We start from the raw sequence: 283,303 nt of genomic DNA, 5'->3' as shown, positions 1-283,303 counted from the left end.
AGCCATCTTGGATCAGGCCAGTGGCCCCTCCAGTCCAACACTCTGTGTCACATAAGAACAGAAGAGAAGCCATGTTGGATCAGGCCAGTGGCCCATCCAGTCCAACACTCTGTGTCACATAAGAACATAAGAGAAGCCATGTTGGATCAGGCCAATGGCCCATCCAGTCCAACACCCTGTGTCACATAAGAGAAGCCCTGTTGGATCAGGCCAATGGCCCATCTAGTCCAACACTCTGTGTCACATAAGAACATAAGAGAAGCCATGTTGGATCAGGCCAATGGCCCATCCAATCCAACACTCTGTGTCACATAAGAACATAAGAGAAGCCATGTTGGATCAGGCCAATGGCCCATCTAGTCCAACACCCTATGTCACACAGTGGCAGGCTCTTATCTGGGAGAACCGGGTTGGATTCCCTACTCCTCCACAGGGTGATCATGTGACCTCAAGTCAGTCACAAGCTCTCGCAGAGATGTTCTCCTCAAGAGCTGTTTCTCTCAGAGCTCTCTTTGACCCACCTGCCTCACAGGGTGTCTGTCGTGGGGAGGGGAAGGGAAGGGGATTGTAAGCTGCTCTGAGACCCCTTCAGGTACTGAAGGGCAGGGTATAAATCCAATCTCTCCTCCTCCTCCTCTTCTTCTTCTTCTTCTTCTTCTTCTTCTTCTTCTTCTTCTTCTTCTTCTTCTTCTTCTTCTTCTTCTCTACCTTCAGTCACACAGATAACCCAACGCAGGCAGCCGTGTTTATCAGTCTGTAGCAACAGAAAAGAGCCGGGGTCCAGGAACACCTTCAAGACTAACACAATTTATGGCAGTGGAGGAGCTTTGGAGCGTCTCCCCAGCCACAAATTGTGTTAGTCTTTAAATTGCTCTTGAACTCTGGATCTTTTCGGTCACACAGTGGAGATCCTCGTGTGGGGGTGGCAGCTGATGCCGAGGAAATGAGTCTGTTTTAAAAAAGAAATTTGCATAGCCCATCAGAAGCCTTTCCAGGCAAAAGTCCTGCCTGGCCCCAACACACTTTCTAAAAACACACCGAAGGTGCCAGAAAAGGGGCCCACGGAAACCACATTGGGGATCCCCACTCTAAAAGATCAGCTGTTCCTGCTTGTCCCTACCTATCCATCAGGAACATCGTCTGAAGTTTAGCTCTGCCTCCCTCCTTTCTCCAAAGTGATGTGGGAAGCAATTGGGAGCAGGGTCTTTTTAGTTGGGGCACCCCCCCCCACTCTGGAATGACCTCTCCTTAGATCAGCACCCGGGGCCTTTCCAGTAAAGATGTTGATAGCGCCATTCTGAAGAGAGTTAAGAACATAAGAGAAGCCATGTTGGATCAGGCCAATGGCCCATCCAGTCCAACACTCTGTGTCACACAGTGGCCAAAAAAACCCAGGTGCCATCAGGAGGTCCATCAGTGGGGCCAGGACACTGGAAGCCCAGAAGTTACATCCTTATAAGCTCGTTGCTTTAGAACTGTACTTTTTTTCTCCCACGCATTCAAATGAGAGCTCTCTTTCAATCTCTCTGCTCAGCAGAACCTCAAAAATAATCATTTTTATCTGTTTTAGTGCTGCTGGAATCTTTTTTTCCCCGTGGTTTTAATCTGGGTTTTAATTACAGCGTTCTAATTCTACTGATTGCTCGCAGGTTTTAATTGCTTCCTGATTCTACCTTTTCTCTCGATGCGATAAACCTTATTTATCCATCTGCCGTTTTCCTCTGTTTTGTAAATTTAATTTTAATGGTGTGTTTGTTTGATGTTAATTGCTTTTGTATTGGTTAGCCACCCCAGGAACCGGTTTTCCGGCCGAAGGGCGGGACGCAAGTATTCCAATTAAACAAATAATCACAGCAACACACAAGACGGTGATCCGAATATGTGCAGAAAAGCACGTATAGAATTAGCTCTTGGGCTTGCACTGGAACTGACACTGGGTGGGGAGGAGGAAAGGGGGAGGACAAAGGAGAACCTCACAGTCACTAAGAAGCACCTGCAAAAATAGTAAGTGAACCACACACTCGCCCATCAGCCATGCAGTAGCGATGCTGTTTGAAAAACACCTGGCAAAAGAAAGGCTGCAAAAGTTCCATCTCGACAGAGAACAGGACAGTCCTGGGCAAAGAGACAGAGCAGGAGGTAGCAGAAAATGGGTGGGGAAGAGGTGTTGCTCACACGGAGCCATTTGCAAGCCTGCACCTGATGGGCGAAAACACTGTCAGGAGAGAGGTCTAGCATTCAAACACCTCTTCTGCTGCAAGATGCCTTACTTTTGCTGGTTGGTTAACTGCCCTGTCAGTTCATTATCTCCCGACTCTCTCTCTCTCTGAACCTGAACTCACCTGAACTCTTTAAACTGGATAGCCAAGCAGGTACCAACATACCTGCGAGACGGTCTCCTCCCATATGTGCCCAAGAGGTCGTTACATTCAGCTTCCCAACATCTGCTGGCCATCCCCGGCCCAAGAGACACCCGCCTTGCCTCAACTAGGGCCAGGGCTTTTTTGGTCCTGGCCCCAATCTTGTGGAATCAGCTTCCTACAGAGATCCGGGCCCTACCTGGTCTATTCGCCTTCCGTAGGGCCTGTAAAATGGAACTGTTCCGCCAGGCTTTTTTAGCTGAGGCTGCGGGCGTCTCTTCTTGATCTGGTTGGCCTCCCAACATCTGTTGGCCATCCCCAGCCCAAGAGACACCTGCCTCGTCTCAACTAGGGCCAAGGCTTTTTCAGTACTGGTCCCGACCTGGTGGAATCAGCTCCCTATGGAGATCCGGGCCCTGCCTGGCTTATTCGCCTTCCGTAGGGCCTGTAAAACGGAGCTGTTCCGCCAGGCTTTTAGCTGAGGCTGCGGGCGTCTCTTCTTGATCTGGTTGGCCTCCCCTGTCGGCACGGTCACCTGTGCTATAAAATGGAATAATATCTGCTATCTCTATGGGATAACATCTCATCATGATGTGAGACGGCCCGGCTGCGCAATATTGTGACGATATGGAAAATTTGCTGCGCGCAGTTGAGTTGTTCATTTACAAAATGTTTTTGTTGTATTTAATTGTTTTATTATATGGTGTACTCCGCCCTCAGCCCTACGGGGAATGGGCAGAATAGAAATACACTAAATAAATAAATATAGTCAATAGCTGGACCACTTGCCATTGTATTTATTTGCTTCCTTTATGTCACACCTTTCTCCCCAATAGGAACACAAAGTTCGCAAAATCTATCTGGATCGCAAAATCTATTAGTAATCCCCAGGCCGAAGGAGGCCAAACTAAAGACCACCAGAGACAGGGCCTTCTCGGTTGCAGCCCCCCCACTGGTGAAACCAACTGCCAGAGGAGGTGAGGGCCTTGCGGGACCTTGCTCATTTCCGCAAGGCCTGCAAGACTGCTCTCTTCCGCCTGGCTTTTAATTGACGCGCAGCCTACATCGTAAGAATCTGGAGAAATGCTGTCGCCACCGGCAAAATGCAACATCTGATGAGGTTAGCGCCAAAACTTTTTGACTTGTTTTAAACCGTAGAATTTGTGATTTTATAATATAATTGTTTTAATTGTTGTTATGATTTTATGATGTGAGCCGCCCTGAGCCTGCCTCGGCAGGGAGGGCGGGATATAAATCAAAACAAATAATATAAAATGGCTTACAACATTCTCTTCTCCTCCATTCTGTCCTCACAACAACCCAGCGAGGTAGGATTAGGCTGAGAGTACATGACTAGCACAAGGTGACCAGGCAAGCTCCAGAGGCAGAGCAGCAATTCGAACGCAGGTCTCCCAGATCCTAGTCTGATACTCTAACCGCTACCCCATGCTGCCTCTTGTTACAGCCTTGAGGAAACATTAGACTTCTTTGCTGTAGTTTTTCTTTTGCCGTTCACGAATAAATTATTAGGGATTGTGGTCCATGCGATGGCGTACAGCCTGTTGAAACTAGGATCTTGCTGTGGATTCTGAATTGGAATTGTTTTCTGTGGCCCCAGGAGGTAGGGCCAGAACCAATGGGTTGAAGTTAAATCAAAAGAGTTTCTGGTTCAACATTAGGAAGAACTTCCTGACCGTTAGAGCAATTCCTCAGTGGAACAGGCTTCCTCTGGAGGTGGTGGGCTCTCCTTCCTTGGAGGTTTTTCAACAGAAGCTAGATGGCCATCTGACAGCAATGAAGATCCTGTGAATTTAGGGAGAGGTGTTTGTGAGTTTCCTGCATTGTGCAGGGGGTTGGACTAGATGACTCTGGAGGTCCCTTCCAACTCTGTGATTCCATGAAATTCTGCATCCTTTAATGTGTATAGCTTGCTGAAGTTAGGCTCCCATTATGAAATTTCACATTTAATTGTGTGACGTTGATTTGTATGCTTTGCTTCTGTCCTGTTTTTAGACTTTGGAGGCGGGTGTGGGGTCTACAACCCTAATCCTATTACATCGCTTACTGAACATCCCGTTCTGTCAGTCGTCCTGACTCACTCTGTGCAATCCACCTGGAATCCAAGCGAGAAAGGGGGTCTATAAAGAATGTAAGTAAATTCAGGGCTTTTTTTTGTAGCAGGAACGCCTTTGCATATTAGGCCACGCCTCCCAGATGCAGCCAATCTTCCAAGAGCTTACAGGGCTCTTCTTACAGGGCCTGCTGTAAGCTCCAGGAGGATTGGCTACATTAGGGGGGTGCGGCCTAATATGCAAAAGAGTTACGGCTACAAAAATAGCCCTGAGTAAAATTAAATAAAATGGCTTAGCAGAGCACCAAAAGCACAGCAGAATAAATTGAGCATTTAGTCATGTGTGTTTGCTTAAAAGGAAAAAAAACTTTAGTAAGAGATAAAAGGGAGGGTTACACTGAGATATAAAAATAACAAAGCATAAAAAGACTAATCAGCTTCTGCTAGTCTTAACCCCATCTTGGCTAAAACTCTTGCGGTCTCTAGAACAAAGAACAGTTCCCCAAAATTGCCTACCTGACCGAAACCAGATAACTGTCTCTAAATTATCGATTAGCGCCAACAGGGAAACTTAGATACCCTTATTTAGAATACCATCTCTGCTTCCTCTAGCTGGAAATCCTACAGGGTGTCTAGTAGGCTGTATGCTAGTTAACTACTGGTTACAAACACAAACAGCAGGTTAAATCTTTCATGACACAAGTAGAGGCACTTGCATATTCCAACTCCCTCCCCCCACCCCACAACACACAAGGAAAAATGTGCACAAGGCGGGGTGCGCACGCCCCTCCCTCCACTTGTCACAATGCTGAGTATTTCAAAGGCTGAGTTCAGGGACACCATTAAGAAGATACTGGATTTATACCCTGCCCTCCACTCCAAATCTCCAAGTCTCAGAATGACTCACAATCTCCTTTCCCTTCCTCCCCCACAACAGACACCCTGTGAGGTAGAAGGGGCTGAGAGGGCTCTGACAGAAACTGCCCTTTCAAGGACAACTCCTGCGAGAGCTATGGCTGACCCAAGGCCATTCCAGCAGCTGCAAGTGGAGGAGTGGGGAATCAAACCTGGGTCTCTCAGATAAGAGTCCGCAAATTCCACCACTACACCAAACTGGCTCCAACAAACTTTAACCTTGGGTATAAGCTTTGGTGTGAACAAACACTTCATCAGGTATTTCAGTAATCTAAAATCCTGGGCAGCTGCCACTTGCCCTGCACCCCCAAGAGAGTGGCAGAAAAACTGGAAGGCAATGCAAAGACAGAGAGGTTAGGAGGCATGGGTCAGGCCCCAGAATGAAGGAAACCACAGATTTATACCCCACCCTTCTCTCTGAATCAGAGTCTCAGAGCAGCTCACAATCTCCTTTCCCTTCCTCCCCCACAACAGACACCCTGTGAGGTAGATGAAGAAATTGGATTTATATCCCGCCCTCCACTCTGAAGAGTCTCAGAGCGGCTCACAATCTCCTTTCCCTTCCTCCCCCACAACAGACACCCTGTGAGGTAGATGAAGATATTGGATTTATATCCCGCCCTCCACTCCGAAGAGTCTCAGAGCGGCTCACAATCTCCTTTACCTTCCTCCCCCACAACAGACACCCTATGAGGTGGGTGGGGCTGAGAGGGCTCTCACAGCAGCTGCCCTTTCAAGGACAACCTCTGCCAGAGCTATGGCTGGCCCATGGAGGAGTGGGGAATCAAACCCGGTTCTCCCAGATAAGAATCCGCACACTTCACCCTGACACCAAAATGCAATTCCCATCCTTCCCAGCCGCTTCCTGGGCAAGCAATCCCCCCAGCAGAGCCATCTTTTCCTGTTCCTCTGAGCTACCTGACTTTGAGGCTGGATACACCGGAGGTGCGAGAAGCCTATTAGTGGGAAGAGAGCGGCGCACGCTTTGCCATCCGCCGGTGACACTCCTGTCTCTGGAGTCCCTGGGGCTGAAGGACTGGAAGGTGGGAAACTGGTAGAGAGAGCTAATCTTTCCACTTCCCCGTAAGCATGATAAATGGACTCAGGATGGAGAAGCTCACAGGCAGAGTTACCGAGGCTGAGGTGAGCAGCCAGACAGAGAGATGAAGCGAAGGGGGGGAATTTTGCTGGCAGGGAGGAGATGCGGCATTGAGAATGCTGGGGCGGGGGGGGGGGATCACAGACTCAGGACTGGTGTGAGGGGTTTCGGTGCCCTAGGCAAGCTGTCCACGAGCACCCCCTACCCCTGAGAAATTTAAAATTGTAGGAGAGTTGTAGCAGCAATGAAGAAACTGGAAACTATTTACATTAAATTTTAATTTTAAACCTTTGAGATTAAGCAATAAAAATGGTGAGAATACTGGTTGATCCTTTTAGCTGGAGGTGCCAGGGACAAGACCTTGTGCATGCGAGAAAGATGCTCTACCGCTGAGCTATGGATCTCACCCCTGTGTATAGTGTGTGGACTCTTATCTGGAAGAACTGGGTTTGATTCCCTGCTCCTCCACTTGCAGCTGCTGGCATGGCCTTGGGTCCGCCATAGCTCTGGCAGAGGTTGTCCTTGAAAGGACAGCTGCTGTGAGATCCCTCTCCAGCCCCACCCACCTCACAGGGTGTCTGTTGTGGGGGAGGAAGGGAAAGGAGATTGTCAGCCACTATGAGGCTCTTCAGAGTGGAGGGCGGGATATAAATCCAATATCTTCATCTACCTCACAGGGTATCTGTTGTGGGGGAGGAAGGTAAAGGAGATTGTGAGCCGCTCTGAGACCCTCTGGAGTGGAGGGCGGGATATAAATCCAATATCATCATCGTCGTCATCAAGCATGCTATTCCTAAGCGCTGTTTTATCCATACCTTTCTCCTTCCGTCCTTCCCCCCTCTCACTCCTTTCTTCTCCTCCCCCCCCCCACACAGTGGGTGCATAATAAAACCTGCTCTTCTCAGGATGTGTAGTGTAAACTTGTATGAAACAGTGTAAAGTGCCTCTCCCCCAGATTCACACAGCCATGCCTTATCAGCTCGCAGAGAACGTGTGAGAAATGGAGATGTGGGCATTCCTTAGTCGTAAAGAGATAGTAGGGAATACCCTTTGAACTTGCATCTTTATGTTATTCTTTTGAAGTTATCTGTGACCCTGCCTTTTGAACTAGCTCATAAGACACTAGGCAACTTTGTATCCAGTATTACTTCCAATGAATCCGTCTTCTGAGCAAGTCATGGAGTTTCAATAACAAGTCTTTGATTTAAAACAAAAGCTTGATTATTTCGAAATATCGATGCTTGACAACCCCCTGGCTCTCTTAAAGTAGAGTAGAAAGGATGAGTGACAGCAGACAACTTCAACAGGAGCCAGTTTTTAGAAACTGTAATTGGCTCTTCTTCAGTTTTTACAATGGGCTAATTTATCAAAAAAACAAAGATCCTGGCATCTAGCCCCATCACACCTTGGCAAATAGAAGGGGAAGACATGGAAGTAGTGACAGACTTCACATTTCTGGGATCCAAGATCACTGCAGATGGTGACTGCAGCCATGAAATTAAAAGACGTTTGCTCCTTAGGAGGACAGCTATGGTGAACCTGGGCAGTATAATAAAAAGTAGAGACATCACCCTGCCAACAAAAGTCCATATAGTCAAAGCGATGGTATTCCCAGTAGTCATGTATGGCTGTGAGAGCTGGACCATAAGGAAGGCCGAGCGCAGAAGAAGAGATGCTTTTGAGCTGTGGTGCTAGAGAAGACTCTTGAGAGTCCCTTGGACTGCAAGAAGATCCAACCATCAACAACCTCAGATATGCAGATGACACTACTCTAATGGCAGAAAGTGAGGAGGACCTAAAGAACCTCTTGTTGAAAGTGAAAGAGAAGAGCGCAAAAGTAGAGTTGAAACTCAACATCAAAAAAACTTAGATCATGGCATCTGGCCCCATCACACCTTGGCAAATAGAAGGGGAAGACATGGAAGTAGTGTGGCTGTGAGAGCTGGACCATAAGGAAGGCCAAGCGCAGAAGAAGAGATGCTTTTGAGTTGTGCTGCTGGAGAAGACTCTTGAGAGTCCTTTGGACTGCAAGAAGATCAAATCAGTCAGTCCTAAGGGAAATCAACCTGGACTGTTCCCTGGAAGGTCAGATGCTGAAGCTGAAGCTCCAATACTTTGGCCACCCAATGAGAAGGGAGCACTCCCTGGAGAAGATGCTGATGCTGGGAAAGACAGAAGGCCAAAGAAGAAGGGGACGGCAAAAGAGGAGACGGCTGGACAGCATTACTGATGTAACAAACATGAATTTGAGCAGACTTCGGAGGATGGTGGAAAACAGGAGGGCCTGGCGTGACTTAGTCCATGGGGTCGCAAAGAGTCGGACTCGACTGTGCGACTGAACAACAACAATTTATCCCTGCCGGTCTCCGAGGAGCACTCTGCGCAGGTGCAGTCCAGCTGGGCAGCGTCTGCACTCCACAGACCCTGCTTTCTGTTGGGGAAGGCAGGCTCCAAGGAGCGCACACACTGTGTGTGGGGAGAGGGGGTGCCTGGCAGTGCCCCCTTGGCCTGGTGGCACCCTACATGGTTGCCTACCTGGCCTACTCCCACACATCGGCCATGCAGACCTGCCCCACCTATTCATAGAATAGACCAGCATGTGTGTTTGTTCTAGTCATAGAATCCTAGAGTTGGAAGGGACCTGTTCCACTGAGGAACTGCTCTCACGGTCAGGGAGTTCTTCCTAATCCTTGGATCAAAGAGTTGGAAGGGACCTCCAGGGTCATCTAGTCCCACCCCCTCCACAATGCAGGAAACTCACAAACACCTCCCCCTAAATTCACGGGGTCTTCATCGCTGTCAGATGGCCATCTAGCCTCTGTTGAAAAACCTCCAAGGAAGGAGAGCCCACCACCTCCCGAGGAAGAAGCCTGTTCCATTGAGGAACCGCTCTAATGTTCAGGAAGTTCTTCCTCATGTTGAGCTGGAAACTCTTTTGATTTAATTTCAACCCATTGGTTCTGGTCCTGCCTTCTGGGGCCACAGAAAACAAATCCACACCATCCTCCATAGGACAGCCCTTCAAGGACTTGAAGATGGTGATCCTATCACCTCTCAGCCACCTCCTCTCCAGGCTCAACATCCCCAGCTCCTTCAGCCTTTCCTCACAGGACTTGGTCTCCAGACCCCTCACCATCTTCATCGGCCTCCTCTGGACCCCTTCCAGGGGTCTCGCCTGGGCTGTGTGCAACCTGGTAGAATGGAAGGGAAAGGTGGGCAGTTGGCAAGGAGGGCATCTTCAAAGCATATTTATATTTATATCCTACCCATCTTTCGAGGAGTTCCAGGCAATGTGAGCTATTCTCTCCTCTTCCAGACGAACTTCGTAACAACCCTGAGAGGTAGACTGACCAGCCTAAAATCACCCAGTGAGCTTCACTGCTGAGGAAGATTTGAATCCAGGTCCCTTTGTTCTAGCTACAGCTATTCCACACTGGCTCTGTAGCACACAGGGGAAGAGATACGTATATAAGACCCGTTAAGTCACAACTGATTTATGGCCACCCCAGCAAGAGGCTTCCAAGGCAAGGGAGAAGCAGAGGTGGTTTGCCCTGGACTTCCTCTGCAGAGCCTTCCTTGGTGGTCATTTGAGCCAGATCTCTGTCCAACAGCCTTTTCCTAATGTCGAGGGTTTCATCTTGGACAGGGCTTCACGTGTAGAAAAAGCCCAGAAGAAGCTCATTTGCATATTAGGCCACACCCCCGACTTCACCATTGTTTCACATGGGGGTTTCTTGGTAGAAAAAGCCAAGCAGGATATCATTTGCATATTAGGCCACACCCCCGACCATCACTATTGTTTCATACAGGGCTTTCTTTGGAGAAAAAGCCCCAAAAGAACTCATTTCGGTAGGAAAAATCCCATGCATAGTTACTTATAAGATCGGGGAGACTTGTCTTAGCAGTAGTCTGTGCGAAAAGGATCTAGGGGTTTTAGTGGACCATACGCTGAACATGAGTCAACAGTGTGATGTGGCGGCTAAAAAGGCCAATGCAATTTTGGGCTGTATCAACAGAAGTATAGTGTCCAGATCACGTGATGTGATGGTATCGCTTTACTCTGTTCTGGTAAGACCTCACCTGGAGTCTTGTGTTCAGTTTTGGGCACCACATTTTAAGAAGGATACAGACAAGCTGGAATGGGTCCAGAGGAGAGCGATGAAGATGGTGAAGGGTCTGGAGACCAAGTCTTATGAGGAAAGGTTGAAGGAGCTGGGGATGTTTAGCCTGGAGAGGAAGCGGCTGAGAAGTGATATGATCACCATCTTCAAGTACTTGAAGGGCTGTCATCTACAGGATGGTGTGGAATTGTTTTCTGTGGCCCCAGAAGGTAGGACCAGAACCAACGGGTAGAAATTAAATCAGAAGAGTTTCCAGCTCAACATTAGGAAGAACTTCCTGACCGTTAGAGCGGTTCCTCAGTGGAGCAGGCTTCCTCAGGAGGTGGTAGGCTCTCCTTCCCTGGAGGTTTTTAAACAGAGGCTAGATGGCCGTCTGACAGCAATGAGGATCCTGTGAATTTAGGGGGAGGTGTTTGTGAGTTTCCTGCATTGTGCAGGGGGTTGGACTAGATGGCCCTGGAGGTCCTTTCCAACTCTATGATTCTATGGACTTCCTGACCATATGAGCGATTCCTCAGTGGAACAAGCTTCCACGGGAAGTGATGGGCTCTCCTTCCTTGGAGGTTTTTCAACAGAGGCTAGACGGCCATCTGACAGCAATGGGTATCCTGTGAATTTAGGGGGAGGTGTTTGTGAGTTTCCTGCATTGTGCAGGACTAGATGGACCTGAATGTCCCTTCCAACTCTAGGATTCTAGGATTCTAATACTACAAGGAGTGATGGGAGGGGGGGACAGAAAGTGGGTTAACCCCCCCTTCAAAACAAGGGAGAGATGTAGTTTTCTACCTCCTCTCCTGAATTGTCAGTTAGAGTGGAACAACCAGCCCTGGAGGGCATGAAGGGTACCAGGGCCTTGTAAACTGCTGGCACTTCCTCTGTTATTGTGGCTGGAAGAGAGCAGCCTCCTGAACCCAGTCACAGGCCTGTCAGCTCCCCTTAGCTTTGTAGCCGGTTGACGGCACACGCTGCGGAGGGCGAGAGTGTTTGGGGGGGGGAGAGTGTTGACAAAGAGCCCGGGCCCTGCGGTGGGGCACTGCTAGCCACAGCCAAATGCCACCGTGCCAACCGGGGGTCACCCTCATTACCTACTTCAGAAGAGCCACAAAGACACTGATACACATGCCACCCAGAGAGACGTGGGCCTCTCCGTCCAGCTTCGGCCCGGAAATTATTTGCATTCTTTTCTTTTTGTGTCACTGTCCCTTCCAATTTTGAGAACGCTTTGAGTCCCTGCTGGAGAGAGGAAGAAGAAGATATTGGATTTATATCTCACCCTATACTCTGAAACTCTGGGTCTCAGAGCGGTCACAATCTCCTTTACCTTTCGCCCCCCCCACCCCCCACAACAGACACCCTGTGAGGTAGGTGAGGCTGAGAGAGCTCTGACAGAAGCTGCCCTTTCAAGGACAATTCCTGTGAAAGCTATGGCTAACCCAAGACCATTTCAGCAGCTGCAAATGTAGGAGCGGGGAATCAAACTCGGTTCTCCCAGGTAAGAGTCCACGCACTTAATCACTACACCAAACTGGCAGATGATAGAAGATAGATGACAGACAGACAGACAGACAGACAGACAGACAGACAGACAGACAGACAGACAGACAGACAGACAGACAGACAGATAGATAGATAGATAGATAGATAGATAGATAGATAGATAGATAGATAGATAGATAGATAGATATTGGATTTATATCCTGCCCTGTACTTTGAATCTCAGAGTCTTAGAGGGACTCGCAATCTCCTTTACCTTCCCCACAACAGACATCATGTGAGGTGGGTGGGGTTGAGAGGGCTCTCACAGCAGCTGCCCTTTCACAAACAATTCCTGTGAGAGCTATGGCTGACCCAAGGCCATTCCAGCAGCTGCAAGTGGAGGAGTGGGGAATCAAATCCGGTTCTCCCAGATAAGAGTCCACACACTTAACCACGACACCACACTGGCTCTCTAAGAAAAAGATATTGGATTTATATCCCACCCTTCTCTCTGAATCAGAGACTCAGAGTGGCTTACAATCTCCTATATCTTCTCCCTCCACAACAGACACCCTGTGAGGTGGGTGGGGCTGAGAGAGCTCTTGCATCAGCTGTCCTTTCACGAACAATTCCTGTGAGAGCTATGGCTGACCCAAGGCCATTCCAGCAGGTGCACGTGGAGAAGAGGGCAATCAAATCTGCTTCTCCCAGATAAGAGTCCGCACATTCAGAGGTAAGGAATGTTGGCTAGCCAGATGTTTTTTTGCCTACAACTCCCATCAGCCCCAGCCATTGGCCATGCTGGCTGGGGCTAATGGGAGTTGTAGGCAAAAAAAATCTGGAGAGCCAATGTTCCCTACCCTTGCACCAAACTCGCTCTCAGCAGGACTTGAATACATTAATATTAATATAAATGGTCACTTTGGTTTTTGGGCAGGTGACGCCACAAAACGAATTCTTTGCCCGGAAAGGGGGGAGCAGGCATCCAAGGCAGAGCAGGTATTTTCAAGAGGAGAGTCTGAAAAACGGAGTGAAACGGAGGCGATGAGAGATGGCGTTCCAGGACGAGCAGGCAAACTGAAAACTAATAAGCGATCACGTCCAGATGGCACACGCCGGAGGGTTCTTAAAGAGCTCAGATGTAAGACCGCCACTCTACTAACAAGTAGAAAGAGGATAAGGGATAAACCGCTGGCATCGAAAACTGGTAACCAAGATGATTAGGGGGGTGGAGAACCTTTTCAGTTGGAAAGGATGAAGAGTCGGGGGGCTTTTCTGTTTAGAAATGGGAACGTGATTGGAAAATACTACACAGGGTGGACAGAGTTAACCAGAGACATTTTTGGAGAGCCAGTTTGGAGTAGTGGTTAAATGTGTGGACTTTTATCTGGGAGAACCGGGTTTGATTTCCCACTCCTCCACTCGCAGCTGCTAGAATGGCTTGGGTCAGCCATAGGTCTAATAGAGAGCCAGTTTGGTGTAGTGGTTAAGCGTGCGGACTCTTATCTGGGAGAACAAGGTTTGATTCCCCACTCCTCCACTTGCAGCTGCTGGAATGGCCTTGGGTCAGCCATAGCTCTCGTAGGAGTTGTCCTTGAAAGGGCAGCTGCTGTGAGAGTCCTCTCAGCCCCACCCACCTCACAGGGTGTCTGTTGTGGGGGAGGAAGAGAAAGGAGATTGTGAGCAGCTTTGAGATTTGGAGTGGAGGGCGGGATATAAATCCAATATCATCATCTTCTTCTTCCCCAGAGCCAGTTTGGTCTAGTGGTTAAGTGTGCAAACTCTTATCTGAGAAAACCGGATTTGATTCCCCACTCCTCCACTTGCACCTGCTGGAATGGCCTTGGGTCAGCCAGAGCTCGCGAAGAAGTTGTCCTTGAAAGGGCAGCTGCTGTGAGAGCCCTCTCAGCCCCACCCACCTCACAGGGTGTCTGTTGTGGGGAGGGGGGAAGATATAAGAGATTGTAAGCTGCTCTGAGTCTCTGATTGAGACAGAAGGGCATGGTATAAATTTGCAGTCTTCTTCTTCTCCCTTTCCAAAATACTGGAACTTGAGGACATACAATGAAACCTTCTGGATTCCTTTCTGGAATTTTAAGCCAAGTACACAACTTATCTGACAAAGAAATATATATATATATATATATAATTTTTATTTTTATTTTTTTACTGTCGGACATAAACCCCTTGGTCTCGTGCAAGCTAGCGCTTTTTGCACTGGCAGCTATGAAAGTTAGATCCAAGGTGGCTCCTAGACAGCCAGTTTGGTGTAGTGGTGAAGTGTGCGGACTCTTATCTGGGAGAACTGGGTTTGATTCCCCACTCCTCCACTTGCAGCTGCTAGAATGGGACAAGCCATAGCTCTTGCAGAGATGTCCTTGAAAGGGCAGCTTCTGAGTGAGCTTTCTCAGCCCTACCCACCTCACAGGGTGTCTGTTGTGGGGGAGGAAGGGAAAGGAGATTGTGAGTCGCTCTGAGACTCTTCGGAGTGGAGGCCGGTATATAAATCCAATATCTTCATCTACCTCACAGGGTGTCTGTTGTGGGAGAGGAAGGGAAAGGAAATTGTGAGCCGCTCTGAGACTCTTCGGAGTGGAGGCCGGTATATAAATCCAATATCTTCATCTACTTCACAGGGTGTCTGTTGTGGGGGGGGGGGGGGGAAGGGAAAGGAGATTGGGAGCTCTTCGGAGTGGAGGCCGAGATATAAATCCAATATCTTCATCTACCTCACAGGGTGTCTGTTGTGGGGGGGGGGGAAGGGAAAGGAGATTGTGAGCCGCTCTGAGACTCTTCGGAGTGGAGGCCGAGATATAAATCCAATATCTTCATCTACATCACAGGGTGTCTGTTGTGGGGGAGGAAGGTAAAGGAGATTGTGAGCCACTCTGAGACTCTGAGATTCAGAGTGAAGGGCGGGATATAAATCCAATGTCGCCATGATTGTCATCTTCTTCTTCTTCACCACATTGAGCTCTAAAGTTCAGTGCAGCTATTATGGTTTTAAATATACCAGCGATGTACCTATGACATTTTAGAAATGTACAGTTCTAACCTGAAGATTTGCTTTTGAACTATAATTTTTTTAATCTAAATTTGTATACTGCAATCTTATATTGTGATGGCCGATAGCCACATACAATAAAACTATTACCTGCCTTACTTACCTGCAATGAAAATGAGGGGCAGTTGACTCAGGATGGACAAAAGGAAATAGTTCTGCACACAGTGAGGGATTAAAATGTGGAATTCACTGCTAGAGGATGTAGTGATGGCCGTGGGCATAGATGGCTTTAAAGGAGGGTTGGAAAGATTGATGGAGGAGAGAGGTCTATCAGTGGCTACTAGCCATGGTGGGTAAAGGGAACCTCCATGTTCAGACGCACTAATTCTCTGATTCCCAGAGCCAGGAGACAACAGGCGGGAAAGTCATCGACCTGTACACCCTGTTGCTGGTCCTCCAGAGGAACTGGTTGACCCCTGTGTGAGACAGGAAGCTAGACTAGATGGACCCTCACTGGTCTGATCCAGCAGGGCTCTTCTGATATTCTTCTCAGGGGAAGGCCTCAGCCTCTCTGCCCTGTTGTTGGCCCTCCAGAGGAACTGGCTGGCCACTGTGTGAGGCAGGAGGCTGGACTAGATGGACCCTCCCTGATCTGATCCAGCAGGGTTCTTTTGAGGTTCTTATGAAGGCCTTGGCCTCCATGTCCTGTTATTGGTCCTCCAGAGGAACTGGCTGGCCACTGTGTGAGAAAGGATGCTGAACAAGATGGACCCTCACTGCTCTGATCCAGCAGGGCCCTTCTGATGTTGTTCTCAGGAGAAGGCCTCGGCCTCTCTGCCCTGTTGTTGGCCCTCCAGAGGAACAGGCTGGCCCCTGTGTGAGACAGGAGGCTGGACTAGATGGACCTCACTGGTCTGATCCAGCAGGGCTCTTCTGACGTTCATATGAAGGCCTTGGCCTCTCTGCCCTGTTGTTGGCCCTCCAGAGGAACTGGCTGGCCACTGTGTGAGACAGGAGGCTGGACTAGATGGACCCTCCCTGGTCTGATCCAGCAGGGCTCTTCTGTTGTTCTTCTCAGGGGAAGGCCTTGGCTTCTCTGCCCTGTTGTTGGCCCTCCAGAGGAACTGGCTGGGTGCTCTGTGACACCGCTGGTTTGAGCTGGTGGGGCGCTTCTGATATTCTTAAGCTGCTATATATTTTCCATCTTTTTAAAGGTGATCTGCCAGTTTTATATGCTTCCCTGGCACTGTCATGGTTGCTGTGTTTCTATTATTGCTTCTGTGCTGACCATTTATTGTCATTTTGCTGCTTTAACAGCTCTCTCTCTCTCTCTTTTTAGTGCTGCTACAGGGTCATTACAATTCATGATATTTTTATAGTTTATCTGTTATGCACTCTTGGTTAGATGCCTGCAAAGCCAAACTGGGCAAGCGTTTACAGGATATTTTTCTGGGATAATTCTCCCCTCCGAAGCAGCCGTTTGCAGGATAAAACTCTTAAAATAAAAGCACCAAGACTTCAATAAGATGACCGATTCTGTAGGAATGGGTGGTTACTTGGAGTCCAGTAGAGGTGAAAGCAGAGTCTGTCTTTTCTCTCCTGACTGGTTTGCTCCAATCCATCAATTGTTCACTCAAGGCTCTTTGCACATGCTCAGACACCTTCTACCTTGGCTGAAGGAGTGGGGGGGCACGTTCATTAGGGGAAACATTTTTAAGGAAGGTCGTTTCAGAGGGTAACTGTGTTAGGCATAGTTGTTCAGAGGGTAACTGCGTTTGGCATGGTTATAGGATCTGGGAGACTTGTCTTAGCAGTAGTCTGTGCAGAAAGGATCTCGGGGTCTTAGTGGACCATACACTGAACATGAGTCAACAGTGTGATGCAGCAGCTAAAAAGGCCAATGCAATTTTGGGCTGTATCAGCAGAAGCGTAGTTTCCAGATGACATGAAGTGATGGTATCGCTTTACTCTGCTCTGGTAAGACCTCACCTGGAGTCTTGTGTTCAGTTTTGGGCTCCCTGCTGTCCGTGGCCCTCGCTGCAGCTGCAGCCCCCTTCTCCAAAGCCCCTTCGACAAAGCTGCGGGGGAGAGGCAGAGAGAGGCAAACGTGGCGACGACACCAACAGCAGCTGCACCAAGCAAGTCGGGCAATGAGCAGCTCAGTTGCTGGCTGGGTGTGCAGCTGGGAGGGCTGCTAGCTAGGGTTGCCAAGTTCCCTGCCTCTACCCGGAAGCGATGTCATTGCGCTGGCAGCGCCTCCGCGCGACTGCTCTAGGCATTTCCGGGAAAACCCTATGGTTTTCCCAGATGCTCTGGCAATTTGGGAGGGGAAAGCTCCATGGTGCCTATTGTACCTTAGAGTTTTCCCTCCCAAATGGCTAGAGCGTCCGGGGAAACCATAGTTTCCCTGAAATGCCTAGAGTGGCTGGCATGTGGATTTGCCGGCACAATGATGTCATTTCCGGGTGACGTCATCGTGCTGACAATGTAGGGGGAGGTTCCCCCCCCTACCGGCTTGTCAAGCAGGGTGAAAACAGGGGGGAAAGGTGCCTGGGGCCCCTAAAGGTGCCAGTGCCTACTTGGGCTAATTGTTAATCCGGCTGTGTGTGGTGCCTTAAAAGGGCAAGGTTTGGGGAGGGGAATCTCAGCAGGGTCCAAGGCCACAAAGTCCGCCCTCCAAAACAGCCATTTTCTCCAGGGGGTTTGATCTTGAACATATGGACATATGAAGCTGCCTTCTACTGAATCAGACCCTCCTGGGTCCATCAAAGTCAGTCTTGTCTACTCAGACTGGCAGCGGCTCTACAGGGTCTCAAGCGGAGGTTTTCCACACCTATTTGCCTGGACCCTTTTGAGTTGGAGATGCTGGGGATTGAACCTGGGACCTTCTGCTTCCCAAGCAGAGGCTCTGCCACTGAGCCACAGCCCCATTCATGGCTCTCCAGCGTCTCAACCTGAGGTTTTTCAGGCCTATTTCCCTGGACCCTTTTTAGTTGGAGATGCCGGGGCTTGAACCTGGGACCTTCTTCCTACCAAGCAGATGCTCTACCACTGAGCCACAGCCCCATTCATGGCTCTCAGGGTCTCAAGCTGAGGTTTTTTAGGTCTACTTGCCTGGACCCTTTTAGTTGGAGCTGCCGGGGCTTGAACCTGGGACCTTCTGCCTGCCAAGCAGATGCTCTACCACTGAGCCACCGTCCCTCCCTTTCTTGGTCATTTGGAGATCAACTGTAGGAGTGGAAGATTTCCTGGAGTCTGGCAACCCTAGCTGGTAACATGTAAATGCCACACTCTTCTTTGTCAGAGGCTGTTATAACAATACTGGATATGTTTAGGAGGTGATTCTACTTCCCTGCTTTCCCTATATATTTGCCTGAACAGATAAGACACAGGTGAAGGCCAAAACAAGATGGCTTATCTAACAGGGGGGGGGGGGGGGAATACATGCTGTAGGCAACAAAGTGAGTGAAATGTGAAATGCTTCCACTTATAATGGGAAAGTGACTCACTACGACCCCAGCAGTTACAGGCTTTTCTCCCACAAGACTGTGTGTTTTGTAACTTGGGCTCAACCACAGTAAACAAATCCTGAGGAACGATTCTTGCTTCCTTTCTTTCAGAGGTTTACCTGGTCCCAAAACTCAGGGTCCTCCAAAGGTGGAGGTTTCCTCTTGTCCCTCACGGACCCAGCACTTTGCCCAGATAGAGTTCGAGCCTTAACCAGGGTGCTTTTTACCAGAGAGCGCAGTGCCTAAGTGTGTGGATTTGGTTCCCCGCTCCTCCACTTGCAGCTGCTGGAATGGCCGTGGGTCAGCCACAGCTCTTTTATCTGGGAGAACCGGGTCTGATTCCCCACTCCTCCACTTGCAGCTGCTGGAATGGCCGTGGGTCAGCCATAGCTCTTTTATCTGGGGAGAACCGGGTCTGATTCCCCACTCCTCCACTTGCAGCTGCTGGAATGGCCGTGGGTCAGCCACAGCTCTTTTATCTGGGAGAACCGGGTCTGATTCCCCACTCCTCCACTTGCAGCTGCTGGAATGGCCGTGGGTCAGCCATAGCTCTCTTATCTGGGAGAGCCGGGTCTGATTCCCCACTCATCCGCTTGCATCTGCTGGAATGGCCCTGGGTCAACCAGAGCTCTCTTATCTGGGAGAACCGGGTCTGATTCCCCACTCCTCTGCTTGCAGCTGCTGTAATGGCCTTGGGTCAGCCAGAGCTCTCTTATCTGGGAGAACCGGGTCTGATTCCCCACTCCCTCCGCTTGTAGCTGCTGGAATGGCCTTGGGTCAACCAGAGCTCTCTTATCTGGGAGAACCGAGTCTGATTCCCCACTCCTCTGCTTGCAGCTGCTGGAATGGCCTTGGGTCAGCCATAGCTCTCGCAGGAGCTGTCCTTGAAAGAACAACGTCTGTCAGAGCTCTCTCAGCCCCACCTACTGCTTTCAAGACACAGAGTGTTGGACTGGAGGGGCCATTGGCCTGATCCAACAGGGCTTCTCTTATTTTCTTCTGTGACACAGAGTGTTGGACTGGAGGGGCCATTGGCCTGATCCAACAGGGCTTCTCTTATTTTCTTCTGTGACACAGAGTGTTGGACTGGATGGGCCGTTGGCCTGATCCAACATGGCTTCTCTTATGTTCTTATATGACACAGAGTGTTGGACTGGATGGGCCATTGGCATGATCCAACAGGGCTTCTCCGCTGCCAGTCCGAGAAGACAATATTGACTTTGATGGACCAAGTGTCTGATTCAGTATAAGGCAGCTTCATATGTTCATCTGTTCTTCTGTGACACAGAGTGTTGGACTGGATGGGCCACTGGCCTGATCCAACATGGCTTCTCTTATGTCTTAGGGATCACCGCAGGCTCGAACCAACATTCAGCAGCTACAGCTCACAGCCTGTCATTTGCTCAGTGGGGAAGGCGGGAGGGAGTTGAGCTCCTCACGCAGGCACGACTCAACATCTTCCTGAAGTCACCGACCAGTCCCAGGAACAGATTGTGCACAATTATTGAGCAACTTATGTTTTTCTCTCTCTCCCTTTTCAGCAAAGCTGCCCAACCGTATGCAGGTGAAAATGGGAATTGGTCTCATGGCAACTCGGCTGGCGCCAGAACAGCTCGGTGCCAATAGGAGATGCCGCTCAGCCTGGCAGCACTTTCGCTCGAAGGTGTCATTTGCAAACAAGCTGTCTTGGGCAGATCTCGGCTCATGCCAACCCCCCGGGCTTTGCCAGAGTGTGGGCTGGTCCTAGAGAGACTCCAATCGGCATGGAATGCTCATTTGGAGAAATGCATTTGATTCCCTGCTCCTCCGCCACATGCAGCCAGCTGGGTGACCTTGAGTCAGTCATGGTTCTCTCCGAGCTCTCTCACCCCTACCGGCCTCACAGGGTGTCTGTTGTGGGGAGAGGAAGGGAAGGCGATTGTCAGCCGCTCCGAGACTCCTTTGGGCAGTGAAGGGTGGGGAATAAAACCAACTCGTCTTCTTTTAATTATTTCTACTGTCAGACATCAACAACAGTTGCAGCACCACGCACAGGAAGATGCCTTATTCCAAATCAGACCCTCAGTCCTCTGAGGTTGCTATTGTTTACTCGGACTGGCAGCTGCTCTCCAAGGTCTCAGGCAGAGAAAGATCTTTCCCATCCCCTCCTGCCTGCTCCTCTTAACTGGCCCTGCTGGATGGGTGAATTTGGGGCTGTCTGGATACCGAGCAGATACTCTGCCACTAAACTACAGCCCCTCCCTAAAGGAAGCCTTGATTCTGACCTTTGGTGTATCAAGGTCAGACTTGTCCACTCAGACTGGCAGCAGCTCTCTGGGGTGAGCAGCTCTGGGGACCGTCTGCCTGGGCCTCTGCCAAGCAGAGGGCTCTGCCTCACTGAGCCACAGCCCCTCTTCATGGCTCTGCCAGAGTCTCAGGCAGAGGTCCCTTCCCAGCAGCGCTCGCTGCCGTAGTGGACCGTCTGAACTTGATATCCTGGGGATTGAAGGCTTCCTGGGAGGGCCTTCTGCTATGCCTAGGCAGAGACTCTAGCTCGGTATCCAGACAGCCCCAACTTCAGCTGGGCGTCTCCAGGGAGTCTCAGGCTGAGGTCTTTCCTAGCCTAGCCTGCGCTGCCGTGGTAACTTTTGAACTCGAGGATGCCGGGGATTGGAACTTGGATCCTTCTGGCGAGGGCCAGAACAGTAAGAAGAAGAAGAAAATAATAAAAGAAAGAGAGTTGGATTTATATCCCCACCCTCTCACTCTGAATCTCAGAGAGGCTCACAATTTCCTTTATCTTCCTCCTCCACAACAGACAACCTGTGAGGTGGGTGGGGCTGAGAGAGCTCTTGCAGCAGCTGCCCTTTCAAGGACAACCTCTGCCAAAGCTATGGTTGACCCAAGGCTATGCCAGCAGCTGCGAGTGGAGGAGTGGGGAATCAAACATAAGAACATAAGATCACAAGAGAAGCCCTGTTGGATCAGACCAATGGCCCATCCAGTTCAACACTCTGCGTCACACTGTGGCCAAAAAAACCCAGGTACCATCAGAAGGTCCATCAGCGGGGCCAGGACCTAGAAGCCCTCCCACTGTGCCCCCCCCCAAGCACCAAGAATACAGAGTATCACTACCCCAGACATAAGAACGTAAGAAAAGCCATGTTGGATGAGCCCAATGGCCCATCCAGTCCAACAATGTGTCACACAGGGACCAAAAAAACCATCTGCCATCAGGAGGTCCATCAGTGGGGCCAGGGCACTAGAAGCCCTCCCACTGTGTCCCCCCCAAGCACCAAGAATACAGAGCATCACTGCCCCAGACATAAGAACATAAGAAAAGCCATGTTGGATCAGGCCAATGGCCCATCCAGTCAAACACTCTGTGTCACATAAGAACATAAGAGAAGCCCTGTTGGATCAGGCCAGTGGCCCATCCAGTCCAACACTCTGTGTCACATCATAAAGAAGCCATGTTGGATCAGGCCAGTGGCCCCTCCAGTCCAACACTCTGTGTCACATAAGAGCATGAGAGAAGCCCTGTTGGATCAGGCCAATGGCCCATCCAGTCCAACACTGTGTCACACAGTGGCCAAAAAAAGCATGCGCCATCAGGAGGTCCACCAGTGGGGCTAGAAGCCCTTCCACTGTGCCCCCCCCCCCCCCGCGCAAGCACCCCAGAATACAGAGAATCACCGCCCCAGACAGAGAGTTCCAAAAATACACTGTGGCTAATAGCCACTGATGGACCTCTGCTCCAGATGTTGATCCAATCCCCTCTTGAAGCTGTCTATGCTTGCACTGCCACCACCTCCTGGGGCACTAAATTCCACCTGTTAATATTATTATTATTAATAATAATAATAATAATAATAATAATTTTTATTTATATCTCGCCCTCCCCGCCGAAGCAGGCTCAGGGCAGCCTTCGGGTGAAGAAGGACTTCCTTTTATCCGTTTTAACCCAACTGCTCAGCAATTTCATTGCATGCCCACGAGTTCTTGTATTGTGAAAAAGGGAGAAAAGGACTTCTTTCTCTGCTTTCCCCATCCCATGCATCATCTTGTCAACCGCTCTCATGTCACCCTGCAGTCGACATTTCTCCAAGCTAAAAAGCCCCAAGCGCTTTAACTATTCTTCATAGGGGAAGTGATTCCTCGCTTCAAATCCATCCTGGGCCCTGAAGTTTACAGAGTGATTCTTCCTCAACCTAACCTACCTTGCAGGGTTGCAGTGTGGATACAGGGCAGCAGAATCACTGATGTTGGCCAAAGAGGAAAAACAGGGTCAAAATGCAATGGAGAGATACCTTGTCTCCGGAAGGCTGAAGGGAGGGATTTGGAGACTGTCCAGCAGTGAGAAGATGCAAGTTCTGACTGCAACTTCATCACAACTAGACTTGAGGGATGTCGTTCTTATTAGCATCTGTTTGACCATGGCTCATGGACAGAGCTACAGCTTTGCCCATAGAAGGTCCCAGGTTCAATCCCCGGCATCTCCAGTGAACAAGGAACAGACAATGTGAAAGGCCTCAGTCTGAGATCCCAGACTGCTCTAGTCAAAGGAGACAAGACGGTCCCTGAACGGCCAAAGGAGCATCTGACTGAGTCCAAGGCAACTCTGGAGAGCAAGGTGCGATGCAACCCCTTGACACAGCAAGTGATTAAAATATGGAATTTTAAAATGTGGACTGAAGCTGGTGGGCAGTAGGTTCAGGACAGACAAAAGGAAATGCTACTTGACACAGAGAATGATTCAAACATGGAATTCACAGCCAGAGGACGTAGGCTGCAGGCATAAACAGCTTTAAAAGGGGATTGGACAATTGCACGGAGGAAAATTCTATCTATGGCAGCTAGCCGTGGTCACTGAAGTTCAGAGGCAGTCAACATCTAAATCCCAGAGCCAGGAGGCAACATCAGGGGAAGGCCTCGGCCTCTCTGCCCTGTTGTTGGCCCTCCAGAGGAACTGGCTGGCCCCTGTGTGAGACAGGAGGCTGGACTAGATGGACCCTCCCTGGTCTGATCTAGCAGGGCTCTTCTGATGTTCTTATGAAGGCCTCAGCCTCTCTACCCTGTTGTTGTCCCTCCGGAGGAACTCATTGGCCACTGGGTGAGACAGGAGGCTGGACTAGATGGACCCTCCCTGGTCTGATCCAGCAGGGCTCTTCTGATGTTCTTCTCAGGGGAAGGCCTTGGCCTCTCTGCCCTGCTGTTGGCCCTCCAGAGGAACTGGCTGGCTACTGTGTGAGACAGGAGGCTGCACTAGAGGGACCCTCCCTGGTCTGATCCAGCAGGGCTCTTCTGATGTTCTTCTAAGGGGAAGGCCTCAGCCACTATGCCCTGTTGTTGGCCCTCCAGAGGAACTGGCTGGCCCCTGTGTGAGACGGGAGGCTGGACTAGATGGACCCTCCCTGGTCTGATCCAGCAGGGCTCTTCTGATGTTCTTCTCAGGGGAAGGCCTTGACCTCCATGCCCTGTTGTTGGACCTCCAGAGGAACTGGCTGGCCCCTGTGTGAGACAGGAGGCTGGACTAGATGGACCCTCCCTGGTCTGATCCAGCAGGGCTCTTCTGATGTTCTTCTCAGGGGAAGGCCTTGACCTCCATGCCCTGTTGTTGGACCTCCAGACGAACTGATGAGACAGAATGCTGGACAAGATGGACCTTCATTGGTCTGATCCAGCAGCAGGGCTCTTCTGAGGTTCTTAATGTTGCTATGGATCAAGATGATGTGCTAAAATCTTGAGCAAGGTTAGAATCCAGATGGGATTGGGGCACGTGTTTGGGGGAGGCTGTCCCCCCCACTTTTATCCATCCACCCCCCCCCCCCATTTTGAAAAACTGTTTTCTTTTCTTTTCAGGACCAATCAAAATAGTGGTCCATTGGATGTTGAATTTGCAACAGCAGGTAAAAATTATTACTTTAGTAACTGTAGAAGATGAGAATTCTGGGCAGCTTTCTGTGGATCAGCAGGACTTTTTGCAGATTTTGCATTTGTCTTTCCTTGGACTACTCTGCAAGCTACCTCTCGTTCTCACCACAGACGCCTGGTCATCTCAGCCTCTTTTGCCCTCTCCCATGGGTAGCTTCATCACCCCAGTACAGCCCAGCCCCAATTTTGACTGGCTGTGAGTGTCAGATACCCAATACCAGTCATCCAAGTTGCGTGTCAATTAGTGTCAAATGCTAAATACCATTCTACATGTCAGCTCCGAAGCACAGTCCAATACCAAATACTGAAATCAAACATTTATTGTTTGACTGCAGTCTCACTGGGAGTCAGATGTAGATATCAAATGCTCGGGGAATACCTGGCGTGTTTTCAGAGAACACACCTGGTGAATGGAGGAGAATTCTGAAGTTATTCAGGGGCCAATCATTGGGTTTCAGCTACCCAAAGCACACAAAAGGCCCTTCAAGTCCTTGGTGATCCTGTCACCTCTCAGCCGCCTCCTCTCCAGGCTAAACAGGCCCAGCTCCTTCAACCTTTCCTCATACGACTTGGTCTCCAGACCCCTCACCATTTTCATCGCCCTCCTCTGGACCTGTTCCAGCTTGTCTAGATCCTTCTTAAAATGTGGTGCCCAAAACTGAACACAATACTCCAGGTGAGTTCTTACCAGAGCAGAGTAAAGCGCTACCATCGCTTCATGTGATCTGGACACTACACTTCTGTTGATACAGCCCAAAATCGCATTTGCCTTTTTAGCCACCGCATCACACTGTTGACTCACGTTCAGCGTATGATCCTCCTCTCCAGGCTAAACATGCCCAGCTCCTTCAACCTTTCCACATAGGACTTGGTCTCCAGACCCCTCACCATCTTCCTCGCTCTCCTCTGGACCCATTCTAGCTTGTCTATATCCTTCTTAAAATGCAGTGCCCAAAACTAAACACAAGACTCAAGGTGAGTTCTTACCAGAGCAGAGTAAAGCGATACTATCACATCACGTGATCTGGACACTGTACTTCTGTTGTGTGTGAGTGGAGTTCAGCCACGGGGTCATAGAATCATAGAAGGGACCTCTAGGGTCATCTAGTCCAGGAAACTCACAACCCCGTCCCCCTAAATTCACAAGATCTTCATTGCTGTCAGATGGCCATGTAGCCTCTGTTGAAAAACCTCCAAGGAAGGAGAGCCCACCACCTCCCCAGGAGGAAGCCTGTTCCACTGAGGAATCACTCTAACGGTCAGGAAGTTCTGCCTAATGTTGAGCTGGGAAATCTTTTGATTTAATTTCAACCCATTGGTTCTGGTCCTACCTTCTGGGGCCACAGAAAACAATTCCACACCATCCTCTACAGGACAGCCCTTCAAGTCCTTGAAGATGGTGATCCTCTCACCTCTCAGCCGCTCCTCTCCAGGCTAAACAGGCCCTGCTCCTTCAACCTTTCCTCACAGGACTTGGTCTCCAGACCCCTCATCCTCTAGATGACAGCCCTTCAAGTCCTTGAAGATGGTGATCCTCTCCCCTCTCAGCCGCTCCTCTCCAGGCTAAACAGGCCCTGCTCCTTCAACCTTTCCTCACAGGACTTGGTCTCCAGACCCCTCATCCTCTAGATGACAGCCCTTCAGATCCTTGAAGATGGTGATCCTATCACCTCTCAGCCACTCCTCTCCAGGCTAAACAGGCCCTGCTCCTTCAGCCTTTCCTCACAGGACTTGGTCTCTAGACCCCTCATCCTCTAGATGACAGCCCTTCAAGTCCTTGAAGATGGTGATCCTATCACCTCTCAGCCGCTCCTCTCCAGGCTAAACATCCCCAGCTGCTTCAGCCTTTCCTCACAGGACTTGGTCTCCAGACCCCTCACCATCTTCGTCGCCCTCCTGTGGACCCCTTCCAGCTTGTCTAGATCCTTCTTCAAATGTGGTGCCCAAAACTGAACACAGGACTCCAGGTGAGGCCTTCTTACCAGAGCACAGCACGGAAGACGTGTGCCTGCACACAAAAGCCTCTTCACAGAATTTCACTTTGTTGGCCTGAAAGGGGCCCCTGGACTCTAACTTTGATCTGTCATCAAGTTAGTAAAGATCCCCCAAATTCCCCAGAAATTTCCTGAGTTGGACCGGCCAACCCCAGTCTCCAAGGTGCTACTGGACTCCTACTCTTTTCTACTGACCCAGTAATGTCATGGTGTTTGGGGTGAAAGGAAACCCAGACAGTTCATTAGTGTCTTTCATGCTCACATGATAATTTTTGCTGATAATGGTAATAGGATCCTAGAATCACAGAGTTGGAAGGGACCTCCAGGGCCATCTAGTCCAACCCCCTGCACAATGCAGGAAACTCACAAACACCTCCCCCTAAATTCACAGGATCCTCATTGCTGTCAGATGGCCATCTAGCCTCTCTTTAAAAACCTCCAAGGAAGGAGAGCCCACCACCTCCTGAAGAATCCTAGAGTTGGAAGGGACCTCCAGGGTCATCTAGTCCAACCCCCTGCACAATGCAGGAAACTCACAAACACCTCCCCCTAAATTCACAGGATCCTCATTGCTGTCAGATGGCCATCTAGCCTCTGGTGAAAAACCTCCAAGGAAGGAGAGCCCACCACCTCCCGAGGAAGCCTGTTCCACTGAGGAATCGCTCTAACGGTCAGGAAGTTCAAGAATGTTGAGCCAGAAACTCTTTTGATATAATTTCAACCCATTGGTTCTGGTCCTACTGGGAGAGCCAGTTCGGTGTAGTGGTTAAGTGTGCAGGCTCTTATCTGGGAGAACCGGGTTTGATTCCCCACTCCTCCACTTGCACCTGCTAGCATGGCTTTGGGTCAGCCGTAGCTCTGGCAGAGGTTGTCGTTGAAAGGGCAGCTGCTGTGAGGGCCCTCTCCAGCCCCACCCACCTCACAGGGTGTCTGTTGTGGGGGAGGAAGGGAAAGGAGATTGTGAGCCACTCTGAGACTCTTCGAAGTGGAGGGCGGGATATAAATCCAATATCTCCATCTACCTCACAGGGTTGTCTGTTGTGGGGGAGGAAGGAAAGGAGATTGAGAGTCGCTTTGAGACTCTTCGGAGTGGAGGGCGGGATATAAATCCAATATCTTCTTCTTCTTCTTCTTCTTCTTCTTCTTCTTCTTCTTCTTCTTCTTCTTCTTCTTCTTCTTCTTCTTCTACCTTCTGGGGCCACAGAAAACAATTCCACCCCATCCTCTACATGACAGCCCTTCAAGGACTTGAAGATGGTGATCCTATCACCTCTCAGCCGCCTCCTCTCCGGGCTAAACATCCCCAGCTCCTTCAACCTTTCTTCATAGGACTTAGTCTCCAGACCCCTCACCATCTTCGTCGCCGTCCTCTGGATCCGTTCCAGCTTGTCTAGATCCTTCTTAAAATGTGGTGCCCAAAACTGAACACAGTACTCCAGGAGGTCTCCAGGTGCTGGCTGGAGGCTGGCATCCCTAAATACCACCCCCTGGTTTTCCAGATCTACTCCCATAACTCTCTCTTAAAGGCGCTATTCAACTCTAACTTTCTCTCTTGAGTACTGCCCATTCAGGGTGAGCAGACAAAGACTTGGACCTTTTTGTTGTGCGGAGACTGCCAGGTGCCTTCTTGGGGAAAAACCCACGTCTCTTTAATTAGGTTTTGAGGTACGTAATCATAACAGGCAACAGAGAAAACATCTCCTTAGCTGCCGGCAGCTTCCTGAATGTGCCTCCTCATTCCCGGCTGGAGAAGAATGGAAGCTCAAATGCAGCCCTGACCTTTTCGAGCAGAGGTGTTTGCAAAATAGGCCACAATAGCTTAATTGTTGTCTGTCTGCAAAGACCGGGAAACTTTTCCAGAGCTTAACACTTAAGCCCTGTCTGAGGCTTAGCATCAGAACCTATTTTTCATGCCAGACTCATTCATTGTTCTCGTTCTTCTATTCTCTGTCTATTCACCAGTTTCTTTCTTTCTTTCTTTCTTTCTTTCTTTCTTTCTTTCTTTCTTTCTTTCTTTCTTTCTTTCTTTCTTTCTTTCTTTCTTTCTTTCTTTCCTCCCTCCCTCCCTCCCTCCCTCCTTCTTCCTTCCTTCCTTCCTTCCTTCCTTCCTTCCTTCCTTCCTTCCTTCCTTCCTTCCTTCCTTCCTTCCTTCCTTCCTTTCATCACTGCCCCAGACATGAGAACATAAGAGAAGCCATGTTGGATCAGGCCAACGGCCCCTCCAGTCCAACACTCTGTCACACAGTGGCCAAAAAACCCAGGTGCCATCAGGAGGTCCATCAGTGGGGCCAGGACACTAGAAGCCCTCCCACTGTGACCCCCACAAGCACCAAGAATACGGAGCATCACTGCCCCAGACAGAGAGTTCCAACAATAAGCTGTGGCTAATAGCCACTGATGGACCTCTGCTCCATATTTTTATCCGATCCTCTCTTGGAGCCGGCTATGCTGGTAGCCGCCGCCACCTCCTGTGGCAGTGAATTCCACATGTTAATCACCCTTTGTTTGAAGAAGGACTTCCTTGTATCTGTTCTAACCCGACTGCTCAGCAATTTACCAAGAGGTTCTTCCACTGAACCCCGGCCCCTCCTTCTTGCAAGGTTGGGAACCCCCACTTTGCCCTCAAACAGTGCAGCTTGTTTAAGTCAAACCCCCCCCCCCCGCCCCGCCATGCTGGTACACACTGGTGTTTTTCCACATGTATGCTTGTGGAGCATCTGGGGGATAGGAAAGGAAGCCCATCCCCCAGATGCACCACATCTGGGGGATGGGCTTTCTGGCATCTCTCTTCCATTCCGCCCCCCCCCCCGAAAATGCCCATTTCTTCTCAGGGAGTCTTTGCGACTTGCACGTTCTGGGTTACTGCTGCAGAGACGACTTTATCCTCCGACTAACGATCCGTGCAAAATGTCAGCCCGGCGAAGTCGATGCAACCCTCTGCCCTGTTAGGAAAGAGATTTTTTCAATAAGATTTTTTATTGGCTGGGCTGGCTCAGGGAGTTTTTCCAAAAGATTAAAGGCAAAGCCTTGTGGATTTGCCGTGTTTTGGTTAGAAGGCTGTGCAAGCAACGCTCTACGCCCCCCCCCTCAAGAATTTCACCAGCTGCTTGCTTGGGCAAAGGATAGCTGTTCATTTTCAGCCTCCCCCCCCCTCCCAATATAGAATCATAGAATCATAGAGTTGGAAGGGACCACCAGGGTCATCTAGTCCAACCCCCTGCGCAATGCAGGAAACTCACAAACACCTCCCCCAATGTTCACAGCATCTTCATCGCTGTCAGACAGCCATCTAGCCTCTGGTTAGTAACCTCCAAGGAAGGAGAGCCCACCACCTCCCCAGGAGGAAGCCTGTTCCACTGAGGAACTGTTCTAACGGTCAGGAAGTTCTTCCTAATGTTGAGCCGGAAACTCTTCTGATTTAATTTCAACCCATTGGTTCTGGTCCTACCTTCTGGGGCCACAGAAAACAATTCCACACCATCCTCTAGTCTATATGGCAGTCATAGAATCATAGAGTTGGAAGGGACCTCCAGGCTCATCTAGTCCAACCCCCTGCACAATGCAGGAAACTCACAAACACCTCCCCCTACATTCACAGGATCTTCATCGCTGTCAGATGGCCATCTAGCCTGTTTAGAAACCTCCAAGGAGGGAGAGCCCTCCACCTCCTCAGGAGGAAGCCTGTTCCAATGAGGAATCACCCTAACGGTCAGGAAGTTCTTTCTAATGTTGAGCCGGAAACTCTTCTGACTTAATTTCACCCACTGGTTCTGGTCCTACTTTCCAGGGCCACAGAAAACAATTCCACCCCATCCTCTAGATCAGGGGTGGCCGACGGTAGCTCTCCAGATGCTTTTTGCCTACGACTCCCATCAGCCCCAGCCATTGGCCATCCATAAACATATGGAACAGAGGTCCATCTGTGGCTATTAGCTGCGAGGTATTGTTGGAACCCTCTTTCTGGGGCAGGGATGTTCCGTATTCTTGGTGCTTGGGGGAGCAACAGTGGGAGGGCTTCAGGACTCTGACTCCACCGTAGCCCTCCTGGTGGTGCTTGCCTTTTAACCGCTGTGCGATAGTGTTGGACTGGATGAACCCCTGGTCTGATCCATCATGGCTTCTCTTATTTTTTTTTTTATGTGGGGCAGGGGGTGCTCTGTCTTTTCGGTGCTTGGGGGACAAGAGTGGGAGGGCTTCTGGAGTTCTGGCCGTGCTGGTGGACCTCCTGGTGGACCCTGGGTTTTGGCCACCGTGTGACACAGAGTGTTGGACTGGATGGGCCATTGGCCTGATCCAGCAACCTTCTGCCTGACCCAGCACTGCATGGGCCAGACAGCCAGTTTGGTGTAGTGATGAAGCGCGCGGACTCTTATCTGGGAGAATTAGCTTTGCTTCCCCACTCCTCCACTTGCACCTGTTGGAATGGCCTTGGGTCAGCCATAGCTCTGGCAGGAGTTGTCCTTGAAAGGGCAGCTGCTGTGAGAGCTCTCTCAGCCCCACCTACCTCACAGGGTGTCTGTCGTGGGGGAGGAAGATAAAGGAGATTGTAGGCCGCTCTGAGACTCTGTCTTGAAAGGGCAGCTTCTGGGAGAGCTCTCTCAGCCCCACCTGCCTCACAGGGTGTCTGTCGTGGGGGAGGAAGATAAAGGAGATTGTAGGCCGCTCTGAGACTCTGTCCTTGAAAAAGCAGCTTCTGGGAGAGCTCTCTCAGCCCCACCTGCCTCACAGGGTGTCTGTCATGGTGGAGGAAGATAAAGGAGATTGTAGGCTGCGCTGAGACTCTGTCCTTAAAAGGGCAGCTTCTGGGAGAGCTCTCTCAGCCCCACCTGCCTCACAGGGTGTCTGTCGTGGGGGAGGAAGATAAAGGAGATTGTAGGCCGCTCTGAGACTCTGTCCTTGAAAAAGCAGCTTCTGGGAGAGCTCTCTCAGCCCCACCTGCCTCACAGGGTGTCTGTCATGGTGGAGGAAGATAAAGGAGATTGTAGGCTGCGCTGAGACTCTGTCCTTAAAAGGGCAGCTTCTGGGAGAGCTCTCTCAGCCCCACCTACCTCACAGGGTGTCTGTCGTGGGGGAGGAAGATAAAGGAGATTGTAGGCCGCTCTGAGACTCTGTCCTTGAAAGGGCAGCTTCTGGGAGAGCTCTCTCAGCCCCACCTGCCTCACAGGGTGTCTGTCGTGGGGGAGGAAGATAAAGGAGAGTGTGAGCCACTCTGAGACCCTGAGTGGAGGTTAGAATATAAATCCAATGCCTTCTTCTTCTTCATGAAGCCTGTTTCAACATCTCTCTCTGCCGCAGGACATGGACATAGCCAGAAACCACGAGGACTAATACTGCAGAAGTCCTTGCATTGATTTGAAACCACCAAATCTCAATCATCGGGCTTCCCGCAAACAAAATACGTTTTCTCTTTTTAAAAAATAAAAATAAAAATAGAAGTGGGAGAAAGAATGCAATTGCCATAGGAAGAACGCATGCCCATGAAGCCCATTTTCCGCTGCTTTGCATAATGTGCCTAAATTCTCCCCACCGAACCCTTGAAGGGGATGCTGGGTTCATAACAATTCAGCCAACTTCGGCGCTCTTTACTCACCTATGCGAGATTTCAGAAAAAGAACACCAGTTTTAAAAACTCCCCACCTACACGCGGTGAAACACACGCGCACGCGGGAAAGGAAAATAATTTACTTAATAAGAAGCCCTAGAGGGAGATCTTCCCAAATTTGCCCTATTATGTATGGGGTTAATTCATTTCTGAGAACAAGGCTGCGGCGAAGGAGATGGGGGCAGGCAGATATTTATGCTTACGGGAGCCAGAGGCCCTCATTAAATCTATTTGCACAATAAATTGAAATCCACATGAGCTCTCCGTGGTACTGAAGCCTTCAATAACCAGAGTTCTTTCATTTGGGGCAGGGAGAAGGGAGCTGGAAGATATTTCTTGGCCAGTGTAAATTCGAGTCAAATGGAGTGGTTGAAAAGGGAACTCCCACTGGAGACCTTAAGGAATAAAATATATGTTTGCATAGTCGTTGCTAGGGAGGAGACGCTGACAACGGTTTTCTCCGCACAGGATTGTGCGTGCACGCAACGCAAAGTTTTAAGAGAGATACTGGTTTGTTCAGGTCTCTATGGCTTGTCGGCTTCACGAGACCGATCTAAGGAACTGTGGGGAACACCCAGAACATAAAGTGACATGCTCTTTTCTAAGGAGTGACCCAGGGACCCACCCCCCTGGTATATTCCCCAGCATCGAAATGGACGGGAGTCATATCCGGAAAAGATATATTCAAGTCTTGTAGCATCTTAGAAGCGGACTTGGTATTTGGGGCATAAGATTTTGAGCTTTGGCACTCTTTACCAGGTGTGGCCAAACATGCGTAACGTAAGAGCCACATAGAATAAATGCCAGATGTCTGAGAGCTGCAAGACAGGGAAGGAAGGAAGGAAGGAAGGAAGGAAGGAAGGAAGGAAGGAAGGAAGGAAGGAAGGAAGGAAGGAAGGAAGGAAGGAAGGAAGGAAGGAAGGAAGGAGAGGACTGCAGATTTATACCCCACCCCTCTCTCTGAATCAGAGTCTCAGAATGGCTTACAATTTCTTTTATCTCCTTCCTCCACAATAGAGACCCTGTGAGGTGGGTGGGGTTGAGAGAGCTCTGGCAGCAGCTGCCCTTTCAAGGACAACTCCTCGAGAGCTATGGCTAACCCAAGACCAGGTGCATGTGGAGGGAAGGGGAATCAAACCTGGTTTTCCCAGATAAAAGTCAGCACACTTAACCACTACACCAAACGGAAGGAAGGAAGGAAGGAAGGAAGGAAGGAAGGAAGGAAGGAAGGAAGGAAGGAAGGAAGGAAGGAAGGAAGGAAGGAAAATAGATGGGGAGGTGGAGGGAGGTGAGGTGGAAAGAAAACAACTTTAATTTTTGATGCCTTCTCCAAGCTGGGCAACAAGGTGATGGAGGGTTCGAGAGCCACACAATATGTATGAAAGAGCAACAGTTTGGCCACTCCTAGCTTATATCCTGGAAATCTTGGTAGGAGCTCATTGCTTGTCGAATCTGATGAAGGAAGTTTTGACTCTCAAAAGCTTCTACCCCCGCCCTCCCCAAATTATGTTGGTCTCTAAGGCGGCAGTGGACACAAATCTCGAACCCGCCTCTGGGCTTAAATCTATCTCTCCTGCCGCAGACCAACAAGGGATCCCCACTGAATCTCTTTCTGGGAAAGAAGACTTGAATCAAAACATTTCAGCGACAAGATTTTTTTTTTTTTAATGGACATTTAGTGATGTTTGAAAATAATTGAAGTTTTGTAGAATGGTGGACTATGGTAATAATGATAAAGAAATGGATTTTTTCTCTTTTTTTGGTTTTGGTTTTGATTGGACTATTAGTATCTTTTTTGATAAGGTTAAGAGGATAGAGTATAAGGTTTTTTGTGTTTCTTAAGAAATATTACCTTGTATTTTTAGCAATTTACATAAACACCGGTGGGGGTCAAGATAAGGGGGGATGGAAGGGGTGAAAAGTGATGTACTGGTATTATTTTTGCTTTAGTGCTTTCTTTATAAATATTGTTACAATACATTGCAAGAATAAAATTGGTTTGACAAAAAAAAGATTTTTTTTTTTTACTTCATTACCCATTCTGAGGTTTTAATGAGAAATCAGGTTGCATATGTTGTGTATGTGTGTGTTGTGTGTCCCAACTTGAGTTCGTTTCTAATCAGCATTTGTCATTGTGAATGAAAACCCTGGGAGGAAGGGGGGAGAGAAGTAAAGTAATCCCCGTTAATGCCTCCTCACCATGGGAAGGGGGCGTTGCCTCTGGTGGGCCCTGATTCTGCTTTGCCCCCTCCACTCTGTTCCCCATTCACTAGTGCAGCCTCCCCCGTCCCCCCTCCACCCTCCTCTTCTGAGCTCCATGCTTCTCACTTAGCAGGATTTGCTTTCTCTTCCCACCCACCGCTTTAATCCTCTCCATTTTCTGCCTGTTGGAGCGTGAACCTCTTTTGTCTCCAGAGCAGGGGGAGTACCCGAGCAGAGGCAGCACGCCTACCGTCCCCCTCCCTCCCCATGCCTTAGCCTGCTTCCTTGGAACTCTTCCCTGCGTGGTTTCTTTCCACCTCTCGGGAAATCTGTGCTGAAGCACAGCGGTGTGGTCTGGAGTGGACCCAGCGTGGTCCAGACTGTCTGGGAGGAAGGGAGTCCGGCAAAATAAACGGAACCACTTGGGCTCTCTCCTGAGCTCTGGGGACAGAGGACTGAGGTAGAGCCAGTTTGGAGTCATGGTGAAGAGCTGCAGACTCTGATCTGGGAGAAGCAGGTTGGATTCCGCACTCCTGCACATGCACCTGCTGGAGTGACCTTGGGTCGGCCACAGTTCTCTCGGGGCTCTCTCAGCCCCACTCGCCTTGCAGGGTGTCTGTGGTGGGAAGAGGAAGGGAAAGCAGAATTTAAGCTGCTCTAAGACTCCAAAATAGTAAAGAGTCTAGTAGCATCTTTAAAACTGACAAATTTCATTGTAGCACAAGCTTTTGAGATGCACAGCTCTCTCCATCTAACGCAGAGAGCTGTGTTTCCTGAAAGCTTATGTTTGGAGTTGTGGTGAAGAGCTGCAGACTCTGATCTGGGAGAACCAGGTTGGATTCCCCACTCCTGCACATGCACCTGTTGGAGTGACCTTGGGTCGGCCACAGTTCTCTCAGGGCTCTCTCAGCCCCACTCGCCTTGCAGGGTGTTTGTTGCACAGAGAGGAAAGGGGAAGCAGATTTTAAGCTGCTCTGAGACTCCAGAATAGTAAAGAGTCTAGTAGCACCTTTAGCAAATTTTATTGTAGCGCATGCTTTTGAGAAGCACAGCTCTCTTTGCCAGATGCAGAGAGCTGTGTTCCCTGAAAGCTTATGCTACAATAAAATTTGTTAGTTTCAAAGGTGCTGCTGGACTCTTTACTATTTTGCAACAACAGGCTAACAAGGTCACTCAGCAAGTGCATGTGGAGAAGTGGGGAATCCCAGATAAGAGTCTGTCGCTCTTGACCATTTTACCAAACTGGCTAAGAACCTAAGAGAACCCCAGTTACGTCGCTCCTTTATGTTAGCAAGACTCGATGTTCTACCCTCAGCGGTACTGTCTGGGAGGTTTGCCAACATCCCTTCTCAGGGTAGAGTCTGCCCATGTAATGGAAGGCACCTCGAAACGGTCGCCCATGTTTTTCTTCATTGTGATTTCTGTGGGGAAGTGCGGGACGGCATAATCAAACCTAGTCTATCTAATTTTTATGGATGACCTGAAGCGAAGCTAGGTTTTTTTTCTACTATCTGACCGATATTCCCATATCACAAACCTGGTTGCAAAGTATCTTTTGGCTGCCGTAACAACCAGGGAGCAAAAGACTAGCACCCCCTTCTTGATGTTTGACTGGTCTTTTATAGCTGAAACGCCATGTAAATTTGGTATGCCAATTCTTTTATTTCTATGCCAATAAAGGGATTTGTAATTTGAATTTACTATTTTGCAACAACAGGCTAACGTAGCTAACAAGGTCACTCAGCAGGTACATGTGGAGAAGTGGGGAATCTCAGATAAGAGTCTGTTGCTCTCGACCACTACACCAAACTGTCTCTCTAAGAACCTAAGAGAAGCCATGTTGGATCAGGCCAATGGCCCCTCCAGTCCAACACTCTGTGTCACAGAAGAACATAAGAGAAGCCATGTTGGATCAGGCCAGTGGCCCACCCAGTCCAACACTCTGTGTCACAGAAGAACATAAGAGAAGCCATGTTGGATCAGGCCAATGGCCCATCCAGTCCAACACTCTGTGTCACAGAAGAACATAAGAGAAGCCATGTTGGATCAGGCCAATGGCCCATCCAGTCCAACACTCTGTGTCACAGAAGAACATAAGAGAAGTCATGTTGGATCAGGCCAATGGCCCCTCCAGTCCAACACTCTGTGTCACAGAAGAACATAAGAGAAGCCATGTTGGATCGGGCCAATGGCCCCTCCAGTCCAACACTCTGTGTCACAGAAGAACATAAGAGAAGCCATGTTGGATCGGGCCAATGGCCCATCCAGTCCAACACTCTGTGTCACAGAAGAACATAAGAGAAGCCATGTTGGATCGGGCCAATGGCCCATCCAGTCGAACACTCTGTGTCACAGAAGAACATAAGAGAAGCCATGTTGGATCAGGGCAATGGCCCCTCCAGTCCAACACTCTGTGTCACAAAAGAACTTAAGAGAAGCCATGTTGGATCAGGACAATGGCCCATCCAGTCCAACACTCTGTGTCACAGAAGAACCTAAGAGAAGCCATGTTGGATCAGGCCAGTGGCCCACCCAGTTCAACACTCTGTGTCACAGAAGAACATAAGAGAAGCCATGTTGGATCAGGCCAATGGCCCATCCAGTCCAACACTCTGTGTCACAGAAGAACATAAGAGAAGCCATGTTGGATCAGGCCAGTGGCCCACCCAGTCCAACACTCTGTGTTACAGAAGAACATAAGAGAAGCCATGTTGGATCAGGCCAGTGGCCCACCCAATCCAACACTCTGTGTCGCAAAGTGGCCAAAATCCAGGAACCATCAGGAGGTCTGTCAGTGGGGTGAAAATTCCAGGAGCCTTCCCTCTGCTGCCCCCAAGCAGAATTGGAGAGGGAACGGCAGTGCCCAGGGGACAGAAGCTGCCCCATTCGTCTTACAACTGCGGTGGCAAAGAAAATCTTGGTAGTGGGAGTGAGAACTCCACAGCCATGGCGCTATTATTTATTTATCATACGCCAGAGTTACACACAGGAAGCATACAATAATATGCGTTTGTGTACTTTACGTATAATAGAATTGGGATGTAATTGTAGCTCGCTTCCTTGTTGTGCCAATGGCCAATGGTAAGGGTGTCAAACATGCGGCCTGGGGGATGGATCAGAACCCCGGAGGGTTCTTATCAGGCCCACAAACAAGTCTGCTGTCTTCTCCCTCTCTCTTACTTCTTTCTGTGTCACAGCTTGCTTTGCCAGGCTTGCGCAAGAGCTACAGAGCAAAGCCTCTGTTTTCTCTATTGGCTGAGGCTCCTCACTCAGGGAGGAAGGGGGGAAGAGAAGAAGAAGAAGATATTGGATTTATATCCTGCCTTCCACTCCGAAGAGTCTCAGAGCGGCTCACAATCCCCTTTACCTTCCTCCCCCACAACAGACATCCTGTGAGGTGGGTGGGGCTGAAGAGGGCTCTCACAGCAGCTGCCCTTTCAAGGACAACCTCTGCCAGAGCTATGGCTGACCCCAGGCCATTCCAGCAGCTGCAAGTGGAGGAGTGGGGAATCAAACCAGGTTCTCCCAGATAAGAGTGCTATGGCTAACCCAAGGTCATTCCAGCAGGTGTAAGTGGAGGAGTGGGGAATCAAACCCGGTTCTCCCAGATAAGAGTTCACACACTTAACCACTACACCAAACTGGCTCTCCAAGAGCTTGCTTTGCCAGGCTCTTTCAGTCACACAGCAGAGCTACTGAGCCAAGCCTCTTTTCCTTCTATTGGCTGAGGCTCCTCCCCCTCCTCGTCCCCTGGGGAGGGAGGGAAAGAGCCTGCGTTTCTTTTGCCCAGTTCCCTCGACCATAGAGGAGATATACAAAACCTTTAATCGTGTTTGTCTGTGTCCTTTATAAAGTGTGTATCTCTGCTATTTGGCATTACATTTTGACAAATCCGGCCTGGCCCAACAAGGCCTGCATATAACAAATGAGTTCGACAGCTCTGAGCTAGAACTTCCGGCTGCCAGACAATTGTAGGATCTCCTGGCTAGTCTATGCAGCCCAGAAGTCACAGCACCAAAGAGCACCTTTGGGATCGATTCGTGATTAGACGCTGCACATCCGGAAGGACGCGCTTTAAGAGCGGGGTTATCTTTTTTGCGTGTTTTATTGACGCTGCTCTTAACCTGACTCTGTGTGGCCCGTAATGATTACAGCCAGGTTAGCCATGTGGGTCAGACTGTCAGGCGCTTTTTATAAGCCCAAGGATTTCTGGCTCAGAGGCGCAGCCGCCGTTCATAAAGCTCATTTTATTGGACGTGTTAGCTGGTGCCTTGTAATGGTTAAGAGAACAAAATGCTATTAGGGTATCCCCCAGCTGGAATCTTGCTTCTGCCACCGGAATTCTCACAACGTGGACTTTGGCAAGTTCTTCTCTTCCGCTCAGCCTCAGAGCCCTGCCATCCATCGACAACATGGGGATCACATCTGCCTACCTTGCAGGGCTGTCGGGTGGGTTCCAAGATAATGCTATGCACACAGGAAGTCCTATAAAAATACTATTATGGCATCAAGAAAAAAGAGAGTCATGTAACAAGAAGGATCTTGGTCTTGAGCAAGGGTGGCCAAACTGTGGTTCGGGAGCCACGCTTGGCTCTTTCGCACATATCATGTGGCTCTTGAAGCCCCCCCACCCACCCTATTGGCCGGCTTGGGAGAGGCATTTGACCAAGCCAAGACAGCCAGCAGCTTGGAGAATAAAGTCCAGTTGCTTTCTTCGATTTTAAAAAGTTTTATTATTTTCAGAAAGAAAAAAGGAAGGGCAGGGGATGGGGGGAATAGAAAACAGAGCGCATATTAACCTCGTTCTGCATAATGTTACTTTCAAAAAATATGAGGCTACATCTGCAACACTTTCTTAAGATACATAAATTGTCACATGCTATTACCTCTAAGCTAAACATCGTCAACGTTTTGGTATTTTATATTATGAATCTTTTAGTTCAAATATCTATTAAGTTTGACAATTCCAATAAAGGCAATTTTGTAAGATGAAATACAGGGGGGGAGAAGAAATAAGTTCACACCAGAGAATCTTAAGAGTCTTGAATGTCTAACCAGGCATAGAATTTCTTCCAATATTTTCTCTTGCTTCATCCTTAGATTTCCCAGCCAACAGCTGGGACAAAAAAAAATCCAGCTCTGCTTAAAGTTGCTTTCTTTCCACCTCTCCCTCCCTCCTCCTGCCCCATCTATTCCCTTCCTTCCTTCTCTCAAACATCCGATGTTCATTGTGACTCTCAAACATCTGATGTTTGTTTTATGTAGCTCTTGTGTTAAGCAAATTGGGCCACCCCTGGTCTTGAGCCAGAGACACTTCTGAATTCCGTGCAGTCTAAAAATCTAGCAAGGGGGGAGGAATAAACTCGGGGGGGTTGAGAGCAATGCTCCCTCTAAGCTGCAGAGCAAAAATTCTCCTTTGTGAGCTACAGGCATTGAAGTTGTGAGCGACTACATAAATTATTGTGCTCTTCCTTCCTGGGCTAGGACAAAAATCTGTGAGCTGGAGGGTAAAAATCTGTGAGCTCGCTCACACTAACTCACCTTAGAGGGAACTCTAGTTGAGAGCCAGTGCGGTGTAGTGGTTAAGTGCACAGACTCTTATCTGGGAGAACCAGGCTTGATTCCCCACTCCTCCACTTGCAGCTGCTGGAATGGCCTTGGGTCAGTCATAGCTCTGGCAGGAGTTGTCCTTGAAAGGGCAGCTGCTGTTAGAGCCCCCTCAGTCCCACCCGCCTCACAGAGTGTCTGTTGTGGGGGGAGAAGATATAGGAGATTGTAAGCCGCTCTGAGACTCTGATTCAGAGAGAAGGGCAGGGTATAAATCTATGGTCTTCTTCTTCTTAGGTTCAAAGACTCTTATCTGGGAGAACCAGGCTTCATTCCCCACTCCTCCACTTGCAGCTGCTGCTGGAATGGCCTTGGGTCAGCCATAGCTCTGGCAGAGGTTGTCCTTGAAAGGGCAGCTGCTGTGAGAGCCCTCTCAGCCCCACCTGCCTCACAGAGTGTCTGTTGTGGGGGGAGAAGATATAGGAGATTGTGAGCCGCTCTGAGACTCTGATTAAGAAAGAAGGGTGGGGCATAGGTCTGCAGTCTTCTTCTTCTTCTCTTTTCTAAACAGAGAAGTCCCAGGACTCTTCAGCTTTTCCTCCTAGGGAAGGTGCTCCAATCCTTCCCACATCTGGGCTGCCTTCCTGTGCACTTTCTCCAGCTGTGCAATATCCTTTTGGAGTTCCAGGGGCCAGAGCTGTACACAGGATTCCAAAGGAGGCTACACCACAGATCTAGATAAGGGCAATACAACGTGGACCGTTTGATTCTCAGTCCCTTTCCTAACAATTCCTAACACAGGGGCTGATAACCAATGGCCAGTTTGGGGTAGCTGGGAGGAGTCCCAAACTGGGCTGGCTCAAAAAGAACTTTCCGGCTCAACACTAGGAAGAACTTCCTGACCATTAGAGCGATTCCTCAGTGGAACAGGCTTCCTCCTTGGGAGGTGGTGGGCTCTCCTTCCTTGGAGGTTTTTCAACAGAGGCTAGATGGCCACCTGACAGCAATGAAGATCCTGTGAATTTAGGGGGAGGTGTTTGTGAGTTTCCTGCATTGTGAAGTGGGTTGGACTAGATGACCCTAGAGGTACCTTTCAACTCTAGGATTCTAGAATTCTTCAGGAGGTGGTGGGCTCTCCTTCCTTGGAGGTATTTCAACAGAGGCTAGATGGCCATCTGACAGCGATGAGGATCCTGTGAATTTAGGGGGAGGGGTTTGTGAGTTTCCTGCATTGTGCAGGGGGATGACCCTGGAGATCCCTTCCAACTCTAGGATTCTATGAGCACCATCTTCAAGTACTTGAAGGGGCTGTCCTATAGAGGATGGTGTGGATTTGTTTTCTGTGGCCACAGAAGGTAGGACCAGAACCAGTGGGTTGAAATTAAATCCAAAGAGTTTCCGGCTCAACATTAGGAAAAAATTCCTGACCCTCAGAGCAGTTCCTCAGTGGAACAGGCTTCCTCGGGAGGTGGTGGGCTCTCCTTCCTTGGAGGTTTCTAAACAGTGGCTAGATGGCCATCTAATAACAATGAAGATCCTGTGAATTTAGGGTGGAGGTGTTTGTGAGTTTCCTGCCTTGTGCAGGACTAGATGACCCTGGAGGTCCCTTCCCTGTGATTCTAGGATTCTATCCCCTCCCTGAGGCGACTTGGCGCAGTCAGAAGGTTGTAGCGCACCATTTCCTTGACACGATTTGGGTTTCTTTTTTCCCCATGCCCTTTTTTAGCGGTCATGTGCGGATGCATTCGTGCGATCATGCGCACATGCGCACTAACGCTCTGGGTAGTTTGCTTTTTAAAAAGCCAGAGGCAGCTTGGCGAGTTCACATCTCCAAGGCGCCTAGCTTGCTCGCTTCCGTGCCCAGACGCCAAAGAATCGGCCGGCATGTGGCTCAAAAATTTGCTACTGCTTTGAAAGCGGCAGCTTTTTGAGCCGCTCTTGGGATGCTGGAGGACAAGGTGAGGATGGGCAGCAGGTGTTAGCATTTTGAAGGGTTTTTCATCTCGGTTTCTGAGGTGTCTCTGAGTCAGCCCAAACTGCCAGTCTGTAATCACCCGGGGCTTGCCTTTTTCTCACCACTCCAGCCATCTGCAGCTTTCATTGAGCTGGGACCCCAAGATCTTTCCCTCTCTCTTCAGGAGAGGAGCTGGGCCTGTTTAGCCTGGAGAGGAGGCGGCTGAGAGGATCACCATCTTCAAGCACTTGAAGGGCTGTCATCTAGAGGATGGGGAGGAATTGCTTTCTGTGGCCCCAGAAGATAGGACCAGAACCAATGGGTTGAAATTAAATCACAAGAATTTCCGGCTCAACATTAGGAAGAACTGCCTGACAGTTAGAGAGGTTCCTCAGTGGAACAGGCTTCCTCCTCGGGAGGTGGTGGGCTCTCCTTCCTTGGAGGTTTTTAAACAGAGGCTAGAGGGCCATCTGACAGCAATGCAGATCCTGTGAACTTAGGGGGAGGGATTTGTGAGTTTCCTGCCTTGTGCAGGGGGTTGGACTCGATGACTCTGAAGATCCCTTCCAACTCTAGGATTCTATGATTCTTCAGGAGGTGGTGGGCTCTCCTTCCTTGGAGGTTTTGAAACAGAGGCTAGAGGGCCATCTGACAAGCAATGCAGATCCTGTGAATTTAGGGGGAGGTGTTTGTGAGTTTCCTGCCTTGTGCGGAGGGTTGGGCTGGATGACCCTGGGAGTCCCTTCCAACTCTAGGATTCTTCAGGTGGGCAGGACGAGATGGAAAGCTAAGGGCAGATCCACACAGCCTCTCTCCTTTCCTTCTGCTTCCACCTTCGCCCTTCCAGGCTCCTCCGCCAGATTCCAGATCCCCTCCTTCCGCTCCTTGGCTCCGAAGCAGCCGCCTGCCCACCTTGTTTCTGATTTCTGCGGACTCGACTCATCCGGGTGACCTTCCATGATTCAGCTGATTCCCTTCACCTCTCGGGTGGACTCACAGAGGAGAGGGAAGGTGTGAGAAAGTCACCAGCAACCCGGAGGCGGGCGCTTCTGCAGGCTGCCAGTCACTATGGGGAGGGGCAGAAATGAGCTGTTCCTTGAGCCTCTGCAGGCAGAAGGGGCAAGAGGGAAGGCTCCGCAGGGCCGGGGAGTAGGGTTGCCAATCCCCAGGTGGGGGCAGGGGATCCCCCGGTTTGGAGGCCCTCCCCCCACTTCAGGGTCATCAGAAAGCGGGGGGAGGGGAGGGAAATGTCTGCTGGGAACTCTATTACTCCCTATGGAGATTTATTCCCATAGAAAATAATGGAGAATTGATCTGCGGGTATCTGGGGCTCTGGGGGGGCTGTTTTTTGCGGTAAAGGCACCACATTTTCATTATAGCACCTAGTGCCTCACCCCAAAATACCCCCCAAGTTTCAAAAAGATTGGACCAGGGGGTCCATTTCTATGAGCCCAAAAAGAAGGTGCCCCTATCCTTTATGATTTCCTATGGAAGGAAAGAATTGGAAAGGTGTGCCGTCCCTTTAAATGTGATGGCCAGAACTCCCTTTGGAGTTCAATTATGCTTGTCCCAGCCTTGATCTTGGCTCCATTCCTAATGTCTCCTGGCTCCACCCCCAAAGTCTCCTGGCCCCACCCCCAAAGTCCCCAGATATTTCTTCAATTGGACTTGGCAACCCTACCGGGGAGGGAGGCAAGAGAAGCCCTGGAAGTGGTGTGTTCAAGTGGCGGCAGCTTGAGCGTTGCAGCATGGACAATGGGGAGAGGCTCTTCGTGTGCCCAGCTTGCCCCTCCTCATTGGCACCCCGGCTCAGGTCCCACCCAAGTGGCACCAACGCTTCTGCCCCTCTGCAAAGAACCCCTGGGATCTTCTTCCTTCCAGCTCTCAGTGGCTCTCCAGGGGAGTGGTGCCTCGGGAAGTTTCTGGATAAGTGAAAGGGTCAATCCAATGCACCAGGGAGGTTTCCACTCTTCGTCCATGGAGGAGGCCAACTTCCAGGAGAGGGCTGGAGATCTCCTGGAATTACAACTGATCTCCAGAGGTTTTTTAAATTTTTGTTTTATTTTATATTCTGCCTTCCCCTAACAGGCTCAGTCCAGCCTCCTGTCTTACACATAGGCCAACCAGTTCCTCTGGAAGGCCAACAACAGGGCAGAGAGGCCGAGGCCTTCTCCTGAGAAGAACATCAGAAGAGCCCTGCTGGGTCAGACCAGGGAGGGTCCATCTAGTCCAGCCTCCTGTCTCACACAGTGGCCAGCCAGTTCCTCTGGAGGGCCAACAACAGGGCAGAGAGGCTGAGGTCTTCCCCTGAGAAGAACATCAGAAGAGCCCTGCTGGGTCAGACCAGGGAGGGTCCATCCAGTCCAGCCTCCTGTCTCACACAGGGGCCAGCCAGTTCCTCTGGAGGGCCAGCAACAGGGCAGAGAGGCTGAGGCCTTCCCCTGAGAAGAACATCAGAAGAGCCCTGCTGGATCAGACCAGTGAGGGTCCATCTAGTCTAGCCTCCTGTCTCACACAGTGGCCAGCCAGTTCCTTTGGAGGGCCAACAACAGGGCACAGAGGCCGAGGCCTTCCCCTGAGAAGAACATCAGAAGAGCCCTGCTGGATCAGACTAGTGAGGGTCCATCTAATCCAGCCTCCTGTCTCACTCAGTGGCCAACCAGTTCCTCTGGAGGGACAACAGGGCAGAGAGGCTGAGGCCTTCCCCTGAGGAGAACATCAGAAGAGCCCTGCTGGATCATACCAGTGAAAGTCCATCTAGTCCAGCCTCCTGTCTCACACAGTGGCCAGCCAGTTCCTCTGCAGGGCCAATAGCAGGGCAGAGAGGCCAAGGTCTTCCCCTGAGAAGAACATCAGAAGAGTCCTGCTGGATCAGACCAGCGAGGGTCCATCTAGTCCAGCCTCCTGTCTCACACAGGGGCCAACCAGTTCCTCTGGAGGGACAACAGGGCAGAGAGGCTGAGGCCTTCCCCTGAGGAGAACATCAGAAGAGCCCTGCTGGATCAGACTAGTGAGGGTCCATCTAGTCCAGCCTCCTGTCTCACACAGGGGCCAACCAGTTCCTCTGGAAGGCCAACAACGGGGCAGATTTATTGGTTGACTATTTATCTCTTATTTTCACTTCCACAGGATAAATGAAAGGAGCCTAATATGCAAAGGAGCTCCTTTGCCAATTAGGCTCCTTTCATTTCTAATTAACATCAGAGCTTTTCTATAGCAGGGATTCCTTTGCCTCTTAGGCCACACCCCCTCCCAATGTAGTCAATCATTCTGGAGCTTACACTAGACCCTGTAAACTCTTGGAGGATTGGCTGCATCTGAGGGGTGTGGCCTAACAGGCAAAGGAGCTCCTGCTATAAAAAAGAAAAGCCATGATTCAGCCTTGGCTATTTCTGGAAGTGATAAAAGGGAGGGACACCCATTTAAAGGCCCTTCTTGGGCTTCCTCCTTCATCTCCCCCTGGCCCTTCTGGGCTGCCCAGCCTCCTCTGTACAGACCACAAGAGATCAGTCCCCCTGGAGCAAACGGCTGCTGTGGAGGGTGGACTCTAGGGCACTGCGCCCAACTGAGGCCTCTGTCCTTTCCGGGCCCCCTCCCCAAATCTCCAGGAGTCTCCCAACCTGGATCAGGCAATCCCACCCCCATGTAGGGTTGCCAATCCCCAGGTGGGGGCAGGGGATTCCCCGGTTTGGAGGCCCTCCCCCCACTTCAGGGTCGTCAGAAACCGGGGGAGGGAGGAAAATGTCTGCTGGGCACCTTCCGTTCTTCCCTAGGGAGACCGATTCCCAAAGAGTATCATGGAGAATTGATCCGTGGGTATCTGGGGCTCTGAGGGGGCTGCTCTTTGAGGCAGAGGCACCAAACTTTCAGCATGGCATCCGGCAGTTCTCCTGAAAACACCCTCCCAGTTTCAAAAAGCTTGGTCCAGAGCGTTCAAATCTATGAGCCCCCAAAGAAGGTGCCCCTGTCCGTTATTTCCAGTGGATAGAAGGCATTTAAAAGGTGTGTGGTCCTTTTAAATGCGATGGTCAGAACTCATTTCGGAGTTCAATCATGCTTGTCACCGCCTTGCTCCTGGCTCCACCCCCAAAGTCTCCTGGCTCCACCCTCAAATCTAGATCATGTGATGTGATAATATCACTTTACTCTGCTCTGGTAAGACCTCACCTGGAGTCTTGTGTTCAGTTTTGAGCACCACATTTTAAAAAGGATGTAGACAAGCTGGAGCGGGTCCAGAGGAGGGCAACGAAGATGGTGAGGGGTCTGGAGATCAAGTCCTGAGAGGAAAGGCTGAAGGAGCTGGGCCTGTTTAGCCTGGAGAGGAGGCGGCTGAGAGGTGATAGGATCCCCATCTTCAAGTCCTTGAAGGGCCGTCCTATAGAGGATGGGGTGGAATTGTTTTCTGTGGCCCCAGAAGGTAGGACCAGAACCAGTGGGTTGAAATTACATCAAAAGAGTTTCTGGCTCAACATTAGGAAGAACTTCCTGACAGTTAGAACGATTCCTCAGTGGAACAGGCTTCCTCCTTGGGAGGTGGCGGGCTCTCCTTCCTTGGAGGTTTGTAAACAGAGGCTGGATGGCCATCTGACAGCGATGAGGATCCCGTGAATTTAGGGGGAGGCATTTGTGAGTTTCCTGCATTGTGCAGGGGGTTGGACTCGATGACCCTGGAGGTCCCTTCCAACTCTATGATTCTATGAAATTCCCCAGATATTTCTTGAGTCGGACTTGGCAACCCTACCCCTGAGCTCCCAGCCAGGGCCGAGGGAACCTGCAACACTAAGAAGGGCCCACAAGGCACTGGGTTTATTGATGCTTGCCCAGTGGGCTAAGTCAGGGATAGGAGCTTGGGGGCAGGCAGGGTTTGGCTAGTGGTCGGGCTGGCCCCACATGGGTGCCTCTCAAGGGCCCCTCTTGACTGAGTCAGTTGCAAGCCAGTCGACCCCGCACCATCTCTCTCTCCAAGGGGCCTTTCAGAGAGGCGGGGAAGCCTGGCTCCTGCTGCCATTAGAGGTCGGTGGAAGGTGAAGTCGGGAATCCTACACAAGCAGCCCATCCAAGCGGTCTAAATTACCCTTCGAAAGGGGAGAGCGACGGGCACACGCGCGGATATTTGACTCCTTTTTATGACGTTTCTGCCCTGTGAGTTTCCACCGCAAGCTAATTGGGCGGAAAGGGCTCCGCTGGCAGTGCCAAAGTGCTGCATGCGCCAGAGAGGCCGGGCGAAAGGGCCAGCAGTCCACCCCCCATCTGCACAGCGCTGCAGCGTCCCCCAAAGTTATCTGCCAAGCCAAGAAAATCTCAGGTTTCCCTCCTTTCCCCAATCAGTAGCTCCCCCAGACACAAAACCAGGGTTTCTTCTTTTTTGTAGCAGGAACTCCTTTGCATATTAGGACACCACACCCCCGATATCACCAATCCTGCAGAGAGCCAGTTTGGTGTGGTGGTGAAGTGTGAGGACTCTTATGTGGGAGAACGGGGTTTGATTGCCCACTCCTCCCCTCACAACTGCTGGAATGGCCTTGGGCCAGCCAGAGCTCTTGCAGGAGTTGTCCTTGAAAGGGCAACTGGGAGAGCTCTCTCAGACCCACCCACCTCACAGGGCGCCTGTTGTGGAGGAGGAAGATAAAGGAGATTGTGAGCCGCTCTGAGACTAATTCAGAGAGAAGGGCGGGGTATAAATCTGCAGTGTTCTTCTAAGTGCATGGACTGTTATCTGGAAGAACCAGGTTTGATTCCCCACTCCTCCACTTGCAGCTGCTGGAATGGCCTTGGGTCAGCCATAGCTCTCGCAGGAGTTGTCCTTGAAAGGGCAGCTTCTGAGAGAGCTCTCTCAGCCCCACCCACCTCAGAAGGTGTCTGTTGTGGGCAAGGAGATTGTGAGCTACTCTGGGATTCGGAGTGTAGAACAGGGTATAAATCCAATTTCTTCTTCTTCTTCTTCTTCTTCTAGAAAGGCATCAGTGCAGGAAATGCTACCTTCATGGAACAAACCTGTAGGATCAAACTCAGAGTATCATAGATTCTCTTCCAAACCTGAGGTGTTACTCCCATGGGAACTGAATCTCTGCCCATAAAGAAGTCCCTTTCTTCTCCCCTTCTGCAAATGAACTTCTGCATTATCTGACTTCCGTCATCAACTCCCAGGTGTACCCAAGCTGAAGTTTTGGTACTCTGCAAATGTATTTACATTTAATAGATTAATTTATCAGTTTAAAAGGGCAGGTGATTAATCAGCGGGGAACTGTTTAGGTGTTTGACAGTCCTAATTATTCCGAGCTTTGTTTCCATCACACGTTTAATTTGCAAAAACGGTTCGCAATCTCTGTACAGCCCTCATCACCAGCAAACTCCACGAAAGATGCCTGTCACCCCCCACGTATACCTCACCTTGAGGGGGAAGGATGTAAAACAGAGAGGAGGGCCCCACGAGCTAGATGGCTTGTGATTCAAAAGGCCCGCCCCCCACTTTAAACTGCATTGCAAATTAGCACCAAATTATTTTTAAACTGACTTAATTTAATGTTTTTAATGTAAATGTTTTTTATTGTATTCTACCATGTACTGTGAGCCACCCTGAGCCTGCTTCAGCGGAGAGGGCAGGATATAAATCCAATAAAAGAAGAAGAAGAAGACAACTGCAGATTTATACCCCACCCTTCTCTTTGAATCAGAGACTCAGAGCAGCTCACAATCTCCTTTATCTTCCTCCCCCACAACAGACACCCTGCGAGGTGGGTGGGGCTGAGAGAGCTCTCCCAGAAGCTGCCCTTTCAAGAACAGCTCTGCCAGAGCTATGGCTGACCCAAGGCCATTCCAGCAACTGCAAGCGGAGGAGTGGGGAATCAAACCCTGCTCTCCCAGATAAGAGTCCACATACTTAACCACTACACCAAACTGGCTAAACTATGCTAAACAGTCTCCTGTCTAATAGTGAGGCTGCAGCATCGGGGATGAGTTTGAATTCTGTCACTAGGTACTCCAGAAAGCAAAAGGGTTCTCCTCTGCTAAAACCCAGCCAAATCTTGGGCTTGGCAACCCTGAGAGACATTGTGGAGATCTGTGAGTTTCCTGCCTTGTGCAGGGGATTGGACTAGATGACCCTAGAGATCCCTTCCAACTCTATGGTTCTATAGGTGCGGGCGCTACTCACGAGTAGGCATCAGGCGTGAGGCTACTCAAAAGTAGCCCCACGCCTGCCGGCTCACCCCCCACACTCCGCTTGCTCCCCGCACCCGCTTGTCACGAGGTCTGTGGGTGTTTTGAAGAAGAGACCTCCGCAGGAAGTTTCTCTCCCCTCGGAGCTGGTGTGGCTGAGTGTCTTCACAGCAAACTGGGGGGGGGGTGAGCGGAGTGCGGGGGAAGTTGGATCGGCAGGCGCAGGGCTGCCTGCTGCCTACTCACAAGTAGCGCCAAGCTTCTTGGGCCAGGCAGGAGCTGGTAGTGGCGGCAGGGCGCGCTTGAGGGGGGGGGCGGGGTGAACTTCAGGGGGGGATGCGAGGGAGCTGGCTGTGGGAATGGCAGGGCAAGCTTTGGGGGCGGGCGGCGGCAGGCCGGGCTTCTGGGGGGGGCGGGAGCGTGGCAGGTGGGAGGGAGCTGGCGGCGGGGGGGCACGGCAAATTAGGCGGTTGTCTTGGGCACCAGGCGGGGTGGGGAGGGAAGCCCGTTTCGGCGCCCCCTCACTCCCGGCACCCTAGACCACAGCCTAGTTTGCCTAGTGAGAGAGCCGGCCCTGGTTATGGTCCCATGGAATACAATGGACTCCATACCCCATTTGGCACCTCCCTCCATCGGCTCCTAGGGCAAGCACCCCTCTCTGCCCCCCCTCCCCCCGATCCAGCCCTGCCAGGAGGATTGGCTGCATCCGGGGTGTGTGGCCTAATATGCAAAGGAGCTCCTGCTACAGAAGAAGCCCTTCCTTGTGTAAGAAAGAAGAAGACTGCAGATTTATGCCCCAAGCTTTTTTCTGAATCAGAGACTCAGAATGGCTTAATCTCCTATATCTTCTCCAGCCACAACAGACCCTGTGAGGTGGGTGAGGCTGAGAGAGTTTTTTTTACAGCAGCTGCCCTTTCAAGGACAACGCCTGCGAGAGCTATGGCTGACCCAAGGCGATTCCAGCAGCTACAAGTGGAGGAATGGGGAATTAAACCCAGTTCTCCCAGATAAGATGATGATACTGGATTTATATTCCACCCTATACTCTGAATCTTAGAGCGGCTCACAATCTCTTTTACCTCCCCACCCCCCACAACAGACACCCTGTGAGGTGGGCACGGCTGAGAGAGCTCTGACAGAAGCTTCCCTTTCAAGGACAACTCCTGCGAGAGCTACGGCTGACCCAAGGCTATTCCAGCAGGTGAAAGTGGAGGAGTGGGGAATCAAACCCGGTTCTCCCAGATAAGAGAGCTATGGCTGACCCAAGGCCATTCCAGCAGGTGCAAGTGGAGGAGTGGGGAATCAAACCCGGTTCTCCCAGATAAGAGAGCTATGGCTGACCCAAGGCCATTCCAGCAGCTGCAAGTGGAGGAGTGGGGAATCACACCTGCTTCTCCCAGATAAGAGAGCTCTGGATGACCCAAGGCCATTCCAGCAGCTGCAAGTGGAGGAGTGGGGAATCAAACCCGGTTCTCCCAGATAAGAGAGCTCTGGCTGACCCAAGGCCATTCCAGCAGGTGCAAGTGGAGGAGTGGGGAATCAAACCCGGTTCTCCCAGATAAGAGAGCTATGGCTGACCCAAGGCCATTCCAGCAGCTGCAAGTGGAGGAGTGGGGAATCACACCTGCTTCTCCCAGATAAGAGAGCTCTGGATGACCCAAGGCCATTCCAGCAGCTGCAAGTGGAGGAGTGGGGAATCAAACCCGGTTCTCCCAGATAAGAGAGCTCTGGCTGACTCAAGGCCATTCCAGCAGCTGCAAGTGGAGGAGTGGGGAATCAAACCCGGTTCTCCCAGATGAGAGTCCGCTCACACTTCACCACTACACCAAACTGGTTCTCTGGTTTCTGAGTCAGACCCGTGCGGCCTGCTGAACCCAAACTTGTCTGCTCTGGCTGACAGCAGCTCCCAGGGTCAGATACACACAGAGAGAGTTCTCTCTCAGCACCCCCTTCCTGCTCTTGTACCCAGAGACTCTGAGACTCAAACTCAGGCACTGTGCCATTGAAGTGTAGGCCTACCAGCTCCCCGGTTTCCATGTCCAATGCCACGTAAGGGGAACAAAGTGATCCACGCAGTCCCGTCGAGCCACTGTAGCGGCAGCCCCTTCTATTGTTCTTCTATCTCTCATGCTCTGTTTCCCCGCCTACGTTCGCCGCAGATGTTTTTAGGTAAAAAAGGAATTCTCTATTAAGTGCGAGGTGTTTGTGCTCAAACAATAATTGCTCCCTAGTTATCTCCATAATTACAGGCTGTTGGCCTAAGCTGGGTTTCGCTGGAGGCGTTTATGTGCAAAGGAGCTCAGATCCGCTGGCGCGCTTGAGTGGAAGAGAATTGATGGGTGGGGGCGGGAGTTATTGGGGGGGGCTAAAATTCACACACACACACACACACACCATCATGAGTGAGGTATGTGAACAGGGTCTTGGGAAGGAACAAAATGGCTTCAGGGCTTGTCCACGTTTGATAGGAAAGTCCATTGCAAATGGAAGTCGATTCATCTGAAATGTGGTGTTAACATAAGAACATAAGAGAAGCCATGTTGGATCAGGCCAATGGCCCATCCAGTCCAACACTCTGTGTCACAGAAGAACATAAGAGAAGCCATGTTGGATCAGGCCAATGGCCCATCCAGTCCAACACTCTGTCACAGAAGAAAATAAAAGAAGCCATGTTGGATCAGGCCAATGGCCCATCCAGTCCAACACTCTGTGTCACAGAAGAACATAAGAGAAGCCATGTTGGATCAGGCCAATGGCCCATGCAGTCCAGCACTCTGTGTCACAGAAGAACATAAGAGAAGCCATGTTGGATCAGGCCAATGGCCCATCCAGTCCAACACTCTGTGTCACAGAAGAACATAAGAGAAGCCATGTTGGATTAGGCCAATGGCCCATCCAGTCCAACACTCTGTGTCACGCATAAGAACATCAGAGAAGCCATGTTGGCTCAGGCCAGTGGCCCATCCAGTCCAACACTTTGTGACACAGAAGAACATAAGAGAAGCCATGTTGGATCAGGCCAATGGCCCATCCAGTCCAACACTCTGTGTCACAGAAGAACATAAGAGAAGCCATGTTGGATCAGGCCAATGGCCCATCCAGTCCAACACTCTGTGTCACAGAAGAACATAAGAGAAGTCATGTTGGATTAGGCCAATGGCCCATCCAGTCCAACACTCTGTGTCACAGAAGAACATAAGAGAAGCCATGTTGGATCAGGCCAGTGGTCCATCCAGTCCAACTAGGGTTGCCAAGTCCAATTCAAGAAATATCTGGGGACTTTGGGGGTGGAGCCAGGAGACTTTGGGGGTGGAGCCAGGAGACATTAGGAATGGAGCCAAGATCAAGGCTGGGACAAGCATAATTGAACTCCAAAGGGAGTTCTGGCCATCACATTTAAAGGGACGGCATATCTTTCCAATTCTTTCCTTCCATAGGAAATCATAAAGGATAGGGGCACCTTCTTTTTGGGCTCATAGAAATGGACCCCCTGGTCCAATCTTTTTGAAACTTGGGGGGTATTTTGGGGTGAGGCACTAGGTGCTATAATGAAAATGTGGTGCCTTTACCGCAAAAAACAGGCCCCCCCAGAGCCCCAGATACCCGCAGATAAATTTTCCATTATTTTCTATGGGAATAAATCTCCATAGGGAATAATAGAGTTCCCAGCAGACATTTCCCTCCCCTCCCCTCCCCCCGCTTTCTGATGACCCTGAAGTGGGGGGAGGGCCTCCAAACCGGGGGATCCCCTGCCCCCACCTGGGGATTGGCAACCCTAAGTCCAACACTGTGTCACGCAGTGGCCAAAGAAACAAGGTGCCATCAGGAGGTCCACCAGTGGGGCCAGAACACTAGAAGCCCTCCCACTGTTGCCCCCCTCAAGCACCAAGAATACAGAGCATCACTGCCCCCGACAGAGAGTTCCAACAATATGCTCTGGCTAATAGCCACTGATGGACTTCTGCTCCGTATGCTTATCCAATCCCCTCTTGAAGCTGGCTATGCTTGTAGCTGCCACCACCACCTCCTGGGGCAGTGAATTCCATGTGTTGGGGGAGAGTTTTATGGATAACATAGACCGCCAAGAAAAGACAAATGAGGGGGTTCCAGATAAAACCAAGCTTGAACTCTTCTTAGAAGCTGAAACAACACTGAGGCTGTCGTGCAAGGGTCACACGATAAGATGAGACTCACTGGAGAAGACAACCATCCTAGGAGAAATGGAAGACAGCAAGAAATGAGGAATATGCGACATGGGTGGATTCAGAGCTTTTTTTGTAGCAGGATCTCCTTTGCATGTTAGGCCACACACCCCTGATGTAGCCAATCCTCCAAGAGCTTACAGAGCTCTTAGTACAGGGCCTACTGTGAGCTCCAGGAGGATTGGCTACATCAGGAGTTCATGGCCTAACATGCAAAGGAGTTCCTGCTACATAACAAGCCCTGGACCATGGATTTCATAAAAGAAGTCACAAAGACCCTCCGTTTGCAAGACCAGAGCAAAGCCGCTAATGGGAAGACATTTTGAAGGTCATTAAACTATAGGGTCACCCTAAGTTGGGTGCAACTTAATGGTGCTTCACACACACACACACAAACATACACTCCATCACAAACGTTAGGGCTGTGTGCTTTCCACCCCAGATTCTGCAATTAGAGTAAAGCATCACTCATTCAACTGATAATGGATGGTTGACTGCAGGGGTGGAATTCTAGGAGGAGTTCCTTTGCATCTTAGGCCGTACCCCCCTTGATGTAGCCAATCCTTCAAGAGCTTACATAAAAGAGCCTTGTAAGCTCTTGGAGGATTGGCTACATCAGGGAGGTGTGGCCTAATATGCAAAGGAGCTCCTGTCAGAATTCCACCCCTGGTTGACTGCCCTCTCTGGCCTTGAAAAACTTACTGAGTCACCATAAATCAGCTATGACTTGATGGCATTTTCCGCCACCATTTGTGTTCCCATTTTCTCCTCATTCAGACTCAAAGCAGCTTTTAGACCAGGGGTGGCCAAACTGTTACCGTTTTCGCACACAGCTTACTTCCCAGTCACAATCCTGTTCCCTCCACAGCGTCCGGTCGGATTTCCCACCATCTGCGCCAGAGTTACAGGAAGTGCTGCAGCTTCTGCATAGCAAACATAAACTGGGTTTTAGTGGTTTACGTTTGCTACGCAAAAGCCGCGGCACTTCCTGTAACTCCGGCGCAGATGGTGCGAAATCCGACCGGACACTGCAGAGGGAACAGGATTGTGACTGCGAGGTTAGCTGTGTGCGAAAACGGTATGTGGCTCTTTCAAACATATCGTGTGGCTCTTGAAGCCGCCACCACCCTGTTGGCCAGCTTGGAGAAGGCATTTGTCTCTTTAAATCACGTCTCCAAACCAAGCCAGCTGGTGACATTTAAAGTTGCTTTCTTTCCACCTCTCCCTTCCTCCTTCATCTATTTCCTACCTTCCTTCCAGCTCTCAAACATCTGATGTCCATGTCTTGTGGCTCTCAAACATCTGAAATTCATTTTATGTGGCTCTTATGTTAAGCAAGTTTGGCCACCCCTGTTTAAGACCAACAAAGTTTTATTCAAGGAGGAGAAAATGGGGACACAAATGGTGGTGTGACGGGCTCAAGGTTACTCAGTAGACTTCAGTGGTAGAAGTGGGGATTTGAACTCAGGTTGCCCACACTCTTGGTCTGCCGCTCTGTCTACTGCACTATCCCAGAAGGGAGATTTGAGTCAAAGAAATTTCTCAGTGACTTATTCCTCCACCTATGAGCCTTTGCAGGGCTCCAGTTGTCTCCCCTAAAAACCAAAAAAGGAAAACAGAGCGACTCACAGGATTGGGGTTTCCACACCCTCAGGTGGGCATCAAGACCTGGGAAATGAAGAAAGGAAGGTTCAGAGAACTCGGCCATTACCCATGGGGAGATGCTGGATGCTGAGAGCCAGACATACTTCTCCTGCTAGGGCTGCCAACTCTGAGTTGGGAAATTCCTGGAGATCTGGAGTTTGGGGAGGGAACTCTGCAAGAATATAATGCCAAAGAGACCACCCTCCAAAGCTTTCCAGGAGAACTGAACTCCATACTCTGGAGATCAGAGGTAACTCAAGGAGATAGCTAGATTCTGCCAAGAAGTTGGCAACCCCACATTATACCACTGCTTCTTGCCAATGTTGTAACGATATACGCTTTGGCCCTTGCAGAATGCATGCTTTTGTATTCTATCCCTGTTACACTGTTACGTCTTTGAAACAACGTTGTAAGTATTTTTTTCTGCCCTGGCTGGAGAAGGGCCCCTCTGAAGCCAAGAAGTATTCAGGTGCAGCTGTGAAGGTCCTTTGTTACCTCTTTCTCTAGGCAGTGACTTTAACTATCATTTTGGGGGAAAGAAGACTTGAACTGAAGGTGGGGAGAGATATCTGTCTAGGAATATTTTTTGAATCATATCTGTACCTGACACTTCATGCCTTTTCTTCCGTGCCTCTTTTCTTCCATGGCCAGCAGACATTGTTGTTCAGTCGCACAGTCGAATCCGACTCTTTGCAACCCCATGGCCCTCCTGTCTTCCACCATCCTCCGAAGTCTGCTCAACTTCGTGTTTGTTACATCAGTAATGCTGTCCAGCCATCTCCTCTTTTGCCACCCCCTTCTTCTTTTGCCTTCTGTCTTTCCCAGCATCAGGGGCTTCTCCAGGGAGTGCTCCCTTCTCATTGGGTGGCCAAAGGATTTGAGCTCCAGCTTCAGCATCTGACCTTCCAGGGAACAGTCTGGGTTGATTTCCCTTAGGACTGACTGATTTGATCTTCTTGCAGTCCAAGGGACTCTCAAGAGTCTTCTCCAGCACCACGTCTCAAAATCCTCTATTCTTCTGCGCTCAGCCTTCCTTATGGTCCAGCTCTCACAGCCATACATGACTACAGGGAATACCATCGCTTTGACTATACGGACTTTTGTGGGCAGAGGGATGTCTCTACTTTTTATTATACTGCCCAGGGTCGCCATAGCTGTCCTCCCAAGGAGCAAACGTCTTTTAATTTCATGGCTACAGTCACCATCTGCAGTGATCTTGCATCCCAGAAATGTGAAGTCTGTCACTACTTCCATGTCTTCCCCTTCTATTTGCCAAGGAGTGATGGGGTCGGATGCCATGATCTAAGTTTTTTTGATGTTGAGTTTCAAGCCTACTTTTGTTCTCCCCTCTTTCACCCTCAACAAGCAGTTCTTTAGGTTCTCCTCACTTTCTGCCATTAGTGGTGTCATCTGCATATCTGAGATTGTTGATGTTTTTCCCGGCAATCTTAATTCTGGCTTGTGCTTCATCCAGGCCAGCATTCCACATGATGTACTCTGCATATAAATTAAATAAGCAGGGTGACAATATACATCCTTGTTGAACTCCTTTTCCTATTCTAAACCAATCAGTTGTTCCATATCCCATTCTGACCGTTGCTTCTTGACCCTTATACAGGTTTTTCAGAAGACATATGAAGTGGTCTGGTACTCCCATCTCTTTAAGGACTTGCCACGGTTTGTTGTGATCCACACAATCAAAGGCTTTAGCATAGTCAATGAAGCATAAATAGACGTTTTTCTGATACTCCTGTGCTTTCTCCATAATCCAGCGAATGTTGGCAATTTGATCTCTAGTTCCTCTACCTCTCCAAAACCCAGCTTGAACTTCTGGTAGTTCCCGATCGACATATTGCTGAAGCCTAGCTTTCCAGCAGACATAGTAAAATATAAATGCATAGCTTGGCCTGGAGGGGTCAGTTCTAACAAAAGACGCCTTGGCTGTAACCTGAAGCTCATTTAATAAAAGCCTTATTTGACATATCAAAGAGGTGGATTTAATGAGAACTTTGCAGAACTTGACACTGCCTTTCTGTCTCTTCTTATGTCTGTGTGCCTCTATTCACAGCATCCAGGTCTTAAACATTTCAGTCTGTGCCAATGTTACCCTTTAAGGAACCATGGAACTCTGGGTTTCTGTCTCTGAGTTGAGAAATACCTGGAGATTTTGAGAGGTGGAGCTTTGGAAGAGCCATGTCTGGGGAGGGGAAGGACCTCAGCAGGGAATAATGCCAGAGTCCACCCTCCAAAGCATCCCCTTTTCTCCTAGGGAACTGAACTCTAGTGCCAGGAGATCAGTTACAATTCCAGGAGATCTCCAGACCCCGCCTGGAGGTTGGCTACACTCACAGCTTTTTTGTAGAAAAAAGCCCAGCAGGAACTCATTTGCATATTATGATGCCATCATTGTTTTGCACAGGGCTTTTTTTTTTGGTAGTTAAAGCCCAGCAGGAACTCATGTGCACACACACCCTGATACCAAGCCAGCTGGAACTGCATTCCTGTGCTCAAAAAAAAAAAAGCCCTGGCTGTAATAATAGAGATGCTGGGTTGTTTGGGCTGTAGCACATTCTCAGGGCCAGGCCCCTGGGGTTTCCCACAGGCGAGCACCCAGGAAGTGTGGATCCATTGCATGACTTGGGGCGCACCGCTCTCTCAGCCTCAGTTCCACTCCTGGAAAATGAGGGTGCAGCCCAGGCCTCAAATTCAGCAGGAGCTCACAGGAGCGCAGCTTCCCCCTCTTCCTCCCCACCTGCCCCCATTCCATTGTCACGTTCTCAGGGTGCAGGCGGGCAGGAGTCCAAAGCCAGACCAAGGTCAAAGTCCAGGAAGTCAAGCAGGAGCCGAGTCACCAATGCAGAATCACAAACCGGAATCAGAAGTCAGTGTTCAAAAGCGAAAAGGTCAGGGTGCCAAGGAATTAAAGCAGGTCAGGATCAGGAAGGAGCATGGAGGCAAGCCAGAGAATAGACTTGTTGCTTCCACAAGGTTACCAGGTCCTGGGTGGGAGCTATATAGGAGCCTCAATCAGCCTGCTCCCTGGGTGGCAATGACTCTGCTAGAACTCAGGGCTGAGAGATCTGAAGCCTTGGCGTGCCTCATGTCTTTGCCCTGAAAGTTCTTTCTGGGGCCTGCTTCGAACTCTTGAGATGGGAGGAGGAGAGCTTGGAGGAGATAGATCGTCAATAGCTGGCACTGGTGCCTGAAGAGTGATTGATGGGCCAGCTGCTGTTTGTTCAGCTGAGGAGCTGGCTGGCAACTCTTCCAGGTCTGTTAACCCTTCCAGCTCCTCCTCGTCAGGGCTCATGACATCCATTAAATAGTAGGTGCAGCTGCATAACAATCCCTGGAATAGGAGAGCGGGCAGCCAGCCAGCTACCAGGGGCTTTGCCACACCCCCAGCAGCCCTCATTAACCCCTGGAGAAACCCACACCACCATTTCTCCACTTCTTATATGATTTTGGGTGGCGGGCGGCTTGCTGGCCTTTTGACTGGGATGGGCAGGAGAGCCCCAGGCGAGCGAGGCCTGCTTGGGCTGGCTGGATCTCTAGCCAGCCCAAGCAGGCCTCGCTCACCTGGGGCTCTCCTTTCTTGCATCAGGTTGCTTTTGGCTGGGGGGGGCATATGTTAATGAGTTATGCTAATGAGCTATGCCACCTATTTTTCTACAAAATGACTCCTAGCCCTGCCGACCACCCTTCTTTTTGTACGCCGATGCCGGGATGCCCCACAAGCCTGCAAAATGCAAATCTGAGAGCAAATCAGGAAGAGACGCGCTCCAACTTGGAAAGGTGCTTCTCCTTTTCTTCCCTCCTTCTCCTGAAAGGTCACCTGGAAACAAGTCTATTACCAGATGCTAATAAATCTCGCCTTCTCAACATCCCTCATTACTCCCCCAAGAAGGCTTGTCCTTTCAAGGAGGGAAACCCAAGACTGGGACTGAGGGGGGAGGGAGGAGGCTCTTTGCAATTCTCCCCCAGATGGGGCACTTCAAACGCAATCGGTCTTCGAGAGGTGAGAGAAGACCCCTCCCCTGCAGCAGATCTCAGGACTGCCGGGAACGGAATGCTAACATGTCTACTGCCTGTCCAGAGTAAGACATGATAACATCAAAAGAGCCCTGCTGGATGAGGCCAGGGAGGGTCCATCTAGTCCAGCTCCTGCCTCACACAGGGGCCAGCCAGTTCCTCTGGAGGGTCAACAACAAGGCAGAGAGGCCTAGGCCTTCCCCTAAGAAGAACATCAGAAGAGCCTGGCTGGATCAGACCAGTGAGGGTCCATCTAGTCCAGCCTCCTGTCTCACACAGGGGCCAGCCAGTTCCTCTGGAGGGTCAACAACAGGGCAGAGAGGCTGAGGCCTTCCGCTGAGAGAAACCTCAGAAGAGCCCTGTTGGATCAGACCAGTTAAGGTCCATCTAGTCCAGCCTCCTGTCTCACTCAGTGGCCAACCAGTTCCTCTGGAGGGCCAACAACAGGGCAGAGAGGCTGAGGCCTTCCCCTGAGAAGAACATCAGAAGAGCCCTGCTGGATCAGACCAATGAAGGTCCATCTAGTTCAGCCTCCTGTCTCACCCAGTGGCCAACCTGTTCCTCTGGAGGGCCAACAAAAGGGCAAAGAGGCCGAGGCCTTCCCCTGAGGAAAACATCAGAAGAGCCCTGCTGGATCAGACCAGTGAGGGTCCATCTAGTCTAGCCTCCTGTCTCACTCAGTGGCCAACCAGTTCCTCTGGAGGGCAACAACAGGGCAGAGAGGCTGAGGCCTTCCCCTGAGAACATCAGAAGAGCCCTGCTGGGTCAGACCAGTTAGGGTCCATCTAGTCTAGCCTCCTGTCTCACACAGAGGCTACCCAGTTCCTCTGGAGGGCCAACAACAGGGCAGAGAGGCCAAGGCCTTCCCCTGAGAAGAACATCAGAAGAGCCCTGCTGGATCAGACCAATGAGGGTCCATCTAGTCCAGCCTCCAGTCTCACCCAGTGGCCAACCAGTTCCTCTGGAGGGCCAAAAACAGGGCAGAGAGGCCGAGGCCTTCCCCTGAGTAGAACATCAGAAGAGCCCTGCGGGATAGCCACTGCTGGTCCTCTGCTCCATATTTTTATCTAACCCCCTCTCAAAGCTGGCTATGCTTGTAGCCGTTACCACCTCCTGTGGCAGTGAATTCCACATGTTAATCACCCTTTGCTTCCCTCCCCTTGAGGTTACTCCAACACAGAAATAACTATGTGCACCTCAGTGGCCTTGCCCTCAATGGCCCAGATTTGTCTGATCTCATCAGACCTCAGAAGCTAAGTAGGGTCACCCCTGGTCAGTTCTTAGATGGGAGACCACCAAGGAAGTCCAGGGTCATTACGCAGAGGCAGATGATGGCCAACGACCTCTGAATGTCTCTTACCTTGAAAATCCTATGAGGTTGCCATAAGTTGGCTACAACTCATAGGCACTTTACACACACACCAGCTCAGGGGTGGACCCACCTAAGACTGCCTTGAATTCTGTCCTTTCATCTGACTGCACTCTGAACATGAGTCAGCAGTGGCTAAAAAGGCCGATAAAATTTTTGGGCTGAATCAGCAGAAGGATAGAATCCAGATCATGTGATGCGATGGTATCGCTTTGCTCTGCTCTGGTAAGACCTCCCCTGGAGTCTTGTGTTCAGTTTTGGGCACCACATTTTAAGAAGGATCTAGACAAGCTGGAAGGGGTCCAGAGGAGGCCGACGAAGATGGTGAGGGGTCTGGAGACCAAGTCCTGTGAGGAAAGGTTGAAGGAGCTGGGCATGTTTAGACTGGAGAGGAGGTGGCTGAGAGCTGATAGGATCACCAACTTCAAGTCCTTGAAGGGCTGTCATATAGAAGATGGTGTGGAATTTTCTGTGGCCCCAGAAGGTAGGACCAGAACCATTGGGTTGAAATTAAATCAGAAGAGTTTCCAGCTCAACATTAGGAAGAACTTCCTGACCATTAGAGCGATTCCTCAGTGGAACAGGCTTCCCCCTCAGGAGGTGGTGGGCTCTCCTTCCTTGGAGGTTTTTAAACAGAGGCTAGATGGCCATCTGACAGCAATGAAGATCCTGTCAATTTGTGGGGAGGTATTTGTGAGTTTCCTGCATTGTGCAGGGGGTTGGACTAGCTGACCCTGGAGGTCCCTTCCAACTTTATGATTCTATGACTAGTGTGGAAATATTGGACCAAGAAGGGATAGTTGTGTGGGTCAGGAGGTGTGAGTTTGTGGGATGGGAAGGAGTCCATTGTATCCGAATTTGCAGTACAGGCTCCCTGCGTGTGTTGCAGCCACAGCCGGTTCACCAGCCCGGCTCCTTGACCACATGACTTCCCTTGCTCTTCCTGTAGCCAGGCACCGGGGACTCATCCATCATGCTTAGGGCTTTCTGCCCGGTGCAATCGTTGTGCTGCCACCGGAGTGCATTAATCATCGCAGTGGAGTGGCACGTCTACGGAAGGCAATAGACAAGGAGTTTCCGCGCAACATGGGGATTCTGGCATGTGGAGACGTCGAACGAAAACTGACAGCTACGGGCAACAGCTCATGGTGTGTTTCCGCATAAAGGAGGAGGTGCAGAGGCACATCAGCGACAGAGTGTGTGTGTGTGTGCGTTAAGTGCCGTCAAGTCACTTCCGAATTAATGTCCTCCAAAATGTTCTCTTGTTAACACAGTGCTGATAGAGCTGGGTCTTGTTCGGGTGGGAGGGGGACGCGGGTGTCTCTCTGGATCGCGTCTTGGGCTCCGTGTTTAATACAGTCCTGCCTTACTCGCACTATTGGGGACAGAGAAGCGGCACGGAGCATCGCGGCTTAATAATTCAGCACGGTACATCCTAAAGTGACCGCATTACACAAGTTCTCGTTTATTCCCGTACATTAGACATGCTAGTTTGAGTTTGTAGCCTCCCGCCGAAAACAGCACGAAACATCTCGTACAGTTCTTAAAAGCGCCCCGCGTTCTCTCTGGATGTAAGAGTCATGGAGATTTGCTTGTTCTCCCTCTTCTGAGTTTTCCCAGAGATGTGAAAGAGACTCAGTAAGTCCCAGTACCTGATCTCTGATATCAGATGTGGCCCATTTGAAAACCTCCAAGAGTCCACAGTCTTCCCCTGCAGCCTCTTCCTGCACAAAACTGTTTCCTGTCCTACCCATTAATGCCTTTCTGCTCTTCAGTGGACAGGCTGAAGAACAGACCTGTCTCGTCTTCCTGACGTCTTGTGAAACATTCAAAGACTCTCCCAGGATTCATCCCTTAATCTCCTTTTCTCCCAGGTAAACACACCAAATTCCTTCCGCCTGCCCTCTTTTACAATTTGTCTCCCAGACGCCCCCGACATCTTTCAAGAGCTCCTCTGAATTCTTTCTAGTTCACCGGCTTTGTCCTTAAGCCCCGTCTGCCTTTTGACAGCCTTTGAATCTGGATCTCCAGGCGTTCCATCCCTGGACCCACCATTACCTTCTTCGCCCATGCTCCCCCCCCCCCTTGCCTCCTACCAGGAATTCCTCGGCCTTCACCCTTCTCTCTCTCTCAGCTTCACCTCTTGATCCATCAAGGCGAAAATGGGGGAAAACAAGCGGGCCCTGACGAGGCCGTAAAAGGGCAAAACAAACATCTCTTCTTGGCACAGTGACCTGCCCTTGATCCAAGCCGGCGATGGAAAAGCAGTGGTTCTAGCATCCTTTTCATGCTGGGCCTGAAGCCCAGAAAGTGCTAAGCAAGGCTTAGAGAAGTTTGGCCTTGAGTCACCAGAACAATGGGAAGCAGGTTCTTGGAATCTCCGTCCATGTGTTCAGGACCTGGGAGAGCTCCCAGGGAAGGCAGATGTGGCTCTGAGTGAATTCCGTGCGCAGCTGAGCCCTTTTATCTACAAACCAGGCTTCCTAACTGCCAGAGCCACTCTCTTCAAGTGAAGCTACAGGGAACATAAAGAAGCATTCATCGGACTTACAGCTCTGGGGCACCACTGGGAATGGCCCTTGGTTCTGGCCTTAGTGGTGGTGACCCCCTTCAGGAAGGAAGGAAGGAAGGATGGATGGAGGGAGGGAGGGAGGGAAGACAGGGAGGAAGAAAGGGAAGAAAGGGAGAGAGGGAGGGGGGAAGGGAGGGAAGGAAGGAAGGAGGGAGGGAAGGAAGAAAGGAAGAGAGGGAGGGAGAGAGGGACGGAGGGAAGGAGGGAAGATAGGGAGGGAGGGAGGGAGGGAGGGAGGAAGGAAGGGAGGGAGGGAGGAAGGAAGGAAGGAAGGAAGGAAGGAAGGGAGGGAGGGAGGGAGGGAGGGGGAGGGAAGGAAGGAAGGAAGGAAGGAAGGAAGGAAGGAAGGAAGGAAGGAAGGAAGGAAGGAAGGAAGGAAGGAAGGAAGGAGGGAGGGAGGGAGGGAGGGAGGGAAGGGAAGAAGAAGAAGAAATTGGATTTATACCCTGCCCTATACTATGAATTTCAGAGTCTCAGAGCGGCTCACGATCTCCTTTATCTTCCTCCCCCACAACAGACACCCTGTGAGGTGGGTGGAGCTGAGAGAGCTCTCACAGCAGCTGCCCTTTCAAGGACAACCCCTGCCAGAGCTATGGCTGACCCAAGGCCATTCCAGCAGGTGCAAGTGGAGGAGTGGGGAATCAAACCCAGTTCTCCCAGATAAGAGTCCGCACAATTCCCCACTACACCAAGCTGGCTTGGGGAGTGAGTGGCTGCTTCAGATTCTTTGACCAAAAGATGTCTGAGCTTGGAGAGGTGAGGATCTTGTTGCCCTGAATCTCATGGGGATCTTTACGGTGTTCCCATTCAGGTTCAGGTGATGTTTGCTCTTGGTTTCATCAGAGAAGCTGGTATAACAATTTATTTTAATATTTATTTGTCCAGGCTATTGATACACCATCTTTCTGGTTGGAGAGCTGCCCAAGGTGGTTTACAGAGAGTATGGTATAATTACAATTATCCTGGCTCAAGTGAAGGCCCAGCATGTTCTAACAGAACCATGTAAGATAAATTCCCAACTGGAAATGAACATATGAACCTAGGAAGCTGCCTTCTGCTGAATCAGACCCTCTTTGGTCCATCAGTCTTGTCTACTCAGACCGGCAGTGGCTCTCCAGGGTCTCAAGTTGAGGTTATTCACGCCTATTTGCCCTTTTGAGTTGGAGATGCCGGGGATTGAACCTGGGACCTTCTGCTTACCAAACAGATGTTCTACCACTGAGCCACAGCCCCATTCATGGCTCTCCAGGGTCTCAAGCTGAGGTTTTTCACACTGATTTGCCTGGACCCTTTTTAGTTGTAGATGCCGGGGTTTGAACCTGGGACCTTCTGCTTACCAATAAGATGCTCTACCACTGAGCCACTGTCCCTCCCCAAAGAGTTGTGAACATATGAACATATAAAGCTGCCTTCTACTGAATCAGACTTTCGGTCCATCAAAGTCAATATTGTCTACTCTCCAGGGTCTCAAGCTGAGGTTTTTCATGCCTACTTGCCTGGACCCTTCTGAGTTGGAGATGCCAGGGATTGAACCTGGGACCTTCCGCTTACCAAGCAGATGCTCTACCACTGAGCCACCGTCCCTCCCCATGTGGCCAGGGTGCAGGATGGGGTGGGAGTTTGCATCTCAGCCCCCTGTGTTTCCACCTCAGTGTCTCTTTCTCCTTCTCTCTCTCTCCTTCTCCAAGGCTGTCATTCCGCCGAACATCAAAATGCACAGCTGGCGTTTCTCTGGCTGCTGGTTGTCAATATCAACCAAAGTAGGTCATTGAGGAAGGAGGGGGCGGAGCAGATTCAACTCGATCCCCGGACGGCGCTGCATCAATCAGGGTCAGCTTTGTGACACCGGAAGCAAGACAGGCCTACCGAGTGTTATTCCTCTCCTGGGAAGCAGACTGACCACGATCCTGACCCTTCCAGAAGCAACGAACATCTGCACGGCATATTTCATGCTGGGTTAGCTGCCATTGCTTCCTCCAGAGAATCCTGGGAACTGTAGTTTGGTGGAAGCCCGATGTCTCCATGGTTAGAGATCCTGAGGCCTTTTGCTGAACTATTACAGGATCTCTTAACTCCACTGCAATCTGGTGAGGAAGATTAGGCTGAGAGAGCATGTAATTAGCAAAATGTCTCCCAGAAAGCTTCCATGGTAAAGTGTGGATTTGAACACAGGCTTCTCTCTGCCATGTGAACCCCTAGGATAGTTTCAGAGGGCAGCCACATTCTTCTGCAGTAGATTTGAGTTCAGGAGCACCTTAGAGACAATAGAATCCTAGAATCATAGAATTGGAAGGGACCTCTAGGGTCATCTAGTCCAACCCCCTGCACAATGCAGGAAACTCACAAACACCTCCCCCTAAATTTACAGGGTCTTCATTGCTGTCAGATGGCCATCTAGCCTCTGTTGAAAAACCTCCCAGGAAGGAGAGCCCACCACCACCTCCCGAGGAGGAAGCCTGTTCCACTGAGGAACCGCTGTAATGGTCAGGAGGTTCTTCCTAATGTTGAGCCGGAGATTCTTTCGATTTAATTTCAACCCAACAGATCAACAGAGTCAAACCTCCCTTTGCCAGAGGAAGCCAGTTTGGTGTAGTGGTTAAGTGCGCAGACTCTTATCTGGGAGAACTGGGTTTGATTCCCCACTCCTCCACTTGCAGCTGCTGGAATGGCCTTAAGTCAGCCATAGCTCTCGCAGAGGTTGTCCTTGAAAGGACAGCTTCTGAGAGAGCTCTCTCAGCCCCACCTACCTCACAGGGTGTCTGTTGTAGGAGAGGAAGGGAAAGAAGATTGTGAGACGCCCTAAGACTCTGAGATTCAGAGTGGAGGGTGGAATATAAATCCAACACTCTGAGTCACATAAGAACATAAGAGAAGCCCTGTTGGATCAGGCCAACGGCCCCTCCAGTCCAACACTCTGTGTCACATAAGAACATAAGAGAATCCCTGTTGGATCAGGCCAATGGCCCATCCAGTCCAACACTCTGAGTCACATAAGAACATAAGAGAAGCCCTGTTGGATCAGGCCAATGGCCCCTTCAGTCCAACACTGAGTCACATAAGAACATAAGAGAAGCCCTGTTGGATCAGGCCAATGGCCCACCCAGTTCAACACTCTGTGTCACATAAGAACATAAGAGAAGCCCTGTTGGATCAGGCCAATGGCCCCTCCAGTCGAACACTCTGTGTCTCATAAGAACATAAGAGAAGCCCTGTTGGATCAGGCCAATGGCCCCTCCAGTTGAACACTCTGTGTCACAGAAGAACATAAGAGAAGCCATGTTGGATCAGGCCAGTGGCCCATCCAGTCCAACACTCTGAGTCACATAAGAACATAAGAGAAGCCATGTTGGATCAGGCCAGTGGCCCATCCAGTCCAACACTCTGAGTCACATGAGAACATAAGAGAAGCCCTGTTGGATCAGGCCAATGGCCCCTTCAGTCCAACACTCTGAGTCACATAAGAACATAAGAGAAGCCCTGTTGGTTCAGGCCAATGGCCCATCCAGTCCAACACTCTGTGTCACACATAAGAACATAAGAGAAGCCATGTTGGATCATGCCAATGGCCCATTCAGCCCAACACTCTGTGTCACAGAAGAACATAAGAGAAGCCATGTTGGATCAGGCCAGTGGCCCATCCAGTCCAACACTCTGAGTCACATAAGAACATAAGAGAAGCCATGTTGGATCAGGCCAGTGGCCCATCCAGTCCAACACTCTGAGTCACATAAGAACATAAGAGAAGCCATGTTGGATCAGGCCAGTGGCCCATCCAGTCCAACACTCTGAGTCACATAAGAACATAAGAGAAGCCATGTTGGATCAGGCCAGTGGCCCATCCAGTCCAACACTCTGAGTCACATAAGAACATAAGAGAAGCCCTGTTGGTTCAGGCCAATGGCCCATCCAGTCCAACACTCTGTGTCACACAAAAGAACATAAGAGAAGCCATCTTGGATCATGCCAATGGCCCATTCAGCCCAACGCTCTGTGTCACAGAAGAACATAAGAGAAGCCATGTTGGATCAGGCCAGTGGCCCATCCAGTCCAACACTCTGAGTCACATAAGAACATAAGAGAAGCCATGTTGGATCAGGCCAGTGGCCCATCCAGTCCAACACTCTGAGTCACATGAGAACATAAGAGAAGCCCTGTTGGATCAGGCCAATGGCCCCTTCAGTCCAACACTCTGAGTCACATAAGAACATAAGAGAAGCCCTGTTGGTTCAGGCCAATGGCCCATCCAGTCCAACACTCTGTGTCACACATAAGAACATAAGAGAAGCCATGTTGGATCATGCCAATGGCCCATTCAGCCCAACACTCTGTGTCACAGAAGAACATAAGAGAAGCCATGTTGGATCAGGCCAGTGGCCCATCCAGTCCAACACTCTGAGTCACATAAGAACATAAGAGAAGCCATGTTGGATCAGGCCAGTGGCCCATCCAGTCCAACACTCTGAGTCACATAAGAACATAAGAGAAGCCATGTTGGATCAGGCCAGTGGCCCATCCAGTCCAACACTCTGAGTCACATAAGAACATAAGAGAAGCCATGTTGGATCAGGCCAGTGGCCCATCCAGTCCAACACTCTGAGTCACATAAGAACATAAGAGAAGCCCTGTTGGTTCAGGCCAATGGCCCATCCAGTCCAACACTCTGTGTCACACATAAGAACATAAGAGAAGCCATCTTGGATCATGCCAATTCCCCATTCAGCCCAACACTCTGTGTCACAGAAGAACATAAGAGAAGTCATGTTGGATCAGGCCAATGGCCCCTCCAGTCCAACACTCTGTGTCACATAAGAACATAAGAGAAGCCATGTTGGATCAGGCCAATGGCCCATCCAGTCCTACACTCTGTTCCATACAGTGGCCAAAAAAACCCCAAACCAGGTACTATCAGGAGTACCAGGACACTAGCCTCACACTGTTGGCTCCCCAATACTGCCCTCCCACTGTGACCCTGTCCCTGGACTACCTGAAAGGATGCACTTGGAGCAGTCAAGGTGGCCACCTTGTCCTTATCGTTTTGTATATCTGGGGTAGGGGCACAGTGGTTTGAGAAGGGTCTATAGCCAGTAAACTAGATTGGAGCCCAGAGAACATAAGAACATAAGAGAAGCCATGTTGGATCAGGCCAATGGCCCATCCAGTCCAACACTCTGTGTCACACAGTGGCCAAAAAACCCAGGTGCCATCAGAAGCTCCATCAGTGGGGCCAGGACACTAGAAGCCCTCCCACTGTGCCCCCCCCAAGCACCAAGAATACAGCGCATCACTTGCCCCAGACAGAGTTCCAACAATACGCTGCAGCTAAGTGCCACTGATGGACCTCTGCTCCAGATGCTTATCCAATCCGCTCTTGAAGCTGTCTATGCTTGTAGCCGCCAGTGAACGCCACGTGTTAATCACCCTTTGGGTGAAGAAGTCAGGGCTATTTCCCTTTTCAGAGAAATGTGGGATGTGTTTAGCAATGAGGGGAGGAGGAGAGATGACTCAGCCTTTTCCTCTTGGTCTCTTTCTCCAAGGCCACCTTACCACCCCTCCCTCCTCCCTCCTAACAGCCATGCAATCCACCTCCCCTCTTCACCTGTCACCCCTCTCAGCTGTTTTGCTGAACGTCAGCTCCCGCCTAGCAGGGCCCATGCATCATTGCCTGCTCTCAGCAGCCACGGCTGTTGCCTCTGACCTTTTCTGGCATGCAAAGCACCAAGGGCCTCTGCTGACATCTGCGCCAGCCTGCCGTGTGCGGACATACTGGGAAAGCAGCACCGGGAGAAATACATGAGTCAGCGACGGGTTTCCCTGCTCCCTCCTCTCCTCTCTGCTGCTTGTTGTTAAAGTGGGAGGGCGGAGGGTGAAAGCACCTCTCTGTGTACATCCCATTTGCTAGAAAGCAGAAGGGGAAATGGCTACAAGGAGAGGGCCTTTTATGCATAGAGCTCCAGGTAGGGTTGCCAATTCCCAGGTGGGACCAACACAACCTCAAAAGGGTACACAGCCATGAATGCTGCAAATAACTTATGCACTCAAACACTGATACAAAATGCTTAGCATATTCATAAATACATGAACTCACATGTGCTGACATTTTAAAACACTTCAAGTTTTCAGGTTAAAATTGCTGAGCAGTCAGGTTAAAACGGATAAAAGGAAGTCCTTCTTCACCCAAAGGGGGATTAACATGTGGAATTCACTGCCACAGGAGGTGGTGGCGGCTACAAGCATAGCCAGCTTTAAGAGGGGATTGGATAAAAATATGGAGCAGAGGTCCATCAGTGGCTATTAGCCACAGTGTATATATATGTGTGTGTGTGTGTGTATACACACACACATATATTGGCCACTGTGTGACACAGAGTGTTGGACTGGATGGGCCATTGGCCTGTTCCAACATGGCTTCTCTTATGTTCTTCTGTGACACAGAGTGTTGGACTGGATCGGCCATTGGCCTGATCCAACATGGCTTCTCTTATGTTCTTCTGTGACACAGAGTGTTGGACTGGATGGGCCACTGGCCTGATCCAACAGGGCTTCTGTTATGTTCTTATGTGACACAGAGTGTTGGACTGGATGGGCCATTGGCCTGATCCAACATGGCTTCTCTTATATTCTTCTGTGACACAGAGTGTTGGACTGGATGGGCCATTGGCCTGATCCAACATGGCTTCTCTTATGTTCTTCTGTGACACAGAGTGTTGGACTGGAGGGGCCATTGGCCTGATCCAACATGGCTTCTCTTATATTCTTCTGTGACACAGAGTGTTGGACTGGATGGGCCATTGGCCTGATCCAACATGGCTTCTCTCATGTACTTGGCACATTGCATATATAACTCTCATTTCATCTCACACAAACCCTTAAAGATGCATTAACCATGAGTTCTGGAGATAATTATCACTGGATCCATAGAGTTAACAGTGACTGATTCAAAGTCCATGAAGGATCCAGAGTCCCGTATGGTGGAGGTCTGGCACGACAGAGCACCAGTAAGACCCCATTTCCAGGAGTTGCTTCCTCAGGCGCATTCGTGCTCCAAAATATCCATTCCAAGGCACTAATGTTGCCAATAATTTTAGCACATCACTCAATTTAAGCTCAGCCCGGACCGCTGGTGTACCTAACGCTCAGGTAACTGCCTGAACAGGACTCTGGATCCTTCTTGGGCTTGTTGGCAAGGCGATGTCTCCACTTTTTATTATACTGCCCAGGTTTGCCCAAGGAGCAAACTTCTTTTAATTTCATGGCTGCGGTCACCATCGGCAGTGATCTTGGATCCCAGAAATGTGAAGTCTGTCACGACTTCCACGTCTTCCCCTTCTATTTGCCACGGTGTGATGGGGCCGGATGCCATGATCTTAGGGGTTTTTTTGGTGTTGAGGTCCTACTGAAGAAGAAGAAGAAGAAGAAGATTTTGGATTTATATCCTGCCCTATACTCTGAATCTCAGAGTCTCAGAGCGGTCACAATCTCCTCTTTTTGTTTTAACCAATTTATTGATAGCATATGGTTACAGAACTTAATTTCCCTTCGTTGCTTCCATACTAACCCATATGACTTTTCAATCCCCCCTCCCTCCAATATAGACTTCCCCGAGGTTATAGATTCTAATTCAATACTAAAGATACATCTGACTAATCAAAATTCGTTATATAAATATTTTCCCCCCCTTCTTGCTTCTTCGTTGTTTTTTTTCCCCCCCATTATTACTAAAAAATTGTCCAATGTCTTCTTACATTCGACTCTTTTTCTATATATTCTTTAAACTTCCTCCACTCTTTTTTAAATATCTCCAAATCATAGTCTCTTAATGTTCTAGTTAATTTATCCATTTCACTCCACGATAGACCTTTCATAGTCCAATCCCATTTATCCGGTATTTTTTCTTGCTTCCAAAGCTGCGCATACAATGTCCTAGCAGCTGATAGCAGGTACCAAATTAGAGTCCTATCTTCCTTTGGATATTTTTCTAATTGTAATCCAAGCAAAAATGTCTCTGCAATTTTCTTAAAATCGTAACCCAATATTTTGGAGATTTCTTGTTGTATCATCTTCCAATACTCTTTCGCTTTTTCACATGTCCACCACATATGGAAGAAAGAACCTTCATGTTTTTTACACTTCCAACATCTATCCGACATTTTCTTGCTCATCTTAGCCAATTTTTTCGGGGTCATATACCACCTGTACATCATCTTAAAACAATTTTCTTTTATGCTCTGACAAGTTGATATCTTCATTGAGTTCAATCTCTTCTACCTTCCACAACAAACACCTTGTGAGGTAGGTGGGGCTGAGAGTGCTTTTAGAGCAGCTGCCCTTTGAAGGATGGAGGCTCAGAGCAGCCTATAATCTCCTTTATCTTCCTCCCCCACAACAGACACCCTGTGAGGTGGGTGGGGCTTAGAGAGCTCTGACAGAAGCTGCCCTTTCAAGGACAGCTCTGCCAGAGCTCTGGCTGACCCAAGGCCATCTCAGCAGGTACAAGTGGAGGAGTGGGGAATCAAACCCGTTTCTCCCAGATCAGAGTCCACGCACTTAACCACGACACCAAACTGGCTCTACTGCAAGCTCCAGGATTGGCTACAGCAGGGGTGTGTGACCTAATATGCAAAGGAGCTCCTGCTACAAGAAAAGTCCTAGACAATGCTGGCCTTAGTAGACCGAGGGTCTAATTCAGTCGATGGCAGCATCATGCCTCTGCGCGTTCGTGGCCCAAGGTCACCCAGCTGACTTTATGGGAAGGAGGCAGTCCAAAATCAAACCCAGCTCTCTGGATTAGAGTTCACTGCTCCACACTTGGTCTCCAGCCCAGTAGTACCACAAAGACTCGCACAATTTCGGGGACATAAGCTTTCAAGAGTCAAAGTTCCCTTTGTCAGAAAAGGGGACAAGGAGCAAGATACATAGGAAGGCGCCTTATGCTGAATCAGACCCCTGGTCCATCCAAATTAGCGTTTTCTATCCGGTGGCTCTCCAGAGTCTCAGGCAGAGATAGAATCAGAGAGTTGGAAGGGACCTCCAGGGTCATCTAGTCCAATTCACAAATGCCTCCCCCTTTACACATACATCCCCTGTGACCCCTGCTCCAAGCTCAGAAGATGGCAAAAACCCTCCAGGATCCCTTGCCAAAAACTGGACCAGAGAAATATTGCTGACTGACCCCAAAGTGGCAATCACCATTTTCCAGAGCATGTAAGAAAGGGCCACAAGAGAGCTAATTTGGTATAGTGGTGAAGTGTGCGGACTCTTATCTGGGAGAACTGGGTTTGATTCCCCACTCCTCCACTTGCAGCTGTTGGAATGGCCTTGGGCCAGCCAATGTTCTCGCAGGGGTTGTCCATGAAAGGGCAGCTGCTGTGAGAGCTCTCTCAGCCCTGCCCACCTCACAGGGTGACTGTTGTGGGGGAAGAAGATAAAGGAGATTGTAAGCCGCTCTGAGACTCTGATTCAGAGAGAAGGGCGGGGTATAAATCTGCAATTCTTCTTCTTCTAAGCTCTAATCCAACCCTTTCTGCCCGACTTCTGCGGCCCCAGAAGGCAGGACCAGAACCAAGGGGTGGAAATTAAATCAAAAGAATTTCCGGCTCAACCTGCCTAAATTCACGAAATCAGCATTGCTTGTCAGATGGCCATCTAGTTTTAAAACCTCCGAGGAAGGAGAGTCCACCGCCTCCCGAGAAAGCCTGTCCCACTGAGGAACCGCTCTAACGGTCAGGAAGTTCTTCCTCATGTTGAGCAGGAAACCTTTTTTGATTTAAATTTCAACCCGTTGGTTCTGGCGATCTTTCCCAGCACACCTTTTAAATGGAGGTGCCGGGGATTGAACCCGAGACCTTCTGCGTGCCAAGCAGAGGCTCTACCACTGAACCACGGTCCCTCCTTCAAGCCTACAGTTTGCATCACTCTCCCCCTAACACACACTGAGCGGCCCCAGGCTGTTGCTTGGGAACTTTAACCAGAGAAGTCGCCCCCACCCAACACATCTGCCCTGCAGCTATGCTCATGCTTTTTTAAATTGCCAAATGCTTGTGGGGAAGCCGTTGCTCAGAGAAGAAAAAAAAAGAGAGAGAGAGAGATGCAGGATCCTATAAAGAGAATGTACAGATATACCTGTGTGTTTTTTTTTCATTTCTGTCTTTTCAGGTCACCTGCCTTCCTTGCCTGGCCTTCCCAGTTTGTTGTTTCTTTTGCCGCATTCTGATGCTCTTGAACGCTATGGCTGATTTTTTTTCCTTCCCTAACGATACCGTTTTGATGCACAACAAGCGCAGAGCCGAGCATCACTTTTAACAGCAATCATTCATAAGCAAGTGGAAAAGGGAAAACAAAGAGGATGGTTTCCGTTCTAGCCTGGGGGAGGAGAACCCCATCTCGGAAACGGGGATTCTAAACTCACAAACGCTGTGTTTGCAGAATCCAGCAATAGCGCTACCATGGACAGCTCCCAGATGGCAAACGAGTTGTTCCACCCAAACCCATAGGAGCCTTTCTGGTACCCTGACCTGGAGAACCCAGGCTAACCCAGTCTCATCCAATCTTGGAAGCTAAGTAGCGTTGGCCCTGGTGAGTGCTTGGATGGGAGGCCACCAAGGAAGTCCAGGGTTGCTACGCAGAGGCAGGCAAGGGCCAACCACCTCTGTTTGACTCTACCCTTACTTAGATGGCCCCGGCTAGCCCATTCTCATCAGATCTCAGAAGCTAAGCAGGGTCAGCCCTGGTTAGTCCTTGGATGGGAGCCCACCAAGGAAGTCCAGGGTTGCTACGCAGAGGCAGGCAAGGGCTAACCATCTCTGTTCCTCTCTTGCCTTGACCTGGATGGCTCAGACTAGCCCAGTCTCATCAGACCTTGGGGACAGCCCTGGTGAGTACTTGGATAGGAGACCACCAAGGAAGTCCAGGGTTGCTACGCAGAGGCAGGCAAGGGCCAACCACCTCTGGATGACTCTGCTCAAACCTGGATAGCTCAGGCTAGCCTGCTCTTGGAAGCTAAGCAGGATTGGAACAGGTTGGCATTTGTGGATGGGAGACCACCGAGGAAGTCCAGGGTTGCTACGCAGAGGCAGGCAAGCGGAGACCACGTCTCCTCATCTCCTGCCTTGGGCTGGGTGGCCCAGGCTGGCCTGATCTGGGGAGATCTCAGAAGCTATGCAGGATCAGTCCTGGTCAGTATTTGTTTGGAAAACCGCCAAAGAAGCCCAGGGTTGCTACGCAGAGGCAGGCAATGGCCAACCACCTCGGTTTGACTCTACCCTGACCTAGATGGCCCCGGCTAGCCCATTCTCATCAGATCTCAGAAGCTACGCAGGGTCAGCCCTGGTTAGTCCTTGGATGGGAGCCCACCAAGGAAGTCCAGGGTTGCTACGCAGAGGCAGGCAAGGGCCAACCACATCTGTTCCTCTCTTGCCTTGACCTGGATGGTCCAGCCTAGCCTGATCTCATCAGGCCTCAGGAGCTACGCAGGGTAGGGCCTGATGAGTACGTAGATGGGAGATCACCAAGGAAGACCAGGGGCAAATGAGGAACCACCTCTACTCATCTCTTCCCTCTGACCTGGATGACCCAGGCTGGCCCGATCTTGTCAGAGCTCAAAAGCTAAGCAGGATCGGCCTTGGTCAGTGTTTGGATGGGAGACCACCAAGGAAGCCCAGGGTCATGAGGTGGAGGCAGGCAATGGTAAGTAATGGATTGGATGAGCATATGGAGCAGAGGTCCATCAGTGACTATTATATAGAGGACTGTCCTATAGAGGATGGGGTGGAATTGTTTTCTGTGGCCCCAGAAGGTAGGACCAGAACCAAGGGGTGGAAATTAAATCAAAAGAGTTTCCGGCTTAACATTAGGAAGAACTTCCTGACCGTTAGAGCAGTTCCTCTGTGGAATAGGCTTCCTTGGGAGGCAGTGGGCTCTCCTTCCTTGGAGGTTTTTAAACAGAGGCTAGATGGCCATCTGACAGCAATGAAGATCCTGTGAATTTATGGGGAGGTGTTTGTGAGTTTCCTGCATTGTGCAGGGGGTTGGACTAGATGACCCTGGAGGTCCTTCCAACTCTAGGATTCTAGAATTCTTCAGAACGTGGTGGGCTCTCCTTTCTTGGAGGTTTTTAAACAGGCTAGATGGCCACCTGATAGCAATGAGGATCCTGTGAATTTAGGGGGAGGTGTTTGTGAGGTTCCTGCATTGTGCACGGGGTTGGACTAGATGACCCTGGAGGTCCCTTCCAACTCTAGGATTCTGTGATTCTTCAGGAGGTGGTGGGCTCTTCTTCCTTGGAGGTTTTTAAACAGGCTAGATGGCCATCTGACAGCAATGAAGATCCTGTGAATTTAAGCGGAGGTATTTGTGAGTTTAGAGCAGTTCCTCGATGGAATAGGCTTCCTCCTTGGGAGGTGGTGGGCTCTCCTTCCTTGGAGGTTTTTAAACAGAGGCTAGATGGGCATCTGACAGCAATGAGGATCCTGTGAATTTAGGGGGAGGGGTTTGTGAGGTTCCTGCATTGTTCTTTCATCTTCGACGGGCGAAGCAGTTGGCCCCCTTCCTGGAGCGCCGTGACCTAGCAATGGTGATCCACGCTACGGTCACCTCGAGACTGGACTACTGCAACGCCCTCTACATGGGGCTGCCCTTGTGCCGAACTCGGCGGCTGCAGCTGGTGCAGAATGTGGCGGCTAGGCTGTTGCTGGGGCTCCCAAGGTGGGAGCACATACAGCCGGGGCTACGCGGACTGCACTGGCTGCCAGTGGCATACCGAGTTCGCTACAAAGTGCTCGTCATCACCTTTAAAGCCCTATATGGCCGAGGACCTACCTACCTGAGGGACCGTCTCTCCCCATATGAGCCCCAGAGAGCGCTGAGGTCAGCTGGAAAAAACCAGCTGAATGTCCCTGGGCCAAGGGAGGCCAGATTGAAGGCCACCCGGGATCGGGCCTTCTCTGTCACAGCTCCACTGCTGTGGAATCAACTCCCTGAGGAGGTGCGGGCCCTACGATGCTTAGATCAATTCCGTAGGGCCTGTAAGACCCACCTTTTCAAGATGGCCTTCAACTAGTGACAAAGCTAGGAAATGCTGCTGAAAATGCTTTTAGTCACTGAATTCCACTGAAGATCTAATGTTTATAACGCCACATTGTTAAATGTTAATTTTAATAATCTATAATTTGTTTTAACCATGTTTTTATAAGTATAACTGATGTACAGTGCATTTTATGTTGTGAGCCACCCTGAGCCTGCTTCGGCGGGGAGGGCGGGATAGAAATAAAAAATTATTATTATTATTATTATTATTATTATTATTATTATTATTATTATTATTATTATTATTATTATTATTATTATGCAGGGGGTTGGACTAGATGACCCTGGAGATCCCTTCCAACTCTATAATTCTTAGCCCTGGGTGAGATTCTTGTTGGGGTCTGGGGGCCATGTCGTCATGCCTCTGTCCTGCAGAGATCTGCTCAAACCGAGCCCCACCACGGCTAAGAATACCTGACCTAGTTGTCTCTCAGTGACTCCCCAGATGGCTCCAGGCTATGTAGTGGATGCAGAGGAGAACAGATTGAGGCCTGCTGCAGGGAGGCAGGACGGATCCCTCCCGAGGAGCCAGGGTGAGTTTGCAGCTATGGCAGTCACGGGGGGGGGGAGGAGGGGGGAGGGCGGGCCCTCACCCCATAAGGCCAGGCGGGCATCCTCTTGGGCCCGGCTGTCAAAAACGCTTCGATCAGACCCCAGAGGATCAGCTGTGAGTCATGCAACTCCCACGTTGCAAAGTCAGGTGAAGGACTCTCCAATGCGGTTTTCTGGGTCAGGGTCTCTGGAAGGCACACACCATTCCCGGCGCGTGAAGCGAGAAAAGCAGCCCTCTCTCAAGCCCCAGAGCTCCCTCAGTTTGAACTCAGCAGCATCCACAGCAGCAGCCCCCAACCTTTTTCCAGGGACCAGTTTTGTGGAAGATAATTTTTCCAGGGACCAGGGCAGGGAAGGGGGGGGGGATGTTTTCAGGATGATACAATTGTGCACTTCATTTCTATTCGTTTGGTGTGGTGGTGAAGTGTGTGGACTCTTATTTGATTCCCCACTCCTCCACTTGGAGCTGCTGGGGTGGCCTTGGGTCAGCTATAGCTCTCACACAGCTGTCCCTGAAAGGGCAGCTTCTGTCAGAGCTCTCTCAGCTCCACCCACCTCACAGGGTGTCTGTTGTGGGGGAGAAAGGACATGGAGACTGTGAGCCACTCTGAGACTCTGAAATTCGGAGTGGATGGCAGGATATAAATCCAATGTCTTTTTCTTTAGGGGAGGGACGGTAGCTCAGTGGTAGAGCATCTGCTTGGGAAGCAGAAGGTCCCAGGTTCAATCCCTGGCATCTCCAAAAAAGGGTCCAGGCAAATAGGTGTGAAAAACCTCAGCTTGAGACCCTGGAGAGCCGCTGCCAGTCTGAGAAGACAATACTGACTTTGATGGACCAAGGGTCTGGTTCAGTATAAGGCAGCTTCATATGTTCATATGTTATTATTATTATTATTATTACTAAATTGTAATATATAATGAAATAATTATACAACTCACGGCCCGGTCGCTAACAGGCCATGGGCTGGTACTGGTCCACAGCTCGGGGGTTGGGGACCTCTGATCTACAGGGCCTGGGGCTCAGCTGCAATGCCTCTGAGCATGTGCAAAGTGCTTCGCTTTGCATTCTCCTACTCCTTAACTGGATAGACCAGGCGAGCCCGATTTCATCAGATCTCAGAAGTTAAGCTGGGTCTGCCCTGTAGAAGAAGAGGTGGTTTTTATACACCACTTTTTCCTAGCCTGAGGAGTCTCCAAGCCTTCCCTTCCTCCTCCCACAACAGGCACCCTCTGAGGTTGGTGGGGCTGAGAGAGCGCTGAGAACTGGGACTGACCCAAAGTCGCCCAGCAGACATCATGGAGAGGAGGAGTGGGGAATCAAACCCAGTTCTCTGGATAAGAGGCCACTGCTCTTAACTATGAGAGCCAGTTTGGTGTAATGGTTAAGTGCACGGACTCTTATCTGGGAGAAGCGGGTTTGGTTCCCCCCTCCTCCACTTGCACCTGCTGGAATGGCCGTAGAATCATAAAATCCTAGAGTTGGAAGGGACCTCCAGGGTCATCCAGCCCAACCCCCTGCACAATGCAGGAAACTCACAAATGCCTCTCCCTAAATTCACAGGATCCTCATTGCTGTCAGATGGCCATCTAGCCTCTGTTGAAAAATCTCCAAGGAAGGAGAGCCCACCACTTCCCGAGGAAGCCTGTTCCACTGAGGAACCAGTCTAACGGTCAGGAAGTTCTTCCTAATGTTGAGCCGGAAACTCTTTTGATTTAATTTCAGCCCACTGGTTCTGGTCCTACCTTCCGGGGTCACAGGAAACAATTCCACACCATCCTCTACATGACAGTCCTTCAAGTCCTTGAAGATGGTGATCCTATCACCTCTCAGCCGCCTCCTCTCCAGGCTAAACATCCCCAGCTCCTTCAACCTTTCCTCATAGGACTTGGTCTCCAGACCCCTCACCATCTTCGTCGCCCTCCTCTGGACCCCTTCCAGCTTGTCTAGATCCTTCTTAAAATGTGGTGCCCAAAACTGAACACAAGACTCCAGGGGAGATCCTACCAGAACAGAGCAAAGCGATACCATCACATCATGTGATCTGGACACTAGACTTCTCTTGATACAGCCCAAAATTGCATTTGCCTTTTTAGCCACCGCATCACACTGTTGACTCAGCAGCTTCTGGGAGAGCTCTATCAGCCCTACCTACCTCCAAAGCAGCCATTTTATCCAGGAGAGCTGATCTCTGTTGCCTGGAGAGCAGTTGTAACTTTGGGGAAGCTCCAGGCCCCATCTAGAGGTTGGCATCCACACTTCAGAAAGCCCCTTTGCTGCCCGTTGGAAGAGTCTGAGCCCAGCGATATGAACGAAGGGCCTGGCACTGTCTTACATTTGTATTTTCCTGGGAACCTGGCCATTCGCCTTCCATTCACCCCTTTGCTGTGCTCTCTTTACTGTAAGAGATAGATAGACAGACAGACAGATAGATAGATAGACAGACAGACAGACAGACAGTCTAGATCAGGGGTCCTCAACCTACGGCCCGCGGGCCAGATGCGGCCCGCTGAGGACGTTTATGCGGCCCGCCGGGTTATGGCAAAATCAGACCGGAAGTGACGTTCGACCTAAACTTGCGTTAGCAACGCACACTTCCAGCACTGGGCTGAGGCGGCGGAGACAGAGTGTGAGGTGATACCGAGGTGAGGTGAGTTCCCAGGCCAGGGTGTGTGGTGTGGGGAAGGGAGAGAGATGCAGAAGACGGAGAACTGACGGCCCGCGGCCTTGTACAGTAACGGCAGTCCGGCCCTCCAACAGTCTGAGGGACAGTGAACTGGCCCCCTATTTAAAAAGGTTGAGGACCCCTGGTCTAGATAGATAGACAGACCAGACAGACAGTCTAGATAGATAGATAGATAGATAGATAGATAGATAGATAGATAGATAGATAGATAGATAGATAGACAGACAGACAGACAGACAGACAGACAGACAGACAGACAGACAGACAGACAGACAGACAGACTAAACAGACAGTCTAGATAAATAGACAGACTAGACAGACAGATAGATAGATAGATAGATAGATAGATAGATAGATAGATAGATAGATAGATAGATAGATAGATAGATAGATAGATAGATAGATAGGCAGGCAGGCAGGCAGGCAGGCAGGCAGGCAGGCAGGCAGGCAGGCAGGCAGGCAGGCAGACAGACAGACAGACAGACAGACAGACAGACAGACAGACAGACAGACAGACAGACAGACAGACAGACAGACAGACAGACAGACAGACAGACAGACAGACAGATAGATAGATAGATAGATAGATAGATAGATAGATAGATAGATAGATAGATAGATAGATAGATAGATAGATAGACAGACTAGACAGACAGACAGACAGACAGACAGATAGACAGGCAGGCAGGCAGGCAGGCAGGCAGGCAGGCAGGCTGGCAGGCAGACAGACAGAGAGACAGACAGATAGATAGATAGATAGACAGACTAGACAGACAGACAGACAGTCTAGATAGATAGACAGACAGGCAGGCAGGCAGGCAGGCAGGCAGGCAGGCAGGCAGACAGACAGACAGACAGACAGACAGACAGACAGACAGACAGACAGACAGACAGACAGACAGACAGACAGACAGATAGATAGATAGATAGATAGATAGATAGATAGATAGATAGATAGATAGATAGATAGATAGATAGATAGATAGATAGATAGATAGATAGACAGACTAGACAGACAGACAGACAGACAGATAGACAGGCAGGCAGGCAGGCAGGCAGGCAGGCTGGCAGGCAGACAGACAGAGAGACAGACAGATAGATAGATAGATAGACAGACTAGACAGACAGACAGACAGTCTAGATAGATAGACAGACAGACAGACAGGCAGGCAGGCAGGCAGGCAGGCAGGCAGACAGACAGACAGACAGACAGACAGACAGACAGACAGACAGACAGACAGACAGACAGACAGACAGACAGACAGACAGACAGACAGACAGACAGATAGATAGATAGATAGATAGATAGATAGATAGATAGATAGATAGATAGATAGATGAGAAAGAGAGAGAGAGAGAGATTCCTTTTGCGATAATTTATTTGCAGATTCTTTAGTCAGATTGCCTTCCCCCACCATCCTCACTCTTTCCAAAGGTTTGGGGCAGGCCAAGTTTCCCACCAGTCCCCCACAACGAGGGCCGGGGTGCAAATCGCCTCGTGTGCCTTCCCCTTCTCAAAGCGGCCGTCTCTGAGGGCTTCCCATGGCCCCCCCTGACTCAACCCTCTCCTTCCTCAAGGCAGAACAACCGCATATCCCCTCGCCTCACACCCTCAAACGGCCTTGAAAGATGCTCGGGAGCTGCTGATAAATCTCACCCTCCGTGGGCATACCGCATTGTCTCAGCACAACGGTGTGATGTCCCCAACGGGCCTTCCTTGGCCCTCTGCTGAGGTTGGGCTGTGATTTTTCCCACAGGGAAAAACAGCCAGAGGCTGCTGAAGTGTTCTCACGCCTCCAAAGCATCGTTTGGTCCCATCTTAGTTTCAGTGCATCATGCCCACACATTTCGGTGGAGAGTTATCCCCTCTCCCTTAGTGGAGGAAGGAGAGAGATGACTGGTAGATGAAACATGCACTCTAGCCAGCTCTTTCAGCACAGGTGGGCCAAATTTGAATCCAAAATCACAGCATTCCAGAGGAAATGGGGGCAAAACGTTTGCTAGAAAGGAAGCAGTCAAATCTAGGGACGACCCTATGCCAGCAAAGGCAAACCTCATAAGTACCTAAGAACATCAGAAGAGCGCTGCTGGATCAGACCATTAAGGGTCCATCTAGTCCAACCTCCTGTCTCACACAGTTCCTCTGGAGAGCCAATAGCAGGGCAGAGAGGCTGAGGCCTTCCCCTGAGAAGAACATCAGAAGAGCCTTGCTGGGTCAGACCAGGGAGGGTCCATCTAGTCCAGCCTCCTGTCTCACACAGTGGCCAAGCAATTCCTCTGGAGGGCCAACAACAGGGCAGAGAGGCCGAGGCCTTCCCCTGAGGACATCAGAAGAGCCCTGCTGGATCAGACCAGTGAAGGTCCATCTAGTCCAGCCTCCTGTCTCACACAGTGGCCAAGCAATTCCCCTGGAGGGCCAACAACAGGGCAGAGAGACCGAGGCCTTCCCCTGAGGACATCAGAAGAGCCCTGCTGGATCAGACCAGTGAAGGTCCATCTAGTCCAGCCTCCTGTTTCACACAGTGGCCAAGCAATTCCTCTGGAGGGCCAACAACAGGGCAGAGAGGCCGAGGCCTTCCCCTGAGGACATCAGAAGAGCCCTGCTGGTGCAGACCAATGAGGGTCCATCTAGTCCAGCCTCCTGCCTCACACAGGGGCCAACCAGTTCCTTTGGAGGGCCAACAACATGGGAGAGAGGCTGAGGCTTTCCCTTGAGAAGAACATCAGAAGAGCCCTGCTGGGTCAGACCAATGAGGGTCCATCTAGTCCAGCCTCCTGCCTCACACAAGGGCCAACCAGTTCCTCTGGAGGGCCAACAACAGGCCACCAAGGCTACTGGGTGTGGGAGGTAAGCCTCTAAAGCAGGGGTGTCAAACTCATTTGTTACGAGGGCCTAATCCGACATAAATGAGATTTTGTCGGGCCGGGCCATGTGAATCACAAAATGTCATGCCAGGTAGCAGAGAGATAAATTTATAAAGGATATGGACAAACACAATTCAAGATTTTAAAAAAAAAATTAAAATAAACCATGCTTAAAATATTAGTCCTGGTTGGTCTTAAAGGTGCTTTCTTTGTATCTCTCCCATGGGATCCAGAGAACTGGGCAAAGGAAGCTCCGCCTCTTTCCTTCCTTCTCCAGGGGACCAGGAAGGGGAGGAGCCTCAGTCAATAGAAGAGAGATTTAGCTCAGTAGCTCTAGCTCTGCTGTGTGATTGAGAGAGCCTGGCAAAGCAAGCTCTCTCTCCTCCTCTTCCTCCCCCAAAGGAGGAGCTTCAGCCAATGGAGAAAATTGAGGTTTTGCTGTGTCGCTCCTGTGCGACTAAGCAAGCCTGGCAAAGCAACCTGTGATGCAGAAGGAAGCAAGAGAGAGGGAGAAGGAAGCAGATGACAGCCAGTTTCTTGGGGGTCTGATAGGAGCCTGATTCAGCCTCCGGGCTTCACGTTTGACACCCCAGCTCTAAAGGCGTCCCACATGTGGTTCAAGCCAGGCCTTTCCTTCTGGCTGCCAAAGAGCTTCGGTGTGTCTGAAGGACATTGCCCTGCTCCAGTTGCTGGGCAGTCCAGACATTTTCTCTCACTGCAGGCCCTTGCGTTACGTGGAGAGCAACTGCATAAGGGTCAGAAAGAAGAGGCAGGGGGGTTCACAGCCTGGGGTAAAGCCAAAACGTGTTAAGTTTACAAAAACCACTCTCTCTGACAGCTGGAAACGTTATGCATTTTTCACCGTCTTCTTTCAAGAGCTCTGGGATGGAGACGCGCCGTTTGCGTGAGTGACAGCTGCTCGTACAGATGGATAGTCAGAGAGACGGGTGCCCACCAGAAGGGGTAATCTATTCAGACAGTGCCCCTCTCTGTCTTGCCCCCACGGAGTCCTTGTTTCCCCCAAAGATGCTGGTGGCCATCGGTCCCCATGGCTCCCTGGAGAGAACAAATCCTTTGTGGAAATACCCATACCTGCCCTCCATTGCTGCCCCCAACACACACACCACACGGCCCCAGGGAGTCAGCCTCCCAGATGTGCTTCCGTGGGGCAAATTCAGAGACCACCCCAAAGAAGAACTGGACGGATGGACAAACTGGCAGGCATGATTTCTAAAGAGGCCCGGACTATCCGCCGGTTGCCATGGAAACTGGCGGTGGAGTCACTGTTCTGTTGGGGGGGGGCGGATGGATGTGAGTTTGAGGAAAGGGGGGCTTCTGGACTCTGCCTTCAGAGGGGGAAACTGTAAGATGAAACCCTGCCATTCAACTGAGCCCAGTGTGGGTAGTGGGGAAGGAGAATCCCCCCCTGCTAAGTCACCCGGGCTGAATGTTGCCCAGAATCGAAAAATCCTTGGGGCAGGTGAAACCAAAATTTTTCTCTTAAGGAAGCCCACTCCCTTAGCTAAGAATTAGGGCCACCTCACAGTAGAATCATAGATTAGGAAGGGACCTCCACGGTCATCTAGTCTAACCCCCTGCACAAGGCAGGAAACTCACAAACACCTCCTCTTGAATTCACAGGATCCCCGTTGCTGTCAGATGACCATCTAGCCTCTGTTTAAAAACCTCCGAGGAAGGAGAGCCCACCACCTCCCAAGGAGGAAGCCTGTTCCACTGAGGAATCGCTCTAACGGTCAGGAAGTTCCTCCTAAGGTTGAGACGGAAACTCTTTTTGATTTAATTTCAACCATTGGTTCTGGTCCTACCTTCTGGGGCCACAGAAAACAATTCCACCCCATCCTCTAGATGACAGCCCTTCAAGTACTTGAAGATGGTGATCCTATCACCTCTCAGCCGCCTCCTCTCTAGGCTAAACAGGCCCAGCTCCTTCAACCGAGTAAGGGTTGGGAGCCCATGTCTAGAAAGAGATGGCGATTCCCACTGAATGAGCCCAGGGTTCAGCATTGGGGGCTGCATGAAATCTGGCATATTGCCACTGAAGCAATAGTGAGATGATTTTGGAGCATGAGTGCCAAAGTTGCGTGCTTGCCCTTGAAGCAAGAAGCAGTTGGCATGCTGTGCGAATGCAAAGCGTTGAGTTCGGTAGCACCGTGGAGAGTAAGGTTTCGGGATGAAGAAAGATTGCATATTTTCAAACCAGTTTTGTGGCGTTTGTGCACTCTGCGCATGCTCAGAAACAGAGAAAGCATTTTTTGCAAACATTAGGAAGAACTTCCTGACAGAGCGGTCCCTCAGTGGAACAGGCTTCCTCCTCGGGAGGTGGTGGGCTCTCCTTCCTTGGAGGTTTTCAAGCAGAGGCTAGATGGCCATCTGAGAGCAATGAGGATCCTGTGAGTTTAGGGGGAGGAATTTGTGAGTTTCCTGTATTGTGCAGGGGGTTGGATTAGATGACCTGGGGGTCCCTTCCAACTCTGTGATTCCATGAAGTGCGCATTGAAAGCTTGTTCCCTGGAAAATATTGGTGGTCTTTCAGGAGCTCCTGGGCTCAAATTTAGCCTTTCTGCCTAAAGATTAACTTCCACCTTGTATCTTGGGGGGGGGGGGGCGGCATAGGGCAGAAAGCTTCACCAAAAGGCAGGGAAGATGATATTGGATGATACTGGATTTATATCCCGCCCTATACTCTAAAACTCAGAGTGGCTCACAATCTCTTTTACCTCCCCCCCCCCACTACAACAGACACCCTGTGAGGTGGGTGGGGCTGAGAGAGCTCTCCCATAAGCTGGCCTTTCAAGGACAACTCCTACGAGAGCTATGGCTGACCCAAGGCCATTCCAGCAGCTGCAAGTGGAGGAGTGGGGAATCAAACCCCGTTCTCCCAGATAAGAGTCCGCACACTAATCTGTGGGATAAGAGTCCGTGCACTTAACCACTATCACTATACCAAACTGGCAAACTGTGTCATATTTATATATATACACACACCCACACACACACTGTGGCTAACAGCCACTGATGGACCTCTGCTCCATATTTTTATCCAATCCCCTCTTGAAGCTGGCTATGCTGGCAGCCACCACCACCTCCTGTGGCAGTGAGTTCCACATGTTAATCACCCTTTGGGGAAAGGGATGGGAAGACACAGACCTAGGGACAGGCAGGGCTTCTGGAAGGTTGCAGGGTTGTCAGCTCCAGACTGGGAAATTCCTGGAGATTTTGGGAAGCACGTGGTTGAGGGAAAGCAGGGCAGGTCCTTACATATAACACCATATTTATAATGCCAGTCTGCCCTCCATGATCTCTGTAGCCATGAAATTAAGAGATGTTTGCTCCTTGGGAGGACAGCTATGGAGAACCTGGGCAGTATAATAAAAAGCAGAGACATCACCCTGCCAACAAAAGTCCGTATAGTCCAAGCGATGGTATTCCCAGTCGTCATGTATGGCTGTGAGAGCTGGACCATAAGGAAGGCCGAGCGCAGAAGAAGAGATGCTTTTGAGCTGCAGTGCTGGAGAAGGCTCTTGAGAGTCCCTTGGACTGCAAGAAGATCCAATCAGTCAGTCCTAAGGGAAATGAACCCAGACCGTTCCCTGGGAGGTCAGATGCTGAAGCTGAAGCTCAAATACTTTGGCCACCCAATGAGAAGGTAGCATTCACTGGAGAAGATCCTGATGCTGGGAAAGACATCACCCTGCCAACAAAAGTCCATATAGTCAAAGCGATGGTATTCCCAGTAGTCATGTATGGCTGTGAGAGCTGGACCATAAGGAAGGCCGAGCGCAGAAGAAGAGATGCTTTTGAGCTGCGGTGCCGGAGAAGACTCTTGAGAGTCCCTTGGACTGCAAGAAGATCCAGTCAGTCAGTCCTAAGGGAAATCAACCCAGACTGTTCCTTGGAAGGTCAGATGCTGAAGCAGAAGCTGAAGCTTGAATGATATTGAGAGCCAGTTTGGTGCAGTGGTTAAATGCGGAAACGTTTATCTGAGAGAACCGGGTTTGATTCCCCACTCCTCCTCTTGCACCTGCTGGAAAGGCCTTGGGTCAGCCATAGCTCTCGCAGGAGTTGTCCCTCAAAGGGCAGCTGCTATGAGAGCCCTCTCAGCCGCACCCACCTCAGAGGGTGCCTGTTGTAGGGGAGGAAGGTAACGGAGATTGTGAGCCGCTCTGAGACTCTGAGATTCGGAGCGGAGGGCGGGATATAAATCCAATATCTTCTTCTTCTTGGCAACCAAATGAGAAAGGAGCCCTCACTGGAGAAGACCCTGATGCTGGGAAAGACAGAAGGCAAAAGAGGAGATGGCTGGACAGCATTACTGATGCAACAAACACGGATTTGAGCCGACTTCAGAGGATGGTGGAAGACAGGAGGGCCTGGCATGACCTGGTCCAGGGGGTCGCAAAGAGTCGGACTCGACCTTGCGACTGAACAACAACAACTTCAAGCCTGGAGATCAGTTGCAACTGCAGGAGATCTCCAGCCACTCCCTGGAGGTTAGCAACCACAGCTGGTGGAGCTATGAGGGCCGAACTGGATCCCTGATTCTAGATCCCTCAATTGGGGGGGGGGGAGAGTCTGGGATCCAGGCCAACTGGGTGGGGGTGGCAGAACAGACAGGTTGGCTGCATGAAACCAACGGATTTGGAAAAGTCGTCGCACGCTTTAGGCTAGAAGCCCTCTCTCTTTGGCAGCTCCGAAACCCCGCTGCCCCTTGCCTCCTTCCCTGGCCCTCCCCTCCCCCTCCCCCTTTCCCGAAATCTGTAGCAGATGGGATGGGAAGAAGGTGCGGAGAGCAGGGGGGGGGCCGCTACCCAGGAAGGACAGAGACTTCTATTGCGGCTTGAGCCATCATCGTGAGCAAACCTGTTTCCATGGAGATGCTCCATCCGTAGCCACAGTTTGGGGGAGGGAGGGAGAAGGGAGGGGAGGCAAGTGCCACGCAGAGCTCAGAGGGTGGGGGGATTCCCTAGGCAGGCAGCAGAGGAAGGGGGATTCCAAGGTAACGAGGCCTTTTCCTGCCCCCCACCCCCGAATTCCCCGGGTTCCACAGACTGCCTTCTCTTTGCAGCTGCCTGCAGGGAAACAGACGCCCAATGTTTGTGGACGCCCTTTAGGGTTTGGGGGGCGGGGGGGAGGAGGAAATACAGAGGAGGAGGAGGAGGAGAAGAAGAAGAAGAAGAAGAAGAAGAAGAAGAAGAAGAAGAAGAAGAAGAAGAAGAAGAAGAAGAAGAAGAAGAAGAAGAAGAAGAAGAAGACGACGACGACGACGACGACGACGACGACGACGACGACGACGACTGCAGATTTACACCCTGCCCTTCTCTCTGAATCAGAGACTCAGAGCGGCTTACGATCTCCTATATCAGGGGAGTCAAACATGCAGTTCGGGAGCTGAATCAGGCCCCTGGAGGGCTCCTATCAGGTCCCTGAGCAACTGGCTGTCATCTGATTCCTTCTCCCTATATCTTGCTTCCTTCTGCATAACAGCTAGTTTCGCAAGGCATGCTCAATTGCACAGGAGCTACAGAGAAAAACCTCTGTTTTCTCCATTGGCTGAGGCTCCTCCCTTGGGGAGGAAGGGGGGAGGAATAGCTTGCTTGGCCAGGCTCTCTCAATTGCACAGCAGAGCTATTGAGTCAAGCCTCTTTTCCTTCTATTGGCTGAGGCTTCTCCCCCACTCACCCCAGTCCCTGGAGAAGGAAAGAGGCGGAGCTTCCTTCGCCCAGTTCCCAGGATCCCATGGGAGAAATACAAAGAAAGCACCTTTAAGACCAATGAGTGCTAACATTTTAAGATGTTTTTAAAAAATATATTTGTGTTTGTCTCTGTTCTTTATAAAACTTATATCTCTGCTACCTGAACTTAAATAGGTACAAACATGGCTCAGCCCGACATGGCTCAGCTCACCAAGGTCTCCTTTATGCCAGATGCGGCCCTCAAAACAAATGAGTTTGACACCCCTGTCCAATATCTTCTCCCCGCACAACAGGTACCCTGTGATGTGGGTGGGGCTGAGAGAGCTCTCCCAGAAGCTGCCCTTTCAAGGACAGCTCTGTGAGAGCTCTGGCTGACCCAAGGCCATTCCAGCAGGTGCAAGTGAAGGAACGGGGAATCAAACCCGGTTCTCGCAGAGAAGAGTCCGCACACTTAACCACTACACCAAACTGGAGGGGAGGGGGCTGAGGAAGACCCTGCAGAGGTGCAGAAGCAAAGATTTGACAGGCATTTCCCTCGCAGCTCTTCTGCACCTGACTCCCCCCCCAAAACCAAAATCTCTGGGCCGCCGTCAGCCCCACCCCTCACTTCTGCCAGTACCGAGCCTTGAGATGCTGCTGCGGCCACACCAGCCTTTGGCTAGGGCAGGTAGGGTTGCCAAGTCCAATTCAAGAAATATCTGGGGACTTTGGGGGTGGAGCCAGGAGACATTACAGGTGGAGCCAAGATCAAGGCTGTGACGAGCATAATTGAACTCCAAAGGGAGTTCTGGCCCTCACATTTAAAAGGATAGCACACCTTTTCAATGCCTTCCTTCCATAGGAAATAATGAAGGATAGGGGCACCTTCTTTTGGGGCTCATAGAATTGAACCCCCTGGTCCAATCTTTTTGAAACTTTGGGAGTGTTTTGGGGAGAGGCACTAGATGCTATACTGAAAAGTTGGTGCCTCTACCCCCAAAACGCAGCCCCCCCAGAGCACCAGATACCCGCAGATCAATTCTCCATGATTTTCTATGGGAATAAATCTCCATAGGGAATAACAGAGTTCCCAGGAGACATTTCCCTCCCCTCCCCCCGCTTTCTGACGACCCTGAAGCGGGGGGAGGGTCTCCAAACCGGGGGATCCCCTGCCCCCACCTGGGGATTGGCAACCCTAAGAGCAGGAGTCTCCAACACGGTGCCCCTGGGCACCATGGTGCCCGCTGACACCTTCCCTGGTGCCCGCCAAGGTCTTTTGGAAAGCGGGCAGGGCTGGGTGAAACTTGTGCCCAGCAGGAGTTCTGGCTGGCTGCGCAGACGAAAAAGCAACCCACTGAGCAGAGCATCTGCCTGAAATGTGGAGGGTGTCCAATTCCGAATGACACATAAACGTGCGCGTTGTGGCTGGCCCCGCCTTCTGCGCCAGCTGTTTTGTAGGCGTGCCCCTCACCCAGTTCCAGAGGGGTCTGCAGGCTTGAAAATTTAATGTAATGTCATTTAATTTGTCGATTTATACCCCGCCGTATCCTGCAAGCGGGCTCCGGGCAGCTTGCGACATTAAGAAACCTTGCAAGACATCAAACAAACGACATCCAAACAAGATAATCTCTTAATTACAGAATTAATAGAAACCACATCGTTTGCAACAAATAGGCCACATATAGGCTGGTGATGTTCAGCATAACGTAAGCATAAGCTGCTGGGGGGAGTTTTGATTACAGGGGACACCTGCTGGATCAATTAAAAGCCTGGCGGAAGAGTTTTGTCTTACAGGCCCTGCGAAACTTGGATAAGTCCCGCAGGGCCCGGATCTCCAGCGGGAGCTCATTCCACCAGGTAGGGGCCTGGACCGAAAAGGCCCTGCCCCTTGTTGAAGCCAGTCGGGTGTCCCTAGGCCAAGGGACCATAGGGTTGCCAATCCCCAGGTGGGAGCAGGGGATCCCCCAGTTTGGAGGCCCTCCCCCCGCGTCAGGGTCATCAGGAAGCGGGAGGGAGGAGGGAAATGTCTGCTGGGAACTCTATTGTTCCCTATGGAGATGTATTGCCCTAGGAAATAATGGAGAATGGATCCGCGGGTATCTGGGGCTCTCGGGGGGCTGTTGTTTGAGGTAGAGGCTTCTCCCCAAAATACCCTCCAAGTTTCAAAAAGATTGGACCAGGGGGTCCAATTCTATGCGCCCCAAAAGAAGGTGCTCCTATCCTTCATTATTTCCTATGGAAGGAAGGCATTTCAAAAGGTGTGTGGTCCCTTTAACTGTTATGCCCAGAACTCCCTTTGGAGTTCAATGACGCTTGTTGCAACCTTGTTCCTGGCTCCACCCCCAATGTCTCCTGGCTCCACCCCCAACGTCTCCTGGCTTCACCCCCAAAGTCCCCAAATATTTCTTGAATTGGACTTGGCAACCCTAAGGGATCATGAGATGTTGTGCAGCTGACCTCAGAACCCATGGGGGGGGGGCTCATATTGGTAGAGGCGGTCCTGAAGATATGCAGGCCCCAGGCCATAAAAGGCCTTAAAAGGCCAACACCTTGAATCGGATCTAATACTCAAGGGGTGGCCAGTGCAGTTCGTGCAGCACCAGATGCATCTGCGCCCGTAAAGGCCTCGATGCTAATAACCGGGCTGCTGCATTGTGCTGTGGGGGAGATTCTGACCCAGGGCTTTGGTTTGATTCCGACGCGAAGCAGGCTGGGGCAGGAACACTTTGCACATGCACAGTGTCTCACGCGATCCAGGTTGCGCCCTGTGCAAAACGTATATGTGTCAAACACCCGCCTAGCACGGGCAGCAGCCCAGATGGAATGAAGCGCCAGGCATGCCCGAAACGCTTCGGCCTCCGTCTGCCGCATCGATATAATTCACCTACACAAGTCTATCGTTCAAACCCTCCTCTGCGAATGAAGTCGAGTGAGCGAGCGGGATGGTGAGGGAAGGACGACGGCTCTTACGCTCTGGACTGCAGGTAGGGGGAGTCACCTTTTTTTAATGCTCCTCCCTGCAGTTAAAAAATTAGCACATCAGGATGGAAGTCTGTGCTATGTTTCCACTTGCAGTGAATGGTCAATGTAAGCGGAATTCGGACCAAGGCAATCCCTGCCTCCTGCCATCTGAAGGGGTACAATCCAGTCTACCTCCTCAAGATGGCCTCTTTCTGCTTAGGCCTCGGAGGTGCTGTGGCTCAGCAGTGGAGTCTCTGCTTGGCATGCAGAAGGTCCCAGGTATGATCCTCAGTACCTCAAGCTAGAAGAAGAATATAAGAGAAGCCCTGTTGGATCAGGCCAAGGCCCATCCAGTCCAACACTCTATGTCACACAGTGGCTGAAAAAACCAGCTGCCATCAGGAGGTCCACCAGTGGGGCCAGGACACTAGAAGCCCTCCCACTGTTGCCTCTCCCAAGCACCAAGAATACAGAGCATCACTGACCCCAGACATAAGAACATAAGAGAAGCCATGTTGGATCAGGCCAGTGGCCCATCCAGTCCAACACTCTGTGTCACACAGTGGCCAAAAAAACCCAGGTGCCATCAGAAAGTCCATCAGTGGGGCCAGGAAACTAGAAGCCCTCCCACTGTTGCCCCCCCCCCCCAGCACCCAGAATACAGAGCATCCCTGACCCCAGACATAAGAACATAAGGGAAGCCATGTTGGATCAGGCTAAAGGCCAATCCAGTCCAACACTCTGTGTCACACAGTGGCTGAAAAAAACAAGTGCCATCAGAAAGTCCATCGGTGGGGCCAGGAAACTAGAAGCCCTCCCACTGTTGCCCCCCCCAGCACCCAGAATACAGAGCATCCCTGACCCCAGACATAAGAACATAAGAGAAGCCATGTTGGATCAGGCCACTGGCCCATCCAGTCCAACACTCTGTGTCACACAGTCGCCAAAAAAAACCAGGTGCCATCGGAAAGTCCATCAGTGGGGCCAGGACACTAGAAGCCCTCCCACGGTTGCCTCTCCCAAGCACCAAGAAAACAGAGCATCACTGCCCCAGACATAAGAACATACGAGAAGCCCTGTTGGATCAGGCCAATGGCCCATCCAGTCCAACACTCTGTGTTAACACAGTCGCCAAAAAAAACCAGGTGCCATCAGGAGGTCCACCAGTGGGGCCAGGAGACTAGAAGCCCTCCCACTGTTGCCCCTCCCAAGCACCAAGAATACAGAGCATCCCTGCCCTAGACAGAGAGTTCCAACAATATGCTGTGGCTAATAGCCGCTGATGGACCTCTGCTCCAGATGTTTCTTCATAAATGAGTGGGCAGCAGGTGAGGGGAAGGACCTTTCTCTACCTGAGACCCTGGGGAGCCGTCGTCAGTCTGAGTAGACAAGGTTGACTTCAACCGAGCAATGGTCTGGTTCAGCCTAGGGCACCATCGCGTGGTTCCATGCCTGGGGGCGCAATAAGAGCTTCGTTTCTGCTTGCGCAGGTGGCGTTCTCATAATTGCATTGGCACCAACGGGCAGAGGATACATTTTCGAGCACATTCCCGGTACTACAAATCATGCAGAAGCCGTGCGCCTCCAGGAAGCGCTGTGTACCTCGAACGGCTTATGGTGCGTGCATTGCCGTGCGCTTCCCTCTGTCCCCAAGCCAGCCAGAAGGCATCAGCTGAAATCTAACTCCACCTAGAAACTCCCCAGGTGGGTTCAGCGAGCAGCTCCCTGCCGGCCCCCTCCCCCCCATCTGCAGTGCAAAGATGGTCCTCAGCCCCCTCACCGGGGTGACAGACCCTCCCCCGCCAGTCAGATCTGAGCCCCAGCACCTCTTTGGATAAAAGAGTCAAGGCCGTGGCTCCACGCCTGAGCTTTTTGGCCAAGATGCTCCTCCTGAATTCTTTTCCCTCTCCCTCGGCTTGTGAAATATGATCGTGATAATAAACCCAAAGCCCACCCCCTCCCCCCCATCGACATGCCAGAGCACAGAGGCACTGCGCCCCCTGCTGCCCTCAGCTTGGAGCTGCAAGTCCCCCGCTCTCCTCTGCAGGGGAGAAAGGCACCTCGGAGCTCCAGATGACCACATAAGAACATAAGAGAAGGCATGTTGGATCAGGCCAATGGCCCATCCAGTCCAACACTCTGTGTCACACAGTGGCCAATATATGTGTGTGTGTATAGACACACACACATACACACATGCACACGCACACACACACACACACACACACACACACACACACACACATATATATATATATATATATATATATATATATATATATATATATATATATATATATATATATATATATATATATATACATATACACACTGTGGCTAATAGCCACTGATGGACCTCTGCTCCATATTTTTATCCAATCCCCTCTTAAAGCTGGCTATGATTGTAGCCTTCACCACCTCATGTGGCAGTGAATTCCACATGTTAATCACCCTTTGGGTGAAGAAGGACTTCCTTTTATCCGTTTTAACCTGACTGCTCATCAATTTCATTGAATGCCCTCGAGTTCTTGTATTGTGAGAAAGGGAGAAAAGGACTTCTTTCTCTACTTTCTCCATCCCATGCATAATCTTGTAAACCTCTATCATGTCACCCCGCAGTTGACGTTTCTCCAAGCTAAAGAGCCCCAAGCCTTTTAACCTTTCTTCATAGGGAAAGTGTTCCAAACCTTGAATCATTCTAGTTGCCCTTTTCTGCACTTTTCCCAATGCTATAATATCCTTTTTGAGGTTCAATCCCCGGCATCTCCAACTAAAAAGGGTCCTTCTGTTTACCAAGCAGATGCACTACCACTGAGCCACTGTCCCTCCCCAAAGAGTTGTGAACGTATGAACATATGAAGGTGCCTTATACTAAATCAGATCCCCTTGGTCCATCCAAGTCTGTCTTGTCTACTCAGACTGGCAGCAGCTCTCCAGGGTCTCAAGCTGAGGTTTTCCACGCCTACTTGCCTGAACCCTTTTGAGTTGCAGATGCCGGGATTTGAACCTGGAGCCTCCTGCTTACGGAGCAGATGCTCTACCACTGAGTCAGCGCCCCTCCCCTCAAAGCCAGTATTGTCTGCTCAGACTGGCAGCCACTCTCCGGGGTCTCGAGATCTTTTTCTGCAAACTCTTTCTCTTGAACAATAAAAACACTTTGCATTTAGGGGGCACGGGCAACGTTCGAAGCCCTTCCTGTACATTTTAATCCCAAACAGCGCAGCAAGCCCTGCAGCAGCTCTGGAAGGCAAGTCTGGTATCTGTTGCATTCCCTTACGGTGTGGATTGAAACCCTAACCCTAACCGTAACCCTAACCCTAACCCTTGTTCAGAGCCATCTCGTACTTCTGTGGCAGAAACGGCAGCTGGCAACGTCCTGGTTCGTGACCCTTAGCACCACCTGTTGGGGTTGGGAGCTTCATGCAAAGATGTGTATCTTCTAGCCAGGTTCCTACTCATAGAAGGGACCTCCAGGGTCATCTAGTCCAGTCCACTGCACCATGCAGGAAACTCACAAACACCTCTCCCGAAATTCACAGGATCCTCATTGCTGTCAAATGGCCATCTAGCCTCTGCTTCAAAACCTCCAAGGAAGGAGAGCCCACCACCTCCCCAGGAGGAAGCCTGTTCCACTGAGGAACCGCTCTAACGGTCAGGAAGTTCTTCCTAATGTTGAGCCAGAAACTCTTTGATTTAATTTCAACCCATAGAATCATAGAATCATAGAGTTGGAAGGGACCTCCACGGTCATCTAGTCCAACCCCCTGCACAATGCAGGAAACTCACAAACCCCTCCCCCAAAATTCACAGGATCCTCATTGCTGTCAGATGGCCATCTAGCCTCTGTTTACAAACCTCCAAGGAAGGAGAGCCCACCACCTCCCAAGGAGGAAGCCTGTTCCACTGAGGAACCGTTCTCACGGTCAGGAAGTTCTTCCTAATGTTGAGCCAGAAACTCTTTTGATTTAATTTCAACTCACTGGTTCTCTGATGTGATTGTGACATTATATGTTATATGTGATGCGATATTAATCCTCTAATGTGATTTATGCCTTCACGTATCAGCAATGCCCTTCTAGTCTCTGCATTGAGCAAAGAGGCCAGTCTCTGTGACACAGGAGAAATGGACATAAGTCTGATATTAGAAACCACAACATTCAAAAACATTTTAATCTTCCAAGACACTCAGTTGCTGGCCTAAGAGAGGCAGTTCTCTTACAAAGAGATTTCAAAGGGAGATTAGAGAGACTGATGAGTTGCAACTCATAATGAAGCTCAAGACAATGTGTCCTCCTGGACTTAATCGAGACCTTGGTCTCCTGTCTCATTACCAACAGTGATTTCTTCGTGTCTACTGCATACCACACCCAATCCAGTCATGGCTGCTATTGTCATTCGGCTTCTGAAATCATTCCACTCTCCAAGATATAATGACAGATGGACTCATGTTCTAGCTGTATCTGAAAGAAGTGACTGACAGAAGCTCCTCCCCTCCCACAAATTTTGGTAGTTTTGAAGGTGTTTCCGGTTTCTTGCTTACTATTTGCCTGCCCGCTTCGGGTAAACCCCCTACTCTGTCCCAATCTTCCAATTTCAAGTAACAGAGCAGGAGAAAAACAAATATTAAGAAAATGGCCTCTACAGTGTCACTCAAGGAATTCCCCCATGTCTCTATGGACTTGACCATAGATGCTGGGAGAAATTCCTAGAGGGCCATCTGGAAATGACATCACAGCCTCCCCAAACTCCATCCTCTCCAGGCAGTGCCTGAAAAGCTCCCAGCAATTGCTGAGGCAGTGCTGGCAACACAAGTCTACCAGCAATCTAAGCTCAGGGCTCAAAATCTCATACTCTAACCACTAGACCACACCACCTTAGGCCCACCCAATGTTTAGAGATCATGAGAAGCATGGTTTACACAAACAGGACGCTCCATTTCCTGTTGGTTAGTTAGGGCCAGTCAAACCAGGATCCGAAACCTGCTCATTAACCACAGCTAGTCTTGATTATGTTTTTGCATGGTGTGTGAACACAGTGAATTCATCCTGGTTCCCCAGCCCTGTCTACAAAGCAATGAACCGAGTGTTCCTTCCTTGAGGCAAACAAGGTTCGGCGTGATTACCCGCAAGCTTCAATCCAGTTTCACCAACTTGACCAGAATTGAAACAAACCACGATTCTGTATTATGTCTAACCGAGCCGATAATTTCATACAATCTGACGCGACAGGGTAGATAAATGAGTTCAAACGTCAATAACAATAACGATGAATTTTCCAGGCTTCTGGGGAAGGAAGTAATTCCGCAGCCAGATGACAGGAAAGCGGGGCTTCTGTACCCGCCAGCGGAAAGCAAAAGCGGAGAGAAGACAACTGCAACAGCTTGTGCCTCAGAACTCTGCGCACAGGCATTCCAACGGATGCCCCACATGCTCTGAAGAACAGCCCCCAGAAAGCGCTTATCAAAAGACCGAATTCTGAACGGCTGAATGACTGTAATGCAGTTTGGGTTCTTGCAGATCCCAAACCAAGAAGAAATGTGGTACCTTCTTCTGCATCTGTAGTGACAAACTACACATTTCTGGGGTCCAAGATCACTGCAGATGGTGACTGTAGCCATGAAATTGAAAGACGTTTGCTCCTTGGGAGGACAGCTATGGAGAACCTGGGCAGTATAATAAAAAGTAGAGACATCACCTTGCCAACAAAAGCCCGTATAGTCAAAGTGATGGTATTCCCAGTAGTCATGTATGGCTGTGAGAGCTGGATCATAAGGAAGGCCGAGCACAGAAGAGTAGATGCTTTTGAGATGTGGTGCTGGAGAAGAATCTTGAGAGTCCCTTGGATGATTAGAAGATCCAATCAGTCAGTCCTAAGGGAAATCACTCCAGACTGTTCCTGGGATGTCAGATGCTGAAGCTCAAATCCTTTGGCCACCCAATGAGAAGGGAGCACTCACTGGAGAAGACTCTTGAGAGTCCTTGGACTGCAAGAAGATCAAATCAGTCAGCCCTAAGGGAAATCAATCCAGACTGTTCACTGGAAAGTCAGATGCTGAAGCTGAAGCTGCAATACTTTGGCCACCCAATGAGAAGGGAGCACTCCTGGAGAAGACTCTTGAGAGTCCCTTGAACTGCAAGAAGATCAAATTAGTCAGTCCTAAGGGAAATCAACCCAGACTGTTCCCTGGAAGGTCAGACGCTGAAGCTGAAGCTTAAATACTTTGGCCACCAAATGAGAACTCACTGGAGAAAGATGCTGAGAAAGACAGAAGGCAAAAGAAGAAGGGGATGGCAAAAGAGATGGCTGGACAGCGTTACTGATAAGAACATAAGAGAAGCCATGTTAGATCAGGCCAATGGCCCATCCAGTCCAACACCCTGTGTCACACAGTGGCAAAAAAATTTATATATATACACACACACACACTCTGGCTAATAGCCACTGATGGACCTCTGCTCCATATTTTTATCTAAACCCCTCTTGAAGGTGGCTATGCTTGTGGCCACCACCACCTCCTGTGGCAGTGAATTCCACATGTTAATCACCCTTTGGGTGAAGAAGTACTTCCTTTTATCCATTTTAACCTGTCTGCTCAGCAATTTCATTGAACCCACGAGTTCTTGTATTGTGAGAAAGGGAGAAAAGTACTTCTTTCTCTACTTTCTCCATCCCATGCATTACCTTGTAAACCTCTCTCATGTCGCCCCGCAGTCGACGTTTCTCCAAGCTAAAGAGTCCCAAGCGTTTCAACCTTTCTTCATAGGGAAAGTGTTCCAGCTGTTTAATCATTCTAGTTGCCCTTTTCTGGACTTTCTCCAATGCTATAATATCCTTTTTGAGGTGCGGCAACCAGAACTGCACACAGTACTCCAAATGAGACCGCACCATCGATTTATACAGGGGCATTATGATACTGGCTGATTTGTTTTCCATTCCCTTCCTGATGTAACAAACACGAATTTGAGCAGACTTCGGAGGATGGTGGAAGACAGGAGGCCTGATCCAACATGGCTTCTCGAATGTTCTTATGTCTGGGGCAGTGATGCTCTGTTTTCTTGGTGCTTGGGAGAGGCAACCGTGGGATGGACTTTCCGAGGGCACCTGGGGTTTTTTGGCGACTGTGTGACACAGAGTGTTGGACTGGATGGGCCATTGGCCTGATCCAACATGGCTTCTCTTATGTTCTTCTGTGACACAGAGTGTTGGACTGGATGGGCCACTGGCCTGATCCAACATGATTTCTCTTATGTTCTTACATCTGGGGCAGTGATGCTCTGAATTCTTGGTGCTTGGGAGGGGAAACAGGGGGAGGGCTTCTAGTGTCCTGAAGCCATTGATGGACCTCCTGATGGCACCTGGGTTTCTTGGCCACTGTGTGACACAGAGTGTTGAACTGGATGGGCCATTGGCTTGATCAAACATGGTTTTTCTTATGTCTGCGGCAGTGATGCTCTGTATTCTTGGTGCTTGTGGGGGGCAACTGTGGGAGGGCTTCTAGTGACCTGGCTCCACTGATGGACCTCATGATGGCACCTGGGTTTTGGCCATTGTGTGACACAGAGTGTTGGACTGGATGGGCCATTGGCCTGATCCAACATGGCTTCTCTTACATTCTTATGTCTGGGGTAGTGATGCTCTGTATTCTTGGTGCTTGTGGGGGGGGCAACAATTGGAGGGCTTCTAGTGATCTGATCCCACTGATGGACCTCATGATGGCACCTGGGTTTTGGCCATTGTGTGACACAATGTTGGACTAGATGGGCCATTGGCCTGATCCAACATGGCTTCTCTTACATTCTTATGTCTGGGGCAAGTGATGCTCTGTATTCTTGGTGCATGGGAGGGGGGCAACAGTGGAAGGGCTTCTGGAATTCTGGCCCCACTGATGGACCTCCTGATGGCACCTGGGTTTCTTGGCTACTGTGTGACACAGAGTGTTGGACTGGATGGGCTGTTGGCCTGATCCAACATGGCTTCTCTTATGTTCTTATGTGACACAGAGTGTTAGACTGGAGGGGCCATTGGCCTGCTCCAACATGGCTTCTCTTATGTTCTTCTGTGACACAGAGTGTTGGAGTGGATGGGCCATTGGCCTGATCCAACATGGCTTCTCTTATGTTCTTATGTAACATAGAGTGTTGGACTGGATGGGCCATTGGCCTGATCCAACATGGCTTCTCTTATGTTCTTATGTGACACAGAGTGTTGAACTGGATGGGCCATTGGCCTGATCCAACAGGCTTCTCTTACGTTCTTGACATAAGGCAAATCAGGAAGTCTTTAAGTGTTTAGTGGGCTACTGAAAGACTGCTTGTTTAGTGGCTCCCAGAACAGATCCAGTTCTTGGTCCCATATGTTCAGTATTCAGAGTTCATACACCATTCTTTAAAGAGTCCTGAGAAATACCAATGAATGCAGACAAACCTTCTTTCCACTGGGAAGAAAAACCACATTAGCAGTAACTCTGAGATTATTTCGTCTGACAGTATTTTTAACTGCCAGGGAGAGGCTGAGGCAAAGAGGCACAACACATGTGGAGGGGGGGGGGTATTAAAAGCTTCACTGGCATGCCTTTTCCTTGCAAAAAAAAAAGAAAGAAGAAAAAGAAACCCTACCTCTAAGCTGCTGTTCTCCATGTTGGAGAAAATTTACAAGTATCCGTAAGCTTTCTCTCAGCAGGGCTACCAAACAGAGCTTGGGGGCAGGTTGTGATTTTTGGTGAGAATAGAGTTTAATGGCGCCCCCATACTGGTCTGCCTCTTTTGAATTGCCGTTCCTAGGGCTGCAATCTGTTGTGTGTTTTAAAGAGGAGGAAAAGAACAGTCTTAAAAAGTTACGGGAGTCAACCAGCAGAATCCCAGAAACCTTTTGCCAACAGCAGATGCTTTGTGTGGCAGACCGGGCCTGTGTCAGCGGATGGGCCCTGGTTCTGCGTACCCCTCTTGGTATTCTGACCTGAAGGGGTGATTCCACTCCATGCCTTGAGGTACTGCCGTCATCACTGTCCCTGCCTTGGGCTCTGGTTAGGTGGAACAGCCTCCTAACCTCCCTCCCGTGTCACTAGGAACCCACCGAGGGGCTTCCCAGATATCTTTGGGGCTCCCCTGGAGAGTTGGCCACTGGCCATTTTGCCACTTTTCTCCACCCTAGGGATTCCCTGCCCCACTCCTAGTGTTTCCAAGTACTTGGAAGAACTGTGGTACAGAGGGACTCAATCTCTTAATATTCGGAAGAGTTATTGTATTTAAAGATTATATACTGGCGCATGAACAAGCAAACAGAAGACTGAATCAAAGTTGGCAAAAATGTGCGATCTCTCTCCCTGCATGCACTAACGGCGTGGTATGCAGGCAATCTTACTGGGGCAATTTTCTCACGAGTCGCTGGACTTCCAATAACACAGGGAAACCAAATGTTCAAGTTTACCCTTTACTATGCAAACAACCTCTGAAAAGCTTGTCCAACCAATGGAGGGTCTGGGCTGCTTTCCCAGTTATTGGGAGCAGCCAGGTTGTTCTGCCTGCTCACCCCGCCCCCCTTCGACCTTAAAGACACAGACACACCATCCCAAAAGTTAGTCTTTGCAAGCTTTCTCCTAGTGTTCTGAAGGAGAAAGTCACATGGTAGCTGTGGGGGCGGAGCTTCCCTCTGCCGGCCAACTGATTGGGGGCGGGACGGAGCTTGGGAAAGCGGGAGAACCTCCACTGGGACCTTGGGATCAGCAAGCCTAGATAGTTGCCAGATCCAGGTTGAGGAACCCCTTAGGGAGTAGAACCTGAGAAAGGAAGGGACCTCGGTTTGGTATAATGCCGTAGAATCATAAGAACATAAGAAGAGCTCTGCTGGATCAGACCAATGGTCCATCGAGTTCCACATTTTAATTGCGCTCTGTGTAAAGTACTATTTCCATTTGTCTACCCTGAATCCGTATAGTCAAAGCGATGGTATTACCAGTCATCATGTATGGCTGTGAGAGCTGGACCATAAGGAAGGCTGAGCGCAGAAGAAGAGATGCTTTTGAGCTGTGGTGCTGGAGAAGACTCTTGAGAGTCCCTTGGACTGCAAGGAGATCCAATCAGTCAGTCCTAAGGGAAATCAACCCTGACTGTTCCCTGGAAGGTCAGATGCTGAAGCTGAAGCTCAAATACTTTGGCCACCTGATGAGAAGGGAGCCCTCCCTGGAGAAGACCCTGATGCTGGGAAAGACAGAAGGCAAAAGAAGAAGGGGACGGCAAAAGATGAGATGGCTGGACAGCGTTACTGATGCAACAAACACGAATTTGAGCAGACTTTGGAGGATGGTGGAAGACAGGAGGGCCTGGCGTGACTTGGAGCGACCCGCAAAGAGTCGGACTCGACTGTGCGACTGAACAACAAAAACCCTGAATCTACTTCCCATCAGCTTCATTGGATACCCTCGAGCTCTAGTCGAGAGGGAGAAACGTTTTTCTTTGTCAACTCTCCCCCCACCCCACTCCATTTCTATAAACCTCAAATTATGTCCCCCACCTCAGTCTCCTCTCTAAACTGAAAAGTCCCAGACTCTTCAGCCTGTCCTCTTAAGCTCTAACCCAGTAATCACCTTGGTTGCCTTCCTCATTTTTCCAGCTCTACAATATCTTTTTGGAGATACGGTGACCAGAACTGTCCACCCTCCAAAGCGTCCATATCTTCCCAGGGAGCTGATCTCTGTAGTCTGGAGATGCACTGTAATTCTGGGGGACCCCCAAGTTCCACTTAAAGGCTGCGATCTCTAGGTGAAAAACCGGTGAAGGCTAAACCAATCAGCCACCCTACGCAGCACTCCCTAATGTCTACCATTTCCTTTCTTTGAGCATCGGCGTGAGGAATTAGCTCAGGTGCAAACAGAGTCCTCATTCACACATTCGAGACACATACCACTTCCTTATCGGTGTGTACATGGGAAGTAAAATACATAAACCACTTGTGTTCGGAATGAGGCTGGCTTGTGGAACCTCTCGCGTTCTGTCAAAATCATGCGCGCTGTCATAAGGAAGAGCTCAGATAAGCCCGATAAACCAGGGAAGAGGATGTTTGAGTTAATTGACGGCGGCTGGGCAAAGCCATGGAGTTAAAAGAGAGTTATCAAGTGTTTTGCTTTACGGCGCACCGTTTCCACAGTGTGACATTTTGAGCATCGTTTGCACGGCTGGAAAAAGGAGAAAGAATAAACCAGCAGTGAAAATTTTATGCAGTAAGAAGAATCTGAAAAAATCTGCTGCAGACGGTGGGGTGGATTATTGGGAGCAGCTACAAAGGATGTGGAAGAGAGGGACGTCTTGTTCCACAGAGCTGTGTAAGCTTTCTGCAGCCTCTTGAGGGAACTTTGGCATTTGCGTCCTGGGGCCATTTGGGAAAGAGCTCCGTACACTCCATTGGAGCCCTTAGGATGGAGGGCTCCCTCCAGAAGCAACTGGAAACTTCCAGAGGCATACAAATAGTGTGATGCGGCGGCTAAAAAGGCCAATGCCATTTTGGGCTGTATCAACAGAAGGCTAGTGTCCAGATCACGTGATGTGATGGTATCGCTTTGCTCTGCTCTGCTAAGACCTCACCTGGAGTCTTGTGTTCAGTTTTGAGCACCACATTTTCAGAAGGAGATAGACAAGCTGGAAGGGGTCCAGAGGAGGGCGACGAAGATGGGGAGGGGTCTGGAGACCGAGTCCTATGAGGAAAGGTTGAAAGAGCTGGGCATGGTTAGCCCGGAGAGGAGGCGGCTGAGAGGTGATAGGATCACCATCTTCAAGTCCTTTAAGGGCTGTTGTATAGAGGATGGGGTGGAATTGTTCCCTGTGGCCCCAGAAGGTCGAACCAGAACCAATGGGTTGAAATTAAATCAAAAGAGTTTCCAGTTCAACATTAGGAAGAACTTCCTGACCGTTAGAGCAGTTCCTCAGTGGAAGAGGCTTCCTCAGGAGGTGGTGGGCTCTCCTTCCTTGGAGGTTTCTAAACAGAGGCTAGATGGCCATCTGACAGCAATGTGGATCCTGTGAATTTAGGGGGAGGTATTTGTTAGTTTCCTGCATTGTGCAGGGGGTTGGACTCGATGACCCTGGAGGTCCCTTCCAACTCTATGTTTCTGTGATTCCAAATCTCAGGTGGTAGCTGGAAGGAAAATATTTTGGCCTTGCCTGCTGTTAATGCCTTCAATATTTTGCCTTTAGGTTGGCAACTGAAGGGCTAAACTGCACTATCCCGTAAACCAGATTTGACTCCAGAGACTACAGTTATTCACCCTCAGCCCACAGCATGCGTGGGTGTATACACAAGCATGTGTGTGTGCAAGAAAAAGAAAACAGGAAGAGACTCCTGTTTGTCTTGAGGTGTGTGGAACTCAGGCACTACATAAATTCCACCTTTGCAAGCGGAATGGAGAAGTTAAAGACACAAGTCAGCATTGACTATGATTTAGAGAGGACGATTGCTCGTAATTGGTGATATGCACAGAATCTTCTGTCACTCAGTCTCAGCCTTTAACAGCCAAAAAAAAGTTCTTGTGGAAACTTATTTGTCCAGCCCCATAAGGACCAGAAACTTCAGTAAGGGACAATGGTGGATTCTGCACAAATTCTGAGACCCAGTTTCCTGTAGTGAGTCAACCCCGCCCCCCTTCCAGGGCCTGGGCCACAACAGTCCACAGATCAACTTGACTTACCCCCCTCCAAATCTTTTGTCTTTTCAAGAGCAAACCTCTTCACCAACGCACTACCCATGGCGGACAGCTTAATTGCAGCGCAGATTAATCTGGCGGCTAGACAGAGGGACGCTCGCTCCATCTCTATAAAGGAAGCAATAATTAGCCCTACTCTCCAAAGGATATGAATCCCTCAGAGTACAATCGGTCTCCCTCCATGAGGTCTCCGGGGAATGATACATCTCCGAAGTGCAGAGTTTCTCTGCCGGGGATGATCCGTCTCTCTCCACTTTTGGGTGGGCTGTAATAGCCGCGCAATCGCTTACACCACTCTCACCAAATCTCATTTTTCACCCTAAAATCTTTCCACTCTCTCTTCAGTGGCTCTCGCTTCTCTCCCTTCTCACAGGAAGGGCCAGCGGGGACTCACGGTGGGGTCAACATAGATGGTCTCAGGGAGAGCTCTCTACCGGCAGGGGGGTTCTCCCAGTCCCACTATTAATAACTACTGAGAGAGCTCTTGTCCTCTGAGAAATGGTTTTAAAACCCTGCAAAGTCATTTCCTATTGTGACGTCTTGTGGCAATGAATTCCATAAGAGAATTATGCACCAAGTAAATAAGGAATTCCTGTGGGTGGTAACCTCCTTTAGGCTGGAAGAACTTCTATCAGCTTAAGGAGTTTTCCTCCAACTTAACTGGCTCTACAGTAGGGGTGTCAAACTTGCAGCCCGGGGGCCAAATGGGACCCCCAGAGGGCTCTTACCAGGTCCCCAAGCAACTGGCTGCCATCTGCTTCCTTCTCCCTCTCTCTTGCTTCCTTCTGCATCACAGCTTGCAGAGCTACAGAACAAAACCTCTGTTTTCTCCATTGGCTGAGGCTCCTCCCTTGGGGAGGAAGGGGGGGTAGAAATTGCTTTGCTTTGCCAGGCTTGCTCAATCGCACAGCAGAGCTACTGAGCCAATCCTCTTTTCCTTCCACTTCCTGGTCCCCTGGGAAGGAAGGAAGGAGCCAGTGCTTCTTTTGCCCAGGTCCCTGGATCCCATGGGAGAGATACAAAGAAAGCACCTTTAATACCAACAAGTGCTAACATGTTTTAAGGGTTTTTTAATTGAGTTTGTCTGTGTCCTTTATAAAGTTTATATTTCTGCTTCCTAAACTTAAGTAGGTACACACATCGCCTGACCCGACATGGCCTGGTCCACCAAGGTCTCATTTATATCAGATCCGGCCCTCATAACAAATGAGTTCGAGGAAAGTGTCAGACTTGCTTATGAGTGGACTGGAAGGAAACAGGCCTTTGTCTCTGGCTGGAGTGTGAAGCCATCCCTCTTCAGCACGTGACTCAACAACTGCAATGTCACGATGACACTGCGATTTAGGCAAGTGTCTAAATACAGAAGCAAGAGGGGAGGGGCAGAAGGCGTGAGCCTCCAGGACTTAAACTGGCCAGCAGGTGGGTAGACTGGGAGGCAATTGCCTAGGTTGACAGCCGCCATCAAAACTGACCAGTGTCCAAACAGAGGTGAAGTCTGGCCAAGCTGCCTGTATAGCTTTGCTGAGCCTGACACAATGAATGCCAGGCCTCAGATTCAGCAGGCGCTCACAGGAGAGCCTTTCTGAGGGTTCCCCCTCCTCCCTTGTCCACTGAATAGAATCATAGAGTTGGAAGGGACCTCCAGGGTCATCTAGTTGAATCCATCCAAGCATTTCCTCAGATACAGCGTATAAACAACGTTGTCAACATCCAGGTGATAGGGAAAACAAAGCATAAAGCTGCCGTGACATTCAGCCTCCAAAAAATTAAACCGAGAGTCCAAAATTATGCCGGATACAAGAAAACTGATGGTTATAATATTACGCAGTCAGCAATCCATAAGGTAACAGGATTGTACTATTATTCCTGTTTCGCGTTGTTAGTTTCTTCAAGCCTCTCACAATTAATATTTATATACTGGGTAAGAACGCCATGAATTTCAAACACAGAGTAACACTCCAGATGATGGATGGACATCTCCTGGGATTACAGCCAACCTCCATGCAACAGACATCTGTTCTTCTATTGGAAACAGGTAGACTGTATGGCATTATTCCCCACCCCTTCCCCAAGCCGCACCTTCCTCAGACTCCACCACCCAAAATCTCCAGGTATTTCCCAACCCAGAGCTGGCAACCCTATAATGACGGGGAATATACCAAGAGGGTTTTCTTTAACAAGGTACTTCTGGAAGGTCTCCTTTTGAGCCACTGAAACGCCCAGGCAGAAACCTGAACCCAAATTACTCCTGCCAACGGATACTTCCTAGCGCGGGACTTCGGCAACGCAAGAACCAGCCTGACACTACTAAGTCTGTGCTCTTCCCTTGACGGTCCTCTGGAATCAGCTGTGAGAATCTCAGCAGGTGTAGCTTGTCTCATCAGAACACTACTATGGTTTGAAAAGCTGAGCGGGTTGAAATCCCACCACCCCCACTCCCCCCGCCGAAGGATTTCAGAGGTCATGAAAGCACCGTCTGCTCCTGAAGTAATAAGACTTGATGGGGAACATCTTGACTCTTTCCACCTTACTTGTCAACCCAACAGCAATTCGATGGGTGGAAGATGCCATCCGGTGGTCGAAAAATGCATTGACAAACACTGGAGACATCTGATCACAAGTCTCCTGTAGGAGTTTTAAAAAAACCCCAAAAGCTCTAATTTAATTTGTGGCGTTTTCATTTTCTAAAAAAAAAAATGGAAGCTCCTTCTTTAGAACAGGAAGAACTCTGTGAAAAAACAGAAAGCACTGGCAATTCCAGGTAGTCCCCTGTGCAAGCACCAGTCTTTTCCGACTCTGGGGTGACGTCGCATCATGACATTTTCATGGCAGACTTTTTATGGGGTGGTTTGCCATTGCCTTCCCCAGTCGTCTGCACTTTCCCCCCAGCAAGCTGAGGACTCATTTGACCGACCTCGGAAGGATGGAAGGCTGAGTCAACCTGGAGCTGGCTACCTGAACCAGCTTCTGCTGGAATCAAACTCAGGTCATGAGCAGAGGGCTCCAACTGCAGTACTGCAGCTTTACCACTCTGTGCCGCAGGGCTCTTAAAAGTAAAGGCAGTCCCCTGTGCAAGCACCAGTCATTTCCAACTCTGGGGTGACGTTGCTTTCACAATGTTTTCAAGGCAGGCTTTTTACAGGGTGGTTTGCCCTTGCCTTCCCCAGTCATCTACACTTTCCCCTCAGCAAGCTGGGGACTCATTTTACCGGCCTCAGAAGGATGGAAGGCTGAGTCAACCTTGAGCCAGCTACCTGAACCCAGCTTCCACCAGGATCGAACTCAGGTCGTGAGCAGAGAGCTCGGACTGCAGTGCTGCAGCTTTACCACTCTGCAGCATGGGGCTGCTGGCAATTCTAGTGCTTCCCCACAAAAACATTCTGGTGTCTATCCACCCTCTAGGTAGCTCTTGCCTTGAAAATCCTACGGGGTCGCCATCGGTCAGTGACTCAACAACACTTCCCACTACTACAGTTCTGCCCACCGAGATCTCTTCTGCACCCCGCTCTGCGTTGGATTTTCCAAGACCATTGTCACCCCCGTGACGCAGAAGTGATCGCGGGCGTGGGAGTCTTTTTAACAATCTAGGCAGGCAGGCATTTTGAGTGGGGTGATGGGGTAACTTAATTGTTTATTTTAAGAAGGCGTATTGTTATAAGTGGATAAAAGCCACTTGGGGAGTTAAAAATAACTGTACTTATTCAACGTAAACATTTCTGATGCTGGCAGTTTGCAGATGCTAAAAGGCATAGGACTGAAAGAGAGGGATTACAAACTGTTCTGATTTCCCCGTTCATTTAAATTGAAATTGGAAATATGGCGGCCCCAAATAGTGAGGAAGGCTGGCCTGCAAGAAATCTCGCAAGCAAGACCCGAGGAACACAAACATGACACAATTAGGCTACTGCTAGCATCAGGGAGGAAGCGATGCATCCAAAGGCTTTATTTCATTTTCATTCTCTCAGCAAACTCCAGCAGTGCTGATGGTGCAAGACATTTCTGCGTGTCTGAGGGACACCACTGCTCACTGCACCCACCACCATGGTGACGAGGGGAGGTGGAATCCGAAGACTTTGCTGTGGGCTTGAGATGTAGCCGAAGTTCCAGGATTATCCCGGCCGGTTAGCGGAAGAAGGCCAGGTGCTCCTTCAGCCACTGCTCTGTCAGATCTTCCGTGGTCCGGATCTCAAAGACCTGGTGGAAAGAAAGCTGGAGTCAGGAGGAGGTAACTGTGCAGGCCAACAACACAGCTCTGCCTTTTCCAGGGAGCCAAGGAAGAGAAATACAGCAGGGGTGTCCACAGTTGCTGCCTTAGGAGACTCCTGCTCTGTTTCTCTTCCCAACACAGTGACTGTGGGTACCATCCTGCCCACCAACACCTATTCTAGTGCCCACCAAATGTTTTTTAGGAAGTAGGTGGGGACAGATAGGAATTTTGCCCAGCGAAGCTTTTGATTGGCTACTGGAGATGTGATTGGTGGTGCAGATCTTTTAACGCGTTGCTTTGGCAGCAACCTCTAGCACAGGGGTGGTCAAAATGGCTTAACATAGGGAAAAGGAAAAGTCCCCTGCGCAAGCACCAGTCGTTTCCGACTCTGGGGTGACGTTGCTTTCACAATATTTTCATTGCAGACTTTTTACAGGGTGGTTTGCCCTTGCCTTCCCCAGTCATCTACACTCCCCGCCCCCCCCCCCCCAGCAAGCTGGGGACTCATTTGACCGACCTCAGAAGGATGGAAGCTGAGTCAACCTCGGGCCGGCTAACTGAAAACCCAGCTTCCGCCAGGGATCGAACTCAGGTCGTGAGCAGAGCTTAGGAATGCAGTACTGCAGATTTAACACTCTGTGCCGCGGAACTCTTATGCTTAACCTAAGAGCCACATAAAATAAATGTCAGATGTTTGAGAGCCACAATGAACATCAGATGTTGAAGGGAAGGAAGGAAGGAAGGAAGGAAGGAAGGAAGGAAGGAAGGAAGGAAGGAAGGAAGGAAGGAAGGAAGGAAGGAAGGAAGGAAGGAAGGAAAACAACTTCACTTTAAGCGTATTCTCCTAGCCACGGGCTGGCTTGGAGCAGTGATTTAAAGAGACAAATGCCTCTTCCAAGCCAACCAATAGGGTGGTGGTGACTTCAAGAGCCACAGAATATGTGTGAAAGAGCCACATGTGGCTCCTGAGCCACAGTTCGGCCACCCCTGCTCTAGCGCAAGGATCTATGACTAGAGTTATGGAGCAATAACAATCATCATTGTCATTGACAATCATCATTATTACCTTTAAAGCCCTATATGGCCGAGGACCTGCCTACCTTAGGGACCGCCTCTCCCCGTATGAACCCCAGAGAGCACTGAGGTCAGCAGGGAAGAACCTGCTGGCTATCCCTGGCCCAAAGGAGGTAAGACTTCAGAGTACCCGTACTCGGGCCTTCTCAGTTTTGGCCCCACAGCTGTGGAATCAACTCCCAGAGGAAATGCGGGCCCTGCGGGACATTGAACAATTCCGCAGGGCCTGCAAAACCATCCTGTTCCAAATGGCCTTCACCAGCTGATACTACTAAATTGCCAAGTAAACTTGCCGATGAATAGCACTAAATGTATTAATGTTTTTAGAATTCTATGGATTTTAATTTGTCTTTAAATGTTATTTATTATATAATGTATGTATTGAATTTTATGCTGTTAGCTGCCCTGAGCCGCTTGGTCAGGGAGGGCGGGATACAAATAAAATGTGACTGACTGGCTGATCATTTTGTGGCTGGCCCCACCCCTGCGGCAGCCATTTTGTGGCTGTGCCGGAATTCCAAATGTGTTCATGGGCTCAACAAGGTTGCATTGCACACCCGTGGGGTAGAGCAGGGGTGGCCAATGGCAGCTCTCCAGATGTTTTTTTTGCCTACAACTCCCATCAGCCCCAGCCAGCATGGCCAATGGCTGGGGCTGATGGGAGTTGTAGGCCAAAAAAAGGCATCGGGAGAGCTACCCTTGGCCACCCCTGGGGAAGAGGATGTGGACCTAATTCCGACAGAGATCTTGGACCCAGCATGATGCCTACTTGCTCTCTTCTTCCTGAAGCTTTGCCTTTCACATTATGGGGATAGTAATTTGAAGAAACAGGAAGACGCTTCAGGGGGACGGGGCTGACTGGGAGCTTCTGGCTGAGGTGGAGGGCTGAAAAGATCAAGCTGACAGGCGAGAGGGGGCCAGATGCTGCTGCCTGCCTCCTGCAGTTGATGGACTTGCTGGATCGAAATGTCACAAGTCGGAAGCGCATCTGGCTCTGCAGTGGCTGTTCTTGGACCATGGGTCCTGCGGAGCCTCTAGAATACCTGAGTCTTCTAGAACTGGAGAACTTTCTCTTGCACTAAAAAACTTCTGGCAGACCTCTTTTTTCTTTGCTTTTCTTGTAAAAAAGGGGCCCCCAGAAAGTAGGGTTGCCAATCCCCAGGTGGGGGCAGGGGATCCCCCAGTTTGGAGACCCTCCCCCCGCTTCAGGGTCATCAGAAAGCGGGGGGAGGGGAGGGAAATGTCTGCTGGGAACTCTGTTATTCCCTATGGGGATTTATTTCCATAGAAAATCATGGAGAATTGATCCGCGGGTATCTGGGGCTCTGGGGGGGCTGTTGTTTGGGGTAGAGGCACCAAATTTTCAGTATAGCATCTAGTGCCTCTCCCCAAAATACCCCCCAAGTTTCAAAAAGATTGGACCAGGGGGTCCAATTCTATGAGCCCCAAAAGAAGGTGCCCCTATCCTTCATTATTTCCTATGGAAGGAAGGAATGGAAAAGGTGTGCTGTCCCTTTAAATCTGAGGGCCAGAACTCCCTTTGGAGTTCAATTATGCTTGTCACAGCCTTGATCTTGGCTCCACCTCTAATGTCCCCTGGCTCCACCCCCAAAGTCCCCAGCTATTTCTTGAATTGGACTTGGCAACCCTACCAGAAAGTGGACTTAGAAGACTGCAAACAGAGGAGGTTGTGGGGGGAGGGGGGAGCAGAGGGAAAGATGTAGTGTTGGTAGGGCCGAGGCAGCATGATATAGCCCAGGGGTGGCCAAACTAGCTCATGAGCCACATGTGGCTCTTCCACACATATTGTGTGGCTCTTGAAAACCCCACCACCCCCCTGGCTGCCTTGGAGAAGCCTTGGAGCGGTCTTTTTAAATCACTTTTCCAAGCCAAGCCAGTCAGCAGCTTGGAGAATGCATTTAAAGTTAAGGTTGCTTTCTTTCTACATCTCCGCCCCCCCCCCCCCAATCTATTCTCCCTTCCAGCTCTCAAACTCTGACATTCATTTCTTGCAGCTCTCAAACATCTGATGTTTATTCTATGTGGCTGTAACATTAAGCAAGTTTGGCCTCTCCTGGTGTAGCCCAGTCTCATCAGATCTCAGAAGAAGAAGATATTGGATTTATATCCTGCCCTATACTCTGAATTATAAGAGCCCCGTGGTGCAGAGTGGTAAAGCTGCAGTACTGCAGTCTGAGCTCCCTGCTCACAACCTGAGTTCGATCCCGGCGGAAGCTGGGTCCAGGTAGCCAGCTCCAAGTTGACTCAGCCTGAACTGAGGTTGGTAAAATGAGTCCCCAGCTTGCTTGGGGGGAAAGTGTAGATGACTGGGGAAGGAAATGGCAAACTAACCCTAACCCATAAAAAGTCTGCTGTGAAAACGTTGCAAAAGCAATGTCACCCCAGAGTTGGAAACGACTGGTGCTTGCGCAGGGGACTACCTTTACCTTTTTTAATACTCTGAATCTCAGAGCGCTCACAATCTCCCTTATCTTCCTCCCCCACAACAGACACCCTGTGAGGTGGGTGGGGCTGGAGAGAACTCTCAAAGCAGCTGCCCTTTCAAGGACAACCTCTGCCAGAGCTCTGGCTGACCCAAGGCCATTCCAGCAGCTGCAAGCGGAGGAGTGGGGAATCAAACCCGGTTCTCCCAGATAAGAGAGCTCTGGCTGACCCGAGGCTATTCCAGCAGCTGCAAGTGGAGGAGTGGGGAATCAAACCCGGTTCTCCCAGATAAGAGAGCTCTGGCTGACCCGAGGCTATTCCAGCAGCTGCAAGTGGAGGAGTGGGGAATCAAACCCGGTTCTCCCAGATAAGAGAGCTATGGCTGACCCAAGGCCATCCCAGCAGGTGCAAGTGGAGGAGTGGGGAATCAAACCCGGTTCTCCCAGATAAGAGAGCTCTGGCTGACCCAAGGCCATTCCAGCAGCTGCAAGGGGAGGAGTGGGGAATCAAACCCGGTTCTCCCAGATAAGAGAGCTATGGCTGACCCAAGGCCATTCCAGCAGGTGCAGGTGGAGGAGTGGGGAATCTAATCCGGTTCTCCCAGATAAGAGAGCTCTGGCTGACCCAAGGCCATTCCAGCAGCTGCAAGGGGAGGAGTGGGGAATCAAACCCGGTTCTCCCAGATAAGAGTCCACGCACTTCACCACTACACCAAGCTAAGCAAATTCAATACTTGGATTGGGGAACCAAGGAAGTCTGCAGAGGAAGGCAACGGCGAACCTCCTTTGCTTCTCACTTCCCTTGAAAGCCCTTTGCTGGGGTCGCCATAAGCCAGCTGTGACCTGATGGCACTTTATTTACACACACAGACAGATGTAAGAGTTGATGGCAGGGGGAAGTATATTCAGGGTTGCCAGCTGGCACCCCAGCTCCTGGGCACAGACATTTAAATAAGCAAGGATCAAGAGGATTGCCTCTTCTCCTGGCTTTGTCCTGTCTTTCACCTGCTCCCCTCCCACACTGCACTAATGAGCAAGACTTCATGCTTCCCTAATTGAAGACAAATGGAGGAAGGTGGTGGAGGAAGAAACGGGTGAGAGAAGCCTCCAGTACCTTGTCTGGGGAGTTTAAAGGAATCTACAATGTTCTGGGTTGCAATCTAGCAACTCAAATACATGGAAGAAGGAAGGGGGCAGCTCAGATACATAGGGAGGAATGGTGGCTCAGTGGCAGAGCATCTGCTTGGTAAGCAGAAGGTCCCAGGTTCAATCCCTGGCATCTCCAACTCAAAAGGGTCCAGGCAAATAGGCATGAAAAACCTCCGCTTGAAACCCTGGAGAGCCGCTGCCAGTCTGAGTAGACAGTACTGACTTTGATGGACCCAGGGGTGTCTGATTCAGTAGAAGGCAGCTTCATACGTTCGAATGAAATGAGACAAGAGTCTCAGATCGATTTCCCACTATCTTTACGCCGCTCTTACACTCCTCTTCTCTGCGGGGCTGCAACTAGCTTCGCCTTTTTCGCGTGGCAAACAGAAACTGGTTTCTAGAGGTTTCTGTTTGCTGCATGAAAAAGACAAAGCTAGTTGCAGCTCCGAGGCAGGTAGTGCGAAATCCAACGGAAGCCCTGCTGGGAAGAGGAGTGTGAGAGCGGCATAAGACTAGTGGGAAATCGGTCTCAGTAGTTACAGGATGCTCAACAGAGGGATGAGGAGTTAGGACCGCAGGTGCAAAGGTGTATCTGGAATACCTTAGTGAGCTCAGCCACCTGCACCAGCCTGTTCTTGCTCCCAGCGTACATCATCTGCTGCTCCGGCTTGCATCCTGGAGAAGGGAGAGCACAGAGAGAGAGGACTGACATCTTATTTACTATTCACATTCATAATCTCTGACAGCACTTAGTTTAAAGTGCTTTGCAGTGAGCAGGGTAGTTTCTTGGAGAATGGAGATGGGAGAAAAAATTACTTTTATAGCCAGAGTAAGGACTCGGGACCTAGTTCATTGCAGACCCCAAACCCATATTGCTTTTGGAATGGCGGGAGAATGCATTTACCCGGCAGCCGCTTCCTTGAAGGAGGGGAAACGCCACAGTAAATAAGCAGTTTAATACAGAGCATTTATAGAGCACCTGAAACCTTTTAAAATGCTTTACAACAGCTATCTCCTTAGAACCATCAGAACAGCTCGGTGGGTTACAATGGTATTATGACCCCCACGTTCCACAAAGGAGGATGGGAGGTGGTGGCTTGCCTCTAAGGGCGCCTATTGAGTTCACGGCAGAAGTGAGGTTTGAACGGGAAATTTCCAGCTCGCACTCTTCGCAATTATTTTTGAATTGCTGTATCAACTGACAGTCTGATAAGGTCCTAGTGAAAGCTTGACGCTGATGAGGGAAAGACACACTCTCCCTGTGGGAACTTGGGCATTCACACAGCGTTGGATTTAAAGTGGGAGGCTAATAGGGGGGGGGAAACCCCTACATACTTCTTCCACGAGTAGCAGCCAAGTTTAAATGCTGGCTGAGTGCAGAGTACTGAGGGGAAAAGGAAAGGGCCCCTGTGCAAGCACCATTCGTTTTCGACTCTGGGGTGATGTTGCTTTCACAATGTTTTCACGGCAGACTTTTTTATGGGGTGGTTTGCCATTGCCTTCCCCAGACCTCTACGCTTTCTCCCCAGCAAGCTGGGGGCTCATTTTACCGACCTCGGAAGGATGGAAGGCTGAGTCAACCTCGAGCCGGCTACCTGAAAACCCAGCTTCCACCGGGGATCGAACTCAGGTCGTGAGCAGAGCTCAGCCAGTCTCATTTAAATCAGGACTTGAATCATGCAGTCTTGGGATTTTAAGAACATGAGAAGCCATGTTGGATCAGGCCAATGGCCCATCCAGTCCAACACTCTGACCAATTTCGCACTCACCTTACGCTGCTCTCACGTCCGTCTTCTCAGCACAGCGTCCTCCCGATTTCCCACTATTTGCGTCGAGGCTGCAGCAAACATTGCGGTTTTTGCACAGCAAACAGAAACTGGTTTTTAGCAGTTTCCTTTTGCTGTGTGAAAACCGCGATGTTTGCTGAAGCCCCGGCGCAAATAGTGGTAAATCAGGAGGACGCTGTGCTGAGAAGACGGACGTGAGAGCGGCGTAAAGTGAGTGCGAAATCTGTCTCTGTGTCACACAGTGGCCAAAAAACCACAGTGGCCATCAGGAGGTCCAGCAGTGGGTCCAGGACACTAGAAGTCCTCCCACTGTGCCCCCCCAGCACCAAGAATACAGAGCATCACTGCCCCAGATATAAGAACATCAGAGAAGCCATGTTGGATCAGGCCACTGGCTCATCTAGTCCAACACTCTGTGTCACACAGTGGCCAAAAAACCTAGGTGCCATCAGGAGGTCCAGCTGTGGGGCCAGGACACTAGAAGCCCTCCCACTGTTAAGAACATAAGAGAAGCCATGTTGGATCAGGCCACTGGCCCATCTAGTCCAACACTCTGTGTCGCACAGTGGCCAAAAAACCCAGGTGCCATCAGGAGGTTTATCAGTGGGGCCAGGACACTAGAAGCCCTCCCACTGTTAAGAACATAAGAGAAGCCATGTTGGATCAGGCCAATGGCCCATCCAGGCCAACACTCTGTGTCACACAGTGGCCAGAAAACCTAGGTGCCATCAGGAGGTTTATCAGTGGGGCCAGGACACTAGAAGCCCTCCCACTGTTAAGAACATAAGAGAAGCCATGTTGGATCAGGCCAATGGCCCATCCAGGCCAACACTCTGTGTCACACAGTGGCCAGAAAACCCAGGTGCCATCAGGAGGTCCACCAGTGGGGCCAGGACACTAGAAGCCCTCCCACTGTTAAGAACATAAGAGAAGCCATGTTGGATCAGGCCAATGGCCCATCCAGTCCAACACTCTGTGTCACACAGTGGCCCAAAAACCCAGGTGCCATCAGGAGGTCCACCAGTGGGGCCAGGACACTAGAAGCCCTCCCAATGTTGCCCCGCCCCCAGCACCAAGAATACAGAGCATCACTTGCCCCAGACAGAGAGTTCTATCAGGGTACAATGTGGCCAGGTCCAGCCTGGCAGGTTCCTTCTGTCCCACGCACCAAACATGATCCCAACCCAAATCCAGGATTAGAACTGAGGCCTTCCTGGATCAAACTCTGTTTGGAAATTGTTCTTACCAACGGGGCTGGAGAAGATGAAGCACAGGGGGTAGGAGATCCGACCATCATCATGGAGGTATTTATAGCTGTAGACTACAAATGTAAGACACCCAGTCAAGGAAGTACAAGTTAGGGAGTTTGGCAGAAGGAAAGTGGATGTACAGGCGACAAAGTTGTGGGCCAGCTTTTGCACTGCGTTTCTGAGGTGTATGCTTAGGTTATGTGGCTAAGGGCTTTTATTTCTTTAAAGGAAACCAAAAATATGTAGCATTTGAATGAGACAAATCACCTCTTCACATATACACACACGCGCACACACACACACACATATATACTGTAGCTAATAGCCACAGATGGACCTCTGCTCCATATTTTTATCCAATCCCCTCTTGAAGGTGGCTATGCTTATAGCCGCCGCCACCTCCTGTGGCAGTGAATTCCACATGTTAATCACCCTTTGGGTGAAGAAGGACTTCCTTTTATCCGTTTTAACCTGACTGCTCAGCAATTTCATTGAATGCCCACGAGTTCCTGTATTGTGAGAAAGGGAGAAAAGGACTTTCTCTGCTTTCTCCATCCCATGCATAATCTTGTCAACCTCTATCATGTCACCCCGCAGTCGACGTTTCTCCAAGCTAAAGAGCCCCAAGCGTTTTAACTTGGGAGAACATGGCTGCTTTGGAGAGTCAAATTTAGGGCACCCCAACCCTCCTGAGCTTCCTCCATTCTCCAAGTTCCACCCTCCCCAGGCTCCACCCCGAAATCTCCTGTGATTTGCTAGCCTAGAGTTGGTAACCCAAGTTGCCAATGAAAGTCACTTAAGACTAAGGCAGCAGTCGGGATAACAGATACGGTTGGGGCTGTAGGTGTGGAGATTACATCTGGGCCTGTCTAATAGATCAGGAGTGGCCAACAGTAGCTCTCCAGATGTATTTTGCCTACAACTCCCATCAGCCCCAGCCAGCATGGCCCATCAGCACAAGGATATCGAGGCTGGCGTTCCGGCAGTTCATTTCTCAGCTCCTCTGGAGAGATATCCTGTAGGAGAAGATCAGAAGGATAGACAAGTGATTCACCGCCTGGGGTCCAGGACTTCTGAAGGGGGGCACTGAGTTATTGAAAGGGGTCATTAAATCCATAGGCCTACTAAGCATTGTCATTTTGATCTCTTCGTCATGTATTTTCTTAGCAGTAAACCTCTATCATGTGGGGGTGGGGTCTGTGGAATTTTTTTGATGATAAAATGTGTCCTCACACTCAAAAAGGTGGGGAACCACTAGTCCAGAACGGCAATTCCTAACCTTTTGGGTATGGTACCCCAAAAGCCCAAATTTACTTTGTGTGGTGACCCAACTAGGGCTGGCCCAGGTTTTGTCGTTTTGTAGAAAAATAGGGGGCGGAGCTGATTAGCATAACTCATTAGCATATGCCACCCCCTCCCTCAGCCAAAAGCAACCCGATGCAAGAAAGGAGAGCCCCAGGCGAGTGAGGCCTGCTTGGGCTTGCTAGAGATCCAGCCAGCCCAAGCTGACCTTGCTTGCTGGTGCTCTCCTGGGTCACCCCCTCAGTCAAAAGGCCAGCAAGACACCCACTGTCCAAAATCACATACGAAGTGGGGAAAGGGTGGCATGGGCTTCTCCAGGGGTTAATGAGAGCTGCTGGGGGCATGGCAAAGCCCCTGGAGGCTGGCTGGCTGGCTGCCCGCTCTTCTAATCCAGGGATTGTTTTGCAGCTGCACCTACTATTCAATGGACAAGGTAGGTGGGAAGAAAGTGGGAGAACCCTCAGAAAGGTTCAGGAGCTGCGCTCCTGTGAGCTCCTGCTGATTCAGAGGCCTGGGCTGGCACAAGGTGTTTTGATGATGATGATGATGATATTGGATTTATATCCCGCCCCCCACTCCAAAGAGTCTCAGAGCGGCTCACAATCTCCTTTCCCTTCCTCCCCCACAACAGGCACCCTGTGAGGTGGGTGGGACTGAGAGGGCTCTCACAGCAGCTGCCCTTTCAAGGACAACCTCTGCCAGAGCTACGGCTGACCCAAGGCCATGCTAGCAGGTGCAAGTGGAGGAGTGGGGAATCAAACCCGGTTCTCCCAGATAAGAGAGCTCTGGCTGACCCAAGGCATTCCAGCAGCTGCAAATGGAGGAGTGGGGAATCAAACCCGGTTCTCCCAGATAAGAGAGCTCTGGCTGACCCAAGGCCATCCCAGCAGGTGCAAGTGGAGGAGTGGGGAATCAAACCCGGTTCTCCCAGATAAGAGAGCTCTGGCTGACCCAAGGCCATTCCAGCAGCTGCAAGTGGAGGAGTGGGGAATCAAACCCGGTTCTCCCAGATAAGAGAGCTCTGGCTGACCCAAGGCCACTCCAACAGCTGCAAGTGGAGGAGTGGGGAATCTAATCCAGATCTCCCAGATAAGAGAGCTCTGGCTGACCCAAGGCCATTCCAGCAGCTACAAGTGGAGGAGTGGGGAATCAAACCCGGTTCTCCCAGATAAGAGAGCTCTTGCTGACCCAAGGCATTCCAGCAGCTGCAAGTAGAGGGGTGGGGAATCCAACCCGGTTCTCCAAGATAAGAGAGCTATGGCTGATCCAAGGCCATTCTAGCAGCTGCAAGTGGAGGAGTGGGGAATCAAACCCGGTTCTCCCAGATAAGAGAGCTATGGCTGACCCAAGGCCATTCCAGCAGCTACAAGTGGAGGAGTGGGGAATCAAACCCGGTTCTCCCAGATAAGAGAGCTCTTGCTGACCCAAGGCATTCCAGCAGCTGCAAGTAGAGGGGTGGGGAATCCAACCCGGTTCTCCCAGATAAGAGAGCTCTGGCTGACCTAAGGCCATTCCAGCAGCTACAAGTGGAGGAGTGGGGAATCAAACCCGGTTCTCCCAGATAAGAGAGCTCTGGCTGACCCAAGGCCATTCCAGCAGCTGCAAGTGGAGGAGTGGGGAATCAAACCCGGTTCTCCCAGATAAGAGAGCTCTGGCTGACCCAAGGCCACTCCAACAGCTGCAAGTGGAGGAGTGGGGAATCTAATCCAATTCTCCCAGATAAGAGAGCTCTGGCTGACCCAAGGCCATTCCAGCAGCTACAAATGGAGGAGTGGGGAATCAAACCTGGTTCTCCCAGATAAGAGAGCTCTGGCTGACCCAAGGCCATTCCAGCAGCTGCAAGGGGAGGAGGGGGGAATCAAACCCGGTTCTCTCAGATAAGAGAGCTATGGCTGACCCAAGGCCATTCCAGCAGCTGCAAGTGGAGGAGTGGGGAATCAAACCCGGTTCTCCCAGATAAGAGAGCTCTGGCTGACCCAAGGCCACTCCAACAGCTGCAAGTGGAGGAGTGGGGAATCTAATCCAATTCTCCCAGATAAGAGAGCTCTGGCTGACCCAAGGCCATTCCAGCAGCTACAAATGGAGGAGTGGGGAATCAAACCTGGTTCTCCCAGATAAGAGAGCTCTGGCTGACCCAAGGCCATTCCAGCAGCTGCAAGGGGAGGAGGGGGGAATCAAACCCGGTTCTCTCAGATAAGAGAGCTATGGCTGACCCAAGGCCATTCCAGCAGGTGCAAGTGGAGGAGTGGGGAATCAAACCCGGTTTTCCCAGATAAGAGAGCTATGGCTGACCCAAGGCCACTGCAACAGCTGCAAGTGGAGGAGTGGGGAATCTAATCCGGTTCTCCCAGATAAGAGAGCTCTGGCTGACCCAAGGCCATTCCAGCAGCTGCAAGGGGAGGAGGGGGGAATCCAACCCGGTTCTCCCAGATAAAAGTCCGCACACTTAACCACTACACCAAACTGGCTAGGCTGGCCCTGCTGCTAGGCAAACCAGGCAATCGCCTAGGGCGCTGGCCTTCTGGGGGGTACCGAATTGGGTGCCCCCATGTGACTCAGTGATGTTATCAGTCCGGGGGGGGGGGGACGGTTCCCAGAAGATAGCATTGTCTATGGCCGGCCCTGGCCGTAGGTAAACTATGACCTTGGCATCCATCCAATTCAGCATTCTGTTTTCTATAACGGCTTTCCATGTTTTTGAGAAAGCAACAAACAGCTGCCCACATTTTGAACCTCAAGCCAGTGGCATTCTGACATACACAGCCTTTACACATGGGGGCTTCTTTCCAGCCTCTGACAGCCCTCTCCTTCTTCGTTATTCCCACTAACTTCCCCTGGGATTCTAAGAAACTCACTCAGGCGACTCTCCAGACATGTTTTATTTGATCAACATGTTTATGCAGGGAAGACAAAAAAAAAAAACAATTCATGTACGGAATGGACGATACCATTTCCAGAGTCAGATCTTGGTTTCCAAAATACAAAAGAAAGCAATGGAAAGGGCAGGGGAAGGCTGGCCCAAAAACCCACATAACAGAGACTTTGCAATCCACTTCTGGGTCCTCCTGACCCACAGGTTGGGAAATACTGCTGCAGACAAAGCCACGAGGGAGGAAACAGTGGCTTAATTGCTCCAAAGCGGCTGGCTATTTCCTGGGTCAGTGCAAGAGAAGGGAAAGAACTTGTCACCAGTGGCGTGAGCCTATTTATGCAACTGGGTACAAAAGCAGAAAGGAAGAAGAAGAATTGCAGATTTATACCCTGCCCTTCTCTCTGAATCAGAGACTCAGAGTGGCTTACAATCTCCCATATCTTCTCCCCCAACAACAGACACCCTGTGAGGTGGGTGGGGCTGAGAGAGCTCTCACAGCAGCTGCCCTTTCAAGGACAACCTTTGCCAGAGTTATTATGGCTGACTCAAGGCCATTCCAGCAGATGCAAGTGGAGGAGTGGGGAATCAAACCCGGTTCTCCCAGATAAGAGTCCACGCACTTCACCACTACACCAAACTGGCTCTCTTATATGTGCAGGGGGTTGGACTAGATGACCCTGGAGGTACCTTCCAACTCTATGATTCTTCAAGGAGGGAATTTTGTGTCTTTTTTTTAATTTAGGCTGCAGCTCAGCCTGACTTCTGTGTCACTAAAGGAGGGGGCTGTGCATTCTGTTCCTCCGAATTAGGTTATTATCTAATCCTCTTTGATGCAGACGAGGAGGCACCAAGCACCATGTAATGAACTGGCAAATGCACAGAACCGCACAGAGTTTGCAACCCACTTAAGATCAAACAAGATGGGTGGGAGGGATAGACAGCCTCTGCACACGAGGCTGTAGTGTGTGCCATGCTCTCCACCCCCCATGGCTGCAACCGAGTCGCAGGTACCACGAGACACAGCAGAAGAGCCTCTGCTTTGTGTGCTGAAGGTCCCAGGTTCAGTTCCCAGCATCTCCAGTTAAAAGGAACAGGCAGTAGGTGACATGAAGGATCTCTGCTACAGATCCTGGGAAGCCGCTGCTGATCTAAGTAGACAATGCTGGATCATAGAATCCTAGAGCTGGAAGGGACCTCCAGGGTCATCTCGTCCAACCCCCTGCACAATGCAGGAAACTCACAAATGCCTCCCCCTAAATTCACAGGATCCTCATTGCTGTCAGATGGCCATCTAGCCTCTGCTTCAAAACCTCCAAGGAAGGAGAGCCCACCACCTCCCGAGGAGGAAGCTTGTTCCACTGAGGAACCGCTCTCATGGTCAGGAATCCTAGAGTTGGAAAGGACCTCCAGGGTCATCTAGTCCAACCCCCTGCACAATGCAGGAGACTCACAAATACCTCCCCCTAAATTCACAGGATTTTCATTGCTGTCAGATGGTCATCTGTCTAAAAACCTCCAAGGAAGGACAGCCCACCACCTCCCAAGGAGGAAGCCTGTTCCACTGAGGAACCGCTCTAACGGTCAGGAAGTTCTTCCTAATGTTGAGCCAGAAACTCTTTTGATTTAATTTCAACCCATTAGTTCTGGTCCTACCATCTGGGGCCACAGAAAACAATGCCACACCATGCTCTATAGGACAGCCCTTCAAGAACTTGAAGATGGTGATCCTATCACCTCTCAGCCGTCTCCTCTCCAGGCTAAACATCCCCAGCTCCATCAACCTTTCTTCATAGGACTTGGTCTCCAGTCCCCTCACCATCTTCGTCGCCCTCTTCTGGACCCGTTCTAGCTTGTCTAGATCCTTCTTAACATGTTGTGCCCAAAACTGAACACAGTACTCCAGGTGAGATCTTACCAGAGCAGAGTAAAGTGACACCATCATTTCACGTGATCTGGACACTAGACTTCTGTTGATACAGCCCAAAATTGTCTTTTTTTGCCTTTTGATGGGCCATGAATGGCCTGATTCGGAATCTAGCACCTTCATGAGTCCATGTGTAATGGGCGTGTAATGGAGAGGCTGTCGGAAACTAGCAAGAGTGATGGGAAGGGTGGGCTGAGCCAGGGCCGAGGAATGGGTGACCTATGGCAAAGGACAACAGCAGGGCTCTTGCGTTTTCAGCAGGTGTGCAGAAGAAGAGGCTGTAGCACAGGGGTGGCCAAACTTGCTGAATGTAAGAGCCACATAGAATAAATGTCAGATGTCTGAGAGCTTCAAGACTTGAATGACAGATTTTTGATAGCCACGAGAGAGGGGGGGAGGCAAAGAGATGGAGGGAGAGGTGGAAAGAAAGTGACTTTAGCTTTCAAAGCCTTCTCCAAGCTGCTACTGGCCTGGCTTGGAGAAGTGACTTAAAGAGGGAAATGGCTTCTCCAAGTGGACCGACGGCATGGTGAGGGCTTCAAGAGCCACACCGTTATGTGTGAAAGAGCCACATGTGGCTCCCGAGCCACAGTTTGGCCACCCCCGCTGTAGCAGGTGCAGTATTTCAACCCACAAGCCACGCAGGCAAGTGGAGCCTGCCTACATTCTCTCTGTTGCAGGAGCAGCAGCTGTGTCCTTCGCTTCTACTCATTGGTGTGGGAGTCCCCAACCTTTGTCAGCCCATGGGCGCCTTTGGAATCTTGAGAGGGGGTGGTGAGCACCAACCCAAAACGACTGGGTTTAGGGGAGCCAAGTTTCAGCCTCCCAAAGCAGGTGCCCCCAAGAAAGTATTAGTCACAAAGCCCAACCAATGAAGCTAAGCCCCTCTGCTCGGCGTGAGCAGGACAAAGGCTCAGAGCCCTGAGTAAGAACCGCACACCCCCAACCCCATTGCTGCCAACAGAAAAAAAAATGGCTGCACATGAGCTGAGGGCATATGTGCGCTCTTATCGGTGACCGGTGCTTATTGGAGCTCTCTTATTGGTGGCCGGTGCTTATTGGAGCTCTCTTACTGGTGGCCAGTGCTGCCGGTCACACTTTGGAGGGTCACTACTGGTGTTTCCAAGGCTGCAGAAGCCCATCCCCCCCATTGCTTTGACAAGCATAACTGATCTGCATCAGAGTGTCTGCTGTGGATGCTGCCAACAAGCACCACCACGGACCACCTGAACCTCCAAAAACCACACAGAGGGTCATGGGAGGTTCGCTGCAGGCGAGATCGCACAGGCCCTGGCTCCCGAAGCACAAACCAGGCGATTTTCATCACGAATTTAGGTTCGCGGGCCAATTTGTGCCCATCCCTACTCCTGATCCTTCAGCGGCTGCCTGTTATTACAGTTGCAGAAGGCATTTGAGCAAGGGCAGCCAGTAATAACCCCTGCCATACAATAGCCCTGCCCACTTCCTGATAAGCTCTGTGGGCGCTAAGGGAAATAGTTGTGGGCACCATGTTGGGAAAGCGTGCACTGGTGTCTTGCAGAAGTTGTGAAGGAGGGAAAGGTCAAGCTGCAAATGAGGCTGTGCCAGAAGCTAGGGTTGTCAGGTCTCCCCTGGCCACTGGCAGGGCTGTTTTTGTAGCAGCTGCTCCTTTCCCTGTTAGGCCACACACCCCTGATGTAGCCAGTCCTCCTGGAGCATACAGTGCTAAGAGCCCTGTAAGCTCTTGGAGGATTGGCTACATCAGGGGGTGGGGCCTAATATGCAAAGGAATTCCTGCTACAAAAATAGCCCTGGCCACTGGTGTGGGAGGGGGGGGGTGGGGTGGGAGGGCAGGGTTGCCAACTCGAGGTTGGGAAACTCCTGCAGATTCGGGAGGATAAGTACCTCAGTGGGTTACAATGCCATAAAGTCCACCCACCAAAGCATCCATTTTCTCCAGGGGTACTGATCTCTGTAGCCTGGAGATGAGCTGTGATTCTGGGAGATTCCCAGGTCTCCCCTGGAGGCTGCCATCCCTACTAGAACCTGATAAGCTCAGAATGAAGAGAAGCCTCCCAGGGACTAGGGGTTCTAGGAGGGGTCCTATGAGGAAAGGTTGAAGGAGCTGGGGATGTTTAGCCTGGAGAGGAGGCGGCTGAGAGGTGATAGGATCACCGTCTTCAAGGACTTGAAAGGCTGTCATCTAGAGGATGGGGTGGAATTGTTTTCTGTGGCCCCGGAAGGCTGGACCAGAACCAATGGGTTGAAACTAAACCATAAGAGTTTCCGGCTCAACATGAGGAAGAACTTCCTGACCATTAGAGCGATTCCTCCGTAGAACAAGCTTCCTCCTTGGGAGGTGGTTTGCTCTCCTTCCCTGGAGATTTTTAAACAGAGGCTAGATGGCCGTCTGACAGTGATGAAGATCCTGTGAATTGAGGGGGAAGTGTTTGTGAGTTTCCTGCATTGTGCAGGGGGGTTGGACTAGATGACCCTGGAGGTCCCTTCCAACTCTATGATTCTATGGATTTGGGGAGGGACATCAGCAGGGCTGAGTGCCCCGATAGAGTTGCCAATTTCCAGGTTGGACCCAGTGCTTTTACAAAGCCTATATTTTATTGGACATGGTGTAAAAAGGTAAAGTACTAATACAAACAGGAACAAAAGGGCAGTTCTGCTGTCCTCTATACATGGATGTGCTTAGTAGAGGACAACAAGAAACACTGTGCCCCATGCTTTACACTGATATGCTGATGCACATTTATGGTCTATCAGTCCTTACAACTAGCAAATGTATCAGTCCTCACTATAGTGAGATCCTCCACTCATCTACACTGCTAATGCAGGTAATTTGGACCAGAACCAATGGGTTGAAACTAAACCATAAGAGTTTCCAGCTCAACATTAGGAAGAACTTCCTGACCGTTAGAGCGATTCCTCAGTGGAACAGGCTTCCTCCTTGGGAGGTGGTGGGTTCTCCTTCCTTGGAGGTTGTGAAACAGGATCACCCTCCCCAGAACGAATGGGTTGAAATTAAATCCAAAGAGTTTCCGTCTCAACATTAGGAAGAACTTCCTGGCCATTAGAGCAGTTCCTCAGTGGAACAGGCTTCCTCGGGAGGTGGTGGATTTTAAACAGAGGCTATATGGCCATCTGACAGCAATGTGAATTTAGGGGGAGGTATTTGTGAGTTTCCTGCATTGTGCAGGGGGTTGGACTAGATGACCCCGGAGGTCCCTTCCAACTCTATGATTCTGTTATTCTAGTTTGAAAACTACACGCCAAGCAATGTTTTGGCCTTGCGGTCTGAAATGATTTGTTATTGGCCAAGTACCACTCAAGGGTTACTTAACTAGCTGGCCATGTGGGTTGATTGATTGGTTTTTATCTCTATCTACTGCCTCACAAGCATTATGGCTCTGAGGCACCACATAAATAATGAAAATAAATAAACATTCAGAAGCTTCAATTCCCTGTCCCGTCCTAGATCTGCCCAGAATATTATTAAACACCGCTTCCGGTATGGGCCTCTGCCCTCCGAAGACCAGCAAGTTAATGCATGAGCATCAATTCGGATGAGTATAACTTGCCAGTAGTTCATTTGATATTTTAAGAAAGCAGGAGGAAGCGTGGGGGATGTCTTTCATCAAATCCTCCCCGTTCACTCCCACTCCTAAGTCCCTGCTTGGTTAAAAAAAAAAACAGCAGACCAGAGATTCCACGGTTGCTATTTGATTAACATTTCACAAATGTGCGCGAGGGGTTGTATAACGTATTGAATTAAATATGAAAGCAAATGACGCCATCAGCACATTGCTCCCTTGAGATATTAAATTTGATCTGGAATTCAATTTGCTTTTAGCCCAGCCTCGTAATTTCCAACGTACTGGCAAAATTTATGTCAAGAATGCAGGAATGTGGAATGGAGGAGTTGATGTGATTTCTTTTGGGAAAAGGTGATGTCGCTTTATGTCACATCCAGACAATTGCTCCAAGCTCTGGGAATTCATTCTTTGGCATGTGCTTAAGAGAAGTGGAGAGGTGTAGAAACTCGTGTGTGTGTGTGTAGGGGAGAGAGAGAGACAGAGACAGAGAAGGAAAGAGAAAGCTGAAGAAATAGTTCTTTCCCTTACTAAGCATCTTACTCTGTATTTGTTTGCGTGTTTAGCATTGCAGCTCTCCCTTCATTACAACGTAGCTGTGGGTGGAGAAGGTTGTTCATATATTACGTTTGTCTATAGAGGAGACAGTTCTTTTTCTCCTGAAACACTTTGTGGCTTCTCTGTAATGCCCCCAAGTTCTATTCATGATTGTGGCTTCGTAGAGTTCTTCGTGGATATCTCAACTGCCTGGAGTGGGTACAGAGTTAAGGTGGCCCGACTGTTCCCAGAAACTAGTTCAGGGGCAGGATACAGGGATCACCCCTGTGGTTAAAGACCTACGCTGGCTGCCCATCTGTTTCTGGGCACAATTCAGAGGCCTGGTTTTTGACTTGAAGGAACTAAACTGTTTCGAGGCCAGGTCCTCGAAGGACAACCTCCTCCCTTCAGGGCCAGAGCCAGAATTCCTAGCACCCTAGACCCTGTTCCTGCCCCAGGCAGACCTGGGAAGGTAAGAGCGGCAAGCTGGGGCATGCTCTTCTTGGAGCTTACCTTCCCTTGCACACGCCAACGTGCTGCCTGGCTGCTCTCAACTTCCTGGGTCTGCACAAACCCAGGAAGGTGAGGGCGGTGGGGCAGGGGGAGGGGGCACCTGGTCTACTCCTACATGCTGGCCCTGCCTCCCATACTGTGCAGCTCTGAGCTGAGTGGTCCCTCTGGGGCTGCTGATGGTTCATAAGAACATAAGAGAAGCCCTGTTGGATCAGGCCAATGGCCCATCCAGTCCAAAACTCTGTCACATAAGAACATAAGAGAAGTCCTGTTGGATCAGGCCAATGGCCCATCCAGTCCAACACTCTGTGTCACATAAGAACATAAGAGAAGCCCTGTTGGATCAGGCCAGTGGCCCATCCAGTCCAACACTCTGTGCCACATAAGAACATAAGAGAAGCCCTGTTGGATCAGGCCAATGGCCCATCCAGTCCAACACTCTGGGTCACAGAAGAACATAAGAGAAGCCCTGTTGGATCAGGCCAAAGGCCCATCCAGTCCAACACTCTGGGTCACAGAAGAACATAAGAGAAGCCACGTTGGATCAGGCCAATGGCCCATCCAGTCCAACACTCTGTGTCACACAGTGGCCAAAAAAAGAAAAGAAAAACAAAACAAAAACCCAGGTGTCATCAGGAGGTCCTTACTCCTGGGCTGTCTGAACATTACAAACACGAACCCAAACGAACCAAGTTATCTCTAATGTGAACATGCCTTCCATAAATCTGTAGATTTTAATCAAGGGTATTTTTAGACAAAACCCTGGCCAGCTGCTTCTTCTTTTTAGCAAACAGGGAAACCTGTCCCCATTTTTTAAGCAGAGTGACAGAAGCAAAAGTTTATAGCCTACCTGAAATTCTTCTTCCAGCACCACCAGTTGCTTGTCTTTGTCAACTTTCACTGACAGAAAGCAAAAACCTGTTAATGCTTTTTCACCCCCCATCCTTAGGAAGAACTTGGAACCCTAGCAGCCCAAAGTTCCTTAGCCTTTTATTTTCTAGCATGTCATTTACTAGAAAAGGGTGGGATCTGATGCTTCCAGGGCTGCAGTCTTGATTTCAGAGATATCTAAGCAGCTTGACGGTGAGAAGGACGGCAACCAAAAGCTTTTTCACATCTCCTCCACATTGATATGTGAAGAATGTATCGGAATGGTGATAGTTATCTGGAGCCCACGTATACCTGCATTGGTAGTTCCATCAGCATAAAAGCCACCGGGCTACAAGGTACTGACACCTTAAGATGCTTCCTGCAAATGCATCAGGCATCTCAGATTTGAAAAAAAGACTCTGCAATAGTATTTATTTTTCACTTTTAAAAGTGCCCCCTGATGAAGAGCGACTGTGCCAGCTCAAACTGCACCAGGATTTTGTTACGGCCACGTGCAAAACTATTTTTGATGCATGCGTTTACTGAATTCACACTGCCGCTTATGACACATGGACCAGTTCATTTGGCTTTTAATAGCAGGTGTTACAAGCTGTGCTAAGTCTATCCCCAACCAATAAAAAACTGGGGACTGGGAGAAGGCACTATGCAGAATGGCAACTCACTAATTATAGCCGCATTGTTCGTCTCCTTCCGAAACCGAAATTTCTTCAGTTTCTCCTTCAGCTCTGGGTCCACGTCACACACAACCAAAGAATCGGACTGCAATGAAAATAGGAATTTGGGTCTCATTCTCCCTGTCCCCTGTTTAGGAATGTCATGCCACTGATCATTATTAATTGTTTAGGTCAGGGGTGGGGAACCTTTTTTCTGCCAAGGGCCATAAGGATATTTATAACATCATTCGCGGGCCATAAAAAATTATCAACGTTAAAAACAGTGCTCCACCGAGGGAGAATGATGCAGGCCAGCAAAATTAATGCAAATAATTGTTTTTCTATTTGAAGTCAGGTGGGGAGAGCCTAATCTGGCACACACACAGAATTTATATTTGTGGGGGAGGGGGTTGCCAGCTCCAGGTTGGGAAATGCCTGGAGAGGTTGGGAGTGGAGCCTGAGGCGTGTAGGAGGGAGGGACTTCAATGGTACAAATTAAATATTATTATTATGTAAAGTGCCACAGAGCCCAAAGCGGCCATTTTCTCAGGGTGAGCTGATCTCTGTCATCTACAGATCAGTTGTAATCCCAGGAGATGGCCAGCCAGCACCGAGAAGCTGTGTTCCCTCTAAGCTGCAGAGTCCTGTGAGCAGAATTTCTACTCTGTGAGCTACAGGCATTAAAGTTGTAGGCTACTGCATAAATTATTGTGTTCCGGGGCCCTTTTTCCTGAGCTAAGACAAAAATGTGTGAGCTGGAGGCTAAAAAAAACTGTGAGCTAGCTCATGCCAACTCAGCTTAGAGGGAACACTGGCCAGGAGACATTGGGGGTGGAGCCAGGAGCAAGGGTGTGACAAGCATAACTGAACTCCAAAGGGAGTTCTGGCCATCACATTTGAAGGGACTGCACACCTTTTAAATGCCTTCCCTCCATTGGAAATAATGAAGGATAGGAGCACCTTCTTTGGGGGCTCATAGAATTGGACCCCCCCCCGGTCCAATCATTTTGAAACTTGGCAGGTATTTTGGGGAGAGGCACGGGATGCTATGCTGAAAATTTGGTGCCTCTACCTCAAAACACAGCTCCCTCAGCGCCCCCAGATAGCCACAGATCAATTCTCCATTATACCCTATAGGAATCAGTCTCCATAGGGAATAATGGAGTGCCCAGCAGACATTTCCCCCTTCCCCACTTTCTGATGACCCTGAAAAGGGGGGAGGGCCTTCAAACCGAGAGATCCCCTGCCCCCACCTGGGGATTAGCAACCCTTTCTGCAAGTGTGGATTAAACTCTAGGGCTGATGATGATAGTTAGGGACCCTACAGCCCTCTGACCCCACATGTCAAACTCCCCACCTAGCAGCTCACTTTTCATGCAATCATCTGTTTGTCAGAATGCAGGAGATTGCTTGGCCCAGGCCCAGGGGCATCAGTCAGGCTATATTATACCTTACAGACCACTCAAGACTGAAAACTGTCCAACCTGTTCTAGCCTACTTTGGCAAAAGAGTCAGACAATTCTGCTTCCTCCTTATGAAGCTTGTCCCGTTGTTGAATGGCCTCATACTATCTGTTCTCTCCGAGTGTGTAATGGAAATCTATCTTCCTGTCGTTCAAAACCCCGCCACTCCTTCCTTCCAATACCACCCCGCTGTGTCCAAAGCGTCCCTTCATTTTGAAACGTTGATCTGGCAACACTGATTCCACACCACACGGGAAGTTCCCCTCTGCCAACTGTTGGCCTGTGGCTTCCATCTTGGCCCCAACACACCGTTGCCTCTCCAAGACAAAGGTTGCATCTTGGAGCAAGATGAGGCCAGACTCTGCTGTTTGGGATATTATCCAACCTTGACTGTTTTTATGGTGAGAATGATACACGAGGAAGTGGCAATATATAGATATATATATTCAAAGGAGCAAAAACAGTTTCAGAACAAAATTTGACCATCCTCACAGCCATCCATCCCCATGCTTGGCCTAACTTAGGAAATATATTTAATCTCACCATTCTACCTTTCCAAATGCAACCTCCTTGTCTGCTGGAGTTGTGCAGCTTTGCTGGGCTCAGCTCTCTTGCTTCTGACAAGATGTGCAGAGCTCAGCTCCTTTGCTCAGGACGGTCTGACAGCTACAAAGGAAAGGCGGTTCCAGAGGAAGTCATCGCTGTTGACGGGGTGGGGCGTAGAGAGAGATGTGAAAGGTTTTCTTTCACATCTGCAAAAAAGGGAAGCACTGCAGAAAGCAACAGAGACTATAGGTTAGAACAGGGGTGGGGACCCTTTTTTCTGCCAAGGGCCATATGGATACTTATAACATCATTCGCAGGCCATAAAAAAATTATCAACTTAAAAAACCAGTGCTCCACCGAGGGAGAATGATTCAGGCCAGCAAAATTAATGCAAACAATTGTTTTTCTATTTGAAGTCATGTGGGGAGAGCCTAACCTGGCACACACACACACACACACACACCCGGCCCACAACAACAGCCAACAAAACCACTTTGGGTGGCTCAAGTATGCAAGTGAAGGCAAGTGTTTAAGGGAAGACAAACGTTTACCACAGCATAAGAAAGTTTTTTGAGGAGGCTGTTTTACTACTGTTCCAATGCAAAAAACCAGCCCAGTGCTTCAGAACAGCCTCGCTGGTTCAAGCCAAGATCCATCTAGACCAGAGAGCATAAGAACATAAGAAAAGCTCTGCTGGATCAGACCATCTAATTCAGCATTCTGTTTCATGCAGCAACCAACTAGTTAGGTTGAATTCACATGCCCTGTTTAAAATGCTTTCCTACCCTTGTCTGACAGCTTGATGCAAAAACCTGAACAGCAAGTCTGTATAAACATGGAGGAAAGTGAAAGCACTTTGGAAAGTGAAAGCACATTGGAAAAATCCAATGGATGGTTATAGAAAGGCCGAAAGGGGGAGACTTGTCTTAGCAGTAGTATGTGCGAAAAGGATCTAGGGGTCTTAGTGGATCATTCGTTGAACATGAGTCAACAGTGTGATGCGGTGGCTAAAAAGGCAAATGCAATTTTGGGCTGCATCAACAGAAGTCTAGTGTCCAGATCACGTGATGTGATGGCATCGCTTTACTCTGCTCTGGTAAGAAGACCTCACCTGCAGTATTGTGTTCAGTTTTGGGTACCACAATTTAAGAAGGATATAGACAAGCTGGAACGGGTCCAGAGGAGGGCGACAAAGATGGTGAGGGGTCTGGAGATGAAGTCCTATGAGGAAAGCTTGAAGGAGCTGGGGATGTTTAGCCTGGAGAGAAGGCGGCTGAGAGGTGATAGGATCACCATCTTCAAGTACTTGAAGAGCTGTCCTATAGAGGATGATGTGGAATTGTTTTCTGTGGCCCCGGAAGATAGGACCAGAACCAAAGGGCTGAAATTAAATCAAAAGAGTTTCCGGCTCAACATTAGGAAGAACTTCCTGACTGTTAGAGAGATTCCTCAGTGGAACAGGCTTTCTCCGGAGGTGGTGGGCTCTCCTTCCTTGGAGGTTTTTAAACAGAGGCTAGATGGCCATCTGACAGCAATGAAGATCCTGTGAATTTAGGGGGAGATGTTTGTGAGTTTCCTGCATTGTGCAGGGGGTTGGACTCGATGACCCTGGAGGTCCCTTCCAACTCTGCAATTCTATGATTCTCCTTCCTTGGAGGTTTTTAAACAGAGGCTAGGTGGCCATCTGACAGCGATGAAAATCCTGTGAATTTAGGGGGAGGGGTTTGTGAGTTTCCTGCATTGTGCAGGGGGTTGGACTAGATGACCCTAGAGGTCCCTTCCAACTCTATGATTCTATGAAATGTAAAAAGGTAAAGGTAGTCCCCTGTGCAAGCACCAGTCGTTTACGACTCTGGGGTGATGTCGCGTCATGACGTTTTCACAGCAGACTTTTTACGGGGTGGTTTGCCATTGCCTTCCCCAGTCATCTACACTTCCCCCCAGCAAGCTGGGTACTCATTTTACTGACCTCGGAAGGATGAAAGGCTGAGTCAACCTTGAGCCAGCTACCTGAACCCAGCTTCCGCTGGGATCAAACTCAGGTCGTGAGCAGAGCTTAGGATTGCAGTACTGCAGCTTTACCACTCTGCGCCATCTTATTTCTGACATGTGAAAAACAGAAAGGGAGTTTTAAATGCATTTTTACCAGTTTACTGAATCTATTGATGGCCACACAGGAACGCTAATTTACAATTACATCCAACTTTCCTGTGGTTTACAATGCATATGTGATTTCAGTTTAAGAACCGGAGGGGTTTGGGACACAGATATTTTATGATTAACCATTACCATATAATAAAAAATCCAGCTTGCAATAGATTTGAAGCTACATTTTCTGCCTTGCTTGAAAAGAACAATTTCAAGGGATCATGCCATTATTTCGTAGGTGACTATCTGCCAGATTGGATATGCTAAATATTGGGGAAGAAAGAAAGTACTCATTTTGAAAGGAACACAATCTAAATTGTGGGATGTAGTGGTTCAGGGTAAAATAACTCTTTTACAGAAAGATGGAAATGGTTGAGTTCCTATTGGATTGACACCAAAGGGAATGTGAAGTCCAGCCCTTTTTTCTTTAATATGAGGCAATTTTTTTTAAAAAACCCAAACTTATACATGATCCTGTCTACTTTGCTAGACTTTCAAGTTTGCATATTGTTTTGATAATTTAAATATTAAAAAAATAAAAAGCAGTCACAGCCATGAAGATATAAAAGATTACTAGGGAACCAGACACTGCTGTAATGCTAGACATTTTTGTGCCAATATTCTGGTCACAATAACAGTGCTGGGCTGGGCAAGACATCTTCTTTTTTGTGGCCTGATTTGACTACCAGCATGGCATAGTTGGCCATAGGATTCAGATCTGTGTTCCCTCTAAACTGAGTTAGTGTGAGCTAGCTCACAGGTTTTGGGCCTTGGGTCACACACTTTTGTCTTCGCTCAGAAAAAAAATGGCCCCAGAGCAAACTGATTTAATGCCAATAGCTCACAAAGTAGAATTTTTGCTCACAAGACTCCACAGCTTAGAGGGAGTATTGATTCAGATGGCCCTGAGAGCAAGAAATGGCAAGAAATGGAGAATGCCATTTCTCCCATGAGGGAAGGAGAGCCAGGGAAGGACAGAAATCAAGTTGTTCAGTGCACATTTGTGTAATTCTGTTTCCAGCGTACGTAAACCTAATATTTCAGATTGCTGAGGGCGAGGCCAAACAAAAGGCACCCTACCCTCAACAACATCTCCAGCCAAAACCTGAAATACTAGGTAATTTAACTTTTTAAAATGGCCAACTGAGCAACCACGTTTGCTCTGCCACAGTTTTCGCATTTGTGAAATGGGAATAAAAGGGATGTCCTTCATGGAAATTCTATGAGGGAAATAAAATGATATTAAATCACAGCTAATGTTACCATATTTTGAAAAGAGAAAAAGAGGACATCTTTCCCAACTGACTACTTCAAACAAGTGCTCAATATGATAATTTCATTTTAAATCCCCTCCTATTTAAACTGTTATAATTGCTACCAACTAGGGGTTTTCCTAACCTTCCAACTCTAAAAGAGGGAATTTTCATCAGTTTTTTTGAAGAGCCCAAAAGTGGATGGACAAAAAGAAAAAGGGGACATGTCCTCTAAAAAAGGAGGACATCGGTGAAATAATTTCATAGCGGGACAGAATTTTTAGTCAGCCTCAATTCCCTGCTCTGTAAAAAAAAGAGAATAAATAGTATATCCGTATTTAAAATATATCTGGGTCGATCAGTAAACTGAAGAAACAACAGACGCCTCTCAAGATTGTCGAAAAGCTGTGAAAACAACGGGCGGCCTTAATCAATACTCTGCATCTCTGTTAATCTATTTTTTCCTGTTTTTATATTCCTTGTTGTGTCATTGTTAACATCTGCCTTTCCTGAGGGACCCAATTTATTTATTTAAATGAACTTGCATATCAGGACAGCAAAGTAGCTTGCAAAATTAAAATTATTAAAACCGTGCTTATTAAAAACACAGTTTTTCAACAGCTAGCTAAATTGGAGGGGTTTACCCCCCCTTTTTTCCAAGTTACATAAAATACAATTTACAGGAGTAACGGTCATTTTATGAGAAATCTTCACACTTTTTACAAAAAATGGAACGACACACCTTTCCTGAGACGAATTATTTGAAATAAAACGGTGTGTGTGCTTTTCCTGAGGTAGAAATTATCTGAACTGCTAAGTTCTTTATTAATTGTATTAATTTTAGTGTATTTATAATTATTTCAAATAATTTCTACCTCAGGACAGGCATATTGCCCGTTTTATTTCAAATAATTTCTACCTCAGGAAAGGCATATTGCCCGTTTTATTTCAGATAATTTCTACCTCAGGACAGGCATATTGCCCGTTTTATTTCAGATAATTTCTACCTCAGGACAGGCGTATTGCCCGTTTTATTTCAGATAATTTCTACCTCAGGACAGGCATATTGCCCGTTTTATTTCAGATAATTTCTACCTCAGGACAGGCGTATTGCCCGTTTTATTTCAGATAATTTCTACCTCAGGACAGGCATATTGCCCGTTTTATTTCAGATAATTTCTACCTCAGGAAAGGCGTATTGCCCGTTTTATTTCAAATAATTTCTACCTCAGGACAGGCATATTGCCCGTTTTATTTAAAATAATTTCTACCTCAGGACAGGCATATTGCCCGTTTTATTTCAAATAATTTGTTACCTCAAGAGGCACACAGCACCTCACAAAGTGTGTGTGTGTGTGGAGATATGTGTGTGTGTTACACTGTACATATGTAACTTCTGTGTTTGTTATATGCTGGTCTTACAGCCTTTGGTCTCCGTGCAACAACATCAAGAGTTACTGGAAGGGAAAGGCCACTGAAACTATAACGTGTGAATTGGACACAGCGAGACAATAATCGCTCGCCTCAGGAGCCACTTTGGGCGGGAAAAGGTGAAGGGGCGGAGCCTCGCTTCTGCAGGGGCGTCAAGCAACGCCCTCAAAGACCCGCCTCCTCCCAGCTCTCTGGCCTCCTGTCAGCTGGTTGGCGGTTAGGGGAGGCGCTTCGCTCGCTTCTGACCCCCCCCCTTCACCCTCCCGCAGTCATCCCATTGGCGGAATCGGCGAAAAGAGGCGGGGGGGGGGCGAGCGGAACCTAGAAAAGGCAGGCGGGAGGGAAGAGCCGCCCTCATCGAGAAGGCGGGGTTCCGACCCCTCCCTCGCCAGCTTGAGGGAGAAGGAGCCTTCTCATTGGCCGGCAGGAGCCGCCCGTCCGCCCCTACCCAGCCCATGGAAAAGGGGGAAGGGTCCGGAGGCCAGGAGGAGGGGCCTGGCGACGTGCGTCGTTAAGGCTGCGCGCTGACGTCCCCGTGCGTTGTGACGTCGCGCGCCGCCCTCTGGAGTGTGTGTGGTGGCCAGAGCTGTGTGGGTCTGTCTCCCGCTCGCCCCTGCTCTGGGCCCGGCTGGAGTGGGCCGCGGTGACGGTGAGTGCGAGGCCCGGGCCCGGCTCCGAGGGGAGGCGCTGGCGGTGGCCCAGGGGGGCGAGGCCTGCCCGCCTCCCTCCCTCATCCCCTAGGTGAAGCAGGCCCCGCCCCTCGGGGAGGCCACGCCCCTCCCGCCCCTCGCCCAGCAGCCCCCTCCCCTGCAGTGCCCCGCCCACTTCCGCCACGCCCCCAGCTAGGGGTCCACATTCTTTCCTTACCCTTCCCCCCCCCTGTTAAGGCAGGCTTTTAGTTTGGGCCCCCCATATTAAGGCAAGGACGGGGTGGCCCACTTAGAAGAGCCGCGAGACAGGAGGGAAGGAAAGCAGAGAGATTTGGGAGGAGGGAGGGAGAGGTGTGGAGCAAGCAACTTTATGTGCATTTTCCAAGGCACCAGCTGGCTTGGTTTGGACCAATTCTGCATTAAACCTTTAATATTATGTTCTCTTGTGTTGTGCCCCACCCTCCCTTCTTCCCCCCACCCCGGTCTTATTTCCACCCCGTCCCCAGCAAGGGGGTCACATTCTTTCCTTACCCTTAAGGCAGGCTTCTAGGTTGGGCCCCCTCATATTAAGGCAAGGACGGGGTGGCCCACTTAGAAGAGCCGCGAGACAGGAGGGAAGGAAAGCAGAGAGATTTGGGAGGAGGGAGGGAGAGGTGTGGAGCAAGCAACTTTATGTGCATTTTCCAAGGCACCAGCTGGCTTGGTTTGGACCAATTCTGCATTAAACCTTTAATATTATGTTCTCTTGTGTTGTGCCCCACCCTCCCTTCTTCCCCCCACCCCGGTCTTATTTCCACCCCGTCCCCAGCAAGGGGGTCACATTCTTTCCTTACCCTTAAGGCAGGCTTCTAGGTTGGGCCCCCTCATATTAAGGCAAGGACGGGGTGGCCCACTTAGAAGAGCCGCGAGACAGGAGGGAAGGAAAGCAGAGAGATTTGGGAGGAGGGAGGGAGAGGTGTGGAGCAAGCAACTTTATGTGCATTTTCCAAGGCACCAGCTGGCTTGGTTTGGACCAATTCTGCATTAAACCTTTAATATTATGTTCTCTTGTGTTGTGCCCCACCCTCCCTTCTTCCCCCCACCCCGGTCTTATTTCCACCCCGTCCCCAGCAAGGGGGTCACATTCTTTCCTTACCCTTAAGGCAGGCTTCTAGGTTGGGCCCCCTCATATTAAGGCAAGGACGGGGTGGCCCACTTAGAAGAGCCGCGAGACAGGAGGGAAGGAAAGCAGAGAGATTTGGGAGGAGGGAGGGAGAGGTGTGGAGCAAGCAACTTTATGTGCATTTTCCAAGGCACCAGCTGGCTTGGTTTGGACCAATTCTGCATTAAACCTTTAATATTATGTTCTCTTGTGTTGTGCCCCACCCTCCCTTCTTCCCCCCACCCCGGTCTTATTTCCACCCCGTCCCCAGCAAGGGGGTCACATTCTTTCCTTACCCTTCCCCCCCTATTAAGGCAGGCTTCTAGGTTGGGCCCCCTCATATTAAGGCAAGGACGGGGTGGCCCACTTAGAAGAGCCTCGAGACAGGAGGGAAGGAAAGCAGAGAGATTTGGGAGGAGGGAGGGAGAGGTGTGGAGCAAGCAACTTTATGTGCATTCCCCAAGGCAGCAGCTGGCTTGATGTGGGGCAGTTCTGCACTAAACTTTTAATCTTATGTTCTCATGTTCCAGGTTCAGTGTAGTGGTTAGTGTTGGGCAGGTTTCTGGTTTGAGTCCCCCATATTAACGCAAGGTTCTGGGTTCAGGTCTCCCCTCCCTCTCTTAACCCTGGTCTCCTTTCTCACCGCCCCTCTGAGCTCCTGCCCTTTCTGTTTCTTTCTACCCAAGAGCACCACTTTCTAGCCAAAAAGCGTAACTGGAGGCTGCAGATAGCTGTGCTGGGGGAAAGCAGTTTCCAAGAATTTTTTTTTTTTTTAAGCAGCAGTGTGGTGTCAGAAAGTGTTGTCAGGTTGCAGCTGGCTTGTGGCGACTCAGGGATTTTCACAGCATGAGGCATGTTGGGGGTGGCTTGCCATTGCCTGCCTCTGTATAGGCCGAGCTGGGCAGCTCTGTGAGTCTGTAGCAGCGGAAAAGACCAGGAGTCCGGCAGTGGCTTAAAGGCTAGCGAAATTCATGGCAGGCTGGGAGTTTTCGTAAGTTGCTGCTTACTTTTTCAGATACAGTGTATCTGAAGAAGCCAGCAGTGGCTTATGAAAGCTCCTACCTTGCCACAAATTGTGTTAGTTTTGAAGGTGTTGCTGAACACTTGCTCTCTTCTACTGCCTATGTGTAGTGATCCTGAACTTTTAGGGTGGTCTCTCATCAAGTTTGTCTGCATCTGGATCAGATTGTAGTGCAGATGCAGCTGTTCTAGGCTCTTCCAGATATTTTTTGCTGCTTCGCATTCTCTGTAGGTTAGCAAAATCTTACTCCTCACCTTTGAGACAGTGGGGCATCGTTTCTTTTCTTTTTTTACTTTGCCTTTCTCCAAATCCCCCCCTCCCCCCATATGCACACTTACTTGCCACTTAACAGCAAGACTCTTTGGCCACAAATATCCCATCTTCTGCTCCCCCCTGACCAGACAAGGGTCTGTCTTGCTCTTTCCTTTTCTTTTTCCTTCCAAGACGAGGAGGTGCCTGTTCCTATAAATTACCAGCTATTATTAACAATATTGGTGGGCTGTTGCTTGTTACGCTTACTGCCTAACTTATTTTTTTTTTCTTGTTGCCCACAAGAGTGTTCAAGTGTTGGTGTTTTCTTCATTTTGAGGAGGATCCTGATTCTTCTAACTCCTTAGCGCACACAAACCACATGCCTTCTGCCTCCAGAGTATATTTCTTAACCTAAACTTTTCTTTCCCTGGACGTGGTCAACCCGCATTCTGCAGCAGTATCTTTTGATGGATGTTTTCTCTCTCTGGCCTCTTCCCAGGATTATCACAGACACTCTTTTCTTCTATGGTAGCCTCATAACTAATTACAGTGTTGGGCTGTGACCGGGGTGACCTTGGTTGGAATTCCCATTCAGTCGTAAGTTACTTAGGTGAATGTGAGTCAGCTGCACTCTCTCTCTCCCTCTCAGCTGAACCTGCCTTACAGGGTTGTTGTTGTGATAGTGTGGATGAGGGGAGAATCATGCAAACCAGGCATTTTGCCTTCATCTCTCCATTTAGGGTGGGCGGGGGAAGCTTCTGTTGGTTGACATGTTCTAGTTAGCCAGTCTGGAGAGCCAGTTTGGTGTAGTGGCTAAGCGCGTGGACTCTTTATCGGGGAGAACCGGGTTTGATTTCTCACTCCTCCACTTGCATCTGCTGGAATGGCCTTGGGTCAGCCCTTGAAAGGGCAGCTGCTGTGAGAGTCCTCTCAGCCCCACCCACCTCACAGGGTGTCTGTTGTTGGGGAGATTGTGAGCCGCTCTGAGATTCGGAGCGGAGGGCGGGATAAAAATCCAAGATCTTCTAGTCCAGAGAGAGCTTTGTGTTGGGCCTGGTTTTGCCTACACCTTTCTGGAACTAAGTTGCCGCGATCAGATGCTAGCCTGTGCTCTTCTCTCCACACACACCCCCCACCCCACCCCCATTCAAGAACCTCGCGTTGTCACTCTGTTTTGGGCACTAACTATTGACTCAGTTGTTTTGGCAGGCAGTGAACGCTTATCTAGGACTGTAGCTCAGTCCCGCTGCAGGAACTTCCTGTGTTCACAAAAGGTCTTCTTCCTCCCCCTCGCAACTGGCCCCTGTGGTTTTCTCCTGCTTGGCTCATGACTTCTAGGACACCTTTTGGTCTACTTCCCCTCCCCCCAGCAGTTTCATTGTGATGCTGCCATACCTGCTGCTTATACAAAGGATCCTGTTACAGAAGCCCGGCTTTCCTAGTGAATTGTGTTCCTGTAACTTTTGGAAGGCTCTTCCAAAAGTGTTATGAAATCCCTGTTCGTAGGCCTGAGCCTGGACTGTTCTGACAACATGTTGTTTTCCTATCGCTTGTTCCGTAGGGAGCTAAGGTGCTAGCTTTTCTGTTATTCAGATTTTGAAGTTCTCTCCCCGGGCTACACTTGTAGCCACTCTAGCCTGGAAAAATCCCAAGGGCTTAGAAATATGATGCTGGTATTCAAGGATGCTGAGTCCAAAGTGAACTGCCCAGGCAGGAGGGGGAACTCCCTTAGGATGGACTCCTATTCCCCCCCCCCCTCCAGGGCTTCTTTCTTTCTTGGGTACCTTGTTTGTTGCCAATGGAAACCCCACCCCACCATTTGAGTCATGATAGTTTGCTGAACCTCTGTCATGCCCTTGTTGGAAAGTCCCAGCGTTTCTGTTCTCCACCTTCTTCTCTTGTGCCTGTCTGTCTTTCTGAAATTTTTCAAGGTGCGCCAGGCTTGAAATGCGTTGTTTGTGTTTCAGCTTTTTAGGTTCAGGCCTCCTGGTTTTCTCCTCTGTCGTCGCGTGTCCAGCCTGGCCAGTAAGATTCTGGAGGAATGGGTACCTGCCTTTGCATTACGGACCTTCCCCACTGCGTTGCCGCGATTGTTCCTCTTGAGTCTGAGGAGCAACTTGGTGTACCATTCCTGCCAGAAGAACTCCACATATGCATGGGGGCAGGGGAAGCCAAACTACGCACGCAGCAGCGCCAATGGTGCTCTGTGCTAAGCATAGGTGTTGCATGTGTGACTCTTCCTTCCTGCCCCTCTGGGATGGGAGAACATAGTCTATATTTAGCACTATGTAGCTTGCAGGGCACCTGCTCCTTGCATCAGGTGAGTTAACGACAAGGCTGTTGCAACAACTTCACGTTTTCATCCAGCCACCTGTTTTTAAAATTCTGCATTTGACTTCAGCACATCGTATGAACTTTCTTTCTGTCTATCTGGTTCTAGTGCCTAATGAAGGTGACACTGTATCAACAGGTCCTTTTTAGGATGCTCTGTTTAGTTGCAAATACAGAATCTCCCTGAGTGTTAGAAGGATTCTTGGGTTGTTTTCCTAGATGAGGAAATGAGAACTGCGGTCTCTCTCTTTGAGCGAGAGCCATTTTGATCTGCTCCATGAGGAGGAGCTGTGGCTCAGTGGTAGAGCCTCTGCTTTGCGTGCAGAAGGTCCCAGGATCAGTTCCCCAACATCTGTTAGAAAGACCTTTCTCTGCCTGAGACCCTTGAGAGCTGCTGCCAGTCTGAGTAGACGGTACTGGTCTTGTTCAGTATAAGGGAGGGACGGTGGCTCAGTGGTAGAGCATCTGCTTGGTAAGCAGAAGATCCCAGGTTTAATCCCTGGCATCTCCAAAAAAGGGTCCAAGCAAATAGGTGTGAAAAACCTCAGCTTGAGACCCTGGAGAGCCGCTGCCAGTCTGAATAGACAATACTGACTTTGATGGACCGAGGGTCTGATTATAAGGCAGCTTCATATGTCCATGTCCATAAGGCAGCTTCCCATGTGTATGAAAGTAAATCGATGCCCAGATCACAAGTTATAACTCTTGGTGTTCTTTTTTTCCCCCTTCCCACAAGCACAATTTGATGCACTTTGTGGAGTCTCGTTTTTTGCGCTCTTCTGTAAGAGCTCTTGCAGTAATTAATCCTGTTTCTTTTGGCTTCTTGTTTTAATGTTTCAAAGAGCGTGACTGAGTTACCAGGCTAGCTTTTTCCCAGACTCTTGATAGCCAAAGTTCACTGTCCCTCGCTCCCTTGAATTAATGTTGGAATCCATATGCTTTGTTCTTATTTGTATACGCTGTAAAAGTAAACTAGTAAGGAGAGGTAAGAACAATTGTCCTTGGGAGGAATTCATCCTGTATACTTCCTGGTAAGTTCTCCTCCGAGGGTATACAGCGTTACTGTGCCTTGTCGTTAGGTATAATTGGCATATTCATTCATACCTGGGGCAGGTACTGTTCATAAATACTTACCCCACTTCAGAAGATGATTGGCAGCTCTGGCCTTGCCTCCTTGTGCTCATGCGGAGGTGCACCGGGCAGGCTCTTTTGCAGTTAGGGAGCCAGGACTCTCAAGAGCTTTTAATAATTACTTGTGGTATGCTTGTATGCCTGCACCAGTTGGGGAATTACTTGTCTCAAAAGTACAGACTTGGGTTAGCCCTAGCTCTCACAGATGTTGTCCTTGAAAGGGCAGCTGCTGTAAGAACCCTCTCAGCCCCACCCACCTCACAGGATGTCTGTTGTGGGGGAGGAAGGTAAAGGAGATTGTGAGCCTCTCTGAGACTCTTCGGAGTGGAGGGCGGGATATAAATCCAATATCTTCATCTACCTCACAGGGTGTCTGTTGTGGGGGAGGAAGATATAGGAGATTGTAAGCTGCTCTGAGCCTCTGAGTCAGAGAGAAGAGTGGGGTATAAATCTGCAGTTGTCTTCTTGTCTCAAAAGTACAGACCACCGCTGAGCAGAGCCTTTGATATAGGCTGACAGCTGTGTGGTAGAAGGCCCCAGCCTTATTTGTAAGAACAAACCTGGTGGCCCAGTTTGTGCAGCTCAGACTTCATGCGTCTGCATTTTGTACACTGCTTACTAGATTTGTCAGGGCGCAGACAGCAGGACTGAGGCTCTGATGCCGAGTGATCTGTCAGTCAAAGATGTCTGCCTGGAAACTAGGGAAAGCTGAAGCAGATCAGGGAACTTAGAAGAAGACATTAGTTACTGTCATGTCTTTAGAAATGCCGCACCATGTTCTGTGTCTGATAGCTGTCCGGGCACGGCAGCCTCTAAGCGGATGAAAGTTTTGTCCTGCTAGAAAAAAAGTACTTTGTGGTGTTGCCCCTGAGAAATAATCTTCGCTTCGATTATTGTGTCTGCCCCTTCAGAGCCAGCTGAACGGGTCCCCTATTTCTGCAGTGCTCCTCATTTTTGCCACATTGTCCTGCAGCTGGTGAGGGACCACTCTGGATCCTGTTTCAAGGTCTTGCTGCGGAGCAAACGTGTCAGCAAAAGGGCCCCTTACGATCCACAGGGGCAGCCCAGAAATATCGTTGTGAGCAGCACGGTGGACATGTCGCTGCGCTTTCTTAAGGCTGAGATTCTGTGGCAAACTTGGACCGTGCAGATGCGGCCTTAGCGTGTGCTGCCCCAGCGAAAAGCCAGCTTGTGTGCATTTTGGACGAGGCTTGCCCAGTCATTGTCTATTAACAAGGTACACCGACTAAACGCAGTTGTCCGCATGACTTGGTTTCATCAAGCAGCTGTGGCGAAGGATCGTGACGCAGGAGGCATTCCTTTGATCGCACCTGCGTTCACGTGAACGCAAGCATTGTTCAGAGGGGTGTGTTTTTATTTTTTGTCTCCTGTAGTCGCTGGTGGACTGTGCCAGGTTTTAGGGTTACATTCTACATGGGGGGACGTGTGGGGAACATTGCAGAGCTTTCGGTTTTGTCTGCTATAGTAAAAGTAGACATATGTGCCCCGAGGAACTCTACCTGTGTACTGTTCACACAGACCGAATTATGGCTCCCTCTGAAAGGAGTGCTGTTATTTCTTTGTCACAGGAATGGGTGAGAGATGCTAAAAAAATTTTTGTTGTCGCACCGTCGAGTTCAACTCTTTGCGACCCCATGGACAGAGTCACGCCAGGCCCTCCTGTCCTCCGCCATCCTCCGAAGTCTGCCCAAATTCGTGTTTGCTACATCAGTAATGCTGACCAGCCATCTCCTCTTTTGCCGTCTCCTCCTTCTTTTGCCTTCTGTCTTTCCCAGCATCAAGATCTCCCAACGAGTGCTCCCTTCTCATTTGGTGGCCAAAGTATTTGCGCTTCAGCTTCAGCATCTGACCTTCCAGGGAACAGTCTGTGTTGATTTCCCTTAGGACTGATTGATCTGATCTTCTTGCAGTCCAAGGGACTCTACAGGTTCTTTAAAATAGGACTTTCCTAGACTTGTCTAGTGGACTCAGGATCCTGTTAGTGACTATGCAGAGAGAGTCAACCTCTGAATCCTAGTAGCAGGAGGCAACATCAGGGCAAGGCCTTGGTGTCTCTGCCCTCTTGGATCTCCAGAGGAATTGGTTGGCCACTGTTTGAGCTAGGAAGCTGGACTAGATGGACCCCCCCTGTTCTGATCCAGCAGGGCTCTTCTGATGTTCTTCTCAGGGGAAGGCCTCGGCCTCTCTGCCCTGTTGTTGGCCTTCCATAGGAACTGGCTGGCCACTGTGTGAGACAGGAGGCTGGACTAGATGGACCACTGGCCTGATACAGCAGGGCTCTTCTGATGTTCTTAATAGCATCTAAGTCTCCATCGTTGCTTTCTATCCCAGCCACTAGCACCGTGATCCACACCTGTGGAGTAGAGCTTGTCTAGCCCTCCTTCAAACACACATGTGGCTCCAGAAAGCATTCCATCCTCCCTTTCGAAGGTATAATTAGAACCAGCTGCCTGGTTGCTGATGCTCCTCTGGACTTCTCCTGGCTGTTTTCTTTTGGAGAATGTGCTTGCTTTGGTTGGCTTTAATGATAGTGTCCAGAGAATCCAGGCACTCAGACAGCCACTTCCTCAGTCTCTTTCCCCGCTCTCTGTGGCAGGCGCTTGTTCTTTATTTAAGGGTTTAACAGCAACATGGTTTTTAAGAACTGCTTTTCTTCTTTCGCCATAGAGCCGTTTATGCCCATGCCATTGCATGGCGGACTGTTACAGCTGAGCCGAAAGCTGCGTTGCTCATATTTTGTAGTTTAAAACTGAGCCTGATGCAAATTGGCAAAGGCCGTAAGGCATTCTAGTTTATAAGCTGAACGGTCTGTTTCTCAACTTGGGCTGGGGTTTTTTTGCTAATGCATATTCAGTCATCTAACATGTTTAGGCTCTGATTTTGAACCAGATCAGTTTCCAAAGTAGTTTACAGTTCATATCCATCACGATAAGCAATTCGGGGGGTGCGGAGAGGGCAAGCCTTCCTTTCTGAGAGAGGCTGCATTCCTTGTGAACTCTCCTGACATTTTGAGTAGCTCCGATCGTTGCCTGCTTAGCCAGCCTCTTTCTCTGTATTTTGAGTTTTACTTCATTTACTTCCTGAGAGGTCTTTTCTCTATGCAGTGAAAGACGCTTCAGCAGGTGCACTGGCCTTTATTGGGTTTAGCTGAATGCCGAGAAGCTCGAGCTGTCAGTCGCAAGGGCTCCACTCCAGATGCTGACCTTCCATCTCGCCCGTCACCTTCCAGCAGCTGCGAATGGCTTCTGATGTTGCTGCCCGAAGCAAAGAGCTTCTTTCATGGCAGTGCTGAACGGTGCAGCCAAACGTCTTGGGAGAGCCCCAGTAGCTGTTCCAGGCACTTGCTGGAAGGTGGAGAAGTGGGGGTGGTTGTTTGCTGGAGATGACAGGTGACTGGATGTAAGACTTCAAGCCCCATAGGCAGACCTCAGTCAAGAAGCAGGCTTTCAAACGGCCATCCTTTCTGAGTGGTGGTGGTGTGGGCTCTGCAAGATTCAGACATAGCTTGGGGCATGGAGATGCTCACCCTCTGCTCTCTTTCTTCCAGGGGGATCTGAAGTTACCTGCAGAGAAAGCAGACCCACCAGAGGGCTCAAGGAGAGTTGAATAACTTTGCCACAACAAAGCCTCTCTTTCCATGCTATCCTGTCCTCTGGCGAAGGGGAAGATTGGTGCCAGGCTTTCCCCCCTTGTGCCGAACCCTCCAGACGTGAAGCTGAAACCATGTGAGGGGCCCTTCCCCTGCTTCCCTTGACCCCCGTCCCGGGTGAGCTGCTGCTGAACCTGAGGCACCGGCCACCATGATGTTCCGGGACCAGGTGGGCATTCTCGCCGGCTGGTTCAAAGGCTGGAACGAATGCGAGCAGACGGTGGCCCTGCTGTCGCTCCTCAAGCGTATCTCTCGCACCCAAGCCCGCTTCCTGCAGCTGTGCCTGGAGCACTCGCTGTCAGACTGCACCGAGATCCACGTCCTGGAGTCCGAGGCCAACAATGCAGGTGAGTGAGCGTCTGATAGACCTGTGAGACTCGAGAGCTCCAGCCTAACGTCGTCGCTTCTCCCCTCGGTTCTCTGGTCTGTAGTAAAGGAAGCTGTGAGTGGGCGGTGTAGGCCCTGCTGGAGAAGTTCTGTGAACTCGTGACCATTAAATAATAAATGCATTATCTAGAACGGGGCCCCACCATGGTGCCCACGGGCACTGTCATGTCTGCCAACACCTTTCCTGGAACCCACCTGGTGTTTTTGGGACGGGGCTGGTTGGGTATGCTTGCCTCACAAGGACTCCTGATTGGCATCTAGAGAGCTGATGGTACAGATTAAAATACAGCTGTTTTGGTGACAGCTGCCAATACAGTGTTGGTTTTATTCTGTCTCTCACTGTTCTTTCCCAGTGCGTTTTTAAAGACTCTTGTCCTCTGCCGTTGGGGGGCTTCCTTTGTGTACGGTTCTGCTTCTCGTGGTGGCCATTTTGCAGTCTTGCCCCCACCACCTTGTGTCAGAATTCCAAAGTGTTCACGAAGGTTGGGGGCCCCTGATCTATAGGATAAAATAATACTTTGCCACAACGATGATTGGATTGCTAGCTGCCTGCCTGGGTTTGGTTTTTTTTTTTTGGTTTTTTTTTAAGAATGCAGAAGATTCATTTTGCCTGATCCAGTATCCTGTTTCCAGTGAGGGGCAGAAAGATTTCCCCAAAGATTTCCACAGGCAGGATGTGAAGGCGGTTCCCCTTCCCCCAACGCTTGCCTTCCTGGTCACTTTGGTGTAGTGGTTAAGTGTGGAGCCAGTTTGGTATCGTGGTTAAGTGAGCAGACTCTTATCTGGGAGAACGGGGTTTGATTCCCCACTCCTCCACTTGCACCTGCTGGAATAGCCTTGGGTCAGCCACAGCTCTCGTAGGAGTTGTCCTTGAAAGGGCAGCTTCTCTCAGAGCTCTCTCAGCCCCACCCACCTCACAGGGTGTCTGTTGTAAGGGGAGAAGATACAGGAGATTGTAAGGCGCTCTGACTGAGTCTGATTCAGAGAGAAGGGTGGGGTATAAATCTGCAGTCTGCTTCTTCTTCTTCTGCTGTTGCTCCTCCTCCTCCTTTTTTGCCTCCTCCTCTAACCATTCAGAGGCTCCACTCTGGTTAGGGCACCAGTCCTCTGCTGTCTCTCAGCTTCATTGGGTGACCCCAAATGTGCCAGTATCAGGAAAAAACTCCTTAGTCCCTGTTCATGATTGTATCACCTTTTATGGCAATAGGCTTTCACATGTTATGCGGTAAAGACTTCGGAGCAGTCATCAGTTACAAGCTCGGCTTCTGACAGTCTGGGCTCCGATAGCCTGTGTGATGGACGTGTTCCTTTATCCGGGTTCACATTGAGATTTATGCTGGATCTGAAGCAGTCCTTTTGGCTTATTCCTGACGGGTGACCGGCGAAGCCGATAATGACAGGCACTTGCAAATTGAAGAATGTGGCGCATGCCTGTGGGCTCATCAGCTGAGAAGGGCCTAGTGTCCCTAGAAGTTCAACTGGATTCTACTACTCTATATGAATGTCCTTCACCCTAATTAGCCTCTCTGTCCCTCAAGCAGAGCATGTCTGAAGCTTTTGGCTTGTAGAGCTGGCAGATACAATCTTCTTGCTTTATCGGTGAGGGGGGAAAAACACTCTTGCAGCTCTCTGTAACCACAGCATCTTGAGGCAAGAGACAAGGAAGTCAGATTGGCTCCATTTTTTAGATGCAGCCTGGAGGCCAGGATTAGGGGCATGAACTTCTTGAAGTCCCTCCTAGCTCTAATCTCAAAGGGCTTTTGTGTATAGCACTGGGCATCCCTGCACTGGAGCATACGTTACTGACTTGTCGTCCTCAAGAAGGAAGCATTGCTTGTCTTTTGCGCACAGATATAGCATCTTTGGGAAATGGTTCATTAATGATTTGGAGTTGGGAGTGAGCAGTGAAGTGGCCAGGTTTGCAGATGACACTAAATTGTTCAGGGTGGTGAAAACCAGAGAGGATTGCGAGGCACTCCAAAGGGACCTGTTGAGGCTGGGTGAGTGGGTGTCAACGTGGCAGATGAGATTCAATAGGGACAAGTGCAAAGTAATGCACATTGGGGCCAAGAATCTCAGCCACAAATACAAGTTGATGGGGTGTGAACTGGCAGTCTGACCAAGAGAGGGATCTTGGGGTCGTGGTAGAGAACTCACTGAAAATGTCAAGACAGTGTGCGATTGCAATAAAAAAGGCCAGCGCCATGCTGGGAATTATTAGGAAGGGAATTGAAAACAAATCAGCCAGTATCATAATGCCCCCTGTATAAATCGATGGTGTGATCTCATTTGGAATACTGTGTACAATTCTGGTCAGCACACCTCAAAAAGGATATTATAGCATTGGAAAAAGTGCAGAAAAGGGCATCTAGAATGATTAAAGGTTTGGAACACTTTCCCTATGAAGAAAGGTTAAAACGCTTGGGGCTCTTTAGCTTGGAGAAACGTCGACTGCAGGGTGACATGATAGAGGTTGACAAGATGATGCATGGGATGGAGATGGTAGAGAAAGAAGTCCTTTTCTCCCTTCCTCACAATACAAGAACTCATAGGCGTTCAATGAAATTGCTGAGCAGACAGGTTAGAACGGATAAAAGGAAGTCCTTCTTCACCCAAAGGGGGATTAACATGTGGAATTCACTGTCACAGGAGGTGGTGGCGGCTGCAAGCATAGCCAGCTTCAAGAGGGGATTGGATAAAAATATGGAGCAGAGGTCCGTCAGTGGCTATTAGCCACAGTGTGTGTGTGTTATATTGGCCACTGTGTGACACAGAGTGTTGGACTGGATGGGCCATTGGCCTGATCCAACATGGCTTCTCTTATGTTCTTATGAAACTGGATCTAGTACAGATTGGCATGAGTGTGTGGCGATTTCATATAAACCTGGTTAATGGACTCAGCCTGTGGTTGTTACATGGCTCAACTATTGCAGTTTTTCCAGTGGTTGAATGCTTTAGATGTATCTTCCCCTCTCAGCATGTGCCTGGAGTGGACTAAGACCAAGAGAGTGTGTGTGGTGGTCATATTGACAGAGAAAAGCTACTGGGGAAACTGTTTTTCAGAATTTACCGTCGCTCGTTGAATAAGCCCTGTGAGGAAAAGTTGAAGGAGCTGGGTTATGCCTAGCTTGGAGAAGAGATGACTGGGAGGTGGCACAATGGACATCTTCAAGTATTTGAAGGGCTGTCTTATAGAGGATGGAGCAGAATAGTTTTCTGTTGCCCCAGGAGGTTGAACCAGAACCAATGGATTGAAATGAAATCAAAAGCGATTTCAGCTAAATATTAGGAAACAATTCCTGACAGGGTGATTCCTCATCAGAGCACGCTTTCTTGGGAGGTGGTGGGCTCCCCTTCGAAGGTTTTTTAGGCAGAGGTTAGATGGTCATCTGACAGCCGCTCTGATTCTGTGGATTTAAGCAGATTATGAGAGGGAAGGCAGGAAGGGATGAGCCGGTGCTTGGCTCTCATGGCCCTTCCTTATATGACCAGGGTAATGCCAATCACCACTTTGGGGTCAAGAAGGAATTTTCCTTCAGGTCAGATTGGCCCAGGAATCCTGTAGACTTTTTTACCTTCTTCTGGGCATAGAAGAAGACTGCAGAAGAAGACGACTGCAGATTTATACCCCGCCCTTCTCTCTGAATCACAGACTCAGAGTGTCTTACAATCTCCTTTCCCTTCCTCCCCCACAACAGGCACCCTGTGAGGTGGGTGGGGCTGAGAGGGCTCTCACAGCAGCTGCCCTTTCAAGGACAACCTCTGCCAGAGCTCTGGCTGACCCAAGGCCATTCCAGCAGCTGTAAGTGGAGGAGTGGGGAATCAAACTCAGTTCTCTCGTATAAGAGTCCACACACTTAACCACTACACCAACCGGGGGAAATGGGGGAGGGGAGAGGTAGTTGTGAATTCCTTGCATTGTGCATGGGATTGGACTACCCTTGAGGCCCCTTCCAGCACTGTGTTTCTGTGAGCAGTATCGGGGCCTGGGTGTGACCCTGCGCACTCTTCTATACCGGTGCCATTGAAGCGGAGGTGTGATTAACACAGAATTCCACAGGAGAAAGAAATATCTCATTCGTTCTCATTTTGTCTGTATTTAGATTACTCTCAGGGAATAACAGGAACAATCAGGTTTTTAGTTTAAGGGGGTGTCTTGGCATGTAAGACTTTGCTTTGGTGCTGAAGGGAATAGAGGTTGTCTAGCCACCCGTGGATGTTGGGCCTTCCCTAACTTGCATGAATTTTGTTCCCTCTCCCAACAGCCATCATCAGCCAGTGGCATCAAGAACCCAAGGACAAAGTAGTCTCAATGCTCCTCTCCCACCTGCCCCTTCTCCAGCCTGGCAACACCGACGCCAAGTCGGAATACATGAAGCTCTTGCAGAAGGTGCTGGCGTACTCCATCGAGAGCAACCTTTTCATAGAGGAGAGCCGGCAGCTCCTCTCCTATGCTCTCATCCACCCGGCCACCACGCTGGACGACCGCAACTCTCTGGCTCTTTGGCTCAACCATCTCGAGGAGCGTCTCTCCGGCGGCTACTCTAGCCAGGGCAGGGGTCGACCCGACACAGCCTATCACTCGCGCCAGGGCTCGGATGAGTGGCAAGGCCCGGTGGACGCAGGCCTCGGGGAACTCGGGCACGGCTGGCAGGAGAAACCACCCCGAGAAAATGGGCACATGTCCTTCCACTCTTCTGGGTCGGTGCCATCGGCCATCAACAGTATCGGGAGCAACACAAATACAGGTGCGGAAAGGTTTGCTGGGAGTCAGGTCTGTGAGCCGGGGCTCACCTTGCCTTCTTCGGGTCATGCTGGGTGTAGTTTCCCCTTGTGGATTCTCTCCCAAGTTGCCAAGAGCTTGCTCGAGAGGATGGCTTTTTCTGCAATTTGCTGTGGAGTACCCAGCTTGCTAGGTAGCCCTGTGGTGCAGAATGGTAAAGCTGCAGTACTGCAGTCGGAGCTCTCTGCTCATGACCTGAGTTCGATCCCGGCGGAAGCTGGGTTCAGGTAGCCAGCTTAAGGTTGACTCAGCCTTCCATCCTTCTGAGGTCGGTGAAATGATTACCCAGCTTGCTGGGGGGGAAGTGCAGATGACTGGAGAAGGCAATGGCAAACCACCCCGTAAAAAGTCTGCCATGAAAACGTTGTGATGTGACATCACCCCAGAGTCAGAAACGACTGGTTCTTGCACAGGGGACTACCTTTACCTTTTTTTACCTTTTTACCCAGCTTATTGGGGGTAAGGTGTAGATGATGGGGGAAGTCAATGGCAAACCACTCGGTAAAAAGTCTGCCAAAAAAATGTCTTGATGTGACATCACCCCATGAGTCAGTAATGACTCAGTGCTTGCATAGGGGACTACGTTTACCTTTTAGTCGCATGAGTCTTATTGAACTGGATTGGAGCAGCACTAAAACAGCAACGTGAGAGAATTTTTTGGAGAGGTTTGAAATTGCAAACCTATTTTTTTCCTCAGCTCAGCTCCGTTATGAGAAGACAGTTGCTCATTCTATCCCACTTAATAGGCTTCCTGCTTTGGTTTGTTGCATTATGGGATATCGGGTGTTTTTACACTGGCAGTTTGCGACTATCTCCTCATTGTAAACTCACCTTTTACATCACATTACGTTCTCATAACCGTTTCGCATTGTTGCTTCCCGAGGCATTTACGTTTGTTTCAGTGAGATGGGTTTCGACAACTCCAAAAAAGCATTTTTCTCAAGACTAGTTTTGGTCCAGTCTTTGCTCTGTGGGCGTTTCAAACTTGTATTGTAAGTTTTCCTGCAGTTTTAAAAGACTCCTCCAAAAGCCACCACAAGGTGCAGTAATTTTGCATGAGAACTGACAGCACTTGAAATTTTTACATATCATTGCTTGCCTCATCTAGTAATTTAAATGTGTATTGTTTTTGCAGTGTTGACACAATTTCCAAGCAATCGTGTAAGCGCTAGTATTCCAGCTGTCCTCTGATCAGAGACACACGCCCCCTCCCAAAATTGAAACGCTTCACTGTAAAAGGAAAATAATTAAAGCGGAACAGTGGCAGGCAATTTGAGGACTCTAAAACTCTGGATCAAACTGAATGTAAAAACACCCATCATCTCATGAGAAAGAAGTGGACTTACTGTAGTTTGTAGGAGAAGTGAGCTTTTGCTTTTTTTCCTGAGAGCCAGTGTGATATACTGATGAATAGCAACAGACTTTCACCTGCAGAACTGAGTTCGATTCCCCACTCCTTCACCTGAATTCTGCTGGGTGACCTTGGGCCAATCCTGGTTCTCTCAGAACTCTCTCAGCCCGACCTACCCCTTAAGGTGGTGGTTGAGTGTTGAGGGGAGAGGAAGGGAGGGCAGTTGTAAGCTGCTTGGAGACTATTTAGGGTAGAGAAAAGTGGGGTATAAAACCTTTTCTTTTCTTCCTCGAAGGATTGCACAGTAAGCTTTACCTTCTGAGAAGCGTTTGTTACCTTGAATTTTTATCCCGCCCTCTCCGCAAGCGGACTCAGGGTGGCTGACAATTAGTTCAAATAGTTTCAAACAATAAATACAATTAAAACATTTTATGGTGCTGATAGATAGATAGATAGATAGATAGATAGATAGATAGAAAGATTTATTGTCATTGTTCTCAACAAAAAGAGAGCAACGAAATGAGGTGCTCTTCCACAAAACATACCAACACATCAAACACACATATTCATATTCATACCATTTAAATACATCTAAAACCATTTAAACCATTCAAACCATTTAAATACATCTAAAACAGATAAACATTCATAAAACCATTTAAACCATTTAAATATATCTAAAACAGATAATCCTTCATAACCCTGCATTCAGCCTAACCACAGCACTTGTTCAGCAACAACCTAGGCAGGATCGTCCTTTGCTAACAGTGATCCTGTAGCGATCGCAGTTTCTCAGTAGTGTAGGCTGGCAGTCCTCTCCCAGTTTAGGTACCAAAGGCCTGTCGAAATAACTCCGTTTTGCAGGCCCTGCAGGGCCCTTATGGCCTCCAGGAGAGCATTCTACATTTCAGGTGCTGCCTCTGGGAAGGCCGTGGTCCGTGTAGAGCACAGCCTGGCCTCCCTTGGTCCGGGGATGGACAATAGATGTTGTGTCCCTGAACACAGTGCGCTCTGCGGAACATGTGGAGAAAGGCGGTCCCTAAGACAGGTAGGCCCCCGATCATATATATAGGGCTGTAAAGGTCAGTACCAACACCTTGAAACGGACTCGGAACACAATACGTAGCCAGTGCCGCTCTTTCAGCATTGGCTGAATGTACCCCTATCAAGGGAGCCCCATTCACAACCCCGCTGCCACGTTCTGCACTAGCTGTAGTTTCTGAGTCAGGGTCAAGGGTAGCCCCATGTAGAGAGCATTACAGTGATCCATTTGCTGGAGGTAGCTGTTGCCAGTGAACTACCTCGCTGGTTTAATGAGGGCTTCAGTGTGTGTTGTTCAGGTCTGTCTTCGACCCCCCCCCCCAAAAAAAAATACAGCCAGAAAAATGATGCTGCTTTTGCAGGTTCTTCTTTCAGCTTTGGAAGTTGCTGTTAGAGTTCTGGGCACCAGCCCTGCGTAACCTGTTTGAATCAGCTAGGTTCAAGCCCAGTAGCACCTTAGAGACCACCAACATTTTCAGAGGTACGAAGTTTCGAGAATCAAAGTTTCCCTTTGTCAGATGAAGGAAGCTTCGGCTCTTGAAAATTGGTACCCTGAAAACCTCGTTGGTCTTCAAGATGTGTGTGAACTCCGATCTGACTGTTCTACTGCAGACCAACACAGCTGCTCTTTGGAATTCTCATAACATTTGAATTACTCTGTGCTAGGTTTTTTGGGATTCAAAGCTGCCTAACTGGATAAACAGACTTCCGGTGCATAAGCTGAATTTTCTTTGCTTGTACTTCAGCATTGCCCATGTGTTTCCTTTCCTCAAAGTCTCTTCTCAAGCTACATTGATGCTTCCTGACTGCCAAAGACGGCCTGCATCAGAGAGGTGCACTGTTGACCCCCAGTGACTTTATGGACCGTCTTGGACAGATCTTAACAGTCTTTCTCTCTTTAGTGGTTAAGTGCGCAGACTCTTCTCTGGGAGAACCGGGTTTGATTCCCCACTCCTCCACTTTCAGCTGCTGGAATGACCTTGGGTCAGCCTTAGCTCTCGTAGGAGTTGTCCTTGAAAGGGCAGCTTCTGTGAGAGCCCTCTCAGTCCCACCCACCTCACAGGGTGTCTATTGTGGGGGAGGAAGATAAAGGCGATTGTAAGCTGCTCTGAGACTGTCCTTGAAAGGGCAGCTTCTGGAAAAGCTCTCTCAGCCCCACCTGCCTCACAGGGTGTCTGTTGTTGGGGAGGAAGGGAAAGGAGATTGAAAGCCGCTCTGAGATTCAGAGTACAGGGTGGGGTATAAATCCAATATCTTCCTCTAAAGGGAGAGCCATTTTGGTGTAGTGGTTAAGTGTGCGGACTCTCTTATCTGGGAGAACCGGGTTTGATTCCCCACTCCTCCACTTGCAGCTGCTGGAATGGCCTTGGGTCAGCCTTAGCTCTTGTAGGAGTTGTCCTTAAAAGTGCAGCTTCTGTGAGAGCCCTCTCAGCCCCACCCACCTCACAGGGTGTCTGTTGCGGGGGAGGAAGATAAAGGAGATTGCGAGCCGCTCTGAGATTCAGAGTATAGGGCGGGATATAAATCCAATGTCCTCCTTCTCTCTCTGCAGCTCTCCCCTGCCAAATCCATCCCAGCCCACTGAAGCGCTCCATGTCCCTCATCCCCACCAGCCAGCAGGTCCCCAGCGAGTGGATGAGCGTGGAGGAGATGGCGGCTCGGCCCGCCTTCATCCCCAGCGGGGAACATGCCCCCCTCTCGCCCCAGAGCAGCGTGGCCTCCTCAGGCAGCGAGCAGACGGAGGAGCAGTCCGGCAGCCGCAACACCTTCCAGGAAGACGGCAGCGGCATGAAAGGTACTGCAGGGTTGTTGGGGCGGGTGGCAGACTGGAACCGTGCCCTTCCTTGCAGTAGAAATAGCTCTGCGATCAGTGCCAGTTCTGTAACTTGTGTGCAGCAACCCAGTTCTGTCTCACTTGCCTAATTCTGGCGATGGGATTTGGGAGTCCTGCCAAGAACAGCTGTATTTTTGCCTGGGGCTTGGTTGCATTTCTCACCCTTAAGACTGCACGTGTCCCTTTCTCCTCCTCTCCCCTTAGAACAGCCTGTGCAAAGCCAAGAAATCTCACTGGGTAGATCTGTCTGTGCTCCTTTTCAGCCACACTCGCGCTATTTGCTGTTTCCCCCAGCTAGAAGAATCTGGCCCCGTAGCCAAGGCTGGCTCGCCCACTAGGCAAACTGAATTGTCTCCCCCCCCCCGTGCCCCAGACAACTGCCTAGTTTGCCTCTCTCCCTGCTGCTGCTGCCAGCCACCGCCAGCCCCCTCCCTTCCCTTCCGCCATGCTCCGCCCATCTCCCTGAAGCTCGCCACTGCTGCTGCGACCCTGCCTGGGGCACCATGCACCCTTGGGCCGGCACTTCCTGTAGCAGTCCCGTCTGTGACATTAGTGGGATCACAGCCCCCTACTCTCAGCCATGACTGCCGGTCGTCAGTTTGCCCCTCCCGTTTGAAAATGCAAACAGCATTCGATGATAACCGCAGTAGAGTGACGTCAACCGGGGCTGGGAGACCCCTTGCAAGTCCTTGTTCTTGGGCCTTTTCAGGCGCTAGTTTTGGTAGTCCCTTCCCTGCACATGAGTCCACTTTTTACTAAGCCTTTCTAGTTCAGCACCATTGAATTTCAGACTCGGCCTTCTGGATGCCCAGTGGGTTTGTCTTATTTCCACTGCTTCAGCTCGCTCTGCAGATAATTGGGAAACCAGTCAGCTTCTGGTCAGCAGTTCGGCTGCTTCTTTGTTGAAACTCCAAGTAGGAGACTCAGTCACACACAGGAACCTGGCAGTTGAGCCTGGGACCTTCCGCACACCAAGTAGATGCTCTGCCACTGAGCAATAGTCCCTCCATAGAGGAACCATACAGCAGCCACTGGAGAATACAGAGTCAACATAAGAGAAGCCATTTTGGATTAGGCCAATGGCCCATCTAGTCCCAACACTAAATTGTTCAGGGTGGTGAGAACCAAAGAGGATTGTGAGGAACTCCAAAGGGATCTGTTGCGGCTGGGTGAGTGGGCGTCAATGTGGCAGATGAGGTTCAATGTGGCCAAGTGCAAAGTAATGCACATTGGGGCCAGGAATCCCAGCTACAAATACAAGTTGATGGTTTGTGAACCGGCAGAGACTGACCAAGAGAGAGATCTTGGGGTCGTGGTAGATAACTCACTGAAAATGTCAAGACAGTGTGCGATTGCAATAAAAAAGACCAACACCATGCTGGGAATTATTAGGAAGGGAATTGAAAACAAATCAGCCAGTATCATAATGCCCCTGTATAAATCGATGGTACGGTCTCATTTGGAATACTGTGTACAATTCTGGTCACCGCACCTCAAAAAGGATATAGCATTGGAAAAAGTGCAGAAAAGGGCAACTAGGATGATTAAAGGGTTGGAACACTTTCCCTATGAAGAAAGGTTTAAAACGCTTGGGGCTCTAGCTTGGAGAAACGTCGACTGCGGGGTGACATGATAGAGGTTGACAAGATTATGCATGGGAAGGAGAAAGTAGAGAAAGAAGTCCTTTTCTCCCTTTCTCACAATGCAAGAACTCGTGGGCATTCGATGAAATTGCTGAGCAGTCAGGTTAGAACGGATAAAAGGAAGTCCTTCTTCACCCAAAGGGTGATTAACATGTGGAATTCACTGCCACAGGAGGTGGTGACGGCTACAAGCATAGCCAGCTTCAAGAGGGGATTGGATAAAAATATGGCGCAGAGGTCCATCAGTGGCTATTAGCCACAGTGTGTGTGTGTGTGTGTGTGTGTACATATATATAGAGAGAGAGACCGACCACTGTGTGATACAGAGTGTTGGACTGGATGGGCCATTGGCCTGATCCAACATGGCTTCTCTTATGTAGCACTCTGTATCACGCAGTGGCCAAAACCACCAGCGGGGCCAGAACTCTAGAAGCCCTCCTTCTGCTGCCTTCCCCAAGCACCAAGAAGACAGAGAATTACTGCTGCAGACATGTTTGATCAGGCCAGTGGCCTAGCCAGTCCAACACTCTGTGTCGCACAGTGGCCAAATCCCACGTGCCATCAGGAGGTCCGCTGGGGCCAGATCTTCAGAAGCCCTTGCGCTGTTGCCCCCCAAGCTCCAAGGAGACAGAATATCACTAGGAACATGAGAGAAGCCGTGTTGCGATCAGGCCAGTGACCTATGCAGTCTAACACTCTTGTGCCACACAGTGGCCAAAACCCAGGGGCCCTCAGGAGGTCCACCAGCAGGGCCAGGACTCCAGAAACCCTCCCAACATGGCCCCCCAGGCACCAAGAAAGCAGAGTACCACTGCCACAGACAGAGTGTTCCATACATACCTTGTGCTAGTAGCCACTCATGGATCTCTGCCCCCATATCATCGTCCAGTCCCCTACTGAAGCTGTCTCTGCTTGTATTTGCCACCACTTCCTGCGGTTGGGATTTGGAGATCTATGTTTAATTCTCTGCACATCTTAAAACTCTCCCTCTGTGGGCAGCTGGCCATCCCGAATTACATCTTTATTCTTGGCCCTCTGCAGATGTCCCCTCATGGCTGAAGAGCCTTCGCCTCCACAAATATGCAGCCCTCTTCTCCCAAATGACCTACGAAGAGATGATGACCCTGACAGAGCAGCATCTGGAATCGCAGGTACTGGCAAGCAGGCGAGAAACAAGAGTCCTCTGTGCAGCGGGAGGAAGTTCCAGTTCAGCCTGGCATCCTTCGACACTTGGGACACGTGCATTGAACAGGGAGGAGTGGAGGTCACGTGGCGTAAACGTTTGCGTTGCCTGACTTGTGGAATGCTCCGTGCGAGCTCCCTTCTGCCTCTCAAGCTAGGAGAGACTACTTCTGCATCTTCAGGTTTTTCCACATAACCTTGAGAGCTAGAAACTTGCCCAGTGAAAAGAAGCTGAGGGGCTTATGCCAGGGGTGTCGAACTCATTTGTTGTGAGGGCCAGTCTGACATAAATGAGACCTTGTTGGGCCAGGCCATGTCAGGTTGGGCCGGGCCATGTGTGTACGTATTTAAATATTAGGTAGCAGAGATATAAACTTTATAAAGGACACAGACAAACACAATTTAAAAAAGAAACCACCTTAAAATATGCTTAAAACGTTAGCGCTTGTTGGTATTAAAGTTGCTTTCTTTGTCTCTCCCATGGGATCCAGGGAACTGGGCAAAGGAAGCTCTGGCTCCTTCCTTCCTTCCTTCCTTCCTTCCTTCCTTCCTTCCTTCCTTCCTTCCTTCCTTCCTTCCTTCCTTCCTTCCTTCCTTCCTTCCTTCGTTCCTTCCTTCGTTCCTTCCTTCCTTCCTTCCTTCCTTCCTTCCTTCCTCCCTCCCTCCCTCCCTCCCTCCCTCCCTCCCTCCCTCCCTCCCTCCCTCGTCAGGGGACCAGAAGGGGGAAGGAAGAGAGACTTGGCTCAGTAGCCCTGCTGTGTGATTGAGAGAGCCTGGCAAAGCAAAGCAGTTTCTACCCCCCCTCCTTCCTGAGGAGCCTCAACCAATAGAGAAAATAGAGGTTTTGCCCTGTAGCTCCTGTGCAATTGAGCAAGCCTTGCAAAGCAAGCTGTTATGCAGAAGGAAGCAAGAAAGAGGGAGAAGGAAGCAGATGACAGCCAGTTGCTTGAGGGCCTGATAGGAGCCCTCTAGAGGCCTGATTTGGGCCCCCGGGCCACATGTTTGACGCTCCTGGCTTATGCTGTTATGCAGCATGCTAGTCATGGTTGTGCCTCTTTCAAGAACCTGCAAAGATGCCTTTTCCATGAGATGTATTTGTGTACCATTTTGGGGGGTGGAGGAGGGGGAAGACCACATGGCTCACTTTGTATATCCACGCGGCGCATGAGAATGTTCACCCACGGCTGTCTCTTTCTGCTCCCCTTGCTTGCTGCTTCCGTCTTCTCTGCACAGAACGTGACCAAAGGAGCAAGACACAAAATAGCCTTGAGTATCCAGAAGCTGCGGGAAAGGCAGAGTGTCCTGAAATCTCTGGAGAAGGTAAAGGAATCATGCTGATCACCGTACGGGAGGGACCGTGGCTCGAAGGCAGAGCCTCTGGTTGGCATGCAGAAGGTCCCAGGTTCAGTCACCAGCATCACCAGGTAGCAGGTGATGTGGAAGATGTCAGCCTGAGGCCCCACAGAGCCACTGCCAGTCTGGTTTTGATGGACCAGTGGTCTGATTCAGTGTGAGGCAGCATTGGGTGTTTGGGGAAGGGCTGTGTCTTAGTGGAAGAGCCTCTGCTTGGCGCACAGAAGGTGCCAGGTTCACTCCCTGGCATCTCCAGTGAAAAGGGCCCAGCAGTAGCGGATGGGCAAAACCTCCACCCTGACATCCTGGAGAGCTGCTGCCAGTCTAGGTAGGCAGTACCGACTTTGATGGACCAAGAGTCTGATTTTGTATAAGGCCAGCTTTGTACGTGCAAATGAAGGAGTTGCCGCAGAAAGAAAGAGCTGTAGTTAAGAACAAAGGAAGAGCCCTGCTGGGTGAGACCAATAGTAGAAGTCCAGCGTTTTGTCTTCTACCAGACCTTTGAGTCCCTTGCTCTCCCAGTGTTGGGGACCCCTGATACAAGTCCTCAAATAGCCCCATGCCACATTGGAACCGTGACCTGAGATAGATCTACCAGCTGCTGTCAGAAAGCAGGCAAGCGCCACGCAGCGACACTTGTACTTTGCTTAGGTTGTTCTTTCATCACTTCTTAAAATGTACCGAGAGTAGCTTGAGGAGGAAATGGCCACAAAGAAAATACAGAGAGACAGATTTGCTTTTAAAAAGCCGTAAAAGAGCTTCGGCCAGAGCCATCCCCCGAAGAATTGCCCACGTAAATAACAGTGTCTTGACCCAGCACAGTAGGTTTCAATCGACTAGGCACCAAGTGAGTAGTGGAAGGGCTGTATCACAGCCAAGACACTGCCCTCCCCCTGAAGAGCTCTGTCGCTGGTATTTTGTTTTGTACACTGTGTATCCCCTTATATGTTGGTCTAGAATAATTTGTGCAGACTCTGCTCTTGAACAGCAAGCTGGCAGGAGCTGTACGGTGGTTTAACTTCCTTCTGGCAGCCCTCCTCAGTTTTAGACTTTGCCTTGTTCTGGCCCCATGCCGCTCAAGGAAATACACCTCTCCTCTTTTTGTTAGAAAATGTTTCCTGACACAGTCAAACAGAGCCCAGCCCTCAGCTGGCAAATTGAGAGCTTCTGGGGTTTTTCCAAAACTGGATGCTGAAATGGAGTGTAGAATTTCAGGCCTGCGTGCTGAAGTCTTGAACTCTCTGAGATACAGCCAATGTTGCATTTGTCTTTTTTAGCCACAGCGGGATGCAGTGGCTAAAAAAGGCAAATGCAGTATTGGGCTCTATGAACAGAAGTATATCATCCAGATCACGTGAAGTGATGGTATCGCTCTGGGGAGGCCTAACCTGGAGTCTTGTGTTCAGTTTTGGGTACCACATTTTAAGAAGGATCTAGACAAGCTGGAACGGGTCCAGAGGCAGGCGGCAAAGATGGTGAGGGGTCTGGAGACCAAGTCCTATGAAGAAAGGCTGAAGGAGCTGGGCATGTTTAGCTTGGAGAGGAGGCGGCTGAGAGGCGATATGATCACCATCTTCAAGTACTTGAAGGGCTGTCATATAGAGGATGGTGCGGAATTGTTTTCTGTGGCCCCAGAAGGTTGGACCAGAACCAACAGGTTGAAATTAAATCAGGAAGAACTTCCTGACCATTAGAGTGGTTCTTCAGTGGAACAGGTTTCCTCCTCGGGAGGTGGTGGGCTCTCCTTCCTTGGAGGTTTTTCAACACAGGCTGGATGGCCATCTTGACAGCAGTGCGGATCCTGTGAATTTAGGGGGCGGGGCAGCATTTGTGAGTTTCCTGCATTGTGCAGGGGGTTGGACTAGATGACCCTGGAGGTCCTTTCCAACTCTATGATTCCTCCTTCATGGTCTTTCTCCTCCTCCTCTCTCCTGCAGGACATCTTAGAAGGGGGCAACTTGTGGAATGCCCTCCAAGAACTGCAGCAAATCATCATCACGCCCATCAAGGCTTTCCACACCCTGCAGATCATGGCAGCCTCCAAGGAGGGGCAGCCACTGACAGTGGAACCACGCGGGGCTCCCAAGCTGGGCTTGGACAAGACCAGCAACGGAGCCGAGGACAAGGAATCCACCGCGGATGCCTTCCCGCCCCAGTCCAGCTCTCCTTGTGACGGCGAGTCGGGGGCGGCGCCTGTTCCCGAGGGAGACATTGCAGGACAGTTCACGCGGGTGATGGGCAAAGGTAAGTCCTGCAGGGGGTGAATTCTGGCTGTGTAGGATTGTGTCCGGATGACTTCTCGTGGTTTACTCTTCCCTGTAGAGAGGGAACATCAGTGATTTGAGTAACTGAGTACAGGGTTGCCACTTTCTGGAAAGTCAGGGAAACTGGTCTGAAGTCAGGGAAATTGTGTTTAAAATATATTCTAGTAGCGGATATTTGACCTGCTGTTGCAAGAGCCTGATCTGTTCTTGTGGCAACTGGAATAGAGAAGTAGCAGAATACAAGTAACACTTCATGCTGCCCTTTCTCAGCTCCATCCCCAAGCAAGCAGCCTCATGTGTTTGTTGAGCTCTGTCCCTGCAGGATTTTCAAGGTCTGCCTGTAGCATTTGCAAAACAAGGCTAGTTTAAACGTTTAGCAAAATACACAAATTTTAAACATCTGTTTTCATCCCTACCTGCAAGTACTTCATTTAACTGACATATAAAGATAAGCATGTTTTTGGGTCGTGCTTGTGTATGGAATGGACGTTTTGTCTCCTGCTAAACCCAGCACAGAGTTTCAAACGAGTCTTGTCGATGTTGGGTTTCACAAACAACACTTTCTACTCTGCACCATGCAAAGCAAATTTTGTTCCTGCTGGAGTTTGCAGAGTGCCGGCTCTCTCACCCTCTTTCCTGACTTTTCCCATGCATAAAGGTTGCAAATGAGGGTTGTCTGCTTCTCTATATTGCAGTTATGCAAATGAGGGTTGTCTGCTTCTCTGTATTGCAGAAACTCCACCTCCTTTCTTGCTGCTGATCTGTTCATTACACTTTCTGGAATCAGAAAGTGAAACTTTCCCAGCTTTGGAAAGTTCCTACTTGTTAGTATTCAGAATTTACTTGAATTGATGTTTGTATCTTGGTGTAATTTTTGGTGTAATTGCAAAAGTTGCTGCAGTTAATGTTGAAAGAAGCTGATCTCAAATCTCTTACTTTTGACAAATATTTTTGCAGCTGAGACCTGTGTAGTTGTAGTGTGGAACATTTCATTAAGCCTTGCATTAATGCAACACGACCTATTCATTTTTTAACTTGTGGTTGTATTTTAATGGTGGTCAGGAAAATTGACAAACGTTGGTCAGGGAAAGTCAGGAAAATGAAAAGTAAAATGTTAGTGGCTACCCTGGTGTATTTATTAATACAGCTTTAGCATCAGAATGGTTCAATTTGTAGAGCTAATAAAGGCAGTGGAAGAAGTTTAATCTTTGCAGTACCAGGGAAAAGAGTTTGGGAACAACATTTGAGTCCAGTGGCACCTTTTAAGAAGAGCTGCAGATTTATACCCCGCCCTTCTCTTTGAATCAGAGACTCAGAGCGGCTTACAATCTCCCATATCTTCTCTCCCCACAACAGACACCCTGTGAGGTGGGTGGGACTGAGAGGGCTCTCACAGCAGCTGCCCTTTCAAGGACAGAGGCTCAGAGCAGCCTACAATCTCCTTTCCCTTCCTCCCCCACAACAAACACCCTGTGAGGTGGGTGGGGCTGAGAGAGCTCTCACAGCAGCTGCCCTTTCAAGGACAACTCTGCGAGAGCTATGGCTGACCCAAGGCCATTCCAGCAGCTGCAAGTGGAGGAGTGGGGAATCAAAGCAGAAGACTGCAGATTTATGCCCCGCCCTTCTCTCTGAATCAGAGACTCAGAGCGGCTTACAATCTCCCATATCTTCTCCCCCTCCCCACAACAGGCACCCTGTGAGGTGGGTGGGACTGAGAGGGCTCTCCCAGCAGCTGCCCTTTGAAGGACACCCTCTGCCAGAGCTATGGCTGACCCAAGGCCGTTCCAGCAGCTGCAAGTGAAGGAGTGAGGAATCAAACCAACAAAGTTTAATTCTGGGTGTAAACTTTCCTGTGCATGCACGCTTCTTCATTTCCTTAATGACTTTCATTTTAAAAAAACAAAAGCTGTTTTATAGCTTGAAAACTTCCTTGCTGTGTCTTCTGTCTCTTGATACCTTAAAGCTGAACTGATTCCTTACCGTCAAGGAGCATTTATCCCAGGCGCAATGACCTGGCTGTCATAAGCATTAACATGGGGTGGGAAAGAAGTGGGGAGGGGTGGAGCGGGAGGCAGCATCACACGACCTGTGGCTGGACACCCCCCCCCCCCCAAATTTGTTTTCTGCAAGATGTGGGTTCAAGTCCCCTCTGTTCCCTGTTGTTGAGCAGCTTTAGCCATGTCATAATCGGATTTCGTACCCAACTCTTCATTTTTGGGTTGGGAGAAGCTGATTTCACAAACTTGCTGTGGACCTCCGTGAGAGAAGTGGGGATGGATCTCAGACAACGGGACATTCTGAGGAAGACCTGGAGACTGGAAAGGTCACAGCCTTGCTAAAGTTTCTGTCGATGCGTCTTGACATTCTAGATCAGGGGTGTCAAACTCAGGGCCAGATCTGATATAAACGAGGCCTTGTTCGGCCTTGTTTGGGTGTACCTATTTAAGATTAGGCAGCAGAGATATAAACTTCATAAAGGACACAGACAAACACAATTAAAGATACATTTTTAAAAAGCTTAAAACATGCTCAAAACATTAGCACTCGTTGGCGTTAAAGGTGCTTTCTTTATATGAGGGCCCTGCGGAACCTTGGGCAGTTCCGCAGGGGCTGTAAGACGGTCCTCTTCCGGTTGGCAGACAACTGACCGGCATCTGAATATTTTAAGGAGGACTGTGGGATAGCACACTGATGAATTTCATTTATTTTATTGTGTAAATTATCAATGTATTTTAATTCTTAATTTTATTGTTAGAATTTTTATGTTGTGAGCCGCCCTGAGCCCGCTTCGGTGGGGTAGGGCGGGATATAAATCGAAATAAATAAATATTTCTCCCATGGGATCCAGGGAACTGGGCCAAGGAAGCTCTGGCTCTTTCCTTCCTTCCCCAGGGGACCAGGAGGGAGAGAAGCCTCAGCCAATAGGAGGAAGAGAGGCTTAACTCAATAGCTCTGCTGTATGATTGAGAAAGCCTGGCAAAGCAAGCTCTTCCTCCCCCCCCCTCCCTCCCCAAGGGAGGAGTCTCAGCCAATGGAGAAAATAGAGCTTTTGCTCTGTAGCTCCTGTGTGATTGAGCAAGCCTTGCAAAGCAAGCTGTGATGCAGAAGGAAGCAAGAGACAGGGAGAAGGAAGCAGATGACAGCCAGTTGCTCGGGGGCCTGATAGGAGCCCTCCGGAGGCCTGATTCGGGCCCCCGGGCCACATGTTTGACATCCCTGTTCTAGAAGATATGGCTTCTGTGTTTTCAGACTGTTTTTAGCTGTTCATATGACTTGTGATGTACTTGAGGTTCTTTTGGTACCTCTTCTATCCTTTCAAGGAATCCAGAAGCTTAGTTACCCTCAGATTGCCAGGCCTCGCATAATGGCTCACTTATCTCGGACCGAAATGGGTGGGTGGGGGGGCACACCCCTTCCGCAGAGCTTCCGTTGCCTGGAGGTTGCTGGTTCTCATCGAAAGGGGGCTGTGCGGTTGTCTGTCTGGAACAGCGGCATGTAAGGGTGCTCGACTTCTTCCACTGATCGCTGTTGCTTCAATTCCGTTCCTGTTCAGTGAGCAAAGAACCTTAAAGAACAGGCTGCCTATTGTCCTTTGGGAGGGACATCGTGTTCCTGTACATCTGAAGGGCTCTGAATTCCTGTCTGGTCACAACACTGTAACCTGCCTCTGCCTTTTCCCTGCAGTGTGCACGCAGCTGCTGGTATCCCGGCCGGATGAGGAGAACATCACCAGTTACCTCCAGCTGATAGAGAAGTGCCTGATGCATGAGGTAGGGTTGAGCGCTGGTGGGAGGGGAATTAGCTACTAGAATTAGCAACTGGAATGGTTCAAGGGTTGGAATACTTTCCCTGTGAAGAAAGGTTAAAGCGCTTGGGGCTCTCTAGCTTGGAGGAACGTCGACTGCGGGGTGACATGATAGAGGCTCACAAGATTATGCACAGGACAGAGAAGTCAGAGAAAGAAGTCCTTTTCTCCCTTTTGCACAATACAAGAACATTTGGGCACTCAATGAAATTGCTGAGCTGTTGGGTTAGAACGGATAAAAGGAAGTACTTCTTGACCCAAAGGGTGACTGACACGTGGAATTCACTGCCACATGAGGAGGCATAGCCAGCTTCAAGAGGGGATTGGATAAGCATCTGGAGCAGAGGTCCATCAGTGGCTATTAGCCACAGCATATTGTTGGAACTCTCTGTCTGGGGCAAGTGATGCTCTGTCTTCTTGGTGCTTGGGGGGGCAACAGTGGGAGGGCTTCTAGTGTCCTGACCCCACTGATGGACCTCCTGATGGCACCTGGTTTTTTTGGCCACTGTGTGACACAGTGTTGGACTGGAAGGGCCATTGGCCCAGTCCAACATGGCTTCTCTTATGTTCTCTTAACCCCCCTCCAAACTCTCAAGAAGACCCCCTGCCCCGCCCAGGCCCTCAGAGATTCGTTCCTGTCCTCTTTCTGCAGGCATTCACAGAGACGCAGAAGAAGCGGCTGTTGTCTTGGAAACAGCAGGTGCTGAAGCTACTCCGGACATTTCCGAGGAAGGCAGTGCTGGACATGCAAGGCTATCGTCCGCAGAAAGGGTCTGTACATGGAAGCAGAAAAGGCTGGAGCAGTGGAAGTGGGCTGCGGGGGGGAGGTCCTTGTATGCCTCCAACAGCAAAAGAAAGGCTGCAACAATCTAGGCTGGATCTGTGCAAGTTTGGTGTCGTGGTTAAGTGTGCGGGCTCTTATCTGGGGGAACCAGGTTTGATTCCCCACTCCTCCACTTGCACCTGCTGGAATGGCCTTGGGTCAGCCAGAGCTCTCTTATCTGGGAGAACCAGGTTGGATTCCCCACTCCTCCACTTGCACCTGCTGGAATGGCCTTGGGTCAGCCAGAGCTCTCTTATCTGGGAGAACCAGGTTGGATTCCCCACTCCTCCACTTGCACCTGCTGGAATGGCCTTGGGTCATCCATAGCTCCTGCAGAAGGTATCCTTGAAAGGGCAGCCGCTATGAGAGTCCTCTCGGCCCCACCCACCTCACAGGGTGTCTTTTGTAGGGGAGGAAGATAGAGGAGATTGTGAGCCACTCTGAGATTCGGAGTGGAGGGCGGGATATAAATCGAATATCATCGTCCCTCTTCCTTCCTCCCTCCTCCCCCATTAGCAACACCACCTCCCATTTATTGAGTTCATTTACATACCACATTTCTCCCCATGTTATTCTCCTTGATCTTATTCTCAACAACCATATGAGGTCAGTTGAGCTGAGGATGTGACTGGCACAAGGTCACCCAGTGAGCTTCCATAGCAGGGCAGTGATTTGAACCTCTGTCTCCTGGATCCTTGTGTTGCTGTAGCCACTATACCACACTGGCTCATGGACAGCATATTTTTCCCTTCTTTGAGGAACCTTGCCCTGATGCATGTGCTTGGGTGGAGGAGGCTTATGCACAGGGTGGGAGGAACCGCTGGCATTTGCAGAAGAGACCTGTGAGGTCTAGATTTCTGGTGGTCCCTGGGTTTTGGCCACTGTGTGACACAGAGTATCGGACTGAGTATTGGCCTGATCCCAACATGGGCTTCTCTCATATTCCTGTGTCTGAGGCAGTGATACTCTGTATCCTTGGGGTGGGGGGGCAGAGTGGTAGGACTTCTGGAGTTCTGGCCCCATTGGTGGACCTCTCTGTATCCTTGGGGTGGGGGGGCAGAGTGGTAGGACTTCTGGAGTTCTGGCCCCATTGGTGGACCTCCTGATAGCGCATGGGTTTGGCCACTGTGTGACACAGAGTGTTGGACTGAATGGGCCATTGGCCTGATCCAACATGGCTTCTCTTATGTTCTTATGTCTGGGGCAGTGATGCTCTGTATTCTTGGTGCTTGTGGGAGGCAAGAGTGAGACAGTTTCTAGTGTCCTGGCCCCATTGGTGGACCTCCTGATGGAACCTGGTTCTTTTGGCCACACTGTGACACAGAGTGTTGGGACTGGATGGGCCACTTGCCTGATCCAACATGGCTTCTCTTACGCTTCCATCTCTGAAGTACTAGGGGAAGCAAGCCGGCTTGCAGGTTGAAAGAGCCAGCCTGACTCGAGGGCTGGGCTACCGTTGATTCTTCCATCTGCATTGGTGGAAGTGGAAGGGCTGACTAATGTCGTGACTGAGGGGTGCTGTCCCTTCCTTGGCAGGGCCAGCCTGTGTTCCAGCACCTGTGCCTTTGCCCCCCCCCCCCTTCAGAATGGTGGTTCAGGCATCCTAGTCACCGAGAGATGAACCGAGGCAGCGTCTCCACAGTGAAAGCTGTCTTGGCAGTTGTACTATTCAGACTCCACAAAACCTTGAGAGGGTTGGCGCGTTATTACCTGCTTAATGAATTTAACGAAAACAATATTAAATGGCTTTTGGCTCTCTTACAAATGAGTGGCAGCTTTTCCCTGAATGGTCTCTTTTTCTTATTTAAAGGAAGCTGCCATTTCTCTCAAGATCCCTGTTGTGGCACTCCTTCATGTAAACGTTATTCTTCTGGCTTTTAGCGCCTTTTTGAGGAGTTCTTTTCTTTAACAAAAAGAAAGTGGGGGGGGGAGGCATTGTTCGGTTGACAACTCTATTCAGTACCGGGAAGGCAGTTGTGTGGGCTTGTCTGCGGAGACGTGCTGGCTGCCGTTCACTGGGCCTCGCTGAGCTGCCTTGGCTGCTCTTTTTGGTGGGGGGAGCGGGGCATGTCTCCTTTCTGGCCAGCTGGCATGCTTTGCGGCCCACGCCAGGGCAGCCATCACCTACGAAGGGCTTGTTGGCATCTGGGTCCTTTAGAAAGACGGTCTTAATGTCCAGGCTTGGGAGGGACTCGAGCACATGGAATGCACTGCCACAGAAAGTGGTGAGGGCTGCCAGCATAGGCAGCTTCAAGAGTGGATTGGATAAGAAGACGACGACTGCAGGTTTATACCCTGCCCTTCTCTCTGAATCAGAGACTCAGAGCAGCTTACAATCGCCTATATCTTCTCCCCCCACAACAGACACTCTGTGAGGTGGGTGGGGCTGAGAGGGCTCTCACAGCAGCTGCCCTTTCAAGGACCTCTGTCAGCTCTGGCTGACCCAAGGCTATTCCAGCAGCTGCAAGTGGAGGAGTGGGGAATCAAACCCACTTCTCCCAGATAAGAGAGCTCTGGCTGACCCAAGGCCCTTCCAGCAGGTGCAGCTGCAAGTGGAGGAGTGGGGAATCAAACCCGGTTCTCCAGATAAGAGAGCTCTGGCTGACCCAAGGCCCTTCCAGCAGGTGCAGCTGCAAGTGGAGGAGTGGGGAATCAAACCCGGTTCTCCAGATAAGAGAGCTCTGGCTGACCCAGGGCCATTCCAGCAGGTGCAAGTGGAGGAGTGGGGAATCAAACCCGGTTCTCCTTTGTTTAGGGGTTTTTGAGGATATATGTACACATATTTTTAAGAAGGATTCTTTTGACTATTTTGTATATATACAATGTTATTTTATGTTCGTCTTTCTATGGTGTTGAATAAAATTTAAAAAACAAACCAAAAAAACCCCTGGTTCTCCCAGATAAGAGTCCGCACACTTAACTACTATGGCTGACCCGAGGCCATTCCAGCAGCTGATACTGGAGGAGTGGGAAATCAAACCTGGTTCTCCCAGATACGAGTCCACACACTTCACCACTGCACCAAACTGGCTCTCTCTGGATAAACATGTGGAGCAGAGGTCCATCAGTGGCTGTTAGCAACAGCGTATTGTTGGAACTCTCTATCTGGGGCAGTGATGCTCTGTATTCTTGGTGCTTGGTGGGGGCACCAGTGGGAGGACTTCTAGTGTCCTGACCCCGCTGATGGACCTCCTGATGGCACCTGGGGTTTTTGGCCACTGTGTGACACAGTGTCGGACTGGATGGGCCATTGGCCTGATGCAACATGGCTTCTCTTATGTTCTTATGCTGATGAAGCTGGTGCCACTGGGGTAGCCATCCCACAGCAGCAGAACTTTGAGGAGATTTCTGGGGCACAAATGCGAGCCCACAAGGGCCATGGGGTGTGCTCCTGGGTGCCCCTCCCAGTCTTCCTGGTTTCTCAGCTCTGAGGCACAGTTTTGACTTGGGTTCAAGGCAGTGTTCCCAGCAGGGCCTTATGCTCTCTCTTTCTCCTTTCCTTTCTAGATGGGCCTTTGGCTCCAACTCTCTCCCCATAGCTGGCTCTGTGGGAGTGGGGGTGGCACGCAGAGGGCAGCGGCAGTTCCAGATGCCCCCCCGTGCCATCCCCCCAAGCCGTATGGGGATCCTCAGCCCCGCAGGGCTTGGTGGCGTCTCTCCCCGGCACGCACTCGCTAGCCCAAACCTGGGGAGCCAAGGGCGGCAGGTAAGGAAGCAGAGGGGGGCAGTTTGGCTCCGCAGGGGTCTTTCAGGGGGCCGGGGCAATGAAACCCTCCACAGCTTCTGGTTTGCCTCCGAAGCAGCGCCTGTGAATTCACCAGCCGTCCAATCCAGATTTCCTCATATGAAGTGTGTGAATGCAGCTAGTTCTCCAAGCTGACCTTTGTGAGATTCTCTTGCCGGACTTGTTTGGCTGTTAACAGCTTAAGAGAGGACAGCGGCCAAAGGCCATGTTCTTTCAACTGTGTTTTAGGACCCCTTTGATAATTTGGGAGCTCACCAAGGTCTTCTTGATCAGAAGGTCTCCCGTTAACAGCAGACCAGATTCCTTGAAGGTCAGGCTCCACACTCCCGGTTTGCATCCTCCAGAAATGTGCAGTTGCGCAAGAGGGGCTGGGGCGGGGAGGTTTTGACCAGGTGCACTTCCAGCTTCTGGAGGTCAGCTCCAAAGAGTCAAAGCACCTTCTTCATGAGGAAAGGCTAAAAGTCTGGGACTTTTTAATTTAGAAAAGAGACCTCAGAGGGGAGACTTGATAGAGCAGGGGTGTCAAACATGAGGCCTCTGGAGGGCTCCTGTCAGGCCCTCGAACAAGTCTGCTTCCTTCTCCCTCTTGTTTCCTTCTGCATAACAGCCTGCTTTGCCGGGTTTGCTCAATTGCACAGGAGCTACAGAGCAGAGCCTCTATTTCTCCACTGGCTGAGCGGCTTCCCTTGGGGAGGAAGGGGGGAGGGAGAGCTTGTTTTGCCAGGCTCTCTCAATCACACAGCAGAGCTACTGAGCCAGGCTCTCTCAATCGCACAGCAGAGCTATTGAGCCAAGGCTCTTGAGGCTCCTCCCTCTCCTGGTCCCCTGGAGAGGGAGGGAAAGAGCCAGAGCTTCCTTTGCTCAGTTCCCTGGATCTCATGAGAGAGATACAAAGAAAGCACCTTTTTTTAAAAAAAGGTGCCATTTATAGTTTGTATCTCTGCTTCCTGGCATTATGTTTTATGACACACGTGGCCCGGCCCAACAAGGTCTTGTTTATGTCAGATCCGGCTCTCGTAACAAATGAGTTCGACGCCCCTGTGGTAGAGGTTGCATGGGGCAGAGAGCTGACAAAAAGGAACTTGTCCCTCTCCCGAAATATTAGAACACAAAGGCTTCCAGTGAAGCTGATGGGCAGTAGATTCCAGACAGACAAAAGGAAATACCGTATTTTTCAGTCCATAAGGCGCTCCAGACCATAGGACGCACCTTCCTCCTGGGGGGCAATCCGCTGCCTCCGCCTCCGATCCCGGCGCTTCCCCCGCGCCTGCCTGCCTGGCTCCAGCTCTGCTTCTAGCAAGCGCTGGGATCGCTCCACGCTGCCCCCACCGCAAACCCAGCGCTTCGCGAGCGGAGGGAGCGATCCTGGCGCTTGCTTGTAAGCGTCAGAGCTGGGGCCAGGCAGACAGGCACGGAGAAAGCACGCTGCCCCCTCTGCAGTTTGCAGTGGGGGCAGCGTGGAGCGATCTCAGCACTTGCTGGAAGCAGAGCTGGAGGCAGGCAGGCGCGGGGGAAGCGGCGGAGGCAGCGGATCGCCCCCCCCCCCGGAGGAAGGTACGTCCTGTCATCCCTTCGCTCCATAAGACGCACACACTTTCCCCCCCACTTTTTTTTTGGGGGGGGGGGAAGTGCGTCTTATGGTCCGAAAAATACGGTACTTCCTTTTCACAGCAAGTTACTAAAATGCAGAATTCGCTGCCAGAGGGCATAGTGGTGGTAAAAAGGTCAAGGCAGCCCCCTGTGCAAGCCCCAAGCATTTCCGACTCTGGGGTGACGTCGCATCATGACGTTTTCACGGCAGCCTTTTTTACGGGGTGGTTTGCCGCTGCCTTCCCCAGTCGTCTACGCTTTCCCCCCAGCAAGCCGGGGACTCATTTTATCGACCTTGGAAGGGTGGAAGGCTGAGTCAGCCTCGAGCCGGCTACCTGAACCCAGCTTCCGCCGGGATCGAACTCCGGTCGTGAGCAGTGAGCTCCGACTGCAGTACTGCAGCTTTACCACGCTGCTCCGTGGGGCTCTTTATACAGATGGCTTCAAAAGGGGATTGGACGTCTTCATGGAGGAGCGGTCTGTCGCTGGCTACTAGCCATGGTGCCTGAAGGGAGCTTCCATATGCAGAGGCAGGAAGCCTCTAGATCCCAGAGCTAGGAGGCAATATTACTTGTATCAGTTTACCAAAACATTGTATTGAACACAGTCTGTTTCTACACCATACAATTAATGCCCCTTTACATTCCTGGTTGGCTCAGTCACACCTGGGGAGTCAGCAGCTTGCGAAGTTGTATTGTGTAGAAATGTACCAAGTTCAATAACAAATACAGTGTTTTGGGAAACGGATGCAAGTAATATTAATTGCAATACTGGGAGCGCACACATAGAGAGGGTGTTACTGTTTAAGACAAGTGTCGAACATGTGGCCCAGGGACCGAATCAGGCCCCCGAGCAACTGGCTCTTGTCTGCTTCCTTCTGATCTCAGCTTGCTTCGCAGGGCTTGCTCAATCGCACAGGAGCTACAGAGCAAAACCTCTTATTTTCTCCATTGGCTGAGGCGCCTCCCTTTGGGAGGAAGGGGGGAGGAATAGCTTGCTTTGCCAGGCTCTCTCAGTTGCACAGCAGAGCTACTGAGCCAAGCCTCTCTTCCTTCTATTGGCTGAGGCTCCACCCAGTCCCCTGGGGAAAGAAGGAAAGAACCAGAGCTTCCTTTGCCCAGTTCCCTGGATCCCATGGGAGAAACACAAGGAAGGCACCTTTAATGTAATGTAATGTAATGTAAAATTTTATTTATATCCCGCCCTCCCCCGCTGAAGCAGGCTCAGGGCGGCTAACAGCATTTCAAGTAAACAATACAATAATAAAAACATTAAATTCACATTAAAGTTCACATTAAAAACCAGTCAATAGTCAATAATTAATTAAAACATTCCTAAATTAACACTGGCGGTAAACGTTATTAATCTGGCGGTAAACATTAAATTCAGTTATTGGTGAACGCCTGTTTGAAGAGAGCGGTCTTGCAGGCCCTGCGGAACTGGTCTAAGTTCCGCAGGGCCCGCAACTCCTCTGGGAGTTGGTTCCAGAGTTGTGGGGCTGCAACGGAAAAGGCCCGAGTGCGGGTGCTTTGAAGTTTAACTTCTTTTGGCCCAGGGATATTCAGTCTGCTTTTCCCCACTGACCTCAGTGCTCTCTGGGGTTCATACGGGGAGAGACGGTCCCTCAGGTAGGTCGGTCCTTGGCCATATAGGGCTTTAAAGGTTATGACCAGCACTTTGTACTGGATCCAGTATACGATTGGCAGCCAGTGCAGTCCGCGCAGCCCCGGCCGTATATGTTCCCATCTTGGGAGACAGCCTGGCCGCCGCGTTCTGCACTAGCTGCAGCTCCCGGGTCCGGTACAGAGGCAGCCCCATGTAGAGAGACCAACGAGTGCTAATGTTTTAAGCATGTTTTAAGTTTTCAGCAGATATATATTGTTTTTGTGTCCTTTAAAAAGCTTATCTCTGCTCCCTAATCTTAAATAGGTACACACTGGGCCCAGCTCGGCCCGACAAGGTCTCCTTTATGTCAGATCCGGCCCTCCTAACTGATGAGCTCGACACCCTGGGTTTAAGGGGGGTGTTGGTGTTCAGCTTTCCGTGCCCCGTGGTCCCTCAGGCGGATTGTTAGCAAGTGATCCCACCGGATGGTAGGGCGCGGTGGGAGCTCCACAGCTGCCGTGCTCTTTTTTGCAGGGCTCACCGTTCCAGTTGGGCACCTGCTGACGCTTCAGCTGTTAAGTTGAGCGGTGCTGGGCGAGGGAGGAGTTTCACTGCAGAGATGCAGGGTTTAGAGCAGCACTTGTATTGCCGGAACGGCATCTTTAGTTAGCTGGCGAGCTGCTCTGTAGTCTAGTCCCATCTGAAAAGTATGCAGCGTATCAGGAGGGGAGGCAGTAGCACAACAGAAGCTCTTCAGAGATTCTTGTGACTAATGAACTCTTCTTTTTCTTCTCTCCCTCTCCCCCCCCCCCCCCCAAGAACCTGTGGTTTGCCAACCCCGGGGGCAGCAACAGCATGCCGGGCCAGAGCCGCAGCTCGGTCCAGCGAACCCACTCGCTCCCTGTCCACACGTCCCCGCAGGCCATCCTCATGTTCCCCCAGGGTGAGTCCAGAGACTGTGGGGCTGGCTGGGGCCGGGCGTGGGGGTTGGGTTGACAGGGAAGGAGCTTTGCCCAAGGTTTTGCGGACTGGAGCGTGGCTGTCCCCATCGTCTCTTCCTCTGGGGAGCAGAAGTTGGCTGCACTGAAACAAGGTGGGTCCCATGGTACTGCTCAGGGCCGAGCACTTGAATCTTTAGAAAGGGTAAAAAGGTAAAGGTAGTCCCCTGTGCAACCACAGAGTTGTTACCGACCCGGGGGGGTGACGTCACATCATGATGTTTTCTCAGCAGACTTTTTTACAGGGTAGTTTGCCAGTGCCTCCCCCAGTCATCTGCTCTTCCCCCCCCCCCCCCAGCAAGCTGGGGACTCATTTCACTGACCTCAGAAGGATGGAAGGCTGAGTCAACCTTGAGTCAGCTGCCTGAACCAGCTTCCGCTGGGATCGAACTCAGGTTGTGAGCAGAGCTTGGACTGCAGTACTGCAGCTTTACCACCCTGTGCCGTGGGGCTCCAGGCTGGAAAGGGCAGCTAGCTCTTAAAATGTTGTCAGTACTTGGAGTATGTAGCTCTAGAATATGAACTACTCTGGCCTGGAGTGGAATAGCTGCCGCCACCAGCACCCTCCACAGTGTGAGAAATAGGGTGGGGGTTTTTTGTACTTGTATGTCCGTGTGTGCCCCTGGAACTCTTGGCAACCTCCGGTGACTGGCCCCTACTGGAGGCCTGGAGGATATTCAGGGAGGTGGCTGAATAAAGCCTGCCCCTGTCCTCTTGACTTGGTATTCCATAGAGGTCTCCCATCCCTGGTTTGCTTCCGAGATCTGAAGAGATCAGGCCTGCTTGGGCTGTCCAGGTCAGGACCGGAGAAACAGGGCTCGTAGAGTTGCGCCTCTTCGGAATACCTGTGAGGAGTTTCAGTCGTAGGCAGTTCAGCACTGGAGAGGGGTTGTCCTTGAGGGTCAGAGGGGAAGTGAACAGATCAGCCCGCATGCTCAAGCGTTGTCTCCCCACCTCCAGATTGCCAGCACCCTGGAACGGACCTGGAGATCAACCCCACGTTGGAGTCGCTATGCCTCAGCATGACGGAGCACGCGCTGGGAGGTGAGGACCTTTGGCTCGCAAACTCTGCCCTCTGCTCCCCTCAAGAGGGAAGGGCACTCTGGTATTGCAGCGGAAGGCCTGGGACAGACAGCAGAGGAGGCAATAATCTGGGCCCTTCGGCAGGGAGGAGAGCCGCGGGGAAGAGTTCAGTGCCTGGTTTTGAGACATACTGGGCTCACTATACCGCAAACAGAGATTGAATGCATAATGTGAGGAAAAGCAAGAAAGAAGATGATGATGATATTGGATTTATATCCTGCACTCCGAAGAGTCTCGGAGCAGCTCACAATCTCCTTTACCTTCCTCCCGCACAACAGGCACCCTGTGAGGTGGGTGGGGCTGAGAGGGCTCTCACAGCAGCTGCCCTTTGAAGGACCACTGCAAGAGCTATGGCTGACTCAAGGCCATTGCAGCAGCTGCAAGTGGAGGAGTGGGGAATCAAATCCGGTTCTCCCAGATAAGAAGACGACTTCAGATTTATACCCCGCTCTTCTCTCTGAATCAGAGACTCAGGGCAGCTTACAATCTCCTACATCTTCTCCCCCCACAACAGACACCCTGTGAGGTGGGTGGGGCTGAGAGGGCTTTCACAGCAGCTGCCCTTTCAAGGACAGCTCCACGAGACCTATGGCTGACCCAAGGCCATTTCCACAGCTGCAAGTGGAGGAGTGGGGAATCGAACCCGGTTCTCCCAGATACGAGTCCACTCACTTAACCACTACACCAAAGCAGGAAAGATTGACAGGGAAGATGGTTTTACTGTGGCTGTTAGCCGCCCAGAGTCCGCTTGCGAAGTGGGCAGCATATAAATCTTAAGTGAATAAATACAAAAGGGCACTCAGCGATGCGGGCCAAGTACAAATGCATCTCTGCCCTGGCCGTTGCCAGTCCTTGGTAGAAGATGGGGTGGTGAATGCCTGCACTTTGGAGACAGAAAACTGAGTTCGGCGCCCAGGGACAGGGCCATGGCTCAGTGGCAGAGCCTCTGCTTGGCATGTAGAAGGTCCCACAATTCAGCCCTTGACATCTCCAGTTTAAAAGAACTGGGCAGCAGGGGATGGGAAAGACCTCCGCCTGAGACCCTGGAGAGACACGGCCAGTCTGAGTGGACAGAACGGAACTCGATGGACCAGAGGACTGGTTCTCAGTACAGGCCTCAGGGCTGCTGAAGCGTGCCTGCAGCACGTCTGGGTTTTTTAAACTGTCGCTCTGCAGGAAAGAGGAGGCACCTGTAGGGCACTGAAGCCCCCATTCCTCCCCCCCACACACACACACACCTGGGAAGAGTTCACCCAGCCCATCACCTCATGTCTTCACAGGGCATTGGTGGCAGAAGGTGCCAGTGAGTCGCAGCTGGTTGATGGTGGTGTCCCCTGTAGGGATTTTTTAGGCAACAGAGGTTCAGAGGTGGTTGGCCATTGCCAGTTTGGTGCAGTGGTTTAAGTGTGCGGGCTCTTATCTCAGAGAACCGGGTTTGATTCCCCACTCCTCCACTTGCAGCTGCTGGAATGGCCTTGGGTCAGCCAGAGGTCTTGTAGGAGGAGTTCTCTCTATTGTATTGAGAGAGCCAGTTTGGTGTAGTGGTGAAGTGCGTGGACTCTTATCTCAGAGAACCGGGTTTGATTCCCCACTCCTCCGCTTGCAGCTGCTGGAATGGCCTTGGGTTAGCCACGGCTCTCACAGGAGTTGTCCTTGAAAGGGCAGCTACAGTGAGAGCTCTCTCAGCCCCATCCACCTCACAGGGCATCTGTGGCAGGGGAAGGAGATAGAGGAGATTGTAAGCTGCTCTGATTCAGAGAGGAGGGCGGGGTATATATCTGCAGTCATCGTCTTCTCTGCATTAGCAACCCTGGACTTCCTAGGTGGTCTCCCATCCAAGGACTGCTAAAACCCAGGCTCCCTTCATTGTCAGAAGTGGGTCTCCTCCGCTCTGATTTTGTGCTCTCTCTCTCTCTCTTCCCAGACGGCAGCGACAAGACTTCTACCATTTGAAAGAAGCTGGATCGGGCCGGTGTTTCTGAGAAGCTTTAGGGGGGGCATTTTATTTTTTTTCCTCCCTTTTTGTGTGTGTGTGTGTGTTAACCCCTTCCCTCCCCGGGGTGTGTCGCTGTGGGGTGGGAGGGGGTGGACCGCTTTCCCCCTGCCTTCTCCCAGCCCACCAGCAGCCAGAGGGAGACGAGGGGGGAACGGGACAAAAAGCTGTCACTACAATCTTTACCATCTTCGTGTGTTCTAATATGTTTTTTTTTCTCTACTTTTTATTATTATAACTTTCAGCTATTGGTTTAATATTTTGACGTACACGGGAGTCGGAAGAGGCTTCCGAAAAGTTTAACTTGGCAAAGCCAGAGGGAGGAGGTTGGACTTGGGCCCGACGGTTCCCTTTCCTGTTTGGGGTTTTTCATTCTTCATTCTCCCCCCCCCCACCATTTAGTCCTCTCCCCTCCCCTCTTCCCCCCCCCCCGGGGGAGCTGCGATCGAGAGAAGGAAGATGACCCACCGAAGGCAGATGTCTTCTCTCTCTTTCCTCGGCTGCGGGGCGGGTGCTGAACGTCCAGGCCACGTGTGCGGCTCCGGCAGGGTTAACCCGGGCGAGCAGGCTCCATCTGGGCTTGACCCTGCTGCGGCCCCCACCTTCTGTACCTGGCAATTGGAGGAAGGCGGGGGGGAGTGCCTCAGGTGACCGTCAACTTCAGTCCTTTACGAAGTGCCTCTAAGACATCCATCCCTAAGTCCAAACAGGTGGGGCCAGGGAGGAGGGTGCCCAGTGCTAGACGTAATGAAGCCGCATCCCTGGGTTTCCCCTTTTTTTGTGTGGGGGGGAGCAATTTGGGAGGAGCTGACGGGGGAGGCCCACTCCACCCCACCTACCTGCTCACCCAGGAAAGGGAAATTCTCACGGCCCAAGTGCAGCGCTTGTCTCCCCCTGGATCTTGCAGCCTCCTGGCAGGGGGCGGGGGAGAAGGGGGTGTGATTTCAGGAGATTTTCGGAGGGAGAGCAGCCCAGTTTTGTTGACGCAGTTCAGATAAGTGGTTTTTTTTTTTTAAAGAAGGAATTGCTCGGCAGTTTTGAGGTTTGGGAGCAGAGTTCTCTTACAGGAGCTGGTTTGGTGTTGCTTAGACCGGGGTGTGGTGTTGTTGCTCTCCCCCCCCCCCCCCCCACTCCGATGGTAGAACGGGAGAGGATCAGAAGACAGGTGGAAGGGAAGCAGTTCTCTGTCGGGGACCTTGCCCCCCCCCCCCCCAAAAAAGAAAGCCCACTCACAGATCTTTCTGTAGTTCTTTTAGGGGGTTAGGGGAGCGCAGTGTTGTCCGTCTTCCTTGAGAATGCGGATGGGGGGGGCAGAATGGCCATAGCAAGTCCCTGCTCCCCCCACACACACAGGCATGTGGGGACCCCTCTGGGGAAGCGGTGGGGGGTTAGGGTGAGGGGGGGAGGGAGATTTATGGTGCTAATGAATTTGCAGGCTCAGCCTGCTGCAGGATCTGATTGGAGACCACCGCCTCGGGGCGGGAGGCAAGGGGGATTCAGAGAGACTCCTGAGCGTGGATCCGAATGATACGAGAACAATTGGAGGAGGGAGAGAGTCCACAGTTGCTTTCTGTGCACTCAAAATTCATACGAACACTACAAGGGGGGAGGGCTGCTGTAATGTTCTTTTGTGTACCTCCCACGTGCACACACACACACACACCCGCCCCCATCCACCCACCTTGCAATTGGCATTTGGATTTGCTCACTTGAGCCTCCCCCTGCCCCCCCCTCGTTCCTTTTTAATTGCTAATGGGGGGGTGGAGAGAATGAAATGGCTCCAGGCCCAAGATTGGCCCCCCCTCCTCTCAATTCGGGGGGGCACGGAGAGGAGGGCTCGAAGACACTGGCTGTCTCATTGTGTGTTTCGAACACAGACCCGGGCAGCATTTTCCCAGGGTTGAGCTCGCAAGCATTTTGGGGAATGGAGGTGTGTTTGGGGGGGGGGGATCCTTTGCAGTTCGAACAGGCCTTTGTAAGTGGGGCGGGCTTAGCCACAGGGACCGGGGGGGGGGCCCTTGAGGTGAGGAAGGGTGGGCTTTGACTGCCCCCCCAACCCCTTGACCAGAGCGGGGGAGAAAGAGCAAGCTGGATCCTGAAGCTTCCGCGGCCGCTTTCTAGAGTCGAGGGTGGGGGCAGCGATTCTGGGCCCCCCCCTTCCTGGAGCACTGACATCCACCCATTTGTGAGGTTCACAGGGGTGGCAGTGCTGGCTTTGGGTCTTGGGGGAGGGGGAAGCAGAGGCTTTTTCGGCTTGCCCTCCTTGCCTGGGGGTGTTAACCGCTCCCAAGCCCCCCCCCCCCCCGCAAGGATGACTTCGTCCAGCCCTTCCGGTACAGAGAAACCTTGTCCTCTCCCATCCTCGGAAACTGTTTTAAATATACAAGCTTTTCTCCCCCCCCCCCTCCAGAGTCTATACCGAAGTGTAGCGTACAAAAAAAAAAAGAGCGAACCTTGAGAGAACTTATTTCTAAAAGGAAAAAAAAAATAATAAGTAGAGTGACACGGTTCCTGTTTCAGATAGAAATGTTATTTTAGATACATTTTATTATGAATAACTTTTGTTATGACTATGGCTGGTAACCATGAATACGTTATTTAAAAAAAAAACACACAAAACATTTTACAAAAAAAAAAAAGAGATCCACATTCTGACTTTAGATGCTTGTTGGACTCCTTTGCCGCTTCCTTCCCCCCCCCCCTTCTAGTTTTGCTTTGTAAAAGGCATCCAGAATTTAAGTATTAGCCCTTTTTTATTAACCTCTATGATAAAGCTGTGCTTATTTTGTATTAATTTTTGTTTCGGTGCTTGGTTTTCTTTGGAGGGGGGGCGGGAAGGCTTGTATCGATGCAAAACTGAATTTCTTCTTGGGGGCGGGAAGTGTACGACGCGTCTCTGAATGAAACTTTTCAAATGTGGGGGGAAGGGGGTACGCCAGCACTCAGAAACCCTCTGTGTTCCAGTGGACAGGGGAATAGCCCAGCCGTTTTCTGGTTTGCAGGGATACTTGCGGCCAGCGTGGAGCGCACTGTTGAAAAGACTTAATGCAACCCAGGCTGGGCTCGGCAGTGTACGTAACTGGGGGGCACAGGTGGATTGAGAGGAGGGGGGGGACCGTTTCCTTGCCTTTGAGAACCACACCCATATTAGCCAGGCCAGTGGCCTGCCCTCCCCACCCTCATCTCTGCACTCAAGAGCAATGTCCTTTGTAAGCTGCAGAGTCTTGTGAGCAAAAATGCTACTTCGTGAGCCCTGGTATTAGTAAGCTGCCGCATATTATTGTGCTCTGGGGTCATCCTGAGCGAAGACCAAAAAAAAAAAAAGTGTGCGCTAAAGGCAAACGCTTGGGGCTCTTTAGCTTGGAGAAACGTCGACTGCAGGGTGACGTGATAAGAGGTTGACAAGATTATGCCTGGGATGGAGAAAGTAGAGAAAGAAGTCCTTTTCTCCCTTTCTCACAATACGAAAACACGTGGGCATTCCATGAAGTTGCTGAGCAGTCGGGTTAGAACGGATAAAAGGAAGTACTTCTTCACCCACAGGGTGATTAACACGTGGAATTCACTGCCACAGGATGTGGTGGCAGCTACAAGCATAGCCAGCTTCAAGAGGGGATTGGATAAACATATGGAGCAGAGGTCCATCAGCGGCTATTAGCCACAGCGTATTATTGGAACTCTGTCTGGGGCAGTGATGCTGTGTATTCTGGGTGCTTGGGGGGGGGGGGCACAGTGGGAGGGCTTCTAGTGTCCTGGCTCCACTGATGGCACCTGGTATTTTTGGCCACTGTGTGACACAGTGTTGGACTGGATGGGCCATTGGCCTGATCCAACACGACTTCTCTTACGTTCTTATCTGTGAGCTAGCTCGCGCTAACTCAGCTTAGAGGGAACGCTGCTCGAGTTCAAAGACCCTCTTTCTGGAAGAGGCAGGACGGGGTCTCTTCTTTCCCGACTTGTACCCCAGGGCTGCGGTTCTCTGGGTGAATGGCGGGTGTTCTCCAAATGAGTCTGGACTGCAGCCGGTCTGACTTCAAGGGCTGCTTCTCGACTCTTTCCTGCCGCACTCAAGCGTGGGAAGTATTTTGCTCACATGAGTCAGGACAGGGGGCCAAAGAGCCCGGCTAGGGCCTTCATGCATCCGTCCCAGAGAATTGGGGATGCGTGTGGAGATTGCCGCTCTCAGGCTGCTTTGTTGATGCCCGACTTCTCCTCCTCCCCTCACCCCAAGACATCTCCCATTTTGCTGGCCTTCTAATTATAAGATCAGAGACAGATGCTTGCCTGCTTTCCCCCAAGGGTGCTCTGGCTCGCCAGGCCAGGGTGTCCCTTCTTTGCCAATTCCTGCAGACTCCCCCTGGATATGTGGGGCAGCCGCTCTACTCTTCCTTACGTGGGGCCCACCACTTCTCGGTTGGGCCTGGGTCATTAGAAACTTGTTTCCGAGCAGGTGGGGACAGTTCCCACACCTGCCTTTGGCCTGCAGCGGCTTTTGTGCCGGGAGCACCGAGCGGGGAAGGGATCTGGCCCCCTGCTCAGTGGCACAGTGGAGCAGTCCTAGTCGGGGGGGGGGGGTTATCAATTTCCCCCAAGCAGGCAAGGTGTGCTGTGGACTGGAGTAGAAAGCATTCTGCTACCTACCTCTGCAGGGCACGTATCGTGGAAGCTGTGGGAAGTGCAGGCTGGCCCCTTTGCTCCTACTGAGCCCCACTCTTGCTGCTGTGGGGGGGGGGGGGTGCAGAGACTTGGAAATCCCCCCTCTGTAGGCGTAGGCCAGAGGTGGTCAAAGTTGCTTAATGTAAGAGCCACATAGAATAAACACCAGATGTTTGAGAGCTGCGAGACATGTCAGATGTTTGAAGGCAGGCGGGCAGGAAGGCAAACAAATGGGGAGAGAAGGAAAGAAAGCAACTTTAAACTTTCACTCTCCAAGCTACTGGCTGGCTTGGTTTGAAGATTTAAAGAGCCTAGAGAGGCGGCGGCTGAGATCACCACCTTCAGGTCCTTGAAGGGCTGTCCTATAGAGGATGGGGTGGAATTGCTTTCTGTGGCCTCAGAAGGTCTGACCAGAACCAATTAAATCAAAAGAGTTTCTGGCTCAACGTTAGGAAGAACTTCCTGGCCATTAGAGTGCTTCCTCAGTGGATCAGGCTTCCTCGGGAGATGGTGGGCTCTCCTTCCTTGGAGGTTTTCCAACAGAGGCTAGATGGCCATCTGACAGCGATGAAGATCCTGTGAATTTAGGGGGAGGGGTTTGTGGGTTTCCTGTGCTGTGCAGGGGGTTGACTAGATGACCCTGGAGGCCCCTTCCAACACGGATTCTATGAGGCCAGTGGCTTCTTCAAGCCAGCTGATGGGGGCGGTGGGGGTTTCAAGAGCCGCACAATGTGTTGAAAGCCACGTGTGGCTGCCTCTTGGCTATTCCTCCTCTGAATCTGGCCGTTTGGAGGGAAAGGGGGAAAACTAGCATGCAGCAATCGTGGGTGGCTGGAAGCTTCTTGTGAGGTGAGGGAGGTCTTGCGGCCTCCCCAGGGCCGGGGGAGTCTTGCTGTATTCGCAACCTCCCCACTGCTGCTCCTCTGGGGCAAGCAGACTCCGGTTTGTTGCTCTCCTGCTGGGTTTCTAAACCGGGACCTACTTTTTCTCTCGAGGCAGCAGGGGTTCTAGCTGGGGGAGGGGGCCAGAAACGGCTGCTACCCACGGCACGGCGATCTAGTTGGAAGTCTAGGGGGCTTCCCCTCCGCCCCTTGCCTGGTGTCATAACTTCATCCTACCCGGACGGGACGGCCCCACCCACAGCGCCAGAGGTGAGAAAGTCTAGACGACACACACTTAAAAGATGAAATTCTCTTTAGTGATGCACAGTGGGTGTGGGGTGTGGCGGGGGGGCAGCACCTTTTGGCAGTTGTATTTAGGGGAGGGCTACCAGAATGCACAAAATCCTGGGTGCTTCCCGCCTCCCCAAACTTCCAACCCTTTTGACTGATCCACACACCCATCTGGGTTTGGCTGGGACCGACTGATGCAAGCCAGCTGTGCTCTTCCCCACCCCCCCCCCACCCCAGAAACAGCAAAAGAGGGTTCTAGAAGAAAGGATTCGTGTCTCGTAGTGGCCCCGTGGTGCAGAGTGGTAAAGCAGCAGTGCTGTGGTCTGAACTCTGCTCACGACCTGAGTTGGATTCCGGCGGAAGCTGGATTCAGGTAGCCAGCGGCAGGTTGACTCAGCCTTCCATCCTTCCGAGGTCGGTAAAATGAGTCCCCGGCTTGCTGGCGGGAAAGCGTAGAGGACTGGGGAAGGCAATGGCAAAACCACCCCGTAAAAAAGAACCGACGTGAAAGCGTCACCCCAGAGTCGGAAACGACTGGTGCTTGCACAGGGGACCTTTCCCTTTCCTCCCCCCCGCCCCACCCCGTACACATTGTGCCTTTTGCCATTTGGAATTCCTGCTCTTCCCATAAATCCCAGAGGTGGGGGGGGGGACAAGGGGCGGGGTTGACGCCGTTCGTTTTTTCGAAAGACCAATTCTACCGCCTGAGCGAAGTTGTGAGTGTGTGCTCCGTACCCACCCTCGGCTGGCGTAACTTTCGGCTCCAGGCCCAGCACGAGGATTGCTGAAAAAGATCCCCCGCGCCTGCCCCCCCCCCCGGAGGACATCGGGGGTCCGGCCAGCCCCGGACTGCCAGCTCCCAGTCCGCTAGCCCTTCTTGCTTTCGCTCCCCGACCGGTTCGGGAGAGACGTGCGGCACGCAGGGGTTATCGAACAAACACAACGTTCACAGCCCTGGGGAAAGGCAGGGGCGGGGCGAAGACCGTGGGCAGCGTTGGAGGCGGAGGGCCGATTCCTCCCCCGCTCAGGTCCACCAGGTGTCTAGCCGCCGGATCCTCACCCTCTGCTTGTAGTGGTACTCTTTGAGGTACTCCTTCAGGGCGCTGGGGATGGGCAGCTGCCCGATGCCGTCGTAGGTGGTGCAGCCGGTCACCACGGCGCGGCAGAGGTGCTGCAGGCCGAAGGGGAAGGTGCGGTTCACGGGGATGGAGAGAAGCGGCTCGAAGAACATGCACACGCTGGGGTCCTTGTAGTGCTCCAGCAGGCCCGTCACGGTGGGCGCGTGGAAGACGCTGGGGTCGTGCACGTCGAAGCTGAAGTTGTGGTTCCACTGCTCGATGCGGGCGTGGAGGGACCGCCCGTAGCGCCGGAAGCTGACGGAGAAGAGGTAGTCCTCCTGGGCCGAATCCCGCAGCAGGAAGGTGCCTTCCGGCTTCCCCTCCAGCAGGGCCTCGGCCTCGTAGCGGTCCATGACGCCCCAGTAGCACGGAAGCTGGGTCAGCTGCAGCAGGTCGGGCACCAGGCAGTGAATGTAGTCGATCTGGGTGTGCACCCGCAAGCCGTCCCGGGCCTCGGGCGGGGCGGCGCAAGCCGCTTCGGCCTCCTCTTCCTCTTCGTCCCCTTCGTCCGCCACGGCCAGCATAGCCCGGCTGGCCCCGGCCAGTTCGTTCATGCCGTGCGCCAGTTTGGGCCCCAGCTTGTAGAGCGGGTTGATCTGGGCCGTGACCTCGAAAGTGTGGATCAGGGCGTCCGGAGGGGGCTCCACCCCCTGCTCGATGCTGATTCGCCGCCTCTCGCGCAGCCGGTCGTCTTCGTCTTCCAGGGCGGGCGGGCCCAGGGCCTCGTGTTCGGAGACGGGCGCCGTGTGCTGCTTGATCAGGTTCCACGTGCGAGCCAGCTCCGAGCCCGGCGGGAAGGGGCAGGTGTCCAGCATCAGCTCCCGGAGGTGGATCTTGCGCTGGGAGGAGAGGTCGGGGGAGCGGGGGGCGCTCTTGAGGGGGAAGCAGTGGCCCATGGCCGCCTGCAGCTTCTGGCGCAGAGAGCGTCCCGTCCCTTTGCCGGGCTCCGCTGGGCACCCGCCTGCCCCGGAGGGCTCCACCTCCAGCGACGCCTGCCTTCGCCTCTCCGAGGACTGGGGCGTCCGGGAACGCCACCTCCCGCCGGCACTGGAGTCGGGTCTCACTTTGGGCCGGGCTCCTCCGTCCTGAGACATGGCCTTGCAGCTGTAGGGGACGCTAGAGGGACCACATTCCTGGTGGCATTAGAGAAACACAGCCGTGCCAGAGAAGGGCGGGAAGCCAGGACAGCGCCGTTTCAGACCTGTGCAGGTGCAAGAGGAAGAGAAGGAGGCACAACGTGAATAGCCCCTCCTCCATAACTGCTTCTCTTCGCCAATGAAATGAATTTTAACAGGGATAAATGTAAAATTCTGCATTTAGGTAGGAAAAATCCAATGCATAGCTACAGGACGGGGGGAGACTTGCCTTAGCAGTAGTCTGTGCGAAAAGGATCTAGGGGTCTTAGTGGACCATACGCTGAACATGAGCCAGCAGTGTGATGCAGTGGCTAAAAAGGCAAATGCAATTTTGGGCTGTATCAACAGAAGTCTAGTGTCCAGATCACGTGATGTGATGGTATCGCTTTACTCTGCTCTGGTAAGACCTCACCTGGAGTCTTGTGTTCAGTTTTGAGCACCGGATTTTAAAAAGGATCTAGACAAGCTGGAACGGCTCCAGAGGAGGGCGATGAAGATGGTGAGGGTTGAAGGAGCTGGGGATATTTAGCCTTGGGAGGAGGCGGCTGAGAGGTGACAGGATCACCATCTTCAAGGACTGTCCAGGCTAAACATCCCCAGCTCCTTCAACCTTTCTTAGAATCATAGAGTTGCTAGTCCAACCCCCTTCACAATGCTGGAAACTCCCAAATACCTCCCTCTAAATTCAGGATCTTCATCGCTGTCCGATGGCCATCTAGCCTCTCTTTAAAACCTCCAAGGAAGGAGAGCCTGCCACCTCCCAAGGAGGAAACCAGTTCCACTGAGGAACTGCTCTAACGGTCAGGAAGTTCTTCCTAATGTTGAGCCAGAAACTCTCTTGATTTAATTTCAACCCACTGGTTCTGGTCCGACCTTCTGGGGGGGTCACAGAAAACAATTCCACACCACCCTCTATATGACAACCCTTCAAGTCCTTGAAGATGGTGATCCTATCACCTCTCAGCCACCTCCTCTCCAGGCTAAACATCCCCAGCTCCTTCAACCTTTCCTCATAGGACTTGGTCTCCAGACCCCTCACAATCTTCGTCGCCCTCCTCCGGACCCGTTCCAGCTTGTCTGTATCCTGAGAGCCAGTTTGGTGTAGTGGTTAAGTGTGCGGACTCTTATCTGGGAGAACCAGGTTTGATTCCCCACTCCTCCACTTGCACCTGCTGGAATGGCCTTGGGTCAGCCATAGCTCTGGCAGAGGTTGTCCTTGAAATGGCAGCTGCTGTGAGAGCCCTCTCAGCCCCACCCACCTCACAGGGTGTCTGTTGTGAGGGGAGAAGACATAGGAGATTGTAAGCCTCTCTGATTCAGGGAGAAGGGCGGGATATAAATCTGCAATTCTTCTTCTTCTTCTTCTAAAATGTGGTGCCCAAAACTGAACACAAGACTCCCGGTGAGGTCCTACCAGATCAGTTTTGAATTTGCACTGAGAAAATTTGCACTCGACCCTCTCGGTTTTTGGAAACTTTGGCAGGTGTTGCTTACCTGCGCCGCCAGCATCAGTCACCACTGCAGCTGAGAAAAGACGGGAATAATTTCAGTCTGCCTAAGCAGCCCTTTGCCACAGGGGCTCCTGCTCCCTTCCCGTGTGGGTCCCTGAATCCCCACTCTCCTCCCTCCCTGTGCCCTTTCTTTTGAATCTTACTTCAAGATTTGAATTCTGACTTCTAGCCCGCAGGCTCTGGGGGGGCAGCTCTTGCCACGACAAAATCCAGAATCTCAACTATCGAAACCCATCTAGTGCTGTAGCAAACGAGACCGGTTCAGGAGCACAGCCCAATAACCATGAGGCACATAAAGAATAAGCAGCAAAACCTACCCCACAGGGTTGTTGCGTAGGGGAAATGAAGGAGAGGAGAAGAAGACCACCGCAGATCTATATCCCGCCCTTCTCTGTGAATCAGAGCGGCTTACAATCTCCTTTCCCTTCCTCCCCCACAACAGATACCCTGTGAAGTGGGTGGGGCTGAGAGAGCTCTGACAGAAGCTGCCCTTTCAAGGACAACTCCTGCAATAGCTATGGCTGACCCAAGGCCATTTGAGCAGGTGCAAGTGGAGGAGTGGGGAATCAAACCCAGTTCTCCCAGATAAGTGTCCGCACACGTAGCCACTACACCAAACTGGTAAGAAACGTCATGATGCGACATCGCCCCAGAGTCGGAAACGGCTGGTGCTTGCACAGGGGACTACCTTTACCTTTAAGTTGCTTTGAGTCCCCATTGCAGAGAAAAGGGGCGAGGGGGCTAAAGGAAATCAATAATTTGCTCTGAGAAAAGAAAATCTCCAGCCCCCAAACACCAATCAAGCCCCAGACATCTGGGAAAAAAAATCCTCATCTGACCCCAAAAATGATGCTAAGTCTCCAGTAGCCCTCTCCCTTGCAGGTCCATGGAGATGTTAAACAGCTCGGGGAATAATGGTGGAGCTCATAGCACAAGTACATCAGGATCAAGCAGCTTAGCACCCCTTTCCAGCACCCATCAGCCAGAGAGCACCCCAGCTTCCAGAATGTGGGGTTTCTAATCCCCACCATCCAGCCCAGCAGGAAGCCACGGCTGATGGTACCGAAAGCTGTCGAGCGAGCCTGGAGACTCAACGGGGAAGGCATCCGTCAGGCCCACTGAGGCCGTTTCGGTCCCAACCTCAGCCTGAAACCGGTCCAGATCATTTCCAAGGAAACCCTCCGCGAAGGGGTGGAATTCTAGCAGGAGCACCTTTGCATATTAGGCCACACCCCACTGATGTAGCCAGTCCTCCGAGAGCTTACAAAAAAGAGCCTTGTAAGCTCTTGGAGGATTGGCTGCATCAGGGGGTGTGGCCTAATATGCAAAGGAGCTCCTGCTAGAATTCCACCCCTGCCTCCGTGGTTAGAAACGGGGTTTATTCTCCAGATCTTAAGGGGCAAGAGAGGGTAACAAACTCCTTCCAGCGGAGCGGGGGTGGCTCCCTTTTGCAGAGATACTGTTCTCGCCTCTAGGTGAGTTTCTTGACACCGAGGAAGGCAGAAGCTGAGGGTCTCTTTCCTGCTCCTGGGTGACCTTTTCAGTGTTTTGGCGCAGGGTCTCCCACTTCCAGACTTGATAGCTGACCAGCCCAGCGTAGGAATGGGGTGGAGAGGTGAAGGCACCTTTCTCTGGTACTTTCAGCACCCCTGTGCAGAGCTGGGGCGGAGGGGGGGGGCGGCGGGAAGAGAGACAGGCAGAACCGTGGAGCAGATGGAGAGAACCTCTGTGGGCAGCTGCTTCTTCTCTCCTAGGGCCTCCAGATGGGCCCTGGTTTTTAAAGCAACGGCTTTGTATCTATGCAAAAGGAACTGAGTCAACTCGGGTCACGCCAAGGGTCAGCGCCCAGCAGACTCTGTTCTCCTAAAGCCCTGGGAAAATTAATTGGATTTGGAAAGAAGGTGGATCCTGTTCTCCATCCCTAGTAAATGGTGGGCTGTGACTTTTCTAAATGCAACTTTTGTTTTTTGGCTCACATGAAGAAGCGTGCGTGCCTGCAAAACTCACTGCCACAGCTTATTGTTGGAACTCCCTGTCGGGCAGCGATGCTCTGGATTCCTGGTGCTTGGGGAGCACAGTGGAAAGGCTGGATGGCCATCTGACAGCAATGAAGGTCCTGTGAATTTAGGGAGAGGTATTTTGAGTTTCCTGCATTGTGCAGGGGGTTGGACTAGAGCAGGGGTAGCTCTCCAGATGTTTGTTGCCAACAGCTTCCATCAGTCCCAGCCATTGGCCATGCTGGCTGGGGCTGATGGGAGTTGTAGGCAAAAAACATCTGGAGAGCTACCTTTGGCCACCCCCGGACTAGATGACCCTGGAGGTCCCTTCCAGCTCTATGATTCTGTGGCAGCGGCTACAAGCATAGCCAGCTTCAAGAGGGGAATGGATAAACATATGGAGCAGAGGTCTATCAGTGGCTATTAGCCACAGCATATTGTTGGAACTCTGTCTGCAGCAGTGATGCTCTGTATTCTTGGTGTTTGGGGGAGCAACAGTGGGAGGGCTTCTAGTGTCCTGGCCGCACTGACGGACCTCCTGATGCCACCTGGGTTTTGGCCACTGTGTGACACAGAGTGTTGGACTGGATGGGCCATTGGCCTGATCCAACATGGCTTCTCTTATGTTCTAAAGCAGGGGTCCTCAAACTACGGCCCGCGGGCCAGATGCGGCCCGCTGAGGACGTTTATGCGGCCCGCCGGGTTATGGCAAAATCAGACCGGAAGTGACGTTCGACCTAAACTTGAGTTAGCAACGCACACTTCCGGCACTGGGCTGAGGCGGCGGAGACAGAGTGTGAGGTGATACCGAGGTGAGGTGAGTTCCCAGGCCGGGGTGTGTGGTGTGGGGAAGGGAGAGAGATGCAGAGGATGGAGAACTGACGGCCCGCGGCCTTGTACAGTTACGGCAGTCTGGCCCTCCAACAGTCTGAGGGACAGTGAACTGGCCCCCTATTTAAAAAGTCTGAGGACCCCTGTTCTAAAGGTTATGCCCAGAATTAAACTTTGCTGGTCTTAAAAGGAAGTTGGGGAGTTCGAATCATAGAGTTGGAAGGGACCTCTACAGTCATCTAATCCAACCCCCTGCACAATGCAGGAAACTCACAAACACCTCCCCCTAAATTCACAGGATCTTCATTGCTGTAAGATGGCCATATAGACTCTGTTTAAAAATCTCCAAGGAAGGAGAGCCCACCACCTTCCGAGGAAGCCTGTTCCACTGAGGAATCACTCCAAAGGTCAGGAAGTTCTTCCTAATGTTGAGCCGGAAACTCTTGATTTAATTTCAACCCATTGGTTCTGGTCCTACCTTCTGGGGCCACAAAACAATTCCACACCATCCTCTATACCAGGGGTGGCCAATGGTAGCTCTCCAGGTGTTTTTTGCCTACAACTCCCATCAGCCCCAGCCATTGGCCGTGCTGGCTGCGGCTGAAGGGGGTTGTAAGCAAAAACATCTGGAGAGCTACTGTTGGTCACCTCTGCTCTGCATGACAGCCCTTCAAGTCCTTGAAGATGGTGATCCTATCACCTCTCAGCCGCCTCCTCTCCAGGCTAAACATGCCCAGCTCCTTCAACCTTTCCTCCTAGGACTTGGTCTCCAGACCCCTCCCCATCTTCGTCGTCCTCCTCTGGACCCGCTCCAGCTCGTCCTGTGCGCTTCTGAAAATCCTTTCCGTATCCAAAGAGCCGCCCTTTTCTCCACAAGGGGGAGCCAAAGCGGCTTGCGCCACCGCTCTCCCGGCCCATCCTCACAACAACCCTGCGAGGTGGGCCGGGGCGCAGAGCCTGCCACCGGCCCAAGCCCCCCGCAGCCGGCTTCCAGGGCGGAGCTGGGGATTCCAACCCGGCCGACGCAAGGCGGGCACGCCGACGGCTTCCCCCCGCCCCTGCCGCCGCTCCCGGACCCGCCCTGAAACCCGGCCACCCCCGCAGGGCGGCTCCACCCGAGCACCCCGCCGGGGCGCAAGACCTACCTGCCCGGCAGCAGAGGCGGAGGGCGCTCGGCCCATGCTCGGGATCATCTCAGGGGGAAGGGGGCCGGGGTTCGAATCCGGCTGGGGCAACTCTCCCCAAAGCCTCCCGCCGTGCCAAGCGCCCTGGAGCCCCCGCCAGCCCCCCAGGCCCTCCTCTCCACGTGCGCCCCCCAGGCCCGTGCGCCCCGTGCCAAGCGCGCAGTGCCAAGCCGCGCTGCGCCCCCCGGCCGGCTGGGGAGGCGAGGGAAGGGAAGGGAAGGGAAGGGCGGCGCTTCCTGGGTGGGAGCGGGCAGGCTGGCCCCGGCGGCGGCAGACAGCGAGAGAGGAAGCGGGCGAGAGCGGCCACAGAGCCGCCCAAGCCTCGGCTCGGCCAACCCTTCGCCGGCGCAGCGCCGCCAACCGCCGCGGAAGGAACCCGGCAAGAGGAGGAGGAGGAGGAGGGGCTCGATCCGCAGGCAGCAGCCGCCGCCCCTCCTCCCCCCTAGGGTTGCCAATCCCCAGGCGGGGCGAGCAATGGAAGTTTAAACGACCGCTGGGGCACGCTGCCTGACGAAGGTGGGATTAAAAACGGTTGCAAGCCTTCATCTGCTTTAATGCTTCGCGTCGGAACAGGGCTCCGATTTTAACATTCCCATATTAGGCTAGGGTTGCCAAGTCCAATTCGTGAGATAGCTGGGGACTTCGGGGGTGGAGCCAGGAGACATTGGGGGCGGAGCCAAGAGCAAGGGTGTGACAAGCATAATTGAACTTCAAGGGAGTTCTGGCCATCACATTTAAGGGGACTGCACAAATTTTTAAATGCTTTCCTTCCATAGGAAATAATGAAGGATAGGGGCACCTTCTTTTGGGGCTCATAGAATTGGACCCCCTGGTCCAATCTTTTTGAAACTTGGGAAGTATTTTGGGGGAAGGCACTAGATGCTATACTGAAAATTTGGTGCCTCTATCTCAAAAAACAGCCCCCCCTCCAGAGCCCCCGATACCTGCGGATCAATTCCCCATCATTCCCTATGGGAATCGTTCATGGAGGTGCATGATGGCTCTGGGGGCGGGGCTTCCCCCCACCGGCCAGCTGGCTGGGGGAGGGGGGGGAAGCCTGTAAAACCGGGGGACCCCCCTCTGGGACCTGGGGATTGGGAAGCCTAACCTGGGACCTTCTGCTTTCCAAGCAGATGCTCTACCACTGAGCCACTGTCCCTCCCGAACATGGCTTCTCTTATGTTCTTCTGTGACACAGAGTGTTGGACTGGATGGGCCATTGGCCTGATCCAACAGGGCTTCTCTTATGTTCTTACATTTGAAGGGACTGCACATCTTTTAAATACCTTCTTTCCATAGGAAATAATGAAGGATAGGGGCACCTTCTTTGGGGGCTCATAAAATTGGACCCCCAGGTCCAATCTTTTTGAAACTTAGGGAGTATATTGGGGAGAGCCACTGGATGCTATACTGAAAATCTGGTGCCTCTACCTCAAAAAACAGGGCTCCCAGAGTCCTAAATACCTGCAGATCAATTCTCCATTATTTTCTATGGGAATAAGTCTCCTTAGGGAATAACAGAGTTCCCAGCAGACATTTCCCTCCCCTCCCCCCGCTTTCTAATGACCCTGAAGCCAGGGGGGGGGGAGGGCCTCCAACCCCGGGGGATCTACTGCCCCCGCCTGGGGATTGGCAACCCTATATTAGGCTCATTTCATCAACAGGCTTCCTCAGGAGTATTCTTGCTTAAACTCACTTTTATTTTTAAAAAACATCTTTTGAATTTATTGGTTAGAAATCCTTCATACATTACATCCTGATAATTATAACCTAATTCATAACCCAATTAAAAAGAACCAACCCCTCCCCCTCGCAAAATTATTAAAAACAGAGAACAAAGGTGGTTATTTCATAAATTCCTACATTACTTAATATCCTTATACCATCCGTCCATTCGTTTTAATTTCTTTATCCTCTATAGACCATTTCTTTCAGATTTTAACCCATGACTTGTATTGTATTCCTCATCTTTAACTATTTTGTATCCAATCATATAATTTCCCCCATCTTTGAGTGGCCAATTTTTTTGGTTTCCCATTGACTATTGCCATAAGTATATCTGCTTCTGAAGCTTGAAAAATATTTTCTATTAATTCTCTCATGTTTGGCGTTTTCTCCAGTATTTTGCGTATAACATTCTCGTGGCAATGTGGTAAAGCAGTGCAGTGGTAAAGCAGCAGTTCTGCCGTACTGTGATCTGAACTCTCTGCTCACGACCTGAGTTCAATTCCAGTGGAAGCTGGATTCAGGTAGCTGGCCCTACATTGACTCAGCCTTCCATCCTTCTGAGGTCGGTGAAATGAGGACCCAGCTTGCTGGGGGTAAAGTGGAGATGACTGGGGAAGGCAATGGAAAACCACCCCATAAAAAAGCCTGCCATGAAAACGTTGTGAAAGCAACGTCACCCCAACAACTGGTGCTTGCACAGGGGACCTTTCCTTTCCTTCTCTCTGAATCAGAGACTCAGAGCCGCTTACAAACACCTATATCTCCTCCCCCCACAACAGACACCCTGTGAGGTGAGTGGGGCTGAGAGGGCTCTCCCAGAAGCTGCCCTTTCAAGGACAACCTCTGCCAAAGCTATGGCTAACCCAAGGCCATTCCAGCAGCTGCAAGTGGAGTAGTGGGGAATCAAACCAGGTTCTCCCAGATAAGAATCCACGCACTTAACCACACCAAACTTGCTTGAAATTAAAATTAAATATGTACAATTAATTATAAAGGGTATAAGAGCAACTGGCCATCTAAAGAACAGCTTGCTCAATATACTGTAGAGGGCTATAGGCCAGCAAACTCCAGAAGGCTTGTGCATCGGGTTAAATGAAGAAGTTTGGACTAGCTCAAGCTCCTATATGAAAAATATATTCACTTAAGTGTCATTGAGTGGTAAGTGTTTTACAACAATATAAAAACTTTTAAGATTTTTTATTTCCGTTCTTGCTGTTGTTACTTTGGTTTATTCCAGAACGAGAGAGAAGGTGTCGCAGAAGAACATTAACATTTGGTTGGTACTAGAGGCTGGTAACCCTGGGGGAAAAAAATTGAAAGGATGACTCCCGAGGAAGTCTATTGACAAAATGAGCCTACATCCGGGTGCTCAGAGACTTGGAATGTTAAAATTGGACCTCTGTTACAATAGGAAGTATTAAAATATTTGAAGGTTTTTAAATGGTTTTATTAAACTTTGTCAGCCAGCCTGTCACAGTGGTTGTCTCATTAACTGTGATCCCTTTTTTGTTTATTATACAATCCCCAGATGGGGAGGGACAGAGGATTTCCCCCCCCCCCCGGTTTGGAGGCCTCCCCCTGCATCGGGGTCATCAGAAAGCCCGGGGGGGGGGGGGGAAGTAACGGACTAGGTCTAAAAATACTGGTTGCCAGGAGACACAGCTATAAGACTATCCGTTTAACTTGTATAAGAAATAAATAAAACTTTCAAAAACTTTAAAAAAAAAAACCCACGTAAGTGGGGGAAAGGTACGATTAAAACTTTTGTGAAATCAATGTACATATATTTTTAGGAATTACAGTGTTCCTGTTTTGTACATATTTCTGGCAGTATCCAGTAGATACGAAATGTGAATACAAGCTTGCATTTTCTCCAGGGGAGATGATCTCTGCCAGCTGGAGATCAGTTGGAAAAGAGGGACATTCCCCAGGCCCCACCTGGAGGCTGGCAACCCTAAATGCAATGTAAATTTTAGCTGCATTACATAATATTCATAGAATCCTAGAGCTGGAAGGGACCTCCAGGGTCATCTAGTTCAACCCCCTGCACAATGCAGGAAACTCACAAACACTTCCCCCTAAATTCACAGGATCTTCATTGCTGTCAGATGGCCGTCCAGTCTCTGTTTAAAAACCTCCAAGGAAGGAGAGCCCACCACCTCCCAAGGAGGAAGCCTGTTCCACTCAGAAACTGCTCTAACGGTCAGGAATTTCTTCCTAATGTTGAGCCGGAAACTCTTTTGATTTAATTTCAACCCATCGGTTCTGGTCCTACCTTCCGGGGTCACAGAAAACAAATCCATACCATCCTCCATAGGACAGCCCATCAAGTATTTGAAGATGGTGATCGTATCACCTCTCAGCTGCCTCCTCTCCAGGCTAAACATTCCCAGCTCCTTCAACCTTTCCTCATTGGGATTTCTACTACATTTTCAAGCTATTAAAAGGTCATTAACATTTTAAACATATTGTCTAATGTTTAAGGGGGCCCCTTGCCATTGGGCAAACTGGCACCCTCGCCAGCCCACCACTGGGGGGAGAGAAATGTCTGCTGGGCACTCCATTATTCCCTATGGAGACCGATTCCCATAGGGTATAATGGAGAACTGATCCATGGGTATCTGGAGCTGGGGGGGGGGTGCTGTTCTTTTAGGTAGAGGTACCAAATTCGCAGCATAGCATCCGGTGCCTCTCCTCAAAAGACCCTCCAAGTTTCAAAAGGATTGGACCAGGGGGCCTAATTCTATGAGCTCCCAAAAGAAGGTGGCCCTATCCTTCATTATTTCCAACGGGGGGGGGAAAGGCATTTATAAAAGGTGTGCGGTCCCTTTAAATGTGATGGCCAGAACTCCTTTTGTAGTTCAATGATGCTTGTCACACCCTTGCTCCTGGCTCCACCCCCAAAGTCCCCAGGTATTTCTTGAATTGGACCTGGCAACCCTACTCCTGGGCATGTCAAGAGCGCAGCAGCCTCCGCATAAGATGGGAGATGCGCCCCCCCCCTTGTTCAGCAGCCCTTCCCACCTCCACCCTTGTCCCCCTAAACAGGCAGGGAGGGGCTTTGGAGGGTAAAGTGAAAGCCAGTCTTTTGGGGGGCTCCCAAGTGAAATCCGGAGGTTTGGGGATGTTGTGTCCTCCAACTTGTCTCTACCCCCACCCTGCAGTGTAACAGCCCCGCTGCCCCCTAGCGGCCTGGGCTCCGGGACCACACTGGCCCCTCCTAGAGAACGCAGCTGGGAGTCCAGTGGCACCTTGAAGACCAACGCGGTGAACAGCATTTCTGTGCAGCTGATGGAGGTGTGCGTGCAGCTTCTACCCGGAACCAAACCGGGTTGGTCTTCGAGGTGCCCCACTGGACTCGAAACGATCTGCTGCTTCAGACCGGCATGGCGACCCAGCTGCCGAATCTGTCCCTCCTATGGGTGTATGAATGGGGGGGCAGAGTCACTTCCGACGACAATTCTCTGGATTAACGTCCTTCAAAAGGCCTCGCTCGGGTCGTGGCTTTTGGGTCTTTCCCTGCGGCCTTCCACTTTTCCTAGCGTGACCCAGGTCTTCTCCTGGGACTCTTTTTGGCCTTCTCATCGGGTGACCAAAGCACAGGAACCTCAGCTTGGGCAGTTTAGCTCTGGGGTGGCCAAACTGCAGCTCAGAGCCAAATGCAGGGTTTTCGCACATATTCTGCGGCTCCCAGAGGCTGAGAAGGAACATAGTGCGGGCTTGCTCTCGAGTAAGTGGGCATTGCGTGGGGGCCTCCGTCAGCCTCACTGCCGCCATGTGTGAAGCAGGGAAGGAGGGGGAAATGGGCGGACTTGAAAACTCTTCTCCTCCACCACAAAGGTCATCTGGAGACCCGAAACAGAGGAGACTGCAGGTTTATACCCCGCCCTTCTCTCCGACTCAGAGAGGCTCACAATCTCCTATATCTTCCTCCCCCCGCAATAGACACCCTGTGAGGTGGGTGGGGCTGAGAGAGCTCTGACAGAAGCTGCCCTTTCAAGGACAACCTCTGCCAGAGCTCTGGCTGACCCAAGGCCATTATGCCAGCAGCTGCAAGTGGAGGAGTGGGGAATCAAACCTGGTTCTCCCAAATAAAGAGCCCGCACACTTAACCACTACACCAAACTGGAGCGCAAGAACCAAGGTGGAAAAGAGAGCATGTAGGAGAGAGAAGCTGCCTGCTGACCAAGTCAAACTAGGTGTGCGTCTAAAGACATAGGTAATATTTCTTCATGTCCTGCGGCTCTCAAACATCTCGTCTGATAAAGTGTGCCGAGAGAGCACACACAAGCTTACGTTCTGAATAAAACTTTAGTCTTAAAGGTGCCACTGGACTCCTGCTTTGTTCTAAGGGCTGCCCTCTTGGATCTATGCTTGTAGCCGCCTCCACTTCCTGTGGCAGTGAGTTCCACGTGTTAATCACCCTTTGGGTGAAGAAGGACTTCCTTTGATCCGTTCTAACCCGACTGCTCAGCAATTTCACTGAATGCCCACGAGTTCTCGTATGGTGAGAAAGGGAGAAAAGTACTTCTTTCTCTGCTTCCTCCATCCCAGGCATCATCTTGTCAACCTCTATCCTGTCACCCCTCAGCCGACGTTTCTCCAGGCTAAAGAGCCCCGAGTGTTTTAAACCTTTCTTCATAGCTTCATGAGCTCCGTACCGCTTTCTCTGCTGCGAGCAAAAGAAAGTATAACTCTGAAATGGAAGAAACCGGGGCGGCAGAAAAGAAAAAAGGGGAAAAAGCAAAACTTTTAATTTCCTTACGGGACGCTATGTACAACAGGGAAAAGAAGACCCACGGGAGGGGACCACACAACCCCTCCTCCCGGTCCTTCCGACACTCAGTCCCCACAGCAGGGGGAGGGGGGCCTGGGAGGGTCCCGATCCCTACCCTCTGCGCTCCTCAGCCCCCCGGGGAGTTGAGGAAAGCAGCTGCACTGCCAGCCCAAAGACTCCTCCCCTGGCGGCAGCCACAAGCGGCCTCAGTCACTCTCGCTGCCCTCCTCGCTCGACTCGGAGCCGGCCTCGCTAGCGCTGGCCTCCCCCCCCTCCTCCTCTTCGTCGTCCTCGTGGTTGGAGCGGTCGCTGCCGCTGAGGAGGGGGCTGCGGGTCCCGTGGCGCTGCTGGCGCCGGCCTCCCCCCTCCTCCTCTTCCTCCTCCTCGCTGCCGCTCTCCTCTTCCTCCTCCTCCTCTTCAGGGCGGCCCCCCTCCTGCTCAGAGTCCTCGTCGTCGTCGCTGCCGAAGATCTCCTCCTTGTCGCGGGCTGCCCGCTCGTCCTCCTCGCTCTCCTCCTCTCCCTCGGCCGGCCCCTCCGCCTCGCTGGCCTCGCGCTCGCTCTCGCTGGCCGACCGGCCTTCCTCCTCCTCCTCCTCTTCCTCCTCCTCTTCCCCCTCGCTGGCCTCCTTCTCGCTCTCGCTGCCTTTCTCCTGCTCTTCGTCTGGTGGGAGAGAAGGGGAAAAGAGATGCTAAGAAGCAAGCCTTCCCTCCAGTTTATTCCCTCCTTGGCCGGAGCAGCTCACAAGCTGAGCAGAAGGTAGCTGCTGTCATCTTCCAACGGGGTGGGGGGCGGGGGGGGAGAGGAGAAGAAGAAAGAAGAAGAAGGAAGGAGAAGGAAGAAAGAAGAAGGAAGGAAGAAGAAGGAAGAAGGAGGAAGGAGAAGGAAGAAAAAGAAAGGCGTTAAGAAAGAAAAAGGAAAGAAGGAAGGAAGAAGAAGAAAGAAGAAAGGACGAAGGAAGAAAGGAGGAAGAAAGAAGGAAGAAGAAGAAGGAAGGAGAAGAAAGGAGGAAGAAAGAAGAAGGAAGGAGAAGGAAGAAGAAGAAAGAAGGAAGGAAGGAGAAGTAAGAAAACGAAAGAAGGAGTTAAGAAAGAAGAAGGAAGGAAGAAGAAAGGACAGAGAAAGAAGAAAGAAGAAGGAAGGAAGAAAGGAGGAAGAAAGAAGGAAGAAGAAAGGAGGAAGAAGAAAGGAGGAAGAAGAAAGGAGGAAGGAAGAATGAAGAAGAAAGGAGGAAGGAAGAATGAAGGAAGGAAGAAGAAAGAAGAAAGGAAAAAGAAGGAAGAAAGGAGAAAGAAAGAAGAACAAGAAAAGGGAGAAAAAGAAGAGAAGGAGGAGGAGAAGAAGAAATTGGATTTATATCCTGCCTTCCACTCCAAAGAGTCTCAGAGCGGCTCACAGAAATCAGTTTGCTTTGTACCCATCTTTCCTGAACTGAGACAAAAATGTGTGAGCCAGAGGCTAAAAAGCCGTGAGCCAGCTCACACTAACTCAGCTTAGAGGGGACACTGGATGTGGCCTATATACCACAAAGGTTAACAGACCCACATTGGCAAATAAAGGGAGCATGGGTGGAGCTGTCTCGGAATAGTCCATCAGACAAGAGGGGGGTTCGGACTGAACCATTCCTCAAAATCGCTTCCCGAAAACTGTACAGAGGAGACTGATAGCAGGATAAGACAATGGCTAGCACAGCACTTCTGAATCTCAGCCAAACCGAGACCAGCAGGGAGAGAATGGTTGTGAAGAAGAATTGCAGATTTATACCCCGCCCTTCTTTCTGAATAAGAGACTCAGAGCGGCTCACAATCTCCTTTCCCTTCCTCCCCCACAACAGACACCCTGTGAGGTGAGTGGGGCCGAGAGGACACTCACAGCAGCTGCCCTTTCAAGGACCACTCCTGCGAGAGCTCTGGCTGACCCAAGGCCATGCCAGCAGGTGCAAGTGAAGCAGGGAATCAAACCCGATTCTCCCAGATAAGAGTCTGCACGCTTAACCACTACACCAAGCTGGCTCTCAATCTCCTTCCTTTCCTCTCCCCACAACAAACACCCTGTGAGGTGGGTGGGGCTGAGAGAGCTCCGACAGAAGCTGCCCTTTCAAGGACAACTCCTACCAGAGCTATGGCTGACCCAAGGCCATTCCAGCAGGTGCAAATGGAGTATTGGGGAATCAAACCCGGTTCTCCCAGATAAGAGTCCGCGCACTTCACCGCTACACCAAACTGTGGGGGTAGAAAGCAAAAGAGCCACTGCAAGAAGACGGTACCTGAGCCCTGGGCCTCTTTGCCCAAGTCCATCTCCTCCTCCTCTTCCTCCTCGGGCTCATGGTTCTCCAGCTGAGCTTTGCGGGCTTCCTGGAAGGAGAAGAGACGGAGCGTGATGAGAGGACCAATGGCCACCAAATCCCCCACCACCATCAGCATCCCAAACAGTCATCTGCTGCCAATCCCCACTTCCTCTGGGGCGGTGCTCAGCCAAGAGGCTCCGGGGCAGAAGTCTACAGGGGTTCACACAGCTTCTGCCACCTCCCAGCTGCCAGCGTCTTCTGGAGTTCTGTAGCCCCCTGACCATCGATTGCAGGCCAGCGTAGCCCTCTGGGGTTCTCCCTTTTTTAGACTCTAAAGCAGGGGCGCCTAAGCTATGGCTCTCCAAGTCCCCACCGCCCCATCAGCCAGTTTGGAGAAGGTATTTGTCTCATTAAATCACTTTTACAAGCCAGCCAGCCAGCAGCTTAGAGAATGCATTTAAAGTTGTCTTGTTTCCACCTCTCCCTCCCTTCCTCCAACTATTTCCCTTTCCTTTTTCCTGGCTTGTGGCTCTCAACCATCTGACATTCATGCCTTGCGGCTCTCAAACATCTGATGTTTATTCTTTGTGGCTCTGAGGTTAAGCACATTTTGCCACCTCTGCTCTAAAGAGGAGCTGCCACGAGTATGTCGCTGAGTACTATCATCCGTCTATAACAGGGGTGGCCAACGGTAGCTCTCCAATGCTTTTTGCCCACAACTCCCATCAGCCCCAGCCATTGGCCATGCCGGCTGGGGCTGATGGGAGTTGTAGGCAAAAAAAACATCTGGAGAGCTACCGTTGGCCACCCCTGATCTATAAGACACCTAATAGACCACTACAGAGAATTAAGAACTATAATGAAGCTGGACCGCCTATGTAAGAACTTTTAGAGCACCATTTTAAATTTTTAAATTATAAATTGTTATATGTTTTTGATTTTATAACCATAAGGCATTGTTATTATGGAACGGGAGGCATACAAATGTAAGGTAAATAAATAAAATGAAGAAGAAGAAGAATTGCAGTTTTATACCCCTCCTTTCTCTCTGAATCAGAGACTCAGAGCGGCTCACAATCTCCTATACCTTCTCCCCCCACAACAGACACCTTGTGAGGTGGGTGGGGCTGGAGAGGGCTCTCACAGCAGCTGCCCTTTCAAGGACAACCTCTGCCAGAGCTACAGCTGACCCAAGGCCATTCCAGCAGCTGCGAGTGGAGGAGTGGGGAATCAGACCCGGTTCTCCCAGATAAGAGAGCTATGGCTGACCCACGGCCATTCCAGCAGGTGCAAGTGGAGGAGTGGGGAATCAAACCTGGTTCTCCCAGATAAGAGTCCGCGCACTTCACCACTACACCAAACTGGCTCTCCGCTCCGTAGCACTGGGGGTGTTTGCACCCAGAGAGGGGCCTCCGCTCCGTAGCACCGGGAGTGTTTGCACCCAAGCCCTACCTGAGCCTCCAACTCCTTCTCGTTCATGTCTCTGTGCTTCACCACCAGCACGGCGTTGGTGCCTGATTGCACCCCGGCCTTGGCACGTCGCTTGCTCAGCCGCACCCTGGAAGGGGAAAGGAGCGGCAGGATGAGACTGGGGGAAAGCAGCCCCCCCCCTGCCCGCCCACTTCAGATGCAGGACGGTTTTAATCCGTTTATACTCTGCCTCCCTCCCCGGTGGAGGACCCAAAGCAGCTGACGCCCATCTCCTTCTCTCTCCTCCTTTTTATCCTCACAACCACCCTGCGAGGCGGGTTCGGCTGGGAGAACATGACTAACCCAGGGTCACCCAGTGAGCTCCCATGGCATCCGAACCTGGGCCTGCCAGATCGTAGCCAGGAACTGTACCCCATGCCTCCTCGTGAGAGTGGTTTTGGACCACTCTGCTTTCAGCAGTGCCTTCCTGCAAGGCAGAGATGGCCAAACTGTGGCTCTTTCACACATATTGTGTGGCTCTCGAAGCCCCCATTGGCTGGCTTGGAGAAGGCATTTCCCTCTTTAAATCACTTTTCCATGCCAAGTCAGCTGACAACTTGGAGAATACATTTAAAGTTGTTTCCTACCTCCATCTCCCCCTCCCCTTCCCCATCTATTTCCCTCCCTCCCTCCGTTCCAGTGGCTCTCAAACATCTGACGTTTATTCTGCGCGGCTCTCACGTTAAGCAATTCTGACCACCGCTGCTCCAAGGCAAGTCACTCAGCATTCCTAAAATCATGCAGTCCTCCACCCACCAGGGGGCAGCAACACCCTTCGCGGTCTATGGCTTCCTGCCCCTTAGGGCCAGAGGGTGGAGATGGGAACCAGAACCTCCAGGGAAGCAATCTCCGGTGGGTCAGCTGGGCTCCGATGCAGAGCCAGCTGAGAACCGGAACGGCCGGCGGCACCCCCCCCCCTCGCTATTCCCATCACCGGCCCCTCACCTGGTCTCCAGTTCATTGTAGTAGACCCCGTCGCCCTCACGGAAGATGAAAAAGTAGTTCTCCTCGTAGCCTTTGCTGGCCTTGTTCTTCACGTTCCAGTTATACTCTCGGGCGATCTTATATTCGTATCTGGGGTGGGGGGAGGAAGCAAAGAATGAATGGCTCCAATCTCCCAGTCTTGCAAAGGAAGACAGCCCAGAACGTAACCACAGACCTTCTCCCATGCATCTCCCAAGTGTCTAGTCCTCCCACCTGAATAGCCATTGGCTGGCATCTTTTCAAACCCAAATCAATTTCTGTTGCCTAGAAGATGATGATATTGGATTTATATCCCCCCCTCCACTCCGAATCTCAGAGCGGTTCACAATCTCTTTTCCCTTCCTCCCCCACAACAGACATCCTGTGAGGTGGGTGGGGCTGAGAGAGCTCTCCCAGAAGCTGCCTTTCAAGGACAGAGTCTCAGAGCGGTCTACAATCTCCTTTCCTTTCCTCCCCCACAACAGATACCCTGTGAGGTGGGTGGGGCTGAGAGAGTGCTGACAGCAGCTGCCCTTTCAAGGACAGCTCTGCAAGAGCTATGGCTGACTCAAGGCCACTCCAGCAGCTGCAAGGGGAGGAGTGGGAAATCAAACCCGGGTCTCCCAGAGAAGAGTCCGCGCACTTCACCACTACACCAAACTGGCCTACAGAAGGGGATGATGCCAACTATTTGGTTGGTACAATCTGGTTTCAGATGCCAACTATTTTGAAGCAGAACTGAGGGTGGGCGAAGTTGCGTTGTTCACAGAAAGGCACGGAGAGTTATGCCAAAGACAGGGCATTTCCTTGCCTACCCCGAGCGTTTTACAAACGTGACCAGGCTGGGTCTGAGCCACTCCAGACGGAAGGAATGTTGAGGACTCAACATTACTAAATTCTCATCAGTACCAATCCATTCCCTGCATATAGAAACCTGGCATTACTCTCGGTCACTCCCTTCCTTCCTGATCCGCTAGCTTTCTACATAAAGGGATCCCCTCTCACCAATCTGGAATATCCAACACTCACTATTCAGCGGTGGTAGGTGGGAAACTCTGCTGAGTGCATAACAAAATAGGAGTCAATTGCACCTTTAAGACCAACTTAGTTTTATTCAGAACGTAAGCTTTCGTGGGCTGTAAGCCCACTTCATCAGACGAGGAATCCGGCACAGTGAGCAGAGCCACACACAGCTGGTAGGCAGCGGCTCAGAATGTAAAATGGTACAGAGTTAAGATCCAATGGCAGAATAGTAAAAAGTAAAAGTCATTGGATCTTATATTTGTACCATTTTACATTCTGAGCCACTGCCTACCAGCTGTGTGGGGCTCTGCTCACTGGGCCGGATTCCTCGTCTGATGAAGTGGGCTTAGAGCACACGAAAGCTGACGTTCTGAATAAAACTAAGTTGGTCTTAAAGGTGCCACTTGACTCCTATTTTGTTCTACTACTTCAGACCAACATGGCCGCCGACTTGGATCTATCTGAGCGCATAACAAATCCAAGAACTCTGTTTCTGCTCAGAGGACACCCATTTTGGGGTTTCTTGGGAATGATTTGGGGAAGGGGGCTCTCCTTTTCAACTCCTGGCTGCCTTGACCAAATTCTAACCCCCCCGCCCCCCGCATCCTCTCAGCCACATACATGTCCTCGGGGGCGTAATCCATTTCTTCCTCCTGGTCGCGCTTCCGCTTCCGCATCGTCTCGTCCACCGGCAGGAAATAGGCTACGAACTGGTTCCCTTCCTCATCCATCATGCCCCTGAAAAAGAAGAGATTTTTTTTATAATATATTTGTATTAAGATACACATAGGAAAGGAAAGGAAGGAAAGGTCCCCTGTGCAAGCACCAGTCGTTTCGCACTCTGGGGTGACGTCGCTTTCACGCCAGACTTTTTATGGGGTGGTTTGCCCTTGCCTTCCCCAGTCACCTACGCTTTCCCGCCTGGTGGAATGAGCTCCAGTTGGAGATCCGGGCGCTGCGGGACTTACTAAGCTTCGCAAGGCCTGTAAGAGGGAGCTCTTCCACCTGGCTTTTCATTTACTGGGCGTCCTTTGAAACCTTCCCCCAGCGCTTTACTATCCTTGTGCTTCAGCTGGTCAAAAGTCTGAGTGGCGTCAATGACCTGAAGCGGTGCTAAGTGGTGTTAACCAGCTGAAGTCGTACCAACTGCCGAACGGTGGCTTCTGGCTGTGTTACTGTCGGGAGTTGTGACCCTCTGCTCTACGTATTATGTTGATGAGATATTTTAAATTTGTTTGTGTTTCACTGCATGTGTTTTTATTCATTGTAACTACGATGTTTTAATGTTGCAAGCCGCCCTGAGCCCGCCCAGCGGGATCGGGCGGGGTGTAAATCACAAATTAAATTAAATTAATGTTAAATATCAAAATACATATTCTCTCTGTGTTTTGTTTGTTTCTTGTAGGACCTGGCCATTTCCCAAGAAGCAGAATCTCAGGATTCAAAGGTGAGGATATGTCTGTAATAATAAATATGTGTTGCGTTATTTGTTTCCAGAAAGACTGCATGTATTCGCATGACCACCAGAGAGGGTTTAAGGCAGGGGCGTCAAACATGCGGCCCGGCGGGGCCAAATCAGGCCCCTGGAGGGCTCCTATCAGGCCCCCGAGCAACTGGCTCTTGTCTGCTTCCTTCTCCCTCTCTCTTGCTTCCTTCTGCATCTCAGTGTGGACAACCCCTGTGAGAGCTCTGGCTGACGCAAGGCCATGCTAGCAGGTGCAAGTGGAGGAGTGGGGAATCAAGCCCGGTTCTCCCAGATAAGAGAGCTCTGGCTGACGCAAGGCCATCCCAGCAGCTGCAAGTGGAGGAGTGGGGAATCAAACCCGGTTCTCCCAGATAAGAGAGCTATGGCTGACCCAAGGCCATTCCAGCAGCTGCAAGTGGAGGAGTGGGGAATCAAGCCCGGTTCTCCCAGATAAGAGACCTCTGGCTGACCCAAGGCCATTCCAGCAGCTGCAAGTGGAGGAGGGGGGAATCAAACCCGGTTCTCCCAGATAAGAGAGCTCTGGCTGACCCAAGGCCGTTTCAGCAGCTGCAAGTGGAGGAGGGGGGAATCAAACACGGTTCTCCCAGATAAGAGAGCTCTGGCTGACTCAAGGCCATTCCAGCAGCTGCAAGTGGAGGAGGGGGAAATCAAACCCCGTTCTCCCAGATAAGAGAGCTCTGGCTGACGCAAGGCCATGCTAGCAGGTGCAAGTGGAGGAGTGGGGACTCAAACCCGGTTCTCCCAGATAAGAGAGCTCTGGCTGACCCAAGGCCATTCCAGCAGCTGCAAGTGGAGGAGTGGGGAATCAAGCCCGGTTCTCCCAGATAAGAGACCTCTGGCTGACCCAAGGCCATTCCAGCAGCTGCAAGTGGAGGAGGGGGGAATCAAACCCGGTTCTCCCAGATAAGAGAGCTCTGGCTGACCCAAGGCCGTTTCAGCAGCTGCAAGTGGAGGAGGGGGGAATCAAACACGGTTCTCCCAGATAAGAGAGCTCTGGCTGACTCAAGGCCATTCCAGCAGGTGCAAGTGGAGGAGTGGGGAATAAAACCCCGTTCTCCCAGATAAGAGAGCTCTGGCTGACCCAAGGCCATTCCAGCAGCTGCAAGTGGAGGAGTGGGGAATCAAACCCGGTTCTTCCAGATAAGAGAGCTGTGGCTGACCCAAGGCCATTCCAGCAGCTGCAAGTGGAGGAGTGGGGAATCAAACCCAGTTCTTCCAGATAAGAGAGCTGTGGCTGACCCAAGGCCATTCCAGCAGCTGCAAGTGGAGGAGTGGGGAATCAAATCCGCTTCTCCCAGATATGAATCCGCACACTTCACCACTACACCAAGCTGGCTCTCCAGGGCAGGGAGCTGTTCCTCTTGGCAGCAAAGGAGAGGACTTGCGAAAATGAGTTTAGATTAAGGGCAGGAAGGTACCAGCTGGATAGCAGGAAAAACTTTTGTACAGTAAGAATTGTTCAACTGTGGACTGGACTACCTAAGGAGGAGGTGAACTCCCCGTCGCTGGTAGTCTTTAAGCAGCAGCTGAACCAACACTGCTCAAGGATGCTCCAGGCTAATCTTGCATTGAACAGGGGGTGGGACTAGACGGTCTGTGTGGCCCCTTCCAACTCTAGGATTCTGTGACAAGTTGAGGCAAGATGAGGACAGGGACGCAAAGCACAGAGAAGGCTGGAAGCGCCGTGTGTGTTTCTCATCCGTACTGGTTACCTGATCATAGCCTGAGACATCATCTCGAGGGCGGCGGCCCCGCTGGTGTCCTTGGGCGCCGGGTCAGAGTCAAAGATGACCTGAGCACAGGGGTTGATCCACATCTGGGCAGGGGGAGAAGGAGAAGGACGTTTCCATGACAGTCAGGGAGGCCCCCAAAGGAAGCACGGCTGGCCTGAACAGCATAAGGGGGGGGGGAGAATCCTGCCCTGTGTAGCCCCCCAACCCCAACCCGTCCATGCTCCACTAAAACAGACTTTGCTTCTAGAAGGACAAGAGCCAGAGAGACGAGAACACGGGAATCCTGAGCACAAGAGAAGCCATGTTGGATCAAACCAGCGGTGGCCAGACCGTGGCTCTTTCACACATATTGTGTGGCTCTCGAAGTCCCCACTGCCCCGTCAGCCGGCTTGGAGAAGGCATTTCTCCGTTTAAATCGCTTCTCCAAGCCAAGCCAGCTGGCGACTTGGAGAATGGATTTAAAGTTAAAGTTACTTGCTTTCCACCTTTCTCTCCAACCTCCCTCCCCCCCCCCCATCTATTTGCCTGACTGTCTGCCTTCCTTCCTATCTTGTGGGTCTCGAACATCGGACATTCATGCCTTGCAGCTCTCGAACATCTGATGTTTATTCTGCGGGGCTCTTACATCAAGCTCGTTTGGCCACCCCTGGATCGAGCCAATGGCCTGCCCAGTCCGTTGCTCCGTGTCACACAGTGGCCCAAACCCAGGAGGTCCGCTAGCAGGGCCAGATCTCCAGAAGCGCCCCCACTCTCGCCTCCCACGCACCAAGACTATGCAGCATCACTGCCCCAGACAGAGAGTTACATCTAAAGCCCCCTAACTGTAACCACTAGCTCTTATTCTCTTCTCCATATTCTTTTTTGAGCTGCTCCAAACTTCCCAGGGGAGGAAATCGCATATGAGAGATTTGCTGCAATAACACTGGGGGTGGCTTTGTTGGCTCCAAAGCGTTAGGCCAAGACACTGTCCCAGGTCGTCCCCCACCCCCAAGCTGCCCGCAAGCCCAAGTCAGCTCCCCCCACCCCACCCTGGTTCCACTTTAGTTTTGTTTTAAACACACCTCAACCCAACCTTACCTTGAAGTCGGGGAACACCGGCATGACTTCCACAGGAGTCACCCGAGGTTTGCTGTAGTGTTGAGAAATCTGGAGACAGAAGAACATAAGAGAATCCATGTTGGATCGGGCCAATGGTCCATCCAGTCCAACACTCTGTGTCACATAAGAACATAAGAGAAGCCATGTTGGATCAGGCCAATGGCCCCTCCAGTCCAACACTCTGCGTCACATAAGAACATAAGAGAAGCCCTGTTGGATCAGGCCAATGGCCCCTCCAGTCCAACACTCTGCGTCACATAAGAACATAAGAGAAGCCCTGTTGGATCAGGCCAATGGCCCATCCAGTCCAAAACTCTGTGTCACAGAAGAACATAAAGGAAGCCATGTTGGGTCAGGCCAATGGTCTATCCAGTCCAACACTCTGTGTCACATAAGAACAGAAGAGAAGCCCTGTTGGATCAGGCCAATGGCCCATCCAGTCCAACACGCTGTGTCACAGAAGAACATAAGAGAAGCCATGTTGCGTCAGGCCAATGGTCCATCCAGTCCAACACTCTGTGTTACAGAAGAACATAAGAGAAGCCATGTTGGGTCAGGCCAAAGGCCCATCCAGTCCAACACTCTGTGTCACAGAAGAACATAAGAGAAGCCATGTTGGATAGGCCAAAGGCCCATCCAGTCCAACACTCTGTGTCACAGAAGAACATAAGAGAAGCCATGTTGGATAGGCCAATGGTCCATCCAGTCCAACACTCTGTGTCACAGAAGAACATAAGAGAAGCCATGTTGGGTTAGGCCAAAGGCCCATCCAGTCCAACACTCTGTGTCACAGAAGAACAGAAGAGAAGCCATGTTGGGTCAGACCAATGGCCCATCCAGTCCAACACTCTGTGTCACACAGTGGTCAAAAACCCAAGTGCCATCAGGAGGTCCATCAGTGGGCAAGGACACTAGAAGCCCTCCCACTGTGCCCCCCCCCAAGCACCAAGAATACGGAGCATCACTGCCCCAGACAGAAAAACATAAGAGAAGCCATGTTGGATCAGGTCAATGGTCCATCCAGTCCAACACTTTGTGTCACACAGTGGCCAAAAACCAGGTGCCATCAGGAGGTCCATCAGTGGGGCAAGGACATTAGAAGCCCTCCCACTGCCCCCCCACCAAACACAAAGAATACAGAGCATCCCTGCCCCAGACAGAGAGTTCCATCATAAGAACATAAGAGAAGCCATGTTGGATCATGCCAGTGGCCCATCCAGTCCAACACAGTGGGCAAAAAAAAGAGGTGCCATCAGGAGGTCCATCAGTGGGGCCAGGACACTAGAAGCCCTCCCACTGTTCCCGCTCCCCACAAGCACCAAGAATACAGAGCATCACTTGCCCCAGACATAAGAACATAAGAGAAGCCATGTTGGATGAGGCCAATGGTCCATCCAGTCCAAAAAAACCCAGGGGCCATCAGGAGGTCCACCAGTGGAGCCAGGACACTAGAAGCTCTTCCACTTCGCCCCCCCCCCCCCGACCTAAGCACCAAGAATACAAAGCATCACTGCCCCAGACCAAGAGTTCCAACAATACGCTGTGGCTAATAGCCACTGATGGACCTCTGCTCCATATGTTTACCCAATCCCCTCTTGAAGCTGGCTATGCTTGCAGCCGCCACCACCTCCTGTGGCAGTGAATTCCACATGTTAATCACCCTTTTATCCGTTCTAACCTGACTGCTCAGCAATTTCATGGAGTGCTCACGAGTTCTCGTATTGTGAGAAAGGGAGAAAAGGGCTTCTTTCTCTATGCCGTGCATAATCTGGTAAACCTCTATCATGTCACCCCGCAGTCAACGTTTTGAGACAAAATTAGGCATTACGAGGAACTGGAGGGCACCGGGTTGGGGGGAAAGAGTTCCAAGAGAGTGTTTAAAGAAACCATTCTGTTGCCAAAGACAACTTCGCTTCTTGCGGCTGGGACATTTTCCCCCACCCGAGTCCTCTTTTGAAGCCTTAAAGCCCACCCTGTTACCGACACCCCAGCAAGATCCCCGGGTGAGGTCGGCTCACCGACTTCTGTGCGTCCTCAAAGGTCTTCTCGATAGCCGCTATTTGACTGTCTCTGTCCTTGTAGATTTCTTCTTCTGTGAACTGCTGCTTGACTGAGACGCCGATCCTAGAAAGAGAGAAAGAGGCAGGAAAATGAGAAAAAGCATAATCCGGGAGGGCCTTAACAGCAGCTTGGGGCTTCCGGCCATTCATGAAACTGACGAAGTGAAGACTTCACGGCGGTAGAAATGTGAGAACGTGTGGATTACAAACTGCAGCTGGTTCATGTTATCCTGTCCCGAGCTGGCAGAACCTTCGCCGATAAATCAGGAACATCACAAACCTGCTGAACGTCGATACTCACTTCACCTCCGGCTTCTCGTTGGAGACTCCATAGCGGTTGAACTCGGTGGAGATGTATTCGGTCTTCCTCATCCAGGGCACGACCTTGGCATGCTGCTGGGAGCTGTCGGGGAGGTGAACATAAGGGGCACGGGTCAGCGGGGCCTCCAACTCCCTCCAGAGGCCGTTTCTGGGCACTGCAAGCCCAAGAAAGTCGACTGCCAGGCCTCTGATGTTCTAGACCTCATGGCTTAGCAAGACCACACATCAGGCACAGGTTGGGGTGGGGGACCTTTGCACAATTTGCTCCTCCTCCTAATCAAGAGAAGCAGGATTATGCAAAAGTCATTCATGGCTTTGCCATCTATTCATCTGTTTATTGTCTTTCACTATTGGGATTGTTTGAAACAGGAACATAATTCTCGGTAAAACATTCATCTTAATTGCAGAGATTCTGCCCAGCATAGATAGGTTCAATTTGTTCCATTTAATCATATCTCTGTTGATCTTGCGCCAATCAATATTTTTCGTTGTTTTTTCTACACCTAAGTATTTCACTTTTGAGTAGGATTGCCAATCCCCAGGTGGGGGCAGGGGATCCCCCCGGTTTGGAGACCCTCCCCCCGCTTCAGGGTCATCAGAAAGCAGGGGGAGGGGAGGGAAATGTCTGCTGGGAACTCTGTTATTCTTTTTGGAGACTTATTCCCATAGAAAATCATGGAGAATTGATCCGCGGGTATCTGGGGTTCTGGGGGGGCTGTTTTGGGGGGTAGAGGCACCAAACTTTCAGTATAGCATCTAGTGCCTCTCCCCAAAATACCCACCAAGTTTCAAAAAGATTGGACCAGGGGGTCCAATTCTATGAGCCGCAAAAGAAGGTGTCCCTATCCTTCATTATTTCCTATGGAAGGAAGGAATTGAAAAGGTGTGCCGTCCCTTTAAATGCGATGGCCAGAACTCCCTTTGGAGTTCAATTATGCTTGTCACAGCCTTGATCTTGGCTCCACCCCTAATGTCTCCTGGCTCCACCCCCAAAGTCCCCAGGTATTTCTTGAATTGGACTTGGCAACTGTACTTTTGAGGCAATTTCACACACTGTTAATCTCTGTAGTTCTTCCTGCTTACTCTTTAACATATTTTTACACCTAATTTTTATATTAGAGGTTTTTGGAGGGAAACGGGCAGTTAAAAGTTGTCAGGGGAAGCTGACAATCAGTGGAGTTTGATTTGAGTCTTGGTGACGGGTGAGTCGGTTCTGGATGGTATGGTCAGGGCCAGTTATATATTAGGGAAAGAAGGAGCATTTATCCCCACTTTCATTTATTACTTCTGTTCACCCTGCATTTAAAAATGCCTGTATATAGTTGCATGTTTATATAAAAGCCTGCCAACTCTCCATATTCTTGTATCTTATGGAGCAGCAATGGTGTTACATGAGTGGGATTTCCGCACATGACGTACCTGTGTCACTGCCCAGGGGACCAGGCAACAACACCATCGTTTCAAGGCAGCCAGGGTGACACTCTGGCATTGAGCAAAACCCCTCAATGGTAGATTTGGCTTCTACCATGGAGTTTTTGCCCAAATAACAGAGTGTCACTCAAGTCACATGGGCAATGACGCTGAATCGTTTTCTGGGTGAACTCCCCCCTGCTGGCCAGCTGGGTCCCCCACCTTCACCAACGGATGCGGCAACCCCATTCTGCACCAAGAAATCCTACACTTGTACGTTTGGAGAGTAAATGTTTTCAAGAGTCAAAACTGCCTTTTGTCTTGGATGGTACCTTAATTGTTTTTTCTCAATAGCTTGAAGCACCCACGGAGGTCAAAGAAAAGAGGTGGGGGAAGTGAGCAAAAAAGAAAAGAAAATGTGCAATGTATCGATAAGGATTGAAATATCGCTTTTTTCTCTCTTTTTTGCATTATTTGAAAGACATTTCAATATATTGCAAAATTTAATGCATTTGGTTAACACAAAACTGCCTTTTGTCGGATGCTGGACTCCAATCTCCCCCTCCCGCTGCAGGCAAACATGAACGACCTTCTGAAACTACGTTTGTACAGTAGAAGAAGAAGAAGAAGAAGATATTGGATTTATATCCCGCCCTCCACTCCGAAGAGTCTCAGAGCGGCTCACAATCTCCTTTCCCTTCCTCCCCCACAACAGACACCCTGTGAGGTAGATGAAGATATTGGATTTATATCCCGCCCTCCACTCCGGAGAGTCTCAGAGCGGCTCACAATCTCCTTTCCCTTCCTCCCCCACAACAGACATCCTGTGAGGTAGATGAAGATATTGGATTTATATCCCGCCCTCCACTCCGAAGAGTCTCAGAGCAGCTCACAATCTCCTTTCCCTCCCTCCCCCACAACAGACACCCTGTGAGGTAGATGAAGATATTGGATTTATATCCCGCCCTCCACTCCGAAGAGTCTCAGAGCAGCTCACAATCTCCTTTCCCTCCCTCCCCCACAACAGACACCCTGTGAAGTAGATGAAGATATTGGATTTATATCCCGCCCTCCACTCTGAAGAGTCTCAGAGCGGCTCACAATCTCCTTTACCTTCCTCCCCCACAACAGACACCCTGTGAGGTGGGTGGGGCTGGAGAGGGCACTCACAGCAGCTGCCCTTTCAAGGACAACCTCTGCCAGAGCTATGGCTGACCCAAGGCCATGCCAGCAGGTGCAAGTGGAGGAGTGGGGAATCAAACCCGGTTCTCCCAGATAAGAGTCCGCACACTTAACCACTACACCAAACTGGTAGACCTAAGCCCGGCCTCCTGGTCTCTCCTTCTACATCTAGCATGATGTGAAGCTTGCGCAGAGCTGGTGTGTCAGGTGCTGGGGCGCCCCTGCCCAGAGAGGAAGAGAGTCTGCACTCCATGGACAGAGAGGAGAGAAACCAGCAGCCACACAGGCGAGGCTCAAGCGGGGCGAAAGAGGGAACCCTCTGAACCTTGTGGAGAAACACCATTTCAGGCCTGTGCTTGTCTGGGAGTTGGCTAGAGGAGTCTATAAAACTCTAGGCAAGGCTTTGGCCTAGTCCAGGGGTTGCCAACGGTAGCTCTCCAGGTGTTTTTTTTGCCTCCAACTCCCATCAGCCCCAGCCATTGGCCATGCTGGCTGGGGCTGATGGGAGTTGTAGGCAAAAAACATCTGGAGATCTATCGATGGCCACCCCTGGCCTAGTCTCTTCCTCCTTCCCCCTACCCTCCGGTCTGGAAGCAGCACTTCTGAGGAGGCCTCCTAGAGAGACAGGAAGTCTTTCAGGCTGGTCTCCCAGAAGGCTGCAGGAGGGAAAAACTAGTTCCTGGGCGGAAACCGGGGTTTATATTAGAGGTTTTTGGAGGGAAACGGGCAGTTAAAAATTGTCAGGGGAAGCTGACCGTCAGTGGAGTTTGATTTGAGTCTTGGTGACGGGTGAGTCGGTTCTGGATGGTCTGGTCAGGGCCAGTTATATATTAGGGAAAGAAGGAGCATTTATCCCCACTTTCATTTATTACTTCTGTTCACCCTGCATTTAAAAATGCCTGTATATAGTTGCATGTTTTAAATAACCCATGCTGCTTGGGCTGATGGGAGTTGTAGGCAAAAAACATCTGGAGAGCTACCATTGGCCACTCTTGGACTAGTCTCTTCCTCCTTCCCCCTCCCCTCCTGTCTGGAAGCAGCACGTCTAAGGAGCCTCCTAGAGAGACAGGAAGTCTTTCAGGCTGGTCTCCCAGAAAGCTGCAGGAGGGAAAACCAGTTCTGGGGGGGGGAGAGGGGAACTGGGTTTTATATTATAGATTTTGGGAGGGAAAGGCAGTTTTTGATTGGAATCTTGGTGACGGGTGAGTCGGTTCTGGATGGTATGGTCTGTATATTAGGGAGAGAAGGAGCATTTATCCCCACTTTCATTTATTACTTCTATTCACCCTGCATTTAAAAATGCCTGTAAATAGTTATAAATTTTAAAGAAATATTTTGTCTGCTTAAAAAGTTTGTCCCTCTGTACCACCAAGGTTCCCCAACCGCCTTAGACCACGCTGCTGCTAGAGTGGAGTCCAGGAAAGGGGGAAGGCATGCCGTTGGCAAGGGTGCCAATCCTCCAGGGGTCTCCCAAAGAAGGACTGTGGTCTCTGTGTTAACCAGGGGCTGGGTTGGCAGAGAACCTTGAGGCCACAGAACTGACAGGAAGGGGGGGTTGGGAGTCCTGTTCCTCTCGGTCAGGAACCCCTTGATTGAGCAGGTGGTGGCAGCGTGCCCTAGTGGGCGGGAAGAAGATAAGCTCCCTTCAGGCATTGGCAACTCAAAAGGGGAGGTGACGGGACCAGGTCTGAAGGCAGAATCGGGCCGGTTCTGTCACCCCCATCAAAGGGGGGGGGGGGAGGGAGGGGCTTGGGAGGAACCAGCAATGCCCCAGTCCAAGAGGGAAGATGGGAGAGAGAAAATGAAGGGGTAACACACACAACAGAGGGCTTAACAGGAGAGCCAGTTTGGTGTAGTGATTAAGTGTGTGGACTCTTATCTGGGAGAACTGGGTTTGATTCCCCACTCCTCCACTTGCACTTGATGGAATGGCCTTGGGTCAGCCAGAGATCTCTTCTCTGGGAGAACTGGGTTTGATTCCCCACTCCTCCACTTGCACCTGCTGAGATGGCCTTGGGTCAGCCAGAGCTCTCTTATCTGGGAGAACCGGGTTTGATTCCCCACTCCTCCACTTGAGGCTGCTAGCATGGCTTTGGGTCAGCCATAGCTCTGGCAGAGGTTGTGCTTGAAAGGGCAGCTGTGCTTGAAAGGTGCCCCACCCACCTCACAGGGTGTCTGTTGTGGGGGAGGAAGGGAAAGGAGATTGTAGGCCGCTCTGAGACCCTGTCCTTGAAAGGGCAGCTTCTGGGAGAGCTCTTTTAGCCCTAACCACCTCACAGGGTGTCTGTTGTGGGGGAGGAAGGGGAAGGAGATTGTGAGCCCCTCTGAGACTCTTCAGAGTGGAGGGCGGGATATAAATGCAATATCTTCATCTACCTCACAGGGTGTCTGTTGTGGGGGAGGAAGGGAAAGGAGATTGTGAGCCACTCTGAGACTCTTCGGAGTGGAGGGCGGGATATAAATCCAATATCTTCATCTACCTCACAGGGTGTCTGTTGTGGGGGAGGAAGGGAAAGGAGATTGTAGGCCGCTCTGAGACCCTGTCCTTGAAAGGGCAGCTTCTGGGAGAGCTCTTTTAGCCCTAACCACCTCACAGGGTGTCTGTTGTGGGGGAGGAAGGGGAAGGAGATTGTGAGCCCCTCTGAGACTCTTCAGAGTGGAGGGCGGGATATAAATGCAATATCTTCATCTACCTCACAGGGTGTCTGTTGTGGGGGGGGGAGGGAAAGGAGATTGTGAGCCGCTCTGAGACTCTTCGGAGTGGAGGGCGGGATATAAATCCAATATCTTCATCTACCTCACAGGGTGTCTGTTGTGGGGGAGGAAGGGAAAGGAGATTGTGAGCCGCTCTGAGACTCTTCGGAGTGGAGGGCGGGATATAAATCCAATATCTTCTTCTTAAGGGCCCATCCTGGCTTGAAAACGGTGCTTTCTCATGGCCAGCTGCAGCCAGGCAATAGCAGAGTAGAAATCACGGAGTTGGGGGGGTGGGGAGAATGAATACCGTTTAGAACTGGTTGGCGCTTGGATCTCTTCCTCCAGCAGCTTCTCATCAGCTGGGTCCAGAAGAACTGCAGGAAGCAAAAGAGGGTTCAGCTGCAGTCAGGGAGCGAAGGGCTGCCTGCCCACATCCCCACCCCCCAACCCCACCCCCTGCCCTTCACCACTGCCACACACAGAGCTGGGAAAGGTCCACAGCCTGCGTTGGCAGCCGTCAACAGCTTGGCTCATGCAGTCCAGCTGTCGGTAACAGCTCAGTTTGTTAACTGAAGTAGATTCGGGGAGGGATGGTGGCTCAGTGGTAGAGCATCTGCTTGTTAAGCAGAAGGTCCCAGGTTCAATCCCCGGCATCTCTAACTCAAAAGGGTCCAAGCAAGTAGGCGTGAAAAACCTCAGCTGGAGACCCTGGAGAGCTGCTGCCAGTCTGAGTAGACAAGACTGCCTTTGATGGACCAAAGAGGGTCTGATTCAGTAGAAGGCAGCTTTGTATGTTCAGGGAGGGATGGTGGCTCAGTGATAGAGCATCTGCTTGTTAAGCAGAAGGTCCCAGGTTCAATCCCCGGCATCTCCAATTAAAAAGGGTCCAAGCAAATAGGCGTGAAAAACCTCCACTTGAGACCCTGGAGAGCCACTGCCAGTCTGAGTAGACAATACTGACTTTGATGGACCCAGGGTCTGATTCAGCAGAAGGCAGCTTCATATGTTCCTATATCCAAAACAGCCTTATGACAAAATCCTTGTTTCACACAAATGTCTGTCGGTTTGACTGAGTTAAAGCACTGCTGGTTTTGCACCGAAACAGGCTTTGTGCAGCGTCGAGGGGGCGTGCGATCCGCAAGACATACCTCCACCACCGGAACCAGCTGCTGCGCACGGGGCCCTTCCCGGCGACTCTTACCGTTGGGGTCGATGCGGTAGGTGTCGGGGTTGATCAAGTCTATGGTGACCCCTAAGTCGGGCTCCGTCAGCAAGTCGTGTTTGTGCTGCTTCTCCAGGGAGGTGGCTTTGTACTGGACAAACCTAGGCACCGACGTTAAAAAGAAGGCATCTCAATCAGCAGAAGAGCCGCAGCCGGAAGAAGGGATTCTTCAGAAGGAACAAGCTCAGCTTTATATCAGGCTACGTCACTCAGGATGGGGATGGATCAGGCTAGCCCGATCCCGACAGATCTCAGAAGACAGGCAGGGACAGTCCTCATCAGTACTGGGATGGGAGATCAAGATTACTATGCGGAGGCAGACAGTGCCCAACTGCAGCCAAACGTCGCTTGCGAAGGAGGAGAAAGATGGATTTATATCCTGCCCTCCACTCCAAATCTCAGAGCTGCTCACAATCGCCGTTATCTTCCTCCCCGACAACAGACCCCCCTGTGAAGTGGGTGGGGCTGAGTGAGCTCTCACAGCAGCTGCCCTTTCAAGGACAACCTCTGCCAGAGCTATGGCTAACCCAAGGCCATTCCAGCAGCTGCAAGTGGAGCAGTGGGGAATCAAACCTCCTAGATAAAAGTCCATGCACTTAACCACTATGGCTGACCCAAGGCCATTCCAGCAGCTGCAAGTGGAGCAGTGGGGAATCAAACCCAGTTCTCCCAAATAAAAGTCCATGTACTTAACCACTACGCCAAACTGGCTCTGAAGAAGATGATGATATTTGATTTATATCCTGCCCTCCACTCCAAATCTCAGAGCTGCTCACAATCTCCTTTATCTTCCTCCCCGACAACAGACCCCCCCTGTGAAGTGGGTGGGGCTGAGAGAGCTCTCCCAGAAGCTGCCCTTTCAAGGACGACTCCTGCAAGAGCTCTGGCTGACCCAAGGCCATTTCAGCAGCTGCAAGTGAAGGAGGGGGGAATCAAACCCGGTTCTCCCAGATAAGAGAGCTCTGGCTGACCCAAGGCCATTCCAACAGCTGCAAGTGGAGAAGTGGGGAATCAAACCTGGTTCTCCCAGATAAGAGAGCTATGACTGACCCAGGGGCATTCCAGCAGCTGCAAGTGGAGGAGGGGGGAATCAAACCCGGTTCTCCAGATAAGAGAGCTATGGCTGACCCAGGGGCATTCCAGCAGCTGCAAGTGGAGGAGGGGGGAATCAAACCCGGTTCTCCCAGATAAGAGAGCTATGGCTGACCCAGGGGCATTCCAGCAGCTGCAAGTGGAGGAGGGGGGAATCAAACCCGGTTCTCCCAGATAAGAGAGCTCTGGCTGACCCAAGGCCATTCCAGCAGCTGCAAGCGGAGGAGTGGGGAATCAAACCCGGTTCTCCCAGATAAGGGAGCTCTGGCTGACCCAAGGCCATTCTAGCAGCTGCAAGTGGAGGAGGGGGAATTAAACCCGGTTCTCCCAGGTAAGAGTCCGTGTACTTCACCATGACACCTACAGGATCGCCATGAATGCGCTGTGACTTGTTGGCCCTTCTCACGCACACAAAAATCCCTCCAGTTTTATCCAATTATCTGATTGAACTAATTCAATCGGCACAAATGCACATCCAAAGGAAAACTGCTGTTCGATTTATGGAAGCTTTGTGGTCATTGTCTGTTGACAACCAAATATATATTTTAAACGCATCCCTTGCTGACCTTTTTGAACACCACCCCCACCAGTGTTTTTGTGCCCTCTGCTGCCCCCCCCCCCACAACTGAGGGAGCACCCCTCTGCTTACCTGTTTTGGTCAAAGGGATAGGTGATGAACTTGGGGTCGAAGGGGATGTCAGGAAGGCTGTTTCCATACTTCACTCGACACACCACCCCTGATCTGCAAACAGAGGCGGGAGATGTGAGCCCGGAGGCCCTGCCCCAAACAGAGGACAGGAAAGGGGAAGACGGAGAGGGCCCTTACCTCTCGGGGAGTGTCCGGTGGGAGTTGGGCCTGAAGAAGAAAAAAGACAAGACACGTTATCCTCGCTGGAAAGGTTACCAACCTTCAGGTTGGGCCTGGAGATCTCCCAGTACTAATATTGATCTCCAGACTACAGAGATCAGTTTCCTGGGAAAAAAAGACAGCTGTTCTAGGGGGTGGGACTCTATGGCATTGCATTTTGCGGAGGTCCCTCCCTTCCCCAACTCCACCCTCCCAAGGCTCCAGTTCCAAAATCTCCCAAAATTTCCCAACTGAGATGGCAACCCTACTGGCTGCTGGAAATATGCCATTGCCAAAGACTTTAAGAGACAGCTGCCAGAATGTACTGCTGGAGAGAGCAATGACTTGGGAAGACCCCAGTTTGAGTCACAGCTCGACCATGAAACCACTGGCTGAAGACAAGATCGTCAGTCACAGCGCACACCCCCCCCCCCACCCCAATGCTATATGGGAGTATCTGTCACGCTAATTTACAGGGCTGTACTAGCAATTATAATATTAAGATGCACAGAGCAATATTTTACAGAAAGCTACACAAACGCTAAGGATTATAAATGGGAGACCTGCTGGAACCGCTCAAGGGTACATAAAACGGCAGCCAGCCCCATGCTTCCAGGATGGCCGACACAGAGCATATTTCATCACTCGACCATTTAGAGAGACTGTCCGAGGATGCGGAGATTCCGTCCAGCAATCTTGGCCAATAACCAGATCCACCGGCAGACCTTCCCACCCTTCTCTCCAGAGCTCATCCAACAGTTTATAAGTATCATTAATTACCATTGATTAAATTTAAATACATCATCGATTAAAACACAGTCCTTCTAAGTCAGACACCAAAGCCTGTCTGATCCAGCACCTCGTTTCCAAGGCCGGCGAGGCAGTGGCTTCTCTGTAGGGCATGTAAAAGGTCCCTGGCACAGGTAAAAGGATCAGGGGAGAGGTGACGGGTGAAGCCTTTTTCTCCCCCAACATCCTGGAGAGCAGCTCAGTCAGAGCACACCCCGCCACTGAAAAAAACAGCATTCTTCTGACCTTCCAAGAAGCCCACAAGCACAGCATGGTGGCAACGGCCCTATCTTACTGCTTGGCCCCAGCTTTTGATGGCTAGTGCTATACTGCCTCTGGTTATGCAGGTTCCGTCAAGCCGCCTTGGCTAACAAAGTTGGAGTCCAGCAGCGCTTTTAAGACCCACAAAAGTTTTATTCGGAATGCGAGCTCTCGCATGGATGCACATTTTGTCAGACGCATGCATGCACACTTAGGTGTGTGCATGCACGCGAAAGCTAAGATCCTGAATAAAAGTTTATAAGGACATGCTATGTTTGGTCAGGCTGATGGCCCATCCAGTCCAACACTTTGTGACACACAGTGGCCAAAACCCCCCCAAAACAGGTGCCATCAGGAGGTCCATCGGTGGGGCCAAGACACTAGCCCTCCCATTGTTGCCCCCCAAGCACAAAGAATACAGAGCATCACTGCCCCAGACAGAGAGTTTCATCATAAGAACATAAGAGAAGCCATGTTGGATCAGGTCAATGGCCCATCCAGTCCACACTCTGTGTCACACAGTGGCCAAAAAAACCAAGTGCTATCAGGAGGTCCACCAGTGGGGCCAGGACACTAGAAACCCTCACACTGTTGCCCCCCGCAAGCACAAAGAATACAGAGAGTTCCACCTATACCAGGGGTAGCCAAACTTGCTTAATGTAAGAGCCACATAGAATAAATATCAGGTGTTTGAGAGTTGCAAGACATGAACGTTAGATGTTTGAGAGCTGCAGGGAGGGAGGGAGGAAAATAGATGGGGGAGGGAGAGATGGGGAAAAACAACGTTAACTTTAAATGCATTCTCCAAGCTGCCTTGGAGAGGTGATTTAAAGAGAGAAATGCCTCCAATGGGGCGGTGGAAGCTTTGAGAGTCACAATATGCGTGAAAGAGCCACATGCGGTTCCCAAGCCACAGTCTGGCCACCCCTGATCTATACCCTGTGGCTAACAGCCACCGAGGGACCTCTGCTCCAGATGTTTATCCAATCCCCTCATGAATCTGGCACGCTTGCAGCCGCCACCTCCTGAGGCAGTGAATTCCACATGCTTGTTGGTCTTCAAGGTGTTCCTGGACTCCAACCTTGTTCTTGTCAAGCATCGATATTTCTCAATAATCAGTCTTTTGTTGTTAAATCAAAAGTTGCTTTATTGTAGAAACTCATAAGCTTTGCCAAGGCCAGAATCCTTGGAAGTAATGGGGTATACATGGTTACATAATTACTATATAGGGTTACTTCAAAGGATAGTATACAGATGCAATCTGAGTCACGGGTTCAAAGGTTACTACATAGTATCTCTTTTATTACTAAGGAATTTAGGCCATTAAAAACATCTCCCTTTCTCACACTTCTAGACCGGATAAGAATGTCGGTGAATCTGGGGGAGAGGCACTTCACAGCCAGCGTAAACATCCTTGGGCTAGATAGATTTACTGCTTGCCCAAACGTTATAAAAAGGAGGGGGGCGGTGGATACTAGCAGCCTGCTCTCTGTCTAAGAAACCATAATGGCACTCAGAAATATGCATGCTTGACAGTTCTATTGCAGGGGTGGCTGAGGGTAACTCTCCAGATGCTGTTTTTGCCTACAACTCCCATCAGCCCCGGCCAGCATGGCCAATGGCTGGTGCTGATGGGAGTCGTAGGCAAAACACATCTGGAGAGCTACCGTCGGCCACCCCTGTTCTATTGCTTCAGACCAACACAGCTGCTGGATCTATCCACTGGCTAATAGACTTTATTAAGACCCCTCCTCCTCCATCTCCTACCACCTTCCCCCCCAATAAAAGCTTTCCAGGCAGCAGCTATAGCGCTCAGCATCTTGTGGCGGTGAGTTCCACCAGCCTTGGACAGGAGCTCCTTCCACCCAATAGGAAGCCGAGGTTCCCTCCCCCACCCCCAGCAAGAGACCCAGGCTCAAGCCCCCCCCCCGCAAAAGGGGGGACCCAGGCGTCCGAGTGACGTCAATACCTGTGGCCCGGCTCCTCCCGCTGCGCCTGAGTCTGGATAGTGGGCGCCATGGCGATCCTAGGAGCGACGATGGGCGCCCAGGGTAGGGGCTACCAAGCACTTCCGGTTGCGCCGCTGAGCCTCCTGGGAAATGTAGTTCCACACAGGGCAGCACTTCCGGTCCCTCGGACGGAGCGGCACGACGGGAAATTTGAAAGCTGGATTTCTGGAGAGAAAAGCGGCGAAGGGGTCCGGACCGCTTCTTTCGCCACAGTTTAAGCCTCCAAGGGACGCTGGGGAAGGCCGCGGCTTACTGCACGTTGCATGCTGGGAGGCGCAGTCCCCGCACTGCATGCCGGGACAAGCCTGCCACAGCCTCTCCGCCCTTCTGGCCGCGGTGCACGCTGGGAGGCGCAGGCTTTGACTGCCGCATTGCATGCCGGGACAAGCCTAACAGTCTTTTCGCCCTCCTGGCCGCGGTGCACGCTGGGAGGCGCAGGCTTTGACTGCCGCATTGCATGCCGGGACAAGCCTAACACAGTCTTTTCGCCCTCCTGGCCGCGGTGCACGGTGGGAGGCGGAGGCTTTGACTGCCGCATTGCATGCCGGGACAAGCCTAACAGTCTTTCCGCCCTCTTGGCCGCGGTGCACGCTGGGAAGCGCAGGCGTGGATCGCCGCATTGCATGCCGGGAGCGGTAGTCCCGTGAGGCGAGAAGGCAGCATGGCGGCCGCACCGCCTCAGCAGCCGCTGACCCAGGCCCCAGCTCAGGGGGCGCCCCCCGCCGCCCCCGGGGCGCCTCCCGGGCAGCAACCGCCGGCCCAGGCCTCGGCAACCGCCGGCGCGCCTCAACTGCAGGCCGCGTCAGGGCTTCAAGTGGCCGCGCAGGCGCAGGACTTCGACCCGGTGCAGCGATTCCGGCAGTTGCTGCCTCAGCTGAAGGAGAGCCTGCAGGTGGGGGCGGGGCCAGCGGCGCGAGGGGCGGGGCCTGGTTCCCAGGGAGACGGGGCCTAGGCGGTTGCCATGGCGGCCGCAGCCTGACTTGAGGGGGCGCTTAGGCCTTTAATTGGATTGCAGTTCAGGCGGGGGGGGCGGGGTTCTCGGAGAGGAGGACCGTGCAGGGTGTGCCGAATGTAGGGTTGCCAACTTTGGTTTGGGACATTCCTGCTGGGGTTGCCAATCTCCAGGTGGGGGCAGGAGATCCCCCGGTTTGGAGACCGTTTCGGGGTCATCAGAAAGCAGGGTGGGGGGAGGGAAATGTCTGCTGGGCACTCCATTGTCCCCTGTGGAGACTTATTCCCATAGAAAATAATGGAGAATTCATCTGGGGCGGGGCTGTTTCTTGAGGTAGAGGCACCAAATTTTCAGTATAGCATCCAGTGCCACTTCCCCAAATCCCCCCCAGGTTTCAAAAAGATTGGACCAGGGCGTCCAATTCTATGAGCCCCCAAAGAAGGTGCCCCCGTCCTTCATTATTTCCAGTGGAGGGAAAGCTTTTAAAAGGTGCACGGTCCCTTTAAATGGTGTTGCCAGAACTCCCTTTGGAGCTCAATGATGCTTGTCACAACCTGGCCCCACCCCCAATGTTTCCTGGCTCCACCCAAAGTCTCCTCGCTCCACCCCCAATGTCTCCTGGCTCCACCCCCAAAGTCCCCACGTATTTCTTGAATCGGACTTGGCAACCCTACCTTGGTCTCAGATTTTGTTCTTTTGATACACAGCGCTCAAGCAGAGACTCTCCAGGAAGCTCACATGCTCAGAAATTACGGTTGCCAATCCCCAGGTGGGGGCAGGGGGTCCCCCGGTTTGGAGGCCCTCCCCCCACTTCAGGGTCATCAGAAAGCGGGGGGAAGGGAGGAAAATGTCTGCTGGGCACTCCATTGTTCCTCGTGGAGACTTATTCCCATAGAAAATAATGGAGAATTGATTTGTGGGTATCTGGGGCTCTGGGGGGGCTGTTTCTTGTGGTAGAGGCACCAAATTTCCAGCATAGCATCCAGTGCCACTTTCCCAAATCCCCCCCAGGTATCAAAAAGATTGGACCAGGAGGTCCAATTCTATGAGCCCCCAAAGAAGGTGCCCCCATCCTTCCATTATTTCCAATTGAGGGAAGGCTTTTAAAAGATGTGCGGTCCCTTTAAGCGTGGTTGCCAGAACTCCCTTTGGTGTTCAGTGACGCTTGTCACAACCTTGCTTCCGGCTCCACCCCCAAAGTCTCCTGCCTCCACCCCTGGAGTCCCCAGGCATTTCTTGAATGGGACTTGGTAACCCTGTGGGGGGGGGCAGTTCTTTGAGGTAGAAGCACCAGATTTTCTGCATAGCATTCAGTGCCTCTCCCAAAAGTACCCCCCAAGTTTCGAAACGATCAGACCAGGGGGTCCAATTCTATGAGCCCCAAAAGAAGGTGCCCCTACGTAATTTCCTATGGAAGGAAGGCATTTAAAAAGGTGCGCTGCCCCTTTAGATGTGGTGGCCAGAACGCCCTTTGGAGTTCTATGACGCTTGTCCCAACTTTGCTCCTGGCTCCACCCCCAAAGTCTCCTGGCTCCACCCCCAGAGTCCCCAGATTTCTTGAATTGGACTTGGCAACCCTAGACTGCACCTGGAAGTTGGCACCTAGGGTTGCCTGCCCAAGGTTGGGGAAATCCTGGGGATTTGGTGGTGGTGGGGTGGAGTTTGGGGAGGGGAGGCACTTAAGTGCGGTATAACGTCATAGAACAGATTTTGAGCCCAGTATGAGCTTCCATGTGCACGCACACTTCTTCAGAGACGTAGAAATGGAAGCGAACGTTTCTCATATATAGGCAAGTGCCGCTACATAGGTGACCAGCAAATTAGCATGCAGGTTACTGAAGAGCCCTGTGGCGCAGTGTTAAAGCTGCAGTACTGCAGTCCTAAGCTCTGCTCACGACCTCAGTTCGATAACCGGCGGAAGCTGGGTTTTCAGGTAGCCGGCTCCAGATTGACTCAGCCTTCCATCCTTCCGAGGTCGGTCAAATGAGTCCCCAGCTTGCTGGGGGGAAAGCGTAATGACTGGGGAAGGCAAGGGCAAACCCAGCCCCTAAAAAGTCTGCGGTGAAAACATTGTGAAAGCAACGTCACCCCAGAGTTGGAAACGACTGGTGCTTGCACAGGGGAGCTTTCCTTTCCTACTGAAGATGCTTTAACAGATGCAATTAGACACAGCTGCGGTGGTCACGTCTCTTTTTCTCAACGTTCCCTGCCCTGTTTTATTTTGTAATCAGGCAAAAACAAAGGGGGGGGGGAGGTCAGCTTATAGATCAACAGGACCTCTTGATCCCACCTTGTTTCATGAACCTTTTGTTTATTTGAAATGCTGTTCCGATCCGGTCCCACTTAGAAGCCAATATAATCTGGATAAAGACCCAATCGAAACGCGATATAATACCTGGAAACGCATCATCTTTTGGCATTTGGCACGAACAACGGTCTACTCGTGAACAATAGCCTGCCTTTGCATAGCAACCCTGGACCGCCTCGGTGGTCTCCCATCCAAGTTCTAATCTTTGGTGAGCCGATGAGATCAGACTAGCCCAAGTCCCGTACTGGTTGCTTTATGTAGAAAATCAAAAGTCTTTCCTGAGCGGTGATTTAAATAGAATTCAGCCTGATTTGGGGGGGGGGGGGGGGTGAATTCTAGCGAATGCAAAAGTTTGCTACGTTTTGTGCCATTTCGAGCAGTCTTAATAACAAGTATTAACATGGATTGTGATTTGGTGATGTTTTCCTTGCGGTCTCTGCAGCCCCCTGTTGAAAGGTTGGTAAGAGCTGAGCTTTTCCATTGAGAGAGAGAGAGAGGAGGCATTTCCCTTTCATGTTATTAGCATTTCATGTCCTTGTTTTTTTAATTTATTTGTTTAATTGCATTTGAGGCTTTTAACGTTTGTGTGTCTGTTTGCGGAGGCTTGCGAAATATTTGTTTTCTTGACCTCCCGCTCTTGCGGCATCTTAAAAGAGCCGCTCTGAGACACACACGCACACCGGTTTTAATTTATTTTATACAGCAGGTTTGAGAAAGAGTAAATAGTAGAGTCGAGGGGCCGTGAAAGTGTTTGTACCGCGGGGGATCGACCCCCTGTCAGCTCTAATCCACAAAAAGCGGGCACTCGAGCAAACCTGCATGAATCTTTAAGCTTTATTTGTCCTGCGGGAGACGGGGAGACGCTTTCTCCTCCCAGTGTTCACAGAGATTTATTCCTATGAATGAAGCACCCCTCCCCAGCAAACGAAAGAGGGATGAGCAAAATGAACACTGGCTTGTTTAGCCTTTCAAGAATGTTGGAATGCACTAAGATAAGTACGGCGAAACGAAATGCCCTTATTTTGGTGGTCGTCTGCCTCAAAAACCTGATCGGAATCTGACCCTTTTATAGACAGAGAAAGCCCTAAGATAAATACTAAGCTCTCCAAGGCCCAAAATGAGGGTGCAACAGAGACTGGACTGAGGTCCACGCCTTGCAAATCCAAGTGTGCATCTACACGTCCGCACTGTCTTTCTTGTTTTAAAACACAGTTTATTGATAACATATGGTTACAATATCTAATTATATTCTTGCTATTTCTAACCCATATGATATTTTCAATCCCCCCTCCCTCCGTAAATAGACTCCCGCCGAGGTTATATACTTAAATTCAATTATAAAGGTACCCTTAACCCATCAAAGTTCAATATCTTTCTTTTCTCACATTCGTATTAAAAAATTGTCCAATGTCTTTTTACATTCCACTCTTGTTCCATATATCCTCTAAATTTCTTCCACTCCTTTTTGAAAACGTCCAAATCATAGTCTCTTAAAGTTCTTGTTAATTTGTCCATCTCCACGATAAAAGTTTCACAATCCAGTCCCATTTCTCTGGTATTTTTTCTTGTTTCCACAGCTGCGCATACAGTGTCCTAGCAGCTGAAAGCAAATACCAAATTAAAGTTCTATCTTCTTTTGGAAATTTTTCCATTTGTAATCCAAGCAGAAAAGTCTCTGCAGCTTTCTTAAAATCGTATCCCAAATTTTAGAAATTTCTTGTTGTATCATCTGCCAAAACTTTTTCGCTTTTTCACAGGTCCACCACATATGGTAAAAGGAACTTTCATGCTTTTTACATTTCCAACATCTATCCGACATCTTGTTACTCATCTTAGCCAGTTTTTTCGGAGTCATATACCACCTATACATTATCTTAAAACAATTCTCTTTAATGTTCTGACATGTTGATATTTTCGAGTTCTTCCAAAGATACTCCCATGTATCCATTTGTATTTCTCTATTCACATTAATTGCCCATTTAATCATTTGAGATTTCACTACTACTTCTTCTGTAGACCATTTCAGTAGTAGTTTGTATGCTTTCGATATTAATTTTTCGTTATCTCTTAACTTTAGGAGCAGGAGTGTGTGCTAGGGTTGCCAGCCTCCAGGCAGGAGAAAAAACGTAGGAGGCTGTGAAAAATTACTGTACAAAAAACAATTACAACTCGTTGAACGAAGCAGGAGTCAAGCGGCACCTTTAAGACCAACCAATTTTTATTTAGTACGTAAGCTTTTGTGTGCTCTTAAGCACACGTCTGATGTAGTGTGCTTAAGAGCACCGGAAAGCTGACGTTCTAAACAAAAATTGGTTGGGTCTTAAAGGTGCCGCTTGACTCCTGCTTTGTTCAACTGCTTCAGACCAACGCGGCTGCCCGCCTGGATCTAATTACAACTCGTGCCGCACAGCTTAATACAAGAATTACGCACTTTCCACAAACATTATATCAGTGCCTAATCGCACTCTGCAATATAGCGAGTATCTGTGTTAGCGTTTAAAGGGAAAACGACACAATCAACTTTTTAACAACAGTACTTCTAAGAAAAACATTCACGGTTGGCCAGGTTTAATGTTTGTGGAGAGTGTGTAATTCTTGTATTAGTCAAGTCAAGTTTATTGTTACAGTCAGTGACCAGCTTGTACAATCGAATCACATAAAACTTTTTGCATCAAAAACAGAATAAAACCAACAGTAGCATTCATAAAATTGGGTGCCTATGACTATTACAAAGAAATCGGATAAAAACATCCATAAAATTCATTTAAAATTTGGATGAAAGGTTAACAGTCAAATCAAGTTTAAAACAGTCATAGACCAGTCAAATTAGATACAAATAACTTAATAAAATACAATCAGGTAAAACAATAATCAAAATAAAACATACACAGTATGATATAATTTCCCTCCAGAACAGTAGTTAGGTTCCATAGCCAAGGCATTCAGTTGGATATTTCCCTTAGGAATTGCTTCCGGAGACTCATCGCTCGCGAAGCAAATTTTGCCACACATAAAGTGGTTCTTTTATTCCTATCCGCCAATAATTTGTCTAGCTGATGTCTAACATTTCTCCCAGGGACACTGGAACAGATCGGGAGTATATAGTCGGCCCTAATACACTGATATAATTTACATTGGAATAATACATGTTCCCTGTCTTCCGGTTTCTTGTCCTCACAAATACACAATCTCTCCTCATATGTTGCCCTGTGTATCTGCCTTCCATAATGGCTGACGGTAACATATCAAGTCTGAGAAGGGTAAATGCTCTCCTATACGCAACTTTGTCAAGATTAAGCAAGTATGGCATTAGTGTTATTTTATGTAGTTCCTCTATTCCTGGTAAATAACCTTTAAGCTGATTCAAATCATGCTGTCTTTCGACATCCAAGATTCTCTGTTTAAGAAAGGGTTTAACCAGATTGTACTCCATGTTGAGCAAATATTGTTCAGATAGTCCATAATAACCCAACTTGGACTCCGTTTCTCTAATCCGCGGTGGCACAAACGCGTCTCTTGCTATCAGCCCCGCCAAACTGGTGGGCTGTAATTCTTGTATTAAGCTGTGTTACACACGTTGTAATTGTTCTTTGTACAGTAATTTTTCACAACCGCCTATGTTTTTCTCAGCCTTGGCTGTGTTTCCCTTGTTTAGTTGCCAAGCCTCCAGGCAGGGGCTGGAGATCCGTTAGAATTGCAGTTGGTCCCCAGATAGGGTTGCCAGATCCAGACTGGGAAACTCCTGGAGATGCGGGGTAGGGAGATCAGCGGGGTGCATCGCCACACAGTCCACCCTCCAAAGCACCCCTCGTCTCCAGGGGAACTGATCTCTGTAGTCTGGAGATGAGGTGTAATTTCAGGGGATCCCCAAGTCCCACCTGGAGGCTGCCATCCCTCGTCTCTAGACTACAGGAGAGAATGCACACTTTGGAGGGTGAATGCTATGGCCACGTACCCTGCTGAGGTCTCCAGGCTCCTTCCCCAAATCTCCAGGAATTCCCCAAGTCATTGTTGGCAACCGCAGCATATTGAGCTGGCTTTGACAGACTGCCTCTCTAGCCTATTCGCCTTCACAAACGCCCAAAATATTTGGTTGGCTGAGCCGTTCCGCTTCTTTCACAATGCATCCCTTTCACGGTCTTTCGCAAGCGTGTGGCTTCCCCCCCCCCCAAGCTCTTTCCAAATTCCAGATGTTTTATTTTTAGCAACACACAGACACACAAAAAGCCCCAAACGCAAGCGTTTGACTCCTTCCAAAGGAATGAAGCCGTCGTGTTTTGACTAAATATACCAAATGCTGAAGCGCAGTTTTGTTTTGTGTGTGTGTGTGTGTGTTTTTGGTGGGGGGAATTTGCAGTGCGGTTGAGTGAAGAAGCCAGTGGACCAGAATCCCAAGGCCCAGGGTAGAGTTGATGCTTCCGGTAAATGACTCAGTGTGTGTGTGGGTAGGTTCTATCCTGGGGTCAGTGTCTCCTAAACTTTTGCAAAGGAAACATAATGTGACAGGACTTTGTTCTCCACCCCGGCCCGTTTGCTTCCACACTGCCAGGAATTTGCGGGTTTTGCTTTCCCAGGATCGGTTTTGTTTGCAGACGCTGGCTGAGCTCTGCCATTTCCTGACCTCACAGAATCCTGGAAATGAAGCCAAGCCTTCTGGAGTTTCAGCCCTCTTCCGCTGTTTGCTTACTAGCGTAACTTCGGGACGTTTTTGTTTGCCTCCTTTGGGCCTTGGGTTTTGCCCCAATGAGAAATGGGGTGGTGTCCAGTGTTCCCTCTAAACGGAACTAGCTCACAGATTTTTAGCCTCCAGCTCACACATTTTTGTCTTAGCTCAGGAAAACTGGCCTCGGAGCACATTAATTTTTGCAGGAGCTCACAACTTTCATGCCAGTAGCTCACAAAGCAGAATTTTTGCTCACGAGACTCTGCAGCTTAGAGGGAACATTGAGTTTAAAAAGTCTTATTAGTTTCCAGAATAAGGGGAAAACAGGGGAATGGGAATTAGAAAGTAAAAATAAAGAGAACAGATTAGAAATACACGTCTAGTACAGTCTGCATGAGATTAAATCGTCCCTTAAAAAGTACTAATAGCAATTTTTCATTCATTTTACGCTTATCTTCATAATCGATAAAAGGAAAAAAAATCTTATACCGATTGTAAATCAAATCTAGAAGTATCTTTTTAAATACAAAATATTACCTCTCTACATACAGTGTAGGTATCTTTGGAGATAGAATAAAAATATGAGTTTACACCACAATGTCTAGTTTAGAGGGAACGTTGGTGGTGTCTAGTGGGCTCTGACCACAATTTTTGGCCGCCATTCTCATTTGGCATGCTCTTGAGTAAGCCAGTTTGGTGTGGTGGTTAAGTGCCGGACTCTTATCTGGGAGAACCGGGTTTGATTCCCCGCTCCTCCGCTTGCAGCTGCTGGAATGGCCTTGGGTCAGCCATAACTCTTGCAGAGCTGTCCTTGAAAGGGCAGCTTCCGTGGGAGCTCTCTCAGCCCCACCTACCTGGGTGAGGTTGGTGTGGGGGAGGATGGTAAAGGAGACTGTAAGCCACCCTGAGATTCAGAGTGAAGGGTGGGGTATAAATCCAATATTATCGTCATGATCATGATATCATCGAGTGACATAGAAATAAGAATTTCTCAGCCCTTCCCTTGTGATGCATTGATGTTTGATGCTTGTTTCATTGGGAAGAAATCCAGCTTTGCCGCACTGTCTCTGAACATGTACAAAGTCTCATGCAACTGAGTAACCCCAACTAAGCAGTACCTTAAAGGACCCTGATTCAGATGGGGGAGAAAGAGGAGAAGAAGATGATGATGATATTGGATTTATAGCCCACCCTCCACTCTGAATCTCACAGTCTCAGAGTGGCTCACAATTTCCTTTACCTTCCTCCCCCCGCCACAACAGACACCCTGTGAGGTGGGTGGGGCTGAGAGAGCTCTGACAGAAGCTGCCCTTTCAAGGACAACTCCTACCAAAGCTATGGCTGACCCAAGGTCATTCCGGCAGCTGCAAGTGGAGGAGTGGGAAATCAAGCCTGGTTCTCCCAGATAAGAGTCTGCACACTTAACCACTACACCAAACTGGGTCTGAACCATTTTTCCATACCAAAGAACCCTTAACTAATCAGGGTTTTATTTCCTTCCCATGGTTTTGTGGTGATTTAGAATCCCCAAAAACATCCCACCCCAGTTTGCTTGGCTGCCTGGATTTTCGCTCTTCAGGGAAGAAACTTCACAGTAAACCCAACTTGAGCTTGCTGGAAACAAACTCTGGCTTGGCAGGTTCGATGGCCACCTGCGTTGACAGCGCTTTTGGAACAAAGAGCGCGGCCTTCCAGGCAGGCTAGATCCCTTGCCATCTTTCCTCTCCAGATGTTGGCTTGTTTTTTTCTTAACTGTACCCAGGGGTGGAATTCTAGCAAGAGTTCCTTTGCATGTTAGGCCACGCCCCCCCTGACCTTGCCAATCCTCCAAGAGCTTTCCAGGCTCCTTTTTTTTGTAAGCTCTTGGAGAATTTGCGACATCAGGGGGCGTGGCCTAATATGCAAAGGAGCTCCTGCTAGGATTCCACCCCTGTGTTTACTAACCCACACTGTGAAAGAGTGGGCATCAAACCCAGGCAGCGACGAACCGCAGTTGGAAGCACGTTCGCGAACCCCGGCTCGTGTTCACCGAGATTAAAACTGGCACGTTTCCCAACCATAGTTTGGGCGGCAGCTAGTGTTTCTCAGCATGGTCTGGTGGCAGAGGGACTAGCTGGTGCCTAATGCGCCAGCTTAACATGTTGGACCAGGGTTAGCACTTTCGTGCTCCTCTGCCCTTACGGTTGGCTTACAGCACTGCTCTTCTTGTTTTTCTATTCCAGTCCTTCAGTTGAGATGCGGCAAAGCCTTTTTAAAAAAAAAAAAAAAAAACAGTATGGAAGGGGGCGAGGCTCAAAGCAAAGGACGCTATATGCTGTGACAAAGATTGGTTGATATTGAATTGCAGGTTCTCGAAAGCCATGCTAAAGGCACATATTCACCCTTGAGTTTGGGGTTTTTACCTCCTGGGTATAGGGCTGAATATCTCACTGGCCTAACGGCCCCTTGGCAACGCAGAGCCTATTCGCAAGCTAGGTTTAACTTGGAGAAACGTCGACTGCGGGGTGACATGATAGAGGTTTACAAGATGATGCATGGGATGGAGAAGGTAGAGAAAGAAGTACTTTGCTCCCTTTCTCACAATACGAGAACGAGATATCTAAGATCCTAGGATATGAATTTAACAAAGAAGCAGAGACTTTTCTGCTGGGATTACAAATGGAAAAATTTGCAAAAGAAGATAGAACTTTAATATGGTACTTGCTCTCAGCTGCTAGGACATTGTATGCGCAGTTGTGGAAGCAAGAAAAAATACCAGAAAAATGGGACTGGACTATAAAAGTTATGTCATGGAGTGAAATGGACAAGCTAACAAGAAAACTAAGAGACTGCGATTTAGAACTTTTTAATCGGGAGTGGAAGAAATTTAGAAGATATGTAGAAAAAGAGTGGAAAATAAAAGGACATTGGACAATTTTTGAAGATTAAGACCTTTAAGACAAGAATATAACTTTCGAAGGGCGGATCTTTTTCTTAATCAATTTTTGTTTTTTCTTGATAGTTAAAGGTACCTTTAATATCTGGTTTTTTTTAAAAAAAAATAACACTGGCGGGGGTCAATTATTGGGGAGAGGGGTGGGAGAAAAGTAAGATGTGGGGTAGAATGATGTTTTTTTTCACTTTAGGCTTTTTATAAGTTGTAGATATAGTTCTACTACCATATGTTACTAATAAAAATTGTTTATAAACAGAAAAAAAAAAACAATACGAGAACTCGTGGACATTCAATGAAATTGCTGAGCAGTCAGGTTAAAACGGATAAAAGGAAGTCCTTCTTCACCCAAAGGGTGATTAACACGTGGAATTCACTGCCACAGGAGGTGGTGGCAGCTCCAAGCATAGCCAGCTTTAAGAGGGGATTGGATAAAAATATGGAGCAGAGGTTCATTAGTGGCTATTAGCCACAGTATGTGTGTGTGTATACACACACACATATATTGACCACTGTGTGACACAGAGTGTTGGACTGGATGGGCCATTGGCCTGATCCAGCATGGCTTCTCTTATGTGACACAGAGTGTTCGACTGGATGGGCCACTGGCCTGATCCAACATGGTTTCTCTGATGTTCTTATGTGACACAAAGTGTTGGACTGGATGAGCCATTGGCCTGATCCAACATAGCTTCTCTTATGTTCTTAAGTGACACAGAGTGTTGGACTGGATGGGCCACTGGCCTGATCCAGCATGGCTTCTCTGATGTTCTTATGTGACACAGAGTGTTCGACTGGATGGGCCACTGGCCTGATCCAACATGGCTTCTCTGATGTTCTTATGTGACACAGAGTGTTGGACTGGATGAGCCATTGGCCTGATCCAACATGGCTTCTCTGATGTTCTTAAGTGACACAGAGTGTTGGACTGGATGGGCCACTGGCCTGATCCAGCATGGCTTCTCTGATGTTCTTATGTGACACAGAGTGTTCGACTGGATGGGCCACTGGCCTGATCCAACATGGCTTCTCTGATGTTCTTATGTGACACAGAGTGTTGGACTGGATGAGCCATTGGCCTGATCCAACATGGCTTCTCTGATGTTCTTAAGTGACACAGAGTGTTGGACTGGATGGGCCACTGGCCTGATCCAGCATGGCTTCTCTGATGTTCTTATGTGACACAGAGTGTTGGACTGGATGGGCCACTGGCCTGATCCAGCATGGCTTCTCTGATGTTCTTATGTGACACAGAGTGTTCGACTGGATGGGCCACTGGCCTGATCCAACATGGCTTCTCTGATGTTCTTATGTGACACAGAGTGTTCGACTGGATGGGCCATTGGCCTGATCCAGCATGGCTTCTCTGATGTTCTTAAGTGACACAGAGTGTTGGACTGGATGGGCCACTGGCCTGATCCAGCATGGCTTCTCTGATGTTCTTAGGTTAAGTGTGCTGCCATCTGCGATACTTCTTGGAAGATTCCATAAAACTCCCTATGCTAACAGACGGTGCACTTGTGCCTAGTCCAGAGATAGAAACTTTAGAACGTGTGTTCCTAAACTGTACTTTTTGCTCTGACCTGCACTCCGTGCTCCTTGACCCCTGTTTGAGTGACCAAACAGCGAAGCCCGACAAATATAAAATTGTCTTCTTGTTGTCAACTTGGAACCAATCGGTAATTAAAAACGTTGCAGATTTTTTATATCTAAAATCTAGGGATGCGCCTACAGTCTTAGCAAATTGAAGGATGGATCGGTTCCCTGTTGTGCCAGTAAAGGTTATTGTACCGTATGCTGTGTATTTGCTTCTAATTAAGCTGCCTTTAAGCTGCGTCCACGAGCAATCTTTATTTCCCCCTTTTGTAGTAGTCGTATGGGGCTGGAAGGGATCCTAGTCTGCCTCGAAACGGGTCCAGAACCCTACGGGTGTTGCTGCCTTTTGCGATAGGCAGTGCCGCAGCTTCCAAAAGCAGCATCTTCGGCCCCTGGGCACTGCCACGCTGTCCACTCGCATCCACATCTCAAGGCTGAAATCCAATGCTCCTTGGCCTCAGACTGGTCCCTCCAGAAGCTGTGATGGGAAAGAGAACCCATCCTGTGAGCTGTTGCCGGAGCTGGCTGCTTTGCTGTGTCGGGCTGCAGGCTGAGGGCCAAGCTGAAAGAGTGGAGTTCTTTTTCTTCCCCTCCCCCATCCTGGCCTCCTGCCCACGCTAAGCCTCTGACCCTGCTGGTCTCTGGGGTTTCATTTGACCACCGTGAAAACATAACTGCAGCTAAATTGAATGTTTTATTTTTTTTTATAATTGATTTACGTTATTTATAGCGTGCCTTTCTCACAGGGGCTGTGGACAGATTATGGTCAATGAAACGGGACATTCGCTAACCGACGCACTAGGATTTTAGAAGTGAGGAACCGTCACAAAGAACCGAAACTTAGCATAAGTATTAACAGAACACGTTAAGCGGCCCAGAGATTACGTAATAGGACGCTACTTACAGTAAGCTACACGCTGCAGCATAAACCGCAATCCCCTAAGCATTTGTCCAAGGAAGCCTGTGAACCATTTTGTGCTGTGCTCTTCTTCTTAGGGTTTGTTTTTTTTTTGTCATCTTCTTGGTGTGGAGCAGGTGTCACAGGGGTAGGGTGGGGGGAGATATTTGTGAGTTCCCTGCATTGCGCAGGGGTTAGACTAGATGACCCTGGTGGCCCCTTCAGTTTGGTGTAGTAGTTAAGCCAGTTTGGTGTCGCGGTGAAGTGCGTGGACTCTTATCTGGGAGAACCAGGTTTGATTCCCCCACTCCTCCACTTGCAGCTACTGGAATGGCCTTGGGTCAGCCAGAACTCTCGCAGAGCTGTCCTTGAAAGCACGGTTTCTGGGGGAGTTCTCTCACCCCACCCACCTCACAGGGTGTCTGTTGTGGGAAAGGAGATTGTAGGCTGCTCTGAGACTCTGTCCTTGAAAGGGCAGCTTCTGGGAGAGCCCTCTCAGCCCCATCCACCTCACAGGGTGTCTGTTGTGGGGGAGGAAGGGAAAGGAGATTGTAGGCTGCTCTGAGACTCTGTCCTTGAAAGGGCAGCTGCTGTAAGAGCTCTCTCAGCCCCACGCACCTCACAGGGTGTCTATTGTGGGGGAGGAAGGGAAAGGAGATTGTGAGCCAGTCTGAGACTCTGAGATTCAGAGTGAAGGGCGGGATATAAATTCAATATCATCATCTTCTTCTTCTGTGCCATTCCTCTTCCCTGCATAGAATAGCCCTCTTGAAGAGTTCAAGTATGCATAGCCAAAGCACATTATTTCAGAAATGGTCAACCTCGCGTCTGATCCTTGAATGCCAGTTTTGTATCCCCGTGTTTGGTGTAGTGGTTAAGAGCCAGTCTGGCGTAGTGGTGAAGAGTGGCAGACTCTAATTTGGAGAACCAGGTTTGATTCCCTGCTCCTCTTCCACCTGCAGCCAGCTGTGACCTTGAGTCAGTCACGGTTCTCTCAGCACTCTCTCAGCCCCACCTACCTCCCAAGCTGTCTGTTGAGGGGAGAAGAAGGGAAGGAGATTGTAAGACGGTCTGAGACACTGAGTAACGGGTAGGGTCTAAATCCAGCTCTTCTTCCTGGTGATCCTGGACGGTTGTTGGTTTTTTTGCCATCTTCTGGATGTAGAGCAGGTGTCGGTGGGGTGGGAAATATTTGTGAGTTTCCTGCATTTTGCACGGGTTAGAGTAGATGACTCTGGTAAAAGGTAAAGGTGACTACCCTGTGCAAGCACCAGTCATTTCCGACCCTGCGGTGACGTCGCACCACAACGTTTTCATGGCAGACTTTTTACGGGGTGGTCTGCGTGGCCCCGCGGTGCAGAGTGGTAAAGCAGCAGTACTGCAGTACTGTGGTCTGAACTCTTTGCTCACAACCTGAGTTCGATTCCGGCAGAAGATGGATTCAGGTAGACAGCTCAAGGTTGACTCAGCCTTCCATCCTTCTGAGGTCAGTCAAATGAGTCCCCAGCTTGCTGGGGGGGAAGCGTAGATGACTGGGGAAGGAAACGGCAAACCACCCCGTAAAAAGTCTTCTGTGAAAACATTGTGAAAGCAACATCACCCCAGGGTCGGAAACGACTGGTGCTTGCACAGGGGACCTTTCCTTTCCTTGCTCTTGCCTTCCCCAGTCATCTCCACTTCCCACCCCCACCCCCAGCAAGCTGGGTACTCATTTTACTGACCTTGGAAGGATGGAAGGCTGAGTCAACCTCGGGCCAGCTATCTGAAAACCCAGCTTCCGCCGGGATCGAACTGAGGCCGTGAGCAGAGCTTGGACTGCAGTACTGCAGCTTTCCCACTCCGCACCACGGGACTCTTCTAACTCTATGGTTCTGTGATTCTTCTTCTGGGGCTGGGCTTCTAGGCAGCCCCCCTGTGTCACAGTGCCGCCTCCCCATCGTAAGCTAACTCTCTCTGTGTCTTTCTGTATTTCCAGAACCTGATGAAAGTTGCCGCTCAGAACTTCGTCCAGAACACAAACATCGACAGCGGACAGTGAGTTTCCAGCACGGGGTGTCTCTTTTGTTCTCCATGCCGGCCGAGGCGTGCCTCGCCTCGAGGTAAAGCTCTCCTCTCTTTGCAGGAAAAGCACAGAGGGCCCAGTGCAGAGGGTGGACAAGACCCTGGAAGAGTTCTACGCCTTGTGCGACCAGCTGGAGCTGTGCTTGGTAAGCGTCTCTGGGCAGAAAAGCACAGTTCTCACCAGTGTCCCCTCTGAGCTGAGTTAGTGTGAGAGCCAGTTTGGTGTCGTGGTGAAGTGCGTGGACTCTTATCTGGAAGAACCGGGTTTGATTCCCCACTCCTCCACTTGCACCCGCTGGAATGGCCTTGGGTCTGCCATAGTTCTCACAGAGCTGTCCTTGAAAGGGCAGTTTCTGTCAGAGCTCTCTCAGCCCCACCCACCTCACAGGGTGCCTGTTGTGGGGGGAGACGATATAGGAGATCCCCATGGCGCAGAGTGGTAAAGCTGCAGTACTGCAGTCCTAAGCTCTACTCATGACCTGAGTTCGATCCCGGCGAAAGCTGGGTTTCAGGTAGCCGGCTCGAGGTTGACTCAGCCTTCCATCCTTCCAAGGTCAATAAAATGAGTACCCAGCTTGCTGGGGGGAAAGTGTAGATGACTGGAGAAGGCAATGGCAAACCACCCCATAAAAAGTCTGCCGTGAAAATGTGAGAGCAACGTCACCCCAGAGTCAGAAATGACTGGTGCTTGTACAGGGGACTGACTACCTTTCCCTTTTTTAAGCAGCTCTGATTCCCCCCTCCTCCACGTGCAGCTGATGGAATGGCCTTGGGTCAGCCATAGCTCTGGCAAGAGTTGTCCTTTAAAGGGCAGTTTCTGTCAGAGCTCTCTCAGCCCCACCCACCTCGCAGGGTGTCTGTTGTGGGGGGAGAAGATAGAGTAGATTGTAAGCCGCTCTGAGTCTCTGATCCAGGGAGAAGGGTGGAGTATAAATCTGCAGTCTTCTTCTTCTAACACAGTTTTTTTAACCTCCGGCTTGCACATTTTTTGTCTCGGCTCAGGAAAAATGGCCCCAGAGCAAACTAATTGATGTAGCAGCTCAGAACTTTAATGCCAGTCACTCACAAAGTGGAATTTTTGCTCACAAGACTCCACAGCATAGAGGGAGTCTTGGTCCTCAGCACAGCAAGTGAGGGATTTGAGGCCCAACGGGAGTGAGCCTTTCTTTTTTTTCAGGCGTGTAAGAAACAGAAAGAATTTCCTTGATTGCTCGCCAAGGTGGCTTTTAAAGAAAAGGACCTGTCAAGCTTTGGGAAGAAGAAAAAGAAGACTGCAGATTTATACCCCACCCTTCTCTCTGAATCAGAGACTCAGAGCGGCTTACAATCTCCTGTATCTTCTCCCCCCACAACAGACACTCTGTGAGGCGGGTGGGGCTGAGAGAGTTCTCCCAGCAGCTGCCCTTTCAAGGACCACTCCTAGAAGAGCTATGGCTGACCCAAAGCCATTCCAGCAGCTGCAAGTGGAGGAGTGGGGAATCAAACCCGGTTCTCCCAGATAAGAGTCCGCACACTTCACCACTACACCAAACTGGCTCTCTAAGAAGAAGATACTGGATTTATACCCCACCCTTCTCTCTGAATCTCAGAGACTCAGAGCAGCTTACAATCTCCTGTATCTTCTTCCCCCACAACAGACGTCCTGTGAGGTGGGTGGGGCTGAGAGAGCTCTCCCAGAAGCTGCCTTTCAAGGACAACTCTGCCAGAGCTATGGCTGACCCAAGGCCATTCCAGCAGCTGCAAGTGGAGGAGTGGGGAATCAAACCAGGTTCTCCCAGATAAGAGAGCTCTGGCTGACCCAAGGCCATTCCAGCAGCTGTATGTGGAGGAGTGGGGAATCAAACCCGGTTCTCCCAGATAAGAGAGCTCTGGCTGACCCAAGGCCATTCCAGCAGCTGCAAGTGGAGGAGTGGGGAATCAGCCCCGGTTCTCCCAGATAAGAGAGCTCTGGCTGACCCAAGGCCATTCCAGCAGCTGCATGTGGAGGAGGGGGGAATCAAACCCAGTTCTCCCAGATAAGAGTCCGCACACTTAAGCACTACACCAAACTGGCTCTCTATCAAAGAAAGGCCTATCAAAGCTGTGAGGATTGCGCAGAGGTTTCCCCAGAGAGGTGCAGTCTACCTTTGATTGGCAGCTGCTTGGGCCGGGGCACCTGCCTACACATTATCTGGCACCGGTCAAGAGCTTTTGGAAAGTGGATGGGGTCAGGTGGGACTTGTGCCTAGCAAGACTTCTGATTGGCCCTTGGAGATTTATTGGTCTGTTCAGATTTTTTTTTTAATGTTGCTTTGGTGGCATCTGCTGCCACAGCACAAGGGTCTGCATTTCGGTAGGAGAAATGCAATGCATGGTTATAGGATGGGGGAGACTTGTCTTGGCAGTAGTCTGTGCGTAAAGGATCTAGGGGTCTTAGTGGACCATGCACTGAACATGAGTCAACAGTGTGATGCAGCAGCTAAAAAGGCCAATGCAATTTTGGGCTGTATCAACAGAAGCGTGGTTTCCAGATGACGTGAAGTGATGGTATCGCTTTACTCTGCTCTGGTAAGACCTCACCTGGAGTATTGAGTTCAGTTTTGGGCACCACAATTTAAGAAGGATATAGACCAGCTGGAACGGGTCCAGAGGAGGGCAATGAAGATGGTGAAAGGTTTGGAGACCAAGTCCTACGAGGAAAGGTTGAAGGAGCTGGGGATGTTTAGCCTGGAGAGGAGGTGACTGAGAGGTGATAGGATCACCATCTTCAAGGACTTGAAGGGCTGTCATCTAGAGGAGGGGGTGGAATTGTTTTCTGTGGCCCCAGAAGGTAGGACCAGAACCGATGGGTTGAAATTTAATCAAAAGAGTTTCCGGCTCAACATTAGGAAGAACTTCCTGACCATTAGAGCGGTTCTTCAGTGGAACAGGCTTCCTCCTTGGAAGGTGGTGGGCTCTCCTTCCTTGGAAGCTTTTTAATTTATTTATTTATATTTATTTATTTATTTATATTAAGATTTATACCCCGCCCTTCTCACCTAAGTGTCTCAGGGCGGCTTACAACATAATAATTAAAACAACTTCAGTTTAAAACATTTAAAAATACAATTAAACCATAAATTAGTAAAAAACAAGATAGAATAAAACCGGCGGCCTATAGATACATTTTGTTCCATCCAAGATGTTTTACATTGTCAGCTAATGTCATAGGCCTGCCGGAAGAGGACTGTCTTGCAGGCCCTGCGGAATTGCCCTAGATCCCGCAGGGCCCGCACCTCTTCCGGCAGCTGGTTCCACCAGTAAGGTGCCGTTATTGAGTAGGCCCGATCCCTGGTGGATTTTAGACGGGCCTCCTTTGGCCCGGGGACTACCAACAGGTTTTAAACAGAGGCTAGATGGCCATCTGACAGCAATGTGGATCCTGTGGATTTAGGGGAAAATATTTGTGAATTTCCTGCATTGTGCAGGGGATTGGACCCTGGGGATCCCTTTCAACTCTATGATTCTTTGATTCTTTGAATCTTCACTGTGCGATTGAAGGTAAGTTCAAGAAGCCATTTTGCAGCCGGCTCCACCTCCTTGTGGCCGCGTCCACAGCCCCACGTCAAAATTCCAGAGGCGCCCACAGGCTCAGAAGGATGGGGAACCCCCGTGCCAGAGGCTGCCACGGCACCCGGCCGATGGCTGTGGGGTGAGTCTCTCTGTTTCGGCAGCCGTCCGCAGCTGTGCTCTCACACGCCACTCCTTCTCCCCTCCCCCAGCGTCTGGCCTACGAGTGCCTCTCTCAAAGCTTTGACAGCGCCAAGCACTCCCCGACGCTCGTGCCGACGGCCACCAAGCCGGACGCGGTCCAGACGGAAAGCTTGCCCTACACCCAGTACCTCAGCATGATCAAGTCCCAGATCTCCTGCGCCAAGGACATCCACAACGCCCTCCTGGAATGCTCCAACAAGATCACGGGCAAGGTGCCCTCCCAGGGTGTCTTGTAGCCCACTGGCCTGTTCCAGGCCGGCTCCTCCTCAGAGTTTTGAACTGCAGGCCAGTTCCCCCGGTGGCCAGAAGGTGGCCCTCTCGCCCTCATCCGCTCTGGCTAGCCTGTTCTTTCCCTCTCTCCTTGTCTCCCTTTTTCTCTCTTTCCCTCTGGTCTCCTGGACTTTGTTCTGCCTCCCCCGTTCAAAGGTCTTGCATGCCAGTTTGGATCCCAAAGGGACTTGTGTGCGTCTGGCTCAGCGGTCCTTGCGTGAACTGCAGCTCACCCCTTTCTCCCACAGCCGGTTGGTTCATTTCCCTTCCACACACCCCTCCCTTAAAGAGCACAGCATTTGAGGACCACCCCACAACCCGAGACAGAGATCTCAGCTCGCGTCTGAATCAAAAAGGGAGACTCCGGCCACCCTCTTTCCACAGTCCCCGATCTGTAATCTTTTCACAACCCTTGAAGCAGAAGGGGGCAGAAACCAGCCTGGTCCAGCTTCAAAAATGTCTGCTCGGGGAGTGGGGAATTGATTTCAACCAGTATCATCTCTTAATTTCGCTCCTTGGCTTCATTTCTAGGGTGGGCGAGGGGGCACCAGGATGGTATGTGTTTCGATTGTCAAATGCTTTTCTGTTAGAGGGAATTCCAGAGGCGTTTGCAGGTTTCCTGGCTTTGGATCTTTTCGATTGTCAAATGCTTCTCTGTTAGAGGGGATTCCAGAGGCGTTTGCAGGTTTCCTGGCTTTGGATCTTTTTGAACCCCTGGGAATATTTAGTAGAAATCATCCTGAGGTTAACGAAACCTGCCCCGGCCTCTTTCTGACAGGCTTTCTCTCCAGAGATTGCAGGAGACGCTTTGCCAGGAAACCAGATAAAAGCACCTGCTCTAAAGAGCTCCAACTGAGTTGTTCTGCCAACGCTCCAAAATGAGAATCTGTCAGAGGGGGGAAGGGGCAGTTTGCGTAGCACGATAGCATCTTCTTTTCTCCTGCAAGGTAGTTTTTTTGTTTTGTTTTGAGTGCGGGTGTGTGTACTGCCTTTCCTGTCGGTTTCACTACCTGTTTTTGCGCGGGCCCCCGGACTGGATTTCTGGCCCCGAAGAGAGGAAGGAAGTGTGTCACGGCCCGAAACGCTCTCTCGCAGCCGCTGCCGACTTCTTCGTTGCGACCGGATTTGTTCCTTTCTGCTTTTTTTTAATTTTAAAACACCTTCTGGTCTCTCGGGGCCACCAAGAAGTGAACTTTGTGGGTCTCGTGCATAAATTCAAGGGGGTGGGAAAGAGGGTGCCGCTTTGTTTTCCACCACCCCCCTTCCAAATAAATGCTTTTTTAAAAGGGGAAATTTCTTTTGCCTCTTGAATTCCATGACAGTGTAACATCAGAACATAAGTCATGTGCACTGCTATGCCAGGGGTGGCCAAAGTTGCTTAATGTAAGAGCCACATAGAATAAATGTCAGATCGTTGAGAGCTGTGAGACAAGGAAGGAAGGCAGGCAAATAGATGGGGGAGGGGAAAGGAAGCAACTTTAACTTTAAATGCATTCTCCAAGCTACTGGCAGGCTTGGCTTAGAGAAGTGATTTCAAGACGATGATGATGATATTGGATTTATATACTCTATCCTCTGAATCTCAGAGCAGTCGCAATCTCCTCTATCTTCTCCCCCCACAACAGACACCCTGTGAGGTGGGTGGGGCTGAGAGGGCTCTCACAGCAGCTGCCCTTTCAAGGACAACTCCTACGAGAGCTACAGCTGACCCAAGGCCATTCCAGCAGCTGTGAGTGGAGGAGTGGGGAATCAAACCCGGTTCTCCCAGATAAGAGTCCGCACACTTCACCACTCCACAAACTGATTTATACCCCTCCCTTCTCTCTGAATCAGAGTCTCAGAGTGGCTCACAATCTCCTTTACCTTCTCCCCCACAACTGACACCCTGTGAGGTAGATGAAGATATTGGATTTATATCCCGCCCTCCACTCCGAAGAGTCTCAGAGCGGCTCACAATCTCCTTTACCTTCTCCCCCACAACAGACACCCTGTGAGGTAGATGAAGATATTGGATTTATATCCCGCCCTCCACTCCGAAGAGTCTCAGAGTGGCTCACAATCTCCTTTACCTTCCTCCCCCACAACAGACACCCTGTGAGGTAGATGAAGATATTGGATTTATATCCCGCCCTCCACTCCGAAGCACAAGCAATGGGAAGTCCTCTTGGGCAAAAGCCCCGCCTAGGCCCACCCACTTTCTGAAAACACTTGGCAGGATCCAGGAAAGATGTCAGTGGTTGCTATGGCAGTAGGGTTGCCAGCTCCTGCTAGGAAAACGCTTGGAGACTAAGCCGGGGGGGGGGGTGCAACCTAAGAGGGATGCAAACCTAAGAGCCAATTTGGTGTAGTGGTTAAATGTGGAGACTCTTAACTGGGAAAACTGAGCTTGATTCCCCACTCCTCCACTTGCACCTGCTGGAATGGCCTTGGGTCAGCCATCGCTCTTGCAGAGCTGTCCTTGAAAGGACAACTTCTGTCAGAGCTCTCTCAGCCCTACATACCTCACAGGGTGTCTGTTGTGGGGGAGGAAGTTAAAAGAGATTGTGAGCCGTTCTGAGACTCTGAGATTCAGATTGAAGGGCTGGGTATAAATCCAATTTCTTCTTCTTCTTGCGGCTCAATATTAGTTTCAGGCTCAACATTAGGAAGAACTTCCTGGCAGTTAACGCGGTTCCTCAGTGGAACAGGCTTCCTCCTCGGGAAGTGGTGGGCTCTCCTTCCTTGGAGGTTTTTAAACAGAGGCTAAATGGCCATCTGACAGCCATAAAGATCCTGTGAATTTATGGGGAGGGGTTTGTGAGTTTCCTGCAATGTGCAGGGGGTTGGTCTAGATGACCCTGGAGGTCCCTTCCAACTCTAGGATTCTATGAAAGAAGAAACCGGTGCTTGAGCAGCTCCCAGTTCAGTGTCTTCATTTTACCCCTCAGAACATCTTGCCTTTAAGCGAAGGCCGTCCTCAGACTTCGGGACTCCCGGGGGAGGGTGCAACTTTCAGGGAGGTTACGTTGATGCGCGGGGAGGGAGGAGGAGAGGGGACCAGCTAAGGCTTGATAAGTTCCTTTTGCACGATGTGCAAAAGTGCTGTGAAAGAGCCGCAACTCTGCAGCTTCAGAGGGCAGCCATGTCGGTCTGCAGGAGAACACGTCGCGAAACCCCGGAACGCCTCACAGGCCGGCAACAGTTTTGGGGGGGTCAACTTGAAGTGTCTGAAAGGGGCCTGCAGCAACGTTCCCTCTAAGCTGAATTTGTGAGACCTCGCTCCCAAGTTTTGTAGCCGTCGGCTCACACGTTTTTGTCTTAGGTCAGGAAGAATGGCCCCTGAGCAAACGAATCGATGCCAACGGCTCGCAGCTTCAGCGCCAGGAGCTCACAATGTAGAATTTTTGCACGCAAGACTCTGCAGCCTAGAGGGGGTGCTGACCGTGACCCTTGAATGCTTACACCCTGGAAACTCTTACTCTTCCCCCCCCAAAAAAAATTTTAAGTCTTTATTAAGATTGTGCAAAAGATGATACAATAATTGAGGAGAATATGGATTTCGTAGTTGTAGAACAGTTGCATGCAGAGTACTTCCAGTTAAAAAGTCTGGAACTTGCAGCGGTCCGGAATTAGGATTGGAGCAGGGGGTGCGGTTCTATGAGCCCCCAAATAAGGTGCCCCTCTCCTTCATTATTTCCAATGGAGAGAAGGTATTTAAAGGGTGTGCGGTCCCTTGAAACGTGATGGCCAGAACTCCCTTTGGAGTTCAATGATGCTGGTCACACCCTTGCTTCCGGCTCCATTCCCCAAAGTCTCCTGGCTCCACCCCCCCCAAAGTCTCCTGGCTCCACCCCCAAAGTCCCCAGGTATTTCTTGAATTGGACCTGGCAACCCTAGATAACCAAGGTGCTACGTTCCACACCGGGGACACAGTTGTAGGGGTTAGACTTCAGGGAAACTTCGTTACTCGACTTCGGAAACTTACTGTGGGGTCTCTTGTCAAGGCTCTGTCTGTCCCTTTCGCTCTGGCGGGGGGGGCTGTATTTTGAGGTAGAGGCACCAAATTTCCAGCACAGCATCTGTTGCCTCTCCTCAAAACAGCCTCCAAATTTCAAAAAGATTAAACCAGGAGGTCCAGTTCTATAAGCCCCCAAAGAAGGTCCCCCTGTCCTTATTTTCAATGGGGAGAAGGCATTTAAAGGGTGTGCGGTCCCTTGAAACGTGATGGCCAGAACTCCCTTTGGAGTTCAGTCGTGCTTGTCGCACCCTTGCTCCTGGCTCCACCCCCAAAGTCCCCAGCTATTTCTTCAACTGGACTTGGCAACCCTAGCTGGGCCTTCTTGTTGCAAAAGCCCAGGGTTGCAAAGGGAGCAACTGTCCACACAAGGCGGCCTTCTGTTCTCAGCCCCAAACCGTCCCAGCAGGAGCTGCCGCAATCCGTTTTTTCCAGGCGGGGAAAGGGAAGAAGGGGACGTTCCGTTCTCGCCAGGCCCTGCGGCTGGAAAAGCACTGTTGCATCACCGGGAGCTGCTATTTTCCTGCCCTCCGCTTCCCCCTCCTGCTGTGGCCTGTGGGACCAGCCCCATGCGAAGAACTCTCTGGCCAAGCAACTGGGCTCTCTTCCTCCGGAGACCAGTCATGCCTTCTTTCTTTCCTCCCCAAACCCCAGCCCCTTCTCGCTGGGGGGTGGGGGGTGGGCAGCAGAGGAAGCCGCAGTAGCAGAACAGCTTGTGCCCGGCCTGTTTTGGCTGCCCTGCGGAGCCTTTCCAAAACTTTGGCCTGGGAGCCAGGGAGAAGCGAAGGATGAGTAGCTGGAACAAGCAGGTGGTGGCCAAACCGCAGCCCGAAAGCTGTGTCAGCAGCACTGCGGAGAGGTGCTAACGGCCGCTTTCTGGAAGGTGTCAAGAGGGGAGCAGCCGGAGACCCACCAGCTCCTAGTCCCAGAAAACAGGGCTCCGGCTAAGGCCGCCTGGGCACCCAGCTTATGTTTTCACAGCAGTGTGCCGTTCGATTTCTGATAGGGTGGCCAAGTCTAATTCAAGAAATAGCTGGGGAGGGGGGGTGGAGCCAGGAGACATTGGGGGCGGAGCTAGGAGCAAGGGTGCGACAAGCATAATTGAACTCCAAGAAAGTTCTGGCCATTGCATTGAAAGGGACAGCACACCTTTTAAATGCCTTCCTTCCATAGGAAATAATGAAGGACAGGGGCACCTTCTTTGGAGGCTCATAGAACTGGACCCCCTGGTCTGATCCTTTTGAAACCTGGGGGGTATTTTGGGGAGAGGCACTGGATGCTACGCTGCCAGCATAGCCAGCTTCAAGAGGGGGTTAGATAAAAATATGGAGCAGAGGTCCATATGTGGGTCCAGGACACTAGAAGCCCTCCCACTGTGCCCCCCTACAAGCACCAAGAGTACAGAGCATCTCTGCCCCAGACAGAGAATTCCAACAATACGCTGTGGCTAATAGCAACGGATGGACCTCTGCTCCATATGCTTGGGTCAGCTATGGCTGACCCAAGCTCATTCCAGCAGCTGCAAGTGGAGGAGTGGGGAATCAAACCTGGTTCTCCCAGATAATAGAGCTATGGCTAATCCAAGGCCATTCCAGCAGGGGCAAGTGGAGGAGTGGGGAATCAAACCCGGTTCTCCCAGATCAGAGAGCTCTGGCTGACCCAAGGCCATTCCAGCAGGGGCAAGTGGAGGAGTGGGGAATCAAACCCGGTTCTCCCAGATAAGAGAGCTCTGGCTGACCCAAGGCCATTCCAGCAGGGGCAAGTGGAGGAGTGGGGAATCAAACCCGGTTCTCCCAGATAAGAGAGCTATGGCTGACCCAAGGTCATTCCAGCAGCTGCAAGTGGAGGAGTGGGGAATCAAACCCAGTTCTCCCAGATAAGAGAGCTATGGCTAATCCAAGGCCATTCCAGCAGCTGCAAGTGGAGGAGTGGGGAATCAAACCCGGTTCTCCCAGATAAGAGAGCTCTGGCTGACCCAAGGCCATTCCAGCAACTGCAAGTGGAGGAGTGGGGAATCAAACCCGGTTCTCCCAGATAAGAAAGCTATGGCTAATCCGAGGCCATTCCAGCAGCTGCAAGTGGAGGAGTGGGGAATCAAACCCGGTTCTCCCAGATAAGAGAGCTCTGGCTGACCCGAGGCCATTCCAGCAGCTGCAAGTGGAGGAGTGGGGAATCAAACCCGGTTCTCCCAGATAAGAGAGCTATGGCTGACCCAAGGTCATTCCAGCAGCTGCAAGTGGAGGAGTGGGGAATCAAACCTGGTTCTCCCAGATAAGAAAGCTCTGGCTGACCCAAGGCCATTCCAGCAGCTGCAAGTGGAGGAGTGGGGAATCAAACCCGGTTCTCCCAGATAAGAGAGCTATGGCTGACCCAAGGTCATTCCAGCAGCTGTGAGTGGAGGAGTGGGGAATCAAACCCAGTTCTCCCAGATAAGAGACCATGCACTTAACCAACACACCAAAATAAAGTGCACAATGGTATCATCCCGAAACCATGTTCCCCCTCACCCCCGACAGTCCATGGAAAAACTGCCTTCCACAAAACCGGTCCCTGGTGCCAAAAAGGTTGGGAACCCCTGAGCTAGAAGACTGAGCTGTGATTTGAGGCTTTCTCCCCATCCTTCCAGACATATCAGGATAATGCTGGCCTACCTTACAAGGCTGTTCGCTTAAAATAAACTCTGTGGAGTGCTTTGCCCTCTGAAAGCAAAGGCTTACTATCAACTGGGAAAGGGAGGGGCCTTGTCCAGGCAGGCCAAAAATCCGCCTTTCTAAGACACCTTCAGAGATGCTGTAGCCCTCTGGCTTTTACGTGGATTGACTTATCTAGTTATCATCTCTGGTCTGCGGTTGCCATTAGGGACAGATAAACAAAGCTTCTAGGCGGCTGAATTCGCACACCTGGCTGGTTCATAGGTGACTCTATTCCCGTAGGGAAGCGTGACTTCCACTTCCCAGAAGTGGCACAATCCTGCTTCTGTTCCTTCCTGGAAGAAGGCGGGTCAGAGATGTCTCACACAGGAGTTGACTTTTGGTTTCGCTCTTCAGTCAGGGATCCATTAGACTTCTTTAGAAAATCCAGAGGTCAAGAAGAATTTCTCGCACAACGTAAAGAGAAGCCCTGCTGGGTCAGGTCTGTGCAGGTCCATCCAGTCCAGCATCCTTTCTCACACTGAGGCCAACCAGCTCCTCTGGAGGACCAACAACAGGGCAGAGAGGCCGAGGCCTTCATATGAACATCAGAAGAGCCCTGCTAGATCAGACCAGAGAGGGTCCATCTAGTCCAGCATCCTGTCTCACACAGGGGCCAGCCAGTTCCTCTGGAGGGCCAGCAACAGGGCAGAGAGGCTGAGGCTTCTCCTGAGAAGAACTTCAGAAAAGCCCTGCTGGGTCAGACCAGGGAGGGTCCATCTAGTCCAGCATCCTGTCTCACACAGTGGCCAGCCAGTTCTTCTGGAGGGCCAGCAACAGGGCAGAGAGGCTGAGGCCTTCCCCTGAGAAGAACATCAGAAGAGCCCTGCTAGATCAGACCACGGAGGGTCCATCTAGTCCAGCCTCCTGTCTCACACAGTGGCCAGCCAGTTCTTCTAGAGGGCCAGCAACAGGGCAGAGAGGCCGAGGCCTTCCCCTGAGAAGAACATCTGAAGAGCCCTGCTGGGTCAGACCAGGGAGGGCCATCTAGTCCAGCCTCCTGTCTCACACAGGGGCCAGCAAGTTCCTCTGGAGGGCCAACCACAGGGCAGAGAGGCCGAGGCTTTCCCGAGAAGAGCATCAGAAGAGCCCTGCTGGGTCAGACCAGCGAGGGTCCATCTATTCCAGCCTCCTGTCTCACACAGTGTCCAGCCAGTTCCTCTGGAGGGCCAGCAACAGGGCAGAGAGGCCGAGGCCTTCATATAAATGTCAGAAGAGCCCTGCTGGATCAGACCAGGGAGGGTCCATCTAGTCCAGCCTACCGTCTCACACAGTGGCCAACCAGTTCCTCTGAAGGGCCAACAACAGGGCAGAGAGGCCGAGGCCTTCCCCTGATGTTTCCTGCGAGCATTTCAGTGCAGAGGTTGACTGCCTCTGATTGTGGAAGTTCCCTTTCGTCACCACGGCTTGCAGCTACGGATAGAACTGTCCTCCCTCGATCTGTCCAGTCCCCCTTTTAAAGCTGTCTACGCCTGCAGCCATCACTGCATCCTCTGGCAGCGGATTCCGCATTTTATTCGCTCTCAGCGTAAAGACCTGTTTCCTTTTGACCGTCCCTGCGTGGAGAGGCACCGTTATCTTCCACACTGAGGGCTTGTGCTGCCAAAAATCTGCACGAGAGAGGTTTCAGGCAGCCATGTGCATGCCAAGCAGGATCCAAAAAGCAAAAGCCACGTTGCTAGGAGCCCACTCGCCTTTCAGGTACTTGCGAGAGACTTTTCTGCATCAGCGAACATATTCTCTCTCGGCCTGCAGGGGGCAGTACGGGCACCACCAAGTCTTGCATGCCCGACTTGCAGGGAACTTTCGGCTCGCCCCCTTGGACCCCTCTTGGCTTCTTTGGAGGCACAGTCCAATTAGGAAGGGCTTCTTTCCTCTCCCGCCCCCCTCCCCAATACTCTTAGTTTGCTCTGCCCTCTTTTGGGCCACAGTGGCCCATGGCGCAGAGTGGTAAAGCTGCAGTACTGTGATCTGAACTCTCTGCTCACAACCTGAGTTCATTCCCGGCGGAAGCCTGGTTCAGGTAGCCGGCTCAAGGTTGACTCAGCCTTCCATGCTTCTGAGGCCGGTAAAGTGAGTCCCCAGCTTGCTGGGGGGAAAGTCTAGATGACTGGAGAAGGCAGTGGCCGTGAAAACGTTGTGAAAGCAGCATCACTCCAGAGTCAGAAACGACTGGTGCTTGCACAGGGGACCTTTCCTTTCCTTTGGCTCTCCTCAGCTTGTTCTGTCCAGATGCGCATTTCCTGTAAGGCATCCTTTGATCTGTGTAGATCTCCCACCCTGGAGGTTCCCAACCCGCCAGCTCACATTTGGGCCGGTGGAAGGAACCTCCCCCGACGTCGCTGGCGTGATGATGTCACCCGGAAGTGACGTCATCGCACCAGCGGTGCATTCTACCGCTCTAGGCATTTCCGGGGAAACTCTATGGTTTTTCCCAGACGCTCTAGCAGTTTGGGAGGGCAAAACTCTATGGTACGCCAGGGACTTGGGAACCCTAGTTCTGGACTTGATGCCGCACTTGAGGTGGGCGCTTCCTGTTGGGAAAGGAGGCTGCATGCCGAACTGTCCAGGGCCCCCCAACTGTCAGCTCAGAGAGCCTGAATTCCTGGCTCCCATCCAGTCTCACTCCACAAGTCCCAGGATTGTGCTCTGCTCTGAACGCAAACTTGCTGTTCCAGAGAGGATCGAACCCAGGGCTTTTTTGGTAGGAAAAGCCCAACAGGGACTCACTTGCATATTAGGTCACACCCCCTGTCGTTACCATTGTTTTGCACAGGACTTTTAAAAGAACAAGAGCCCCGTGGCACAGAGTGTTAAAGCTGCAGTCCTGCAGTCCTAAGCTCTGCTCATGACCTGAGTTCGATCCCCGACGGAAGCTGGGTTTTCAGGTAGCTGACTCGAGGTTGACTCAGCCTTCCATACTTCCGAGGTCGGTAAAATGAGTATCCAGCTTGCAGGGGGGGAAAGCATAGATGACTGGGGAAGGCAATGACAAACCACCCCGTAAAAAGTCTGCCGTGAAAACATTGTGAAAGCAACATCACTCCAGAGTCAGAAACGACTGGTGCTTGCACAGGGGACCTTTCCTTTGCCTTTAAAAGAAAAAACCCAGCAGGGGCTCATTTGCGTATTAGGCCACACCCCCTTACACCAAGCCAGCAGGAACTGCGTTCCGGTGCATCCCTGCTTCGGACCCTTTAGCTAGCAAAGATCCTGCACCCCTTAAGGAAGACTCTGACTGAAGGAGTGGGAACTTTGCCAGTTGAACACTGTCACGAATGCTTCTTGCCACGAGCACATCCATTTTAGAGTCCAGACAAATGCTGTAGTGCAGGGGTGGCCAAATTTGGCTTAACATAAGAGCCGCCTAAAATAAATGTCGGATGTTTGAGAGCCACAAGACGTAAACATCAGATGTTTGAGAGCCACAATGAACATCAGATGAGGGAGGGAGGGAAGGAAGGAAGGAGAAGAAGATGACTGCAGATTTATACCCCGCCCTTCTCTTTGAATAAGAGACTCAGAGCGACTTACAATCTCCTATATCTTCTCCCCCCACAGCACACACCCTGTGAAGTGGGTGGGGCTGAGAGGGCTCTCACAGCAGCTGCCTTTTCAAGGACAACTCCTGTTAGCTATGTCTAACTGAAGGCCATTCCAGCAGCTGTACTGGAAGAGTGAGGGATCAAACCCAGTTCTCCCAGATAAGAGTCCACACACTTAACCGCTACACCAGATTGGCTAAGAGGAAGGCAGGAAATAGATGGGGTGGGAGGAGGAAGGGAGAGGTGGAAAGAAAGCAACTTCACTTTAAAAGTATTCTCCAAGCCACCGGCTGGCTTGGCTTGGAGAAGTGATTTAAAGAGACAGATGCCTTCTCCAAGCCAGCCAATAGGGCAGTGGGAGCGTCAAGAGCCACAGAAGATGTGTGAAAAAGCCACATGTGGTTCCTGAGCCATGGTTTGGCTGCCCTTGCTATAGTGGGAACTGCTATAGAGGGGAATTCCTACGTTTAACCTGCTTGCTGGCTTCTCAACTGTATTAGTTCTGTAATGTTAGGCAAGTAGCTTTCTCACACTCCTTGCACGGCACGGTTTTGAGCTGAAGGCCTCGGTTTGGAGACTTTCGCTTTTGAAGCAACCTGCTTGAGCGAAACCTGATTGGTCAAGGGAAAGGCACAAAGAGCCCTGTAAGCTCTTGGAGGATTGGCAACATCAGGGGGTGTGGCCTAATATGCAAAGGAGTTCCAGCTACAAACAAAAGCCCTGGGCAGACCAACTTTGTTTTATACCCCCCATCCCACCCTCACCCACCCCCGATGCAGTGCCCAGGTGAGAGAAGCAAACTAGTAGAAGACACTGGAGCAGCCGCGAGAAAGAAATGCTACTTTGCACATGCTTAGAGGAGGCCAACCTCTTTTTCCTGAGCGGAACTTCCTTTTGTGGCAGGGGCTGTGGGGGAAGCAGTGCGGCCCTCCCACCGGGCCCCCTCGAAGGGATTCGGTTCTTTCCCCAAGCACTTCCTCGTTAGCAGGAGGAAGAAATTTGTCCTGACGAGTCAGTGGAGAGATGCGCCGGGGCGATGCGTCAGAAACGGGGACAGGCTGCCGTGCATGTAAACTCGGTGGCCTGGTTACGTAACCGAGGCCACAATTACAATAATAATTAGTAATTTAATAGCAAACCATTAGTAATAACAAAAGCTAATAACATAAACCGATGTGCCACTCTAGTTTCCAGGAAGACGGCAAGAGCACGGAGGTTGGATGTGCGCGCATAAGTTGGCAGCGGTTCATTTCTTCAAACTAGGTCAGCCACCTCAGGGAAACCGGCTTCCTTGGTCTCACGGTGCCATCCCTGGGGAGAGCTCCAGTCACCAGAAAGGCCCTCTTGACATGCTCGGGGGACCGCTCTTGAAGAACTTGTTTGGGCCCAGGAGGGCCGACTTCCCGCTTCTGCTTCCAAGCTGGGAAAGGAAAGCAAGGATTCTGCAGGATATGGCTAGGGAACCTCCCCCTACGTCGCCGGTGCAATGATGTCACATGGAAGTGACGCTATCGTGACGGCACGCAGCGAAAGCTCTAGACGTTTCAGGGGAAACTCTATGGTTTTCCTGGACGCTCTAGCCATTTGGGAGGGAAACCTCTATGGTGCAATAGGTACCATAGAGTTTTCCCTTCCCAAATGGCTAGAGCGTCCAGGGAAACCATCGAGTTTTCCCAGAAACGCCTAGAGCGGCCGCACGCAGCGCGATGACATCACTTCTGGGTGATGTCTGGGACGCAGGGGACTTGGAAACCCTAGATATGGTGGTGTAACTTTGGTGAGAAAAACGAGGCCTAGATCAATAAATAACTTTGCAGAGAAGTCAAGCTGGGCTTGAGGGAAGTTGCCAGCTTCCAGGTCTCCTGGAATTACAACCAATCTCCAGATGACAGAGGATGCTCTCCTGGAGGATGCGTCCTCTTTGGAGGGTGGACTCCACGTGGCATTGTGGCCTGTTGAAGCCCCTCCCCTCCCTAAACCTCACCCTTCCTAGGCTCCACCTCCAAATCTCCAGGAATTTTCAATTTACAGTTGGCATTCATAGCCTGGAAAGTTGAGTGCCACATGTCAGCTTCCAAGCAGGGAAGCCTCAGGAACAGGGTTGCCAACTCCAGGTTAGGAAATCCTTGGAGATTTGGGGGTGGAGCCTGGTGATGGTGGGGTTAGCATCTTCACCCTCCGCGGCTGCCATTTTCTCCTGGAGAAAGGATCTTTGGAGATCGGTTGCAATGCTGGGAAATCCCCTGGTGACACCTGGAAATTGGCAACCCCATGCACGCCTCTTAAAACTCTGGGTCCAAGAGCCAGAACTCATCGGAGCTGGGCTCTGGGACCAGGTTTCCTTTACAGGACTCGATCTGAACAAATATGAAGCCGGTTTTTTTTTTAGCAGGAACCCACAGGAACGCAGTTCCGGCGCTCTTGATGTCAGGGGTGTGGCCTAATATGCAAATGAATTCCTGCTGGGCTTTTCCTACAAAAAGCCCTATGTGAAACAGTGGAGACATCCGGGGTGTGTGACCTAATATGCAAATGAGTTCCTGCTGGGCTTTTTCTACCTGTACGAAGCTATCACAAGGAAAGGAGCACCTCTGAGCCCGTGCAGAGGGCCTTCCTTTCCTTAGTGCCCAGCCTCTTTGTCAGGGGTGGCCAACGGTAGCTCTCCAGATGTTTTTTTTTGCTTACAACTCCCATCAGCCCCAGCCATACCGGGAAAGTTGGTAGAAACCATTATCAAGGACAGAATGAGTAGGCACATTGATGAACACGGGTTATTGAGGAAGACTCAGCATGGGTTCTGCAAGGGAAGATCTTGCCTCACTAACCTGTTGCATTTCTTTGAGGGGGTGAACAAACATGTGGACAAAGGAGACCCGATAGATGTTGTTTACCTTGACTTCCAGAAAGCTTTTGATAAAGTTCCTCATCAAAGGCTCCTTAGAAAGCTTGAGAATCATGGAGTAAAAGGATAGGTCCTCTTGTGGATCAAAAACTGGCTGAGTAATAGGAAGCAGAGAGTGAGTATAAATGGGCAGTCTTCGCAGTGGAGGACGGTAAGCAGTGGGGTGCCACAGGGCTCGGTACTGGGTCCCATGCTCTTTAACTTGTTCATAAATGATTTAGAGTTGGGAGTGAGCAGTGAAGTGGCCAAGTTTGCGGATGACACTAAATTGTTCAAGGTGGTGAGAACCAGAGAGGATTGTGAGGAACTCCAAAGGGATCTGTTGAGGCTGGGTGAGTGGGCGTCAACGTGGCAGATGCGGTTCAATGTGGCCAAGTGCAAAGTAATGCACATTGGGGCTAAGAATCCCAGCTACAAATACAAGTTGATGGGGTGTGAACTGGCAGAGACTGATCAAGAGAGAGATCTTGGGGTCATGATAGATAACTCACTGAAAGTGTCAAGACAGTGTGCATTTGCAATAAAAAAGGCCAATGCCATGCTGGGAATTATTAGGAAGGGAATTGAAAACAAATCAGCCAGTATCATAATGCCCCTGTATAAATCGATGGTGCGGTCTCATTTGGAGTACTGTGTGCAGTTCTGGTCGCCGCACCTCAAAAAGGATATTATAGCTTTAGAGAAGGTGCAGAGAAGGGCAACTAGAATGATTAAAGGGCTGGAGCACTTTCCCTATGAAGAAAGGTTGAAACGCTTGGGACTCTTTAGCTTGGAGAAACGTCGACTGCGGGGTGACATGATAGAGGTTTACAAGATAATGCATGGAATGGAGAAAGTAGAGAAAGAAGTACTTTTCTCCCTTTCTCACAATACAAGAACTCGTGGGCATTCGATGAAATTGCTGAGCAGACAGGTTAAAACGGATAAAAGGAAGTACTTCTTCACCCAAAGGGTGATTAACATGTGGAATTCACTGCCACAGGAGGTGGTGGCGGCCACAAGTATAGCCACCTTCAAGAGGGGTTTAGATAAAAATATGGAGCAGAGGTCCATCAGTGGCTATTAGCCACAGTGTATGTGTGTATATAACATTTTTTGCCACTGTGTGACACAGAGTGTTGGACTTGATGGGCCGTTGGCCTGATCCAACATGGCTTCTCTTATGTTCTTATGTTCTTATGCCATTGGCCATGCTGGCTGGGGCTGATGGGAGTTGTAGGCAAAAAAACATCTGGAGAGCTACCGCTGGCCGCCCCTGCTCCATGTGATTTCCAGGAAGGCAGCCCAAGCCACTCTGCATGTCTTGATTTGAACATTAGCAACTAGTTTAAAAACAAAGCAGTTAAAAAAAAAAACCCAAAGCAAAATTGTCGACTGGGCAAAAAAACGATCTGCTGCTTCCTTCCCACCCTCCCCCTTCCCTTTTTGGCAAGCCTGGTCTGTGTGGGACGGGACCTCTTCTTCTGAGTCAGACACACAAACATTCGGTCCTCTCCGCACGTTCCCCTGTTTCCCTGCCCCTCTGTTTGTTTCTTGATACCAGTCAAGATGAGTCAACAGCTCCCGCTACACACAGCGAGAACGTGACTCCCCCCCCCCCAAAAAAAACCCCAGCGCAAGCAGTTCTGCGCCCTGAAACTATATTTATTTCACCGCATTCTGATGCCTCGTCGCTCGGCAACAGGGTTGCCTCCAACGTTCAAAATTCTAATATGGATTATTTACTTGCCCCAAACATTTATTTACGGCTTCTCTCCCTAGAGGCACCCACAGGAGCTGACAAGATAAATAAAACTTTATTAGAACTAAACGATAGAAACAGTAATTATAACCCCCCCTAAAAAGTCATAATTTAAAAACTCCAATTGAAGATCACCAATAAATGTATAAAAAACCCAAACACATCAGCCCAATACAGTTCTAAATAAAACTGATTTCACCTGCCAGTTTGGTGTAGTGGTTAAGTGTGCGGACTCTTACCTGGGAGAACTGAGTTTGATTCCCCGCTCCTCCACTTGCAGCTGCTGGAATGGCCTTGGGTCAGCCATAGCTCTTTCAGGAGTTGTCCTTGAAAGGGCAGCTTCTGTCAGAGCTCTCTCAGCCCCACCCACCACACAGGGTGTCTGTTGTGGAGGGAAAAGACATAGAAGATCCCCGTGGCGCAGAGTGTTAAAGCTGCAGTACTGCGGTCCGAGCTCTCTGCTCATGACCTGAGTTCGATCCTGGCGGAAGCCAGCCCAAGTAGCCAGCCCAAGGTTGACTCAGCCTTCCATCCTTCCGAGGTCGGTCAAATGAGTCCCCAGCTTGCTGGGGGGGAAGTGTGAATGACTGGGGAAGGCAATGGCAAACCACCCCATAAAAAGTCTGCCGTGAAAACGTGAGAGCAACGTCACCCCAGAGTTGGAAACGACTGGTGCTTGCACAGGGGACTGAATACCTTTACCTTTTTTAAGCCGCTCTGAGTCTCTGATTCAGAGAGAAGGATGGGGTATAAATCTGCAGTCTTCTTCTTTTCTCCTGAAGATCGATAGAGAAGGGGTCAGGTGCGCTCCTCTGGGGAGATAGTTCCATAATTGTGGAGCTGCCACCAAAAAGGCCCCTTCTTGTCTACCCACCAAACAAGCTTATTTGTTTAATGGGACAATCGACAGGGCCTTTCCCTCTGGTCTTAGTTCTCACACAGGAATGTATGGGGGAAAAACAGTCCTTCAGATACCCTTGTGCAAAGCCAAAGGACAAACCAACCTCTTGGAAACGGATCAGTAGCCAGTGCATCTCCTGTACTACCAGGGTCACCTGCTCCAGGTAACAGCCCCTGCGCAGCATTCTAGCTGCAGCATTCTGCACGAATTAAAGCTTTCAAACAGTCTTCAAGGGCAGCACCCAAAAGGAGCTCATTGCAGTAGTCCAGCCTAGATGTAATAGCCGACTAGACTAGAACAGAGTAGGGGTCCTGGAAATGAACAAGCCCACAAAGAAGACCCCAAAACACTGATCTGGAAGTAAAGACCCCGCAGGCCCATTCTTAGTGCTTCTTCGATTTCTTGCCATCTCTTGCAAACGAGGACATGCTTTCGAGAGCGCTTCCATCACACAGGCGAGGGAACTTCCCTCCCGCCGCCTCCCACTGCCCAGTTTAGTTTCCATCAAAACATCTCACCAGTCGAGCTCCCGTCACCTTTCCCTGGGCAGCCCCAGCACACCCCCCCCCCCTGCCCGCCAGGATGAGTCAGTGTGGCCCAGACGCCGCTGTCTGCTCACCAAGCAGCTCTTGCAGGGCTTTCCCACCGTGGCTCAAACAGGAGGCGGGATGGGAGCGTGAGAAGAAGATTCCGGTGGTGGCGATCTTGCAAGAAAGGAGGGCAGACAGACTGCGGCGGGGAGAAGAGAGCTTCACAGCCCCATTCGAATCTCCACTTTGCAGTGGGGTGACATGAGAGAGACTTACGAGATGATGCAGGGGAGAGAGGAGTCAGAGAAAGAGGTACTTTTCTCCCTTTCCCACGGTACGACTTGTGGGCACTCAACGAAATGGCCGAGCAGTCAGGTTGGCCCCTCTGAGTCACACAGTGGCCCAAACAACCCAGGCGCCATCTGGAGCTCCACACTAGCAGCCCTCCCACTGTGCCCCCCAAGCACCAAGAATACAGAGCATCACTTGCCCCAGACATAAGAACATAAGGAAGGGAAGCCATGTTGAATCAGGCCAATGGCCCATCCAGTCCAACACTTTGTCACAGAAGAACATAAGAGAAGCCATGTTGGATCAGGCCAGTGGCCCATCCAGTCCAACACTCTGTGTCACAGAAGAACATAAGAGAAGCCATGTTGAATCAGGCCAATGGCCCATCCAGTCCAACACTCTGTGTCACATAAGAACATAAGAGAAGCCATGTTGGATCAGGCCAGTGGCCCTTCCAGTCCAACACTCTGTGTCACAGAAGAATATAAGAGAAGCCATGTTGGATCAGGCCAGTGGCCCTTCCAGTCCAACACTCTGTGTCACATAAGAACATAAGAGAAGCCATGTTGGATCAGGCCAGTGGCCCTTCCAGTCCAACACTCTGTGTCACAGAAGAACATAAGAGAAGCCATGTTGAATCAGGCCAATGGCCCATCCAGTCCAACACTCTGTGTCACATAAGAACATAAGAGAAGCCATGTTGGATCAGGCCAGTGGCCCTTCCAGTCCAACACTCTGTGTCACAGAAGAATATAAGAGAAGCCACGTTGGATCAGGCCAGTGGCCCATCCAGTCCAACACTGTGTCACAGAAGAACATAAGAGAAGCCATGTTGAATCAGGCCAATGGCCCATCCAGTCCAACACTCTGTGTCACAGAAGAATATAAGAGAAGCCATGTTGGATCAGGCCAGTGGCCCATCCAGTCCAACACTCTGTGTCACATAAGAACATAAGAGAAGCCATGTTGGATCAGGCCAGTGGCCCTTCCAGTCCAACACTCTGTGTCACAGAAGAATATAAGAGAAGCCATGTTGGATCAGGCCAGTGGCCCATCCAGTCCAACACTCTGTGTCACAGAAGAATATAAGAGAAGCCATGTTGGATCAGGCCAGTGGCCCATCCAGTCCAACACTCTGTGTCTCAGAAGAACATAAGAGAAGCCATGTTGGATCAGGCCAATGGCCCATCCAGTCCAACACTCTGTGTCACAGAAGAACATAAGAAAAGCCATGTTGGATCAGGCGATTGGCCCATCCAATCCAACACTTTGAGTCACATAAGAACATAAGAGAAACCATGTTGGATCAGGCCAATGGCCCCTCCAGTCCAATACTCTGTGTCACACAGTGGCCAAAACAACCCCAGGTGCCATCAGGGGGTCCATCAGTGGGGCCAGGAGGATACTAGAAGCCCTCCCACTGTGCCCCTCCCAAGCACCAAGAATACAGAGCATCACTGCCCCAGATAGAAGAACATAAGAGAAGCCATGTTGGATCAGGCCAACGGCTTATCCAGTCCAACACTGTGTCACACAGTGACAAAAAAAAAAACCCAGGTGCCATCAGGAGGTCCACCAGTGGGGCCAGGAGACTAGAAGCCCTCCCACTGTGCCCCCCCCCCAAGCACCAGGAATACAGAGCATCACTGCCCCAGACTTAAGAACATAAGAGAAGCCATGTTGGATCAGGCCAAAGTCAGAAAATAGAACCTCTGTGTTTGGAAACAGTATATCTTTTTGAGGACTTATCTGCCCTTCCTGTGAGCTTCCCACAGGCATCTGGCTGGTGAGTGCCAGAAACAGAACAGCTTAGTTAGTTCTAGATTACATATAGGGCTAGATTGGTGAGATCTTGGTTTCACCAAGTACGTTCTTGTGGTCTGGAAGCTTGGAATAATTTTAAGTCTGTTCTTGTGAGGGAAGAGCCCTTTGCACATGCCAAGAGGCAGTCTGAAACGTATTGTGGCCCAGCCTTTGAGTTCCTTCGGAATCTTGACACAGCCTGATGGGTGGATCCACAAAATGGCTGCCACGGGAAGTGCAACCAGCCACAAAATGGCCACCACAGCTTACCTTCTGTGACACTGAGAATACCCTTGTGCTGTGTTGGCAAAGCACCATTTTTAAAAATCTGTGTAGCCAATCAAATCACCAGAGGGTTTTTTTGAGCAGGAACACAGTTGTGGCAGGCTTGACAAGGGTGTGGGGGGGGCCTAATATGCAAATGAGTTCCTGCTGGGCCTTTTCTGCAGAAAAGCTGTGTGAGACAGCAGTGATGTCAGGGGGTGGCCTAATATGCAAATGAGTTCCTGCTGGGCCTTTTCAGCAGAAAAAACCCCGTGTGGAACAGTGGTGATGTCAGGGGGTGTGGCCTAATATGCAAATGAGTTCCTGCTGGGCTTTTCCTACAAAAATAGCCCTGCAAATTGCCAATGGCCATTGACAGGGTTGCTAATAATAATAATAATAATAATAATAATAATACATTTTATTTATATCTCGCCCTCCCCGCCGAGGCAGGCTCAGGGTTGCTAGCTCTGGGTTGGGAAATACCTGGAGATTTGGGGAGGTGGAGGCTGGGGAGGGTGGAGTTTGGGGGAGGGCAGGGGCCAACGCCCCTGAGTCCACCCTCCAAAGCAGCCATTTTCTCTTGAGGAACATCTGGAGATCAATTATAATAGCGGGAGGTCTCCAGGTGCTGCCAGGAAGTTGGCAGCTCTAGATTGGCCCCGCCTGGCCCTGCCCACTTTCTATAAACACTCGGCACTAAGGAAGCTGCTGGCTTGTACTATAGCCATGGACTTGTGCCATAGAGTTTCCCCTCCCAAAATGCTAGAGCGCCCGGGAAAACCATAGAGTTTTCCTGGAAACATCTAGAGCGGCCGGCGCGCAACATCGCCAGCGCGATGACATCACTCGTGGGTGATGTCATCGTGCCGACGACGTCTGGGGAGGTTCCCCCCACCAGCCCAATGTGGGCCGCGGATTGGGAACTCCCCGGCCCGGAGTCTTGGCAGCCTGATACGTTGGAGACCCTTGTGTTACGGATCCAGCTTCTTCAACAGCCCTAGAAGCCAGGACAAAGGAGAGAAGCTATTCAAGTGCCTTTCAATGTTGTAATAAGGCGGCGTTCTTACCCAGGTCTTGAAAATGCTGGGGAAAAGCTCGAAGCAGCTTGTGCGAAACAAGGGCTCCAGTACAGCCTTGTTCTTTTCTGGACGGCTGGCTGCATATGTTAAGAGACCTGGATCAGTTTCTTCCTTATTTCACCTGGATTCTCATGGATGAACTCAGCATTGATTTGCTTCAAGCACTGGACTGATTTCCGGCAAACATGCTCCTTTTCCGTATAGAGGACAAATTGTATGGTCTATTGTGAATTGATATATGCTTTTGTATTCAATTTCTGTTCGTTTTTGTCTTTGGAATACGGAGGCTGCTTTTCACTCGAAGCTTCTGCTTTGGATGTCTCTGCCTAACTGGCCGTGTTTCTCTCTGTTTGGTTGCCAGCCTCCAGTTGGGGCCTGGAGGTCTCCCGCTTTGACAGCTGAACCTTTCTGGCAGCCCTCCCCCTCCTCCCCACCTCCCTTGTCCATTGACTAGTAGGTGCAGCTGCATAACAATCCCTGGATTAGGAGAGCAGCCAGCCAGCCAGCCACCAGGGGCTTTGCCACACCCCCAGCAGCCCTCATTAACCCCTGGAGAAGCCCGCGCCACCCTTTCTCCCCTTCTGATGTGATTTTGAGTGGTGGGTAGCGTGGGATCTCCAGGCAGCCCAAGCAGGACTCACTCAACTGGGGCTCTCCTTTCTTGCGTCAGGTTGCTTTTGGCTGGGGGGTGGTGGCAAATGCTAATTAGGTATGCTAATGAGCTCCGCCACCTATTCTTCTACAAAACAACCCCAGCTGAGGCCCCTCCCCCTCCCCAAACCCCGCCCTCTCTTGGATCCAGCCCCAAAGCCTCCAGGTGTTTTCCAACCCAGGCCTTTGGAGACCCCTGTCCAAGCTCAGAGGCAGTCTGAAAAAAGCCTGTCAGCCATCGCGATTCACAACCTCCCTGCGCATTGCAGCCTTGCTGAGACTCGAACCGGCGATCCCCCTGGCTGCAGCCCATTGTCGATGTGACCCCCAGCCTCCCCCCCCACCCACCCCAGAGACCGGGTGAGTTTGTTTTGTTTCAAAGGGCGGGCCTCGTGCGGTCACATCGCTGAGGATCGATAAGCGTGTGTCGGACGCTGATGCACGCATACATGTTCACGCTGCCGCAAGCACCGTTTCCTGTGTGTGATGAGCAACTTCCTCAGCGCCTGGGAGAAGAAGTCAACAATCCCTCCGTGGGAGATTCCCTCCTCCCGCTCTTCCCCCCCCACCACACACACACTTGCTGGATGTGTCGCGCTGAGATCTTTATGCAACCACTAGAAATGAGAAGTTAGCCGGGATACACTGAGGAACTGAAAGAGCTTGTTTCCCATCCGGGTCCCTGTGGGACCTGTTGGACAGTCCTTTTCCTGACCGGAATCCTTCAAACCTGAGATTAACTGACAGGGCATCCCCTTCCCAGCACCCTCCAGGCACGGCCGAGCCAAACTCCAGCTTACGTGTTCCGTTGGAGTGCTAGCCTAGGGGTTTCCAACATGGCACCCATAAGTGCCACATTTCCAGCACCCACCGAGTGTTTTTAGAAAGTGGGCAGAGCCAGGTGATCTGAGAGCTAGTTGAGAGCCAGTTTCGTGTCGTGGTGAAGTGTGCGGAATCTTATCTGGGAGATCCGGGTTTGATTCCCCACTCCTCCACTTGCACCTGCTGGAATGGTCTTGGGTCAGCCATAGCCCTGGCAGGAGTTGTCCTTGAAAGGGCAGCTTCTGGGAGAGCTCTCTTAGCCCCACCCACCTCACAGGATGTCTGTTGTGGGGGGAGAAGATATAGGAGATTGTAAGCTGCTCTGAGTCTCTGAGATTCAGAGAGAAAGGTGGGGTATAAATCCAATATCTTCTTCTTAGAGAGCCAGTTTGGTGTAGTGGTGAAGTGTGCGGACTCTTATCTGGGAGAACCGGGTTTGATTCCCCACTCCTCCACTTGCAGCTGCTGGAATGGCCTTGGGTCAGCCATAGCTCTGGCAGGAGTTGTCCTTGAAAGGGCAGCTTCTGGGAGAGCTCTCTCAGCCCCACCTACCCCACAGGGTGTCTGTTGTGTGAGGTGGGGGAAATAAAGGAGATTGTGACTGCTCTGAGACTCTGATTCAGAGTATAGGGCGGGATATAAATCCAATATCTTCTTCTTTGCCCAGCAAGGCTTCTGATTGGCCATTGGAGATTTGATTGGTTGTGCCTCAGCAGAAGGGTCTTCCCTGTGACTGAACGTAAGCCATGGCAGCCATTTTGGAGCTGGCTCGGCCTTCTGGGGCACCCATTTTGTGGGATTGCCCACAATGCTGTCAGAAATCAAAGGCATCTGCAATCTGGAAAAGATTAGGAATTGGTATGATGTATCACCCTGAGGTTTTGGGGTACATGGCGGGATATTTGTCATGAAGTAGTCCTTGTAAGTACTTGAAGGTACTTGTCATATTATAGAGGATGGTGTGAAATTGTTTTCTGTGGCCCCAGAAGGTAGGACCAGAACCAATGGGTTGAAATTAAATCAAAAGAGTTTCCGGCTCAACATTAGGAAGAACTTCCTGACTGTTAGAACAATTCCTCAGTGGAACAGGCTTCCTTGGGAGGTGGTGGGCTCTCCTTCCTTGGAGGTTTTTAAAGAGAGGCTAGATGGCCATCTGACAGCAATGAAGATCCTGTGAATTTAGGGGGGGGTGTTTGTGAGTTTCCTGCATCGATGACCCTGGAGGCCCCTTCCAACTCTAGGATTCTATGACTTCCCCTGAGAAGAACATCAGAAGAGCCCTGCTGGGTCAGACCAGGGAGGGTCCATTGAGTCCAGCCTCCTGTCTCACACAGGGGCCAGCCAGTTCCTCTGGAGGGCCAACAACAGGGCAGAGAGGCCGAGGCCTTCCCCTGAGAAGAACCTCAGAAGAGCCCTGCTGGATCAGACCAGGGAGGGTCCATTGAGTCCAGCCTCCTGTCTCACACAGGGGCCAGCCAGTTCCTCTGGAGGGCCAACAACAGGGCAGAGAGGCCGAGGCCTTCCCCTGAGAAGAACATCAGAAGAGCCCTGCTGGATCAGACCAGGGAGGGTCCATCTAGACCAGCCTCCTGCCTCACACAGTGGCCAACCAGTTCCTCTGGAGGGCCAACAACAGGGCAGAGAGGCCAAGGCCTTCCCCTGAGAAGAACATCAGAAGAGCCCTGCTGGATCGGGCCAGTGAGGGTCCAGCTAGTCTAGCCTCCTGTCTCCCACAGGGGCCAACCAGTTCCTCTGGAGGGCCAACAACAGGGCACAGAGGCCGAGGCCTTCCCCTGAGAAGAACATCAGAAGAGCCCTCCTGTATCAGACCAGGGAGGGTCCATCTAGTCCAGCCTCCTGTCTCACACAGTGGCCAGCCAGTTCCTCTGGAGGGCCAACAACAGGGCAGAGAGGCCGAGGCCTTCCCCTGAGAAGAACCTCAGAAGAGCCGTGCTGGGTCAGACCAGTGAGGGTCCATCTAGCCCAGCCTCCTGTCCCACACAGTGGGCAACCAGTTCCTCTGGAGGGCCAACAACAGGGCAGAGAGGCCGAGGCCTTCCCCTGAGGTTGCCTGCTGGGTCTGGGATGCAGAGATTGTGTCTCTGAATGTGGAGGTTCCCCTCAGCCAGTTCGACTAGTAGCCTTTGATAGACTTCCAAGGGCTTTTTTTTTAGCATGAACTCCTTTGCATATTAGGTCACACCAGGCCTCAGATTCAGCAGGAGCTCACAGGAGCACACCTCCTGAACCTTTCTGAGGGTTCCCCCTCTTCCTCCCCACCTACCCTGTCCACTGAATAGGAGGTGCAGCTGCATAACAATCCTTGGATTAGGAGAGCGGGCAGCCATCCATCCACCAGGGGCTTTGCCATGCCCCCAGCAGCCCTCATTAACCCCTGGAGAAGCCCACGCTACCCTTTCTTATATTATTTTGGGTGGTGGGTGGCTTGCTGGCCTTTTGACTGGGGGGGCAACCCAGGAGAGCCCCAGGTGAGCGAGGCCTGCTGGATCTCTAGCCGGCCCAAGCAGGCCTCAATAGCCCGGAGTTCTCCTTTCTTGCATCGGGTTGCTTTTGGCTGGGGGGGCAGCATATGCTAATGAGTTATGCTAATGATCTCTGCCACCTGTTTTTCGACAAAACGACCCCTGGGCCACACACCCCGGATGTTGCCAATCCTCCAAGAGCTTACAGGGCTCTTAGTAGAAGGCCTGTTGTAAGCTCTAGGAGGACTGGCTACATCAGGGGTGTGTGGCCTAATATGCAAAGCAGTTCCTGTTACAAAAGAAAGCCCCGAATCTATCTAATCCCCTTTGCAAGCTGTTTAGTCCTGCAGCCGTCTCTACATCTTTCGGCAGTGATTTTTAATCACTCTCTGTGTCAATAAGTATTTCCTTTTGTCTGCGATCCAGCTCGGGCAACTCCTTGAGATTTGGGGATGTAGTTCGGCGAAGGCAGGGACCTCAGTGGGGTACAATGCCATGGCATTCCCCCCCCCTCCCAAAAAACGTCTATTTTCTGCAGCGCAACTGATGACTGCAGTCTGAAGATGAGCTGTAACTGTGGAGGATCTCCAGGCCTCACCTGGAGGCTGGCATCCTTAGCCTGCAGGGACCAGACAGTGAATAACCAGGGTGGTCATAAGCATGCCAGGAAACATAATCCTTACTCACAAGTTTGCAGCCAGTTGCCTCAACAGGCGCGGGTTCTGTCAATGTGTAACCCATTAACAAACACCCACTCCTGTCTTTAGAACAAGAGTTTATTCCTCCCTTGGTTTCCCACCCACCTACGCGAGGTCCACTACTTGCAACGGCATTGTTTATCAGGGTGCCAGAGAAGCTGCAAGCAATCTGAGAGGCATATCTCTGCCTTCCAGAGTGCCCAGGACAGCCTGGGCACACCAGAGACTTTTATAATGGACGAGCATTCCTTAAAAAGGTAAAGGTAGTCCCCTGTGCAAGCACCAGTCGTTTTCGACTCTGGGGTGACATTGCTTTCACATTTTCACGGCAGACTTTTTATGGGGTGGTTTGCCATTGCCTTCCCCAGTCGTCTACACTTTCCCCCCAGCAAGCTGGGGACTCATTTGACCGACCTCAGAAGGATGGAAGGCTGAGTCAACCTGGAGCTGGCTACCTGCATCCAGCTTCCACTGGGATCAAACTCAGGTCGTGAGCAGAGGGCTCCAACTGCAGTACTGCAGCTATACCACTCTGCACCATGGAGCTATTAACCATCATAAAAAGGTAAAGGTAGTCCCCTGTGCAAGCACCAGTCGTTTTCAACTCTGGGGTGACGTTGCTTTCACAACATTTTCACGGCAGACTTTTGACGAGGTGGTTTGCTATTGCCTTCCCCAGTCACCTACACTTTACCCCCTGCAAAACGGGGACTCATTTGACCAACCTCGGAAGGATGGAAGGCTGAGTCAACCTGGAGCCGGCTACCTGAACCAGCTTCCGCTGGGATCGAACTCAGGTCGTGACTGGCAGAGGGCTCCGACTGCAGTACTGCAGCTTTACCACTCTGCGCCATGGGGCTCTTGCACTCTCCTGGGTTGACCCCAAAATGATCTGCAAAACGAGCGAAGAAATGACAAAAAGACTTGCGTCTCCACAGCTTTGGGGTTTGTGAACTCCTGAGCCCTTGAGATGATCCACCACTGGCTACTGCCTGAAACGTAGCAGGTCTCTCGCTGAATCAGAGCGTGCTGCAAAAGTGTGGTAAAGCTGCCATAAAGCAGACTGCTAGAAAAATGCAGTCGGGTGGTATCCACCTAGGGGTGGCGGCTTCCACGTCGGGCCTGGAGCTCTCCTGGAATGGTGGTGCCTAGGACACACCAGGAACTCTCAGTGAAATTTCCTCCTCTACAGGCATTGCCCCAAATCTCCAGGAATTTCCCCAGACTGGAGTTGGCAACCCTAACACATTGTGTGATTTTTGCTTTGGGGTTAGGGCTGCAAGTTTGTTGGCAACCCTTTAGGTCAATATAGAGCGGGGGTCCCAAATATGATGTCCACAGGTACCATGTAAAGTTGCCAACCTCCAGATGACGGCTGGAGATCTGGTATTACAACTGAGGTCTTCTGTCTGAGCTTCATAGAAACTTGAGACAAAACATTCTGTGAAACACAAAATGTTGCATTCATCTAGACTTAGGGGTCCCCTCCCCAGCCCTTTTTAAGCCTGTTGACACTTTGGGGATTCTGATGCAGTGCGGTGGGCAGAACCACAAAATGGCTGCTGCAGGAGGTGGGGCCAGTCACAAATGGCTTCTGCAGGAGGGCGGAGCCAACCATAATATGTCAAAGACTGAGGTATAACTCTAATAGTAACTCTTCAACGTTTGAGGCATAAAGTCTGTTTAACAGGATGCCTTTTAATCTGCACAAGCAATGGGAAGTCCTCTTGGGCAAAAGCCCCGCCTAGGTCCACCCACTTTCTGAAAACACTTGGCAGGATCCAGGAAAGATGTCAGTGGTTGCTATGGCAGTAGGGTTGCCAGCTCCTGCTAGGAGATTGGGGGGGGGGGGGGGTGCAACCTAAGAGGGATGAAAACTTGAGAGCCAATTTGGTGTAGTGGTTAAATGTGCAGACTCTTAACTGGGAAAACTGAGCTTGATTCCCCACTCCTCCACTTGCACCTGCTGGAATGGCCTTGGGTCAGCCATCGCTCTTGCAGAGCTGTCCTTGAAAGGACAACTGTCAGAGCTCTCTCAGCCCTACATACCTCACAGGGTGTCTGTTGTGGGGGAGGAAGGTAAAAGAGATTGTGAGCTGTTCTGAGACTCTGAGATTCAAAGTGAAGGGCTGGGTATAAATCCAATTTCTTCTTCTTCTTCTTCTTCTTCTTCTTCTTCTTCTTCTTCTTCTTCTTGCGGCTCAATATTAGTTTCAGGCTCAACATGAGGAAGAACATCCTGAAGGTTAGAGCGGTTCCTCAGTGGAACAGGCTTCCTCCTTGGGAGGTGGTGGGCTCTCCTTCCTTGGAGGTTTTTCAGCAGAGGCTAGATGGCCATCTGACAGCAATGAAGATCCTGTGAATTTAGGGGAAGGTGTTTGTGAGTTTCCTGCATTGTGCAGGGGGTTGGACTAGATGACCCCTGGAGGTCCCTTCCAACTCTATGATTCTATGATCCAGCATTGTCTACTTATATCAGCAGCGGCTTCCCAGAGTCTCTAGCAGTGATCTTTCTTGTCACCTACTGCTGGGTTCTTTTTACTGGAGATGCTGGGAATTGAACCTGGGACCTTCAGCACACAAACAGGCTCTTGAAAGGCTGAAGGAGCTGGGCCTGTTTAGCCTGGAGAGGAGGCAACTGAGAGGTGATTGGATCACCATCTTCAAGTCCTTGAAGGGCTGTCACATAGAGCAGGGGTCCCCAACCCCTGGTCCGTGGCCTGCTAGCAACCGGACTGTGAGTTGTATAATTATTTCATTATATATTACAATGTCGTAATAATAATAAGACAATGATGACATTGTATTTATATCCTGCCCTCTGAGGGCTCAGAAACTCCGTTACCTTCCTCCCCCACAAAAGACACCCTGTGAGGTGGGTGGGGCTGAGAGAGCTCTCGCAGAAACCACCCTTTCAAGGACAACTCCTGCGAGAGCTCTGGCTGACCCAAGGCCATTCCAGCAGCTGCAAGTGGAGGAGTGGTGAATCAGACACGGTTCTCCCAGATAAGAGAGCTATGGCTGACCCAAGGCCATTCCAGTAGGTGCAAGTGGAGGAGTGGGGAATCAAACCCGCTTCTCCCAGATAAGAGAGCTCTGGCTGACCCAAGGCCATCCTAGCAGCTGCAAGTGGAGGAGTGGGGAATCAAACCCAGTTCTCCCAGATAAGAGAGCTCTGGCTGACCCAAGGCCATTCCAGCAGCTGCAAGTGGAGGAGTGGGGAATCAAACCCGGTTCTCCCAGATAAGAGAGCTCTGGCTGACCCAAGGCCATTCCAGCAGGTGCAAGTGGAGGAGTGGGGAATCAAACCCGGTTCTCCCAGATAAGAGAGCTATGGCTGACCCAAGGCCATCCTAGCAGCTGCAAGTGGAGGAGTGGGGAATCAAACCCGGTTCTCCCAGATAAGAGAGCTCTGGCTGACCCAAGGCCATACTAGCAGCTGCAAGTGGAGGAGTGGTGAATCAGACACGGTTCTCCCAGATAAGAGAGCTCTGGCTGACCCAAGGCCATTCCAGCAGCTGCAAGTGAAGGAGTGGGGAATCAAACCCAGTTCTCCCAGATAAGAGAGCTCTGGCTGACCCAAGGCCATTCCAGCAGCTGCAAGTGGAGGAGTGGGGAATCAAACCCAGTTCTCCCAGATAAGAGAGCTCTGGCTGACCCAAGGCCATTCCAGCAGCTGCAAGTGGAGGAGGGGGGAATCCAACCTGGTTCTCCCAGATAAGAGAGCTCTGGCTGACCCAAGGCCATTCCAGCAGCTGCAAGTGGAGGAGGGGGGAATCCAACCCGGTTCTCCCAGATAAAAGAGCTATGGCTGACCCAAGGCCATTCCAGCAGCTGCAAGTGAAGGAGTGGCGAATCAAACTGGGTTCTCCCAGATAAGCGTCCAGACACTCAACCACCACACCAAACTAACAGAAATAAAGTGCACAACTGTATCATCCTGAAACCATCACACACACACCCCGGTCTGTGGAAAAATTGTCTTCCACAAAACCGGTCCCTGGTGCCAAAAAGGTTGGGGACCACTGATATAGAGGATGGTGCAGAATTGTTTTCTGTAGCCCCAGAAGGTCAGAGCAGAACCAATGGGTTGAAATTAAATCAGAAGAGTTTCCGGCTCAACATTAGGAAGAAGTTCCTGACCGTTAAAGCGGTTCCTCAATGGAACAGGCTTCCTCGGGAGGTGGTGGGCTCTCCTTCCTTGGAGGTTTCTAAACAGTGGCTAGATGGCCATTTGACAGCAATGAAGATCCTGTGAATTTAGGGGGAGGTGTTTGTGATTTTCCTGCATTGTGCAGGGGGTTGGACTAGATGACCCCTGGAGGTCCCTTCCAACTTTATGAGTCTATCATTCTTCAGGCAGGGCTCGGTCATCTCCAGCCATCACCTGGAATCTGGCAACCTTGTGCCCGTGGGCACCACGCTGGGCGAACCCCTCTTGTGGATTGATCAAAGTGCTCCTAAGAAGGAAGGCCAACGAAAGCATGAATGAATTGACGGGTGCCAGTTGTAGCTCTGATTGACTCGCCAGGGTGTCTAATTGCCCAAGGCGGTCCCAGATCTGGTTTGAAACGAAGGGCCGGGCCAGAGCATTTTGGAAGCCTCGTCTCCCTTCTCACCATGGGCTGGTAACTTTCCGTGTCATCGCCGGGAACATCTTGTGCTTTCTTCACCGTGCCAGAAAGGCGCCTCGGCCGAGCCCTGGCAAACGCGCTGGGCTTCCTTTGCATGCCGTCAATCGATCAATCCCAAGGCGGAAGCTGGTGGAGCCGCTTTTAAAAACACCCTTTAATCAATGGGCAGCATTTGCCTCTGAGACGGGAAGCCCTGCTCCGCGGAGGTTTTGGCAGGTGGCATGCAAATGTGTTTTTAATTTAACCAAATGACAAACGGCGAGGCGGCTGATTAAGCAGCGAAAAATCCTCTGCCGGGTTGCCGCCCTTTTGGCTCCCTTGCCTTGCCTAGGGAAGGGACGGCGGCTCAGTGGTGGAGCATCTGCTTGGGAAGCAGAAGGTCCCAGGTTCAATCCCCGGCATCTCCAACTAAAAGGGTCCAGGCAAATAGGTGTGAAAAACCTCAGTGTGAGACCCCCTGGAGAGCCGCTGCCAGTCTGAGTAGACAAGACTGACTTTGATGGACCGAGGAAGGTCTGATTCAGTATAAGGCAGCTTCATATGTCCATATGCCTCGCATAGCCCAATTAGAGACGCAGCTCCTCCTCCCTCCCCCACCACCTCTAGGATTGCCAGGTCTGGGTTGGGAAATACCTGGCGACTTTGGGGGTGGAGCCCGGAGAGGGCGAGCTTTGGGGAGGGGCCTCAGAATGGCTCGATGCCATAGACTCCGCCCTTCCAAAGAGCCATTTTCTCCAGGGGGGGGGGGGAAACCAAACACTTCACCGGAATAAAGTTTCACTTTTACACTCTGTTGCAAGCCTCAGATTCAGCGGCAGCTCCTGAGCCTTTCTGAGGGTCCCCCCTCTTCCTCTGCACCTACCTACCTCGTCCATTGAATAGGAGGTGCATCTGCATAACAATCCCTGGATGAGGAGAGCGGGCAGCCAGCCGGCCACCAGGGGCTTTGTCACACCCTCAGCAGCCCTCATGAACCCCTGGAGAAACCCACGCCACCCTTTCTCCACTTCTGATGTGATTTTGAGTGGTGGGTGTCTTGCTGGCCTTTTGACTAGGGGGGAGGGGTGGCTCAGGAGAGCCCCAGGGGAGCAAGGCCTGCTTGGCCTGGCTGGATCTCTACCAGGCCTCGCTCGACCGTAGCTCTCCTTTCTTGCATCGGGTTGCTTTTGGCTGGGGTGGTGGTGGCATATGCTAATGAGCTCCACCGCCTATTTTTTTGCCAAAGACCCATGCTCTGTTGTGTGTATGTGCTCTGTTGATCACAATTCAAAACACGCACCGCTAACGTTCTTACAATAACTTTCCCAAAAGATGCAGGGAAAGTTAATGCACTAACGTTAGCTGTGCATGTTTTGAGTCGCGATCAACAGAGCACATATACACAACAGAGTGTCAAAAGTAAAGCTTTATATCCGGTGAAGTGTTTGGTTTTTCCATTAAGTACCCTGGGACCTGTTGTTACATATCATTTTCTCCAGGGGAGCTGATCTCTGCCAGTTGGAGATCAGTTGTAAAAGCGGGAGATCTCCAGGCCCCACCTGGGGGCTGGCAACCTTACCCCCAGCCACCGGTGGGGAGATAGGGTTGCCAGTTCCAGGTTGTGGAACTCCTGGAGATTTGGGGGTGGAGCCTGGAAGGATGGGGTGGGGTACAACGAGATGGACCCCCCCAGCCCCGAGTATCCATTTTCTCCGAGGAACTAATCTCTGCAGTCCGGAGATGAGTTCTAATTCCTGAGGATCTCAAGGTCCCACCTGGAAGCTGGCATCTTATCTTTGAGCACCAGCTGGGCAACTTTCTACTACCTCGACGGGAGCCCGGATAGGGTTGCCAATCCCAAGGTGGGGGCAGGGGATTCCCCAGTTTGGAGGCCCTCCCCTCGCTTCAGAGTTATCAGAAAGTGGAGGGAGGGGATGTAAATGTCCCAGTGGGATGGAGAAAGTAGAGAAAGAAGTACTTTTCTCTTTTTCTCGTAATACAAGAACTCGTGGGCATTCCATTAAATTGCTGAGCAGTCGGGTTAGAACGGATCAAAGGAAGTCCTTCTTCACCCAAAGGGTGATTAACATGTGGAATTCACTGCCACAGGAAGTGGTGGCGGCTACAAGCATAGCCAGCTTTAAGAGGGGATTGGATAAAAATATGGAGCCGAGGTCCATCAGTGGCTATTAGCCACGGTATATATATATATGTTTGTGTGTGTGTATGCATGCACACACACACACATATATTGGCCACTGTGTGACACAGAGTGTTGGACTGAATGGGCCACTGGCCTGATCCAACATGATTTCTCTTATGTTCTTATGTCTGGGGGCAGGGATGCTCTGTCTCCTTAATGCTTGGGGGGTAAGAGTGGGAGGACTTCTGGAGTTCTGGCCCTGCTGGTGGACCTCCTGATGGCACCTGGTTTTTTGGCCAATGTGTGATAGAGTGTTGGACTAGGTGGGCCACTGGCCTGATCCAACATGGCTTCTCTGATGTTCTTATGTCTGCTGGACACTCCATTATTCCCTATGGCAGAGGTGGCCAACGGAAGCTCTCCAGATGTTTTGCCTACAACTCCCATCAGCCCCAGCCATTGGCCATGCTGGCTGGGGCTGATGGGAGTTGTAGGCAAGAAACATCTGGAGAGCTACCGTTGGCCACCCCTGCCCTATGGAAACTGATTCCCATAGGGAATAATGGAGAATTGATCTGCAGGTATCTGGAGCTCTGGAAGGGCTGTTTTTTGAGGGAGGGACACCAAATCTTCAGCATAACATCCAGTGCCTCTCCCCAAAATACCCTCCAAAGAAGTTGCCCCTCTCCGTTATTTCCTGCGGAAGGAAGGCATTTTAAAAGGTGTGCGGTCCCTTCAAAAGTGAAGGGCAAAACTCCCTTTGGAGTTCAATGATGCTTGTCATGACCTCGCTTCTGGCTCCACCCCCAGTGTCTCCTGGCTCTACCCCCAAAGTCCCCAGATATTTCGTGAATCGGACTTGGCAACCCTAAGCCCTGATGAGTAACAGGCCTCGAGCCCCCGGCCAGAGTGGGTTTCCCCTCCTTCTCCGCTTTCCTGCCCAAAGACATCTCATTGTGGCATTCCCCATCCAAAGATCCCCCACTCCCTGGACATCCTACAAAGACCGACATGCCTCCATCCGGCCCCTCCAGCCGCTTTCCCCGGGGTTATTTCCACCCGCCTGGCTTGGCCTCCTTCACCCGGCCTTCCCTGCCAGGGGATTTCCCCAGAAGCACGGCTTCTTTCCCTTCCCCGGCGGCGTGGATTCCTGGCAAAAGATCAGGGCCTGGAAATAACAGCAACCTTCTCTGGCTGGCACGAAGGCCCAAACCTGGCTGCCAAATGTCCTCATGAATGGGCTTGGGAAGCAGGGGTTCAGCCTCCTTTCTCTTTCCCCCAGGCCTCGGGCCGCTCCTCGCCGCTTTCCCAGAAAACAGCTGTGTTCTCAGGGCTTTGTTTCTGGGGCATGGCTAGGGGGGAGGGGGGTTGCCAAGTCGACGTCAAGGAATATCTGGGGACTTTGGGGGTGGAGCCAGAAGACATTAGGGGTGGAGCCAGGAGCAAGGTTGTGACAAGCATAATTGAAATCCAAAGGGAGTTCTGGCCATCGCATTTAGAGGGGCCACACACCTCTTAAATGCCTTCACTCGGTTGGAAATAATGAAGGAGAGGGGCACCTCCCTTGGGAGCTTGTAGAATTGGACCCAGCAGTGCAACCTTTTTGAAACTTGGCGGGTCTTTTGAGGAGAAGCGTCGGATGCTATGCTGCAAATTTGGCGCCTCTGCCTCAGAAAACAGGCCGCCCTCCAGAGCCCCTCTCGCTGATCAATTCTCCATGATACCTTATGGGATTCGGTCTCCATAGGGAATAATGGAGTGCCCAGCAGACGTTTCCCACCCCCCCTCCCGCTTTCTGATGACCCTGAAGCAGGGGGAGGGCCTCCAAACCGGCGGATCCCCTGCCCCCACCTGGGGATTGGCAACCGTATTTCTGGGGCATCGCAGTGCCCCAAGTCCAGGACTTCAGGTCCCCACAGTCCAGAGTTCAGCCGGGGTAAGGGTGGGGGGAGGATCCAAGCCTTCTGTAGCAAGCAGGTTAGGGTTACCAAGTCCGATTCAAGAAATATCTGGGGACTTTGGGGGTGGAGCCAGGAGACTTTGGGGGTGGAGCCAGGAGACTTTGGGGGTGGAGCCAGGAGCAAGAGTGTGGCAAGCCTCATTGAACTCCAAAGGGAGTTCTGGCCCTCACATTTAAAGGGACAGCACACCTTTTTAAATGCTTTCCTTCCGTAGGAAATAATGAAGGATACGGGCACCTTCTTTGGAGGCTCATAGAACTGGACCCCCTGGTCTGATCCTTTTGAAACCTGGGGGGTATTTTGGGGAGAGGCACTGGATGCTATGCTGAAAATGTGGGGGCTCTACCTCAAAAAGCAGCCCCCCCCAGATACCCGCGGATCAATTCTCCATTATATCCTATGGGAATAAGTCTCCAGAGGGAATAATAAAGTTCCCAGCAGCCATTTTTCTCCCCACCCCCCTGCTTTCTGATGACCCTGAAGCGGGGGGGGGGCCTCCAAACCGGGGGATCCCCTGCCCCCACCTGGGGATTGGCAACCCTACAGCAGGCCCTGTGGAGCCTCTTGGGGTTTTACATCTGAGTCATTATGCAGTGCTAGGGTTGCCAATCCCCAGGTGAGGGCAGGGGATCCCCCGGTTTGGAGGCCCTCCCCTCCACTTCAGGGTTGTCAGAAACCGGGGGGAGGGAGGGAAATGTCTGCTGAGCACCTTCTATTATTCCTTATGGAGACTGATTTCCATAGGGTATAATGGAGAATTGCTCTGTGGGTATCTGGGGCTCTGAGGGGGCTGCTTTTTGAAGTAAAGGCACCAAATTTTCAGCTTGGCATTTGGTCTCTCCCCTCAAAATACCCCCCAAGTTTCAAAAAGATTGGACCAGGGGTTCCAATTCTATGTATCCCCAAAGAAGGTGTCCCTGTCCTTCATTATTTTCGGTGGAGGGAAGGCATTTAAAAGGTGTGCTTGCATTGCAGATGAGAAATGCACATTGCAGCTGCTCTCTAGCACAGCTTCTTTTTAGCTGTGGGGGGGATACACTAGCTTATTTTTCCTTTTCCTGGAAGGTGACTCACCTGCCTGAATCCGCAAACCAATGTCTCTATAAACCCTACTACCTCTTGCGGTTCAGAGCTGACTGTATGCCTCTTCTGAGACTTTTTTTTAAATTCTGCACCTGACCTCTTGCAGTGCTTATCCTAGCTTGGAAAGGAGCTTTTGCAAGAAGCTTTGACTTGAGGCAGTGGGACACTCCCGTTGACAATGAGCTGGCTGCTGGATGAGAAGTTGTTTTAATTGGGTTAAATGTAAAGAAAATCTGTTGCCATGGGAACCAAGAAGCTGACGCAGTAACCTCAGTGTTTCCCAGTTAAGGGGGAAATGCTGTTCAAACAAATTACAAAGATGACCAAACTCCAACGGTTGCAAGAGAAGGAAATTTTACTTACAAAAACAGAAGCACATCTTACATGATATATTCATGTAGAGACCAGGGCTTGTTTTGTAGCAGGAACTCCTTTGCATATTAGGCCACACACCCCTGAGGTAGCCAATCCTCCAAGAGCTGACAGAAGACCCTGTAAGAAAAGCCCCGGAAGCTCTTGGACGATTGGCTACATCAAGAAGCGTGGCCTAATATGCAAAGGAGTTCCTGCTACCCAAGAAGCCCTGGTCCCTACAAGCTGTGGAGTCTTGTGAGCCAAAATTCTACTTTGTGAGCTGCTGGCATTCAAGTTGTGAGCTGCTGCACAAATGAGTTTGCTCTGGGGCCATCCTTCCTGAGCTAAGACAAAAAAAAATGTGAGCCGGAGGCTAAAAAACTGTGAGCTAGCTCACACTAACTCAGCTTAGAGGGAACACTGGTAGGGATGTTGAACTTCTTGTGAACAGATTAACTTCCAAAAAAGGTTAACTTGCTACAGCTCCAAACCCAGGTAACAGAGGAGGAGGAGAAGGGGAAGGAGAAGGAGGAGGAGAATGAGAAGGGGAAGGAGAAGGAGGGGGACAAGGAGGAGGATGAGGAGGAGAAGGGGAAGAAGAAGGAGGAGGGGAAGGAGAAGGAGGAAAAGAAGGAGAAGAAGAAGGAGGAGGAGGAGAAGGGGAAGGAGGAGGAGAAGGAGGAGCAGAAGGAGAAGGGAAGGAGGAGGAGAAGGGGGAGAAGAAGAAGGAGGAAGAGGGGAAGGAGAAGAAGGAGGAGGAGAAGGAGAAGAAGTAGGAGGATGTAGCGTCCTGTGCTGAAATAAAGCACCGCGCGGCCATGCAGCAGAGGTGACCAGGGGAAGTCCCCAGGTCGTCCAGCGTAGCGCGCGAAAGGACCCCGCCAATCACGATCTGTGGCGGGAAGTTTGACTGGCCAGGATTGGACTGGCCAGTTTGTGGGCTGTTCCAGGATAAAGTGTATATAAAGCGGGTGCCGGCCCGCGTTGCCCATTCCTGTGATGTACCATCCAATAAAGCATGTTGCCTTCAGCACGTCTCGTCTCTGAGTACATTACTCAGGAGGAGGATAAGGGGGAGAAGGAGGAGGGGAAGGAGAAGGAGGAGGAGCAGAAGGGGGAGGAGGGGAAGGGGAAGTAGAAGAAGGAGGAGGAGGGGAAGTAGAAGAAGGAGGAGGAGGGGAAGGAGAAGGAGGAGGAGGAGAAGAGGAAGGAGGAGGAGAAGGGGCAGAAGGAGGAGGAGGAGAAAAAGGAGGAGAAAGAGGAGAAGGAGAAGAAGAAAGTTCCTATATAAGATGAAACAGAAAGCAAAACACTCAACATTTAACCGATGAGAGGGTGGCACCAAACCCAGCTCCAAACCCAGGTAAGAGAGGAGGAGGAGAAGGGGAAGGAGAAGGAGGGGGACAAGGAGGAGAAGGAGGAGGAGGATGAGAAGGGGAAGAAGAAGGAGGAGGGGAAGGGGAAGGAGAAGGATGAGAAAAAGGAGGAGGAGAAGAAGGGGAAGGAGGAGGAGGAGCAGAAGGGGAGGAGGAGGAGGGGAAGGGGAAGTAGAAGGAGGAGGGGGGGAGGAGAAGAAAGAGGAGGGGGAGGAGAAGGAGGAGGAGCAGAAGGAGAAGGGGGAGGAGGAGGGGAAGGGGAAGTAGAAGAAGGAGGAGGAGGGGAAGGAGAAGAAGGAGGAGGAGGAGAAGAGGAAGGAGGAGGAGAAGGGGTAGAAGGAGCAGGAGAAGGAGGAGGAGGAGGAGAAAGAGGAGAAGGAGAAGAAGAAAGTTCCTATATAAGATGAAACAGAAAGCAAAACACTCAACATTTAACCGATGAGAGGGTGGCACCAACTGCCAAGTGTGTGCCAAGGAGAGAACTCTTAACCCTTTCTCTCCCAGATCCTCTCGCATGCGAAGCTAACACTCTCCAACAGTTTTTTGGGGTAGTCGGGTTGACCAGTTGGTGTTCGTGAGAACAGCCCCTGGATATTTAACCTGGCTTTTTAAAAAAACCTGTGAGGCTGAACTGCCAAGGAGGTAATCTGGCGTGGGATGGAGAGATGTTTTGCAGACTGTACACAGGGAGTTTTGCTGGGGTGGGGAGGGGTGGCGACTGCCGGAGAAACCCTCTCCCTTCTCCTTGTCCGTGACTCACCAGCTTCTGCATCGGGGGGCATGAAGGGTCACAGGGAAACGGATCTTGGCTGCAACTAAAGGCTGCGCGGCTGAAGTTGGTGCAGCGTGGGGAATGGCCCGAGTGCATCTACAGAACGCCACAGCTCTGGAGACTGCATAGGGTTGCCAATCCCCAGGTGGGGGCAGGGGATCCCCTGGTTTGGAGGTCCTCCCCCCGCTTCAGGGTCACCAGAAAGCGGGGGGGGGGAGATGTCTGCTGGGCACTCCATTATTCCCTATGGAGACCAATCCGCATAGGGAATAACGGAGAACTGATCTATGGGTATCCAGAGCTCTGGGGAGGGGCTGTTTTTGGAGGTAGAGGGACCATATTTTCAGCACAGCGTCTGGTGCCTCTCCTCAAAACACGCCCGAAGTTTCAAAAGGATCGGACCAGGAGGTCCAATTCTACGAGCCCCAAAAGAAGGCGCCCCGATCCTTCATTATTTCCAAAGGGAGGGAAGGCATTTAAGGTATGCAAATCCTTTTCAGTGTGGTGGCCAGAACTCCCTTTGGAGTTCAATGCTTATAACAACCTTGCTCCTGGCTCCACCCCCAAAGTTTCCTGGCTCCACCCCCAAAGTCTCCTGGCTCCACCCCTGAAGTCTCCTGGCTCCACCCCCAAAATCCCCAGATATTTCTTGAGTTGAACTTGGCAACCCTAGGATTGCATGTTGTCTCTCTGCCTGAGCGAAGGAGCCCGTCCCTGGTCCCTGGTGCGGGTGTTGAGCATGGGGCCAGGCGTGCCTCCTGGCTGCTGCCACAAGCGCCTGAGGTACAGGTAAGGATGTCAGCTTCCAAGTGGGGTCTGGAGATCTCCTGGCACGACAACTGTTCTCCAGCTGGCAGAGATCAGCTCCCGTGGAGAAAATGGCTGCTTTGGAGGGTGTTTCAAAATGCTCTTTGTTTGAAACATCTTAGCTTTTGGTTTACCCTGACCCAGATGGCTTAGTTGTGGCTTGAAAGGAGAAATAAATAAATCTTTTGGTTCTGCCTGAGGCCAGGTCGACTAGCTGAGGGGTTGTTCCTGAAAGATATGTGGTGGGAGCGTTGCTTGCAGCCTGACTCGCTTTCTTGAGCAACCTGGGGCTATTTCCTCTCCCGTTCTTCTCTGCCCTAGGGCCTCCCCTCTGCCTGGGCTTGGAGCCCCTGATAAAATGGGCAAGTGGGTCATTCTTCAGACTAAACGGCACCTCCATTTCTGGCCCGACCCTTCACAGATTCACAATGAGGTCTAGAAACCTGATTCTAAACAAAAACAGGAGCTGAGATCTGAGAGAGCCGGTGTGGTGTTGCGGTTGGGTGAGGACCAGGAAAAGCAAACGTTCTCCAGATCGGCACTCGATCACTCACCTTGGGCAGTTTTTCTACCTTGCAGGGCTGTGGTGGGAGGAAAGCAGAGGAGGGCTTGTCTTAGCAGCAGTCTGTGCGAAAAGGATCTCGGGGTCTTAGTGGACCATACACTGAACATGAGTCAACAATGTGATGCAGCAGCTAAAAAGGCAAATGCAATTTTGGGCTGTATCAACAGAAGTCTAGTGTCCAGATCACGTGATGTGATGGTATCGCTTTACTCTGCTCTCGTAAGACCTCACCTGGAGTCTTGTGTTCAGTTTTGGGCACCACATTTTAAGAAGGATATAGACAAGCTGGAACAGGTCCAGAGGAGGGTGACGAAGATGGTGAGGGGTCTGGAGACCAAGTCCTGTGAGGAAAGGTTGAAGGAGCTGGGGATGTTTAGCCTGGAGAAGAGGCAGCTGAGGTGATATGATCACCATCTTCAAGTACTTGAAGAGCTGTCATATAGAGGATGGTGCGGAATTGTTTTCTGTGGCCCCAGAAGGTCAGACCAGAACCAGTGGGTTGAAGTTAAATCAGAGGCTGGATGGCCATCTGACAGCAATGACGATCCTATGACTTTAGGGGGAGGTGTTTGTGGGTTTCCTACATTGTGCAAGGGGTTGGACTAGATGACCCTGGAGGTCCCTTCCAACTCTAGAATTCTTCAGGAGGTGGTGGGCTCTCCTTCTGTGGAGGTTTTTCAACAGAGGCTAGATGGCCATCTGACAGCAATGAGGATCCTGTGAATTTAGGGGGAGGTATTTGTGAGTTTTCTGCATTGTGCAGGGGGTTGGACTAGATAACCCTTTTGTTGTGAGCCGCCCTGAGCCTGCTCCGGCGGGGAGGGCGGGATATAAATAAAATGTGAATGAATGAATGAACCCTGGAGGTCCCTTCCAACTCTAGGATTCTAGGTCCCTTCCATGATTCTATGAGGGGACAGCCAGTGTGGTGTCATGGATATAGCAGTAAACTAGGAAGAAGGAAAGGAAAGGTTCCCTGTGAAAGCACCAGTCGTTCCGACGCTGGGGTGACGTTGCTCTCACAATGTTTTCACGGCAGACTTTTTACGGGATGGTTTGCCGTTGCCTTCCCCAGTCATCTCCACTTTCCCCCCAGCAAGCTGGGTCCTCATTCGACTGACCTCAGAAGGATGGAAGGCTGAGTCAACCTCGAGCCGGCTACCTGAAAACTCAGCTTCCACCGGGGATCGAACTCAGGTCGTGAGCAGAGCTTAGGACTGCAGTACTGCAGCTTTAACACTCTGCGCTACGGAGCTCTTTCAGTAAACTAGGACCTGGATTCAAATCGCCACTTCAACCATAGAAGCTCACTGGACCCGTCAGAAACTTTCACCCTGCCCTACCTTGCAAGATTGTTGTTTAGAAACTGGAGGAGGGGGAAACGCTGTTGTAAGCCGCTTTGCATCCCAACCGGGTAAGAAAGGCAGGGTGTAAATCCATGCATGCCGAATGAAACGCCAGCCTCCTTGAGTGAGAGATCTGAGCCAAGCAAATTTACTTCTGGGAACACGGTGTCGCCGGGTTCATGTCCCCGGGACAGACATTCTGTGGGCTGGGACGTAGCCGCAGAGAATTCCCTTGTTGGGCAAACCTGTCTGGACCCATCGGGGCTGTCTGTGGGGTGGGGTGTGATCCCGCGCTCCCAGGTCAGCCAGCTGCTGGCTAAGCTTCTTTCTGCGCACTCAACGCTGACTCTGCTCCAGGGATTTTCATCCCTCTGGAAAAACCGGCCGGAGCTGGGTCTCTTCTCTCTCCTGGGTGACTCGGCTCCGCTAGCAACAAATGTCTGGTCGCCTAGCAACGTGCAGCAGGTAACGTGGGTCGAGCTGAGTCTGGCGTGCCCGGACGATTGGCATTTCAATATGGTGCCCGTCACAGCAGACAGGAGTGTCTTTTCCTATGGATTTCGCACAGCACATGACTCAAACGTGGCATCATCTGGGGGCATGCATTTCTGCACACAAACACGCACAGGTTGGTAGATCCAAGTAGTCGGCCGTGTTGGTCTGAAGTAGTAGAACAAAACAGGAATCAAGTGCGCCTTTAAGAACAACTTAGTTTTATTCAGAATGTCAGCTTTCATGTGCTCTGTACGCACACTTCATCAGACGAGGAATCCGGTACAGTGAGCAAAGCCACACACAGCTGGTAGTCAATGGCTCAGAATGCAAACTGGTACAAATTTAAGATCCAATGGAAAGGAAAGGTCCTCTGTGCAAGCAAGTTTCCGACTCTGGGGTGATGTTGCTCTCACGTTTTCACGGCAGACTTTTCACAGGGTGGTTTGCCATTGCCTTCCCCAGTCTTTTACACTTCCCCCCCAGCAAGCTGGGTGCTCATTTGACCGACATCGGAAGGATGGAAGGCTGAGTCAACCTCGAGCCGGCTACCTGAATCCAGCTTCCGCCGGAATCGAACTCAGGTCGTGAGCAGAGACTTCAGACCACAGTACTGCTGCTTTACCGCTCTGCGCCACGGGGCCGCTAAGATCCAGTGACAGAATAGTAAAAATAACAAATTGAGCAAACCCTTGATCTGAGTAGCACGAGCATGCGAAAGCAGTAAAACAGCAATACGTCAAAATGTGAGAATGTCTGTTAATTATATTGTATTAAGCCTGGGTCAAAAGGAAGGTATTTATATCTCAGAAGATTTCCCATCCAACTAATTTACGTTTTAACATGTAACATGTAGTTTCCCATTAGGAGAAAAATACGTTAAAATTAGTGGGAGATGGTTTCAGTATAGGTAATGGGATGAACAGCCAACACACATCTTGCACCAAGAATTTATCACGCCTGTCCAGTAGCATCGATTTCATTTCAGATCTGGAGTCTTGAGAATGTTGTTTTGTTTTAAACCTGCATTTCCAGTCCTTGCTGTCATCCAGTCCTGGAGTCTAAGCCCCTGGGCTGTGCCAAGTAGACTTGGAGGACAATCTCTCTGCCGTCACACCGTCTCTTGGGTGGGGTGCCCCTTAAGAAATTATCATAGGAACGTAAGAAGAGCCCTGCTGGATCAGAGCAGTGGGCTGTCTAGTCCAGCCTCCTGCCTCACACAGTGGCCAGCCAGTTCCTCTGGAGGGCCAAGGATAGGGCAGAGAGGCCGAGGCTTTCCCCTGAGAAGAACATCAGAAGAGCCCTGCTGGATCAGACCAGTGAGGGTACATCTAATCCAGCCTCCTGCCTCACACAGTGGCCAGCCAGTTCCTCTGGAGGGCCAACAATGGGGCAGAGAGGCTGAGGCCTTCCTCTGGGGAGAACATCAGAAGAGCCCTGCTGTATCAGGCCAGTGGTCCATCTAGTCCAGCCTTCTGCCTCACACAGGGGCCAACCAGTTCCTCTGGAGGGCCAGCAACAGGGCAGAGAGGCCGAGGCCTTCCCCTGAGAAAAACATCAGGAGACCCCTGCTGGCTCAGACCAGGGAGGGTTCATCGAGTCCAGCCTCCAGGTTCCAAAGCCAGTGCTTTCACAAGCGGAGCAAAGAGATCTCCGGCTTCTCACAAGGCCCTGGGAGAAAGACGTCACCTGTCCGCTCAGGGACCCAGCCGCCTCCTTCCCACCACTGCCTCTCCAAGGAGCCAACCTGGCAACCGAACAGCTCACCTGAAATCGGAGCCACGGTGACCTCACTCTTTCTCCTTGGTCAGAAGAGCCCCCAGAGGGTCAGGGTAATTTTTAACCTTGACGTTGAACATTAACCTTCCGCCGCGGGTGCAGCAGTTCCAACCTCTGCCCAGTGGTTAAATCCTCCCTGGACTTTGGTGGAGGGGGCAGTGGGGTTGCCAAATCCGGGCTGGGATTTCCTGGAGATTTGGGGGGGGGGGTGGAGCCTGGGAAGGACAGAGACCTCAGTGTGGTACAATGCCCTACAACAGGGGTGGCCAAACTTCCTTAATGTAAGGGAAAGGAAAGGTCCCCTGGGCAAGCACCAGTCATTTCTGACTCTGGGGTGACGTTGCTTTCACGTTTTCACAGCAGACTTTTTACGGGGTGGTTTGCCATTGCCTTCCCCAGTCCTCTACACTTTCCCCCCAGCAAGCTGGGGACTCATTTGACCGACCTCGGAAGGATGGAAGGCTGAGTCAACCTTGGGCCGGCTACCTGAATCCAGCTACTGCCGGAATCGAACTCAGGTCATGAGCAGAGAGTTCAGACTACAGTACTGCAGTACTGCTGCTTTACCACTCTGCGCCACGGGGCCGCTGATTTAAGAGCCATGTAGAATAAACATCAGACGTTTGAGAGCTGCAAGACATGAAAATCAGGAAGCAAGGAAGGAAGGAGGGAGGGAGAGAGAGAGAGAGGGAGGGAAGGAAGGGAGGGAGGGAGAGAGGGAGGGAGAGCGAGAGGGAGGGAAGGAGGGAGGGAGAGAGGGAAGGAAGGAAGGAGGGAGGGAAGGGAGGGAGGGAAGGGAGGGAGAGAGGGAAGGAAGGGAGGGAGAGAGAGGGAAGGAAGGAGGGAGAAAGGGAAGGAAGGAAGGGATGGAGAGAGGGAGGGAGAGAGAGAGAAAGGGAGGGAAGGAAGGAAGGCAAGTAGATGGAGGGAAGAGAGGAGGGAGAGGTGGAAAGAAAGCAACTTTACCTTTAAATTCCTTCTCCAAGCTGGCTGATGGGGTGGAGGGGGCTTGAAGAGCCACACAACAGATGTGAAAGAGCCACATGTGGTTCCCAAGCCACTGTTTGGCCCCACCCCTGCCCTTGAGCCCACCTTCCAGAGCATCAACTTCCTCCAGGGGAACCGATCTCTGTAGTCTGGAGAGGAGCTGTAATTCCAGGGAATCCCCAGGTCCCACCTGGAGGTTGACATCCCTGCCAGTGGCTCTCATAGCTGGCCAGGTCACCGAGGCCACAAGGCAGGGCGGGGGGAACCTTCCAGTTCCGTTCAATGTCCTCCTCGGCCTCTCTGCTGTTTTGCCGGAATGGTCACAATTGCTCAATGCGCGGGGGGTGGGGTGGGGTGTTTGGAAGCTGTGGTCATCATTGCTGGGTTCAGAGAGGCAGCGGGCATGACGCAAGAAGCCACATCTTCCTCCGGCGTATCCGTACGCTTTCCACCGTACACTTGCCTGCGTTGCTCATTTCGATTCCTCCTCGGCGCAGTTTGGGAGTGAAAAGCAGGTTTTGAAGCTGCATCTTGGGAGAGAGCGCAGGGGTGAAACACCCCGGGGGAGCCTGTCTTTGGGGCCACCCCTTCAGGACAGGGCATGAGAAGGCAAGCGCCTCTTATTAGGGGTCCAGTTGTGGCCACGGATAGCTGTTGCCAGCTTCCAGGTGGGGCCTGGAGATCTCTTGGTATCACAATTGATCTCCAGATGAAAGCGATTCGTTCCCCTGGGGAAAGGGACGCATTAGGGAGCGGGCTCGGGGCACTGTGCCTTGCCTTGGGTCCTTGCCTGAGGCCCCACCCCAAATCTCCAGGAATTTCCCAGCTCAGAGTGGATTGCACTTTGGGGGCTCAAAGTGTGGCAAGCTTGGGGCTGAAAATGAGCCAAGACTTGCCCCAGAACTTGTGTGCAGCAAGCCTCGGGAAGAACCCCCCCCCCCAAAGGCAAGAGTGCATCTGAGCATGTTGAGGCTGGCTGCCCCTGACTGAAGAACCTCGCAGCCGATCCTATTTGCTATGGCTCTCAGACAACAGTGAAAGTTTGGGTCTGAAATTGCCAGCTCCTAATAAGGCTGCCAATCCCCAGTTGGGGGCAGGGGATCCCCTGGTTTGAAGACCCTTCCCCCACTTCAGGGTTATCAGTAAAGGGCGGGGTTTAAATGTCTGCCAAGCGCTCCATTATTCCCTGT

General features: G+C 50.8%; 5 protein-coding genes and 2 non-coding genes across 7 annotated transcripts; 4 read left to right on the top strand and 3 right to left on the bottom strand.

Moving 5' to 3' along the window:
- Positions 1–107,169: 107,169 nt before the first annotated feature.
- Positions 107,170–129,649, bottom strand: GMFG (glia maturation factor gamma). The gene is made up of 7 exons (XM_060258229.1): positions 129,458–129,649; positions 127,461–127,557; positions 126,758–126,807; positions 116,137–116,194; positions 115,175–115,249; positions 112,743–112,816; positions 107,170–107,461 (listed from the first exon to the last, which is right to left on the bottom strand). Exons 1-7 carry the CDS (start codon positions 129,458–129,460, stop codon positions 107,390–107,392), a joined length of 429 nt encoding a protein of 142 aa, XP_060114212.1. The 5' UTR covers positions 129,461–129,649; the 3' UTR covers positions 107,170–107,389.
- Positions 129,650–134,755: 5,106 nt separating this feature from the next.
- On the top strand, positions 134,756–178,762 carry SAMD4B (sterile alpha motif domain containing 4B). The gene is made up of 13 exons (XM_060258223.1): positions 134,756–134,941; positions 144,387–144,835; positions 149,141–149,623; positions 153,603–153,845; positions 156,569–156,678; positions 157,943–158,029; positions 160,000–160,306; positions 164,011–164,096; positions 164,784–164,902; positions 168,462–168,660; positions 172,714–172,837; positions 173,853–173,936; positions 175,900–178,762. The coding sequence occupies exons 2-13, from the start codon at positions 144,640–144,642 to the stop codon at positions 175,926–175,928; spliced, it is 2,067 nt and encodes a 688-aa protein (XP_060114206.1). The 5' UTR covers positions 134,756–134,941; positions 144,387–144,639; the 3' UTR covers positions 175,929–178,762.
- Positions 178,763–182,816: 4,054 nt separating this feature from the next.
- On the bottom strand, positions 182,817–184,023 carry LOC132586343 (suppressor of cytokine signaling 5-like). Its single transcript, XM_060258377.1, has one exon. The coding sequence runs from the start codon at positions 184,006–184,008 to the stop codon at positions 182,821–182,823; it is 1,188 nt and encodes a 395-aa protein (XP_060114360.1). The 5' UTR covers positions 184,009–184,023; the 3' UTR covers positions 182,817–182,820.
- Positions 184,024–196,032: 12,009 nt separating this feature from the next.
- Positions 196,033–220,132, bottom strand: PAF1 (PAF1 homolog, Paf1/RNA polymerase II complex component). Its single transcript, XM_060258315.1, has 14 exons — positions 219,987–220,132; positions 216,947–216,976; positions 216,770–216,862; positions 215,008–215,129; positions 214,114–214,180; positions 208,498–208,599; positions 208,155–208,260; positions 206,116–206,184; positions 205,018–205,121; positions 202,441–202,557; positions 200,779–200,907; positions 199,816–199,921; positions 198,343–198,430; positions 196,033–196,739 (listed from the first exon to the last, which is right to left on the bottom strand). Exons 1-14 carry the CDS (start codon positions 220,034–220,036, stop codon positions 196,285–196,287), a joined length of 1,638 nt encoding a protein of 545 aa, XP_060114298.1. The 5' UTR covers positions 220,037–220,132; the 3' UTR covers positions 196,033–196,284.
- Positions 214,393–214,465, top strand: TRNAN-GUU (transfer RNA asparagine (anticodon GUU)). Its single transcript has one exon. It is a non-coding gene; the product is annotated as a tRNA-Asn (tRNA).
- On the top strand, positions 214,606–214,680 carry TRNAN-GUU (transfer RNA asparagine (anticodon GUU)). The gene has a single exon. It is a non-coding gene; the product is annotated as a tRNA-Asn (tRNA).
- A 515-nt stretch (positions 220,133–220,647) lies between the features above and the next one.
- Positions 220,648–240,731, top strand: MED29 (mediator complex subunit 29). Its single transcript, XM_060257882.1, has 4 exons — positions 220,648–220,918; positions 235,351–235,409; positions 235,498–235,582; positions 239,177–240,731. The coding sequence occupies exons 1-4, from the start codon at positions 220,688–220,690 to the stop codon at positions 239,402–239,404; spliced, it is 603 nt and encodes a 200-aa protein (XP_060113865.1). The 5' UTR covers positions 220,648–220,687; the 3' UTR covers positions 239,405–240,731.
- Positions 240,732–283,303: the final 42,572 nt, after the last annotated feature.

The sequence above is a fragment of the Heteronotia binoei genome, chromosome 17 (genome assembly GCF_032191835.1).
Source record: "Heteronotia binoei isolate CCM8104 ecotype False Entrance Well chromosome 17, APGP_CSIRO_Hbin_v1, whole genome shotgun sequence".
In the NCBI taxonomy this organism is placed as follows: Eukaryota; Metazoa; Chordata; class Lepidosauria; order Squamata; family Gekkonidae; genus Heteronotia; species Heteronotia binoei.
Note: the sequence above shows the minus strand (reverse complement) of the source record. Positions and strands in the feature narration are given on the sequence as shown.

Bases quoted from the DNA above. Each gene is read 5' to 3' on its own strand.
- GMFG (XM_060258229.1), bottom strand. The intron at 116,195-126,757 runs GTAGGCTATAAA...CTTCTCCTACAG, and splicing joins TGCTGGAAGAAGAATTTCAG to GATATCTCTCCAGAGGAGCT. The intron at 112,817-115,174 runs GTAAGAACAATT...TCCCTTCTCCAG, and splicing joins CATCTTCTCCAGCCCCGTTG to GATGCAAGCCGGAGCAGCAG.
- SAMD4B (XM_060258223.1), top strand. From the start codon at position 144,640: ATGATGTTCCGGGACCAGGTGGGCATTCTCGCCGGCTGGTTCAAAGGC. The intron at 144,836-149,140 runs GTGAGTGAGCGT...CTCTCCCAACAG, and splicing joins GTCCGAGGCCAACAATGCAG to CCATCATCAGCCAGTGGCAT. The intron at 173,937-175,899 runs GTGAGGACCTTT...CTCTCTTCCCAG, and splicing joins GACGGAGCACGCGCTGGGAG to ACGGCAGCGACAAGACTTCT.
- LOC132586343 (XM_060258377.1), bottom strand. From the start codon at position 184,008: ATGTCTCAGGACGGAGGAGCCCGGCCCAAAGTGAGACCCGACTCCAGT.
- PAF1 (XM_060258315.1), bottom strand. From the start codon at position 220,036: ATGGCGCCCACTATCCAGACTCAGGCGCAGCGGGAGGAGCCGGGCCAC. The intron at 214,181-215,007 runs GTAAGAGTCGCC...TGCTTCCTGCAG, and splicing joins CTACCGCATCGACCCCAACG to TTCTTCTGGACCCAGCTGAT. The intron at 205,122-206,115 runs GTAAGGTTGGGT...CCCCCTGCCCAG, and splicing joins CGGTGTTCCCCGACTTCAAG to ATGTGGATCAACCCCTGTGC.
- MED29 (XM_060257882.1), top strand. From the start codon at position 220,688: ATGGCGGCCGCACCGCCTCAGCAGCCGCTGACCCAGGCCCCAGCTCAG. The intron at 220,919-235,350 runs GTGGGGGCGGGG...CTGTATTTCCAG, and splicing joins AGCTGAAGGAGAGCCTGCAG to AACCTGATGAAAGTTGCCGC. The intron at 235,583-239,176 runs GTAAGCGTCTCT...CCCCTCCCCCAG, and splicing joins ACCAGCTGGAGCTGTGCTTG to CGTCTGGCCTACGAGTGCCT.